The sequence below is a fragment of the Camelus bactrianus genome, chromosome 10, assembly GCF_048773025.1.
Source record: "Camelus bactrianus isolate YW-2024 breed Bactrian camel chromosome 10, ASM4877302v1, whole genome shotgun sequence".
NCBI classification, from domain to species: Eukaryota; Metazoa; Chordata; class Mammalia; order Artiodactyla; family Camelidae; genus Camelus; species Camelus bactrianus.
This window is the reverse complement of record NC_133548.1, coordinates 5474726-5758934: the sequence shown is the minus strand read 5'-3', so window position 1 is coordinate 5758934 and position 284209 is coordinate 5474726. Positions and strand designations below refer to the sequence as shown.

The 284209-nt window shown below is 46.3% G+C and overlaps 9 protein-coding genes across 29 annotated transcripts; 6 read left to right on the top strand and 3 right to left on the bottom strand.

The window, feature by feature from the left end:
• The first annotated feature begins 5962 nt into the window (after positions 1-5962).
• RBM14 (RNA binding motif protein 14) lies at positions 5963-21482 on the top strand. Of its 3 annotated transcripts, none has more exons than XM_010956681.3 (3): positions 5968-6429; positions 11763-13224; positions 14000-14882. In XM_010956681.3, exons 1-3 carry the CDS (start codon positions 6093-6095, stop codon positions 14205-14207), a joined length of 2007 nt encoding a protein of 668 aa, XP_010954983.1. In that variant the 5' UTR covers positions 5968-6092; the 3' UTR covers positions 14208-14882. The 3 variants fall into 3 exon arrangements, with proteins under 3 accessions (XP_045373835.1, XP_010954983.1, XP_010954989.1); XM_010956687.3 differs by having other exon boundaries at positions 11763-11873; positions 14000-14157; XM_045517879.2 differs by lacking the exons at positions 11763-13224; positions 14000-14882 and adding an exon at positions 21345-21482 and having other exon boundaries at positions 5963-6429.
• RBM4 (RNA binding motif protein 4) lies at positions 21475-28950 on the top strand. 2 transcript variants are annotated; one of them, XM_010956683.3, is made up of 4 exons: positions 21475-21675; positions 22529-22952; positions 26008-26701; positions 28534-28950. In XM_010956683.3, the coding sequence occupies exons 2-3, from the start codon at positions 22541-22543 to the stop codon at positions 26691-26693; spliced, it is 1098 nt and encodes a 365-aa protein (XP_010954985.1). In that variant the 5' UTR covers positions 21475-21675; positions 22529-22540; the 3' UTR covers positions 26694-26701; positions 28534-28950. The 2 variants fall into 2 exon arrangements, with proteins under 2 accessions (XP_010954985.1, XP_010954990.1); XM_010956688.3 differs by lacking the exon at positions 26008-26701 and having other exon boundaries at positions 21477-21675.
• A 17009-nt stretch (positions 28951-45959) lies between these two features.
• LOC105070313 (RNA-binding protein 4B) lies at positions 45960-55979 on the bottom strand. Of its 5 annotated transcripts, none has more exons than XM_074371681.1 (4): positions 55798-55961; positions 54709-55132; positions 49066-49742; positions 45960-47471 (listed from the first exon to the last, which is right to left on the bottom strand). In XM_074371681.1, the coding sequence occupies exons 2-3, from the start codon at positions 55118-55120 to the stop codon at positions 49075-49077; spliced, it is 1080 nt and encodes a 359-aa protein (XP_074227782.1). In that variant the 5' UTR covers positions 55121-55132; positions 55798-55961; the 3' UTR covers positions 45960-47471; positions 49066-49074. The 5 variants fall into 5 exon arrangements, with proteins under 5 accessions (XP_074227782.1, XP_074227781.1, XP_074227780.1 ...); XM_074371680.1 differs by having other exon boundaries at positions 45960-46563; positions 55798-55958; XM_074371682.1 differs by lacking the exon at positions 45960-47471 and adding an exon at positions 50941-51043 and having other exon boundaries at positions 49513-49742; positions 55798-55979.
• A 4861-nt stretch (positions 55980-60840) lies between these two features.
• On the bottom strand, positions 60841-97730 carry SPTBN2 (spectrin beta, non-erythrocytic 2). Of its 3 annotated transcripts, XM_074371678.1 has the most exons (37): positions 97519-97730; positions 91001-91179; positions 86267-86418; positions 85660-85833; positions 84774-84865; positions 84535-84615; positions 84114-84229; positions 82232-82344; positions 81932-82119; positions 80328-80445; positions 79565-79723; positions 78930-79232; positions 77649-77802; positions 76572-77442; positions 75123-75260; positions 74003-74759; positions 73345-73547; positions 72908-72998; positions 72504-72650; positions 70217-70480; positions 68782-69006; positions 68376-68465; positions 67746-68006; positions 67537-67667; positions 67107-67311; positions 66148-66522; positions 65208-65452; positions 64974-65112; positions 64624-64708; positions 64191-64387; positions 63715-63857; positions 63549-63624; positions 63416-63466; positions 62992-63212; positions 62559-62732; positions 61986-62028; positions 60841-61691 (listed from the first exon to the last, which is right to left on the bottom strand). In XM_074371678.1, the coding sequence occupies exons 2-37, from the start codon at positions 91155-91157 to the stop codon at positions 61458-61460; spliced, it is 7173 nt and encodes a 2390-aa protein (XP_074227779.1). In that variant the 5' UTR covers positions 91158-91179; positions 97519-97730; the 3' UTR covers positions 60841-61457. The 3 variants fall into 3 exon arrangements, with proteins under 3 accessions (XP_074227779.1, XP_074227778.1, XP_074227777.1); XM_074371677.1 differs by lacking the exons at positions 91001-91179; positions 97519-97730 and adding an exon at positions 88522-88976; XM_074371676.1 differs by lacking the exons at positions 91001-91179; positions 97519-97730 and adding an exon at positions 88522-88975 and having other exon boundaries at positions 62992-63230.
• A 10678-nt stretch (positions 97731-108408) lies between these two features.
• Positions 108409-173417, top strand: TOP6BL (TOP6B like initiator of meiotic double strand breaks). Its single transcript, XM_074371674.1, has 16 exons — positions 108409-108561; positions 110551-110692; positions 117048-117101; positions 140877-140986; positions 147197-147280; positions 148606-148661; positions 149197-149268; positions 150772-150971; positions 153129-153275; positions 156663-156809; positions 160273-160394; positions 161332-161442; positions 163066-163164; positions 169416-169494; positions 172979-173166; positions 173265-173417. The coding sequence occupies exons 1-16, from the start codon at positions 108532-108534 to the stop codon at positions 173328-173330; spliced, it is 1707 nt and encodes a 568-aa protein (XP_074227775.1). The 5' UTR covers positions 108409-108531; the 3' UTR covers positions 173331-173417.
• A 115-nt stretch (positions 173418-173532) lies between these two features.
• On the top strand, positions 173533-176712 carry RCE1 (Ras converting CAAX endopeptidase 1). Of its 6 annotated transcripts, none has more exons than XM_045517893.2 (8): positions 173533-173745; positions 173883-173985; positions 174080-174163; positions 174436-174514; positions 175047-175214; positions 175369-175414; positions 175679-175741; positions 176046-176712. In XM_045517893.2, the coding sequence occupies exons 1-8, from the start codon at positions 173561-173563 to the stop codon at positions 176206-176208; spliced, it is 891 nt and encodes a 296-aa protein (XP_045373849.1). In that variant the 5' UTR covers positions 173533-173560; the 3' UTR covers positions 176209-176712. The 6 variants fall into 6 exon arrangements, with proteins under 6 accessions (XP_045373849.1, XP_010954996.1, XP_010954997.1 ...); XM_010956694.3 differs by having other exon boundaries at positions 175343-175414; XM_074371675.1 differs by having other exon boundaries at positions 173714-173745; positions 174084-174163; positions 175343-175414.
• A 1844-nt stretch (positions 176713-178556) lies between these two features.
• PC (pyruvate carboxylase) lies at positions 178557-282402 on the bottom strand. 6 transcript variants are annotated; one of them, XM_074371672.1, is made up of 23 exons: positions 269856-269997; positions 269347-269485; positions 265440-265474; positions 200913-201048; positions 200608-200792; positions 200187-200352; positions 199915-200060; positions 199667-199784; positions 199250-199401; positions 197600-197718; positions 194958-195120; positions 192591-192773; positions 183298-183442; positions 182832-182921; positions 182520-182741; positions 181895-182051; positions 181137-181377; positions 180742-180991; positions 180281-180525; positions 180016-180195; positions 179690-179938; positions 179274-179414; positions 178557-179195 (listed from the first exon to the last, which is right to left on the bottom strand). In XM_074371672.1, the coding sequence occupies exons 4-23, from the start codon at positions 201046-201048 to the stop codon at positions 178947-178949; spliced, it is 3537 nt and encodes a 1178-aa protein (XP_074227773.1). In that variant the 5' UTR covers positions 265440-265474; positions 269347-269485; positions 269856-269997; the 3' UTR covers positions 178557-178946. The 6 variants fall into 6 exon arrangements, with proteins under 6 accessions (XP_074227773.1, XP_074227774.1, XP_074227772.1 ...); XM_074371673.1 differs by lacking the exons at positions 269347-269485; positions 269856-269997 and adding an exon at positions 282298-282402; XM_074371671.1 differs by lacking the exon at positions 269347-269485 and having other exon boundaries at positions 269856-269976.
• LRFN4 (leucine rich repeat and fibronectin type III domain containing 4) lies at positions 186926-190417 on the top strand. Its single transcript, XM_010956701.2, has 3 exons — positions 186926-187118; positions 187555-188913; positions 189571-190417. The coding sequence occupies exons 2-3, from the start codon at positions 187565-187567 to the stop codon at positions 190130-190132; spliced, it is 1911 nt and encodes a 636-aa protein (XP_010955003.2). The 5' UTR covers positions 186926-187118; positions 187555-187564; the 3' UTR covers positions 190133-190417.
• C10H11orf86 (chromosome 10 C11orf86 homolog) lies at positions 281218-282778 on the top strand. 2 transcript variants are annotated; one of them, XM_010956699.3, is made up of 2 exons: positions 281218-281573; positions 282139-282778. In XM_010956699.3, exons 1-2 carry the CDS (start codon positions 281304-281306, stop codon positions 282241-282243), a joined length of 375 nt encoding a protein of 124 aa, XP_010955001.1. In that variant the 5' UTR covers positions 281218-281303; the 3' UTR covers positions 282244-282778. The 2 variants fall into 2 exon arrangements, with proteins under 2 accessions (XP_010955001.1, XP_010955000.1); XM_010956698.3 differs by having other exon boundaries at positions 281224-281573; positions 282136-282778.
• Positions 282779-284209: the final 1431 nt, after the last annotated feature.

Here is a 284209-nt window from a genome sequence, read left to right as displayed (position 1 = left end):
ACTGGGACTCTGCTGCAGGGAGCGAAAACTGCCTACCAGGCGGATCTGTGGCTTGGGCAGGAGGCATAGCTTAGGTGATCTGCCCACCCCCTTGGTGGTGCTGCGTACAGGGATCACGAGCAGTCCCCTGCTTTTGCTCCTAGCACCTCAGAAATAGCAGTTGGTTTGTGGCTTTTTTGTATCTTATTAGTTGTAATTGCCCCTATCATGCATGTATGCAGTTATATTTAGTCCCTTATAGATTCTTTGGATTCTGTTGCTGGAAGAGACATTTGTCTAGGTGCAAGCCCTCCAGCAAAGGGTCCCAGGTCTCAGCCTATCTCACAGCGTGTGGGATAGTCCAGCACAATGAACTGTCCCATATCCTGTACAACTTTCAGATGTCCCGTCAGATATCCTTGTAGGTGAAAAACCTAATTTATTTTATCTATTTATTTTTTTCTTCATAAACAACAAAGTATTGTTGGTGCCGTTTTAATATACATTTGGTTCTCTTGTTCTTTGTTTGGTTTTGAAATATTACTGAGAGTTGCTCACCATTTGGAGGATGTTACCAGTGGTAATGGCAATAGTATTATTTGAGTTGCCAAAGCAATGCCTCTGTATCTGTCAGCGTTTGTGACTGACCAGAAGACATATCTCATTGTAAATATTTCATACGGTATATATTATTTTATTAGAAATGTCTTCCTGTTAGTTCTCCTTTTTATTATAGTTGAGGCCATGTGGAGTAGCCATGATGGGCTAGGTATGTCGGTGGACTACCTATGGGAAGAGGTAAAGCATCAGGAACATTTTAGCATTGTTACCAGAGAACTAGATCCAGTTTTGGGTCTGAGGTGTAGCAAAAACTGAGAGAGATTATTTTTATTTTTATCTTTAAACACATAAATGACATTGTAAATTCTAATTAAATGTTGTTTCAGAAACTGGAAAAATACCTGGCAGATAGCAGGTGCGTAATAAAATTAAATTTGGACATTATAGGTTCTTTTTATTTGACTTAGAATTGTGTAACAAGCTTTTCTAAAAGCTCAATTGATTAAGCTTCTTACTATGTACCTTACAGGGTGTTAAACATTTTATTGTACCTTGTTTAAGGCTCAAAACAACCTTGTAGTTCGTAGGTATTTATGAAGAGAAATTAAAACTTTTGTATGCACAAATACCTGTATGCAAGCTTTAGTCATAATTGCCAAAAATTAGAAATAATCCAGATGTCCTTCAACTGGGAAATGGAAAGACAAACTGTGGTACATCCATACAGTGTAAATTACTGATAAAAAGGAACTAACTACTGATATAGGCAAGGACACTGATGAATATCAAATGCATTATGCTAAGCAAAAGAAATTAGACTCAAAAAGCTACACACTGTATGAGTCTATTTATATGACAGTTTGAAAAAGACAAAACTATAGTGGAAGAAAACAGATCTGTGTTTGTCAGGAATGAGGTGCAAGGAGAGGCTGAGTGGAAAGGAACAGCATAAAAAAGTTTTTCAGGGTGATTGGAACTGTCTATATCTTGATTGTGGTCATAGGTACAGAACTATATGTGTTTGTCAAAACGCAAAGAACTGTACACACTAAAAGAGTTATCTCATTGTACATAAATTATACTTTAATTAGAAAACAAACAAAATCCAGCCATTTCATTTCTGAGTATATGCCCCAAAGAAGTGAAAATAGGTACTCAAATAGATACTTGTACACTCATGTTCACAGCAGCATTATTCACAATAGCCAAAAGGTAGAAACAACTGAAATGTCCATTGTTTGATGACTGGATAACAAAATGTAGTATATACATACAGTGGAAGATTATTCAGCCTTAAAAAAGAAGGAAATTCTGATGTATGCTAGATGGATGAACCTGACAGACATTATGCTGAGTGAAGTAAGCCAGTCACAAAAGGACAAATATTTGTATGATTTCACTTACATGAGGTACCTAGAGTAGTCAAATTCATACATATAGAAAGGAGAATGGTGGTTGCCAGGGGCTGAGGGAAGGAGGGAATAGGGAATTAGTGTTTAATGGGTACAGGTTTTCAGTTGGGGAAGAGGAAAGGGTTCTGCAGATGGAGTGTGTGGTAGTCACAACAATCTGAGTGGACTTTATGCTACAGAACTCTACCCTTAAGAATGGTTAAAATGGTAAATTTTATGTTATGTATATTTTACTTATAATAGTATTATATTAATACACAATGTGTACTAATAATATACTATAATAATGTATATTATAGTATAATACAAGTCTTAATAAAAAAGAAAACAAAACCCAAAAATCCTTGTCAGAAGGTCAGTTATTTTGTAAGTGAAGGAGGTGATGCTCATAAACATGAAGAGGCCTGCTCAAGTTCAGACAGCTGGAGAATCGAGGTTTGAACATGGCTCTAACTCTTTGACCTGGGGTAATGAAGAGAGCAGCAAATTAGCTCTGGTTCTGCCACTAACTTGATGGTCGGCAACTCGTTTCCTTCCTCCAGCTGGGAGTGAATTTCTGATCTTTAAAGTATTTGTATTGGCCTGGCCTGTCCCGGCTCATCCTGAAGAATCCTTGGCGGCTTTGACACTATTTGTTGATGGATATTTCTGAGCTTGATCTTTCCGCCCGCCCTTATTCCCTACACTTGGCTCTGAAAACCTTGGGGCTATTTTCAAAAATCAGATGCATCCCCGATATTGAAGTTCTGCTTTTCCAAAGGATGTCTCTTTAGGATCAAAAGGCCGTTTCAAGAGGAAGGCTAAACCTGCATTAGCCAATATGGCAGCCACTGGCCACATGTCGCTACCTACTGAACACATGAAATGTGGCTAGTCCAAATTGAGATGTGCTGTAAGTGTACAGTATGCAATGAATTTCAAAGACTTAGTTGAAGGAAAAGCATATAAAATATCTTATTAATAATTTCTATATTGATTATCTGATGAATGATAGTATTTTAGATATATTCGATTAAATAAGACATATTGTTAAAATTAATTTTACTTGTTTGTTTTTATGTTTTAAAGTGGATCCCAGAAAAATTAAAAGCACATATGAGTTTCACATTATATTTCTGTTGCAGTGTTCTGACTCTAAACCCTACCAGCATTATTGGGACAAACATAGAACTGTTCCCATGACACCTTTAAAATGGCTATGCTTACTGGGTGGCTAGAGGCCTGCTGATAACCAGCTCTGAGCATACTGCCAGTAGTTCGGATTTGCAGAGATATCAGAGTGGTATCAAACTGGTGCTCCTCTTTTCTTCCTTAAAATGTACTTAAAAAAATCATAGAGGGGGGTATAGCTCCATGGTAGAGCACATGCTTAGCACGCACACCGTTCTGGATTCAATCCCCAGTATCTCCACTTAAAAAAAAAAAGCCATAAGAGAATTAGATGCTCATTGTTGAAAGTCTAATGATACAGAAAAGTGTAAAAAATTAACATCCCCTTGAGGTAACTGATGTTATTTCTCTCATCCCCTTGAGGTAACTGACATTGTTTCTCCATGCTGAAAAAACATATGCACCTATATGGATGATTTTTTTCACCTACAGCTTAGACAGATGTAATATCATACAATGACATTGGGTTTTTTTTTCCCCCTTAAATTTTGGTCATCCTTCCATATCAATAGATTCTGACCTATTTTTAATAGCAACATAATAGTCCACCATAAGGCAATACCTCATTTCCTTACTTATGGACATTCAGGTTGCTTCCACTGCTTGCTACTACAAACAATACTACAATAAATAAATTTATACCAATATCCTTATTGATGAGTTTTCTATAGAGCAGAATTACTATGTTAAAGCCTCACTACATTTAAAGGTTTGGTATTGCCAGAATATTTACCAAGAAGGATGCAGGGTTCACACTATCAGCAGCGATAAGTGAGTGTACTTTCTTCACAGCGTTACCACCAATAGACAAAAATCTTTTGATTTTTTTGGAAAGCTGAGGGGTGAAAATGTTCTCATTTATAAAGGAAACTGCATTTCCTGACTAGCAATGAAGTTTCTTGTTTATTGACCATTTGTACTTGTTTTCCTAGAAAATTGCCAGTTCACATCCTTGGCCCATATAGCTCATCTTTCTTTCTGTATCAATTTGTAGGAGTTCTTTGTACAGTATAGATATTAACTCTTTAGACTCACAAGTTTGTATCTTCAGCCCAGACCTCTGAGCTGAGCTCCAGACACATGGCTAATTATCCATTGGTACCTCCACTTGGATGACTTAGAGGCATCTCAAACTTATTATGTCCAAAACTGAATTTCTAGTCACCCACAATGTTCCCCATCTCAGTAAATGGCAACTCCATGCTTCCTCTTGCTTGGTGTCATCTATGACTTCTTTCTCTCTCAACGCACATCCAGTTGCATATTGTGTTGGCCCTACCCTCAAACTGTATCCAAATCTGACCACTTCCCTTAAGTCTACTGTGACCACCCTGATCCCTGTCACCATCATCTCTCTCTCGAATTTTTGTACTAGTGGTAATTGCTGAGCAAACTGTCTTCTCCTCGTTTTTACCCACTTCAATAGCAGCCAGAATGATACTTATAAAACTATGAAAGATAAGTCATATCAGATGAACCCCTCTGTCCTCTATAGAGTTGCAGTCTAAGAGTGAAAGCCAAGCAGGAGGATATAGCTCATCGGTAGAGTGCATGCCTAGCATGTGTGAGGTCTTGGGTTGAATCCCCAGTACAGTACCTTCATTAAAATAAATAAGTAAATAAATAAACCTCCCCCCTTAAAAAAAAAAAAAAAAGGATTTAAAGCCAAAGTCCTTACCATGACCCATAAGGTGCTACACCTCCTCCCAATCTTCAAGCTCTATTATTCACTATGTTCCACGCTCCGGCCATATTCTCTGTGATTCCTTGAACAGACATTTGACATGTACTTTCTAACTGGAATGATTCCCTCAGAGGATGTCTTTTTTGCTCCCTCAGTTACTCCGAGTCTTTACCACTATCTAACAGGCTATACGTTTTACTTAATTATTATCTGTCTCTCCCCAACATAATATAAGCTCCAAGGTAGAGATTTTCGTCACTTTTAGTTCACTGCTATATGCTCGGTGCTGCCCCACAGGGTAGGTGCTCAGTAAAATTTGTAGAATGAACTTGTAAGCAAATATTTCCCTGAGTTTGTCACATGTTTTTGTTTTTGATGTTCTGCCATGCAAAATCTTATTTACATACACACATCTGTCGGTTTTGACATTTTTCCTCTTTTATTTAAAGGCTCAACTTTTACTCCTCCCCAGGACCGTTCTTTTGACTTAATTTTCTACTTCATTAAACTTTTTATTGTGGAAATTTTTAAACATACAGAGAGGTATATCTCATTCCTCGTTTGGAAATTCCAAAAGCAGAGGCGGGTTCTGATTTTTTCACTGTCTCCAGCGTCCGCCGGGACCTCCGCAACCTCAAGGAATGGCACGAGAGTTTTTCCGAGACAGATGCCTCTCAGGTCCCCTCAGGCCGCCCAGCACAGTTTCGGAGGCGACAGCCCAGAAGCTGTTTGCTGCTGAGTGAAGGCGTTTGTCTTGGGTTCTCCCGCCAGGCCCGGCCTTCCCGTGAACACTTTTCACAGCCACTTCTAGGTGCGGGTTTGGCCCAGGCTGCCAACATGGGAGGGGCTCTGACTTAACCGACTTAACAAAGTTTATCCTTGGGGCCCGCCGATCCCGGCCCCACCCAGGCCAGAGGCCGCTCACCGGCTAGGCCTCTCGGCCGCCCCGGCGATCCCCGCGCGCGTATCCCCTTCTCCAACCCTCTTCCCCCTCCCCCCGGCAGTGGCGGTTGGTCGCGCGCCGTCGTCCCTCTCCCACCCCCTCCGCTAACGAGCGGGCTCCAGGCCCTCTGGGATTGGCTGCGCCTGATGGCATCTTCTCTCAGCCCCTCTGATTGGCTGCAGGACGCGCGGGATGTAGGTTCCGATTGGCTAGGTCAGGGCGCCTGCGCGGCGGGGTTCTCGGTCGCCAGCCATTCCTGGGGAGGACTGCCGGCCGGTCGGACGTCTCGCCTGTCGCTGGAGGAGCGGTCCCGGCTCTCCGGGAAGGCGACTGCGGCGGCAAAATGAAGATTTTCGTGGGAAACGTCGATGGGGCGGATACGACGCCGGAGGAGCTGGCAGCCCTCTTCGCGCCCTACGGCACGGTCATGAGCTGCGCCGTCATGAAACAGTTCGCCTTCGTGCACATGCGCGAGAACGCGGGCGCGCTGCGCGCCATCGAGGCCTTGCACGGCCACGAGCTGCGGCCAGGGCGCGCGCTCGTGGTGGAAATGTCGCGCCCACGGCCTCTTAACACTTGGAAGATATTCGTGGGCAATGTGTCGGCTGCGTGCACGAGCCAGGAATTGCGCAGCCTCTTCGAGCGCCGCGGACGCGTCATCGAGTGTGACGTGGTGAAAGGTAACGCGAAGGCGGGGGCGCGGGCGCGCTCGGGGCACTCTGCTTGTTAGCCACGCCCCTTTCCCGGGGGTCGGTCACGGTGCGGTTGGCGGTGGGGGGTTGTCCGCGGGAGCGAGGCCGGAGGTATTGGGGGCGCCTTGGGTAGAGCCACCCTCCTCCCTGCGATCCAGACACCATTAACTAAATGGGAGGAAGCGGCTCTAGGTGGGTGCGGCGGCCACTGTGAGCCGAGCTACGGGGCCGGGGACGCGCTTGAGAGTCTTGGGAATGTACCGGGGGCGCGCGTTCCACTGGTCTCCTGGGCCTGGCACCGAGCGGAAATTGGGAAGTGATGGGTACAAGCCGGATCATGGAGCGGGGAAGATTTCACCACTTCCCCCACTTCCTCTCCAGACATCGATCAGAGCAAGGGAAGAGGGAAAAGGTAGGGGCTAACGCCCCAAGTCCACCCTTGTATTCCCTCCCGGTGAATGCTCCTGAGCGGAAGGTAACGGGGCCCTTGGACGTTTCTAGAGCTGGGATGTTTTAGTATCGTATGGCCTGGGTCTACTCATGGGTCTGTTTACTCGTGGGTACAGAAGGGGCCCCTTCCGAACCAACTTTTGCCTTTCAGTATTGTTAGGTGGGTTAGGCCTGGCAACTCTGCGCTTTCAAACGCCCTCAGACTTGGTCCCCCACCCCCTCTTTTGGGATCGATTTTACATCTCTAAATTGGAAACCTCGGCCTTCTGCATGTGGAAGGAGGCTTTTTTTTTTTTTTTTAAATGAAGGCCCCTTCTGGGCAGCCTTTACTTGCCAAACCCGTGCTCCAGGGCAGTGTCCTTTCTATAAGCTTGGGGATTTTGTAAGGGGCCGTACTTTGTGGCTGAGGGGAACATGAGGACTTAGTAGTCGTCTTTGCTGGAGTAGTCTGATTGTCAGGGTAGATTCCTAGTTGGTCTTGGAGAAGAATGTATCACCATAATTTAGGCCTGACTTCCTTTTTGGGGCCCTGTTGACTTAATAGTTTGGGTTCTTATCTCCTAAGTTTTTCTTTCTTGGTTGGCAAGATTTAGAGTTACATACAGACCTTGTGTATATGGCCAGTCTGTGTTTCACTTGGGAACAGACCAGAGTTGATTTGGCCCCACTATCTTCAGGGATACAACTTGGGAGTGAGTATCTGATCCCTTACTCCTGGAGTTGGATTCATACCTGTTTATATTCTGTGTGAGAAGTTTTGAGGATAGGAAATAAGTTTGGGAGCAGGTGCCTATTCATTCCCACCAAGATACATCGTTTGCTGTCCTGGAAAGCCACATCTTTTGGGTGCCATTCCTTATCCTTTCTGTAACTTGGGAAAGTGTAAAGGGCCGTAGTCTCCATCACTAGGAGTATTTCCTCCTTCTGCATTAATATTGTTTTCCTCAACTCAAGATAGGAGAATCCATGAGTAACTGGAATCAGGCTTTCCTGCTGGGTGCCCTGATGAAGCAGCCTCTATGGTGCATGGATTTCTGCTTTTGTTTAAAGTAAAAGAGTGGGAAGGTCCTCAGATTGGGTACTTGCCCCGAAACTAGATGGGAGTACGTGACTCCCACAGAATTGGGAGAATTTTGTGTTGATTGACCTACTATTCTTTCGTGGTTCTTAGGTAGGGTGGCTACTAGATTAAGAGTCTAGAAACTAGCATCTAGAAACTCTTGGGAACTCATTGGTCAAGAAGCCTCTTTTTGAGCGGTAGAGAAATCCTAAAATTTGTCTGAATTTACTTGGGACTGAAACCATGTGACAGTAGGGGTGGGATGGTGTGAAGGGTGTAACTGCATGTGGTTTTTAGAGCTCCTGGCTGACTCCTGAGAGAGTGAAAGTTTTGTGCATTTTATTCCTTCATAAACATTTGATTGGCAGAAACGCATTGAGTTCCTCAGGGAGCGGTGGTTAGCTGTTATTTGTAGTTATGCCGATATGTAAGAGAGCTCCTGATATACTTAGATGTAAGGGACTTTGAGGAAGATTTGAGGATCATATTCTCCACTAATGGCTTTCTGTTTCTTTGGAGTGAAAGTGAGATTTTTAAGTTGGGAATGTAGTGGAAGAGACTGGCTCTGGTTCTATAAATAGCTTACTCGTTTCTTGGTCCGGGAATGGGTGTTTGATTGAGTTGTCTTGTGTTTGTTGTCAGGTCTTTGCAAAGCACAGAACAACCAGTTCTGTTTTATTTCACAGGGGGAAAAACATAGCTGCTTGGTTACCCCAGGAGCTTAGATTATGATTTGATTTGTAGAGTAAAAATCTCCATAGAGACAGCAGATTGTACCCACTCTCCACAGCTACGGTCTATTGGGTGTTCAAAGATGGAGTCTGAGAGGTGCTGACAGCATTAGGAACCATTTAGATTTCATAGGAAATCTGAAAGGCAGAAGAGGAAACTGTTTCCTTTCCTTTTTTTGAGTGGTCATTCTTTACTCCTAAACACAGCTCTCTGTAGTTTCAAATTAGAAGGTTTTACTCTTCTGAGGATGGGAAAATTCATTTTTCTGGATTCTCTTAACTTTGGTACAAGAAGGACTGTGATGTCATCAGACCATTAGGAGAACCGGTAAATCATTGCTTTTTAGCCCCTTTAAATGTGATGAACTTCATTCAGAGGTCACCATTTCCTTGAACTAGCTCTCCAGGCAGGTGGGTCTCTGGAGTTTGCAGGTCTCTGGTTTGCTTTATTGCCTTAGGAGTTGTTGGGTTCCTGGACATCTTTGACAGGGATAGGTCTGGGTTTGGCTGCTCACTGTGATAAGGGTTGATTAGCCCTCATGTGATTGAGTCAGCTGGACACCCTATTCACACTTCCCTCCAGTGTCAAATTTGGAACTTTCTGATATAAATGGGTTATAATTTTATCTCATGGCTTTGTTTTTATCATTTACATAGGTCATTTGGGTGGTCAGTTGACTTGTACATACATGATCTCAATTTTCAAGTTTCACAAGTTGGTCTCTTAATAAAACCTAGCTAAGTAAGGAGTAGATAATGTGATGTCCTATTGCTCTTGTAAACCCATTGAAATTTTTTTGCTGGGTGTTTTTTCCTAGCTCATTCCAGTCTTAGGAATGTGAGGATAGGTTCACCAGAAATATGGTGAGGTTCCTTAATATTCCCTCACAATGCCTGGAAGTTGTTTTTTTGTTTGTTTGTTTGTTTGTGTTTTAATTCCCTTTAATATGTCTACAAGATCCTGCTTTCTGCTTACCATTGCATTTTTCCTGATGGTAGGGTTAGCTCATTCTCCACTTCTAAGGAGATCTGGGACCACCAGCATTGATTTTTAGCTCATTCTGTCCAAAGTAGAGGTGAGAGATCAGAGGACAGTTCTACTGCCCTGAGGCTAGGCCCCAAGTAACACTTTTGCTTTTCACAGTTGGTAGATGAGGAGAAATCAGGTTCTGGCCATGAGGGTGTGAAGACGGAGAGCTGTGATAGTTCCTTTTGTCCTTTTATCATCTCTTGCAGGTTCCAAATTTGCACATACACGTGGCATTGTATCCCTTTTGTTTTATTAAAGATGAAAATGATATTCTGTAGGGAAATAAGCCTATTGTTATTCCCAGGCTTGAATAATTATCAGAATTCTTTATCATTATATAGCTATTTATACTTATAAGGCATTTTTAGATTGTCAGTTGGAGAAATGAATTGTAAATTCCTTAAGGGCTTGTAGCAAGTCAGTGCTCTGGATCTTCAACTGAGGCATTTTAGCTCCTAGCCCCAGGAGTCCTTTTGCTATACCATACTTTAACCTCTACCTGTTGATTATTCTCATTTGTATGACAGTCATGTTGGTGGCATTGCCTTACATCCAGGAAAATGACTTGCTTTTTAGGAGCAGCTAGAGAGGATCCCAGTATGAAAGTTTCTAGAAATTAGGACATTTGTTTAGAGGATTTAAAAGGATTTCTTATTATCAAGAATGAAACCTTAGTAATTTCATCTAAGTAGTTCTTCATTTCCTAAACAGATTTGAGAGAGATGGGGTCCTGGTGCTTGGACTTTAAAGTAGCCACAGGTCCAGATGGAGTTTAGTGCAGGGCCTTGTTTCCCACTAGCACAAGCTTATCATTGTTCTTCAGACTCTGCTTGCACTGTTGTGGTTTGTGAGCTTGGATGTGAACAAGAATTTCTTTCCACTCCTCCCCATCCTGAAATTTTCTCATTCTATGTGGTAGATGAGTAGGACTTTGACATCAACATTCTGTCTTAGAGCCTGTCCCACCAGCTCATTCAGGCCCTGAATGAGGACCTCAGGGGTAACCTGCTTAGTAGAGCCTGCCTTGAAGCTGAGAAACCAAATCTTTTCTGTGAACAGGAGCCAAGGCGTAAGGAATACTTCTGTCGCTTGACTAGTAACCAGTGGAGGATGTAATGTAGCTGGGGTGGTAGGGTGGTGCGGAGGATGACTTGAGTCTGCCCTCAGCCAAGAGGCTCAATTTCCATTCGCACATCTCATTGGCTTATATAGGGTCCTTCTTAGCTTAAATGTCTAGCCTTATTACACAGTCCTGCCTTATGTGTTGACTTCTGAGGGATAAACTGGTGTAGTGAAGGAGCATGGAGAGCTGGGATTCTGTTCCTGGCTGTGACACATTGATTTGGGGCAAACCATATGAATTCTCTGAGTGTGTTTGCCCACCTGTGAAATGGGGATAATGATCCTTTGCTCTGCCTGCCTCCTGGGATTGTTCTGAGGCCCAGATGAGGTCCTATGCATGGAGGTGCTTTGAAAGCTGGGAAGTACTGTGGGAAAGGGAATATCATATTGGAGGAGTTTCGTGAACTGTGCATTATCAGTCTAGCTCTCCTGCCTTAATTGGTCCTGGGCTGAGACATGGGTCATGCCAAAACGTAAGTGGTCATTTCTGGTGTTTGAGAGTAAGGTTCACATCAAAGGTGAACATTAGTGTTTGGTGACCTTGGGTTAGGAAATACTGAATAACTGAGTGATCCAGGAGTCCTTTCTATGTTTTTGTCTGCTGGTTTATACTTACAGGAGCTGTGAAGATTTTTTTCCTGTGTTGCAGTTCATCTATGCTCTTTCTTCTCTCACCAGGAAGTTGGGTGAGGTGGCCGGGGGAACGGGGAGAATGGGGAGAAGGCCATAGGCAAAGGTGACTACTCGGGACAGTCAGAAGCTTTGTTATATGGGAGCCATGTTTTATGACCTACTCCTGGAGAGGAGGGTTTGGAGGCCTGGAGGTAGCTGGCAACAGCTGGGTGCTGTTGGAGTGTCCAGTTTGGGACCCATAGGGTAGCATGCCCTCCCCCCCTAATTGCTAATCCTCTGTCTGCTGCTTTATCAGACTACGCGTTTGTTCACATGGAGAAGGAAGCAGATGCCAAAGCCGCCATCGCGCAGCTCAACGGCAAAGAAGTGAAGGGCAAGCGCATCAACGTGGAACTCTCAACCAAGGGTCAGAAGAAGGGGCCTGGCCTGGCTATCCAGTCTGGGGACAAGACCAAGAAACCAGGGGCTGGGGATACGGCATTCCCCGGAACTGGTGGCTTCTCTGCCACCTTCGACTACCAGCAGGCTTTTGGCAACAGCACTGGTGGCTTTGATGGGCAAGCCCGTCAGCCCACACCACCCTTCTTTGGTCGCGACCGCAGCCCCCTGCGCCGTTCACCTCCCCGAGCCTCATATGTGGCTCCGCTGACGGCCCAGCCAGCCACCTACCGGGCCCAGCCCTCAGTGTCACTGGGAGCTGCCTACAGGGCCCAGCCTTCTGCCTCTTTGGGTGTCGGCTATCGGACTCAGCCCATGACAGCCCAGGCAGCCTCTTACCGCGCTCAGCCCTCCGTTTCCCTTGGGGCCCCATATAGGGGCCAGCTGGCTAGCCCTAGCTCCCAGTCTGCCGCAGCTTCCTCGCTTGGCCCATATGGTGGAGCCCAGCCCTCGGCCTCGGCCCTCTCCTCCTATGGGGGTCAGCCAGCTGCGGCTTCCTCGCTCAACTCCTATGGGGCTCAGGGCTCCTCCCTTGCCTCCTATGGTAACCAGCCATCCTCTTATGGCGCGCAGGCTGCATCTTCCTATGGGGTTCGCGCGGCTGCCTCCTACAACACCCAGGGAGCAGCTTCCTCCCTAGGCTCCTATGGGGCCCAGGCAGCCTCCTATGGGGCCCAGTCTGCAGCCTCCTCACTAGCTTATGGGGCCCAGGCAGCTTCTTACAATGCCCAGCCTTCGGCCTCTTATAATGCCCAGTCTGCCCCATATGCTGCACAACAGGCTGCTTCCTACTCTTCCCAACCTGCTGCCTATGTGGCACAACCAGCTGCAGCTGCTGCTTACGCTAGCCAGCCAGCTGCCTATGCTGCACAAGCCACCACCCCAATGGCTGGTTCCTATGGGGCCCAGCCAGTTGTTCAGACCCAGCTGAATAGTTACGGGGCTCAAGCATCAATGGGCCTGTCAGGCTCTTATGGGGCTCAGTCAGCTGCTGCGGCCACTGGCTCCTATGGTGCCGCAGCTGCCTATGGGGCCCAGCCTTCTGCCACCCTGGCAGCTCCTTACCGCACTCAGTCGTCAGCCTCATTGGCTGCTTCCTATGCTGCACAGCAGCATCCCCAGGCTGCTGCCTCCTACCGTGGCCAGCCGGGCAATGCCTACGATGGGGCAGGTCAGCCGTCTGCAGCCTACCTGTCCATGTCCCAGGGGGCCGTTGCCAACGCCAACAGCACCCCGCCGCCCTATGAGCGTACCCGCCTCTCCCCACCCCGGGCCAGCTACGACGATCCCTACAAAAAGGCTGTCGCCATGTCGAAAAGGTACTGTATGCCCCCCCGCCTCTGCCCCCAACCGGGGCTCAGGGCAAGGGGCTGAGGTTGGCATGGGAGGGAAACTGGAGCCATCGGCCCCTCCCTTGGTCTTCTCTATTCCCGTGGGATGTCCTGAGGCTGAGGGGGGTGATGTCTGTGAACTTTCCTGGTCACCAGGGTTCGGGTGAGCATAGTGCTCAGCCTGGGGTGGTACCAGCTAGTCAGGTCAGGAAAAGTGTCACCTGTCTAGGCTAGCCCAAGTGCCATTGGAGCTACTGCCTGTGAGATTGTGGCTCATAGTCTCTCCCACCGTCTCAAGGATCCTTAAGCTTGTTATGTGGTTGTCCTGACCTTTGGTGGGGGTGGGTTTGAAAGAGTAGTCCCTTTGGCACTCACTGGCTGAAGGCAAGGTGTATGAGGTGCGTCCACTCTTTGGGAAGTTGGGGACCTTGCTTTCGTCCGCCGTGCTGTTGGTAACCAACCAAGGTCTTTCTGTGCAGGGCCCAGGGGGTGGGGATAGTTTGTTTGTGGTTTGGGAATATAGACCAGAATCCACCTTGGCCAGTTCAGAAGGGAGGGCTTCAGTGGTGGGCTTGGTTTCCCACTGAGTTGAACCAGGCTTGATTTCTTGCCCTGGATAGGGTGGTGAGCCTTCTGACAAAATCTTGTTTGTTGGAGACCAATCTGATTACACCCTCCCATCCCCATTGGCGCCTCCCCTGTGCCCACCTGGAGCCCTCCCCTCAATTGTCTCATTCACCAACTGTCTTCTTCTCTCGACTAGGTATGGTTCCGACCGGCGTTTAGCCGAGCTCTCTGATTACCGCCGTTTATCAGAGTCGCAGCTTTCGTTCCGCCGCTCGCCGACAAAGTCCTCGCTGGATTACCGTCGCCTGCCCGATGCCCATTCCGATTACGCACGCTATTCGGGCTCCTATAATGATTACCTGCGGGCAGCTCAGATGCACTCTGGCTACCAGCGCCGCATGTAGGGCCATCCTGGGATGGGGCATCACAGGGAGGGAAGTCGAGGAGAGGTGGGTAGGGTGCAGACCCAGGTTATAATCACTGGCCCATACCTCTCCTGTTTGCGGTTTTTCATCCCCTCTACCATGTGGGCCTTCCCCAGGAGACGATCCTTTTGAGTGTTCGGCAGTAACCTACTTTATTCCTTCGCCTCAGCAGCAAATCTTGCTACTGGCTTTAGATCTGTGGTTCCCCTCTCCCCTGCCTCCCATCTCCCCAGGATGGGAATTTCTTTTATGTTTTTATTTTTTTCCTGGCTCCCTTTTATTTTTGTGCGCGATATTTAAGGTCGTCTGGATGGGGAAGCAACCTGCAGCTGAGGTCGGCGGCGCCTTTTTCTTTTTAGATGTGAGGGAGGCCAGGAAAGGGTTAGCCTAACCATTTCCTATGCGCCAAGCTGTGCCAGCAATCCAGGGGGCCCTGACTTTGTCCCTCTATAGACTGTGTCGAGACTGAGTTCCTGTTGGGACAGTCGGTTGGAATATGTCCAAATCCCTACTGACCCCTGATGTTCTAGCTGATGCTGAGCGGCACAGTCCCACTTCCCCATCTCCCCAAGTAGGTGGTGTTAGAAAACCTTACTTTTTTTTCCCTTTTGTATGGACTACAAATAAAACTTGGGGCAATTTGCAGTTTGGAAACCTGGTTGTCATTGTCTTGATTGCACTCAGTTTCAGAGAAGCCAGTTTGACATCCAGGAAGACATGACAACTGAAGGCAAGGCAGCCAGAGAACCCAGGGCAGATGAGGAAAGGGGTTTGAATGTGGGAATTAGAATGATTTCCCTGCTGCCAGAGGGATTTAATTCATCGTCGCCCTGCTAGTCTGCCATCTTTAGGACTGGAGAGTCCAGACCAAGTTGCTTCAACTTGAATTAATCACACCCAATTGCAGGAAATTTATTGCTCATTTTCCTCTGCCTGTGCTTGGCCATTTTCCTTGACTTGTCTCCAGTTCAGAAACAACCTGTGCTCCAGCAGGGTGGTTCTGGGGTTTGGCTTCTCAAGTGAGAAGTGGGGAATGACTGCTTTGGTGCTTTTGAGGCTCGTGGGTCCTTCAGTGAGTACTGGGGCCGGGAACTGAAAGGAGCCAGTAGTTGGGGTGGGGGTCATGTCTCTGTCTGGTAATGCCCTGTGGTTGGGACAACTGGAAGCAGGTATGGGGAATTCTGGCCATAGACCTGGTATTTCGCCTGTTGAACATCACCATGGAGTGTCCTTCCTGCGTCCTGCCAACCCCTGCCATCATAGTCACCTGAGACTCAGATTCCCTCTCTCCATCTGTTAACAGTGTCTGGGAGTTTTCTTGCTGGGTTCATATTTGAATGTGTTACGATAGACTCTGGGAAGAAGGTGAGGTGCAAGCATAACCAAATAGGGATGCTGGGATAGGGAGAGGAATTGAAGATTCTATACTTTTATTCTGGGACTTGGGATTGAGAGGACCTGGGCAAAAAATACAGCAGTAGCAGCTGTGGACAAGACGGAAGCTTGGGCATGATGATGGGTGAATGGAAGAAGATTGGTTGGGTGGGATTTTAACAGGAAACCTACTGACGTTCCTTTGGGAAAGGGGTCTTTAGACACTTGATTTGGGAGTCTATTGGGGCATGGTGACTTTGGGGAGGTCTGTGTGTCAATCAGGTGGAGTTGAGGTGGGTTCTTTTCTGCCTCCTTCACTGGCTGCTTGTGAACTTGCCGGTGATGGAGTAGTTTGCCCTACGTGCTCTTTCCTCTGCCCAGTGGGCAAAAGCAGCATATGGTCTTCATATAACTGAGCGCTTATTTGTGAATGCCAACTGGAGTAATCTCGGGGTACTAGGGCCATAGCTCTCTGGTTTTCTTCTCACCGCTTTGCCTTCAGGTGCTTTGCTGCTCCTTTTCATTTCCTTGCAGGACTGTGAGGAGGGGAAGTTGAACAGGTTTCTTGTCACTTTTCTGCAGTGAGGGTGGGGTAATCTGAGGGCCAAGCTAACAGACTTAGCTGTGTTTTTTACCCTGGAAAATCAAGGGTTGGGTGATTATAGAGCTGTGATTGTAGCCTGTGTATTTGTAATACTCTTTCTTTGTCAGTATGGCTTTCTGTCGTCTTCCTTTCCAGTGAGGGTTCTGCCACTGTCCCAATCCCGTGGTTTCTGTGAAAAATAGCCTATAATGTGCTCTCGGGGCCAGTATTGGTATTTCTTTATTGCAGCCCAAGTTCTTCAGGGTCACCTGACCTAGATGATCACTCTGCCTGTCGTCTTTAGGACCTGATGCCCTTGCTGCCTTTGCTGCCAGGCTTCTCGTTTAAGCTAGAAGGATCTACAAAACTAAACCATTTGTCATCTTCCTCTGTCTTGCAGATTGTTTTAAAATTCTCTCCCTCTTTTTAATTTAAATTATGCCCCCTGTGTTATTCCCATTCCTCATACTTTACTTTTTGTGGATTTCTGATTTCCAGGGTCTTATAACTTGGAGATGGTTGGGTTGAGTGAATGGGAGGGTGGACATTTAACGTGTGTTTCGGGAAAAGGAGGTGGGAATATGGACTTGAATGTCCTTCAGATCTTTGCACTTCTGCATCTGTTACCTCTATAACTTGGCCTTCATTGGAGAAATTTTAGATGGTTTATTCCTGGAATAAGACCACATAAAGCCGTCTCACCTCGTCAGCCTGTGTTCTCTTCTGAGGTTTGGACCTTGTTTCAAATTCTGTCCAGAGTGGGCCTGGGGCCCCATCCCTTGCACTGGAAGTAATGGGACTATGACTGAGTGGTCAGCCCCTTTGGGTCAGCTGCCTTTCTAGTCATGCCCATTTAAGCTCTGCCAAAGTCTGCACAGACTGTTGGTTCTCCAGTCATTTTGTGCTATTCAGCCAAGTAAGTTGACTATAACATGGGATGCCTGAGGTCATAATGAAAGTAAATTTCCTAGGTTTATGGACTAGTGTGCTATGTAATAGTTTGGGTCATAAAGAAAATAAGATGGATATGATAGGTGGAAAATTTTTACTTCTAAATTCTCTGTGTACCTTACAAAAAGGTCATAAAGGGTAGAATCTAGAGTTTTCCGGGAAAAAAAGTTCTTAAAATGATTTCAAGCCTAGCTGTAAATCATTAGAAATAATGTGTGTGTGTGCTGGTAATACAGTGTTCAGGAAGCTGAGTCCCTGGGCTAACCTTGGGGAATTTACAATCTAGAGGAGGCAGGACCTACCTAGATGAACTAGTTACAGTTACTAGGCAATGCTAGGGAAGTGGCAGGTAAGGAAGGAGGGGATGGGGCGGTCCCACTAGAGAAAACTGGAGATGGGATTTATTTGATTTGAAAACTGACTTGGCACACAGAATTACTGAGGGTATTGGCTCTCAAATCAGGCTTCCTCAGTTTGAATCCTGGTTCTGCCACTTAGCTGTGTGATCTTGGATATATCAGGAATTCTACTTCAGTTTTTTTTCAATCTATAAAATGGGGATGATAGCTAACATCTGCTGGTCCAGTGGCCTATGACATGTGCTAAGAGTTGTTAAAAGCGCTTTTCATGTATCAGTTTCATTTAATCTTCATTGCAACCCAAATGTATTAGGTACTTTTAAACCTATTTTATAAATTTAGAAATTGAGACTGTAGGTTAAGTAACATTTCTTAAGATCACATGGCTAGAAAGCTGTAGATCAAATTGAACCAGCTGTTTTGAGCCATACAGGACTGTAATCATGGTACTACTACTTGGAAGATCAGTGAAAACATGTAGCAAGTGTAGGGTCTCATATACAGTTACTGCTCATTAAATGTTAGCCATCTCATGGAAATAAGGAGTTAGAACATTCTGAGGAGACTGGGATGGCCTAGTGGGGCACACAGCTGAGCAAAGAACATAGAATGTAGCTGTGGGTGCAGCACATGAGTAACAGTGAAGGAAGGGGATTTTTGTAATGAGTGGTACCTAGGAGTGACATAGGCCACGGGACCACGCCAGTATTGGCCACCTCTAGTCTCAGACAACATTTTTGTGTCCTGGGATCAGATTCTCCTAGGTATGGAGAAGAAAAGTATGGGGCAGGGGACTTAAACGGACATTTAGGCAAGGCTTAGAGAGTAGCTGGCAGTGGGATTGGAGGCTTAGGAAGCTTGCTCACTGGCCTAGTGGCTCCCACTGAACATCCTTGAAGAATAGTTGTTTTTTTAATTTGAGCCCTTATTAGACCAGTAACTCATTTCTGGTTTAGGAGCCAGTTATTTATTAGGTATATAAGTTTTATGCACCCCTAAGGCTGTGATAGGGTTTGAAATGAATACAAATTGCTTGGTCACGTTTGAGTGGTTTTTCCAGACACCAATGTTATTTCCCCTCTGAATTTGGATTTGTTCCTCGTTTCCCTTTCAAGAGTCCAGGCTCTAGCCTCTTTCATCTCTTCTGAGAATATATTTATGCCTGGCTCTGACAGAACATCAACTTTTTGGATGACTTTGGACAAGTTGCTTTATCTTTTGGTTTAGAGGTGTGGTAACCTGATCAGAAGAATCACCAAAATGGCATCTGTAGTGTTCCAGATGAGGTTTAAAGCATCCCATTCTCTGTAATAGGGGTGGCAAGGTAAAGGATTTGGACCAGGTATCTTTAACTTTAAAACTTTTCATGGTTTTTAAGGGGCAAACATTAAGCTTCTTTAGTATTTGGTAAAATACAGTTGGGTAGATAAACATCAGCATGGAGACAAGAGCTACAAGTCTCCCTATCTAAAGCTTCATTTTGCAGCATTCGTCAAACTGGTAATTCTGATGATAGGTTACCCCCTGGCTTTTGGGGACCTGCTTTTTTTGTTTGAGGGAGACTGTAAAGTGTACTAGGTGAAAAAAGTGCTTGTTTTTAGTAATGTGTCCATGGTCTGAAGCTGATACTGACTGAAAATCCAAAGTCATCTCTCCTTTGGTTATCAAAATGTTAATGCAGGCATTCATTTATCTATTTGTTAACTTAACAAATATTTGAGTGCCTACCATGTGCCAGGTGCAATTTTAACACAGGATGTAGTAGGCAACAAGTAAAGGTCCTTCCTTGCCCCTGTAGAACAAGTATTTGCTGGGGGCAGGGGATGGAAGGAAGTCAGAAAATGAATGAACAAATAGGATTTCAGGTGGTGGTAAGTATCTGGAAAAATAACTTGGGGTCATGGGATGGAGTTCCAAGGTAAGGCTGGAGTTGGAGGGATGTCTTTGGGTGGGGTGGCCAGTGTGAATAAGCTTGGGACAAAGAGGCCAGTGTGCTGGAGCTGTGTTGGTGTGGGAGAATTGTTAAAAAGAGATTGGGAGATTCTGGCAAGAACCAGATTGGGTAGGGTGAGTGAAATTTCTTCCAGGTGCTGTGGGTTTTAATTTAAAAAGCAGGGGAATGATTTTAACGTGGTTTACTCAGTTGGATGAGCTTGCAAAATGAAACAAATATAACTGGACCTAGGGGGCTTTCAGAAGGTAAATCAAGTAATTTGGGGTGTGGGCAGTGGTCTGCAAACTGGCCTGAGTTGTGATCCTAAGAAGATTTATATTCCCATTTTTCCCCCTTTGGACTTGGGAGAGATTCCTAGTTTCATAGAGTCGAACTCATATGCTTTGGTATTTTGGAAGAAAGTTTATCTGCAGGGCTACTGGAACAAAAAATTTGGAAGATCAAACAAAAAGGAGCCGAAAATATTTCTATACCAGACGCTTTTCCCTGTGCAGATTGAGTTGTGACCACCGCCTGAAGCAGGCCCCTCAAAAGGGTACGCTTGCAGCTGATTGACCTTCAGTTTGTTTTCTTCATCACTGATCCTATGGCCTTTACTCAATCTCAGTGTCAGCATCAGGATCCACAATGAAAACGGACCAAGATTAGTGACTACTACATCTGTAAATGTTACATTTTGACATTTTTAGGTTCTTACCCTTTCCCACCCTAGAATAAATTCTTGCCCAGTTTTTCACCATTTGATTTCTGAGTCATGTCAGGTTTTAAAATCCATTTCCATAACTTTGACTTCACCTTTCTCTTTATGATCCCCACCCCTTTTAGGGGGGCTGCTTTGAATGGTAGTATGTTCTACTTGTCATCTTCACTTCTGATGATCCCTCAAACAATTCACGGCTTTTACCATGTTTTAAGTTCTTCCATCCAGTGCCCTACCCACTTTTAAACTCCCTCTTCAAAAGCTGCCTTGCAAAAAGGGTCATTGCTTATTCAATGAATATGGGATTATGTGAAGAAGCCAAAGATGAGAAAAAGTGTGACAGGGGATCCGGACCCTCTGGAGAATGCTGTTTCGATTGTATTTTTTTTTTAATTGTAGCTGGTTGTGGTAGAGGCTCTTGCCTCTGAGGTCAGTTCTAGGAGTTTAAACCTACAGCTCTGCCTGATGGCGCCCAATAAAATAAAACAAAAAACTTTGCTGCTCCAGTTTTTTCTCAGGGCGGGGTGGGGGTTTTTGTGTCTCCACGGTCACACTGAGAAGCCGTTTCTTCATCTTGGACCCCGAGAGGCTGGTTCCAAGACGGAAACTGTTTCTCGGCGCCTCCCGAGTAATGCAAACTTCAACCAAGCCAACTTTGGGGCCATTATACCCTAATGAAGCTGGGCCCATTAACCGTTTTCAGAATGCTCTTCACCACTTATGAAAGTAGTTTCAATTTGGAGGTAGCTCTGGGACTCCCGGGGCTCCAGTGTGGATTCTTGGCCAAAGCAGGAGGAGGCTGGTTTCTTCAAGTTGGGACGTTTCCCAGTATTTTTCTTACCTGGCTTCTGTTTCTGTAAGCTACCGTCCTCAGTATCCTGGCTGCGAGGAGGTGGTGTTTGGGAGTTTAAAGGGAGAAATTTGGAGTAGGAGGCAAAATGGAGCACACGTGGATTGGCGAGAGGTGGAAGCTTCAGAAAGTTGGCGCCACGAAGCTAAAGACCGCCACACCAGAACCCTAGCTCGCTCCGCCTAATGGCGGGCGGAACCCCTCCGGCGAAGCCCACGTTGGTAGTTCCTCCCTCACGCCGACCTCTTATCCAATCAGTGACTTCGGCTTCTCTAGAGTGGTGCTCATTGGCTTTCGCATAAACGCTCTCGGGTTACTGACGTTTCCACCTCTTCCCGGCCTCAGGTGATTGGCGTTCGTGGTAACCAATCAGGAAGAGGATCTACGGGAATGCCTGCCTTTTACTTTGTTGAGGGGCCAATCCGGTGGTAGGCTCACCTCCCCCTCTCTACCCAGAGTCATTGCTGCGGCCGCCGCCATTTTAGCGTTTTGTCAGAAGCGTCCGCGCCGCGAGGAAGATCCCTGCTGCTTTCCGTGCGGGTGAGAGATTCCGAGCCCCTCCACTTCTTTTGCCCTGTTAAATTTTATCCTATTCCTTGGCCTTCAGGGATATCCTGTGGGGTCGTGGCCTCCGCACTCTTCACTGAGAGCCGACCTCGGTGCTCGGCGTTGCGCGGTAAGCCTGAAGCTGCCCTTCCCCCACGACCTCCCCCGAGAATACCTTGCTTTTTCCCACCCTGCCCTCTACGCGACTTGGCTGGGAGTACTGCCTCCAGGTTTCCACCGAGATAACCGCGCTTCCCTTAGACTTAGGAATTACAATCCGTTTCGGGAATGTCTCAGGCCTTGAGACATTGTGGTCTGGCTGATGAGTCTAAGCCCCCTTCTCTGGCCACGCATTCTTCCGTTCTGTTGGAGCTCGTAAGACAGCACCCCAGGAGAGGCGTTCCCCACTCCAGCACTTACTGTACTCCTCACGCCTCGCTCTAAGGCCCAAGTCGCCGGTTCACTGCTTCCAAAGGAAACCGTAAAATGTAGCCATTATAAGGTCCACTTTTCCGGAAATGGCTAATTCTTCGGTTAGGGGAGGAAGAGCAAGTTTATAATTTGAGATAGTCAATCCAGTCAAACGAGTAGTTATATCTTTGTTTCCTGACTGTCCTTAAAGTAGATCGCAAGCGCAGTACCCCCAGGGCTACATTTATGCCCTCACTTTCATTTCCATTACCGTTTGAAACTATTTAACTCTTACCAGACCCTTTGTCTGTGCCTAAAGATCTCTGTTACAGATGCCTTCCCATTTTTATAGGTTCTGTATAGCTGGTACTGTGTAGCAGACTCCTTATATTCCCACTTCCTTCTGATTATTGTATGGAGCTGTGCTTGTGGGTCGTGTGAGAGAGGGGGAAAACTGGAAATATTTGCCAGACCGAAAGGAGGTGGCAGTATTGATTTTCTTTCTTTCTTGTTTTTTTTAACTGAGATGGGCTTGAGGTCTTTTGTTAGAAATTTTGTTTCTTCTCGCCCAGGCCGTGTCCGAGATGGTGAAGCTGTTCATCGGAAACCTGCCCCGGGAGGCCACAGAGCAGGAGATCCGCTCACTCTTCGAGCAGTATGGGAAGGTGCTGGAATGTGACATCATTAAGAACTACGGCTTTGTGCACATAGAGGACAAGACGGCGGCCGAGGATGCCATACGCAACCTGCACCACTACAAGCTGCACGGGGTGAACATCAACGTGGAAGCCAGCAAGAATAAGAGCAAAACCTCCACAAAGTTGCACGTAGGCAACATCAGTCCCACCTGTACCAACAAAGAGCTTCGGGCCAAGTTTGAGGAGTACGGTCCAGTCATCGAGTGCGACATCGTGAAAGATTACGCCTTCGTACACATGGAGCGGGCAGAGGACGCAGTGGAGGCCATCAGGGGCCTTGACAACACAGAGTTTCAAGGTGAACCACCCTTTTTGGGAAGAGTGTTGAACACAAGCTTATGTAGAAAATAGGTTGGATAAGTAAAAGGAGAGGTCTAGAGTAGAGATACAGCTGTTGACTGGCTGATGGTAAAGGATTAAGTGTGGGTGATGAACTTTAAATGGATAATGCTTGGGATTTAGAGACTTCACCTTAGGCAAATCAAGTGTAGGAGGAAAAACACTTGGCTTTAGTTTGAAGCCCATTGGCTTTTATGCCTGTTAGTGCAGAAATTCTTTCCTCTGAAGATTTCTCCAATTATTTTGTCTTTTTTTGGTGGGGGCGGAGTAGTAGAGCACACGAGTCTTTTCAGAGAATTTATTGCTTCGGTATGTTATGCATTATTTTGCACATGAAGAACCTGGCAGAAAGCGACTTAAGCAGCACGTTTAGGAGCAAAATATCTGTTAAACTCCCCCACCTCATCCTAACTCATAACTTCTCAGTAAATATAATTTGTTGTTAAATACTTAGTCTTTGGAGAACTAGTCTCTTTAAAGGGCTGTCACTCTTACTGCTTTTCTGTTATGTTTGCTCCAAGAGGTTCTGTTTGGAGGATGAGGACACTCTAGAATTGAAGGCTCATTTCAGGAGTTTCTCAGGGGGAGGGACTGAGACTTGGGGGTAGATAATGGCAGTGCCTTTTCACTGGTTTGGGGGCTGAGCTTTAACATCGTTGGTGAATATAGCACTTAGATGGGTGTTATCTTGGAACCTTGACTAGATGAATTATTAGTGTGCCTGGAAGGTAGCGTGAGTGATGCTGTGGGACAGACACTTTATTTGGAAGGTATTTTCTTGGTTAAAGATCTAAGCTCCTGTGGCAAGAGTGGCAGTCATGAAGGGGGTGGTATCCATGGTGAGTTTTCTAAGTCTTCTCCCACCTGCTTTGGATTTGAATGTTTAAAAAAAAAGAGGGGGCCCTTGGGTGTAATTACTTCCAAATTATGGGGTATTCCCCAAACTTGCTACATTTTTATCCATATTCCAATTTTTTTTTTTTAAGCGCAAACAAGATAGTGGCTGCTGCTTCTGCTGAACACTCCTTTTGTTAAGTCATTGCTGCTGTCTTTGGTGTTTATTTTTCTTAAACTGGACCTTTCTTAGACCTGGAAGTCTGATCATCATTCCCCCAAGCTAATGGGTGCCCTGTGTAATGGGTATTGCTGTGTGTTATTAAAAATGTCTCTCAGGTCTAGTTTGTTTTTCTTTTTTAATTGGTAAGTTGAGAATTTTGTGTCAACAACTTAATTGGGAGCAAAGGCTGCTTTTATGAAGGGTTTGCGGTACGATGCCTAATTTTTGGACACTCTTCTACACTTTAACCCAGAAGAGGTAGTGGTGTCTGCCTGTAACAGTTACATATATAAAAGGACAGTGTGGACTGATTCAGGACAAATTATCCTTAGAGAGTAACTCTTGGCATCTGAACTCTAGGTTCTCTGATGCATAGTTATTTTTGCCCTGTTTTTCTTACTAGTAGCCATTTTCTTTAATACTGTCCAATAAAGTCGTGTACGTAGAGAGTAGCAGTATTTATTACGGTGGTATCTCAGTTTCTCGGTGTTGGGTATATTTTTATTTTTTGCCCATTTAAGGAACATCCATTTTAGATATTTTTTAAAACTTAGCTGCTTTTTCTGACTTTGGAATCCTTTCTGGCAAATCCTTAGATCAGGACACTATGACCTTTATGTCTTGAAGGGGCATAGTTGGTTCCTTGGTTGCACTTGTTTTCTCTGGTTTTGTTAGCTGCCAAAGTGGCCATGTGGGCAAATGCCAGAGGGACAAAGGTTAGCACTTTAAAACACTTAAGTACTTAATTGCACATCTTAGCTCTTCACCTGCAACCTACACTAACCAGATAAAATGTTTAAATCAGGACTTTATTTGATATTTTGATCCTTCCATTCCCTTTTCCCTTTTCTAGTCTCCTAGGACTTCACTTTTACTTTTGTAGAAATTGTATATTTCTATAGTGTGAGATGACTTATCTGTTGACCCCTGGTTCTAAACATTCACTTCTTTGACATCTGCATGCTTAGGTGCATGATAGCCAATTGTATTGGAAAGTTTTTGCTGGAATTTTGCTTATCATTAAGTTGACAGATCATGTTAGGTGGAAACTGCTTCATTTCCAGAATACAAATTGTAATTTTCAGTAAAAAATGATAGTACATGTTCTTAGGATCTCAGATCTCTAGTTTAAGTTCGAAAAGTGCTTTAATCTTGCTAAAATGATAAGTCTGATCCACTAACATTGCTAGTCATTCTCCACTTTTCTCAACCCCTTCTTTATTTCACATTTTTCATAATATTCTTCTGAAAACTCAGGAATCTTGTGAACTCACTGCCCTGTTTTCTTTGACCCTGCTATAAGGGGTCACTAAAGATTATCATTATTAGAATGAATATCAGAACCAGCAAGTTAAAGCACTCAGTTAAGGGGAAAGGAAATCCTTCAACTCATATATCGCCCCGCTTCCCCCAATTCATGAGTGTTTTTTCTAAAAATCTTGAAACTTGCCTAGCAACTCAGCCATGGGTCAAATCTGGATCACTATCAGTGGTGACTTCAGAGTTGTATCTATTCTTTTTGATTTGGGGGTAAGGTTGGGGGCTGGCCTTTGTATTCTGCTTAATGAAATCAAGAGTCTTAATGGAGATTGGAGATGTCAGAATCTTGTGGAGCACTTTTATTATGGTTTCTTTTGACATTGGGTCATTGTTCAGAGTAGTTACTGTCCAGTTACTTGGCAAAGGATGACGTGCTTATTTTTGAGCGAGAGCGGTTTCTTTCTTAAGCATGAAACTGGTGTTAGAGCTGAAACATTTCTTCATTTAATTGATCTTTGCCTGCTATCAGGTCGTTATACTGAATTTATACTCAACTTAAAAAAAAATTCTTTAAAATGGCAGTGAGTCCTTCATTAGAGTTGTCTAATTAAAGCCATTGCTATGACCAGTGTCTGGGGTAGGGGCTGGGGCTTTGACTAAGAGTGATAGCAACCCTTCTTGCGTCTGTTTCTTCAAGGCAAACGAATGCACGTGCAGTTGTCCACCAGCCGGCTTAGGACTGCGCCCGGGATGGGAGACCAGAGCGGCTGCTATCGGTGCGGGAAAGAGGGGCACTGGTCCAAAGAGTGTCCGATAGATCGTTCGGGCCGAGTGGCAGACTTTACCGAGCAATATAATGAGCAATATGGAGCAGTGCGTACACCTTACACCATGAGCTATGGGGATTCGTTGTATTACAACAACGCGTACGGAGCGCTCGATGCCTACTACAAGCGCTGCCGTGCTGCCCGGTCCTATGAGGCAGTGGCTGCTGCAGCTGCCTCCGCGTATAATTACGCAGAGCAGACCCTGTCCCAGCTGCCACAAGTCCAGAACACAGCCATGGCCAGTCACCTCACCTCCACCTCTCTCGATCCCTACGATAGACACCTGTTGCCGACCTCAGGAGCTGCTGCTGCTACAGCCGCTGCTGCTGCAGCAGCCGCTGCTGCTGTTACTGCAGCTTCCACTTCATATTACGGGCGGGATCGGAGCCCCCTGCGTCGCGCTACAGCCCCAGTCCCCACTGTTGGAGAGGGCTACGGTTACGGGCATGAGAGTGAGTTGTCCCAAGCTTCAGCGGCCGCGCGGAATTCCCTGTACGACATGGCCCGGTATGAGCGGGAGCAGTATGCGGATCGGGCGCGGTATTCAGCCTTTTAAAGCTTGAGGTGAGAGCGGTGGGGCGTCCCTTGTTCTGGTTTTGCCATCCCTCCTGCAGCCTAAAGGCACCAGTTAGGCTGCTCTGCTTGCTTGCGCAGGGTTAGGGAAAGTTGTTAGCATGGTTCAGAGGATAGGGAGAAGTCCTAACTAATTAACTTTCTGAAATATATAAACATCCTTAGCCCTCATGGCTGTTTTTCCAAGGCTCCTAGTCCTGGGAGTCAGTCTGATTTTATTTGTTCCTGGAAAAGCAAAGAATGGTGTGCTCAATCTTGGGTCACACCTGTGTGCTTTAACTGAACCGAACCTGGGACCCAGACATTCAGACCCACTGTGCTGTTTCTCAGAGCCTTTGTCCTAGGTGTGCGACATTACTAAGGTCTGCAAGTTTCCTTTTCTCCTTCATGCTATGTGAAAGGTCTGATATGACCTGTGATGATAAAATCTATAACTAGTTAATTGGTCATCACTGCTCAGATCCCAGTTACTATGAAGACTACCCCAATGGCATCATCTTAATCTTGAAGCAGCATGTTTCTGACATTCCTGAACAGTTTACCCCTTGTGAGCTTTATAGAAAAAACTTACTTGATGGTAAGTTGGGGCAGAAAGGAGTAGAAAAAAGGTATCTTTTAATTTACAAAGTTGATTTCAACAAGGAATCGGGGGCATAGACTCATTCAACTTCTCTGGTCAGTTCAGATTCATTCCCTGAGCTGAATAGAATGGCCACTCCTTAGCTCTGTCCTTGAATCTGTCCCGTAAGAGCCTGTTTACATTGTTCAGGGTTTTTTTTGTTTTTAAACTGTCCCCACAGTGTTAGATTTGACTTCATCTCCACTTCAAGGTATATAGTAATATAAATATATATGCACCCCTGTTGATTTTACTTTCTCCAGTTATGTTGAAATCCAGGGTTGGGAGCTTTGCCTTAAGCAGATCACTCCCTTCATCTTGCCACTGGTTATGGACATTTAACACTCTTGAACCACCAGCTCTACCTTGAGTCCTCTGGCTATTTTCTCTACTGTACATTTTGAGCCTCATGATCCGTTTGGCTCTACTTGAGTGTATTCTCTTCTGATGCTTGCCAGCTTTGGGCTCTAGGTGTTTTGAGATTGCTGTTGTATTAAAGGGTGTTTCACACCCCCTTTGTTTTGAGTAGCCCCCAATGTGTCCCAGACATTACCATTGATTTGCAATCATGTGCTAACAAGATGGGTGATACTGTCACCTTTTCAGTTAGGGCTGAAGGTATGTGACTTGCCCGGGGTTACTGGATAGGAAATCACTGGAGAAGAAACTTGAGTGACTTGATAATGTAGCTTACGCATGCCCTCTGGTATATTTTAGTTTCTCCCTGAGGCAGAGATGAATACCCTTAGGTCTTAAAGCTTGCTCAGTTGATGTTACTTTTTCCTAGACTTAAATGTTTTTTAACTTGTTAACTCCAAGATTCAAACATACTTTTACTCCAGAATGCTAATTGGAACATTTCCCTTTTTCCTGCCCTCTAGTGACAGTTTGTAAATGTGAAATTACCTTCTCTGAAGAATGGTAATGTTAACATCAAGAGAAATGCAATGTCCACCTGCTCTCATGAAAGAAAGTTTGCAATTTAATTTAGAGAAAGACCCTAGTCTGAGATTGCTTGACCTTCCCATTTACTCTCTGGCCTTCAAACTCTTCACTTTTAGAGGTTATTGTGGTACTGTGGATGGGTACAGCTAAACTTAAGAGGAGTGTCGTTACCATATTTTGTAAAGATGTTCTTTGAAGTGTTAACTGGGAAAGCCTTTTGAGCTTTTCTGTAAAGCCCCTGTATTGTGCTCTCTTTCAGGTGGGATGTGTGTGGGCTGAAATTCCGAGCTGCCGTTGTGCATGAGAATACACCCTTCGTGGTACCCCGTCTCCGGGACGTTCTCGGCTCTGTGCGTTCAGTCCCTCAGGAACCGTGGACCTTAATTTACCTTGCTAAGTTCAGACCACCTCTTCCTTTCCTCTCTCCTGCCCATTTTCCTGTTCTTCCTGTCCTGCAGTACTTCTGTAGCTTCCCATTCATGTTCTGTTCTCCCAGCAGGCCTCATTGTGTGCAGAAACTGATGGGGGTTGTGCTGTCTCCCTGCCTCCTGCTTCCAGTGGGTGTTGTGAGAGTGTCACTGCTCCTGAGTCTTTTGGCCCAAAGGCTTGTGGCGGGTAGATATATAGAGTTGGATCACCTTTTTCTTTCCGGTGAAATAAATGGTTTTTCAACTTAGGGAGTGTGTGCTTTGAGAGAGTTCTTGCTTGGGCTTGTGTCTGGGTTCTTTATTTGTCCCTGGAAGAGAAGGGGAGGGTATAAAATGTCAATTCATTTCTGAGTTAACATGATCACTGCAGTTTTCTTTATTGAAGATAGGACTTACAGGTGCCAAAGGAAAAAGAGGGGTTAATGTAGAAGAACTCAAGCAGGCAGCCTTATTTCATTAAAGACTTCTTCCCTCTGGTACACGTTTGTTATAAAACCAACTACTTATCAGTAGTTTTCAGATGTAGGACTTTCCCTGCTTTAGAAGCAATCATCCTTCCCTCCACCCCCAGCCTTTACTGCTGCCATTCCAACCACCCCACCCAATCAAGACATCTAGCTTAATTCCAAGAAAGAGGTCTAGGAAAAGGAAGGATTTGAGGGAATAGGAGGTCAGCTTTCACTTCATGCCAAATGGAAAAATTAAATTATGGCTCCAACCAGCATCCTGCTATTTTTCTAGGCCAGTAAGTAATACTTTTGATGCCTTTCACCATCTATTTTTATAGTTCTGTGAAAATCCAAAGAATACCACAATGTCCCACTAGTGTCTCATTGCCTTTAGAATGATAGGCATAGAAAAAGGACCCAGCAGTGAGTGAGCTTTAGATGATTTAACAACTAGGGTGGGGATTGAATACAAGAAAGCCACTGTTTAGTTCCGTGCTTCTATCGAAAGACTATCTTCCAGATTTTTTTTGTACCTTCTTGTTCCACTTTATGTATAGTGGGGCTGTGTCTGGTTAGGGCATTTTCCCAGAATTGTTCAGCAAATACTGAGCACCTGCTGTATGCCAGGTATTATGCTTTTAGGAATGATGGGTTTGTGGTGAGCAAAGATAAGAAAAAGCTGGTTTTTAGTTGAGTGATCTCAGATTATTCAACTTAATGTTTCTACCTGTTGGTAATTCTCAGCTGAGTGGGAATAACTTTCAGTACAGTTTGTTATTTATTAATTGTTCTATGTGAAGCCTTGTTATAGGTGTTGTATGTGTTAATTTCCCAGCCACCATTCTCCTGTCAATTAAAATCTTATTTCTCTTACCTCAAAATACATAAATAGTTGCTGAGTACAGAAGTTGTGAGTGGTTATGGGATTAAGACAACAGTTCCAGGAAAGCTGTTGGTCAAGTTGGGATTAGGCGTGGGAAAAGTTAGCTCATATGGATAAGAAGCAGTCAACAAAGAAGATTATGGCTAATGTTTAGGCTAGGTAGTTTCCTTGCATTTGGCTTGGTTTTCTGCCACTGCCACTTCTTGGAGGGTTTGCCTACTTGGATCCTTTTTTCTCTCAAAAGATGGACCCATCACTGATGAACACTTTTATCAACATACCCCTTGGTCTGATGGGTGGGGTTGGCAAGTTTCAAAAGGAGGAGGCTAACAGTATTCATTGATACAACAAATGAAAAATTTTGAGTGATAACTCTGCAAGATACTCTTCCAGGTATAGTTCTGGAGCTTATACATTCTAAAAGGGGGAGACAGTACATGATGTCAAGTAGAGAATTTTCTTTAGATGGGAATGGTCAATAAAGGCTTTGAGGTAGTGACGTTACAGTGGGTTAAATATGGGAGTAATGTATTTTTGCATTATGAACATGCTGTTAAAATTTAAAAGGGAGTCAACTTTCTTAACTCCCTTTGAGTGCATGTAACAAAACCTAAGTAGTTACTCATAACTGCCAGAATCTGGACTGGTTAATGCTACATTCCTCACTCCTGCTGTAGGTTTTTTTTTTAATTGAAAAACTATTAATGGAAATTAGCAAGTTTTTAAGAGGTGGTTTGAAATGATTGACTTTAACTTTCTAATATTTGAACACTAAGTTTTTTGGAATTAGTTTTGTGTAAGCTTCTAATCAGGTGTATCTCAATTGAGGCCACAAAGTCTGCTCTGTGTAATTGGCAAAGTTATACTGCCATCACTTAGCCTCAGAAGTTATACAGTAGGTTTTCAAGAGCAATGGGCTTTAAATACATTGGTTTTCTGTAGCCTTCCACTTTTCATTTGGTTGAGTGGAGTGTGGTTAGCATCCACCTGAGAGCTTGTTTTGCACTTCATGAAGTACTTACTCACTGGTTGCCTACTATATGTAAGTACCATGTGGCGCATACAAAGATGAGTAGATGCCTGTCCTTAATTTGCTTCCACAAGCAGTTTTCTGTCTAGGCCTTGGGTGTGCAAATAACGTGTGCCACAGTAAGTCAGGTGGGAATGGGAATGGTTACACTATTCTGTTGGATTGCATCTGGCCCAGCCTGATTCTGGATGGGTCAAAGGACTTAGGGCAGTTTTCAGGATGATAATTGGGGTTTGATTTGGTGTTGGGACTCTTAACTTTTACTTAAAAGTCTTCTAGGCATCCTCAAAGTTGGGGTTGACTTGAGTGAGTGCTAAATTAAACCAGGCTCCCTATCCCAGAGCTACATCAGCAATAAACTAGACTGTTAAGGGGGTGGAGTGGTGAGAGGTAGTAGACCATTTGCATAAAAGGCGGGTGCAAATTACTGGAGTAAAGTTTGCTAGAGTTCTCCATGTGGGCTCATGCTGAGGGAAAAGGAATTCCCAGAATGATGGCGATGAGAAGTCCCAGTACTGCTTTTCTACTTGGCCTTGGAGAACAGTAGTCTAGGTTGAAGCAGGAGAAAGTTGAGTTCTAGAATGGGATGGCTCAAAGACTGAATTAAAAACTTAAGTATTTGAGTGTTTTGAGGAAATAATTTGGTTCATTTGAAGATACAGAGCTGAATTACTGGTAAGTACATAGAAAATAAATGAAAATATGTAAATGCTAATTCCAGAGTAAACAGAAACTTGTAAAATTAATTGTGATGCTCAACCTAGTCATTATGGTGGCATAATTTATATATTTAATAAAATAACTGACATCTAAATTGGGAGAAGAGGGAAGTGTGGATGGGTAAGTAATGAGGTGTGTAAGAGCAAAACTCAAAATTTCATTGTGGAAATCATAATTTTTTAAAGTGGTAAATGGAGAACAGTGGGCATCTTATTCAGACACAAAGGTAAGGAGCAGCTAAAAGAGCTAAAAACTTGTTTCTGAGGAGGGTGGTGCAAGAGACTGTTGAAAGTACACTGTTTGCTTTGCTAAGTCATGTTCATGGATAATTTTGATAAAAATAAGTTTTATGCCAACAGCTCTTTTTTCTGACCTACACCTGAGATGATGGCTTAACACGTAGAGAACCTTCCAACTTCTCACCAAAAGCAAATTTTCTGACATGAATAGGGACTTGTATTACTTTACAGGCAGGTAAATAACACCCCTGGTAAATAACAGTTTGTTAAGGAGATAAGACACGAAAGGAGGAAGTGCTTAGCTAAGTGGTAAGTAAACCTTAAAAGCTGAGTTGAGTATTACTGCTGTTCAGTCTAATTTGTCAGGGCCAATAGGGAAACTGAGTACTACATTCTTTGTCCACTGGGGCTAGTTCATCCTTTAAGGACTTAGCTTGCTCATTTCCTAGAGTATGTCTGTTGAACATGCTGAATTGTTTGTACTCAGTTAAGCTACAAGAAGGGCCCCTTCTCATTTTCACTGTAAGAAATATTGAAACCAGATTGAGAGTTTGAAGCTTTGTAAGTATAGAATTTCCAATCTGATCTGTTTCATCTAGGCTATTGGAAGGGGAAGGAAGATACTTTTTACCCACTGGCTTGAGCTAGATTAGGACATTCCAATTTATAGACTCAGTGATTTGAAGAGCAGACTTTAGTAGTGAGCAATGAAAATTTTGCCTGGAAAGGAGAGAAGCAGCCTGGGAGCTAATCAGAAAAAAAGTTTCCTGTAGAATTTCAGCATGCCACATCTTTCAAAATTCAGGAGGCCCAGCAGAGATAAGGAACCAGATTTTGAATATATCTCAATTTTTAAAAAATTTATGCAGTGAAATTGACATGAGGTTCTAGGACATAAACATATTTAATCTGTAATTTTTCCCATATTTTAAAGTAACTGAAATTTGAATGTTGCTTGATATCCATAGTTTAATTGATATGTTTTGGTTTTAGTGGTACATGAAATAATGATGCATCTTAAAATCAATGATGACCTTTAAAATCAGTGGCATTTTGGATTAGGTGAAATATGGTTAGTTTACATGAAGGCAGCTATATCTGTAAATAAATTATGTTCCTAGAGATGGAATGGCATCTTACATTTTGCTACGTGTTAGATTGTTCTAGAATTTATTCCGGTTTTTATTCCCACCAGCAAGGTATGAAAATATTTTCTTAAACCCTCATCAGTGCATTTGTTGATCTTTTCCAACCTGATAGGTTAAATGGTATCTTATACTTAGCATCTATTTTTATAATGAGTGAGGATGATCATTATATTTTTAAGAGCCATTTGTATTTCGTTTTTGTCTTTTCATGTCCTTAGTCCTTACCTTTTTAAAAAATTGGGTCTTCACTTTGTTAATTTGTGGAAGCAATATATATATTAAGGAAATCAGTTCTTTGTGATATGAGTTGCTAGTTCCAGTTCCAGTTTGTCATTTTATTTCATGATATTTTTTCCATTCAGGAAAATTAAATGTAGTTGAATTTCCAGCTTTTTCTTAGGACTTCAGGATTTTGCATCATACTTGGGATTTCTGCACTTGAAGCATATAAGAAAATTCTTAATTTTTTCCTGGTACTTGTATGGTTTTATTTTTTAAGTTTAAAATTTTAATCTATTTGTAATTTATTTGATATAAAGTATGAAGTAGATATCTAACTTTGCTTTCTAGATGGCTACTTGGGGACCTTATTGAAAGAAAGCTCAGTTTAATTGCAGTAGAACTGAAGGGATGAAAATAATGCCATTAGAACATCATATCTCCTTTTCTGATTACAAGAAATTTTAGCACTTTTGATGAAAGACTGGAATGAGTGAGACAGATCCCTCCTACCTAGTCTAAACAACCCTGCTTATACAGGGGGAACCACTGCTTTAGACCAATAAATTACAGTTTCTAGGTTGTGGTCTTGGGGGCAAAATCAGCTCTGGCTGTTGAAATTTGTTCTGGAGCGCTTTGAATAATCTCCATAGGCTTTACTTTCTGGAATATTAATCAGATTTGTTGTGGTTTGGCATGCCTGTCTTCCAGGGGTTCAGTCTGTAGGAGTCAACCTACAGGGCCTGCCAAAGAACTAGTAGTGCTCCCCAGTCCAGTTGTGGCAATGTCCAGTACTTCTCTGTCAGGACTGAACCTACAGGGGCCCACCCTGCCTCTTACTTTTGTCAAGGTGGATGAGAGTGAAATTTCTCTCCTCACCTATTTGTTTTGTAACACTGTTTCCATCTCTGGTGGACAACATGCAGAACAATTGGGGGCAGATACATAAATTTTAACCCCTTAACTTTTGAAAAAATTTTTTCTTTGGCAAAGTATCCCTGTTGGCAATCCAAAACAGCTTATTTGCAGTTTTTAGAACCTTGTGTTAGGTGAAAAATCTCTTTTATGAGATTTGCAGTTAATCTGTTACAGTTCCATGTAGGTGTTGCCATATTTGACCTGTTCTTATGTTTCGCTCTGGTAGGAGTTTTCTTAAGTCCCGTGGCCTTTTCCTTGAATCAGTCTTCAAGACTATTGGTAGTATCCTCTTAGAATATCTGACTGCAAGACTTACTAAATTATGGGCCATTACATTGGCCTACATGGAGATTTTTTCCCCCACGTTTTGTACTGAGTAGAAGACTTGCTGAACCTTTACTCGGTTTTCTGTAATGGTTGTAGGTCAAGCTACAGGTTATTACTAGCAGAAACCTTACTTTGTGTCCAAAGCCATGGATTTTTTGTTTCTATTTTCCCCTCTTGGTGTCCTGGTACATTGTCATGTTGCAACAAGAACAGTTTTTTTCGTTTGTTTTTGTTTTTTGATCCCCCTGATTTCACTAAACTATTTGACTGACTTTATTTTACATGGCTTGGTATGTATAGATCAACATTCCTACTGTTTGGTCCAGTTTCTCATCAAAGATTAATTTCTCATGTAGTTAATATAACTTTGGATTAAGAATTATGTTAGAACCTTACTGAATTTACTTTACCAAAGTAAAGAATGAAATAAAAACTATCTGGGCATCCTCAAAAGTCAGTCATAATTACTTGTAAAACAGTTTCTTTAAACAAATTTCCTTTAGGTTTAAGTGTTGGATATCTCTTAAGATAGCAGATAAGAAATCTGGCTGGCAGTGTTTTCCCCCTTCACCAAGGGGGGATGGGTAAATCACATCAGTGGTGCATCCCATCTAAGCACCAATTGATAAAAGTGATTTGTGTTTTGTATTTTGTGGGGTTTTTTTGGTTTGGACATAATCCTTCCAGAAAGCCAGCCTCTCAATTTTTTTTTTTTTTGAAATTTACTTCTTACCCTCAACTTAGGCATCCTTTCTTTCCAGATTGCTTTCTTTAATATTCCAACTTTTTTGATCCCATTGTAATTTTCTGTCTGTTGATTTCACTTTTCATTGCCCCTCACCCTCTAATGTTCTCACCACCTTTTCCAATTTGAAAACCATAGCTAAATCATTCCTTTGCCTACACCACCATTTTTCTTGCAAGCTTCAAGGCTGCCCAGTTCCCCAGCTTTATCATACTTGCTTGGCAAAACCACAACCCTGGTTAAATCCAATTTATTCATTTGTCTGACTGGTGAAGCTGAGGCTTACTGGAGGAAAGAAAATCTCAGTGTCTGCTCTCACTTTAAATAAATGATTATAAACATTAAATCTTGTGTAGACCCTTAATTCTGCCAAGCAGTTAAGACAGTAGGTCCTTGGTTCATTTGCTCTCCCGTTCACTTCCTGTACCCTCTTGCTTACTTAGCTAATGAATGACCGTCATACCTTCCTGAAGAAACTGAAGCAATCAGAAGGGAATTAGCATTCTCATCACACCTGCTCACCTTCCAGCATTCTGATTAATACTGCATTGATCCAGGGCCACTTGCTCTACTTAGACATTAAGGGCCCATCTTCTTGCTCTTGCAGTTCTTTCCCTCATGTCATCCATTTTTCCTCTTTATTGGATTAATCTTACTAGCATTACAAATATTCTATTCTCATTTAAAAAATTTCTTGACTGTTTCCCCTGCCAGTTGCCACCACTTTATTTCTTTACTCTCTTTTGTAAGCAGAAGTGTTTTATATGGTTTCTGCTCCCAAAGATTGCTTTCCATTTTTTTCTGAAACCCTCTTTAATCAGGCTTTTATCTCAACCATTCTACAGAGATGTTGCTAGTGATTTCATGTTGCTAAATCATGCGGTAACCTTTTTTTTTAACTTAAAATATCAAGGCTTATTTCTTGTTCATGCCACACTCGTTACAGTTGTTTGGTGGTTTCTCCTTTGTTTTCCCCATGACCCAAGCTAATGGAGGCTCCACCATCTGAAATTTCAACTCCAGCCCAAGATAGACAGTGAATATAGTAAATAGGTAAATTATGTGTTAAGAGATAAGAACTTTTGTATTAAAAAGGGTAGAGTTGAGGAAGGATTGGGAGAGCCAGAGCAACATAAGTGGGCAGATTGTAGAGAAATTAAGCAAATTCAGACGAGGTGGGAGTTGACCAGACAACCCTCTACTCTAGTATTCCAAGTTAGAACAACTTGAGCAAGGGCCTCAAGGTGGAATTATCACTGGCCTGTTCTAATAGTAAGGAGGCCAGGGGCAAGAATGGAGTGATTGGTGGGGTGGGGTAGGTAGGAGAAGAAGTCAGATAGTTAAATGATCATCTTGGGTCTTTTTGGCTTTTACTGTGAATAGAATAGTCTTACATTGTTTTTAAGCAGAGGTGTATTAAGATGTGATGCACTCTGGCCAAAAATGGTTGCACCCACACTTGATCCATTAGGAAATCTTACTGGCTCTCCTCGCAATCTCCCTGTTAGTACCCTAGTTGGAGCCACCATCATCTTGCACTTGGATTTCCTATATTCTTTGCTAATTAATGTCCGTGCTTCTACATTGTCTCAGTGTATTTAAATTAGCAGCCAGAGTAATCCTTTTAAATGGAAATCAAATGTCACAAGTCAGCTTAATTTATCCCCCTCCCCCACCCCCCAGGGGCTTTTCGTTTCATTCAGAGTAAAAGAGCCCTTGGAAAGGTCTGTAAAACTGCATGTGATCTACCCCGTCCTTCTCTTAACTCTGATTTTGTCCTACCTTCCTTTGCTCACTCGGCTTCAGCTACACTGTACACTGGACTTTTTACAGATCTTTTTCAGTGGCCTCTTCCTTCCCTAGCATTTATACCAGCTATTCCTCTAGATACTCCTTAAAGTCCTGTTTGTTTTAAAAATTGAGTTGGGTTTTCAAGGTGGAAAGGAAGCTGATAAGTTTTCAGGGCAATTAAGAATGAGGCTAGGGCTCCTCATTTAGGTGGAGTCACCAGTTCCCTTGGCTTTACCGTCTAGATTGTGAAGATTCCCATATATATATATCTCCAGTCTCAAATTTTCTCCTGTGTGTTCAAATAAGCTGTATGTCTGGCCAAAAGGCTGTGGAAGCTTGATGCTGAATTTGTCCCTGTGGTTTCCTCTAATTTGGATAACCTCCAGTCTCTCCAGTTATATGGAGTTTCTCTTTGAGGACATTGGTCCTTGGTAAATGCTACTGATTGTCAAGAGGAAAGGGTCAGAAGAGAAGAACTTGGTTATGTACAAAGTGACACTGGGAGAGGACCTCTTGCTGTTGCTGTTAAAGACGTTGGTTGGGTTTTTTCATATGCTAGAAACTGAACCTCTAGTTTTCACCCCACCCCTTCCTTTCAATTCCCTAGGACCTGTAATCCCAGAAAAATTGAACCACAGAGTTCCTGTTAATTCCCCGTGCATACTACCTAAGGCAGATGCTAAGGCTGGAGTTCCAGACTGCTCCTGGGCCCTCTTCTCTGTCCACTCTCTAGGTCAGTGGTTCTCAGCCACGGATGATTTCCCCTCTTCACTCCCCACCCTCTGCTAGGACATTTGGCAATGCCTGAAGTCCTTTTCAATTGTCCTAGTTTGGCGGGGGGGCGGGGGGGCATGCTACTGGCATCTAGCCGGTAGAGGCCAGGGATGCTCCTGAACATCCTACAGTGCACAGGACAGGCCCCTCTCCAACATAAGAATTACCCAGCCCCAAATATGTGTAGTTCCAAGATTGAAATCCTGTTCTAGTTGATTCCATTGATCCCTTGGCTTTGTATACCATCTAAAGTTGTGCTCTCCAATATGATAGCCACCACCACATATGGTTCTGTGAGTATATAGTGCCTGTGGGATTTCAAAAGCTTAGTATGAAAAAGAATGTAAAATACTCATTTTTAAATCATGTTGAAATGATAGTATTTTGGATATATTAAGTGAAATAAAATATTATTAAAAATAAGAGTTAATTTCACCTGTTTTTTCTTTTTCTTTTTACTTTTTAAAATGTGGCTATTAGAAGTTTTCAGATTACATGTGTGGCTTTTGCAGCTCACTTTTATGTTTCTGTTAGATAATGCTGGTTTAGATGCTAAAGACTCAAGTTTATATCTCTTGTGTCAAATCTCCCCTCTGCGCTCAAAGTTCAGGGTTCCAAAGACCTGCTTGAGAGTTCGTTCTGGTTGTCTTAATATAGTGCCTCAAATTTGTAACGTCTTGCTAGGGAACTCCTGAGTCTCCCCATTTCAAAATTTCTCCTCCAATCTTCCCTATTTCTTAAATGGTGTTACCATCCATGTGGCTGCTCCAGCCAGATTCCCAGTAGTCATCTTTGATTCTTCCCTTATTTCTTATTTCCCCTCATCTGTTCTTTAGCACATTTTATATCAAATGTTGCCCCTTCTGTCCATGGCTTTGCCACAATCATAGTCAAAACCATACAGTCCTGTTCCAGCAGGACTACTGCAGTGGCATTCTGGCCTCTCTTCCTCCTTTTCTTCCTCTCTTGTCTTCCTTCAATTTAATCTCCATTCAGTAGCTGGGTTGATATTGTTAAATATAAATTAGATCATGAATCCATATCTTAGAACCTTTCAGCAACTTCCCATTGTATTTAAAATGCCAGTCCTTAGGCTTTGAAATGTCTGGCCCACGCTCCAGTGTCATCTCAGGCCCTTTCCCTGTCACCCACCTTTTTCTAACGACACTGGCCCTCCTTTCAGATCCTGCTTACCAAAAACTTTCCTGCCTCAGGGCCATCTTTCTATTTGGAAGGACCTTTCCCTTGACCACTTTAGGGCTAATTTCTTATCCTTCAGCTCTTGGCTTCAAGAGCAAGCATCGGAGGTCCTCCTTGACAACCTCTAAGAGATGCCCCCCACCCCCCGCCATTCTTCCCTAGCATTGTGCCCAGTTTGTGTATTTTACGGTTCTTATCCCAATTTCTTTGTTTACTCATTTATTGAATATTTTCCTAACAAAATTATAAGTTAGAGGGATAGAAAATTGACCCAGTACCTGGCAACAGTGCCTGATATGTAACAGGCATTTAATAATAAATGTGTATGTACGTAAGCTGTCACTTGGATGATGTGCTCCTCTTGGAACATACTACGCTCTGCTCTTGCTCCCATCCGTTCATTGCCGTAGCAGTCACCAGTCATTCAAGAAACTGAGTGCCAGCACAGGACCAAGCCTTGGAGTAGGACCAGAGGATTTCTGGATGGCCTGTTAGGGCTGGAGTTGTGCCCCATCCCATAAGTCAGTAGTCAAAAAAGGCAGAGATGGTGGACCTGATAACCTAGGAGGGCCCTTTAGCTTTGAGATTTGATGATCCCTAAGGGCAGAGCTTGAGCGGGTTTCTGTCCCAGTCCCACAACTGGGCAAGAAAGAAGGAGGGGAGCTGGAATCCTTGAAGACTAAAGAGGGAGTGATAACAGCTCTCCCTCTATCTTCCTTCACAGGTAATCCTCTTGAAAGTTTGTCCTCTTGATAGATTTGTGTATCTGAGGGTCTGCCTCCTCCATTTGTCAGTGAGCTGAAGCTGGGTGGGACCCTGTCTTTTGCTTGCACACATCACAGTTCGTCTGTGATAATAATAGCTAATTCAACGCTTTGCTCTGAACAACTCTAAGAGGAATGTTACAGTTATTCCCATATTATGATGAGGAAACAGACTCAGATTAAGTTGCATGCCAAAGGCCACAGAAAAGGCTTGGATATAAGTTGGCAGTCCAGCTCCAGGACCTGAATTCCAGCTGTTAGTCTAGTGAATGTCTTGAGCCTGTGCAGTGTGAGGTCTACTCCTAGTCGCATCTGGGGTTCTGACTCCCTGCAGGGTCCAGGTCTCTGAGTCTTCTCCAGCCAGCCCTGCACCTCCCTGCTTTGAGCCTGGCTCACTTTGTCCTGTTCACTGCAGTGCAGTTCCAAGTTGTGGGGTGGGGCAACGTGTGGTGGCAGTGGTATAGTCCCTGAGTGTTGGACGCTTGCCTAGCTTAGGTGATCTTGGCCCAAATTCCTCGCTGTGTCCTTGTAGAGAGGCATGGTATGACACAGCCACTGAAGTGTGCTGGCCATGCTCCAACATGGAGGGAATATAATGGTAACCTAGGATGGTGAGGCCTTCTCCCTAATCTCTTGTTTTCCTAATTCTCATAGTCACTATCCTGCCTCTGAGGTACCAGAGCCGGGGATGGGCCAGGGCCACTATCACTGGAAGTCTGCCTCACCTTGCCAAATGCAGAGGCTTTACTCCCTCTCCACACCTGCTCCATGTAAAGTACATAGGACCTACCCTTAGGACTTACGGGTGCCTTTGCCAGCTGCTCCTCTCCGTTTGGTAGCTTCTTACTTCAGCTTACCGCTGTGGTGAACAAGCAGTAGGAGTCGGGGGGAGGGGGTCTTTTTTCCTCGACACTGTGTGTGTGAGTAAGGGGGAAAATCATTTAACCTGGCTTGCTTTAATTACCAGGATAGCCAAAGGGCTCTTGTGGACTTTGTAGAGGTGATGGATGGGTCCTCAGATCTGTGGGTCATTGTGTGATTTAAATTTGGCCTGGATCCTCAGAGGGCCTGCAGACCTAAGGCACTACTGGTTGGAATCATCTGACCAGACCTTTCCCTCTTTATTTGTGGGTTCCTGGGGCTGAACCGTCATTTCTTGCACTTCAGTTCTTGGCAGCAGAGCATAGCCCTGATCTTAAGAAACCCTTGAGATGATTTCTTCTGGCAAAGCCGACAGCTCTTCTAGCAATGAATTTTTATTTCTCCCTTCCTCCTCCCAAATATCCAAAGGTAAGAGATACTTCATCTCTGAGGACCAGATTTGTGAGCCAAATCCTGACAAGCCATGAGGCCAATCTTACGTAAGTTGCTTCCCTTTTCTGGGCTACCTTGCAGCCAGCCAACCTTTTTCTGTCTTTTGAACAAGCTCTGTGCAGTGCATTGAGTGCCCTGAGCACCTGTTATCTTTCTGGACACACTAACTTTACCATGTGGCCAGAAATCAAAGGAAAGGGTAGATCTGAGGCTGCTGGAGGCCTAAAAGGCAGAGCAGGGCTTGGGCTGCAGTAGTCTTAAGCTTTCACCAAGCTGGAGCTGTGATTCAGTAGGTCTGTGTCTCCCCCACCACCCTAGGGGGAAGGTGTTGCAGAACCCAGGGAGTTCTGAGACACAACCGAGGGGGCTCTAGGTGCTTTTCTCCCAGCAGCACTATTTGAATCAGGATGGGGTTTTGTTTGTTTTTGATCTTTTTTAATTGAGTTATAGTCAATTTCTGGTGTATAGCACCATTTTTCAGTCATACATGATATATATATATATTCATTTTCACCATGATCTACTACAAGATCTTGAATATATTTCCCTGTGCGATACAGTATAAACTTGTGTATCTATTCTGTGTATTCCTGTCAGTATCTACAAATCTCGAACTCCCAATCTATTCCTTCCCACCTGCCTACCCCCTGGCAACCATAAGTTTGTATTCTATGTCTGTGAGTCTGTTTCTGTTTTATATTTAAGTTCATTTGTCTTTTTTTTTTTTTTTTTAGATTCCATATGAGTGCTATCATATGGTATTTTTCTTTCTCTTTCTGGCTTGCTTCACTTAGAATAACATCCTCCAGGGACATCCATGTTGCTGCAAATGGCATTTTGTTGACATTTTATGGCTACATAGTATTCCATTGTGTAAATATACCACAACTTCTTTATCCAGTCATCTGTCGATGGGCATTTAGGTTGTCTTGGCTATTGTAAGTAGTGCTGCTATGAACATTGGGGTGCAGGTGTCTTTTTGAATTAGGGTTCCTTCTGGATATGTGCCCAGGAGTGGGATTGCTGGGTCATATGGTAAGTCTATTTTTAGTCTTTTGAAGAATCTCCATACTGTTTTCCACAATGGCTGCACCAAACTGCATTCCTACCAGCAGTGTAGGAGGGTTCCCTTTTCTCCACACACTCTCCAGCACTTATCATTTGTGAACTTTTGAAAGGTGGCTGTTCTGACTGGTGTGAGGTGTTACCTCATTGTAGTTTTGATTTGCATTTCTCTGAAAATTAGTGAGATTGAGCATTTTTTCATGTGCCTATCGGTCATTCGTATGTCTTCATTGGAGAATTGCTTGTTTAGGTCTTCTGCCCATTTTTGGTTTGGGTATGGGGTTTATTTTGCATTGTACTTGAAGTATCTCACAGAGTGCTGCTGCTGTGGCTGGGCCATGCTTGAGTGGTGCCAGGACCCCACCTTGGATAGCTTGACTACTCAGGAAGAAATTCTTGGAGACGGAAGGCCTAGAGTTTAATTTCTCATTTTCCTTTTCTCTAAATGGGCCAGGGACATCCTCTTGGCCTTCTTCATCCCTCTCAAACATTTCACTCTCTTTGTGGACTACTGATAAGTTTATTTCCATTTCAAAGGAGAGAAATACTTTAAGAGTTTTAATTTTAAGGCACAAAGAGTAAGCTATAGAGATTTGGTAGGAATGCATAAATAATTGTCCTCTGAATTCCCACAGTGCTTTTACATTTCTTATAGCAATTACCATTTTGATCATACTTTCCCAACTCTTAAGATCTCTGAGATCTCTCTCATCTCCCTTGCCCCTCAGCACTTAGTGGTGCCATGAGTTAAGCCCTTAGGCAGGGCCTAGCCTGCAACAGGTGCTCAGCAACATTAGAGTGGGAGAGGCACAACACATCCCTGGTAATGGCTCCATCAGTCAACTTCAGGGACTTAAACCCTGCCCCCTTGTATCACATATCCTTGTACATGGTTCTTTTCCTGCCTGAAATATTTTTTCTTCCTTTAAACAAAACATCAACCCTTGGCTTCATGATTAGCAAACCTCACATTTATAATGCTATTCACTTTTTTCTTTTTACTTACCCGATCCACAGTAGGCGATCAACGTGTTAAACTACAGTGCTTTACAATTTTCAGAAGTTTCATACACAATTTCGTATAATCCTATAATTCTTTTTCCCCTATTTCCTTATATTGCCACTCACCACTTCCTCTCCTCATTGGTAACCACTAGTTCCCTGAGTCTGCTTTTGTTTTATTCATTAGTTGTATTTTTAGATTCATAGAGTATTTTGCCTTTTTCTGTCAGACTTACTTCACTTAGCATGCTTTCCAAGTCCATGTTGCTCTAATGGCAAGATTTCATTTTTTATGTCTGAGGAGTATTCCATTTGTGTGTGTGTGTGTGTGTGTGTGTGTGTGTGTGTGTGTGTGTGTGTGTGTACACACATATGTACGTACACACATCTTTATCCATTCATCTGTTGATGGACACTTAGGTTGCTTCCATGCCTTGGCAACTATAAATAATGCTATGAACAGTGGGGTGTAGAGCTGTTCACTTTTGTTCCTGTCTAGTCAGTGATCTTTTAAGAAAAATGAATCTGATCCTGTCACCCTTAAACAGCTTCCAGTTAGTCTTAAAGATGAAATTTCTTAATACAGCCTACAGAGCCCTCATGAACTGTGCTGGAACTTACCTCTTCAGGTTTCTACTGTACAGATTTTCTCCTGCCACAGAGCTCCGTTTCTGATTCCTAAGGGGTACCACACTCTTCCTGATCAGGGGCCTTCACATATGCTGTTTCCTCAACTTGGAGTAGCAACTGCTCCCCTCCTCCCTTCCCCCCACGTCACAGTCACTATGTTTTCAAAGCACCCTGTATTTGTCCCTATGTAGTATTTATCACAGCAAGTTTGCTTCTCAACTAGGAAGTTAAGAAGTGTCTGTTTCATCACTCAGTAGGAAGTCAAATCACTGATAAATGAATTCATGGCACTCTAAAATGGTCAATGAGAAACTTGGTCTTGGTGAATAAAAGGAATTTTGTACCCAGAACATCCAATTTCTAAACTGAGATTTAGAAATAAACATTTGTTCCTATTCAGCAGTCCTCTTACATTGGCTGAAAACTAACCCCTTTCCCAGTGTTACTCATTTTGGGGAGAGTGAAAGGATTTTCTAAGGGAAAAATGTAAGATTTTACAAGGCTTTTTTCCCAAGAAACTTAGTTTACCATTTAAACTGTGCTGTCCAATACAGTAACCACTAGCTACCTGTGGCTAAATAAAACGATTCTCAGCTTCATTAGCCATGTTTCAAGTCCTCAATAGCCACATGACTAATTATAATTAAAATAAGTTTCTCAGCTTCACTAGCTACATTTCAAGTACATTAAGCTTAACAGTCACATATGGCTAGTGGCTACAAATTGGACAGCAGAGAACACTTCCAACACTGCCAAAAGTTTTACTGGACAGTGCTGATGTAGAACTGCTTTGCAGAATCCAGTTTTTTTTCTTGGGTGTCCCACCAATGAGATAGAAATCAAGATGTGTTAAATTGCTATGTTAACGTAGCAGGACCAGGGATTTGGTGAGGCTAAGAAAACCTGTACATATTTATTTCTTTGCTCTGCCTGGTGCCTTACAGATCAACCACATGGAAACCTCAGTATCTCTGCCTTATTTTTTTTTTGTAAAATGGACAATCCTGCCTTGTTGGGGAACACTGAAGCTAATGGGCCTTCAATACATCATCAATAGTTGGAATGTGTGCATAGATAGGTTAACCTCTATATATTCCTACCCCCCCAAAATCAGGGGAAAAGCTTTGCTTCACCTATGTCAAGATTTTTTATAAGTACAGAATATGTGGGAAAATATTACATAATTGTTAGATAAAAATTCACAGAATTTACATGATACCATTTTCACGTAGGATACAATAAAGCTTAAGTGGGATTGAGCCCATCGTTAAATTTGTTTTATGAGGATCTTAGCAATGATAAGAAAATGTGTCTTGGGGAAGGGTATATCTCAGGTGGTAAGAGCACATGCTTATTAGCATGCACAAGGTCCTGGGTTCAGTCCCCAGTACTTCCATTAAAAAAATATTTAAATAAATAAACCTAATTACCTACCCCCACTAAAAAAAGGAATATTATGTCCACAAATCTTAAAAAAAATTCTAGAGAACACATTTAACTGCAGAATAGTCACTGCCAATCATGACTATACCCCTTTACTTGCTTTTCTGCTCAAAATATTGACGTTTCCCCACATTCTAATCTTAACTATCTTACTCATTTTAGCCAAAGTTTAATCCTAGTTTAAATGGTGAATTTAAGTGAACATACACAGTGACACCAAATTGAGCCAATATGATAGGTAGGTCCTTGTTCTGACTCAACCCTTTCCTGATGCAGGATTCTGTCTGTGGGGCTTACTTCTATCACTACTAACCTGGGTTTGCTGGCCTGTAAATGGGAAAAAGCAGCTCTGGTTATTCAGAGGAGGAGCTTAACCACATATTTAAGCTTAAAGCCATGTGTAGCATATTTATCAGTGTTTCAAGATGCTGGCTAACTTACCTCCACTCACTACTGAGGCCATATTACTTACCTCACTAAATTCCTCCTTCTACATCTAAATTTTAGGTATCCATTTAAATTTTGTAGATTGAGCACAACTGAGAGAGAACCAGAAGATAATGGTGGTAAATAATAATCACACAAACACAAAAAGATACTGAAGTGTTAGAAATGTTTATTTGTCAAAATATTAAAAAAAAAAAAGTGAGAGGAGTGGAGCAAAACAAAGCTAAATTTCAGCTAATGCTGTACCACGATCACAGGTCAGACATTAAAAAAACAAAAGAAAACAAAACAAAACAAAAACCACCACCAAAACCCCAATGGTCCTAGCAATTTCAGAAGATTAGCTTCAATGTTAGAGTCCAGAGCTAACAGAAGAGTAAGAGGTTGCTTGCCACTACATGGTCATTTTAAAGGGAAAGGAGATGTTGCAGGTAGACAGGGAGAAGGGTTCAATCCCTAAGGAAAGCAAGATAAGAGGGGTTCCACTGTTTGGGAAAATGGGGGTGCCAGCATAATCCTTACCTAGGGCTGCTCAGAGGCTGAGAATATAAGGAATAGAGTGAAAGGCTACAGAGACTTATCAGGAAGAAAGAAGTCAACTTAGAATTAAATTAAGAAAGAAAACATAGTTGGTCACAAACTCCTTTGTTTACTGAAACATGAAGCAATGGAAACATCCCGGCAAAGGGGACCGCGCGGAGCAAGTTCTCATTTATGACCGCAGCCCGAGGGTTCAGTCCGCAATTATCCTACCTGAAAGAGAGCACAACACAAGAGGCTTACACAATGCCTGGAGAGCAGCTTGGCTCCGAGTACAAGGGCCCTGGTCCCGTCCTGTATTCCAGGGGGAAAAAAAGAACAGAACAAAACCAAGTCAGACTGGATCAAAAGTTATATCCCATATAATCACCTAGAAGTCTACTACGGCTATACATGGGAATCTATTTAAAGCTACATACAAAACAAGCAGCAATCTATCTGGAAGACTGTTGTGTTGGTGATAAATCTTTCTCATTTTCTTACCCATCTTTTAGGCAAGACTACCTCCGTGATATAAGGCTACTGTCGGTGCAACAAAGGGCATACAGATATTAACAAAAACCATAATTTAGTTTTGGGGTCCAGAAAAATCAAAAGATGCCAAGGTCTCAAATATGGCCAATTGCACTATTCTAAATTAGTTTCATTTCAGTCTTTCATAGTAAACAAGTTTTCAGAAGTGACAATCACAAAGGGTATCAAGGAGTGGTTCATTCATCCTCCAACATACCTGCATATTATACTGTCACAGATTTAGAGCCATAATTCTAGTAGTTCCCATAAATAACCAAATCTCCCTTACCAAATCAAAAGAAGAAATCTTAAAATCTCTAATTCTTCCATTGATGATGGGAACTCCAGACACCAATGGCTGGGGGTGGGGGGTGGGGGAGTTAACTCACACCAAGTTCCTCTACTTATTATAGACAAAGGGCCAAATCTTGGTCTTGATCTGTGCCAATCGACTTCAAAAGTTGTGACGTTCTTGAATCAGTTCTGTTAGGGTGAGACCCGAATTTGGATCCCCAACAGTTCTGGAGTATTTCGTCCTGGCAGCCTCATTAACTGGCTCCTGGGACTGCAACCAACTCAGGGTTATTCAGTCCATTTGAGGTTCACACCTGGAAGGTAAGTTTCTTTAAAAGTCATCACTAAAAAGAGGTTAGTAGAACAACCACTGCTTGCAGTCAAAATTAACTTGAAAACACCTTAGCAATACCCTTTAAAGGTCACAATATACTAACTTAACGTTTAACTTTGGAACATATTTGAAGGATGTATAAGTTATCTGATAGAAAATACTTCCTTTAGAGGTATATCCTACTTCATGGCAGATTCAGCAGCATTAAAAGTAAAAATTAACGGCAAACTACACCAGTTCTAAGATTATCTACTTTGTGCACAAGAACACACAGCTACACAGTGGTCTCGGAGATCCCAGTGTTGTCATGGTTGCTCAGGATGTAATTTCTCACAGGTTCATACCATTATTTGCTTCTCACTACATGAAAGGGCAAATTTCTGTCGCTGTTTTCTTTCACACATATACCAAAGGGGTATGTTAGGAACTTTGGAAACTCAGTGGTAACTTTGCTACCAGGCTTCCAGTTCAAGTGATGCTCAATTTCAAGGTACAGGGAAATGAGGACAGAAAGTTGTCAGGATGCAATTTCTACTCAGATAAAGAGATTTATTATCTCTACATACTTGTAATTATTCTTGCCATTCCAACATCTTTGCTATACATTTTCCAAAGTAGGAGAAATTAAGTGTCTAGGGTTACCACCAATGAGATTTTATACACATCAGAAAATTATGTTTTATCTAGCTCCTTAAATATTCCTCTCAAAAAGATTGCTGAAGAAGTGGGAAGTGTCGGGCTCTAAGTGACAGCATTATAAGCCATGCAGAAATACAGCTTAAGTGCCCATGTAGAACAGGATACTCTGGATAACCAATAGGGACTCGATGGGACAGTGGCATCAAAACATTCTGCTTTCAAACAAGTATCTCAGAACTAAACACCTAAAATTTAGAGGATTTTATTTGGCTTATAGATACATTAAAAGAGTTTCCTCTGGTAAAAGCTCATGACCTAAGTGGTAGCTTTATTAGCAAATTGGAAGTCTACAGTTATAGTTAAACTTCTCACTGTGACATTCGTTACTAATTCCTGAACCTGTACTCTTCAGTTTACACCACAGTGACTTCTGTAATGAAAAGAGAAAGTGGTTTTGGAGTCATCCAGCCCAGAGTTTGAATTCTGGCTCTACCTCTCAGTTACCAGATGACTTCAGGCAAAGTACTTAACCACTCCAAGCCTTAGTTCCCTTCTCTGTAAAAAACAAAATATCTTAAAGGCTCGCTATATAGATTAAATGGATATAATGTACAATGAGGGCACTCAACTAATGTTAGTTCTCTTACCTATGTTTCTGTAAACCAGATCTGCTTACACATGATTAAAGAACAGTATTCTGAGTTTGTTGTTGTTCTCTCAGAAGAACAAGCTGGTTGGAGTCATATACTAAAACCTCGACAGGCTGAATGAACCTCTGGCCTAAATTAGAAAAATATTTAAGGCTAACATGCAATTTATACCTTTCGGATCCTGTCCTGACAGCAAACAGGTGGCTTTAGCCTCCTCTATGCAGCATGGGTCTCATTTCAGGGGAACTAAATGGACTCTCTTTACCACACCCACCCCACTCTCACCTCCAGTTTTTAAAAGGCTGAGTACCGCGCTCGGTCCACATACTGCTCCCGCTCATACCGGGCCATGTCATACAGAGAATTCCGTGCAGCTGCTGAAGCCTGAGACAGCTCACTCTCTGGCCCATAACCGTATCCCTCTCCAACTGTGGGGAGCACAGCTGCAGCACGACGCAGGGGGCTCCTGTCCCTTCCATAATAGGAGGAAGTGGTGGCAGCGGCAGCAGCCATAGCAGCTGAGGTGGCAGCAGCGCCTGAATTCGGCAACAGGTGTCTGTCGTAGGGATCAACAGAAGTGGAGTTGAGGTGACTGGTCACAGCTGTGCCCTGGACTTGAGGCAGATGGGACATGGTCTGCTCTGCATAGTTGTACGCAGAAGCTGCTGCTGCTGCTGCCACTGCCTCGTAAGAACGGACTCGGTAACGCTTATAGTAGTCGAGTGCTCCATATGCGTCGTTGTAATACATGGATTCCCCGTAGCCCATGGTGTAAGGTGTGCGCACCGCTCCATACTGTTCATTATATTGCTCGGTAAAGTCTGCCACACGACCCGTACGATCTACTGGGCACTCTTTGGACCAGTGCCCCTCTTTCCCACACCGATAGCAGCCACTCTGGTCTCCCATCCCGGGCGCAGTCCTAAGCCGGCTGGTGGACAACTGCACGTGCATTCGTTTGCCTTGAGGAAAAAGATGTAAGAAGATTTATTATAACTCACTGACATTCTTTATCCTCCCCAAAATGAAAGCGAACTAGTTGGCAAAAGACACACATACGTACACACACTCCTGCGACCCTATTTCAGCAATCCCCTCCAAAAGAAGTTAAAGTTTTAATACAGGTGAGAGCTAGAAAATTTGAGCCCTCAGAAACCAGTCAATACTTTCTACTTGCACCAGTAGACCGATGGATTCCCTCCTCCTCCTGTCTCTACAACTTTATTCTCCCCAACACAGAAACTGAGAAAATTTCCACTTTTCACTATAAAGAATATCATTATTTGTAACGATTTCAAAACCTTATGATTTCCCCAAATCAAACATCCAACAAAACCTGTTACGCCAGAGGAAAGCATTTTACCAACCTTTCATTGATTTATTCAGGGCCCCATAAGGCCTGAGCATTTACTGTAGCTTAAAAACCACAGCAATATTCTGTCCATCTTGCGTCCTCCAGCCATTTTTGCAGGTATCACCAGAAGGCTGTGATGGGTATACAAATCATACTTGGCTCACCATCTGCTTCATCTCTAGTACCTCTAGGAGTTAGTTATATGACCCTCCAGATTTCAACCCCACCCATGCCCACTTTTTTCAGCAAGGGTGAATCCATGCCTACTGTGGAAAAGAAAACTACTTGACCAAGGTCTCTGAACAGCAAGAATTAGGTCTCGAAACAGTACTGGTTTCTCAGGGATGGTGTTTCCATGCAACGGAATGATCAGTATTTCATCCTGCCATGTAGTTTATAATTCTTTATAGGGGATTATCACTTGTTAGAAAAATACAGCTTTTACCTAAAGGCCTCTGGGCACCCATACAAACAAGCCACATCCATACTTCTAGGAAATGACCAGCACTAGGAACAGCTAAGAGAAGAAACAATCTATGCCCTGGGCTTGTGTACCATCAAGCCCAGGGACCCTTACTAATGAAAGCATCCAAGGTCTTTAAAAAGCAGTTTGAGAAAAGGCATATTCTTGGCAGTATTTAGCACCAAACTGCCTAAGACTTTGGAGATCAAGTCAATGCTCTTCAAATTGTAGCCAAAAGGCAGCCAGTACAGATGTAGAGAACAAGAGCTTCGCATCACTCTTAAGGGCTGCTCCGAACAAATCCCCCCTCCGCGATCAGCAAGTTGATCTCTCTGTAACAGACCTTGTTCTGGATGCAGCTATGCGATAGGAGGCCTCGTGCTCCACCATCCTGTTGGAAACAGCCCGATTCAGGACGGCAGCCAGAACAGCGCCATGCACTGACCCTGAGAGGGGAGCGGGTTAGTGCAGTAACATCACTTTAGTCACACTCAGTTCTGCCCAATGTCTAACATTCCTACCACCCCAGTTTCTAGTAGCTGCTGCCTTAAAACTTTCTCTTCAGCAGAAACAAAGGTGCTCAGGTTTTGACTTCCAGCTGCAGAGAGGCAGCATCCACCAAAACCACGGATACAGTCAACAGATAACAAATGGCAATAAAGCAGCATTTAGCCATTCCATTGTTTTCAGAGATTTAGATACACCCATTCTTAGAAGTTATTATAGACTAAATGCTAACTGTGCTTAGAACAGAAACAGATTTTTGCCCCAATTTATATACCAAATGTGGAGTTCCCTGTAATTCAGACTGGAGGATTATAAGTTACTTGTCTCTCAGACATGCATGGTGATACTAATCTGTGTGGTGGACACAAACTGTGCTCTTATTCTGAAGTCACTATAACCATGCCACTCTAAAAAGCAGCCAATCAAGAGACCCAGAAGTACATTTTTTAAGGAAAATATTCCAATTTTACTTGCTCTTTTATAGATTATGGGTCCATTTTTTTGAGAAACAGAACTCAGTGATTTTTTTTTCCCTCGATGCTTCTATTACTACATCCAATCTTCACCCCTGGTTTATTTAGAGTGGAACTCTTAAGTTTATACACTTCTCTGGTAGCTGTGAAAAGGATTTAGGTAGAAAAAATTTTTACCTCGAACTGAAAATCTGCAACAGAAATAACAGGTCTGTTTGTTTTTTTGCCCCACATAATCTTTCCGAAGGTTGTGACAAGACTTTTAATTTAAATACCTAAAGTTCTTTTAATAATTGAAAACTACTGTGCTTCTCTATTAACTTACAGAACCAGGGCAAAGAAAACTGAGAGATTAAATCCTACCACTCTACTACATCTGTAGATGCCAAAAGCTTAAAGATGTTCTGACATCTCCAAAAGTTACTAAAATGTGTTACCATTTCCCAGAAAACCAGCCCAATAAAAGTGTTTTCTTTTGAAAACTGGAACAGAAAAGAGTATTAAAATGCTAAAAGGTGGGCAACTAGGGATCCTCATTGCTGAGCTCCTATTGAGTGCCACGATCTAGAGAAGATTAGGGATGTAGCTGATGCACATCTGTACTCCAGTTTAATGCTTGTTTACATATTGGGGAAAAACAAAACCTCTGACCTCTTAGGTATCATTCCCAATTCACCTGCCTGAATGGTTACTTGGGAACAGCTTCTTTAGGGTCTTCCAATGCAAACTGCTAACTCAGTAGCGGTTCAGTTCAATGCTGCTTGTGGAGAGGAAACAGATCTTAAAAGACCCAGGTGAACTCAGATTCTGCTGCTTCCTCTTAGAAGTCATACAGTGCAGAAGCCTAAATGGCAGCCATTAACATATGAAGGTTCAAAAGATGCCCAAAGTGGCACTCTTAAGAGGCTCCCTTCATTAGGAGATGACTGAAAAGGCTTTATGGAAAAATGTGACAAACTGGTGCCTAGAGTGTATTTTGTGTAAAACTGCAACTTATTACTCAATGTTAATCTTTCTCTTGTCACCTGGAAAAAAAACAGAGCTGGTTATAAAAATGCCTGTATATATACCTCATTGTTGAGTGCTTTCTCCAGACCCAGGCTAAGAAAATGAAGATCAAATAAAGGATTCTTTCTTTCTTCAATAATATTTTAAAAGAATCTCACGGATTATTGTGTTACTCAGATACCCATTTCCTAAAGTAAGCAGGGAGGGTATAGCTCAAGTGGTAAAGCGCATGCCTAGCATGCATGAAGCCCTGGGTTAAACCCCCAGTACCTCCATTAAAAAAATAATAAAATAAATAAACCTAATTACCTCAAATCCCCCCCCAAACAAATAATTAAGCCCACTGTATTAAAACACACATTCTTTCCAAGCCAATTCCCCTCAATTAACTGACTTCCATATACATACTTTTGCCCCATTCTTTTAATTGTATATTAAAAAGGTAAGAACATGCAGTATTATACTAGAATATCTCTGCAGTATGTGCCTGGCTTTAACTGCATTCTTTCTACATTTTGCTTGTTACCTGTCAAGAGAGAAACCCTATATCCAACACTGTCCATTCATGAGCCCCTCCCCCACCAAATGGAAATAACTAAGAATATTTTTAAAGTTGTCTGAAGTGCAACAGCTTTCCAAAATAATAAAAGAAAAACAAATATAAATAAGGAATACTATCACATTTTAAAATAAGTTTCTAACCATAATAGGAACATGCTCATTATTGCAAACACCACTCACCTTTCATCACACAGTGCTTTTACTGTCAAAACACTTCCACATCTATTACCTTATTCTAGCCTCACTATCATCCTGTGAGGGAGGTACGGCAGGAATCATTAACTCTATTTTATAAGTGGGGAAAATGAAGCACAGAGAGGTTAAAACACTTGTCTGAAGTCATACGACAAGTTACGGGTAGCAAGTATCTACAACTTCTGCCCTGTGCTTTAAAGAGCAGCTAAAGGCCAGAGATACTTGACACACCATTTGCAATCTCCACTATTTGCAAAACTTCTGGCCAACTTTTCTTCTCCATTTCTTTTCTCACTGTTTTCTAGATTTAGTAGAGGACCCTTAAGTAATTCTTAACAACCCTTTTAATGGCCCTCAGCGAAAAATAGTCTTAATTTATGAACCTGAAAAGTAGCTGTAAACAAACGTGATCCAAGATGATACCGCCAACAAAAAACTTATAGAACAGCACTGTACAACAGAACTTTCTGTGATGATGGAAACGTTCTACATCTGTGCTAATACAGTAGCCACTAGCCTTGTATGACCTGATTGCTTACAATGTGTGCAGCACAACTATGAAACTAAATTTTAAAATTTATTTAATTTCAATTTAATAGTCACACATGGCTCGTGGCTGCCATATTAGCACAGTTCTAGACATCCTTCAGACAACCTCTTGTGATATTAATGACAACATATGTACCTTTATTAATGACATAAATAATACGATATGAAAGTCCGTACCGGAATCTCCTCAGAAGCAGGACCATCATTTCTATTCAACCTAATATTTTTAGAACTTTCCTTTTTTTCTTTTAGGGTTAAATAATAGTAGGTAGAGTAGAATAGTCTATGGCATGGTTTTTGGCTCTGCTTGTATAGTTCAGACTGAATAAATCTGAGTGCTTAAGATACTCCCCCAAATCCAAATTCCCTAACCAGATTTATAAAATAGAGATTACTCTAGGCGTCTTTGTTCTTTCCCACCACAACCCATCATCCAAGGCAGTAAAGAATATAAATCCTAATCATTTAAACTCTCAAATACAACACTTCCTCACCATAACAAAAGAAGCCAAAGACCTTTATCCTCCCTTCTCCCATGAGGTGCTCATTTGCCCAACAGATTAAACGTCCAATAGCACTCAAATGAATGAAGCCTGCAGGATAAAGTAACCCACTAAAGTTGTTGAGGAACATCTTGGCAAATCTGAAAAGGTGTGTCTGCCTCCCCAAGAGTAGGCTGTGCTTAAGAGTGGGACACATACAATCTTTCCATTATTTCCAGCTAAAATAGAAAACAGAATGGAAGGGTCCTGTGTTCTTCCCTCTGTCTAGAGCTACACCCCATTCAGTTCTGCCACCCAGGCCCCAGAGCAGTTCACCTTGAAACTCTGTGTTGTCAAGGCCCCTGATGGCCTCCACTGCGTCCTCTGCCCGCTCCATGTGTACGAAGGCATAATCTTTCACTATGTCACACTCGATGACTGGACCGTACTCCTCAAACTTGGCCCGAAGCTCTTGGTTGGTACAAGTAGGACTGATGTTGCCTACGTGCAACTTGGTTGAAGCTTTGCTCTTATTCTTGCTGGCTTCCACGTTGATGTTCACCCCGTGCAGCTTGTAGTGGTGCAGGTTGCGTATGGCATCCTCGGCCGCCGTCTTGTCCTCTATGTGCACAAAGCCGTAGTTCTTAATGATGTCACATTCCAGCACCTTCCCATACTGCTCGAAGAGTGAGCGGATCTCCTGCTCTGTGGCCTCCCGGGGCAGGTTTCCGATGAACAGCTTCACCATCCTGACAAGAGCCTAGGAGAGAAGAAACGAGATTTCCAAAAGTTAGGGGTGGAGGGGAGGATTTCAGTGCACTGCATTTCGGATCAAGCCCCCAAAGTTCTTGGCACCTTTAAGATCCTCACACACGCGTTCATTATTTTTTCAGTAGCAGGAGAAAAGGTTTGCTCTTTAGTAGTGGAGCTGTGTGTGACACGCAAACAGGTCGGGTGTCAGCATGCACTGCCTAGTCCATTATCTCCGTGAAATAAGGTGCATTTTAAGTAACAAGGTTAGCTTAAAATACTCTTTTTAGGGGGCTAGTAGAAGAAGAGCCCAAGCAGCGGGCAAGAGGCATATATATCTGACTGTCCCTGGTAACAAGGTTTTGGAGGGAAATCTCTGAACCTCTTCTCCGTGCGCCATCACTTCTCAAGATGCTCTAAGAATAAAAGGCCTCCTTGGCCCCAAACCGAGACCCCTTCCCCCAGCAGCCCAACTTCAGTTCGTTCGCCCCAACAAAGACTCGACCCGACCCCTGCCCCGCCCCCTCCAGAGACCCGGCCCCGCCTCCTCCCGTTGTATTCCCCGGACCTCCCGCAGCAAGAGGAGAAACCCAAACCTCGGGCCATCCCCGTCCGCCAGGGGCCCGGCCCGACCCGCTCCCAGGTTCCCCACACACCCACAAGACCCCCTCGCACCTCCGGTGGCGGCGGCGGCAGCGGCAGCTCCCGCGTCAGAGAGAACCCTACAAAATGGCGACGGCCGCTCGAGCCTCGGCGCGACCGGGCCCTTTCTCGCGCGCCAGCTCACGCACGCGCGGGTGCGCGCTGCCCTCCTCCCCTTCCCCTCGCGGGAGCCAGGCGACCAATCCCGCGGCCGCATACAAATAGATGCCCAGGGCTCGGCTCCCAGCCGCCCCGATACAGGGGCGGGGCCAGCTGGTGACGGCACTGCGGAGAGGAGGTCAGCCCGCCCCCTGCCTGGGCTAGCCAATCACCACCTTGGAAGGTGGGGGCCGGCGTTCATACGTCAGAAGGGCTCTGGACGCAACCACTACCTTGATGAAATCAGAATCCCGGGAGAGTCACCAACCATCACAATGGATCGTGCTATTGGGCCGGCTAGGGGTGGGCGGCAGCTGATGACAAAGGGTTATCTCACTGGGTCCCCTAAAAGGGGGTTTTCTTAGTGGCCTGGTCAGCCGCTGGCTGCTTGGGACATTTTGGGAATACAGGCGCGCAACATTTTAAGCAAACCTAGTCTTTTTTTGGTAAGAGCTTTTAAACATAATTTTTAAAAATTTAATTGCAAACATGTTATTCATTGGTGAGGCAACTTGAGAGCCAAAGATGGCAGAGCTGGGATAGCTCTAAGAGACATTTTCTGCAGGCTACATTTAATCAGCTGTGTTTTGTTTGTCCTGTGTATACGAAGGTTAGTTATCTCTCTTTAGCCAGAGAATTGAGCACTAATTGTGTGTCCTTCACAGTGCCTAGTCCGTGATGAGCACACCAAAGGAATACTTGGTGCAGAGGCCCAGAGAGGTTTCTTGTGGGGGGCGGGGGGCGGGTAGGGTAGAGTCTCCACGTCCACATCAAGCTGCTCGAGGACTGGGCAACTGAGTCCCCCAGTCACTTTCTAGCTTTCAAAATTCAGCTGTGGTCCGAGGGCACCTCCTGGTGGCAAAAAGGAAACTATAAAGGTGGATTACTCACGGCCACCTTTGAACAAAGAAAAGACATTTATGGAGATTAATGGACTGAGCTCATCTCCAAGTGGAGCATGCCAGGGTGATTGTCAGTCAACATTCCTCATTGCTATTCTTTCTCCTATCAGGCACAAATACCCCAGGCTGCCCTCTTCCTCCCCAACTACTTTGATTTGTTTCTTTCACTGAATTCTTTGTTTCTCAGCAATTTCAGAAGAGGCACCGTCCTTCCAATTTTGATAACACACATGTCTCCCCCTAATTCTGTGTACCTCTCCTGTTCCCTTCTCCTCTTGGTCATTTCCAGTTTCTCTCTACACTCAGACTTTTAAAGCATATATAGGGACCTCCTTGCCCATTACTGAAATAGCTTTCATCTTCACTATTACTGTTTTCTAATTTGGGTTTTTTCCCTGTGTACCAGAACTTCGCAAATAGAGAGTGTGAACCTGCTATCCCTTACCTTGGTATACACAGTATTTTGTGTTCTTTCCTCCTCTCCAATTCCCCAGGTTTTCTGAAGTCACCAAAACGAATGTCCTTTGAACAGTTTTCACCATTCTAAAATTTTCATTCATTCACCATCCTTTTCTCATGGGCTTTTATACTGTTCCTTCTCATAGCTCTGACTACACCATTCCATCTCCTTCTCCTCACCTATTTCCCCATTCTTATTTATTCCCTTTTACCTCCCTTCCCTTTCCCTCAGAGGCAACCATTAAATGAATTTCGTATTATTTTCTTTGTATTATTTCTTGCAAGACATGTCTTTTTAGTGCATATTTTGCTTTTGCTGTTTTAAAAAATGATTTATTGTGGACATTTTCAAAAAGGCACAAGTAGTGAATATTATCAATTCCTATGGACTCCTTACTCAGATTTGACAATTATCAACATTTTGCTGATCTTATTTAACGTAGCCCCTCTACTTTTGTGTGTGCATGTCAGGGTGGGGGTGGGCTGGAGCTTTTTATATGTATCATTTTGCTTGTAATGATTTCACTATCTGCCTCTAATTAAAATATCAGCTCTATGCTATACTAATATCTAATATTTATATTCAAATTTCCCCTAGATTGTTTCAAGTATATCTTTTTACATTGGGTTTCTTCTAATACGGATGTAAACAAAGTCCACCCATTGTACATTTGGGTAAATTAATTTATGCAAGTGTTTATGTAAACTGTATTGTATAGCTCATTGTTTCTTACTTTTTTCACATAAACACTATGTTTCTGTGTGATAACTAACTACTAATACTCCAGTGTGCAACCACCATATTTACCAGTCTCCCAGTTTAGGACACGCAGATTGCCTCAAACTCTTTCTGTTATCAGCAAGGTTGCAGTTGACATCCTTAAGTTAATTATGTGTGCTCTAATGGATTGGTGTGAGAATTTGAGGGGAAATAAACTAGGGCAGAATTGCTGGGTTGCTGGGTCGTAGGGTTTATGTGGAACTAACTTGTCCAGGTAGTGCCAGGTTGCCTCTGAAACCAGTCTGCCCTCCCACCTCCAGCACCTGAGGGGCCCTGCATCTCAATGTCTCTGCCAGTATTTGACAGTATCTGGCTGTCTAATTTTTGCCAGTATTAATAGATATAGAGTGGTATATCATTGTTGCTTTAATTTGCATCTCTCTGATTATTAATGATTTTAAGCATCTCTTCTTATTCCTCTTAAGTTTTGGAGGTTTACTCTTCAGTAATTTTCCTATTCGTATCTTTTGCCCATGTTTCTTATCAGGTTACAGTCTACTTTTTGTTGTTGATTTGCAGGATTTTCTTGTATGTTCTAGATATTACCCCCTTATTGGTTTCAAATACCTTCTCTCATTCCACCAAATTCTTAACTTTGTCCGTGGAGTCCTTCATTGAATAGAAATCCTTCATTTTTTATGTAATCAAATTAATCAATTTTTGTCTTAAAATTTTTGCTTTTGAAGTTTTGTATAAGACTTGCTTTTTTGTCCCCGAGTCACAAATATATTCTCCTACATTTTCTTCTATTAACGTTAATGTTTTTACCTTTCACATTTAGGTCTGTAGTCCATTTAGAGCAGTGCTATCCAAATAGAAATAAAATATGTGAGCAACATATACAAAATTTTCTAGTAAACACATTTCAGGAATAAAAGGAAACAGTTGAAGAAACTTTAATATTTTTGAAATCCAATATAGCTGAAATATTTCAACATATAATCAACATAAAAATTATTGCGGTATTAAACATTTTTTTTCCTCTTTAGTCTATAAAATCCAGAAAGCATTTTACACTTACAGCACATCTCAATTTGGACTAGCCACATTTCAGGTGCTCAGTATCCACATGTGGCTTGTGGCTACCATATTGGACAGCACAGATCTAGAGTTCATCCTTGGAGGTGGGGTTAGGTAAGAATGTAAAAGTTTTTCTCTAAATAATTGACCCACTTTTATCTGTCCCTTTCCCCCCACTGATTTGTGGTACCTGCATTATTGTATGTTTGTGCTCTAACCTGCCACATATCCCTCAATGCTCCATTCCATTCTGTCATCCTTCCTGGAACTTTCTTTCTTTTCCGCTCATAGCTGAAGCTGTCTCCCAAGACTTGCTTCCTGACCTTATGCTTATCCTTTTCTATGTTGTGTCCTTAAGGATTCATGCACTCGGGTAGCTTCAGCTACCATGTGTATGTAAGTGCTCAAACTGTTTTTATTACGTCTCCATTCACAGTGATTGACCATATTCTGCAGGGCTGCTTTACTTCACTGCCCTGTTTACCAGCCAAAATGATAATTTCTCCATTGATTTCTCACCCCTATATGCATTTCCTTCTACCATCTCCAAATGTTACTTTCTCCCCCAACCGCTAGGCTTGCCACTGTGGAGTACAAATACCCAGATGCCCTGAACACTCCACAGCATCCGACTTTCTCTTCCATCATACAGTGGAGATTTTACAATTGTATCTGAAGAACAAAAGAAAGTGTCTGTATAGGGCTGATGTATTATTTCATTTAGTCCAAGACAGACTGTTACAGTTACATTATCCAGATGTTTACTTTGGAATACTAAAAATGCTTTTCTTAAGGGAAAGGGATAATTATTCTGTGGGCTATCTGGTCCACCACATCTCATGTTTGGAAATATTCTGGGGCTGTACTGTGCTAGTCCTGGGTCTGCACACAGCTGACCCCTTCTTTTTTGTGACTGATGATAGTCAGGGTCTGCTCAGCCAGGGCTCTTGGCTGATTATGCTAAAGATGGGGCTGCTTCCTTGGAAAGTTCTCTGAGCCCCCAAAAGAAATGGTTGTTTGTGTATGTATGGGAAACAATGAAAGAATAAGGCTTTTCCTGTAGGAGGCCACCAAGGCAAATACTACTGCCCTGAAACCTCCAGTTGCCAAGCTAGAGATGAGGGAAAGCCACCTGCTCCTTTTTTTATTATGTCTCTGAATCTAGAATAGATTCTCGTGTGTGTTTGTTTACATACTCAGGATGTACCTTGTGCTTCCCAGGGCAATGTCATTCTATCAGTCAGTGGATTGGGAACCTACTATTTATCTGATCCCTGTCTGATCTCCCTTGATTGGGGTCTTCTCTATTGAGACATAAGGTGGGGTCAGTCATCACTACCTATGTGCTCCACTCTCCGCTGTCAGGCTGAGCAGTGGCCGAGACTGGATTGTGGCAAGGCTCTGCAGTCTTCCATTTTTGAAAACAGTTGAGAGAATCGTGAGTGAAGAAAGCTGTGCACCAGGGAAGTAGTCATTCACTGCCTTTTAACATTAATACTGCTTGTTAACATCATCCTGAACTTCTTTGGTCTGAAAAGAGGCTTGACATTAGTCAACCCAGCAAAGTAGAGGTCATTATCCTGGGGAAATGAGACCAAGGTCGGGAGGCTCTCAAAATAATGTGGTTCTTGGTGGGCTTGGACGCTGGGGGCAGAGTGGAAACCTGACACACAGGAGACCAGAGTCACAGGGAAGAACATGGGTGTAGGCAGGGAGGCTTGTGGTCAGGAAAGCAAAGACACCCAGAGGCAGTAAGAGAAGCTGAGCTGTTTAATCACCTCCTTGGCCAGACTCAAGGCTGTGGTTGCCCCTGAACAACTCACACCCGGAAGCTGTTGAGAGTCGATGGAGATGGAGTGGCCACTTGAGTCAGAGGATAAGGAAGGATGGGAAGGGGGAGCTTCGGCCTCCTGGCTTGTCATCTGGCAATCTTGCCCCCGGGTCCTGCTTCAGCTCTGAGAGGGTCCTGGCTGGTCCCCAGGGGCAAGGAATGGATGGCGTGCCCTAGCTGTAGTGGGAGAATGACCCTGAGGCAGGGGCCACCAGTCCCCACGTGGCCTATGTTGAGGGTGCAGCGCTGTCTGCGCTGTGGTGGGGGACAGAGGCATAAGGCCGGGGGGAAAAGGGAAGAGGGTGGGAGTGGAATTTGGGGGTCGCCTGGGTCCCACCACCAGTCTAGAATTAAATAGCAGAAGAGAAGGGCTACCCTTGGGAACACTGACTTGTCCCCAGAGACAGTTCCTGGTGATGGGTTGACCTTGGCAACAGACCCTAGCAGCAGGCAGTTGTCCTGACAAGAGGGTGGTCCCTGTCGACGGTCTCTGGCAGTTTCCTGGACAGAGGGAGGGAGCTGGCCTGGGTCTCGCCCCCAACTACTTGTTCTTCTTGAAGAAGCTGAAGCGCTTTTCTCGCTCTCGTTCTCTGCCATCCTTGCCGCGAAGTATGACAGGTCCCTCAGCCCCAGCCGGTGATACTGGGGGCATGGTCATGGCCCGGGTCATGCCCCGGGTGGCACTGGGCACTGCAGGCTCTTCAGGCTCTCCAGAGGCAGAGGACGCAGTGGTGATGGCTGCATTCACCACCCTCAGCCATGAGCTCATCTCTGCCTGCACGGGTGTGGGAAGACACCTGTCAGCTTGGAGAAAGCCGTGCCAGGGCAGCTGGCTTGCCGATGTAGGGGAGGCAGAGATGATTAGTTCATCTCATTGGAGGAAAAATCCCCTTTAAGGTAGGGAACATGTTTTGGTGTGGCCTTCACAAACATCCACTTGGCACACTGTGGGTTGTCTGATATCAAAGAATGAGACGCTCAAGACAAGGAAAGAGAGAGAGGCCAGGGGAGAAAGGGGAATGTGCAACTGGAACGTTCTAAGACTACACAGAGAGAAGGGACAGCTCACCTCATCCTTGGCCTGGAATAAATATTCTTTTCCATCCTGTAAGCTGTTAAGAGAGAGAGAAAACTCAGGGCAGAGCTGAGACTCTGGCCAGATCAGGCTGGTGAGAGCTCAGTTATCACCAGGCTGGAGAACATGCCCCGGCCTGGGAGCCAGATCAGACATGGGCTGCACATTCTTCAGATTCCCAGGACTCTGCACAAGCAAACCCTTCCCGATTGGCTGCTGGGGACCAGGCTGAGCTCATTTCCATCCCAGGCCCTGCCTCCTGCTCTGGCTACTTGCTGGTAGGCAGAGGCAGGCCCCAGAGGTCCCTGGAGACAGGGGAGTGCCAGCCCCCCTGCCTAAAGATTTCCCACGCAGGATAATTTTTCAGCTTGACAGGCTTGCGTTGCGGTGCTCCTGCTCCCCTTAGGGTAGACTACCTCCAGGTCCCCCACCACTCCCTCACCTGCATCTCTGTCCCCAGCTGCCTGGCCCTGTCACTCCAGTCCACTCAGACCAAGCTTGTGGCTCCCCTGTGCCTCGTAGCACCATGACTTCCCCTCCCATCCTGAGGGCACCTTCCATCCATACCCCAGCTTGAAGACATGCTTGCGCTTTCGATAATCAAAGGCAACGCTGCCCTGGGCCCTGGCCAGGCTGACAGGCACTTCTCCATGGTACGGCACCCCCGTGCTGGCTGCCTTCGCATCCTTGTAAAAGCCAAGGCTCCCACGCCGCAGGACACAGTACACATTCTGCCACGACCTGGGAGGGACATGGTGCAGGCGACATAGGTGACTGACTGGCCTCTGAGGGGCCAGTAACCCTGGGAACAGCTTAGTTGTCCTGGGACGCCCAGTGCCCCTCCTGTCTCTAGGCCGGTCATCTTTGTAGCCTCCCAGCCCTCACCACAGGCCCCACCCTGCTCCTACCCGTCCCCCATCTATCCAGGAAGAGGTTTGGGTGAGCCTCTTCATAAGGCAGACTGGAGCGGCCACAGGCACTGTGTGGCCAGACCCAGTACCTGTTGGCAGCCTTCTTGCCAAAGGCCTCCATCTCCTGTTTGCGGCACAGCATCCCTTCCATCTGTTCCTGGGCAGAGAGCTCCGGGCCTCGAGTGGGCAAGGTGGCAACCCGGGCTGACTCGGATGACCTGCTCTGGGGCATTATAGGAGGGGTAGGGCCCCGCGTCCGGGTTTGCTTCTCTCCCCGTGGCCCGTTGGCCTCGTCCCCAGCACCAGATCCCTGTGAAGACAATGGTGTCTGTGTCGAAAGATAAGATGGGAGATACCTAACCTGAATGGGGTGGAGCTTAAAGCCCAAGAGCCTGTCTTCTCACCCCATATTTCCTTTGAGTCTCTGCCCTCTCCTAAACCCAGTATCCCTGGCCTCCAGCTCACATCCCCTTCCATCCCTTATCAACACCCACACCTCCTGGAGAAACTCACAGGCCCTTCTGGGAAGCTGCCCTGCTCAAGTCTCTGTTGTTCCATCAGGGGCTACAAGGACAAGAGGCTGTAAGAAGATGTGCAGGGGGTGGGGCTAAGGTTCTGCTGGGGTGCTGGGGGTGGCGGCAGTCACCTGCGGGGATTCGGCATCTGTGCAGACTCCGTTAACACTGGCTGGCTGAGAGGATGCTGGTAGCCGGGGGTGGGCTCTGGAATGGCAGAGGGCGATAGAGAATGATAAGTCTTTGGGTTGTTCAGGCTCAGCCTCATCCGTCTGCCCCAAGTGTCTCAGCTCTCACCCGTCCCAAGTAGCATCAGGAGCCGTCTGGCTGTCGGCCAGGTCCCCTGCAGGCAGCCTGGCTGTGGGCTCTGGAGCAGGGGGCTGTTTCCTCCGTTCCTCTTCCTCCTTCTTTCTTTTCCGCTCTTGCTCCTGCTCCTCCAGCTGTCAAAATATTCTGAGGTCAGAGCACAGAAGTTCTCATTTAAGAGGACCAGGGCGCTGGGTACAGCTGAACTGTCTCCTGCCTGATGAAACAGGAAGGATGGAGAATATAATTCCAGAAGAAGGTGAGGGTTAGAAGCAGTGGGAGAGATGGTGTCTCTTAGTGCCACCCAGGGCAACCTAAAGCTGAGGTGACAGTGGAGCATGTTTGGCTCACATCTGGGAGATTCTTGGGCAATGGGAAAGGAAGAAATGTCTTCTTCAGGCAGGACAGCGCACAGGGCCTGGGGCAGTGGGATGGGGCCAGGCTTCCTGGGCCCCTGTGGCCCTCACCGCGGTAAGCTTCTCCAGGGCACTGAAGCGCTCTTCCCATGCCACGGCTGACTTCTGGAAGGCCTCGTGCCGCTTGATGAGGCTCTCAACTTCATCCACCGTGCAGCCCAGCTCAGCGCTTCGTACCAGCGGCTCTTGGCTGCACAGCCAGGCCTCCGCCATACCTGCATCTCTCCCAAACACCAGCACCTCCAAAACTGAGGGGAGACGGCAAATCAGAATGGGCAACAGCAGGGTACTTTAGCCACAGCAGCTTCAAGGACAGGGACACAGAGAACGCCACTGCCCCAGATCAGGGCCTTAGGCCAGAGCCAGGCAGTGCCAAGGGAAGGTGCCTTGAATTCCAGGCCCAGGATTCCTACAGGGTACAAGACCCCAGGCCCTCCTCCCAGTGCCTGGAGCCCTCAGTAGCTTCCGGCCCCATGGCGCTCACCAAGCTGGAGCCAGTCCATCTTTTCCTGCCACTTGTCAGCTGTCTCCTGGCGCCGAGCCTGAAGCTGAGACAGCTTCTCCGAGATCTGGGGGCAGAGACATGAGTTAGCACCCAGTGGGGCCTTTCCGGGGACCCTGGGGTCTCACATGGGGGAACTAATGATTTCTTATTTCAAAAGATGGACTGTTCTGGGGGAAACATAAAATGGGAAATCTTTAAATAACACTGAGAGGAAAGAAAGTGAAAGGTTTCTGCAAAGAAAGAATGAGAGAAAGAGAAAGACCTTTGGCAAGATGAACATTAAGGCCTCCCGCTGTGAGGATGACCCGCTACGCCCAGGCTTTGCCCACCTCCTCGGCCGCGTAGTGGCTCCTGGTGAGCAGCCCCTGCCCCATGTCGATGCAAGAGGAGAAGCGGTCAGCCCTGGCCTCTATCTCTGCCTTGATGCCCTGGTGGTTCTTGATGACCAGGTCTGCAGAGGACACGTCCCTGGGGGTACAGAGACCGCATCATCCGCTGCCCACTACCCTCTCCCAGCCAGCACCCCACAACCCCTGGAGGCCGCCAGGCACTCTGGGCCTCACCGGGGCCGCTCCTGGGCGTCCATCTGCAGGTTCACCCCGTCCATCCACAGCATCAGCTCCCGGACAGCCTTGAAGAAGCGGAACTTGTCCGTGGTGTCCAGCAGCAGTTGGCGGCGGGCAGCAGAGCTTCCCTGCAGCTGCACCCAGGCCTCGGCCACAGCCTGCATGTGCCGGCCGATCTCCTCGGCCTTGTCTCCGGCGTAAGCCTTCTGGAGTCGGTGGCCGTCATCCTGCACCTGCTGGACCTACAGGGCCCCAGGTCAAAGTCAGGCAGAGCTGGGAGCCTCTGAGGAGCTGCAACCTCTCTTGGTCCTGGCCTCTGCTCTCCACCTCCTGCCCATTTTACCAGCCAGAGAAGCAGGAGGTGCAGCAGAGGGTGGGGGACTGGGAAAGATGAGGGCCAGTGCCCAGAGTAAGCCCTGTCACTCTGCATGGTTGGGTCTCACAAGGGTAGGGGGCTGGTCTTAGCCTGAGTATTAGGGGGGGTGGTCAGCCCTTTAAAAGGGCCGCTAGCCAGTTGAGCTTTCAGAGGCTGGTCCAGCACGTGGGGGACCTCAAAGATTGCTAGAATGTGATTTTCAGCTGAAGAAAGGACATGGGTAGGGGCTGACTGGGTTTAAACAGTTGGAGGAAGGGTCTATGCTTATTTTAGGTGGGTCTAGCGACCAAGTGGAACCAACAGATGGATTTTAGTATGACATTAAGAATCCTCTAGCCATCGGGACCATCTAAAAATGTCACAGGTCCTCAAAGAGCTTTGTCACTAAAGATGTGGATGCAGTGGCTAGATGTCCCCTGGCCAGAGGTGGTTTCCTGGGATCATTGTAACCTCATCCCTAAGTGGCCCTGCTGAGGATGCCATCCCTCCAGCATTCCCACATGCCCCACGGGGTCTCCTCTGAACCCCCTGAGGCACCCCCGTCCCATGCTTGGGTCAGACCTGGGCACTGAGGGCCTGGATGTCGTGCTCAAAGGCACAGTGTCGGCGCTGCAGGGCCTCGGCGGCATTGAGGTCCCGGCCGGTCCCGTCAGGAAGCTGCTGCTGCTTGTGCTGCACCCGTGCCAGCGTTTGGCGTGCCCCGTGCAGGAAGCGCTGCAGCTCGTGTGCAGCTGCCAGCACCTGACCCCGCGTGTCCAGCAGCTCGAGCAGGTCAGCCCAGGCCTCGTTGAGACTGTCCTTCCACTCAGCCACGGTGGCCCGGGCGGCGTGGCCCCCAGCGATGAGCCCGTTGGCCAATGCGTTGGCGCTGTCCACGCGCTCCTGACCAATAGTGCTTGTGTCCCGGGAGAACTCTCGGAATTTGTCCCGGAGCATCTGGTGAATGAAGCATTTGCACAGATAACGCTGTGACATTGGTGGATGTGGTCCCTGCCTCATGGGGCAAGTCCTCCCACCCCAGACTGAGAACCCATCTCTCTCCCCCAGGGCCATGTGAGCCAAAACAGGTTTCTTCATCAGGGCTGAGCTAATGAGCAGAAGCAGCTGATTCTCAATGACCTCGGATTTGACTGACGCTCCCAGCTGCCAGCCCCCAGTAAAGGTACTGGGGTGATTGGAACCTTCGGTTTTCTTACCAGGATATCCTAACTATGGTCCATATTTCTGGACCAGTGAGGGTCCAAACCCCCAAACTGTGGACAGAATCTCACGGTCCTCCCACCCTGCCCTGGTGAGTTCTGTTGGTCATTTCCTTTCTGCCCACGACTATGCGCAGCCCCAGGTCCTCTTTTCTGCCCAATTCTTCAAATTAAATACCTCAAAACCCAGAGGACAGCATCTGTACAACCTGGTCTGGGCCCCTGCCCCTTGACACTCTGCCCAGGAGGAGGCGCCAGTCTCCTGGTGGGTCCCCTACTCTGCCCAGACTGATCTGCAGCTGGCGTCCCACACGCACTCACAGTCACGTGCTCGTAGTCCTGGCCCAGCTCATGCGAGGCTGCCACCACCTCGCGCTCCTGGATCCACTGCTCCAGGTCATCCAGCTCGCGGCGGAGCTGGCACAGCCGGAGGTGCTCCTGCAGGCGCTCCCGCCGCTCTCCAGCCAGCTCCTTCAGGCTGGCGTACAGCTTGTCCACCTGAGCTTGACGGATGGTTATTCGCGTGCTGCGGGGGTGGGGGAGGCACCTTAGAATGCAGGATATGTTGCTCTGACCCCTGGCCTATTCCACAGAGTCCTGTCCCTCTCAGTCCCTCAGCTACTCGTCAAGTCCCTGCTTCTCCAGCTTTCTAGATGGTTCTGTACACACGTAGTACAAAAGGCTCTGCAATTTCTGAGCCTTCCTGGAACTGGCTCCCCTCCCCCAGGGACTGGCCCCCGGCTGTGCTCACCTCTCTGGGTGCTCATGGTCAATCATGTCTTGGCTGCTGGCTGCCAGCTGGTGGATGGTCTGGGCATAGTCAGCCAGGGCTTGTTCCAATACCTGATGCTTCTTCACCTCTGCCTGAGCACTCAGCTCATCCTGGGGGAGGGACAGTGGCATCAGGGAGCAGGGGTCGGGGGAGGAAAGAAGCAGCCAGAGCTCTGCCCCGGTTCTCACCTTGGCTTTCTCCTGGCCCATCATGTGCAATTCCTGCTCGCCCATCCAGGCCTCTGCCTCCGCGGCGTCACGGTAGAATTGCTGGGCCCACAGGGCCTCCTCCAGTCGCTTCCCGCGAAGCTCCAGCTCGTGGCCCAGGCGCCTCCACATCTCCTGTAGCTCAGCCAACTCCGGGCCTGCTGCCGCTGCCCCCAGAGCACGTTGCCGCTCCTTCAGGTCTGCGATCCGCGGCTCATGGCCCTGTATCTCCTTCTGCAGGGTCTGTCCAGGGCAGCAGAAGAAGAAATGCTGAGAGCTTGCTAAGGGACCTCCGCACACTCCATCCCCCTGCGACACACACACCTACTCGACAGCAAGCCATACCCCCTACTCCTGCTCCTTGTCCTTTCTGAGTCTCTTCACTTCCCTTCCTTTCTGGCCCAAGGATGTGATGAGGTCGCCCTTTCCACCCACGTGATCTCCTATCAAAGAAACCCACCCTCCGGAGGTGAGGGAAGGTGAACCACTAAAGCCCAGGGTTACACACAGCATCATGGGGGAGCCAGAGAAACCCGAGGTCCTAAGAGAACAAACTTTCAAGTCTGGGGAGGCTCTTAGGACCTTTTCTTTTGCCTTTAGCCTCTGCCTCACCTGGTTTTTCTTCATGAGGAGCTGGACACTGGGCAGGTCCTTGCCGTGTTCCATGGAGCTAGCCATGGGGAGCCGCTCCGTCACCCACAACTAGATGAGAAAGAGGGGGTCAGATGAGGGCCAGAGGGCAAAGTAAGAGCTGGGGTCGTATAGTGGGGATACCTGGGGGAAGGTTTTCTGGGGCTCCTGGTGGATGTGTGTTGGGAATGGTCATCTCCAGTTCTGGGGTAGAGGGACCTAGGGCATCCATGGGTGTCCCTAGAGGGTTGATGTTCAATGCCAAAGGGAAGAGAAAACAGCACTGCTGGCATCTCCCCAGCGTCCAGGAAGGAGACTGGAGAGCCAACGGCAGGGAGCAGTCTGTCCTGATGAAGACTCTACCCCATCCCAGATCCTAGGGACTCACGATCTCATCCTCCACATCCCGGTGGAACTGGTGCTGCTCGCGAGAGTCTTGCAGGCGCCGGCAGCGCTCCTTCATGGGCTGGCACAGAGCCCTGAACTTCTCCTCCACAGCCCTGGAGGTCCTCTCCACCTCCCCTGCACCCTGGTCTTCCTGGGCCAGTGCTTTTGCCTGCGCCTGGATTGCCTCTACCTCCTTCTCTCGCACCGCCATCTCCCTTTCCAGCATCTGCCAACCAGAAGAAGGAGATGTTGTCACCGAGCTTCCACCTTCAAACTCAGAGGAGACACTGGTCTATATCAAGCCAGTCGTGAATTCTTATCCCTGGGGCTCACCCCAGGGAGAGGATCTTTTCACGGCCTAGATCAGCAGATCTCGTTAACATACATCAAGTTACGTATATTAATGTTAATATACATAAGAATCCAGGAGGTGTGTGACAACTGTGCCAGTTATCAATTTATTGTCTCTCAGTCCCAAATCCAATGCAGTTCCAAGTCCATCTTTGCCCATTTTGAGTGGGTGAAACTGGACCCTGTAAACGTTTTTCCTTCACCAGCTGCAGCAGTGCTAAGCCTTGTCAGTAGAGGGCGCTGGAGGGACACCACAATGCACAGGAGGGGCTTCTATTTATGGTTCCAGTGTGTTTTCTTCTTGCTCCCATAGCACAATTGCCCATGGTGTGCACGAGACCCAGTGTCTCTCACCCTCCAGCAAGTTTTGCTGGCATCCCAGTGGCAACTTCCTGCTGGCCAGCTAGCTTCAGACCTGCTTCGACCCGTAATACCCCAGCAAATTTCTACACCATCCTGTGAAGAAATTCCAGTGAGGCCTGAGCCTCAGCCTTGGGATGGGAGGAGGGGACCCTGTTCCTTCCTGGGGTCCCCCTCCTCAGCCCTAGGGGTAGGAGCTGCTCCCTACATTTGCTGTTCCTGTGTTCTTTAGAGCAGGGATCAGCAAACCCAGTCCTCTGCCTGTTTTTGTAAATAAAGTTTTATTGGCACACAGCCACAACATTCTTTTATGCATTACGTACAACTGCTTTTACCCTGAAGGACAGAGTTGAATAGTTGTGACAGAGACCATATATGACCCACAAAACTCAAAATACTCACTATTTGCTCCTTTACAGAAAAAAAGTTTTCTGACCCCTGCTTTCGAGTTCTCTTTACTCCTTTGAGTTAACCACCTTTTCTAATTAATAGTTCTTGTCACTAAAGTTTGTCCTTGTTCAAGTTAGAGTGTGGTTTCTGTCTCCCAGCTTCACTCTGACTGACACACGCTCCTAGAGATTCTGACCCCAGTGGCCCATGGGAATCGCTTTGAGAAATACCAGTAAAGATGTTGTCTGTGAGGCCTGAGAATGGCCTCATGAATCTTAAGAGCTGCAGACATCCCCCTCTTTTCTTCTGCCATTCACCATCCCCACCATGCGCACCTGCTGCTTCTTGAGCAGAATATTGACACTGGTGAGGTCCTTGCCGTAGTCGTCGGAGTGCAGCTGAGCCTGCAAGCTCTCCAGCCAGCTCTCCAGGGCAGAGCAGCTCTGGGCAAATAGCTCAGCTCGGTTGGCATCAAAGAGGCTGCGGGCTTTGGCCTGGGTGGTGTTCTCCAGCTCGTCCCAGCGCCTGTGCAGGTCCTCCAGCTTCTCTGATACCAGTGCTTTCAGCTCTGGCTTCTCAACAGTGAGCTCTCGCCCTTCCTGGGTGTGGGACAAGGAGGGGCAAGTGTCAGAATGAGACACCATTGAACTTCACAGGCCAATAGCAGGGTGTGGGGCTGGCATACCAAGCTCTTGGGTGTTCTCATTAATGGGCTCTTCTCCAAGGTTTTCCACCCTTTCTAGCTTCCCTACCCTCGCAGCTGATTCTGCCCTACTCCTTCTTCATGGTCCAGCTCCAACCGCATCTCAATTAAGAAGCCACTCTGCTCTTCCCTTATTTTGCGTTCCCTGGCGCTTGTGGTTTCTAATGTCACATTGCACGTGGTCTTGTCTAATCGGCCATCATTTCATGTTTCTCAGCTCATCACCCCTCACCTGAACTCTGGCAAGTGAGTCTCACCTGGTTTCCCACTCCCAGCCTTTCTGCTTGAGGACTTTTGCTTCTGGGGAGGGGAGGGCAGCACCCAGGCAGGCTGGAAGTGCCAGGGAGTTACTGCCCCGAGAAGCCGCCCTCACCAGTGACGGACAGGGAGCTGACAGAAGAACGCTGGGCGCCCTTGTGTTGGCTGGGGTAACTCTGATGCATGTTCCACAGCGCCTCCCAGGGAGCCCCCTGAGGGCTGAGCGCCAGTTGCCCACCGCGGTAGCTGGCATGGTAGGGGATCCTTCACTGACTACCTTCCCTTCTCCACTCCATCCCCCCAGCCCCTGCTGGCGTCCCCGCCATAGCCTCCCATGGAAGTGGCCTGTGCTGGAAGCTTCGTTCAGGATCCGCTCCCAGGGGAAGACAAACCAAGATGCTGCCTTCTGGCCATTTTACACACACTGCCAGGAGTCAAGCACTGCTGGGTGACTTCACAAACTCTCAGCACCATCCACTCTTCAGTGCACTGTCCTCATGTGGTCCTCCCTTTTCTTTCATGGCCTCTTCACACATTCTGTGCTTCTGCCAGACTGACTTACCCCCTTGCTCCCATACAGGCACCACACTTCCACACCCCTGCTTTCCAGTTTCTCTACCAAGAAACATCCTTCCCCCAACCCCTCCACCTGTCCCAATTCTACTCGTCCTTCCTGGACTGGCCTGGAGGCCCCTGCTTCTCAGATGCCCACATCTCCTCACTCCTTAGTGCCCAGGCTTTATTGGGCTCTCTCTTACCACACTCGTTATATTCTGATTTGGATCGAGTTTAGCTGTGTACATGTCTCATATCCTGGGCATTCCTCCAGGGTGGAGCCCATGATGGAATCACCTTCGTTCCCCACTCAGTGCCTAACACGAAGCTTTGCATATAGTAGCACCAAGTAAGTATTTGCTGAACAAATGGAAAAGCTGCATACCTGCTGGTCTCTTCCTCTTCCCAACCATGCTGCCCTTGAAGGAAGGAAAGTGTCTTTTATATACCTTGCAACACCTAGCAGAGAGCTGAGCTCACAGAATGCTGTCTGGGAATACTTGCTGAGTAGAAATTAAGTTCTACCTGTGCTCAGCTCTTGAGGAAGAGCTGGGTGGGAGTCTAAGAACCAGGAAAGCGAGACTCAAAAGCAAGGTTGGCAAACTGGCCAGAGGGCCAAATCTGGCCCAGCACCTGTTTTTATAAATAAAGATTTATTGGAACCCAGCTACACTCATTCGTTTATGTATTCCCTATGGCTGCATTTGCATGACGCTGGCAGAGTTGAGTAGTAGCAGCAGAAACTGCATGGCCCGCACAGCCTAAAACAGTTACCATCTGGCCCTTTACAGAAGTTTGCTGACCCTGCTGAAGACATCGTCCTGCTCTGGACCCAGGAATAGTTATCATGTTGACCCAAAGCTGTAGTTTGGCTGCTGACTAATTTGTCCTTTCTCAAAGTTCTGGGTCACTGGCCCAAAGACCTAAGGCATTTGTTCCGTGGACCATTACTTTCCACCTTGGAGGTTTGGCACCAAGGGCTCCATGATCTCTCACCCTGAAAGAGCCAGATCCTGACCCAGGACCCTCCCCGGCACTGCAGCTGCGACCCCGCCAGGAGAAGGTCCCAAAGGCTCTCTTCCTGCCACTCCTGTTGCATCACTTACCTTGTCCACCTTGTCCAGCCAGTCTTTGTTGGCGGCCAGCTCAGCCATGAACGCCTGGTGCTTCTGCCACTTGGTGTGCAGGTTGCGGGCCTCATCATAGGACACATCCTGGGCCGTCAGCATCTTCTCGTCAATCCAGAGTTTCAGCTGGACCGAGCACAGAGCAGGGATGGAGAAGGGCAGAGAACGTTAATGTTTCAGAGGGAGGGACGGAGGGGAGTGTGAGGCAGGAAGGAGACCAGGGTGGGCCGGGAGAGGTGGTGGACGTGGGGAGAAGCCATGCAGGGGTTCACGTGCTCAGGCAACACTGAGATGGACTGATTGTCGGCTCAGAGAGAGAGGGCCCTGTGGGAGACCGATGGCTTGGGGGTGTCAGAGGGGATGTGGGGGACTGAGAGCGTCACCTCTTGACAATCTTGTAAGAAATGCTGCTGCTCTCGGTTGTCCCGAAGACGGCCCAAAAGCTGCTGCACTGCATCTTGATTCTTCCTGTGTCTGTAGTGACAGTCCCTTGTGAAACCCTTGAGCTTGCTGGGAAAGGGCTGTGACCCTCTAACTGACCTGGAAGCCTTCAGTTCTCCCCTACAGGGACAATACCTGCCGTGGGGCTGCAAGACCACGCGGGAATCCTGATGTCCAGCAGCCAGCTACCCGAGGAGACTTCATTTCGTCCCAGTGTCGGGGAGGCAGAGCTTCCCACCCGTGGCTTAGTCCCTCCCGGCTACTTGGTTCTTCCTCCTCTACTTAGTCAGTCTAAGTGCCATGTTCCCATATGTGAGGCCATCCTGTTCTCGCTGGTTTCCCTTCAGGGCCCCTCAAGTGCCCACTGGCTTCATCATACCTCCTCTCAATGGAGTCTGCCTTCTCCTGGATCTTCTCAGCATGGATGTTGCCTTCGGACACCAGCTGGCGCGCGGCTTCCAGGAGCCCACGGATCCGCTCACCGTTGGCCTCCATGGTGCTCATAAAGTCTTCCAGTTTTTTTATGGCGGCATCAGCAGCCTGGAGTGTCCCTGGCATCTCCGTGTGAGACAAAACATATTCCTGTGTGGGAGAGAAAGTACCGAGCTCACTTCTCAGGCTCTCAGAAGGAGCCTACACAAGGGCCCACCTGAGACAGGGAGGCCAACCAGGGAGGAGCAGGGAGACCGTCTGGCTCTGAAGATGGAGGGATGGTGCCTGCTTATGCGGATGTCTCGGGAAGTTAGAAGGGAGCTGGGCTGGAGGCCAGTAATACTCCAAATCCTGTTCTCTCTTATTTATATCTACTGATTACATTTCCTTAATAGTTATATGACAAGCCAGGTTTTCTATTTCTTCTTAAGTCAGTTTTGGTGAGTTACAGTTACATCTTTTTTCCTCACTCCCATGTGTTTTTTTTAATATGTTCTCCCTGCCCGTCCTGTTTCTCACCTACTCTACCTGCTACCATTTTCCATTTTCCTCCCCATCCACCACTCCGCATTCCCCTGGTCCCTGTTTCCCTCCGAGACTCTTACCTGGCTGCTGAGCACACCCTCGGCCTGGCGAGCATCCCGCAGGAACCCCTGGAAGCCATGGGCCTGGGCCAGACGGCCTTGCCGGCTCTCCCACATGCGGCCCAGCTCCTCCCAGCCGGTTCCCAGGGCTTCCAGTCGCTGCCTGAGGAAGAGGCACTGCGGATCAGCCTGGTCGCGGGTCACCTCCTCACCCACGGCCCGCAGCCGGCTGTACTCGCTCTGGGCCCGCTCCACCTCTCCCCGCAGGGCTGCATGTTGGGCCAGGAGGGCCTCTGCCTCAGGCAGAGTGGCTGGCCCTTCTTCAGAGGCCACAGAGGTCTGCGTGCGACTGAGCCAGGCCTGGAAGTCATCCAAGCTGCGCAGGAAGTCCTGCAGCCGCCTCGCCTCGCCCAGCGACTCCTCTCGACGCCGCATGGTGGCCCTGAGGTCCTCCCAGCCAGCTTGCACCTCTCCCAGCCGGGCGTTGATGGCAGGGGCTTGGCCGGGGTGGCCAGCAGCCAGAGCATTTGCCTCCCGGGTCAGCTCACCCACCCGGGCAGCGATGGCCTCCAGGTCCCGCTCGGTGCCAGCCAGCTTACGCTGCAGCGCCAGCACCCCAGCCAGGTCATTGCCCAGGCCCTGGGTGGACTCGATGACCTTGGTCTTTTCTCTCATCCAGGCCTGGGTCTCTGTGCACTCTAGGTGGTAGTTCTGGATGCTCAGGGCTGACGTCAGAGCTGCCTTCTTGCCATCCGCCAGGGACCGAAACTGCTGCCACCTGCAAGCAGAGGGAGTGTCTGGAGCTGCTCGGCCTCCCTGCCCTGTCTGGGTGTATTTGGAAGCTGCTTCTCGCTTCGCTCTCCCTTGGTATATTCTCCCACCTGCTTCTGCTGTTTATAGAGAGGCTGCTCCCCACTCATCCTGCCCTGATTCCTTCTTGCCTGCTTCTTGCCCAGCCACCAGCCTCTTCAGGTGAACTTTACCCCTTTCCATCTCTTTCATCACCCCCATCCCTCATATTCCAGATGGCTTTCCCTCTTCATTTATAGCCTCTGTTTCATGCCCTACAGGACTCTCTTCCAGCTGCCACGTGTCTGCTGAATCCTTTCTCACTTCCCTAGTCCTGCCATCCCCACCCCACCTGTGGTTGAGCTGCTTCTGGGTGTTGACAATGCTGTCCTTCCCCGGGGGGTTGGCCTTCAGCAACTGCTCTGCAATGTCATTCACGGCAGTAATTCGTGCTGCTAGGGCGTTCATTTCAGGCTCCAGGGTCTCAAACCTGAGGGGGTGGAAGAGCTGGCCATGAGCGGTGGGAGGCACGGGTGCTCTGGTCCACCTCCCTCAGATGCCCACGAGAACTCCTCTCCATCAACATGAGGCATATTTATAGGAGGCCCTGCACCTCTTCCCTACGAGATTCACAGCATCTCTGGGTCAAGGAGGAGCACCCATTCCACCCACCCCTCCCCGAAACAAGTAGAAAAACTGTCATCTCTGGAGTTGTCCAAAAACTTGGTGAAAATTGAAGGTCAGGGACATCTGGACAACAAGTCAAACCTAATCCCTGGTACAGGGCCTCACCCTTCATCAGAAGCTCCCTTGTTCCTCCTGGGTCTTACCCCTTAGCTGCCTACCTGGGTCCCACTTTACTGATATGTGCTAAAAAATGAACTGCTAACCAAAACAATTTAAGTGATGAAGATGTGAAGCATAACTTCCCTCAGGAACATTTTATATTCTCATAGGGCAAAGTCTGCAAATGCTTTCTGTAAAGGGCCACATAGTAAATATTTTAGGCTTTTTGAGTCATAAGGTCTTTACTGTAAGTATTCAGCCCTATTGTTCTAGAGCAAAAGCAGCCAGGGGGCTGATATGCAAATGAATGGGAGTGGCTATGTTCCAATAGAGCTTCATTTACAAAAACAGTCAGAGACTGGATTTGGCACAGGGGTTGTAGTTTCCCAACTCCTGTTATGAGGTATCTTAAAAACTTAAAAAAAAAACCTTTAATTACTAATTACATTTTTTAAAACCAACAGGAAATCTGACTATAGACTGAGTAGTAGATGATATCAAGAAATTGCTAATTTTGTTTTATGTGATAATGGTATCATGGTTCTACACGGAAAACGTCCTTTTAAAATTATTTTAAGGTTTATTATTCTGTAAATAAGCTACTTCATGAGAGGGTAATCAGTGTCTCTGTCTAAAAGGTTTATAACTTCAAATCCTTAGCCATTTTAAGCCTGCACACACAACTAAAAAGTAATTTACTTATATTTCAAATTTCTACATTCCTGGGGAATATAGAGGTGACATGTTAATATTGGGGATTTGCTTTTGAAAAGGAAAATTTATCAAATAGAGCAAGACATTGATAACTACTGAACCTGGGGGATGGGTGTATAGGAATCTGTTGCATAATGTTTCTATGTCTGAGTATGTTTAACATTTTTCATTAAAACATTAGACGACTGGTTAAGACTCAAAGAGGTACAGCATGAGCGGGCAGTTTAGGGCAGGATCGCTACCCTCAACACTGACCCCCAACTCACAAGGCCACGCCGGAGGAAGCATGCAGGGGGCCTACCTTTGCTGCACGACCTCCAGGTCCTCCAGGCGCTCCGGCAGGGCGAGCCCATTGAGCCACTGCTCCTTCTCCTCCACCCAGAGCCCGCAGGCCCCGGCCTCACTGAGCATGGTGTAGCGCGCCAGGGCCGCCTCCAGGGTACGTGCGCGCTCGCCGGCCCGGGCCCGCAGCTCCTCATAGTGCCGCTCCAGGCTGGGCACCCGGCCCTGCACCTCGGGTGTGCGGCTCAGCACAGGAGGCAGGGCGGCGGCCTGCTCCCTCAGGGTGTCCAGGGTTGGCCGGTGGGCTCGGATCTCTTCCTCCAGGGCCCGATGCTGCCGGGCCAGGGCCTGCGTGGAGAATTCGTCGTGCCCCAGCTCGGGGCTGGACACCAGGCGCAGTGCGTCCACCAGCCAGGCTTCCATGTCGTTTGCATCTGCCTGGAACTGGTAGAGGCTGGCAGCCTGGGTGAGCCGCTGGGCACGCTCCTCCGCCAGGGCCTCCAGCCGCTCCCACTGGGCTTGGAGCTCAGCTGCCCGGGCGGCCGCCTGGCCTGCCCCAGGGTGGCCCTCGGCAACTAGCTGCTGGCCCTGCTCCAGGGTTAGCTTCAGGGGCCCCAGCCGGCCGCTCATCTCGCCTCGCAGGGCCGTATGCTTGTTGAGCAGGCGGAGGACGCCCGTCAGGTCCCGGCCGGTGTCCGCTGAGGCCAGCAGGTGCTGCTGCTCCCGCACCCAGGCCTCAGCCTCGCCCACCTCCCAGAGGAACCGCCAGAGTCGCCGGGACTCCTCCAGGCGGGCCCGCCGAGCCGCTGCCAACTCGCACAGTGACTCATAGCTCTGCTCCAGGGCGGCCACTCGCTCAGACACCAGCTGGGGGTCGCACGGTTTGTACTCTGAAAAAGTCACACCAGAGGGTCGAGAGCTGTAGCCAGTCCGCCACTGCCCCCCACCACCCCACTCTTCTAGGCCTCCTTGACTAGCTGCCACCCATCATCCTTCCTGTCCCCAGGTTTTCCCAGTCTTGCTGTTTCAGCTTTTAATGTTCTCCTTGCCAGCCAATACCCCCACCTCCTTTCCAGTTCCTTCCCCCAGTTTTCACCTTTTCCTGGGTCACAGAAGCGCAGCGCTGAGGCACTGACAGCCCGCACCCTCTCAGCCTGCACGGCAATGTCTGCTTCCACCAGCTCATGCAGCTGCAGCAGGTCCTCCACTCCAGCCAGATGCTTGCCCAGGTCCTGGGACTGCAGCCGGCCCTGCCAGGGACATGCGGCATGCCGATGCCTGTCTGAGAGCCGCCTGGTTCCCTCCCAGCCAGACCTCTTGCCCCGCCGCAAACATGTGCTAACCTCGCCACATCTTCCCAAACCAACCACACATCAGAGCCTCCTTGGTCAGCTCCAGGTGTCACACACAGGTGAGCACACCTGTTCCCATCTGTCACACACACAGAGGGACACTCCAGTTCTGTCCTGGCATCCTGGTCTCTTTGTACTCAACTCCCCTTCTGTGGAACAACTTTCTTACTAAATCCAGCTTCTGGAATTTCTGCTCTGACTCATCTTCTCAGGCCCAGAATTATCGCCACCCTCCTATGGTCATAGCTCAGTCCCCAGCACCCCAGCAATCTTCAGCATGTCTCTAGCCCTAACCATATACCTATCTCTCGCCTAGATCACTGCAGCAGCCTCCGATTGGTCTCTCGGCTCCCACTCCGGCTGCCCACAGCCCTTCTTCAAATAGCAGTCAAAGTGACATTTTAAAAATATAAAAACGCAGAATCACATCTCTCCCCTTTTCAAAACCTTCTAATCACTTTCAGTGCTCCACGTTACTCAGAATAAAATCTAAACTCCTTGACCAGGCCTGTAAGCCCTAAGTGAGCTGGCTGCTTCTACCCTTACCTCGTCCCCTGTCCCCTCCCTGTTCTTAGTCCTGCTGGCCTTCCTTCTCATCTGGAACATGCTGCTGTGAGCAGGCCAAGGGCCTCTGCCTAGCTGTTCCTTCTGCCTGGAACGTTCTCTCCTCAGATTTCCCTGTGCTGGCTCATTGGGACATTCTGCTCTCAGCTTAAATGGCATTTTTCAGACAGCCCTTCCCAGACCACTCCATCACAAGGCCTGTTTCCGTTTCCTTGTAGGTTTCATGCCCCTCACCCTCGCTATGCTGTTTATTGACAGGCCAACAGTTTTATCATCGATCTCCTTCCACTGGAATGGCCCATGAGGACAGGGGTCTGTTTGCTCTGTTCATCTAAACTGGGGACAGGGCCCTGGATGGGTACACACTCTACAAAGATCAGCTGATCAGAAGCGCTAACATACCCCAGTCATAACTCCAGGGTCCCAATCAGCTCAACCCTACCACCCACATCTACTGGTACCTTCATCTCTTCCATCCAGTCCATGAGGTAGAGCAGGTCCTGAAACACCTTCTGCAGCTCTAGGTTGAGGAGGAGCCTCTCCCGCCGGGCGGCCACCATCTGCCGCAAGAAGTCCCAGAGCCGCGCCACATTGTGCTGCCGCGCAGCAATGCGCTTGATGTCGTGGTAGCGCTCAGCGGCCAGCTCTGCGGCCACGGCGTCCACCGCCTGCACCCGGCCGCTATAGGCCACGATGTCTGTCTCGATGGCTTCGTGCTTCCGCACCGCTGCCTCCACTGCCGCCAGCTCCAGCCCAAAGTTGTCCTGGGGTGGGGGACAGGAAGGGGAGGTTTGGGAGCTCAGGAGCATCCCTCTGCTCACCCCTCTGCCCACCCTCACCCAGAGCATCCTGCTGTAAGATGCCAACTCCAGTGGCTCTAAGTTTCCTCTCTATCCCATCCCATCCCATCTCACCAACCCTTTCTCCTGTTCAAGCCTCTGGCCCCCGGTTCCTGGGTTCTTGGTCTTCTTGTCTGCGTGGTAGATTTCTCATTTCATTCGCTACCAATATTGCAGGATTCCTTATCCACCACTGTTTCTTTCCCATTTCTCCAGATCTGCCTGGGCAGGCCAGGAGCCCCCCGGCCCCGTTCTACCTGGGACACAAGGCGCTGGTTCTCACTAAGCCAGGTCTCCCGCATGGCAGCCTTGCGATCAAAACGGGCAGCCAGCTGCTCCAGCTTCTCCTGGCGGATCAGCTCTGTGCGCAGGGCCAGCTCGCGCTCATGCTCGGCTTTCTCCAGCCGCTCCCAGGCCTGTGAGGTGGAGGCAGGATTAGTGCTAAAGGAAGTGAGGGTGGGGAGGGGTCACCAAGGCTGGGGGCACAGGGTGAGTCTCAGGGAAGCTTGGTCTAGTGGGTCTGTGGAATGCGGTTAGACTCCTGTGCAGGGAAGTGTGAGGAGCAGGGGCGGCGTGAGCACCACTGAGCCACGTGACGCCTGTACAGGGAAGCGTGAGGAGCAGGGGCGGCGTGAGCACCACTGAGCCACGTGGAAACAATGTCTGCTAGTGGACAAAGATGGGAGGGAGACAGGGAACAATGGAAATCACTGGATTTGTCTGTGGTGGTGGGACTGGGGGTGAATCACATTACTTTGATCAATCTTATGTTGTCTGTTAAAAAACTAAAATAAAAGCAGGGAGAGTGAGCTGGGGACAGGCTGAACAAGATGCACTGGGGTATAATTTGCATGGAGAGACAGAGTGGGGAGGAGGCGGGTGTGCAGAACGCAGCAGAGGACAGGTGAGTCACATCTGCACCAGGGACAGTGCAGGCAGCTGGGCCGAGGGTTCCAGCAGGGACGGTAGGGGCTGGTGCTGGGGGTGGGTGACCTAGGGGATGGAAGGGAGGCTGTGGACCTTGTTGATGTCGGAGATGAGGCGGCCCTCGCGGGGCGTGTAGACCTTCTGGTTGTTGGCCCGCAGCTTGCTCTGGATGGTGAAGAGCAGCACTTCCAAGTTCCCTTTCTCGGTGAACCTGAGGCAGGAGGCCAGGTCCAGTTAGGGTCAAAGGCAGGCTTCAAGTTTCAAATTGAAGTGCTGTGTGTTGCTTTTCTTCTTGTAAAAGCAGCACATGCTCTTTGTGTGAAAGCCAGAAAATACTGGCAAATTATGTTGAAAAAGAATCTAATTTTAAAACAACTGAAAATTACACAGAAACGACCACCGTCACCCTCGGGCAGGCAACTGCATTTCTGCTCTACACAGATGCGATCATACCGTAACTGTGGCTAACATTCGTCAAGGACTCGCTCACCCACTGTAAGCCAGGCCCTGTTCTCAGGGATCTGCGTGCATTCGCTTGTTCAGCTCTGTTATTCTCTTACTACCCCCATTTTCAAGGATGAGAAAACCGAGGCACAGAAAGGCTTAGTAAGTTGCCCAAAGCTCACAACGGCTAGGTGGCAGAGCCAGTTTTGAACTCTGGTTCTTTGAACCTGGATGCTTAACCCTTTGCTCTTATCGTCCACAAGTAACTATCTCATAACACATTTTTCACGAACATCTTTTCAGGTCAATAAAGGCATTTCTTTGACATTATTTTCAGTGACTGTCCCTCCCATGACTTATTTCTCCTTTACAAAGGTCACATTAGTACATTAGTGAACATCCTTGAAGCTACATCCTTGTTCAATGCCCAGAAGAGGACTTTCTGGGTTAAAGGGCACACTTCAAATCATTCCTTGGAATGCCCAGGGACAGATGTTTTCTGGATTAATATTAGTTTTGGAGACGAAACATATTAACTGCAAAAGAGCTCAATAACAAAAGTATAGAAGTTTTTGTTTGTTTGTTTGTTTTCAACTCTGTCTTGCAGAAATCTGTGGCCAGGCAGGCCTGGGAAATAAATAGGGAAGATTAGAAGGGTGTGCATGATTTAACATTACGTGGACGGGGGGGGGTTGGTGGTCAAGGGGGTTCCCATTTAGGGGAATTCTGGGCTGCTGGGGGCATGAGGGTCCCAGCCACTGGGCCTCCTAGAAGGCCCCAAATGTACAGAAGCTTTAGCGCGTACTGTATAGAAACGCCTAACAGCAGCTCCATACTTCAACAGTCAATTGCTAAAATGCATGAGTGATAAGAACCTGTGCAGAGAGCAAGTCACCAGCCACATACCTGTGTTGCCAGTGACGACCTGCCTGTCGGGTCCAATTCCCCGTCCTTAGGCTGGGATTGGGTTCCTCGCTTAAGGGGACCCAACCAAACTTCATCTGAGTGGATTGCACCAGCTCTACATACCATAGCAGTCATTTCCACAGCATAATTTCTTGTAACGGATAATCATTTGAAAAATATATTTTGGAACTGCTTCTGGTGCTCTGAGCTGGGGGAAATGAGTCTCCGCTGAGTTTATGTGCTGCCAAATTTCCCTCCCAAAAGGCTGCCTTAGTTTAGGCTTCCTCGTGTGTGAGCACAGCTCAGGGCGGATGGGATATGATGGGGTGTGGCCCAGGGACACCTACTTGGGTGGCTTCTCCACAGTGCGGTAGGAATTGAAGGACTGTAGCTGGTTCTGGACCCCACTCAGGGAGTTGGCCAGCTGCCGGTCATTGAGGGTCACAATCGTTTGCTCGATCCACTGCAGCAGCTCTGAGGCCAAGGACTCATACTTCTCCACCAGGCGTTCTGCCTCCATGGCGTGGTCCAGCACCTGTGGGACAGTGATGTGGGCTTCCCGCTCATGGGCTCCTTGACCCAGTCCTCCCCTGCTCTTGCTTTCGGGGAGTAAGACGCCTAGGCCAGGCCCCTGTGATGGACAGTACCTTGCCAATCCTTTTGCCTTCCACGGCTAGGGCCTTCATCTTGGAGAAATAGTGGTAGTAAGTAGCCACATAGGTAATAATTGACTTTTCATCTGGTTGGTCCACATTCACATCTGAGAAAAAGGGCCATCCAGGTCAGGCAGAGATGAGAAACCGGCCTCCCAGAAGTACACCCCCAACTTGAATCACTTACCCCAACCCCATGGCCCTCCCAGCCCTCCAAAGCTGACAGACATCTTTCCAGCTCCCTTCAGAGCAAAATGACAAACTGTTTGGACTAAAAGGGTATGAAAAGCTAAGCCTTTTTTTTTTTCCTCCTAGAAATAAGCAGAATAAAAAACCCAGAAGCCCAAGGAGGCTTTTACCCAATGTTTCTAATAAAGACCAAAACTAGTTGTTTGGAGGAAGAGAGACAAGAAAGGAAACAGCATTCTCATTTGGGGATGGACTTATAGGCTGGAAAGATGTCCACGAAGTCATCCAACTTAGGGGCATTAAGACAGAAGGAATGAATGAGGCCTCCTGAACCCAGAATGTTTGGAGGGATGGGCCCAGGAAGCCATGGCAGCAGGGACAGAGGCCAGTTTTTAGGACCACCTTAGGGCACGGTCATGTCTATTTCTGACTTCAGTCCCAAAGTTCAGCTGTGGGCCCAGGAGGTGAGTGTCTTTCAAGCCAAATTAACTTCTACCACAAGGACACCAAGGCTGACTATGACTTGCAGTCCCTGGGTTCTCTTAATTAGGCCAGATTGTATCCTACCTAAAGGGAAGACTATGAGACCAGAAGCCCTCCTGACCCCCTCTGACAACCCACAGGCAGGCAGGAGCCATGGAAATAATCTCAGAGAGGTACAGGTTACTTAGCTTTACTTAAATGTTTCCTTATCATAGCTGTGCTTCTCAAATCTCTCCAAAGGACCTTGTATTTGGCCTACTGCCATCTCTAGGTAGCTGATGCTTGTCTTTCTGGACTAAAAGGGCACGGGAAATGGGTCTACTGGTGGGACAGCAAAAAGCGAGAGAATAACCAAGACTCAAATCTGCCCAGGGGGCTTCCAAAGGAGCCTTTCCAGCAAGGAAGTCACTCGGCCCTTCTGTCCTTCCCTTTTCTGGCTGCACCCTGACTGTTCTCTGTTCTCCCTGAGCGGTGGCTGCAGAAACAGGCTCTGCAGCCAGGCTGCCTGAATTTGAATCTCAACCCCACCCACTGAATGACCTTGTGGAAGTCACTTAATCGTTATAGACCCCTGGCTTCTCTTCCATAAACAGAGCATAATAATGATACTGATTTCCAGGGGGTGTTGTGAGAATTAAATTAATTAGAGCATGTCAAGTGCAGTGCCAGGTACAGAACAAGAGCCCAGTGACAGTTACCAGTCTCATCAGTGTTAGGTCAGAACCACAGGGGCCAACCAGCAGGGTCAGCTGGCCATAAGGCCAGTGCTCGGTGAGACCTCAAGATCATGTAGCCTAATTTAGAATCACAGAATTTTGGAATAAGAAGGGCCCTCAGAGACAATGTAGATCAATCATCTCATTTGAGAGATGAGGAAACTGGCTGTATGTCCCAGAGCTGCTCCGTAGAGGAACCATACCCCAGGGCTCTTTTCTGCTACAGGACTGCCTTTCTTCCTATGAGATACAATTTTCATGCTACAAAATTCGCCCTTTTTAAGTATGCTCGTCAGTGGTTTTTAGTATTTTCACAAGATTGTGCAACAGTCACCATAATCTAATTCCAGAACATTTTCAGCACCCCCGAAGAAACCCCATAACCATCAGCAGTTTCTTCCCCTTCTTCCCGCCCTCAGCCCCTAGCACCCACTCATCTACAGTCTGTCTCTACCCTACAGCCTCTCTTTTTACAAATCTCGCCCCACCTTCAGGATCCAGCAGCTTTGTAAGTCCCAGCTCCTTCTCAGCTAGATTGAAAGCGTTCTGCAGATTGTAGTGTGCATTACACTTCTTCAGGGACTCAAAATCCAGCAGGTCTGGCCTGGGTAGGGAGGAAATACAGACAGTATCAAGAGGACACGAGATCCTAAAGAGGAAGAGCTAAGCCACCCCTATCTTTATCCCTAATTCCCCAACTCCCCACACCTGCTGCTCCCAGCCCCCTAGCTTCCATCACAAGCCCTCGGTGCAGAAGGCACCCCCACATCCTGGCTCTCCTCTGAACGTTCATTCCTTGTAACTGCGTGTAGCTCAGTTCATCTCCCTGCTTTGTCTACGTGTGGGTGGGCCCCTGGGTCATCAGCCCATCCAGCAGCTCAGACAGGCTCGCAAGCCCCGTCTTCTCACCGGTGTTTATGCACGATGGCATTGAAGGCCAGTCCATCTCTCCAGCTGGTGGTGAAGTTGTGCACATTGACATTGGGGTACCTATAAGCCGAGACCGGGGAAAACAGTGAGCAGGGCCACCTCGGTCTGGGCCTCGAGGACAGATTCCCCAGCTGGCAGTTCCTGATGCCCATCCTTCCTTTACCGCACAGCCTCAGTGCATCCAACCCTCCAAGGCTATGCTCCCTGGGCAGCCTTACCCGGCGGTCTTCATCTGACACCAGAGCAGCAGGGCATCCTTGGCTGACTTCTTCTCCTTGTTGTCTTCTGTTTCCACACTTATGTCTTGGATCTAAGAAGGAAGGAAGGATGGAAAGCCCTCACTCCCTGAACAGGGGCTTCTGGAGTTACCAGAGATGCTCAGAGATACATGGCAGGAAACTTCTCTTTAGACTCCTAGAATAAGGGCCCAAGGACAGAGCCTGGGGACCTTTCCTTCTGGGCTAGTGACCACAAAACTTCAGGTTAAAGGGATGTGAGGCAGCAGAATGGGGTGGGAATTCAGAAGAGTGGAAGTGCCCCGAGGCGAAGGATGCTGGCTCCTGCAGTGGGTGGGAAACTGCAGGTGGAGAAGTGAACAGTTTCTGAGAGCTGGTTTCCAAGGTGAAGCTGAGGGAGCTCTGCTTAGGGCTGGAAGGAGCAAAGGAGGTTACACCCAGGGAGTGAGCAGGGCAATCAGGAAGGTTGTGGTGGCGTTAAGATATCAGACTGGCTATGCTCAGAGCATAAGAAAGAGGAGGGTGGCTATTCTTTTGAGAGAGGTAAGCAGGGTTTGAGAGAGAGGAGTGGGCCAGTGACCAGACCCCAAATGCAATTCTAAAACCCTCCATGGTGAAGGAGCATTCTGTAAAATTTCCAGTCCCTCGTGCACCAACATGTGGTCCTACATCACGTGACTGGTACAGACCAGGCCACAGGGAATTTGCCACAGAAGTTTGACAACACCCACGTTGGCCCCCATGCTGTCTAGTGAGAAGAGTGCCCTGCTCTGGTGTATGAGGTTCCAGGCCCTCCACGTTTGCAGCGACCACTAGGGCGGCAGCTCTGGTGTGCAGAGCACACTCCAAGGAACACTGTGCGGGGTACCTGGAATCGAAGGATGATGGTCCAGACCAGCCCGAGGGTCAGGCGGTGGTTCCCGTCCACGATGTCGTGGGAACCCATGTTTTCCAAGTGCACTTTTTGCTCCTTCAGGAACTGCAGCGCCTTGTCCACGTTCTCCAGGCAGTGGATCCGCATACGGCCCTTTGTGGGCTTCGGCTGTCAAGGGACAGGGGACCCAAAGGCATGGGACCTCGGGCCTCCTCCTCCTTCCCTCCTGGCTTCCCTGGGGCCCTGCTTCCCACACCTTCCCCATGACCTCCCTCAGGAACACAGGGACCACCCCAGGGAGCTAAAGCTGAGGTTGCAGATGAGGCTTGGGGCAGATTAAGATTCCCAAGGGAATTAATTGCACCCAGAGAAGGTGGGAAAAGAAAGGTTTTCAATGGGGCCACTGTTTCTGTCTCCATGAAGCAATGCTCCTACTTAATCCATTCAGCAAAGCCTCTCCAAATGCAACCATCCTCTGAGCAGAGGGCAGCCACCATTTTCCGCTCTGTGGTGTCACTCTTCTCGCTAAAGGTGACTCCCACAGTTCGTCCCCTTGACCACTGTCTCTCAGGCCCCCTCCTCCCTCGTGACCACTGCTCACCAGTGTCTCTCCCGAGAGCACCTCCAGGAGCCTCAGGAGGTTACGTCCATCCCGCAGGTCACTGTACAGGTCTCCCACTCGGCACGTCACCCGGGCCAGGTGCGAGTTCACCCACTTGGTGAAGGTTTTCTTCTGCACAGCTTCTCGCTCATCTGTGGTGGCAATAGGGGGTCATTTCTGCCCTTCAAGGACAGTGCACCTGCTTCTAAACCCCAGTTGGTGGGGCTGGGGAAGTGAAGTCTGGGAAGGGGAAGGGAAGGAAGATGGCTGAGAGGAAAACCTACAACTTAAAATGCTGGGAAATAAATTGGTGTGAGCTCAAAAGCAAGGTAAAGAACAAAAATGAGAGACAGAGAACAGGCTTTAAGAAGAAAGGATGGAAGAAACGAGAAGCATGGGACATGCAGGGAAGGTCTGGGACCTGGGATCAGGGTTCTGTCATGTAACAGTGGTGAGACATAGTTGTTCATCCACCAGGGCCTCACTTTCCTCATCTGCAAAATGGGTATATTACTTTCTCCTTCAACAGATCATGGTGTTGATTAAGTGTGTGTAAGATGCCTGGCACAAAATGGCTCCTTGATGAGTTGCTGTAATACAGGTAAGATCTAACTGGAAGGAAAGAGCAAGAGTTGCTCAGGTAGGTCCAGCAGGAGGTACGGCTCTTCCCTTTTGATGGTGGACAAAAGAGAGGGTGTGGACTTAAATTACAGCAGCGGCTCTTCCAGGTGGTCATTAGGAGGATGTGGCATTATAGAGGCTGCAGGCCTCCTGAGTCACCTTGCTTTCCTGGCATAATTTAAAGAAAAGACAGGCCTCTCTCCTTCTGGGCTGGGTTCATTCAACTGGGTGCAAAGGGATCCTGTCCCAGGACACGAACATTCCAATGCTAAGAGGGAAAGTTGGGAACAGGGAAAACAGTGAGCCCAGAAAACACGGGTTGGGGGCCGGGGAAAGCCAGGCAGAGTTCAGTGCCAGTCTCAAAAAAAAAAAAAAAAAAGGAAGATGCCTGACTGCCTGGTCCACAGGGGGAGCTGCTGATGAGAGAATGCTGTTAAGTTTCGCCAAAAAATAAAAATTAAAAATATTATCAATGACAAAGTGAGGGAAGAGGCTCAGGCCATTGGAAGCTGCTCCAGCCACTAAGATTTCTGCCAGTTCCCCCGAGAGAAGCCCAGGGCAAGGACCCAATCCAAGTGGCCTGGGCCTGAAGAGTCACTTGTGTGTCCTTCTCAGCACCAGTATCTCAGAAGCTGAAAAGACTCACCCCTTAATCTCACATTCCTACACACCTCACCCATAAAACATAGTGACACACCCATGTCTATTCCTGTCTTTCTTACCTCCAACCCCTGTACCTGGGCCAACCTCGGAGTCCTAACAACTGCTTGGATGGCCTGATGCTCTGGGGGCATTCTTTCAGGGTCCACAGGTCCCTGCCTGAACCCGGGACTGCCCGGATCATTGGCCACTATTGGCTCGATGGTGACCGTCCTGATGCCAGGCACACAGGGGTGAGGCCATTTTGGCACACAGGTTGCATAAAAGGGGAAGACGTGGGGACAGCGGCAGCTAGGAGAAAAACGTGCAAAGCTAAGCGCTGGGGACAAAGTGTAACCTGACAAGGCATCACCACATCCACAGACACACAAACACAGCGACTCCCAGGAATCTACCCAAGTATGGGTGCCCGGGTGAACACAGCCTGCTCAGACATATACCTGAGCCTGTCTGCACCAACTCCCTTTGCCACACTCCCTGCTTTCCACACACAGCCTCCTCACACACTAGACACCCACCCGGAAACCCAGGGCGGCACAAACAAGCCCGAGGTCCCTGCCTGCTGGCGCACTGCCCCCCTCCCCCGCAACTACCCCAGCAGGCGCTTCCTCCCAAACCCCCGAAAGTGAGCGGCCTCGGCGAGGCTGCGCCCAGGGCCTCCCTCCCTCCCCGCCTCGCCGCCGCCTCCGCGCTCCTCGCCTGCCTCCGCCGCCGTCCCGCCCGCGCCCGCTCCCACGGCCCCTCCAGGGGGTCCAAGCCTCTTTGTCGGCATCTACGCATTTTCCGGCCACTTGTAATTATTTCCCCAGCACACAGTCCCCCAACACAAGCGTGTGAGTCACAGAAGTTGCTCGCCGGTGTTCTTGGCTCCGCTCCTCTCCCACGCCCCGGCCCCCGGCCCCCGGCCCCTCTCTCCGCGGGGCGCCCCGCCCGCGCGGCTCCCCTCGCCCGCCCGCCCGCCGGCCGGAGCCCACCTTGGAGCTGCTTGAAGCGTCCTTCCAGCACGCTGGCGTACTGAGCAGGGTTGATGAAGGCGGCCGGCGAGAGCAGGAGGCCCCCGGGGTTCTGAGACCCTTCCACAGCCTCATAGTAAAACTCGCCGGCCCCGTTCAGGCCGTGCCCGTGCAGCCTGCTCACTCCGTTCCCATTCATGGTGCTGCTGCCTCTCACACGCCCGGGGCCCAGAGTCCATGCTCTGCCCGCGCCGGGGCAGGCGCCAAGGATCCGCTCTCCCGAGAGCCTGGGGTCCCGAGAGCCTGGGGTCCCGGGTGGCACGGGGTGTGGTTCAAGGTTGGTGGAAGTTTCGAGGAGGGAGAAAAGGAGTTACGTGATGTCTGAGCCCCTGAGCTCCTCGACCCGTCGGCAGGGCACACCTGGCTGCGGCGAGAGGAGACGGAGGCAGCTCCAGACAAACAGGTCGGACAGTGACGGGGGAGGGGTGGGGGGCGGAGCTGGCCGGCTGGGGCAGGGCCAGGCCCCGCGGGGCGGAGGAGGGAACCGCCAGCGCCTTAGAGACCTGCCGGTCAGGCCCCGAGTTGCCCAAGAGTACAGAAGACCCCGAGAGAGGGGCCCCGAAGCAAAGTCCTGCCTCCTGAAGGTGTGATGAGGATGCCCCCTCCCTGTGACTCTGGGAGGTCCCCCTTCAGGACATGGACTTTGATCTCAACTCGGAGAGGAGAGGGAAATCCTCGAAGGGGTGAAGCCAGCTCAGTACCAGCCAGGCACTGTGCTAGGAGTTTGCTTACCCTCCCTTGTCTGTGAAATAGGTGTTGTTACCTTCCTCATTTGTTTGCCATCACTACCTCCAGTTCCAGCTCCTTCCCTGCCATGGGGCCCACCATGTCCTCCTCAGCCAGGCCATGCCAGGCCCCCAGGACACCCACTGCCAGGCACATCTACCTGATTCCCTTCCTGTCTCTCTTTGGGTTCAGCTCTTGTCACTTAGACAGCCGACTCTTGCCCCTCTCCCATCTTCCTTCATTCAGTATTTATTTGGCACCTACTGGTGGGAGGTGCAGCGCTAGCCAAAGCCCATCCAGCCATGCCTCCTCAGGAGATCCCAGTTTAGTGGTGGAGATGAACACCTACTGACAGCATGTGTCACGTGCACAGACATCACACAGTCCTGGGTATCACGTGTCGTGCGCACACAGACATCATGACCATTCTAGAAGCTACTTTTATCCAAAATCAGGGTACCAGGGAAACTTTCCCCCAAAGAGGTGACATTCTCCCTAACCCATGTCTTCCGTCTTCTCATAGCCATAGAAGCAGTGATATGAGTATTTCACAAGCTAGCCTGTAGACCTAGCCAGGACAGGGAACCCAAGGAGAAAATGATAATGGGTCCCCAGAAGCAACGGCCACCATGTGGGGGTCCTCAGTCTGGTGTTGGGCTGGCTGAACAGAATTACCCGGAGAACTTAAAAATCCTGATTTCTGGACCATATATCCAAAGATTCTAATTCAATGTGTCCAGAAAGGGGTTTAAAAACCTGTATTTGTGAAAACATCCTTGGGTGAGCCTGTGAAAAGTTCAGCCAAGTTTGGGGATCACACCCCTCAGAGTCTCCCTTCTTCCAGGAGGCCACCCCACGCAAGCTGGGAGCACTACCTCTCAGGAGGGAGTAGGTGTGGCCTCTCCCCCTGCACGGGGCTGGGAGGCCAGCAGGTCAGTGAGAAAGACGAGGATGGCATGGAGAAGGGAAATCAAACAGGGTGGGTGGCCTTGGGGTGTGTGGGTGACTCAGCCCCACGCCAGCCGCTGGTGGTGTCAGGTGGCAGCCACACTCTTGTTGCCATGACAACTCCTCCCCAGAACGAAGGGAGGCCCGTCGAACGGGTTTGCTTGTGCTTGGTGGAGCTGAAGGGGAGATCCCAGCCCATGGGGAGGGCAGGGGCTGAGTAGGTGGAGAGCATCGCGGGAGAATGGGTGGCTGCAGAAACCAGCGACGGGCGGAGGGAACCTGCTTCAGGGAACAGGTAGATGAAATACTGGAAGGAACAGGCAGCAGGTGGAAGGAACAGGTGGGGAGGGAGCGTGGAGGATAATGGACTGGGAGGGAGAAACAGGTGTGAGAGATGACAGTAGAAATCAAGGAAGACACAGGAGGATGAAAGGTAAGGGAGAGATGGGTGGAAACAGAATGGCAAGACTAAGTGCAAAAGAATGAAGGAACGTGACTCAGGGACAGAGGCCAGGAAGTCAGCTGAGTGCAGGGGAAACAGGAGTCCCAGGGTCAGCACAGCTTCTCTGTGCTTGGAGGAGGGAAGCTGGGGCACATTCTGGATTGCGGGCAGGGACCAGAAGGGAGGTAGGGTGATCTGGATTTCCCACTCTAGTGCAGCAGCTTAGAAACAAAGTCAGTCTTCCCCTGAAGGTAAAGGACTCTTCACCACAAGCTTCTCTCCCCAGCATCCTCAGCATTTCCCCTGGCCCTCCCCTGACCTCACCTGCCAGGGCCTTGATTCGAGACCTCTCAAAGAGGCGGGCCGAGCTGCTGTCATTGTCCCAGTCTGAGTCAGGCAGGTCCCAGCGGTTATTGATGTCGCTGTACTGGCCCTGGATTTCCAAGCTGTCAAAGTCTGTGGGCGACAGGGTGCTGCTCATGGTGGTGGGTGGCCTCCTGCTCCTGCAAGAGGGAATAAGGCTGGTGAGGGGCATCTCGGGGCCACTGAGCCCACCACTCACCATGACCTTCTCTCCTCCTGCCCTAGATGATCCGCTCCACTCCCTGGATGGCCAAAGGTTGTGTTTTGTTTTTGTTTTTGTTTTGACTAACAGGAGTCAGCCCCCAGTGGGAGAGGGGAAGCCATGGTGGGGAAGCAGAGAAACAACAACACAACAGAGGCACATGGAGTGAGGCAGGAAGGCAGCAGTGGCTCAGAGCGACACAGAGGAGAGGAAGGGCTCCAGAGCCTCAGGCCAGAGAGGGACTGGGGGCAGGGGGCTGAAGGTGGCATGGCCATCAGTGTGGCTCAGGACAGCAGTGTGTGAACCAGGGCAATGCAGGAAGGTGTGGGGTCCCTTGGGTGACAGTGAGTATAAACCAGAGTTCTTCCTTTCCTGGTTCCACACACTGTTCTGAGCTCCTCCTCCACACAAGATGGCCTCCGTCCGATACCCCATCAGCAACTAGAGATGAAAAGACACAGACCCTGCCCTCAAGCCAAGAAGCACCTATGATACACCAGAATGACTGATGTGGTGTTAGTAGGTATGGATGAAGAGCTCAGGGGTTCAAAGGAGGACACAGTACGATGATTCTCTTCCCTTTTTGTTTCTTTGTGACAGGAAGTACTTAATAGGTGTTCAACAAATGTTGGCTGTGATGTGTCCTCGTCATTTACATGCATCACCTCACTGCAACCCTCTGAGGGGCAAGGGTCCTTGATCGTCTCCACTTCATAGATGAAGAAGTTGCTCTGTGAAGGTTAAATTATGGTTCAAGGTCACTGGAAGGCAGCTGGAAGGAGCAGGGCTGGGTTTTGAAGCGAGGTTCTTTCTGACTCTGGGGAACAAGCTCTTAAACACATTTATGTGTTCCTTGAACTTCCTGGAGCCCCTTAGAGCTCCCTGGGAGAAATCAGCATCCATTACTCCCTTCCAGAGCCCAGGCTGGGGAAACTGGGACCATATTTGTTTGCCAGCACTACTTATGACCTTATGTTTCACAAACAAGCCCTGTCCTTCTCAAAATTAACAAACGAGCTTCAGATTAGCTTCTAGGGATTTTTTTTTTAAACCCTACTGTCCAAATTTCTTGAGTAATTTAGCAGCCACTCAAGGGAATGGAGGGAGCTGGGTATGTAACTGAACCCCAAATTCTGCATTTCTCATTTTCCTAGTACCTCTCAGATACAAAGACATTTTAATTGTTAGCACTACTTCCTAGGGTTGCGGCTATGACCCTGGCAGTCTCTGGTTCTGGAAAGGAGGTATGGTTAACTCTGATTCTGGAAGGAAGACAGACTGGGCAATGAGATGTGGGTGGTTAGGGAGGTGTGTTCCCATGGGAGCACAGGGTAGAACCTCGCTTCTGTCATTAACTGGTTCCATGAAGTTGAACTTGACCCAAGTGAAGGCAAAGACTGTTTGCCACTCCCCTTTCTCCCAAAGAGAAAATACACACAAGGATTTCCCCAGGAGTAGCAGTAATGAGGTGCAAGGGAGTTAAGGTCTAAGGTTCCTAGATTTGGGCTTTTCATTCCTCATAATAGGAGAGAGAGCTTAACTTCCACTAAGTTGAGGACTACTTTCTTGTTTAAAATCCATCATTTCCCCTAATCCTCAGCAGATTCAAAGAATCTGCTCTGTAAATATTTATATAAAAATAAATTATAGGGCAGAGTCACCCTGAGCAAAGAGTGCTGTGGGCAAGGTGTGACCTGAACTAGAGTCAACTAATACTCTCAGCCGCTGGACAGGGAAGCAGTCCAAGCCCCAGGACCAGTTCTAATTCTACTTCTCTGGGTCCTTCATCTTAGGGCTTCCTCCCCAGCAGCCATGAGCACACTTAGCTCTGGGATGGATGTTTCCAGCACTCCCATTCTCCTTGCATGGACCATCCCACGAAACCCGCTATGTACAATGCCCGCCCTCCCATCTTCTATTCCATGACCTCTTTGCCTTTTATCAGGAGTCACAAACCTACTAAAGCCAGCCGCAAGGGGTATGGCCAATAAGCTGTTTTTAAAGGAATTTATTTGGGATTCTTTTAGGTGGGCCTGTGCTTTCCATTTCTCTACATGCCCCACCATTCTCTGTTGTCTCCTTCCCAGCCATGTCACACATTTTTGCTACCTGCTTGGCCACTAAAGGCCTCTGAGGTTTTTAAACCCTGCTTAATATCTTTGTACTTCACAAAGAGCAGAAACTTAAAGAAGGAGACTGTCTGACCCCATCTCCAAACTACTGTGTGTCCTCAGGACCCTTGTAAGCTGCACAGAACCTAAACATGTACTGCTTTGGCTGCTTTTGGGTGATCCCACTTAGTCCTCCGAGGGGTTCTGTTGGGACCTAGGCAGGGGACCCAGACATCCCAGTGAAGTCTGGGTATTAAAGCCTCTCCATGGAATCCTACACTTTGGGGGAGAAAATATTAAGCTGGAAACTCCCCTTCTCCCAAATAAAAATTCAGCCATCTAAATGGTTCTTTGGCCAAGTCAAATTTGAAATATACACACATGTGTCCCGAATTACCATCATACAGATATGGAGCCAAGATGGCGCTGCTGTCCCGGGATCACAGATCCCCACAGGGCCACCATGTTGGGGCTCCAAGGAGTTTATTCCCATAGTTGAATGATGCTTTCTGGTGTCATTCAGCACAGTGGTTCTGAGGGCCTCTGAGTTTAGTTTTCAAGCACTGGGGCTCTGCAACCCCATGGCCTTTGGACAATATGCTGTGTCCTCTGTTCCCTGCTACCATCTCCAGAGCCCTGTAGTTTTCTGAGTTTTGTTACATAGATACTTCTCTGGTTTCTTTTCACTGATATATCATTCCTCACTATGATCTGGGTCTCCATACTCATTTCCTTCTCACTCCCATGACTCCCTGTCTCTCTCTGTCCTGGAGAATCATCAACCTTATTCTTCTCCATGGATTCCTGAACTCTGGAAATAGGGCTGTATAGCAGCTAATCCAGATTACAGTTTCACCAATGCCTTATTCTTAGCCACTGACCTGGAGGCCAGGCCCAAGTAGCTTACATTGTTCGCGCTACAAGAAAGCCAACTCCTGCCAGCTACAAACTTGGGGTCCTGCTAGATCCAAGCACTGCTGGATGCAAAGTCTCCTCAGCCTGTGCCGATCTGCGAGGGCAGCTGCCCCTCCTCCCCCTTTCCTCCGTTTAGCTGGCATGTAAAGCTAGAAATCCTATCCCCGAGGCTAGAACCCATCTTGTACCTAATTCCTCCTCTCACCACATCCTCCTCCTGATTAATTCTTTACCTCCCTCGGAGAGAGTTGGTCATTCCCTCCTCTGTGCTCCCGCAGCATTTCAGCATGCAGCTATTACTGCACTTATCACATTGTATTACAGTTAGTTGTTTATGTGTTTCTCTGCCTGCTCTACGTTAAATCCATTGAGGACAAGGGCTATGTCTTGCTCATGTTTCTGTTTTCCCAGTACAATAGGTATTCAATAAAGAGATATTAAATGAAAGGGCCAAGATTCTACTTCTTTTTCTTCTTCTTCTTCTTCTTTTTTTTTTTTTTTTTTTTTTGGCCATCAAATCAGTGTATGTTTAGGGCTGGAGAAAAACACAAGGAAAGAATGAAAATGGGATCGGAGAAGACCCTCTGCTCCTCATCTGGAGTACTCTCAGGGTTGAGTTCTATAGTTCAGGATTAGGGATTCTCAAACTTCCGTGAATCCTGGGCTCTGCACTGTGCCCCCATCCCCGGCCCCGGGGTTCTGATTCAGGAGATCCAAAGTAGGAACTGGGAATTGCATTTCTAAACTATTCCCAGATGACACTAAAGCTATTGGCCTGGAGACCACACTTTGAGGACCACTGCTGTCCAAAGATGAGAAGCAGTTAGAATTAGTTAGGGAAGCTATGAGGACCGAGAAGACACAAAGTTTCAGGGGTGAGTGCAACCTGAGGTTAACTTCTGGGTCTGTTTAGGCTCTATCCCAGGCTAAACTCAAATACCATTTCCCCTCGGAAACCCCAAGGCCCACAAAGAGCCAGAAGCCTCAGGCAATGAGAGCGGGAAATGAAGATGGAGTGAACTCTAGATCTAATGAGACAAACAGAGCTGATGGCCGGACACAGGCGAATTACAGATGTACAGAAGGATGACGATATGACTAGAGACGCTACTGGGAAGCAGAGTTCAACAAATGACAGCAGGATGAATAACAGATGAGAAGAAAATGGGACTTTGGGAAAGTAAAAATTTTATTTGACTCAAAGTATGAGTGCACCAGCAGAGACATAAAAGGAGAAATCACAAACAAACTCAGGGTTCCTAAGACAACATAGGAAAGATGCACTCAAGGCAAACAGAAAACAGAGAAACAAAACCCTAACTGTTCCCCTCAAGGCTGTGTTCCTAATAAGCACCAGGAACTCTCCTCCAACGAACTTAGGAACTGGGCTGAAGAGTGGGACTGAATTTTTGTTTGATCTTCTCCCTTAGAATCCTCTGCTCAGGGAAGGATTATTCAGACTAATTTTCATTCCTTTGCTATGCCCCTCCTCCAAGCCTGTACCCAATGGGTTACATCAGTTTCTCTAAGGGACAAATCTAAGATCCCTATTAACCCTTTCCCCCCTAATCTTTGCCTCTTCTGAATATGTCAGGAGGATGCCCAGCACCTCGAGCTAAGACACATATTTGGAATTCACTCTGCCCCCTTAACCTTCAAGGAAAACCGGTTTGTGGATACCCTGCCCGTGCCTCTCCAGTGCTGGAATTGTGGCTGCTGGCGGAGGGGAGGAGGGCAGCTGAGAAACAACCTACGGAGACAGCATGTAGCAGGTTAGGACAGGGGCAAGCCTGCAGCTCAGACAAGCATGCAATGCCATGGGGTTAATGGGGTAAAGTCGTTCCGAGCCAGAGTGGATGGTAAATGCCGGCTGTGGTGCTGGAGTTGGAACACCCCAGGAGGAGGCCTTGCCCGCTGGTTCTTGTGCCGGCGGACTCCAAGCCCTCTGCATATCTCGGCCACCGGGGCACCTTACCTCGCCTTTTCCCTACCACCCGCAAGGGCTTCATTCTGCCTTTTCCCTCTGCCAGTATTCCGGTCACCATAGCCAACCGTGTCCCCCTCACACACACACACATAAAGGAGAGCATGGAACTAGCTACTGAAGAGGCGATGAGAAGAAGCCCACCCGGCTTCAGAGGAAGCCCCAGGCAGGTCCTGAGAGGGAGCGGGGAGCTCGCAGAGACCGCCGAGAGCGGCCGCAGCACCTGGACCGGCGCCGGCCAGTCCGCCTCCGCGACGCGAACAGCTGGCGCTGTCAGACACGCTCCGAGCCCAGCGACCCGATCCCTTAACACGTTTGTCGGCCCCAACTCTTCCAGACTCTTCTCTGGGCTCCGGAAAGGCCCGTGTCCCGCAAGCCTCGACCCCCTTCCGCCCGCACACGGGTACCTGGGTAGCTGGCACTTGACTCTCCATCCTGTCCCCGGGAACCGGCAGGAGCGAGCGCCAGGCGCCGCATCTTCCTACCCCGGATCCCTGGACCAGCCGAGACCCTGACCCCGACCCCGCCGTCCGCACGCGGTTGCACAAAGAGCGCCGCCCCGCCGGCCGGGACAAAGCGGGCCAGGGCGCGGGCACCTACCTCGGTGCGAAGCGCCGGCCGGGCAGGCGGGAGCGAGGCGGGCGGGGGCGCACTGGTCGTCGCCGCGCCCGCAGCCCGGCCGCGACGGGCGGTTGCGGGCGGCGGCGGGGCGCACAGCAGGCGGCGGGCGGGCGCTGTCACGGGGCGCGAGCGGCGCGGGGGGCGCGCGGGGCCGGCGGCGGCGGCGGGGCGCGTGGCGGAGCGCGGGCGCGAGCGGCGGGACTGCGGCGCCGCGGAAGGAGGACAATAGCCTCCCCCTGCCGCAGGCCGCCGGCTCCCGCGGGAGGCCCGGGACCATCTGGAACCGGCGGCCCCGCGGGGCTCGGGGCGGGGCCCGAGTCACCCCCTCCCCGCCCGGCGCCATGGCAACCGCGGCCCCTCTCGGGTCTCCGCACAGCTCCCTGGCCTGGGGTCGCTGACCTTCCCCGGGCGAATGCGGAGTTGGCTCCTCCGCTGGCTCCCGACCCCCCACCTTCCCTGTGAGTGCCCCCAGAGCCCCGCCTTCTGGTCCTCGCCGACCCCGGTCACCCCTGGGCCGTCTGGGTACCCCCCACAGCTTGCGGGGCTATACATCCGCAGTTTGAGTACCCCACCTTTGTCCCTACTCCGCTTTTCGCCCAAAATCTGTATCCCCGGGACACGCAATCCTTCCTTTAATGGCACTCACCGCCTAGAAGGTTTCCCAATATTCAGCCTCTGTTTTCCTTTTCAGATTTTCCTCTTGGGCACCTCCAGTCAGTCCATCTCCTTTTAAGCATTTCTTTCATCCATTCCTTCTCTGTCTGGTCCTCCTTCGGGCAGGTAGGCCAGCTCTTCTTCCCAAAGCATCTCCATGGCACATGTGGAGATTCGTCTCCTCGCAGATCAGATTCTCGGAACAGTCATCACTGCAGCTCCTCTCAGCTCCTTCTCAGCTCCTCTCATTTATCAACCAGAATTCCGGCCTACTCACTGTCTTAAAAGGGAATGGGGGTGGGGACAGACATTTCTAGGCCTGATACAGCTGGGTTTCTCCTTGGCTTAGTAGCATCTGAGTGGTCTAAGGTCTAAGGTCATTAACCAAGGGGAATTATCTGCTTAAGAGAAGAAAGAATTATGCTCAAATAGTAAAGTTATAGAGTGCTAGGTAGGTGCCAAAAGTGCATTATCTCATGTGACCCCACCCCACCCCACCCCCATTCCAGCTCTCAGAGGTAGGTACTGTTCTCTCACACTAGGAAACTAAGCTCAGAGATAAACTAGTAATAATAGATTGGGCTTTATACAGAGCAGTCTGAATTTAACCACTAGGTTATACTGCCCCTGAAGATGTGGATCTGTTTCTACCAGGGAAATGCCTGAAATGGCCAAGTAAGAACAATATGAAGAATGGGTTTTGTGTGAATTATTTGTTTAAGGTTTTATTTATTTATGGGTAACGGCATTTTAGGATTTTGCTCCTTTCCAAAAAGGTATACATACTGAAACAAATATATATGTAACTGAAGTACTTTCCAGGTACGATTCTGGTAAGGTGAAATCATTTGTGTTAAACCTACTTGAAGACATTTTCAAGGTTAAAAAAAATGCCTCACGAGCAATCCAAACTAGTTGTATCATCTCACCTACTTGGCCTCAGTTTTCCTAGTCTATAAAATGGGTTGGGAGAAGGGTTGGGGAATTGGTTGCACTAAAAGATGACCTTGAAGTTCTTTTCCATATTCCACTGTAAACTGGAACAGTGATTCTACCACCAAAATGAAACTTGGCCTTCCAGGGTGCACTTCACCATTTGCTGTAATTCAGGCTATGTATTTTTCAACAGTCACTTCTTTGGGCAACAAAATTAAAGAAGTGAGGGCATGAGCTGCAGCTGTTCCCAGAGGTAGTAGTGAGTGTGTTCAGGGGGAAGGGAGCACCAAGGTGTGCTGTTCGTCATCAAGGAGACTTGGTCAGCGATGTTGAAGCTGATGGCATGAGAATTAGACAAACTTCTGCTGCTGAACAGGCTATGGGAAACGGGGGTCTCCACAACAGCTTCTTAGATTGTGACCCAACAGGAAGACAAGGATACTAGGTCTCATGATTAGCATGATATCTTGTGTATAGTGAATTACCCTTTTCAGCATTTCATAATCTTTTTAAAAGACTCATAAGGTAGGCATTCTCATTCTCATCTGATTGATGAGCAAACTGATCTTCAGACATTTAAGTGAATGCCTGAGCACACAAAGTTAGTTCATGATAGAGACACCACGTCTTCTGATTCCTAAGATGTTCTTTCCCCTCTGCTAGAGAGGGAGTATAGCAGAGTCATTAAAAGCATCAATTTTGGAGTCAGATTCCTGGGTTTAAAACCAAGTTTTGCCACCTACTAGCTGTAGGTGGAAGAAGAGAGGTATCATTTGCTGAGATGAGGTTTGAATAGAGAGACTGTTGGTCTTGGAGATACTGAGTAGTCAATTGTATCTGGGTGTGGAGCTCAAAGAGGAGGTCTGGACTGAAGATATACATTTGGAAGACATCAGTTTAGAGACAGATGGTAAGTGAGGGGATAGATGAGCACTGATGCCATTGATTTGATCCAATACAATATAACTTTTCCTCTAAAGCCTCCTCCAACAAACTGTCAATAATCCTATTGCTAAATACAGTGTCAATTTCCAATTGCTTAGCTTACTGTTCCTCTTGGCAGCAGTTGACTCTAATTGTGTCTGCTTCTTGAAGTGTTCTTCTTTTGGTTTAGGGTGGCCACCCTCTCCTGGTTTTCCTTCAACCCCTGTGGTCTCTCCTTTGTTTCTTTTGTAAGTTCCTTTTCTGCTTGTCAAGTAATTCTGTTGTTGCTATTATCAGTGATGATGTTTTATTCTAGGCCCTTTTCTCATTCTACATATTGTTCCTGGGTCATCTGATCCACATCTCTTCAGCTGGAGTGGTCTTTTTAACACAACAATCTAACAGATCACTCCTCTGCTGAAAACCCTTCAGTGGCTCCCCAGTGCCTTTGGAATCATATCTCAAGTTCTTAACAGAATTTACATGCCCTGCTTACCTCTCCAGCTTCATTTCTCACCACTCCTCACTTTGACAGTCTATGTCTTAGACATAAGGAAACTATTGGAGTTTTTCCCATGCTTGTGGGATTTTGAACCTGATATTCCTTTTGGCTAGAATCTTCCTCTTCCATCCACCTAAAGTTTACTCAGCCTTTTCTCAGTTTCGGCGTCGCTTCCAAGTCTGTGACAGGGGCTTTCTGGCATCACTCCTTACTGGATCATCACTTCCCATTGGTTGTGTCCCTCTTAGAGCGTGCGCTCAGTGAGGGAAGAGAGGACATCCATTTCACAGTGTTATCCCTGGCAGAACAGGCATGTAGATATCTGTGTAATAAATCAATGAATAACAGAAAAGACCTTGGGAAAGAAGGTGATTCCTTGTTGTGAGCAGATGAAACTAGATGTTTTCATACCAAACACTGTGTTTTTCATTTCTTTAACCCTTAGTCTGTCCCCCATCACTTAAGCAGCAGCAAGAGCTTTCCAGATGTACTGCCCTCTGCACAGGGACAATACAGAACATCAGAATGAAAGTCTTGGTGTTTTTTGTTTGTTTGTTTAATGAAACAAATGTTTGTTTAAGGTTTTAAAATATATATATATATATACACACACACACACACACATATACAGTCCTTATGTTTGAAGATGACTACTGAAATATTCACAGGTGAAATGACATGTCTAGGATTTGGGGGGAGGGTAGGGGGAGGTAGTTAGGTTTATTTAGTTATTTATTTTAATGGAGGTACTGGAGATTGAACTCGGACCTGGTGCATGCCAGGCATGCACTCTACCACTGAGCTACACCCTCCCTCTCAAAGTCTTGGTTTTTGAACTCTTAACTAGACCTTATAAAGTCTATTGTGGAGAAGATGTCCTTGAAAGCTTCTCTTTTTTTTTTTAAATTGTAAGAGCTAGCTTCTTGAGAGGGTTTTTTTTTTTTTTCAGAAGCTTCCTTTTATTTTATTTTATTTTTTAACATTTTTATTGAGTTATAGTCATTTTACAATGTTGTGTCAAATTCCAATGTAGAGCACAATTTTTCAGTTATACATGAACACATATATATTCATTGTCACTTTTTTTTCACTGTGAGCTACCACAAGATCTTGTATATATTTCCCTGTGCTATACAGTGTAATCTTGTTTATCTATTCTACATATGCCTGTCAGTATAGAAGCTTCCTTTTAAATGTCAAGAAGCAGAACCTGATAGACCGAAAGCTCAGGGTTTATGCCATCAACTGTCAAACTGGGAAGAACATGTGAGTTTCCCCCCTCCACACAGAAAATATAATCCTTGTTGGGCTTGGAGCAGAACTGAAAAGGACTGGGGAAGGAGAGCAGGAGAGTTTAGATGCAACTACGGGGCTTTGTTTTCTGTCTGACCACCAAACAACAGTCAGAAGGGGCCTATGCTCCATTTCATTCCTGGAACTCTGAGGAGACACAGCCTTTCAAAGTACCCTGTGCTAACAAGGGCAACTGTCACAGAGCAGAAGTGGCAATGTCACCTGTGTAGGCAAAGTAGGTCTGAGATAAATTCCATCTCCTCACCATGCCCAGCCTTCTCACCCCTTGAGCCCAAGTCTCCTTGGCTCCTTGACCTTTGGAGGAAATTTGAAAAGTTCCTCAGTGCCCAGCCCCTGAGTCGAGGATAAGAGAGAAAGCTGAGAACTGGGTGTCTGTGGGGACTGCTATGGAGTGAGGGAGTGAGGGAGTGAGAACTCCACAGTGGAGGCTAAGGGATACATGACCCAAGGCGGGGACCAGATGGAGGCTCAGATGTACCAGGAAGAGTGAAAGTGGGAGCCACCGAGTCCCCATGAAGCAATCACTGCTCTTTGTCTACACCAGGACCAGAGGTTCCACTTGCCAGAGAACTCTGCAGCAGATGCAGTGAGGATACAGCCCAATGGTCGAGACCAAGTGGAGGAAGCTGCACTTTATCAATTAGGCAAGAGAGACAGAACATGGTACCTGATCTTGAGGCCCCTTCCCTGATGTCAGAATAAGACATAAACCCCAAACTAGGACATGGTGAGGAGAAGGGGGTTGAGAGGAGAATCCTAAAAGGCTGAGTTTAAAACTTGAAATGACTGAGTTGTCTTGAATTGGCAAGTTTTATTATTTTTCTTCCACTACTAGAAATGGGAGCTGAAGAGCTAGGTTGAGAAATACAGAAAATTACAAATTTCTTCATCTAAGTCTATGACTTGAGATTATAAACAAGTCTGCTGTACAAGTAAAGGTCAGAAATGTGGGCTTGCGAGGGGAGCTCCAGTGCCTTACAAGGACTGACCTGATTTTCTGAGACTACTGTGGACCGGGAGGCTAGTGTAACATCAACTTAGACATGATTTGCAAAGAATGAGTATGTATTTAAAAGCAAAAGTCTGCAGATGAGCCAAGATAAAGTCTTAAGTCAAATGGGGTCTTCTGATGGTGGGTGGCTGGAGGAGGGGCCGGAGGACAGACGAGTCCGACCTGGAGCTGCCTTATGCAGTGTAGAAAAGTCTGGGGTTCTAGGAGTCTGGAGGGATGTGTTCTGAGCTGAACAATGTCTTGAGTGCATGCTGTTGTTGACTAAATTGGAGAAACTGGAACTGATTTGAGGACACAGAAGTATTACATCCATTTATCTTTGTCCAGTTTGGATTCAAAACAGTACTTATTTATGGATCATCCCTCCCAAACTATTTTTAACTTGCAAACTGAAACACCATTAAAAACTGGGCCCTAAAGTCATTTTAATGGTTCCAGCCCACCTAGGAACAGGTGAGGATCAACCATGATTCTTAGTGCTTTTGATTTTACCTGTCAGTAATGAATTAATTTTTTTTTCTAAGAAGCTTGTACCACAAACTTCTGGGAATACAGACTCCCTTGAAAAAAATGTCTGATGATAACCACATACTTGAAATAAATTTTGGCAGCATCTGCTTAATACTAGTAGCTGAAGGGATGTCTTTGGGGTTCCTTGATCAAATTGCACTGGAAAATGTGAGTTGTGCTAGGAAACCTATAGTGCCAGAACCCAAAAAAGAGGAGATTCTGTGTACATCTTTGAAGCCGCAGAACTCTCAGGTCAGTTTTCTGTATCATAGCCTGATTTACTTGTGCTGTCGCACATAGCTAGGAGCTGGTCATTTCAACTATTACTGGCATCTGAAACTTCCTGGCAGTGAAGACACAAGGTTCCAGAGTCTTGTGACCTTGTTGAAATTCTGGGCCGTCACTTTCTCATTGCGTGATCTTGGACAAGTTATTTAACTTCTCTAAACCTCAGTTTCTCCTGAAAATAGGGGTTCATTTTAAAGGACGTTGTGGTGAGAAATTACATAATACACACCTGGTGCCAGCTTAGGGCTCAATAAATGTTAGCTATTGCTACTGTCATTATTTTACTTGTTTTGTAGGCAAATCTTCCCTTAAATAAAACATAACATATGAAAGTCTAGCTTTGCAAAAGATAAAAAGATTAATTGGGAAGACTATTTGCATTACAAAAGGATTCTTCAGTTAATGAAAGAACTGATAACAGGGTTTCTTTCGGTCAGTTTCCCAGTATGTTTAAAATGATCTGATTCACACAAAACTGGGTTTATACAACATTCTAGGAACATAACTGGTCTATAGAGCAAAGGAGATCTGTAATACAGTCATCCAGGCCGGGTCTGAACCCCTGTGGCAAGTTCGTAGTAACAGTCCTGGGTTTCTCCTCTACCCTTTACAAAGGGATTGGATGGATTCTCTGTGGTTTCAAAGGGCAGAGGTAGGACCAATGCGTGAAAGATAAAGTGGGGGAGATTTGAGTTCAATGTAATGAAAAACTCTACCAAACTATGGCTGTCCAAATCTGGAATGGGTTTCCTTTGAAGTGGCAAATTCCCCAACAATTCAAGTAAATTTGTCCATTCAAGGAAACTCAACAATTCAAGTAAAAGCTAGATACCAACTTGTCAGGGCAGCTGGAATGACTACTGCATGAAATTAGGGAGGTGTTTCCCAATCTTAAATAAACAAAATATGCAAACTAGATCAATTCTCTACTGTGGATATCAGGAAGAGGTTGAGGAAGGAGGTAGAGAGAGGCTGGCTATTCAGGAGGAGGGGTGGAGTTAAAGGAAATGAATTGGAAAAAATATTGCTCCTCTGGTTGGGAGGTACCAGATAGAATGACTTCTAAGATTCCTTCTAATTTAAAGATTCTAAAACTCTCAAATTGTTTCACAGATGTTATTTTAACCATATTCCTGGGAGAATTTCCCTATTTTAGTTGTTGAAAACTAGAACATAACACCTAAAGTATGTGGTAAAAGGGGAAAAGAATTCAGACATCCTGACCCTTTTAGACTTTTGCTCCCACAGCCTCTTCTCAACTGGTGAGAATGAAAGTTGGGAAAACAGAACATAGAAGTGGCCTGAAAACTCAAATGGGTGAAAATCAAGTCATCTTTAGAGATTAGTGAAAAATAAGCTCAACGAATGTTCCATATTAGTAGCTTTAAAGACTTCATACACAAACATTCCTGGAAAAATACTTTAGAGTACTGTAATCATACAAAGATTGAACCAAGATTGACCACATGGAGCCAGCGCCCTCTCTCATGAAGCTCTAGAAGACGAATCTTTATCCTAGACAGCCTGCTTGTCTTTCAGATGAAGTTGATCAGCTGGTCTTTGAATCAATAGATTTACTTGGCCATATGTGAACAGATTACACTGCTGTTTCCATTCCCAAGTCTTCACTGCCACAAAGAATACTTCCTTTCCGGTGGACACTAGCTGGCAGGACAAAGCGAGCCCTGCCTAGAGAGAAAGTTAAAAAGCCAATTACAGAGAGCAGAAGCACTTGGTGATATAGATTTTATTAGTTATCTAGGAAGACAAGAAACTGGACACTAGCAGAAAAAGAATGCTCTCTCGTGGGCTGGCCCCAGAACCTGCTATTGGTTGGATGAGAAATAAGAGTCTCTGTGCAAAGGGTGATTGTTGGCCAGGAAAAACAGGAAGCTACCCAGTATCACAGTCAGTCATTCTAAAGAGAGGAAGAAAACATAGGGAATGGAGGTGAAGAAGAAAATACTCTAGTTATATGAATATTGGTATTGTCTTGAGGGGAGAATCTTTCCTTTGCTGCAGTTCAAGAATTGGCACAAAAGTCAGTACCCCTGTGGCCTCTAGTGCCCCCATAACCTAATATTCCTCTGCGAGAACATCCCTGTCTGACCCCTGATAGGAAAGCAGAGGGAGGTGAGTCGTGAAGCTGCCCCAGATTCTGTGCTCCAGGTGGAGAAGGCCTCGAGAAGGTGAAGGGATGAGCTAATCTGAGCTTCCTGGCCCCATTTCCAGGGATGTGATTAGTGGAGAGGCACCTGGGACTTGCTCCATTTCAGGAAACCCGGTTATGGGAACTGGTGGGGGACAGACTTGGCTCAGGACCCAAGAGAAGCAGTTTAACCCTTTCCTATTGTCTATATGGGAAACAGTTTCTTTTCAGTTTCCCGGGGGAAACAAACTCCACAAATGGACTTAGTTTTGCAACAGCCTAATAAGGGGGACCTTGGGGATATTTTCCACCTAACTTCCTAGGGTCATCTCTTCAGGGCCTTTGAATGTTCTAGGAGAGCCTGAGAACAAGGCAGCTCCTAAGAAGCAGCCAGGAATGCTGTACACAGGGCACATTCAAAAGGGAAAGACAGCTCAACAGTCCCTAAAATGTCACTGTTCACCTGGTAGCATTCCCTAGGATGTTCTGGTGCCACTCAAACTCTTGGGGTTGGGTCAGAATCAATTTGGGGCTCTTCAGGTGGGCCAGACAGGGGATTTCTTCTCAGAATAAACAGGATACCCAAAGTGGGCGTACAACAATAATCCAAATCCTGAGGGAGGTGTAGGAATGCAAGCAGAATCAATATGCCACTCAGTCTAAAGACTGGGGAGAACTGGCCCCTGAAGACCCTGCTAATAAGACCCTGAATGTCGGGGCTGAAAACGTTTAGAGCGGCATCTAAAGGCTCCTTGGTTGACCTGGTTGACTAAGGTGACCTTAACCTTACACAGGTCATTTAATTTCTTTGGGCCTCAAATTTCTCCATTTGTTGAAGATCAGTGATAACCTCTAAAGTCCCTTCTGGCTCAAACACGCTATTGCTCTGAGCATGGGGTCTGAGTAAAAACCCTTTTAATAATGTGGAGTCAGTCCAATAGTATTTTAGTTACTGGACCCCAAACAGGATGGGGGCACACACTGATGGGTGAAAGAAGGGTGGGAGCTGTGGTTCATTCAAGCCTTAGTTTGTAGGGCGATAAGGGTATTGGAGTTCACTGTCTTAGGGGGTTGGCTTCTCATGGTAAGGTTAATGTTCCCACACTCCAGAACTCTGAGACACACCGGTAGGTCATATCCACTTGGGAGATGCACTGGGCAGCTGTGAGGAAGCAGAGAATGGTTAAGAGATTTTTATTCCAGGTTCTGGCTCTGCCATTTTACAAACTCAGGGTCATACAACCTCTTCTTGGAACTTCATTTTCATCATTTAAAAAACAACGATAACACTTCCCTTATGAGGTTGGAAGGATGACTTAAGATACATACAGAGAGGTGAAGACCACTTAACACAGACTAGGTGTCCCTCAAACGTCAAGCCTGCATCAAACTTTGCTGACTACAATGGTTCATGCGATGGAAGTCCTGATGGCAGGCCCTCAGGTGACAGGCTCCCTTCCTCACTCCTGCCTACATCTGATAGGGAGGGCGGCGGTGTTCCTGGCCACCTCTGTTAGGCCTCCCCTGCCTCTAGAATGGTGTTGGGTGTTCCACTGTGTATTCATTCCTGAGGCTCACTGTGTCCAAGGACAAGGGCTGGAAGCCGGCAAAACCAACTCATCTGAAGTACTTCTACGTTGGCAGCAGTTTCTTCTCTGGTCCTTCCCAATGCCATCCTCAAGGTGGGGCATTTTCTGCTGAGTCAACACTCTCCATGGGAAATACTTCAAAGAGATGTCTTCAGCACCTTGGTTTCTCACCTATCAAATTGTAACGATAACAATTATCTCACAAGATACTCGTGAGAGTGAAAAAAATTTACATAAAGAACCAGTGGTATCCATCAACAGGTAGGCAGTTATCAATGTTAGCTCCCTTCTCCTTGGCAACTCCCCTTCCTAAGGGGAACACCAGATAGAGAAGAGAGTGAAAGGGAGAGGAAGGTTCCAATGATTCCTCATGTGTCAGCTCTCTTATCAAGTCTGAGATGGTATTATGAGGAATTTTCCAGAAGTAAAACCCAGCTTTCTCCAAAAGGTCTACCTGTTTGCAACAGAGATGGGGAGGGTGGTCAACAGTGCAGAGCAAAGATCCAGAAAACTATGATTCAGGTCTCAGTAGACACGTTCTCCGGAGTAGCACCGAGGTTGTGTACTGGACAGGCACCCTGCCAGCTCCCTGCCTGTCCTGTTTAGTCCTGGCTTCTTGGAGCTGGGGTGGAAGAATTTTCCCTGAAGGAAAGCAGCCAACACCCTGCCCCACCCTTCTCCTTGGGCAACTCTTTGCCAGGCAGGACTCTCTCTCTCACCAGTTTTCTTTTGGATGCCTGAGGAACCAGCTGTCAAACCATGAGTTTGGGTTCAAGCCTTTTTCACTCTCCTTGAACAGTCCAGAGTTTAGCAGCTGGAGTCTCGTACTTTCCTATCAGTTGGGAACACTCTTGGAAAACCCCAGAGCTTCTCCTGTTAGCTAGAGACTAAGAACGCCAGCTCCTGCCCTTGGCATATTTAATGCAGAGTCAAACGTGGGGAAAGGGGCCTATCCCTGGGGAGGGGGCTTGCTCCCTTCCAGATCCTGCCTGGGGCTGGCTAGGCACCCTGGGATTAAGCTGGGGACCTGCTTGGGACAGGTTGCCAGACAAAATACAAGACGCCCAGTCTTGAACTTCAGATCAATGAATAATCTTTTTAGTATACACATGTCCCAAATAATACATGTATGATTTTGATTTTTTAAAATCTGAAATTCAGGCTTAACTGTTTTTTAATTTGCGAAGTCTAGGAACCAGAGGTTGGCCTGGGGCACCTGGGGCAGCCCCCACAGGAGGTGAGACTGCTTTGGGGGTCAAAAACCGGCTTGGGATCCCGCACCTGGCACCAGCAGCCCCTCTCTGGGCGGAGGCAGAGAGCTGAGGGCTGCACCTCCGCGGTACCGTGGGAAAGTTCTTTCGGGAGGAAGGAGGAGTCGTAGCCTGGCCTCATTCCTGATCGCCTCCAGTCTCGGTCGCCGCCTGCGGGGTCTCCCTAACCCCGCGGCCCGCCCCGCCATCCGCCCACGGGCCGCCGAAGCTGCGGAACCCTCCGGACCATTCCGAGCAGGTCTCGGATAGTGTGGCCGCTTGGGGCGGCTTTGGGGCGGCTTTGGGGCGGCTTTGGGGCGGCTTTGGGGCGGCTTTGGGGCGGCTTTGGGGCGGCTTTGGGGCGGGGCGGCGCCGAGTGCGCAGGCGCAGCGGGCCGGTGGGCGGGGCGGTCGCGCGCGCGGGCGGGAAAGGGCAGTGTCGCGCGGCCGGGCGTGGGCGCGGGCGGTGGTCGAAGGTCGAATCCTTGGTTGGCGACCCGCTAGTGGCCGTCGCTGCTGCTCCCCGCGAGGAATGGAAGGGACGGCCGCGGCCATCTGCGAGGTGATGCCAGGAATGGACAGAAAGCAGAGAAAGACACTTTGAGGAGACTGGCCTTGTGAGGAGGTCGCGAAGTTTGGGCAGAGGGGATTGGCGTTGCCTGAAGGGGAGAATGAAGGTTCAGGAATGATAGGATTCGGTGAAGGGTAGCCTATCCCACGCAGGGGTGTGAGGAGCAGATGAGACGTGGGGCGTGGGAGCGCTCAGGCGGTAAAACCCTTGGGCTGCTGGGTGCGGAGTATTTCCTCAGCTGAGGGCGCGGCGGTCGGCTGAGCGGCCGGGTCGCCCACGCGGAGAAGCTGGCACCGCCCCCACGTGACCGCCGGGTAAACCCAGGCTCGGGAAGTTGAGTGTTTGCCAAACCTTAGTGGGCGCCCAGGTTCAAGCCTGGACGCCAGTCCAGGAGGACCCGCCCGGTGCTGGATGGGCGCACAGAAAGAAGGGAATGGGCGACCGTGGTGGGGTGGAGGCGTCGGAGCCAACCGGTGCACAATGGGAACGAGGGAAAGCTGTTTCGGGCCCTTGGGTCAACCGAGGTGTGGAGTGGGTTCCTGGCCCAGCTCCTACAGCATCTAGGTGATGAAAGGCTGCGGTTCGGGGTCCTCACAAATCCAGCTAACACAGACCGCAGTCTGGAGGTCTCTTCGGCTCCGGAGGGTGGGACTAAACACCTGGCACCAACTCGCCACCTTTGTTCATTATAGTGTTTTCACAGTCGTTACCTAATTGAATTCTTAGGTACTGACCTCGTAAGGGATACTAGACAGGTAAAATAGAATCATAGGCCAGCCATAACGGATTGATCTGAAGGCACCTCGAGTTCTCCCAGTTTTCCTGCCTTCTTTGTTATCAAGGAAAGTTGGAGAATTAGATTTTACAGATGACAGAAGCTAGGATAGAACCCAGAGCTTCTGACTCACAAGCCAGTGTTCTTTTCCCAACTGCTCTCTCATTATGGAGAAAGAAACTGCGGGAAAAATCTTAACAGGGAGCACAGTAAGTCGGAGGATGTGTGAAGGAAAGTGTTAGACTGTAGAAATGCATGGAAACCGTCCTTATAAACTGGTACAAATTAAGATCTTAGTTCCCAAATTCTTATACTAGGATCTCCCTGCCTTTTTAAAAAAGGAGTAGTAAAAATTCCGCTATGGGACCTTAGTGTCGAAATGAGTCTACTTTCATAAATAGTAATCAGAATTAAATACAATATGTTTTACCTTAAATTTGTCTCATTAAGAGTAAATGTTTTTTGAGGACATCGTGGAGACCTGTCCAACTTAAAGTACTGTGTGCAGTCTTTACTACAGATGAGTTTATTAGAAATCATAGTTAATATTTGTTAAGCATTTACTATGTGCTAGGCAATGTGTTAAGCATTTTGCACATATTATTTGGCTTACATTCAGCAGTAGCCACATGTAGTAGATTTGTTCACATCTTTATAGATGAGGAAGCTGAGGTATGGAGAAGTTAAGTAACTTGCCTAAAGTTATATGCTAGAATATGGCTCATCAGGGATTCAAACCCAGGCATCTGCCTCTGGAGCCAGTGCTCTTAACTAGTATTCTGACCCACAGAAGTGTTGATTTAGTGAGAGGTAAAGATGATTCATAAGCAGATGTCATTCTTATTCATAATCTTAATGTTGGCTTTTATTTGGGGAGAGAAAGAAACAGGAACAACACACTCCCACTTAGTTTTTCCAAATTATTATTTCCAGATGAACTTATCCTTTGAATAAAGCAATTTTTTTGTCTCCATTTCCTGTCTTGTTGGACATTGTATTGAATTTCACTGTCTCTTTTAATTTTACTCCCCTAGCAATTTCTGTTTAGACACAATGCTTTGTTCTGAACAAATGTAAATCTGACATTTTGCAAGCAAGGATATTTTTTGGAAATGAGAATTATTAATTTAACTGTATCATACAAGTTTGTTATTACCATGATTTCTAAAGAAGGTTTTGTTTTCTTTGAATTATGCCCTTTTCAGATACTGAAATATTTAATAATTCGCTGGAAGTGTGAAACAGCAGAAGTATCAAAGGGAGCATTGCTAGAAGGACAGCTAGTGATTTCCATAGAAGCATTAAATTCTAAGCACCAGGCAAATACTCTTCATTGTGTAACAACTAGTAAGTGGAGGAAGAAAAAAATAACTGATTTCTGTCTTTGTTTTGTCATGATTTATGTTATAATTTATTTAAAATTTTCAGTTAGTTGTAACCTTTTATCATGTTATCACTCCAGAGTTGTTCCATAGTTAAACTGAAATGATTATGAAATAAGTATCTGGTGATGGACTTACAGATCTGTCATACAGGAAAGGTGAGAATGAGTCTTATCAAAGGAGTATTTATTTTATTGGTTTAAGTTCATGTTGCTCAGAAACAATCTCACTCTTGCTCTTGGTTTTAACCTCCTTTTTCACAGCCAAATTATATTACATTGAATTTTATCTCTCCTTTCCTTCATGTCCAGCCTTTGGTAATTGGAAAAGAGCCAAAAAATAAAGGAAAAGAAATAAAATGATGTATGGTGCATACTTTGATAGTCCTAACTTGCAGTTAATTTGGAAATACATTATCTCTTCCATTTGGCTCTTACTCTTTCATCATTTTTGTCTGTATTCTTGAGGGAACGCTGATGCATTGAGAGGCTCTGACAACTAATTTTCTTGAACTTGTGAAGTGATAACATTTTTGTCTGTCTGGTTTTCTGGGGGTATGTGTTTGTGTATGTGTAGGTTTATTGACAAATACTTTGGAATGAAGTTGTCCTATCAGCCTTAAAAGAGTCACCTTGAGTCCCAGTTGAGACTGAATAATACTTTAGGTTCTATAGACGTTTTCTCACCTGAACTGGAATGACCTGTCTTTTCTTTGTGTACTTAGCAATAAACATCCTCAAGAGAGGTATGATAGTTTGGTTTGCTGTTACTCTGCATAAACTCCTCTCTGACTGGACAGAGTTCCCACTATTCATGAGAAAGTTGGTTAGCCATATGGCTAGGGTGATGTTGGTCTGCATATGGTTGTAATAGTTTGTGCATTGATTCTGATCCAATAAACTGTAGCCAAGATGGCAGGGTTGATTTCAGTCAAAGCAAAGGACTTGAGTCACAGTAGCTTTTGGTAAGAAACCGAGTTCCATAGGCATTTTGAGCCTAATAGACCTCTTTAGTTCTATCTAGTATAAGGGGCATTTTTCTTCTTTTTATTGTCTCTGATCTTTATGTAATTATTTTTATTATTTTTTTGGCAGGAGGAAGGGTGGTATGTGCTTGTCATAAAACATTATAACATTACAGAAATAAATATTATGGAAAGTGAGACTCTTCAGTAGTCTCACCCATTGAGATGATTATTAACATTCAATATATATTCTTTGAGATTTTTCTATGTATGTGTATATCTCTCACCGGGTGGATAAAAAACCAGGTTGCTAATATTCTGGGATTAAGGGGTAAGGGAGGGGGTTGTGTATCTCAGCATTCATTGTTTATGTTCACTAAGTCCATTTGTTTTTGTTTTTTAAGATAGTGTATTCCTTTTATTTTCATTTGTTTAAACTGAAGTATAGTCTATTTCCAATGTAGTGTTAGTTTCTGGTTACAGCATAGTGATTCAGTTATACAAATATATATTCATTTTCCTATTCTTTTTCATTGTAGGCTATTACAAGATATTGAATATAATTCCCTGTGCTATACAGTAGGACCTTGCTGCTTATCTGTTTTATTTACAGTAGTTAGTATCTGCAAATCCTGGACTCCCATTTTACCCCTCCCCACCCCCTTTACCCACTTGTAACCATAAGTTTGTTTTCTATGTCTGTAAGTCTGTTTCTGTTTTATAAATAAGTTCATTTGTGTCATTTTTTTTAGATTCCACATATAAGTGATATATAATATTCGTCTTTCTCTTTCTGACTCACTTCACTTAGTATGATACTCTCTAGGTCCCTCCATGTTGCTGCAAATAGAATTATTTTATTTTTTTATGGCTGACTAGTATTCCATTGTGTGTTTGTGGGTGTTTGTGTGTGTGTATACACCACAATTTCTTTATCCAGTTATCTGTGATGGACATTTAGGTTGATTCCATGTCTTGGCTATTGTAAATAGCACTGCTGTGAACATTGGGGTATGTATGTTTTTGAAATGGAGTTTCCTCCAGATAAATGCCCAGGAGTGGGATTGCTGGATCATATGGTAAGTCTGTTTTTAGTTTTTTAAGGGCTCTTCATCCTGTTTTCCATAATGGCTGCACCAAACTACATTCCCACCAACAGTGTAGGAGGGTTCCCTTTTCTCTACACCCTCTCCAGCATTTATCATTTGTGGGCTTTTTATGATGGCCATTCTGACTGGTGCGAGGTCATACCTCATTGTAGTTTTGATTTGCATTTATCTGATAATTAGTGATACTGAGCATCTTTTCGTGTGCCTATTGGCCGTTTGCATATTTTCATTGGAGAATTGTTTGTTTAGGTCTTCTGCCCATTTTTTGATTGCGTTGGGTTTTTTTTTTATTGTTGTTGGTATTATGCTGTATGAACTGTTTATATATTCTGGAAATTAATCCCTTGTCAGTTGCATCATTTGCAAATATTTTCTCTCATTCCATAGGTTGTCTTTCCATTTTGTTTATAGTTTCCTTTGCTGTGCAAAAGCTTACAAATTTTATTAGATCCCTTTTGTTTGTTTTTGCTTTTATTTCTGTTGCCTTGGTAAACTGCCCTAGTAGAATATTGGTACAATTTATATCAGAGAATGTTTTGCCTATGTTCTCTACTAGGAAGTTTATGATGTCTTATGTTTAAGTCTTTAAGCCATTTTGAGTTTATTTCTATGTATGGTGTGAGGGAGTGTTCTAACTTCATTGATTTACATGCAGCTGTCTAGCTTTCCCAACACAACTTGTTGAAGACACTGTCTTTTCTCCATTGTATATTCTTGCCTCCTTTGTTGAAGATTGACCGTAGGTGTGTGGGGTTATTTCTGGGTTCTGTGTTCTGTTCCATTGATCCATATGTCTGTTTTTGTGCCAATACCATGCTGTTTTGATTACTGTAGCTTTGCAGTATTGTCTGAAGTCTGGGAGGGTTATACCCCCAGCCTCATTCTTTTCTTCAGTATTGCTTTGGCAATTCTGGGTCTTTTGTGATTCAGTATAGATTTTAGGATTATTTGTTCTAGTTCTTTGAAAAATGTCCTGGGTAATTTGACAGGGATCACATTAAATCTGTATATTGCTTTGGGTGGTATGGCTAGTTTAACAATATAAATTCTTCTAATCCAGGAGCATGGGATATCTTTCCACTTTTTAAAAAGTATCTTTAATTTCCTTAATCATTTTTGTATAGTTCTCCACATATAAGTCTTTCACCTCCTTGGTCAGGTTTATTCCTACTGACATGGTAGAAAACCCTAAAGCCTCCACACAAAAAGTACTAGAGCTAATAAATGAATTCATCAAGGTGCAGGATACAGAAATCTGTTGCATTTCTTTACACTAACAATGAAATACCAGAAAAGGAAAGCAAAAAAAAAAATCCATTTTAAAATCATATTGAAAAAATACTCAGTCCATTTGTTTTTAGTACAACTTTGGTTCCCAGCCCAAAGACCCATGTTTGTCTTTTCAAAGAATAGTCTCTCCCCAACCCCTCACTGAAGTTAGTGAGGGCCAGTCCCTAGAATGCTGAGTGGAGGAGGGAATCTAAAGATCTGACTACTTCTTAAATTCATTTTTTTCAACCGACTCTCCTTATTTTGGCTCCCATCCCTACTTCCAGAGGTTCTTGATACTGCCATTTTTGTGTCTTTGGGGATTTTTGTTGTATAATTTGTGTTGTTTCTTAGCCTTCCCCATTTTTGGCTTGTAATTCAGTTTTTCAGGTCTTGAGACCTAAGTCTTATCTCACTAGTCTTTCTGCTTTTTTTTGTTTATATAATTATATTATAATCATCTTTGTGCCTTATTCTCTATCTTTGTGAGTTTATTCCTTTAAAAATATCATTTTTTCTATTGTTTTATTGAGATTTCAGGACGGAGTAAAAATAGATGTGTATGTTCAATCTGCTGTCTTTACTGGAAGTGTGGAATGGTGTCATTGGTCTGAAATACCTGGTAATGAAGAACCATGTATTAGTCATCTAGGGCTGCTGTAACAAAGTACCACAAATTGGGTAGCTTAAAAGAAAGTAAATTTATTCTCTCACAGTTATGAAGGCCAGAAGTCCAAAAGAATGGTCTCAGTAGGGTTGGTTCCTTCTGGAGGTTGTGAGGGAGAAATCTATTCCATGCCTCTCTCCTAGCTTCTGGTAGTTGCCAGCAAGCCCTTGGTGTTTCTTGGCTTGTAGATGTATTGCTCCAATCTCTGCCTCTGTCTTCATGTAATGTTACCCCTTGTGTTTATCTCTGTCATCACATGGCCCTCTTATAAGGACACCAATTGGATTTAGGGCCACCCTAATCCGGTATGTCCTCATCTTAACCAGATAAAATCTGGGAAGACGGTATTTCCAAATAAGGTCATATTCACAAGTAATGGGGCTTAGTTCGTCAAAATCTCTTTTAGAGGCACAAAATGCAACTCACAACAAACCAGAAAATTTTATTACTAGAATGAGCCATCTATGAGAAGCTGAGAGGTGACTGTATAGTTTTTCCATCAGTAATTGTTGAAGGCTTTAACAAATATTATTGCAGTGTTTCCCCAGAAGTATGCTACAGGATGTTTGTATAAATTATAAGAAAGGAGTTCTGCAGTCATCTAAACTTGGGGTATGCTAGTTAAAATCAAATGAGTTTTGTTACTTTAGATCTTCTCAGAACCTTTAATATGCCAGCATAGACTGTGAATCTTTAAAAATGAACTATAGTATAAATGGGCTATAGTATATAGCATTTCCAAACACATTTGACCTCATAGCTTTTTTAAAAAAAATTATCTTCTGTTCTGTAAAGAGAATGTGGTGGAATTCTTTTGCTTTAAAAATATGTGTTCTGTGATCTTTGCATCTGAAGGATAGCACTTTATTACTTCAGTCAGATTAGAGTTATTGGTGAAAATTTGGGGCTGCATAGGTGTGGAGCAGGCAGGATGATTGTCCTCTCTGTGCATGTTCACCCAAAGTGACTGATTTTCAACAACGGTTGATATACTTGTTAAAACTAAGAAAGGATGTTAGAGGAAACAGTGTGATATATGCAGCTGAGAAACATCATGGACACACTGTGAGATGTACTCGTTGTGGTTTCTTTCTTGTTAATGTTCTAGCTCCTTACTAATCACTAGATTAGGCCTGCCACCCACCTCCTATCCCTGTCCCAGTGACCCCGTTCCTTTAAGTCAGAACCAGCGTATGCCTGTGAGGAACACTAAGTAAAAAAAAAAAAATTGTTTTTTATTAAATGTTCTATGCTAATTCAACTCAAGCCTTTTGAAGTATATATCATTTATCCAGAATTACTAAAAATCTGGAGATCTAGTTCATTGCTAGCCAATAGAACTTTTTGTGATGACGGAAATGTTCTTTATGCTATTCAGTACAGTAGCCATTAGCCACACTTGGCCTGTTGAGCACTTGAAATGTGGCTAGTGTGACTGAGGAACTGAATTTTTCATTTAATTTAGTTTAGCTAAATTTAAATTTAAATACCCTCATGTAGCTAGTAGCTACTGTATTGGACAGTGCATATTTGAAGAATCGTATTGCCTTTCACTTTATTTCAGTGATTCTCAACCTTTTTTCCCTGCATGAAGAATACATATTTCTTGAGGGACAGACACATTTCCATTGGTTTCTATGGCAGTGATTCTTAGATTCTTAACTATGGGGTCACATCGCTCTGGGAGAAGGCATATTCTGTTTGGGAAAAAAGCCTCCAGGTGGTTCTGATCTTTTTCCCCCTCTTAGGTGCTTGTTTCCCTCCTTCTCCTCCTCCTCTGAAGAATTATTGCTCTAGGTTTCTAATGTTCAGATTTAGAACTCCAGGTACAGAGAATTCTTACCTGGTAGTTTAGTAAAGCATTTTCTATAAAGAGTAAAGTCTATGGAGTTAAAAAGTAGTAGAGTTAAAGTTTGGTTAAAAGAAAGGCCAACATTTTAAATTGAATCTTATACTAGAATATGGGTTATTGGCATGGTATACTCTGGTTACTAGCAGCAGTTTGCAGTCTTCCTATGATCCTTTTCTATCAGCAATAGTAATATCCAAAAGGGAAGCCCTGGTGTTTGTTATAGATAAAAAGACTTGCTATTTGGTTCTCATTTCCAAAAAGTTACTCTGCCCCCAGACAGTTGTTGTAGTCTCTTAATACTTCTTTGGTGTCTCCATTTTTACTGAATTAATTCATAGTGGCCATCTTTTTAATGTTCTGTATCTATAAACAGTGCTTTCAGGCTCCCATGTGATTCTTTAGATAAAATCCATTTAATTGTTTTATTTGTGATACTTCTTTGTATTCTATTTCTTACAGTTGCTTCTGCAGGAAGCATTTATGGTGGCTTGGTCCTGAAGAAGTTCCTAAAAGGTAAACAATTACCCAACTTCCACAAGACTAAATCTCTTCCTGTTAGTAAGTTTCGTATATTTCTGAAACAGACTTAATATATACTGAAAGATAAGGTTGCCAGATTTAGCAAATAAAAATATAGGACACTTACTGAAATTTGAATTTCAGATAAACAGTGAATTTTTTTTTAGTATACGTATGTTCCATGCAATATTTTATCCTGTGATTTATCTGAAAGTCCTACTGAAAGATGATCTATAAAATTGCATAGATAAAGGAAAATTGTATAGACCTAAGATCAGATACCTAGGTCAATGTAGCTTCTCTGAATTCTCTCTATACAATTTCAGGCAAAATTTTCCCAGGTGTAAAATAAAAGTTTAAGTAAAGTATTTGTTCGCATCTACCTCAAAGAAATAATGGATGGAGAATGCTTTTACTGTAAATGATTTTGGCTAGTATTAATACTGTTTTCCACATTCCAAAGTTGGTATGGTTTAGGAGTTTTCAGTGACCTTGGTTTTAGAAGTTATTCCCTTTGACTTGAGAATAATCTAAAGGACAAACATTATTTTAAGGAGACCAAAATGATCTGAGAGCCATTGTGCTTTCATTTTTATCTTTTGTGGTGGAGTGGTTTGTAAATATTATCCAATGGGCATGTCTTTTTGTAATGAGTAGTTAACTTACAAATTTTACAAAATAATTTTTTAAAAGAAACTTTCCCCTACTAAATCGGGAATATAAATAGATTGTGGTGTTTTTTTTTTTTCAAATTTACATCTGTTATTGCTTTAAGAAAATATGCTGTGCATTAAATATAGAAACAACCAAAAAAAATTAGAAGGTTATGCTATAAAATAAATGCTTGTGAAAGTTATTACCATTGGACTTTTTTAAATGGCAGGATTTCTTAATTCTTTTTAAAATACAATGAATTTAAATTTTAATTCATACATAAGTTTCTAGCAACTCAATTACTGCATAAACCAAAGTTTCCTTATATCAAAGAAAAAGAAGAAAGTATTTTTTGCAATTCACAAGATGATTGACTCTAAAGACATAAACATATAGGAAACAGTGCTACTTTTTGAAATTTCTTTTTTGAAGTAATTTTTAGTTTAAGCATGGGGATTTAAAAGTGCTTGCTTGTTAATTTAAGGGTGATCAGGTGTATTCCCTTTTGCCTTTGAAATTGTCTTGGCCTGCTGAATCTACCTTCCAGGTGTCTGTACCCTGGATTCTTAATAGACCTCAGCTTTTTACTCTGTGATCCTAATTTGTTTAGATTGTGTTTGGTGTGCACACATTTAAAAGCAGTAATTGTGGAGGAAAAGTAATAACACAAGAAATAAATTGAGATTTTTGTTCTTAGCTCCGTAACATATTCAGTGGGGACTTGCGTAGAATGTTCTCCCTGTAGTAGTAATCAAAATGATGATTTATTGAGCATTTACTATGCACTGAGCTTTGTGCTTGATACAGAGGGGTTACAGTGGTTAACATGATAAATTTGGTTTCTCCCCTTAGTCTCATATTTAAGATATTTTAATCATTTAATTCTGCTCCCCCCCCCCCCCAAAGTCTATGCCTGGAAGAAAGGGAGAATCAGCTTACTGTCCTGGAGAGTCTGCTCCAATTCTAAGACTTTTAGGAAATTTGAATTCAACTTTAAGAATCATGAGTTGACTACCTCGAAAGTTCGTTGACTTATATACTATTAATTGTGCCTTTATTACTATTGTTATTTATTTAGCATTCCTGTAACATTGTTAGCAAACTGCTTTAAATTGGTCCATTCACAAATCTTTACAATATTTAATTAGCTTCATCAGGAAGTCTCTGGCTGATTAATTAACCATCAGATTTCCAGGTGCTAAAGAATTGCCTATCTGTAAAAAATTAATAGTATGCCTCTGAATTCAATTTATTAACCGTGTCTTCTTCACTGCTCAGTTGACTTCTCTCAGTGCCAAAAATAAGGTCTGCTCTCTCTTTAGGGGAACTATACTGTTGTAGAACCATTCACCTTCAGTTTTCCTTACTCTTCAATCTGTTCTATCAGTTTTATCAAGGTACTTTTTCTCTGACTGGAATACTTCAGATCAGTTACTGTACAAACAGGTTCATATTTCTGGGTATTTCATTTATGCTGGATTAGTAATGATCAAGCTACCTCCGTTTTCTTACCGCTCTAATGGTTTATGTTCTCTCTTTTATTTTCTTTCTTCTCTGGTCCCTAAGTATTTGTACTTTTGTCCAGTAAACTTTAATTGAACATCTACCTTGCCACAAGGAAGTTTTAGGGAGAGGTAGCTCTGATAATAAAATACAGTGTGATAAGTACTATAGTGCTTCTTTGGTAACAGAATATTCCCTAAAGTTCAGTCACCAATATGCCTTTCTTCCCTTTATTATTCTGCATCATTATTCTATATTTACTTCATATAGCTTCTACTTTTAAAGCTTTAATTATCATTTCTATGTTGATGAGATTTATTTTTTTTCCTCTCTATCACTAATGTGTTTCTGGCTTTGATTGTCAATTAGACTTTTCCATTAGAGGGTTCCTCTGAAATATCACATGCAACATGTCTAAAATAGGGTTCTTTGTCTTGAAGATAACTTGCTGTGTAGTTTCCATTCGTTTCAGTGACATGTACATTCTCATAATTCTCCAAGCTTAACATTTCTGGCTTTTTTTTTGGTGGGGGTCGGGGGGCACATCTTTTTTTCTCTTCATTATCGAATTGAAATTTTTGCTTAATTCTGCTTTTATAGTGTAGAATTATTATTTGTTAAATTATATATTAATTTAAACATAGCTTTATGTCCTTCCTTAATGACTCCCAATTGCTTATTAGAATAAAATACCTCAGACCAGATTTGAGGTCCTTTGTCAATTAGAATAATTCCCATTATTCTCATTAAGATAGGTATTCTTATGTGTTTAAAAATTCTCATTCCTTCATATTAACATATGTACTACTATCCTGCATCATACAGTTATCCATTTATGTAGAAATCCATTTATGTATCCATTTATATATATAAGGTATCCATTTATGTAGAACTAATTCTATAATTAGTATCTATTTGGTTAAATGTGATAGTTTTACTTTGTCCTTCTTGCCCAGACCTTGAAGCTACTTCCTAACATGTCCTTACTCTAGGGAAGAAAAGAAGGAAAAGAAAAGGTAGAAGAGAGTGATGAAATGGAGGAATATGAAAAAAGGAATATTTACAGGTCTTTATTTCACTGTGTCTTTACCTCTTCTATTCATATTATTTTTACTTATTTTTATCTTATTTTAAATATCTCCTCATTCCCATGTTTATTGACATAATTTAACTCTTTGGTCAATACAGTCAATCATTTAAAAAATATTCAGACATATGGATTAATGGAACAGGATAGAGAGCCCAGAAGTAACCCCATACACCTATGGTCAGTTGATCTTCAATAAAGGAGGCAAGAATATACAATGGAGAAAAGACAGTGCCTTCAACAAGTGGTGTTGGGAAAGCTAGACAGCTGCATGTAATCAATGAAGTTAGAACACTCCCTCACACCATACATAGAAATAAACTCAAAATGGCTTAAAGACTTAAACATAAGACAAGACCACAAACCACCTAGAGAGAACATAGGTAAAACGTTCCCTGATATAAATTGTACCAATATTCTCCTGGGCAGTCTACCAAGGCAATATAAATAAAGGCAAAAATAAACAAATGGGACCTAATTAAATTTGTAAGCTTTTGCACAGCAAAGGAAACTATAAACAAAATGGAAAGACAACCTATGGAATGAGAGAAAATATTTGCAAATGATGCAACTGACAAGGGATTAATTTCCAGAATATATAAACAGCTCATATAGCTCAATAACAACAACAGAAAAAAAACCCAACGCAATCAAAAAATGGGCAGAAGACCTAAACAAACAATTCTCCAGTGAAGACCTGCAAATGGCCAATAGGCATGTGAGATGATCAGTATTGCTGATTATCAGATAAATGCAAATCAAAACTACAATGAGGTATGACCTCGCACCAGGCAGAATGGCCATCATTAAAAAGTCCACAAGCAATAAATGTGGGAGAGGGTGTTGAGAAAGGGGAACCCTCCTGCACTGTTGGTGGAAATGTAGTTTGGTGCAGCCATTATGGAAAACAGGATGGAGAGCCCTTAAAAAACTAAAAACAGACTTACCATATGATCCAGCAATCCCACTCCTGGGCGTATATCTGGAGGAAACTCTGTTTTGATTTTTCTATTTCTGACTTTTCTTTTTCAGTCTGTCAATATGGTGAATTACATTGATTTTCAAATGTTAAACGAACTTTGCATTTCTGGGATAAATCCCAGTTGGTCGTGATGTATTATCCTTTTATACATTGTTGGCTTTGATTTGCTGACATTTTAAAAAGAATTCTTCCATCTCTGTTTATAAGAGATATTTGCAGTTTTCTTTTCTTATAATGATTTTGTCTTATTTTGGTATCAGAGTAATGCTGACTTCATAGATTGAGTTGGGAAATATTTTCTGTTCTTCAGTTATCTAGAAGAGTTTGTATGGAAGACCTTAGCTCTTCCTTAAATATTTGGTCCAGTTCATTAAATGAAGCCATCTTCATTTTCTTCTGTGGGAAATCTTTTAACTACAAATTCAATTTGTTTAGTAAGTATAGGGATATTCAGGTTATCTATTTTTTTTTTTTGAGTAAGTGTAGCTAGTTTGTATCTTTCAAGGAATTTGTCCATTTCATCTAAGTTGTTTAAATTATTGGCATAAAATTCTTCATATACCCTTATTATCCTTCCAGTACTCGTAGAATCTCTAGCAGTATCACTTCTCTCACTCTTGCTATTAGTAATTTATGTTTATTCTCTCACTCACTCACTCTCTCTCTTTCCTTAACCAGTCTGGCTAGAATCATGTTCTTTCTGTTGTATTCTGTTTCATTGATTTTTGACTCATCTTTTATCTTTCCTTTCTTCTGCTTGTTTTGGGTCTCTTTTGCTTTTCTGTTCCTAGTTTCTTAAAGTGGAAGCTGTAATCATTGATTTGAGACCATTGTTTTTTACACTGAAGTAATGGTATTCTTTTAAATAGTTCTTTTAGTAGTTCTAAAGTTTTAAAATTATATTTAATTATTATTATAGTTAGTCTGGAAATTTTTTTTTTAATTTATGGTACAAGTTAGGGAATCTAATTTAAATCATTCCCTTTCTCCAATAGTTTGTGTTATTATTTTATCTAAGGTTCTATATATGTTTGGATCTGTTTCTGGGTCCTCTAGTCTTTATGTCTGTCTCTAGACCAGTATCACAGTCTTATTTCCTAAAGCTTTAGAATGAATCTTGTTGAATGATAGGGCAAATCTCCCCTCCTTGTTCTTTTTCACAATTGTCTTTGGTTTTTAAAATCATTACTCTTGCCTATAAATTTTACACGTAGTAAGTTCCATGAAAAATCTTATTGTGATCTTGTTTGTTATTATTCTGCATTTATCAGTTAATTGGGTAGGAATTAGCATTTTTACAGTATTAAATGTTTCAATCTATGAGTTGATATACCTTATCATTTATTTAGGTCTTCATTTTAAAAAAATATGTTATTCAATTTTAATTGTCACAACTGGGAGGTAGGCACTATAATCTCCAGTATATAGACTCTATAGGAGAATAAGGAGCTTTCCCAAGAACACCAAAGCCAAAGCCTGCCTGACTCCAGAGGCCACTTTGCTAGATTTTATTATTTGTTTAAAATATTTTCTGCACTTCTTGCCCTACTGATGTAAAGCTAGGCCATGTAACTTGCTTGGGCCAGGGAAATGTGAGTGGAAGTGATGTGCACCACCTTCTAGGAGAAGCTTTGAGAGCTCGTGTGTATTTTGATCAGAACTCCTTTTCTTCTGCTATGAGACTAGGATGTCTATGAGAGAAAGTGCTCCTTTAGCCTGGGTCCTACTTTGGAGTGGCGCCTTTTTGTGTTTGCCTGGCGTGCTGCAACCTCTTAGTTGGTTTCTTGAGTTCTCACAGAGGCAATTTGATATTGTTGTTAAGTTGGTCTCTCCAAGGGGGAGTGAGGACCTGGGCCTTGCTCTTTTGCCATCTTGCTGATGTCACTCCTATTTAGATCTTCTTTTATGTTAACACTATAATTTCTTTCATAAGTCCTAGACATCTTTTGTTGTATTTATTCCTAATGTCTTATAGTTTTTTTTGCTATTGTGGTTAGTATTTATTTTTTTCAATATTACTGAATTGAACTGTTACAAATTTTTTTCTGGTAATTTTTTACTTAGTTATAATTGATGCATAACTGTAATTTTAAGGTGCACAACATATTGATTAGATATTTATATGTACTGCAATATGATTGACATTGTAGCTAACACCTCTATCGTGACATACAATTATCAATTTCCCTAGTTGTGGAAATGATTAAGATCTAGTCTCTCAGCATGATTAACGTTTATAATACATATTTGTCATCTCTAATTACTGTACTATTATATCTCCAGGAATTATTTATCTACTAGTTACTGGTATGCACCCTTAAACAACATCTGTCCCATTCGCCCACACACCTCCAGCACCTGGTAACCACTACTTACTTTGTTTTTTTTCTTGTTGAACTGTTATAAATTTTACTAGTTTTTCTGTAGATTCTCTTGGATCCTCTATATGGGCAATCGAAGCATCTCTAAACTCTAACAGTTTTTCTTTTCCTTTTTACTTCTTATATGGGTTATATTCTTTTCCTTGTCATATAGCATTGGATAGAACAATATTAGTATTGGATAGAAGAGTAGGGGTGATATTAGCCATCTGTGTCTTGCTTTCCTTCAGTGAGATAACCTAAAATTCCACCATTAAGTATGATTTTACTATAGTTTTTTGGTATTTGCTCCTTGTCAGGTTAGGGAATTTCTCTAACCTTCTTAATTTGCTAGTAGTGTTTGTTGTATTTTCTAAAGTTCTTTTTCCACGTCTTTTGGGATTATGCTATGTTTTTTTTTTGCCCATAAGAACCAGTGTTCACCTTATCATGAATATATGTGTGACATTATTTTCACCCTATTGAGAATGTTTTTGGGACATTATTTTCCCTCTGAGACCTAGTCACAACCACACAGCTCTGTCATTTTCTTTTTTTTTTTTTTTTTCAGGAGGGGTAAGTAGGTTTATTTATTTATTTATCTGAATGGACATACTAGGGATTGAGCCTAGGACCTTGTGCATGCTAAGCATGCACTCTACCACTGAGCTATGCCCTCCCCACCATGATATTTTTTAAAAATCTTTATTAATATGATGAGTTATGGTAATAGACTTTCTGACCAAAAAAAAAAAAAAAAAAACAAAACACCTTGCAGCTGTATCACAATTTGATTGTATGTTTTTGCATATCCTGGATTTAACTTTTGCATCTGTGTTCCTAGTGAGATTGGCTTATATTATTCTTGTCCTCTTTTGGTATCAAAATTATACTAGCTTTATAAAATGAGTTGGGTAGGTTTATCCATTTCTGTTCTAGAACTTTTTGTGTCTTTTTCACTGAAAATTTGGTAAAGCTAACCTGTAAAAAAATCATTCAAACCTACCGGGTATTTTGGGGTGGGGAGAGTTGAAGAAGGAAATATTCTTCTTAACCAACTTGTTTTCTTTATATATAGAGAGAATAGAATATATAGAGAATAGAATCTGGACTCAGACCCTAGTTCTTTTGATTCCACATATTGTGATCTCTAATCAAACACAAACTTTTCCCCACACATAGTTAAAGATCTGTAAAATAAAAGTGCAGATACTATAGTTATTGAAAAAGTTGACATAGTTGGGTGGGAAGGGACAGACTGGGATTTCAAAATTTGTAGATACTGACAGGCATATGCAGAATAGATAAACAAGATTATACTGTATAGCACAGGGAAATATATGCAAGATCTTGTGGTAGCTCACAGCAAAAAAAAAATGAGACGATGAATATATGTATGTTCATGTATAACTGAAAAATTGTGCTCTACACTGGAATTTGACACAACATTGTAAAATCACTATAACTCAATAAAAAAATGTTAAAAAAAGAAGAAAAAAGTCAACATATAAGTGGACCCATGCAGCTCAAATGGGTGTTGTTCAAGGGTCAACTGTATATATATTTCTTTTTTTAAATGAATGTGCGTGCACACACACACACACAGAGTCCCTTACTCCCAAGCATTCATCCACTACATATTTATTGAGCATGTGCTATGTGTTAGGTATTTTCATCTTAGTTTTCAAATTAATTGATGTAAAGTTATTTATATTATTATTTTATGATTTAAAAATATTTGTACTTATCTCTTTGGGGTTTCTTATATTGTTTTTGTGCCTTCTCTTTTTCTTAACGGTGGTAATGATAACACTAACAGGAAAGATTTCATTTTAAACTCAAAAAGATTAAGTAACTTGTTCAAAGTCATAAATCTAGTAAGTGGTTGAGTAGGATATATGAACTTAGACAGTCTGGCTTCAGAGGCTATGTCTTAACCACTATTTCATAGTATTTTGTTCTACTCTACAGTATACTGTTTTGCTAGAGGTTTGACTACTATATTAGCTTTTCAGATAATCAACTCTTTTATCTATGCTCAGTGAATGAGTAGATACTAATTTCTCTTTCTTTTGACTACTTCTCACTTTACTCTCATACAGCAAGTTGAAGAAATCTATAGCCTGTATCACATTTGCTGGTTGAGTTGTTGAGGTTGTATGAAGAGGCAAGTGTAGTCTTGGGAAAATGGTCATGTTTTTCTCCTTCCATTTTCAATCTTCGTCCTATTTATTTGGGAACCAATGTAGTGTGAGACTCAGGTGCATATTCCTTTGTTAGAGACTTGAGTTACCACGCCTTTGTTGACTGGCTTGCTTGGCTGGGTGATCCCACTGAATATGTAGAAACGGACACTAGTCTCTTTGCTTTTCGAGGAAGTGAATAAAGCTTTGACACAATATTTCTGAAAGGTTGCTGATTCTCCATTAAAATGTCCCGCTTTTTATTTCCTTCTCTAAAGCATGTCTGGGGTTGTTTTATAATGTGGAACTCATTAGCCAATTTAACTAATGACATCAAACCACAGAGCCAACCAAAGACCTTTTCATCTTTTGGCTTAATTAGCTTCATTTTTTAAAAAGCTTGATATTACTACTTTATTCACTGGTTAAAGGCAAGAAAACTAAATAGTTACTGGTTTGGTGAGTCACTTGGGAAAAAAATAATAACAACAAACAACCAGATCTCAATTTTTGCCATCATCAGAGAAATTATTTTTAGATGGAACTTTTTGTTAAAGAAGCAAGATAGCCCATTTTAGAAAATTAGGGGGAAATAGAGAAGAGGAAAAAGATTCTTACAAACTTTCCTTCCATGTATTTTTAGTATAGTTGTAATCACAATATATACACAATTTTGTCCTACTGCTTTTTTCAATTGACATGTAAGTGTTTTTATGTTATGGTAGTCTTCTAGTCATTATTTTTAATGGATAAGTTGTCCATAAAAAGATGTATCATAAATTAATTAACCATTTAATATTTTTAGGCATTTAGGTTTGTTCTTTTTTTTTTTCCATCGCTATGAATAGTGGTATATTGTAGTGGTTAAGAACTCATACTGTGTGCCCCTGAGCAAGTTGTTTGATCTTTCGACATTACCTACCTTACAGAGCTGTTTTGAGGATTAAATGAGGTAATACACATAATGCATGTAGGACAGTGGTTATTCTGAGTACATAGTTCTCAATAAGTGCTAATTAATGTTAATGTCACTGGGATGAATATCTTGATGCATATAGTTTTTTACTTAATTGAAAAATTTAGGACTAATTTCTTGAAGTAGCTTTAACTTGAAAAAAGCCTATATTTTTATAGCTCTTGAAATTGCTTTTTAAAAAGTTGTGTCATGTAATAGTAGCATTTTTATGTAAGGATATCAACTTCTTGTACTTTGCTAGCATTAGGAACTTCAATTACTTAAACTATTTTAGCCAATTTACTAGTTAGTGAAATGGTATATAGTTTAAATTTGTATTTATTTGAACCTTTTAGTAAGTGTTTACTATCTGTACTTTTTCTGAACTTTTTCCCTGTCTTTAGGGAAAAACTTCTAAGATGAAGTTTAGTGTAAATTCAGTCATTAGCTGAGTGCCATGATCTGAATGTTTGTGTCTCCCCAAAATTCATATGTTGAAATCCTAATGGCTAATGTGATAGTATTAGGGGATGGGACCTTTGGGAAGTGCTTAGGTCATAAGGGTGGCACCCTCATGAATGGGATTAATGCTTGTATAAAAAAAGACCTAATAGAGTTCTCTAGGTTCTTTTGCCATGTAAGGATACAGTGAGAAGTCTGCAATCCAAAAGAGGGCCCAGAACCTGACCATGCTGGCACTCCCATCTTAGACTTCCAGACTCCAGAACTGTGAGAAATAAATTTCGGTTGTTTATAAGCCACTCAGTCTGTGGTAGTTTGTTGTAGCAGCCCAAATGGACTCAGATACTGTTTTAGTTGTATTTTTAGGCTTGACGCCATGATATACAGATCAGTGAGATTCAATTTCACTGTTCTGATGCCATTTTATTTCAAGATGCACAGTTGGCTATAGAATGATAGGTCTAATGTAATGATTTCCTAAATCTCATTTTCTTCTAATACTCTACTGATACAAGAATATCACTGGGTATTCTTGAAGAATTACAATATTACCTAGAGATGTTCTTTAAACAACAGCTACTTATATGATGATTTTTTCCAAAGAGAATAAAATAGTGAAAACTGTATATATAGATACTGAGTGTCTATACATATATGTCTGTCTCCATATATGTGTATAATAGTCTTTTAATTTAATTCATTCTAGATAGGTATATATAGTGATTAAAAACACAGGCTTTAGAGTCAGTCAGCCCTTTACTTAAGTCCCAACTTTTACACACTATGTAACATTGAACATCAGTTTTTCTCAGTTATAAAAATAGGAATAATAATAGAATTCCTATCTCATAGGGTTGTGCAAATTTAGTTAGGTAATATTATAAAGTGTTAATATAGTGCCTCACACATAGGGAATGCTTAATAAATATTGTTTAATAATAACACATTCAGTTTTAATCTGAATAATCAGGCTCGGTTCTAAATAAAATTTCTCTTTGTTTTGTTCCAAACTTTCTGAAAGGATTTCTTGAATATAAAACACTTGTTTTGGGGAAGCTAACAGGAAACTTGATGGCATCAATTCTCTTTGTTTATTGAATAGGGAGAGGGTATAGCTCAAATGGTAGAGCACTTGCTTAGCATGCATGAGGTCCTGGGTTCAATCCCCAGTACCTCCTCTAAAAATAAACAAACATAGTTACCTCCCCCTACTCAAAATAAAATAATTAAACAATAATTAATTTATAATTAAATAATACAAGGGCCAACAAATAAAATAATGGAGAATAGAGTCCAGAAATAGGCTTATACTTATACGGTCACTTGATTTTTTTTGTAAAGGCACCAAAGCAATCCAATGAAGAAAATCTTTTCAACAAATGTTGCTGGAACTACCAGATGTCTGTAAGGGGAAAAAAGGAATCTTGACATCTACTGCAGGTTGCACAAAAATTAGAGGCAGAAGATAGACCTAAAAATAAAAGCTGTGAAGATTCTGGAAGAAAACAGGAGAATATCCTTTAAGAATAGGCAAAGATCTTAGGGCATAGAAATAAGTAACCATAAAAGAAAAAAGTTGATAAAATTAATCAAAATAAAGAACTTTTGCTCATCAAAAGACTTAAGAAAATGAATAGGTTATCAATAGTTGTGAGAAAATTTCTGCAAAACATGTCTGGCAACAAACTTTTATCCATAATATCCATAATATAAAAACAGCTTCTGAAACTTAACGATAAAAAAGACATCTTGATTTAAAAAAAAAAAAATGGACCAAACACTGCACACGTCCTAGGATGGCAGTGATGATGATGATGGCAGTGATGATGATGGGGGGGAAGCTGGGAAGGGGGTGAAATAGGTAAAGGAGATGAAGAGATCCAAACTTCCAGTTATAAAATAAGTAAGTCACAAGGATGTAATGTAGGAATATAGTCAATATATTGTAATAACTTTGTATGGTGACAGAATGTTACAAAGACTTACTGGACTTATTGTGGTGATCAATTTATAATGTATATCAAATCACAAATGTCAAATCACTATGTTGTATGCCTGAAACTAATATAAAATTGTATGTCTACTATACTTCAATTAAAAAAAGAGAATAATAATGATAATGAAGATAACAAATGTTGGCAAGTATGTGGTGAAATTGGAAACTTTGAACGTTGTTGGTGGGAATGTAAAATTGTTCAGCTGCCACAGAAAAAAAGTTTGGGAGTTCCTCTACAAGCTAAACATAGAATTGCTATACAACAGTTCCACTTCTATGGATATACCTAAAGGAGTTGAAAGCAGAGGCTTAAAATAGAGATTTGCACACCAATGTTCATTACAGCATCATTCACAATAACCTAAAAGTGGAAGCAACCCAGTGTCCATCAACTTACGAATAAATAAATTGTGATATGCATATGAATATTGTTCAGCTATGAAAAGGAATGAAGTTCTGATATGTGTTAAAACATGGATTAACACTGAAAACTTTATGCTAAGTGAAATATGCCAGACAGAAAGGACAGATATTGTATGATTCTACTAATATGAAATATCTAGAATAGGCAAATTCATTGAAACAGAAAGTGGATTAGAGGTTACCAGAGATGGGAGGGAGGGAGAATTGGGACTTGCTGCTTAATGGTTGCAGAGTTTCTGTTTGGGATGATGAAAAAGTTTTAGAAATAGGGGGAAAGGGGATAGGAAGGAATAAATTTGGGAGTTTGAGATTTGCAAATATTAAGTGCTATATATAAAAATAGAATTAAAACCCCCAAATTTCTTCTGTATAGCACAGGGAACTATATTCAGTATCTTGTAATAACATTTAATGCAAAAGAATATGAAAACAAATATATGTATGTATATACATGACTGGGACATTGTGCTGTACATCAGAAATTGAGATATTGTAACTGACTATACTTAAATTAAAAGAAATTTTTTTAAATTAAACAAACGAACAAAGTTTTAGAAACAGATAATGGTGATGGTTGTACAACATTGTAAGTGTAATTAATGGCAATGAATTGTGTATTTTAAGATAGTTAAAATGGCAAATTTTATGTGTATTTTACCACAGCTTAAAAATTTAGAATGTAATATACTCCAAACTATTTAATTTGCACTTTAAATGAGTGGATTGTATAATATGTGAACTGGATCTGAATAAAGCTGTTTTTTTTTAGTGGGCTAAAGGTTTGAATAGATAATTTGCAAAAGAAGACATCCAAATGGCTATTAAGCACATGAAAAAGTGCTTATCATCAGTCACCAGGGAATGTAAATTAAATTCACAGTCCACTAGAAGAGCTAAAATTAAAGAACACCAGGTGTTAGTTAGCAAGGATATAGAACAATCAGAACTCTGATATAATGCTCGTGAGAGTGTAAAATGGTACAACCACTTTGGAAGACTGTCTGTTTTGACAGTTTCTTATGAAGTGAAACATAAACCTATGCCATGACCCTTCAATTCTATTTCTAGGTATTTACCGAAGAGAAATGAAAATACGTGTCTAAAGCAAGATTTACAAAAGCTGTTCATAGCAGCTTTATTAAAAATAGCAAAGAGCTGGAAAAATCCCAATGTCCAACAATAGAATGGATAAATAAATGAGTGTATTAATGTAATGGAATGCTAATCAGAAATAAAAAGGAATAAGTTACAGGCATACTTGGATATTTTGCAGATTCAGTTTCAGACCACCCAGATAAAGTAAACATCACAATAAAGCAAGTAACAAAGTTTTTGCTTTCCAGTACATATAAAAGTTATGTTTACAACATTGTAAAATGACTATAACTCAATTTAAAAATGTTAAAAAATAAATATTTAAAAATTATGTTTACACTATACATAGTCTATTAAATGTGCAATAGCACTACGTCTAAAAAATAAACATACCTTAATTTGAAAATATTATTAAAAAATGCTGACCATCATCTGAGCTTTAAGCGAGTCATAACTTTTTTGCAATAGTAACATCAAAGATCACTGATCGCAGAACACCATAACAAACGTAATGAAAAATTTGAAATATTATGAAAATTACCAAAATGTGACACAGACATGAAATAAGCAAATGCTGTTGGAAAAATGGCACCAATAGACTTTCTCCACGTGGGGTTGCCACCGACCTTCAATTCAAAAAATAGTGTCTGCAAAGTACAGTAAAGTGAAACGATAAAACGAGATATGCCTGCACTGATACATGCAGCAACATGAATTCATCTCACAGATGTTACGCTGAGAAAGAAAATGGACACAGAAGAATCACTGTATATGATTTCATTCATACAAAGTTCAAGAACATTTAAACTAGTGAAAAAAAATTTAAGTGATTGCCTCTGAGAAGTGGTCACCAGGAAAAAAAGCAATTAGGTATTTTCTGGGATGATGGAAATGTTCTGTATCTTGATGGAGCATAAGTTACCTGGATATATACATTTGTCAAAACTGCAAACTCTACACTTAAGATTTGTGCATTATATTGTAAGTAAATTTTACCTAAGTAAAAGAACTGTAAACACAAATATTGAAATCTAGTTAGTAGGTTTGCTTTTGCAGAGATATGGTTTAACAATTCTGAGACTACTTTCTGTATTCTAGCTTGATAAATTGAGTAAATATTTTGAGGTTACAGGGAACCTGATTTTTCACTGTTGGATAAGGAAGTTGCAAGTATGGAAAGGGGGCAGACTAAAATGCACACTGTAGAATTGGAACTCATGGTTCCAATTGTGTATATATATGTATTGTATATGATAGATAAATATAGAAATAGACACGTGTGTATCCTAGCTTTTATCTGTTGACAGAGCCTAGAAATAATGATATCCTGATAGCAATTGCTTAGCTCTCAAATCTTGGTTTCCAATACACCCTTCTCCACCAAAAAGAACTAGAACTCCTTGGATAAAACACTGACTCCAGGGTTGGGGTAGGGAAAATACAAGATGAGCCTAGAACATCCTTGAAATTCCTCAACGATTATGTGGATGGACAATGGAGCCAGCTTGCAGGGACTTTCATTGACCAAATATAGGAAAATAATATAGGGTAAATAATGATAGTAAGAGATTATAACTCAGTGAATAAAATAAGAACACATGACTCCATACTGATAGAAATAAATAAGGGAGAAAGGAAAGCATTTCTTTACAGGTAGAATGCCAACTAATAAATGTAGAAGGGATAAAGGAAATCCCTTTATCCCTTAGGAAATCATCAGTGGGTGCAAAAACTAATGAGTGCAACTTTGATGAGGAAAAGAATATATACATAATTTGTGGAGAGGTACTTTGAAAATATTTATTAGTTACAAGGGGAAAATACTAACTTTTCAGTAAAGGAATCTATAGGAGATGTTAACCAAAAGATCAAAGTCAACATCACCATTATTAGAACAAACTGATACATCCCTCCTGATAGGTGCTGAGAAGGACACATCACTTTGGTGGAGTTTCTGGAAAAAAAAAAGCTATAAAGACATTATTAGAATAGTTGCTGAAATGTGAATATGGACTATGGATTAGATGATGATTCTATATTCATACAAAATTTCCTATTTTGATAATTATACTGAGGTTACGTAAGAGACCTTTCTCTTATAAAATAATCACTGAATTACTTAGGGGTAAAGGAGCACAATACCTCCAACTTATTCTCAACTAGTTCAAGAAAAAATATGCATCCATACACACACAGAGAAGCAGAAAGAGGATAAAGCAAATGTGTCAAAATATACAATTTCTAAATCTGGGTAAAGGGCGTATGGGCGTTCCTGGTACTATTCTTGCACCTTTTCTGTAAGTTTGAAATTACATAATAATAAGTGACAAAAATGTATACAATTCCATTGGAAGATTATAATAATTTATAAAGCTTTCCCCTCTTTCAAGACATTTGGTGATTCCCAGTTTTGTGGTATTATAAATATTACTTTGATGAAATTATTAAATTGTTTTGCATAAAGTTATTGCAACTTACATTTTTGCCATCAGTGCATACAAACACCTGTCTGATCCCCCTCTCACCAGTATTGTGTACTACTAATTAAAGAAGACTTTGACAGTGACCTCAAGCACCTCTGACTCCAGAAGGGTTTGTTAACTTGATAGGCAGGATATTGTATTTCATTTTTCAGGTATTTAAAACACTTAAAAAACTTTAAAAGCAATTTCAATTATTATAAAAAAGTTAAAATAAGTCAAAAGGTGAAAATATTTATAATATTATAATCTCAGAGACAACCATACTTAATACTTTGGCATACCTCTTTTCAAATTATCTTAGTGGTGTTTGTGTGTATTTCTATTTCTACTTAGAATAAAACTAGAATTATTGTATCTCGTTTTCATTTACATTTTTCATACAAGTGAAATGACTGTCTTAACGTTTATTGATTTGTTTATTTCTTTGTTGGATGTTTGTTCACATTCTTTGCTTCTTTTCCCCTTTAGGATCTTAGTATTTTTCTAATTGATACAAAAGTCTATCCTTTGTCGAGTAAACCTCTATGTCATTGGAGGCAATTGTTTTCTTAGGGTTTGTGTGTGTGTGTGTGTGTGCGCAGTATTTTAATTTTGAGTATTTACATTTTTTTAAAGTTTTCTTCCTTTACCTTCTGTATATTTACTGGAAATAGATTAAACTACTTATGATCAGCTCTGGTCCAAAGAATCCCCTCCTTAGCATACTTGGTAATTGACATTCTTCATAAATGCAGCTTCTACATAGGTTAAGTCTGAATTTTTTAAAAGTTGAGGTATAATTGACATATAACATTGTATTAATTTCAGGTAAACAAGATAGTGTATCACTATTTGTATATATTGCAAAGTGATCACCACAATGTCTGGTTAACATCTGTCATCATATATTACAAACTTTTTTCTTGTTGGAAACTTTTGAGATCTACTCTTTTAGCAACTTTTAAATATGCAATACAGTAACTGCAGTTCCCGTGCTGTACAGTATATTCCTATGCATTCCTATGACTTACTTATTTTATACCTGGAAGTTTGTACCTTTTGACTTCCTTCAGCTATTTCACCCCACATCCCCCCAGATCCCACCACTGGCAACCAACAATCTGTTCTCTGTGTCTATAAGCTCTTTTTTTGTTTGTTTTTAGATTTCACATATAAGTGAGATCGTATGGTATTTGTCTTTCTCTCTCTGACTAATTTCACTTAGCATAATGCCCTCAAGGTCCATCCATATTGTCACAAAAGGCAAGATTCCATTCTATTTTATGACTAAATAATATTCCATTGTGGATATATACATACCACATTTTATTTATCCATTTGTCTGTTGGTGGACACTAAGGTTGTTTCCATGACTTGGCTATTGTAAATAATGCCACAATAAACAATTGGGGTATATATATCTTATCAAAATAGTGTTTTTGTTTTCTTCAGGTAAATACCCAGAAATGGATTTGCTGGATCATATGGTAGTTCTATTTTTAATTTTTGAGGAACCTCCATACTGTTTTCTATAGTGGTTGTACCAATTTCCACCAGTAGTGTACAAGTGTTTCCTTTTCTCCACATATTCACCAATACTTGTCATTTTGTGTATTTTTTATAATAGCCATTTTAACAGGTGTGAGGTGATATCTCATTGTGGTTTTGATTTGCATTCCCTTATGATTAGTGATGTTGAGCATCTTTTCATGTACCTGATGGTCATCTGTATGTCTTTGAAAAAATGTCTATTCAGATCCTCTGCCCATTTTAAAGTTAGACTGTTTGGGTTTGTTTTTTGTGTTGTTGTTGTTGTTTGGCTATTGAGTTGTATTGGTTCTTTGTGGGGTTTTGGATATTAACTCCTTTTCAGATATGTGATTTGCAAATTTTTTCTTAATAGGTTGTATTTTCATTTTGTTGATAGTTTCCTTTATTGTAAAGAAGCTTTTTAGTTTGATGTAGGTTCCACTTATTTATTTTTACTTTTGTTGCCTTTGCTTTTGGTGTCAAATTGAAAAAATCATTGCCAAGACCAATGTCATGGAGGTTACCATCTATATTTTCTTCTAGGAGTTTTATGGTTTCAGGTCTTACAGTCAAGCCCTTAATCTATCTCGAGTTAATTTTTGTGTATGGTGTAGGATAGTGGTCTAGTTTCATCCTTTTGCAGAGTATTTACATTTTTAATTTAAAAATACTTTTAGACTTACAGAAGAGCTGCAAAAACAGTGCAGAGAGGTCCTATATAACCTTCACCCAGCTTTCCCTACAATTAATATTTTAAATAACTGCAGTATGATTACCAAAACTAAGAAATTAACATTGGTAAAATATTAACTAAACTACAGACTCAAGATTTTATCAGTTTTTCCACTAATGTTCTTTTTTCAATTCCTGAATCCATTCCAGGATCTCACTTTGCATTTAATTGTCATGTCTTATTAATTGCTTTTCATATGTGATTGTTCCTCAGTCTTCCTTTTTCTTTCATTACCTTAACATTTTTGAAGTATACCTGTCAGACATTTTGTAGAATGTCCTTCAGTTTGAGCTTGTTTGATGTTTTCTTTTGTTAAGTTGAGGTTATACATTGTCAGAATACCACAGAGATGATGTGTCCTTTTCAATGCATCATATCAGGGGACTGATGATGTTGATATGTCTTATTGTTGGTAATATTAACTTTGATCACTTGATTAAGGTGTTATCTGCCATATTTTTCCAAGCAGAGTTACTCTTTGTAATTTTTAGATATTTGGAGGAAATACAATGAGGCTATGCAAATATCCTGTTTCTTCTTAAACTTTCATCTACTAACTTAGCATTCATTGATGGATCTACCTGCAGTGATTGTTACTATAGTGTTATTGTGATTTAATATGTCCTCATTCCTTCTACATATTTATTGGAATATCTGTAAGGAAAAGCTGTCCCTTCACCTTTAATTTATTAATTCAGTTATTTATAAGAGGATGAACTTGTGGATTTTTATTTTGGGGGGCTATAATTCAATACTATTTTGAGTATTTTCAACTTTTACAATTCCTGCCTCATAATGTTATTATTTTTGCTTTAATCTTTTACTTGTATGTTAAGGAAAATGCAAGAATAAAAAATAGTCTTTTATATTTATTCACTTATTCATTATTTCTGAGTCTCTTCATTTCTTCCTATTTATCTGGGTTTCCATCTTTAGCCTAAAGAGCATCCTTAGCATTTCTTGTAGTGCAGGTCTTCTAGTGACAAATTATTTCATCTTTTGTTTATCTAAAAATGTCTTTATCTTACCCTCATTTTAAAAGGATATTTCACTGGAATTGAAATTCTAGCTTGACAGTTTTTTCCTTTCAGCATTTTAAAGATGTCATTTCATTGTCCTCTGGCCTCCACTGTTTCTCAGAAGTCAGCTGTAACTCATGTTATGGTTTCTCTATATGTAATATGTGCTTTTCCTCTAGCTTCTTTCAATGTATTCTCCTTATCATTTTTCAAGTCACTTTGACTGTTATGTACCTAAGTGTAATTTTCTTTGTATTTATCCTGTACTGAGGTTTGTTGAGTTTTTCACATCTTACTATTTTTCATCAAATTTTAGAAAATTTTGTTTGATTTCATGTTTTTCCTGTCCAATTCTCACTTTTGTCTCCTTCTGGGACTCTAATTACACATATTTTTGACTAGTTGGTATTATCCTGCAAGTCTCTAAAATTCTATTTATTTTTCTTCAACCTGTTTTTCTCTGCTCTCCAGATTGGATAATTTTTGTTCTTTGCCTTCAATGATTTTACTGACTTTTCAGTCATCTCAATATTATTATACTGTCATCTACCATTAAACCTATCTAGTGAATTCTAAGTTTAGTTACTGAACTTTTCAGTTATAGAATTTCCCATTTGGTTCTTTTTTTTTAAACAGCATATTTCTCTTCTGACATTCCCTATCAGTTCATTTCATTTAAATTACCTTTTAAGCCTTTGAACATATTTCTTATATATGCTTTGAAGTCTTTGCTAAATGTAAAAAAAAATGTCTTTGTTAAATGTAACATCTGTGACAGGCTTGATTTTTATTTAGTGCTTTTTTGTATGAGTTATATTTTTCTTTTTCTTTGCATGTCTATTATGTATTTTCTATTGGATAATGTGATCATATTTTATATTCTTTTCTACCTCTGAAGAGTTGATTTTTGTTCTAGCAAGCAGTTCTAGCAGACTAATCACCTTAAATTTGTGCAGGCTTGTTTTTTTTATACATTTTAAAGGATGGATCTGTAGAAAGCCAAGTCATTTTCCAAACCCCTCTAACTTGACCTCCAAACTGTATCTTCTCTATGAATCTTGTTGAGGCTTGGTTTTAGGCTTTTTTTTACAGTGGATCAGGAGCAGACTTTCTTCTAGAATTTGGTTTTTACTACTAAAGCATTACCTTTTTGCCATCTCATCTGGACACCATCAGTTTTATCAAGTTCCCTCCATTTTGGTTGGGTCTGAAGGTCAGCATTTTTCCAGGATTGCTTCACCACTAAAATATTCCATAGCCTCACCTGGAAATCTTCCATAGTCTCACCTGTGCGTACATAGCCCTGCCCTTGGCCAAGGGCTCATGAGGAACTTCCACACAGACTTTTGGTACTCACTTCTGCACAGCTCCCTCCTCTCCAGTGTCCTACTTTGCAGATTCCAGGTACTTTCACAACCCTGAGCTCTATTCCCTATCACCTCAGCTTAATGGAATCACACAATATGTGGCCTTTGTGTTTGGCTTTTTTCACTAAGTATAATGTTTTCAGGATTCATCCATGTTTGTATGTAGCATGTAACATAACAGTACTTCATTTCTTTCTATGGCTGAATAATATTCCACATTTTGTTAATCTATTCATCATTTGTTGGACATTTGGGTTGTTTCCACTTTTTCCTATTATGAATCATGCTTCTATGAACATTCAAGGACCACCTTTTCTTTTAAATGTGCTCTTTAATAGTATCTAATCTACCATCCATAGGGTTTTCATTTCAAACACTGTATCTTTAATTTCCAAGATTTCTAATAAGGTTTTTTGCTGTTACTTTCTGTTTAATTGATGGCATGTATTTTCTTTTTATATTTGAGGGTATAATATATAGAGCACTTAATTTTAAAGTCCCTTTCAGATTGTTTTATTAACTGTTTCCTCGGGTATATGTTTTGTTGGTGTCATAGTTTTCATGGTATTGATCTTTTTTGGTTGGTAATTTTTAGTTAAGAGCTAATTGTTCATGATCCTTTTGTCCTGAACACATCCTGTATTGAGAGCCTTCCAGTAGGAGGTTCTCTGGGTTGTTGAGCTGTAATCTACAGAGCATATATCTTGGATTAAACTTTGCTTGAGCGGCAAGATAAAAAAAAAAAAAAAAACTCTTGCATCTTAATAGAATATATAGTTCTGAGCCTCGTCTGCACTTATATCACATGGGTCTAACACCCTTACCCTGCATTACTGAGGCTGCTACTAGCATCACTTGGCTTTAACCAACCCTCACATAGGTAGGTGGCATACCTTTAGCTTTTGTCCATGTTTTGGTCCCTTGCCTAGACCTCCTATATGTGGCCTCTGTGTTTCTTGTTCTTAAACCAGTTGATGTTACGATAGTAGCGCCATGTTTTTTCCATTCCATGTCCCACATACAGTGCATCTTTGGTCTTTACTTAGCATTGTAGATTCTCTCTCTTTTTTGTTTCTGAAGATTAGGGAAGAATACCTCTCTATTTCTGGTCTATAAAGATTTCTCTTTTCTTTTTTCTTACCATGACTATGTTTTACTAAGATTTTAAAATACTTGCTTTATCATTTTATGTGCTTGAATGAGAAGATGAAACTTCACCATATGCTCGACTTACCTAGAAATAGGCAGCTTTTTCTTTAGTTCTGTTGTTTTACCTTTTCACGTGTAACTCTAGTCAGTCCATCTGGATTTTTTTTTTTTTTTTGATGTATGGAGTGAGCTTACTGAAATTGATTTCCCCCAAATAACTACTCATTTTATTTTAAATTGTTATTAAGAGTTCTAGAGAATTCAAAATTATTCACAAGCCTTTTTCTCATGTATCTACATGTTTTCCCCATTCCGCAGACATTACTACTTTAAAGAGAAGTAGGATTCTGGAACAGTTGTTTCTTATTTCACAGAAAAGTAATTGAATCACAGGAAAAAGGGTCGTCCTAGGTCAGAAAGTTAGTCATTAGTAAAACTGAAGACTGATGCAAGTCATCCTGGTTTAGTGCTAAGCTCACTAAACTTCAGTGTAGCATAATCTTGCTCCCATATTATCTCAGGCTTCATGACTGAATTATAGTTTAAAAACAAACTAATGGCAAGAAAAATATTGCCCATTATGATTGATAGCTAGAACCTGATCTTGGTAAATTCCATACTTTTGGGGATGGTTTAAGTTTTATTAGATATATGGTATGAATTCTTTAGAAGAAAGTTATGCTATTATCTTAGGATGTATTTTATTGTTACTTTTTAGAGTTGAATTCTTATATAATATCAACATTATCAACCTCATTTATAAGGTAGAACTTGCAGAGACTGAGATATATATCTTTATTCATATTTAGTTCTCCATTATAATATTACTGTAGAGGAAGACTAAGGGATGGCATTTTACAAAATGGGAGATTTGGGTTTTTCACCTTTGTAATTTTAGTGCCACGGTACAGAAAGAAAGAAGGATGGTGCATACTTTGAGATTCTCTTTGTTGATGATGACCCAGGATTCACTGAGGCTTTGTGGAAAGAGTTCTGAGTCAACATATGTAGATATACCAAGTGGCTAAAATACAAATTAAATTAGCAAGAGTTTGTTCTTCTTTGTTAAAGATTGCCTCTTAAAGAACAAACATGCTGGGGGAGGGGTGGGAAGGGATAGAATGGGAGTTCAAAATTTGTAGATATTGACAGGCATATGCAGAATATGTAAACAAGATTATACGGTATATAGCATAGGGAAATATACACAAAATCTTGTGGTAGCTCACAGCGAAAAAAATGTGACAATGAATATATGTATGTTCATGTATAACTGAAAAATTGTGCTCTATACTGGGATTTGATACAACATTGTAAAATGACTATAACTCAATAAAAAAATTTTAAAAAAAAAAGAACATACTATATTAGGAAAATGCCTGAGAGGGTCATTCTTGAATTTTTCTGATTTCAGTTCTAAATTAGCTCGCTTACTGGATTTGTGTTATTAAATAATGAATTAATTTATTAAAAAATATAAGAATATCAGTTAGAGCTATCAGCTCTGAAGATTTCTGGCACTGGATATGACCTTGTGGAAATTAACTGAAAATACAAATTGATTTAGCAAATTTTCAATTTGTGTAAAATTGAAAATATGAGATTAGATGTCTTAACCCCATAAAGTAATTCTAAATGTTCAAGCAATTTGCTGATGCATAGCTGTTTCCAGTTATATTTTAAATTTTGCAGATAATCTTTTCATCAGGGAAAAGCCTTCTTGGCTCATTATTTTAATAAACAATTCCAGAAACTCTGATTCTTATCCAAACTGCTTGTTCTATTTTGTCACCATTTCTTCTCACACAGAAATACAATCTATACTGCATGGATTCTCTGCAAAGCTGAATTGGACTTCAGAGGAAGCCAGCTATTCTCAGGACTCATCAGGGGTAACACCCTTCCAGATGATTTTTGAGGCAGGTTTTGCTGTTGTTCTATAAATTAATGATGTTTTGATTCTTATTTTTGTACAAATATAATAACAGGAAGGAAAAGCCAAGGTCCATTATAGTTCCACGTTGAAATGAAATAAGGCATTGGTTCCCAAACTTCCCTGTGCAGATTTTAAATCACCTGGTAGCTTTCAAACTACTGATATTTGTGTCTGACTCCAAGAGATTGTGATTTAATTGGTCTGGGGTTTTGGATTAGTCTCCTTGGGCTGCGATTAAAAAGTACCACAGATTTGTGGGGGAAGATATACCTTAAGTAGTAGCATGTACAAGGTCCCGGGTTCAATCCCCTAATTACCTCCCTCCCCCTCACCAAAAAAAAATACCACAGATTTGGTGGCTTAAACAACAGAAACTTATTTTCTCATACTTCTGCAGGCTGGAAGTCCAAGATCAGGGTACCTTGTCACTCTGCTCACATGGCCTTTCCTCTGCATATGTGGAGCGAGAGCTTTCTGGTGTCTCTTCCTCTTCTTGTGAGGACACCAGTCCTATGAGATTAGGGCCCCACCCTTATGACCTTGTTTAACCTTAATGACATCCTTAAGGCCCTGTCTCCAAATATAGTCACATCAGGGGCTAGGGCTGCAACAAATGAATTTTGGGGGGCACAATTCAGTCCATAAAAGGTGTGGCCTGGGCTTTGGAATATTTTTAAAATCCTAGATGATTCCTAACGTGCAGGTAAATTTGAGAACCACTGAAACAAGCCATTATTTGAATTTGGACCTCCTGAAAAAGGAAACAAAAAAGGATTCCCAGTGCAGATCCTATTTGGGTACATTTTTATTAGGTTGATTTAAAGATATTTATTGATTTATTTGTAGCCCAGCTTTATGAGAGCAACAATTGAGTTCTCCGTTCCCCTTAATAGTTCTCTGATCCCCATCTTTCCTTTTAGCTGGTGGAGACAAAGAATTAGAGTACTTTAAACATTCTCCCAAAAAACACTTGGGAGGCCTCTCTCCATGTCAGAATTATATGCTGCTTCTAAAAGGAAATGAGTACAATATCAGGACAACAGATATCCCTGTCCGTGCCTTATCTTCTTTAGGGGAACGAAGGGTGAACAGTCTAGAGCAATTAATGGTTAGTCAGCTCTAAAACTATTAATGTCAAGTAGCAATAAAAAAGCTGATTCCAGTGAACCAAGGAAAGCAGTTCTAGAAAAGGAGATCATATGTTTTAGCTAGTCTGAACAAACAATAGTAATTCTTATACCTAACATTAATATATGCTGTTTAAGCCTCCTGACAACTCCATGAAGTAGATAGGACAAGGTTCATCACACCATTTTACAGATACAAGAAAACAGATTCAAAAATTTGGCTGACTTTCCCAAGGTCATGCCAAAGTTAAGTGACAGAATTAGAATTTGAACCAAAGTCTTACTCATATTGATCAGTGCTGTCTCAGTGTTCATTCATTCACTCGTTTATTCAGAAACCTGTATTTGTTCAGGTCGGCCTCACTGTGCTAGACAGAGTCCCAAGACATATTGCTTGATTCCCAAGGAACTTGGAAAAAACTGACAAGTAAACAAATAGTTACAATACAGTGTAAAATATATCATGGTAGAGGAAAGCACTGAATGCTGTGGTAGCATAGAGAAAGGGACCTAATCCAATGGGAAGGGGTCAAAGTCTAGAGTCTTAAACCGAACAGCAGATTTTCTGGGTATATGGGGTTCAGAGACTTGAAAGAATAGAAAGTTGTCATCAGAGTGATAACATTTCTCTCTCTTTTTTGTTTTGTTTTTTGTTTTTCTTACCGCAAAAGCAGTGTTTCCCTCAGGAAAATTAAAGTGTGCATTTAGAGCACAGATAATTTGACTAATTAAGATAGCCACTATTAACATCTTGGTGTGCATCTTTTTACATAGGAGTGGAACATTTCAGTTTAAGGTTTCCAGGATGGTACAGTTCCAAGCTGTGGCCATGGAAATAGGTGGCTGGAAATGAGTGGAGGTCAAGGTTATTGGAGTTGAGGAGGTCAGAGAAATGTGAGACTAAGTTGTTACTTAGACTTGTCAGCTACTTGGATGTGGAAGTCAGCCAAGATGATGGTAGGACCTAGGGCACAGAGGAAAACTGTGAGCTTAGTGCCCAGTAATCAGTTGGTGATGGGTGAGGAGAGATAAAAGAGCAGTATAACCTCAGAAGAACAAGGATTTCCTGAGAGTATTTGTTCTATTACATCTCACTGTCTGTGGTACTGTGAAGCTATTTAAAAGATATTTGAATGAAGAGAATGAGAAGAGAAAAAGGGGAGATTGTGAAAGATTTCATCATATACATATACCTCAACTGGGGAGAAGGATCAAGTAGTGAGATTTATAGTAAAGGCTAGTGAATGGAGACATCCATGAAAAAGCTGTAATAAATGATCCGCTGCTTTGGGCATGTGAAGAGAGCTGATTCCAGGGAGGACTGAGGAAAGCTTCAAGAGAGATGCTGGGTTTTATGTTTATGTTCAGTCAGACCTGCATCTTGGGGGTCCATTAGGCTGGTTAATGTGTCCTTCCAAAAACAAGACCTTCTTGGCAGCTTTATCCATTTTTATATTTATTGTTGCCATGATACGAAATGATAAAATGGGTAGAGATACACATATATACATACAAACATATCTATGTATTTATACCTATCTATCTCTGTATTTCTTTATTATCTACTATCTATATACTTATCTAAGTAAAGAGACAGAGACAGAGACACTGACTTTCTCTTAGAAAGTCATGTAGAGCCCGTAACCACGTAAGTTCACGTTTGAAAATATAAGACAGCTCCCAAATTCTATCATATAATTAGGCTTGTATTTAAAGGTAAAGGCTGAAACATGATTCAATAATGGCTCCCGCTGCCCAGGGCTGGCAGCATTTATTTTTTCCTAACAACACGTAAGTAAATTAACTGCTTCTGTAGGTATGTCAGTCCTGGGATATTGGGTTTCTAACACCCAACTGTAAAAGGCTGTAAAAGACTGTGTAGTACGTGTGTGTATGTCTCAGTAATTTATGAGTAGATTTTTTTTTTCGTTTCAAAGTCTATTGCAGTTTTACCCAACAGAAAGAATATTATTTGTTAATTAAGGAAATATGCAAAGAAAGGATGTTCTGTTAATGTGGTTTCCCAAAATAATGCTACATTTGAAACTTTGAAGCCCATTGTTATAAATAAAAGTAGTTCCTATCCCTGGACTCACAGAGAGAGATTTTCTTTGTTCTAGGAAGTCGTCACTCTGAAGGGTAAGAGAGAATCTTACCTAAAATTTACTGAAGAACCCAAAATGTAAACTAACATACTCACTTACAAAAAACATTGTTGAGCTAATAGTACATTTTAAAGCAATGGGAATATTTTAAAACCCTCTTTTACTTGGCTTTAAAAAGCCAAGGTTATTATAGTAACAATATTTTTAACTCAAGAGTGTTTTGAAATTTACTTAAAAGGCTCAAAATGCTTTTCCTGCCCTGGAGCAAATGGTGCCTTCCTTTTAAAAAAATTCTCATTTTTTATTTTATGAGTAGATCTTCAAAGGAGCTATTTGCTCTGTGTCAGCTATCCTCTGTTGACCTGATATTTTGTCACTTTATCTTCCCACCCTGGATTAGGGGCCAATCCTTCTTGTGTATTTCTTTAGCATCTTTCATATATTTAAGTCATAAAGTTTTTCACATTGTCATATAAATTATTTATTTGTCTTTCTCTTCTGCTTAAGTGTAAACTCTCAAATTCAGAGATTGTTTTATTTTTCTCTGTAGGCCCAAATACATAATAAACCACATTAAGTGCTTTATCAGTGAATAACTACATATACATATTCAGTAGTCATGCGTAAGCATTGTCTTGTCAGGCTTCATAAAAAATGACAGATTACGTAATATCTGATTCATATAGCTAGATGTACAGAAAATGAACATTCTTGGAGAGGGAGCAATGCACAGTGAAATGTGGGCTTTGGAGTTAGTAAGATCTAGGTTTGAATCCCAGTTCTGCCACTTAATTAGCTATGTGTGACCTTGGACAAATTAATTAGCTTATGTAGTCATTATCCTTATCAATAAATGGGGGTATTTCCTACATGTGTATAAACCGCTTGGCATGTAGCAGGCGTTCAGTAAATGGTAGCCCCCACCATTGTTAATTGTAGACCCTCTCCAGTAGCTGTTCAAGGAACTTTCACTTATTTGGTTGCCTTACTGCTGGATATAATTAAGCCCTTTCTATGATACAGCCTGTAATCACTAAGGTTACAGAAGTTTGAAACTGTTCCAGGAAGTTGTTTTGGAAGTGTTAAGTATAGAAAATGCTTTTAAGAGACCATTGCTTTTCTGTTATTTGAACATTTTATAATAAAAAATTGTAAAAGAAAGATATGACTATGGTATATATGCTGCAGTTACTATTTAATTGCTGCTATTTGCATGTATGACTAATCCTAGATTTGTTTCCAGAATTTTCTAACAGTCCCCATCCATTTTTCTAATACTTTCAAATATTCTTTTTAGGAAAACAAAGGTTTATTTCTTTTTTTTCATTTTTCAGTTTTATTAGGTAGAATCGTTACAGTTTGCACATATACAATGTATTGTATGTAAATAAATACATACACTATACTGCACATATTTTTTTAAATTTCCATAGATGAACTGTTCATTGTTTCTAAGAACAATTTAGAGCTTTAGCTTTTTAAACTTACATAGTTATCAAAGGAATGTAAGTGTTTTTGTAATAGTTTTTCTAATTATCCCCACCCACTGCACAGTTCTTGATCTCTTTTTCAATGTACTTCTAAAATGTATTATAATACTATATTTATTAGATATTTACATGTTTCTTTTGTATTGTGTTTAGAGATTTTGAGATCTGGGACCATTTTTCTCCTTTAATATACGCCTAATACATGGCTCTGTATTCTCTGAGCTACTAATAAGAACTTACTGATTTCTGACTCTGTTTCTTCTTCTTATTCTCCTGGACTTACCCATTTTTTTAGGAGACTCCTTCTAACTTTGGTTTTAGGGACACTATATTAAATATAGTGAATCAGAACAGGAAAATGATTAACACTAAAGCTTTGGAGCCATATCAGCCAGACCTTGGCAAAGTTGTTTAATCTCTTTGAGACTCATTTTTTTCCCCATAAAATGTAGGTTATATGTATTTAATATTGTTTTTGTGAGGGATAAATGAAGTGATATAAGTAAAATATTTTAGCATGATTCCTGGAATGGAGAAGGACCTCATTAAGTGATAAATCTTAGATTTGTAGAGAAATATAAGGGTATATTGGAAAGAGCTTGGATAGTTGGTGTTAGATAGATGTAGGGTCAAATTCTGGCTCTGTCACTGAACATCTGAGTGACCTTAGGCAAGTTGCTTAACTTCTCTGAGCCTCATTTTTTTTTAATCTACAAAGAGGAGATAGTAATACCTGCCTCCAGGATTGGGGTAACGTATGTACCGCACCTACACGTTGCTTGCCACATACTAGGCATTCATCAAGTGGTATCTATTATTGTTATCATGTATAATATATATTTTCAGATTATTATTTGGTTCTTAAAATAGTTTCGTGAGGTAGAGAGGGTAAGTTTTATCCCTGCTTTGGAGGTTAGGAAATAAAGTCCAGAGCAATTAAGTGATTTTTTTTTTCATGGTTACTTAAGTAATTTTTACAGAGCCAGTATTAGAACACAGGTCTTCTGAGCTTTCTGCTTTACAGCTTTTCTTTAAAAACAAAATTTTAGGTGAACAGGTTAAGATTTAAAAATAGGTTCCTTTTAGTGTCTACTCCTTTAACTCCACTCAGACTCTTAATGCAAATTGACCCACATTAGGATGGTAGGGTTAAGGTAGGGTTACTCTTCTCAGCTCCAATCTAAATTCCTTTTAAATTTATTCCAAACGGTGGTTTTGAGATTGTGCGTTTTACTCTGATGTTTATATGTGTCCCCTGAAGTTCCATGAAATAGGTACTTTAACCCAAGAAGTGATGGCTGTTAGATTCTCTTTTATGTCCAGGTCTCAGACACAAAGATTTTTCACCTTGGATGTCTGAAAAACCTTCTGAGATGTAATTAACTTTTATAAGAAGAAATACCATAATTTAATTCATCTGTGCTCTTGGGTTTGTGCATGTGTGGTGGATGTTTCTGTTATATTATTACAGGTTGATGAAAAGCCCAAAACTTTGATGACAGATAGTCTGATTATAAAGAATTTTTTACACAAAATCATCATAGTGCTCCCTAAGGTAAGATGTTCTTTTGCACAATGATTCTCTTGTTTAAGTCATATGTTTTTAAGAGACCTCTACTCTGTAGGACATGGAAGGATCTGATTGGTTCTTTTTCTTTTAATGACATTTACAAGTTTTAATACTGAATTGATTTGGTTTCTGTATCCTTAAGGCAGGTCTGATGTTGGTCATGTGACATAGTTGAGAACCCTTGGATATAGAGAAAACATTCTTTTGGGCTCTTATTTTCACTACCTTACTGTTTTATTGTATCACTTTGAATCACTTGTTTCCCTCCTCTGTGCTTCATTTTTCTTTTAAACCTGGATAATAAACCTTGCTGATTATCTCCTTTTCTAAAGTGACTGAAAGAGCCAGTAAGGAAAATTCGATAAAGTACTTCGAACTCTGGGGAGCTAAAAAAAATTTTTTTAAGATTTTGTGTGTGTGTGTGCTTTTTTGGGGGGGGGGCAATTAGGTTTATTTTTATTTATGTTTTTTTTAATGGAGGTACTGGGGATTGAACCCAGGATCTTGTCCATGCTAAGCATGCACTCTACCACTGAGCTATACCCTCCCCCAAATTTTTACTATTATCTATAGGTAGATATGTTCATAAAGTTACTCACAATTAAGTATGCTATATAACTTTACCCTTTTTTCTTGAAAGTCTCCTTTTTCTGTTTTAAACAGGATTCAGTACTTATTGTTTGCCAGTCACTCTGTTCTAAGTGCTCTCCACATACTCACTCATTCAACCCTCCCAACACGCCCTGTGAAGTAGATTTTATCACCATCATCCCCCTTTTATAGCCGAGGAAACCATGGTACAGATGGTAAATAACTTGCAGAGCCAGGATTTGAAATGAGGCAGCCTGGCTTTAGAGTCCCTTGTTACCTTTTATATTATATAGGAAGAAAAATATAGGTTGACGGTAGAAAATAATTAGAACAGTGAAGTAAATGGGAGAGAGGACTTGAGTCAGATGGAGATAGGGGAAGAAAAAGCAAACTAAAAAGCACAGACTATTCCACATATGAAAACAATGGAAAGAACAGAGAGAGAAACTGGTAGTTTGTTTAAGGAGGAGAAGAGATACATTAGGAGAACAGCAGAGGACAAAACGGTAGTATCTCCTGATAATTTGTGACTACTTGGAATTGTAGTGTAGCACTCAGTATATTTCAGATGCAGAATTTGAACACAGACAAGTGTTAATTATGTTTGGGGAAAGTGCAATGAAAAAAGGGTGATATAAAAAATACCTTCTCCTTTAGGAATTGATATGGAAGTTTTTAATCCCTGTTCTGTTAAATCTCACACCCCATTTATTTTGCAGATTAGATTTAATTTCAGTGTAAAGGTGAATGGAATCTTCTCCATGGAGATCTTTGAGTAAGTCCTTAATCCATGGCTTAAGTTTATGCAATGGCTGTACAGTTTTTCCTCAGTCATTATTAGCCTATTTTCAGTAGGTTCACAGTTTGATTTCCTGACTCAAAGTTGCTTTGAAACTAATTTTCTGAGACACCTCCACATTTTCTTATTCTATATTAGTTTTTAATGAGTAGATAAATTAATCTAAACCTTTCATATCTTTCCCTTTTACTAGAATGAGTGAACTTAAAAATTGCCATTTTCTCCTTGGTTAACTGGTTACTATATTCTAGTAAAATCTCTGGGGTTGGTACCTATGGGCCAAAATTTGTATCAGGCAGAGATTGATTTTTTGTTTTTAGACTCTTGTTTGAAGGGGGAGCAGGTAATTAGGTTGGTTTGTTGGTTGGTTGGTCTTAAATGAAGGCACTGGGGTTTGAACCCAGGACCTTATATATGCTAAGCATGCACTTTACCACTGAGCTATGCCCTCTCCCCTCTGAGACTGGTTTTAGAATCTTTGAGATATGGCTAGCTTTTCTTTGCTTTGCAGGGCAGAGAACGAACCTACTTTGAACCTGTCGAATGGAATTGCTCTTGTCGTAAACTATCAGCATTATGTGAGGTGAAGGGGGAAGCATTGTTGTCCCTCTCCATGTTTTACTCTCCTGTTATGAGTATGAATGTGGGCAGAAGTTGAAAATGGTCTCACTTGTCAATTCTTAGTGCCAGGTATAAGATTCTTTGTAAGAAAAGTGAAAGTAAAAATTTTAAGCTATCTGTATTAAAAACAGATACTCCTTGCATATATTCTAATTGACCTGAGGACATGTTCCTTCTCCTCTCCATGTCTTAATTTCTTCTGTAAATGAAACAAAACAAACGCTGCTAATTCCAATCCCATTTAGACATGCCAAGAGAGGAATGATTTTAAAAGGTTAATAGAACTCTTGGCTAGAGAGATACTATGAACACGAAGGGAATCTTTTTTATTATTGTTTGTGTGTTAGCATTTTGCAGAGGTTTGGAAATCATCTCTCTTCCCACCTCCACCTTCTCCAGACTACAAAAAAAAAAAAAAAAAAAAAAAAATCCATGGAGAAGGTGAAAAAACAAATGGAGTAGAACCGTGTGCCTTGCCTTCCTGTGCTACCCAACTACCACAGAATCCAAAGTGAACATGAATTATAGCAAGAAAAAGCCTAACTTGTGTTTAAGTCCAACTAATTTATTCTTTTTCAATAGTTTCTGCCTTCATTTTTATGTCCTGAATCAACGTTGGTAGTCACAGGATCTTAAGGCTTGAAGAGACTACCTGTGGTTTTTCAGTCTGTTTTCTTACTCTTGCCCAAAATTACATCTCAGATTCTAATATATTTTATACTTTAATATCTGTAGGAAACAACCCCCCCCTTATTTTCTTCAGTAATCTTCTAGCATCATACATTCCCTGCAGGTAGACAGCTACGCTATCATAGATTTACTGAAAGAGTTTAAGCCTCTAAGCCAATGTTTGCAGACATATTTCCCTGGGTGATCTGATTAGTTTAGAGAGAGGGGGAAAGGTTCATTAATATTTCTTTTCTGTTTAGAAGAGAGCTGTTGGAAAGTAGGCAAATACGAAATTTCACTAGATTCTTTCTAGGAGAGAAAATGTCCCATTTTTCCCTCATTACTCCTGTCAAATAGTAACTCAGACTTCTTCAGGGGAAGGTATAGCATGTATAAGAGCAGACATCTAACTATCATGAGACCGGTTTAGGCTGTTTGTGATTCAGGGAACCCCGACCATCACCCTCACCATGCTGATCTGAATGATGTTGGAAACTTCTGCTCAGAACCATAGAGTAATTTTAATGGAAGAAATATACTTTTGAGACTATAAAACTGCCATTACTGGCAGCAAAAGCAGGAGTCATGCTATAATTCCTGAAATGCTAATTTGTCTCCTTTTTCCATTCCTTGTGATTTCCTGAGTGGGACACAAGTTACTTATTCCAACAAAATTTATATGGTACATTATATGGTTATGCATATGCTAGAGGTTATAAAAAGAATTTTGAATTCTCTTTAAAATAATTTCTGAAGAGGGAAAAAAGCTAAATTTGTCTTACCTGTTTTTTGACAGGGCACCAAAATTTGGTACAACTGAATTACTCTGCAGCAGAATCCATCCTGTGCTGGGACATCCAGTAGTACTGTTCATCCCTGATGATGTGGTGGGAATGGGCTTGTTGGGAGAGCTGATACTGACTCCAGCTGCTGCTCTCTGTCCTTGCCCAAAGGTCTTTTCCAACCAGCTGAATAGGATTTCTTCAGTTTCCATATCCTTTTGATGACAGAGTCCATCAAAATGTTCAAATCCATTGTCTTTGAAAATGAATTTTTTGTATTTCAATTCCATAAAAGCTTGTAGCATATAAACTCTGTGTCTAGAAGCCAGTATGATCTATATAAAGACAAAAACCCAGTATGAAAGCTAAGCTTGAGAATTCTTCCAAGAAACTGAAAACTATAAAATATGATGCATATGCCACACTCTTTTCATATTCTGAATGATGCATGAGAGAGAGGTGAGGCTGGAAAAGTAGTTTCTAGTTGAATATGGTGGATCTTGAGTGCCACACTAAGGATTGTGGACTTTATTCTCTGTATAATGGGAAACCATTGAATGTTTTAGGAATCTCTAGCAGCACTGTGCAGGATGGGTGGGAGAGAGAAGGCAGTAATCATTCAGTAAATAGGTAAGTGAACTGGGCAAGAGAAAATGAATGCGTGAGTTTAAAAGTGTGGTGAGCGTGGAAAGGAGAGACTTATCACTGGAAGGAATCAACATAATGAGGTAACCAATTCATTGCTGAAGTAGGGAGACAATAGGGCTAAAGTTGATGTCAAGAATTCTATATCCAGAATAGGCAAATCTATAGAGACAGAAAATAGGTGGGGAATGATTCTATTTGGGGTGATTAAAATGCCCTAAAATTGATGATGGTGACAGTTGGATGACTTTTTGAATATACTAAAACCAGTATACTTTAAATGGGAAATTGTATGATATGTAAATTAAGTCTCAATAAAACTTTTAAAAAAGATTTCCATGGATGGCTGACAGAATAATGATACTGTAAGCAAGTCAAAAGTGGGGATAAAATGGAATTATAAAAAATACCCAATCCAAAATAGAATCCAAAAATAGAAAAGAAGAAAAAAGAAATAGAATACAAGGAACAAATGGAAAACAGGTAACAAGATGATAGATTTAAACCCAACCAAAACAGTATTCATATTAAATCTAAATAGTTTAAACCACCCAATTAAAAGAATTCACATGTTTTGACTCTTCAGATACCCCACTCTTATGCTGAGTGTGCAGCACCTTACAGCTCCCCTGGCTCTCAACAGTGAATATGTTGGCCTTAGCTTACATGTTACTGCCTTCTTGGATTTGTGTTGGAGACTTCATTTATAGGCACTGCCTCCCTTTGTTCTGTTGTGGCTTTCCGTCCCAGTGTCTACTGGGTAAGGATTTTAAACTTCACACTTAATGCCTTGTGTTTATTAATCCTTGTATTAAAAAGAGGATGAAAACAAAGAAAGATAAAGGAACATGTATATTCTGATCTCATTAGCCTTGGTTCAGGGGACAGAAAAGTTTAAGCAGTGGTTCTCAACTGGGTCATTTTGCCATCAGAGGACATTTGGCAAAGTCTGGAGACACTTTGATTCTCATGACTGGAAGGCGAGGGGATTCTGGCATCTAGTGGGTAGAAGCCAGGGATGCTGCTAAACATCCTACAATGCTCAGGACAGGCCCCACGATAAAGAGTTGTCTGGCCCAGAGTGTCAAAATGCCAGGGTTGAGAAATCTTGGGTTAAAGGGAAGGTGAAAGTGGGAATGGGAAGTCAAGAGAAGGAAACCACTTCAGGCGCCTACCTTCCTTAGTCTTGGTTAGAGAACAGATTGGAGAAGGTGAAGCATTTCCTTCTCAATCTGAATATACTCAGATAGTTACTGGAAAATACTCCTTTGATATACTTTTATTCTAACATGTATCATATCATATTACAGCTTACTGGTTTTTATGTGTAACTGTCTCCCATACTATAAATATGATAACTTGAAAGTAGGTATTAAATCTGTATATTCATCTTTGTATCCCTAGAACTTAATATAGTGTTTAGCCTGTGACACCATTCAAACCTATAATAGAGTGAGTAGAATCAATAAATAAACAAATTGTCCCAGTACTATACTTGCAGCTCACACTCATTAAACCCAGAATAAACTCTTGCGGAGTCTAGTGGATCTATCTCTAGTGCCTCACACCTATCCCCCATGTGGAAAAGGCTTAATATATAATCGCCTTGCATACTAGTTTATTTCTGAGAGTGTGAACCAGGTCAGTGTTCTGTTTGTTTTATGCAAATGAATACATAATCATAAAAAACTAAAATTTTGCAGTTTTCTTTAACAACTATACATATTTCTATATGGACCTTTAGGTCTGCCTCTGATATTGCCAAGCCAGGAGAAGCCAACTGCTGCTATCTTCAAAGATACCTCTTATTTCATTGACTGGAAGAAATATCACTTATGTGTGGTGCCCAATTTGGACCTCAATTTAGATAGAGGTAAATATATCTCTCTTTGTTTGCATAGGAATAAAGAAATTTGGAGAATATTAGAGAAATGCAAGGAAATATAAATAGCAGGGGTACTTAAGAATAGGACCCAGTGATCTGAGGGCTTAGGTTGAGGGATACAGGTGGGAGACTAAGTTTGAGAGTCCACGTGAAGTGAGTCAAACAGGTGTCAACAGGCAAAGCTCCATCAGAGCCTAACCGTTTGGCCATTACATGTTGATGCTGCTTCTGTCAGTTCTACTGCCTCCTCTATTCCTGGTCCTCTTGAAGTAGTCAGTGGGCCTTCATCTTCTAAAGACTTGTTCACAGGGTTTCTGTTGTACCTTAATCCGTCAACTCTGGGGTTTTAGAAAGGTTAGTAAAGGAGCAATGACACCTTTGAACCATTGTGGAAGATAAATGTTTCTTAATGAAATGAGAAAATCCATATAAAATTACTTAGAATTGTAATACTAATATTGTATTACTATTACAATTACATTACTATTACATAGTAAAATGTAATACTACATAAAAGCAAAGCACAAGGACAAACTATATAATAATAAACCTAGGATGCTGGCAGTACTATTCCTATAGAGCCTGACCACATTAGTTTTGGGTAAATCATGCTGAAAGTTGGATCCTTAAAAATTGGACCAACAAATAAAACTGAGAAATAGGAATATGCAACCATGAGCTGGTGTCTAGGAGGTTTACAGTCTTGGGCTTGACTGTTGTTAGCTAGAATCCTTTGAAATTTAGAAGGTAGTCTGGTCAGTTGGATCCTGAGGAAGATCACCAGTGGGGAGGAGGTACTCTAGAGCTGTGGCTGGTATGAGAAGACTAAAGCCTCCTGGCGTAGGGAAGTATCTCCAGGGAAAGACAGACTCTTCATCTAGGAAGCAGGCCTCATGGTAAGGCTCTTTTTTCTGGTGTAGGTAGTTATTCCAGAGGGTAGAATGAAAGGAGGGTGTCCTTGGGTTCCTGTAGGTAAGTAGTTTTGTGAAGAAAGAATGTTCGGTCTTAATAAGGCAGTGGTGGCCACAAAACTATGGGCTGGCCGTTACTTTTTATATTAAGAAAGGTCACAGACACTGAGCTAACAGCGGAGGTGAAGGTTAGGTGCCCAGGCATCAGGGAAGACGTTATGTTTAACTGGCCAGGACATTGCAAAGATGGCCTCTGTGACCAGCCACCCAGACCCCTGGCAGCACTTTATGGGGCCATCAGTGAAGGCAAAGTGCTTTCTTTCCCTGATCTCTTGGGTAATGCCCACCTGCAGTGCTGCCTGGCCCAACAAAGGGGATGTACCTACTGCACCTCTTGAGAACACTGGCCCCTAAAATGGCTCTGCTTTTGTATCAAAGTGAGCCTTTTTGAGTTGGTTTGGCTTTTATCTTGGGTGTGTGTGTAAATGTCTGAGTCCAAATCCTTTTCTCCCTTCCTGGTTTTGACCCTCATAAGGGGGTCCTTAGTAACTCAAACAGTGATTCACGTTCCTCTGAAAGCGAGGCAAGTGAAAAGTGAATCTGAGTGAATGATAAGTATTATTGTCTATTACTGTTATTTGTTTAAAACTGAATTGGCTATTTAGAAACTAAAAAAAAAAAAAAAAAAATCCCTGAAAATGTCCAAGATGCGACTCTTTTGATATTCTAAAACTGGTTTTTGCATATGCCCTAAAAGGAAGTTAGCTTTCTAGAAGGAATTGGTATTTCTCTTCTCTTGCCTTTGAGATGTAAATAATCAACTGAGGCTCTCACGAACTTTAATCACCTGATCCCTAAGAGTGAATGGGGAAAAAAAGGAGGCCTTTTAAACTCAAGCAGGAAGATTGTGAGATTTCTGTGTCCAAATAGAAATATGTATGTCTATGTCTACCTTATAAATATGCAGTGTCTCTCATTGCCAAGATTGGTTTGTGGATGAGCTCTGTTTAATTGGCTTTAAAAAAAATTAAATGCTCATATAAATTCTCAGAAATATAAAAGAAACTCCAAAATGAATTTCAGGTTCACATGATCTGGGAAATGTTCAGTACTGAATCAATATCTGGTACTGAAGGTAGCTTAAGCTTGTTGGTTTGATTAATATAGACATGTCTTTAGAGTCATCAATGTTAAGTATAATACTTCTGTTGTACCTAGGTTTATTAGAGACCAAATAGATTGTATCTGTTGCAGATTTGTCAGCAAGGAACATAACTTGATATGATGAAACTTTAAGTAAATGTAAATGAGATAAGAGCCTTTAGGTAGACTCTATAGGAATAATTATGATTTGGGAATGTCTATCAAAAATAGTCTCCAGATCTTGGCAACCATGTCCTGTCTGCTGTGTGCCACAGACAGTGGGGTGTTGCTCCAGGACCTTGCTTCAGATGTGTAAGATCCTCCTCTTCATTAAACCATTGATGTCTTTGGGGGGGGGGGGGAGAATATTTGGTCTTAACAGATGAGATGTCATGCCACCAGGACTTTTTAATCTCTAAGGCTCTCTATAACTTCTGTTCCATTTTTATTTTATTTTCATGCTTTGTTGGTTTCCTTCATTTTTGCCAACTTGTAGTACCTTGTAGTACCTGGACTTGCTCAGTTAATTTTGGAAATGAATAATATAGAAAACGTCCCCTCATCGCCCTCGCTCATTACTCTATAAAGGACAGAACCAGGATCCACATGGAAGTACTTCTCTCTACGGATCTGGATGGAATTTAGGACTATTGTGATTGTATTCTAAAAGATCAAGATGCTAGAAAGTGACTGTAAGACTCACATTACTTGGAAATACAAATATCCTATAGCATTGTGGTGAAAAGCACAGATTTTGGAATTAGTATAAGACATTTCCACCACTTACTGTCTCATGTTGGGCAATATATTTAACCTACCTATTACTGTTTTCTTATCTGTAAAAAGGCGTAAGACTAGGTCCCATACCATAGTGTTGTGAAGCCTAAATGTTGAGACAGCACATGCCAAGAATTTAATATGGTATGTGGCACGGAGTAAGCATTCAGTTCAAGTTAGCTGTTACCATTATCATTTCTCTTTCTAGTGATACCTACGTCTTACTAGCCTCCTTCTAGAGATACTTAACTTGGAAAGTTATATGAGGAATAAATGAATTTATTGTATAATGCTTCCTAGTAAATTCTAAGGAATGCTTTTTGGCTTGCATTTTACACACCCAGTTATTATTTTGATGTTCTTCCAGTGAGTCACTATTATTTGCTTCCATCATGTGGGTAGAGAAACAGATTCAGGAGAAGAAGGAAATGTTCAAATTTAGATCTATCTCAGGTCCTTCCTTGTTTGAGTGTAGGTCTTTATTCTCTTAGCATTTTGAGGACTTTACTTATCTTAGGATACTCTGTAATACCTTGTCCTCTAGATTTGGTGCTTCCAGATGTGAGTTATCAGGTGGAATCCAGTGAAGGAGATCAGTCTCAGAATATGGACCCCCAGGGACAAACTCTGCTGCTTTTTCTCTTTGTGGATTTCCACAGCAGATTTCCAGTCCAGCAAATGGAACTCTGGGGTAGGTATAGGAGAATGGGGCTGCCTGCTTGGGTGTACTTAAATGTTAAGAGAATAAAGAGGGGAGATGTTACATGGTGCACAAATCTGAATTAGATGTATTTCTGTAGAATAACAGTTCAATGAAAAACCTTGCTTAAATAACTTAAACAAATTTTATGCTCTATGGAAAAGATCTATATCTTCAAGCATCACTTAGATGATAACATTCCCAGATTTGGTTGGCCAAAAATCAGCAGACACTTCCTCTTGGTCTCTACAGAGTATATGACCTTAGATGGATAATTTCAACCTCAGCTGCACAATACATTACCTGGGGAGCTTCTAAAAAATGCCCAAACCTCATCCCAAGAGATTCAGACTTGGACTGAGGTAGGGCCTAGATATCAGTAATTTTTTAAAGCTTCTAGGGCTTGAAAACTGTTCACCACCCTACTGCTCGTCCAGGTGGAATCAAGAATAGTTATCAGTCTTACTTGGCCTTGATGCAACATCTCAAATACCACATGAGGAGGTGTGGGAGTGCATTGGTATGATTTACTTTGTGTGATTGCCACATCAACCTCTGGAAAGGGAGAAATTGTCTTTGTTCAGCCAAACAAGGGGGAGCTTTTGGCATTTATCTAACAATTAAGTAAAAACCTGTTATTAGAAACGTTCTCTCTGTTAGTGGTAAAGCAGTGGTTTCAGTGTTTTGTGGTCCATGAAATACGTGCATCAGAATCACCCATAGTATTTGGAAACGTACAGCTTCCTGGGCAAGGGTTAACTCTGATTTTTAAACGTAGTATAGTTAGAAAACCATTGGGTATGAGTGAGAGTTGGCTTATGTATTTCAATCCTATAAAGCCTGAGACATACATTTAAGTGTTTCTTAGTGCTCTCCTCAACTTTGAAGGAAATAGCCAGAAGTGGAGTTTATAAATGTCTGGGGAAAGGTTCACAAGCCTTCCTTTGGGTGCTCCTGATGCATTTCTGTGTTCTTCTTTTCTTGTGGGCCAGTGTTTTTCCTTGGGACTTTACTCTCCAGGCATTCCCATGCTGTTTGGTGTAGCCCTGCTCCCACTGAGTCATAAGAGAAATGAGACAGCTTACAACCCTGATAAGAGCTCTCATTGACTGGTACCAACTATTTGTTGAACAAACCATTGTCATCTGTGGGATTCTTCCTGCTACCTTCCTTCTATGGCTCTCCTATCTTCTTCCATCGTGCATATATTCTTTAGGAGAGAAGCACTGCTTTCCTGGGCTCTGGCTTGCCACTCTTGTATTTGAGGAGCTGGTGTTCTCTGGTGTCCCACTGTTCCATCCATTAAGTCCCTGGAATGAGAATGTAGAAGAGACTCAAACTAATGAGGCTTCCACAAGGAGGTCAAAGGTGAGAATGCCTAGGGCTGTTCCCCAGCTTGTGCTTGCATGGACTGAGGCTCATAAGAGAAGCAGCTTAGTATGGTGGAAAGGACTCCAGGGTACAATTGAGACCTGGGTTTAATTTTAGTCCTGCTACCAAATTCCTTAATGATTTTTCCGAAGCAAGTCACATAAATCATCTGATCTTCCCTTTTCATATATTTAACATGAGATTGTTAGACTAGATGATATCAAAGGCCCTTACAAGTCTAAAGACCCTCTTAAGACATAAGATCTGCTATCACTGGCAGGTTTTTTGGTTTTGGTTTTGGGTTTTTTTAGGTCTGCTAGAGGGAGCACCATGTTCAGTCTTCCCTATAATGACATAAAGTCTGATACCACGTTCTGAATCCTATTGAACATACTTCCTCAGAAACCAGGGTTGCCTATCATTCTTGTAGCACTGGCATAGTTTATACACCTTTGTTTAGCTTGACTCTGAAGGCCTGTAGCATCTCAGGTAGTTGTACTCAGTATTGGATTAAATAGAAATCCATCACTTACATTAGTAAACATAGTAAGTATCTTTTAAAATTTCATACATCTGATAGTTTAGGACTAGCTTTTGCAGAAGATGCACTGTGAGGGTAGGTAGATATAGATACATGGATACAGATATATGTGGTAATTTTATCTTCTTTTTCATATCCTTGAAAGCTTTCTCCAGAGCTCCTTTTAGGAAACAGATTGTGCAGAACTACAGTCTGTTTCCATGTGTCTAAAAAAAAATCACTTAACTGGCTTTCTGCCTACCTTGTCATGGTAACTTTTCTATGATTAACTCATTTTGCCACCATGTGAAAGGCATCTGGTAGTATCGTCAGTTTTAGGAACGAAAATGCAGCTTTTTAATTAAATGTCTGCCTTCAAAGGGGGTCTAACTCATTTCTTGAGGCTATTCTTAGAACCAAACTATAGAAAATAGTAATCCAGATGATATCATCATAGCAATAGCAATATTTTCTCTTTGAATATTGCAATGTACATTTCAAAACATTTCATGTATATTATCCACATTTATCTGCACAAAATACCTGTGAGAGCAAATGGTATAAAGCCACTTTCTGTACTAAAGTGAGAAAAGTGAAGTGACTTGGTTACCACTAATTGGCAGTAAAATTGACCCTAGAATCTATGTTCTCTTAACTCCAGTTCCAGACCCCTTTTGAGCAGAGCACTTATTACCTTCCCTTCCAGAAAAGCATCGTGGTGCCTTGTGGTAGAATATGTTCTTTCTGGCTTGCATTTTTAATTCAGCCTAAGAAAACCCAGCCAGCCTTAGGCTGCTTCACCACAGTGTCTTTAACAGACTATCCAGAGGAGAGTAGAGAAACAAGGAAAAAATAAAGATTAATTAGGAAGCATTTTCTCTAGGTGCCCTGAAAAGTGAATTTGTCTTCCTGTATCAGGATCATCAATGTTAGCATATTGTTTGATGACATATTTTGCCTGTTGGTCTCATGTTAGCTGAGCAGGATGCCGAGCAGTGGTGCCTGTGGTTACTTTATCAGAGATATTCCCCCATATAAAAAGACCTCATACCAGCAGTTCTCAGAGTCATCTTTGTGAGTTTTAACTTTTTCTATACCACAGTGTATCTGAAAGGATTGACACCCTGACAGTAACAGTGGCTCACAACAACAGTGACACTCAAATAAGAACAGAGTAGGGTTGGACAACTCTCCAGGAGGCTTTTCCTCTCCTTTGGGAATCACCAGTATCATTGTTTCTAGTATATGGTATATATTTGTTTTTAATGTGAATTAAACATGATCCTTCATTTGATTGATTCTTCAAAAATTGTTGTTCTTCACTTTAATTTTCATGAGCTTTCTTTTGTTTGTAAGTGAGAATTAGGTAGGTTTGTAAGTTGGTAGCTTTTTTTGTTTTTATTTTTTTATTTTTGTCTAAAAAAGTAATTGTTTGTGGATAGGCAGGAGTGGCCTCTTCTTTCAAGAGGCCTCTTTCCCATTCTCAGCTCTGACTCAGCGCATGAACAGGAGTCTTGAAGTGTCATTCTCACTCAAGGTTACCAACATTCTCCCTCCCCTTAGGAGTCCAGACTTTGCTCACAACTCATCTCAGTGCCATCTTCATGGAGAGCCATAGCGCAGTACAAGATTCCATCCAGATCACCGTGGGCCAGGTCTTGGAGCAGCATCACCAGGCTGTCAAGGTGATAAGAAATTCACAACTCCCTTTCTCCTCTCTCTCTCAGGAAAAGATACAGTATGTGGCAGACAGAGCCTTTCTTCCCTGAATGCTCTTCCTCTCCTCTTTAGTCTCCTGGCTGATCTTATAAACTATATCTAGCCTAGGAACTCAAGCTTTAACTTAGATGGGTCACTGTAACCAGCTTGCTTTAGTCATACCTCCCAGTAGGTGAGTTTGCATAAATAGGGACAAATAATAGGCAGGAAAAAATAACTGATAATATGCCTCCTTCTTATCTATACATCTCCCCTCCCCACACATGCTTCTGGAACTACTGTTTCACTACATCTTACATTCTTCCCCCATTTCCTAATCTTTTATAACATCATTTTGTCTCCTTACCTGACTTTCTGAATTCCTCCATCCTGTGTACTTTAAAAATTTTTAATTTATTATTTATTTATTATTATTTTATTTATTACTTGATAGAGATACTGGGGATCGAACCCAGGACCTCGAGCATGCTAAGCATGTGCTCTACCACTGAGCTATACCCACCCCCCACTCCTGTGTACTTTTGGTAACACATTTCTTACTGCATATGGCCCCCTTTTGAGGGAAAAAAACAGCCATAGTAAAAGAGTAAAGCTTAAAGCTTTTTGTTCTTTAATAGTAAGTGTATCTGTTTTATTGCCCAGTGTCTTAACTGCTTGTCTTTTCTGAATGTGTCTGTGTCAGTAAGTCACCTCTATGAAAGGAGAGAAATTTTTTGTTTATTTCAATTTCTTAGTGTCCTTTATTTGTCATGTCCTTTATACGTCATGAGCTCAGTAAGTATCATTGATGGCAGGGGAAGAATTGTTGAAATCCTGCTCTGACTAAAATCTTTGGTCCCTGTGGGATTTTCTGATTAGGATTATTATAAACTACAGTCTCCCTCTTACTTGTTTTGTCCCTAGGCTCATCAGAAACTACAGGCCTCACTCTCAGTGGCTGTGAATTCCATCATGAGTATTATGACTGGAAGCACCAGCAGCAGCTTCCGAAAGATCTGCCTCCAGACCCTTCAGGTTAGTAGGAGACTGGGGATGCTTAAAAGTGCCAGGGTTTTAGAGACATTTCAATACCTATCTTAGTATATGTGCAGTGCTCTTAGAAACATTATTTAATTTGATCCTATTGTGATCCTACATAAGTACTAGGTCTGGGTGAGTGTTTTAAGAAATGTTTGTTGACTAGATAGTGATGCATATACTATTTTATAAATGAGAAAACAAGTTATTTAAAATTTCTACTTCCTTTAGGCCACACAGGTAGTTACAAGCAGAACTAAGATTAGATCAGTAGTTCCCAATGTCTCATTGAAGAATGTTCCATTACTTCATGGTGACAGAATATACTGTAAATAACTGAACGACTATAAATATCACATGTGTTTGGCAGTATGGAATAGTGTAACAAGTTTTAGAATCAGAGGCTGGAGTTCACATCTTGGCTCATTTACTTCTAGCTATGTGAACTTAGGCCTGTACTGAACTTCTCTGAGTTTCATCTACAAATTGGAAAAAGTAATAGTACCTCACAGGGTTATCATGAAGTTGAGGGCTAAATGTGAACTTGCATACCACATGGTAGTTTCTTAATAATTGTTGGATTCTTTCCTTCCTTCCTTCCTTCTAGTGTGTGCTGATCAATTGGTATTATCAGTGGGGTAACACATTCATTCCATGTCTGTTGCTTCATTTCCTTGTGCTTTTTTTCCTTGAAGAGATAGTATAATATACACAAAACTCTAAATAATAACTAATAAATTTTATCACTTAATTTTTAATTTTTGCATATTATCTCATGTACTTTATATTTTATAGTTGGAACCAAAGTATTCTATGTTCATATATAATTTGACATTTCCCCCTGCGTCAGCAGTCTTAAAATTTGTAGTGGTTAACCAATATTCTACTGTGTTGGTTTAATCTAATTTAAACCATTCCCCTAATGATAGACATTTAAGTTGTTTACATTATAGAGAAAATACTATCCTGGCAATCCTGAAGTCAGCCCTAACTTTTGTACTAACTAGTTGTTAGATTTTGGGTGGGTCACTTCTCCTTTTTGAATTTCAGTTTTCTCATCTATAAAATTAGTGTGTTGCACTAGGTGATTTCTCTGGTCCCCTTCAACTCTATTATCTTATAATTCTATACTTTTTAATGGAATGGCTGTTACCCATTCCTTATGGATGCAAACTATATGATTTTTGTTCCTTTCCTCCCTAAAAGATTTATTTGGGGAAAAGTTCCTGTATCAACCTTAGTTGTTTAGTGGAACCTCTGTTCTCTTGGAACTTCTTTTTTAAAGGAGAGCAGTTTATATAACCTCTTCACAGGCAGATGGATCTCTGGGATATTTAGCTCCTATAGAGGTAGGAGAACAAAGATCTCATTTGAAAGATCTTGCTTGGTAACTGAAATTGGGAGATATATAGGAGCCACGACTACCTATTTCATGTCAACTACTCCGACGTTCTTTCTACTTCTCCTGTGTCCAGAGGAACTAAGGAAACTTGTAACACATAAAGGATGTCAGTGGTTTACCTTCCTAGTTGTCCTGTCCCCATATAAACTTACTGTGGGTACTTATCCTTTGGTTGCCTGTACTGGAACTCAGCATTTTCTATCTCTGGCCCATTTTAGGCAACTGACACACAGGAGTTTAGGACCAAACTTCATAAATCATTTCATGAGACGACCCAACACCGATTTCTTCACCACTGCTCATGTGAGGTTAAGCAGGTAAGTGTAAAGTAATAATCAATACTTTGATGGAAATTTTCCTTATTGATGTTTGGGAACCCTGAATACAGGATGGGTAGTACCCATGCTTTAGACTGTACTTTCTGAGGTGAGCCTTTCAGCAAGGAAGCCTGTGGTTAAGAAAAACTTTACAGAATGTAGTATTACACAGAAGTTAAGAGCATGCTTAGAGACGTCACTTGAGTTCCACTTCTGCCACAAACTAGCTGGATGGTATTATTGTGTAAGCTACTTAACCTTTCCAAGCCTCAGTTTCTTCATCAGTAAAATAGGAATGGTGCATACCTAAAGCGATCATTGTGAGGTTTGAATAAGATGATGTATGTGCAGTGCTAAGCACATAGCTACTCTGATGATGATGGTGAAGTGATGAAGTTCTTACGTTTGGTTTTGCCTAATGAAAAACATACTTTTATCTATTCACCTTTTTGGATGCTGGAGATACAGAGTTGCATTAGTTGGGCTCTCTGACCTCATGTAGGTCAGTTTCATCTGGTTTTGAGATCGGCTTCTCTAATGAGTGAAGAGAAATCACAGCTGGCAAATTTTATATATTGCCTGATTCTAGGTATAGGTAGTGGTAGTGTTCCGACTGAAGCCCACTTTTCTGGCTCTCTTGGCTCCAATCAGCAGGACTGACTTTTCTGGAATTAAAGTATAAGATGAGTAAATAAAAGAGATTTAAGGCTGAAATTATACAGTGGCTCTGGCCAAGATAGAGTAACAGGGATCAGATTTACCTTCTGCCTGAAATAACAAAAAATCTGGACAATAACAAAAAATACAACATATGAAACAGTGGTTCTCAAGACATTGGGCCTCAGACAATGAATGGGATAGTCATTCCTGAGAGATAAAAAACAAACGAAGTGAGCCCTACGATTACCCTAGCACGCTGCCTAGAGAAAGTATGGAGGCTATGAAACAGGGAGAGGGAATCCAGGCAAAGCCTAGTGATCTCCCTGAGTTGAACAGAGAAGCTGAGAACCTAGGGATGCCAAGGCAGTACGTTTCCAGGGCAGAGTACCAGAGAGGAGAGAGCTACACAAAGAGCGTTCTGGGGCTTTCCCTAGTATTCAACTGAGCACTGGTCCGCTCATTCATGTGAAGACACTATCCAGGTAAAGGATGAGCCACCCAGAAGGATTAGAGGGAACAATATGCAGAGCTTACACAGGGCTGACACAAACTGCCACTATCAGAAATTACAGAGGTGGCACCAGATATTAAAAGGATTATCAGGGAATATTATGGACACTGCACTCAATTTGACAACTTAGATTAAATGGAAAATTTCTTGAAAGACATAAATGACCAAAGTTCATTCAAGAAGAAATAACTCCATATACCTGGTAGCTCTGCGACTATTAAAGAAGTTCAATTTTTAGTTAAAACCCTTACAGTGGTATTCAGAATATTTAAATACTCTTAAAACTCAATAATAAGAAAACAAACAACCCAATTTTTTTAATGGGCAAAAGATCTGAACACACATTTCACAAAAGATGATACACAAACAGCAAATATACATAGTTTCTCAACATTACTAGTCTTTAGGGAAGTACAAATCAAAACCACAATGAAATAACATACATAGAATAAAAAGACTGACCATACCAGGTGTTGGCAAGGATGTGGCGGAACTGGAACTTTTAGACCCTATTTGTAGGAATGAAAAATGGCACAACCACTTTGGAGAAAAGTTTGGCAGTTTTTTAAAAAGTATACGCTTAACACACAACCTAGCCATTCTACTTCTAGGTATTTACCCAAGAGAAATGAAAGCATACGTCCACACAAAAACGTGTATGCTAATGTTTGTGTAAACTTCTGCCATATTTGTAATAGCCAAAAACTGGAAACAACCCAGTGTCAACAGGTAAATGAATAAACAAACTGTGGCATATCCGTTTAATGGAATACTACTCAACAATAAAAGGAATGAACTATTGATACAATAGCATGGATGAATCTCTAAATAGCCATGCTGAATGAAAAAACCTGGAAATCCAAGAGTACATACTGTTTGACTGCATTCATATACAAGTCTATAAAATGCCAACTCATCTCTAGTTACAGATCAGTGGTTGCTGGAAGATGGGAGGTGTAGGCGTTGGAGGCAGTGGAGGAGCTGTGAAGGGCAAAGGAACTTTTGAGGGTGATGGATGTGTTCATTATCTTGATGTGGTGATAGTTTCACAGATATGTACATATGGCAAAATTTATCAAATTGTGCATTTTATAAATATGCAATTTATTATGTATATGCAAGTTATATCTCAATAAAGTTGTTACAGAAAATTACAGACACTGTTTCTGAGAGAATTACATCTCTTCTGCTTCTCTCCCTCTCCTACTTCTGTTTGCCTGATTGGATGGGGAGATTTAGGTACCTAGGCACCCGAGGATCACAGCATCTCATGGATTTGCCCACCCTCCTCTGCTTTGTAGTAGTGAATTCTTCCTTCACCACACTGTTTTTTCATGGCTCTATGTACCTTCTAGGAAGCACCTTCCTAGGAATGCATCTGCCGTTCCTTTCAGCTGGTTCACTGCAAATACTCTTGCTGTTTCCCTTCAACTTGGAAAGCTGTTGCCAACAACTTGAGCAAATAAAAGCCAATACCCATTGTATCAGTTTCCTATGGATGCTATAACAAATTATCACAAATTTGCTAGCTAAAAAACAAAAGAAATTTATTATCTCAGTTTTGGAGTCCCAAAGTCTGAAATCAAGGTGTGGGCAGGGCCACACTCCATCTAAAGGCTCTGCGAGAGAATCCTTCCTTATCCCTTCCAGCTCTGGTGGCTCTAGATCTTCCTTGACTCCTGGCCACACAACTCCAATCTCTGCCTCCATCTTCACATGGCCTTTCCCCTTTGTCTCTCAAATCTCCCTCTACCTTTCTCTTATAAGGACACTTGTCATTGGATTTAGGGCCCTCTCGAAATACTCAGTGATCTTATCTTGAGATCTTTAATTATCTACAAAGACCCTTTTTCCAAATAAGGTCACGTTCACTAAGGTCTAGTGGTTAAGACTTGGACATATCTTTTTGGGGACTACTATTCAATTCACTACAGCCATCCATATATTCAAATTTCTAGGGATAGATTCAGGGTCAGGCATGTGGCATTATCATAGAACCTGGGACATAAGGGCAGGATCTAGAAGTGTTTTCAGCCTCTGAAGTCCTTTTGCTTGGGCTTCTCTGATATCCCAGTGAGATCTGAAAAGGATATGATCTGACCTCCTTTGCCTTATTGTGTTGCTACAGTGATGGCTTATAGCCTTGGGGCCATTCATAGCCCAGTTAACTTGGCAGATGGGTAGTGAACCCAACGTCTTGCCCCGGTATAAGTTATAAGTCTTGGAAGGAAGGAACATTTATTGAATCCCTAATCTGGGCCAAGATTTCCACTTTAATAACCACAAAAATCCTACGAGGTAAGTTGTAGTTTTCCCATTATATAGATGAGGAAACTGGTTAGAGAACTTTTCTAATTTGCCCAGAATCAGAGTCAGTAAATGACAAGGTTCGGATTTATAGTTAGGTCTCCTGGGTCCGAAGCCTAGTAACATTTTTATCATAAAGGACTGGATCTCAAGCCCAGGGAAGTTGAGTGACCACAGGCATTGAGTAGAACCCATACTTGTCTACTCAAGATCATTACTGTTTCCCTCTGATAATGGCCATTTAGTGATAACTTGTTAGTGGCAGAAGAGTGGCACCTAGTGGCTCCAGCTAAAAACTACAACACCAAAAACAAAAACCAAAAAACCCCAAAACTGTATGACCAATGATGATAGATCCAATTCTTTTACCTTGGACCAGTCCCCCAGTTTCCATTTCTAAACAGGTAAAGTCGAATAGCTGATCTCTTGCATAGTATAAAATAAAGCCAACTATGGTTGTATTATAGTTTATGGATAAATGGAAGAAATGAGAGAAAATGTGTACTTAGAGTTTGACAGAACATATTCATGGAAAGGTTGTGCCAGGAGTGGAGGTTTTAAACCTGTGTGTTGGAACAGAGGACAGTAGGCCATGAAGGAGTAGACAAGATAGTAATCCCAGGCTTACTGTCACAGATGAGTATAGGACCAAAAACTTAAACCCAGAACAAGCAGGAGCAGTAGCAAGGAAGCAGCTTTTTAAGGAAAGGTTTTGTTTCCCAGGTGGTCGACCAGAATTAAACATCTCCTTGGTGTTAAATCCAAGGGGGTCTATCCTGAGGATAGGGCTGTCCCATCTGGGGGGCCTGATGATGAATGGAGGGTGTGCAAGGCTCCCCTAGGGCTCAAAGATTTCTTTCTGAATGTAGGTATTTCCTTGGTAAGACCAATTTCAAGATAGGATAAAGGTTTGTCTATTGTATGAGATTTTCTAGGCTAGAATGAAGTAAAGGAATAAGCTTTCTCTCAAAGAAGTAAAAAATTTTTGGAAATTTTCCTAATACTGTTTCTTCTTTCACCCCTTTAGGGTCATCTTTACCTTTTCTGTGTTCCTTGCAGTGTAATTACTTAGAAATTGAAACGTGCTTTAGTAAACAACATACGATAGAGTATATTTTTTATTGAGTTATAATTCACATACCATAAAATTTACTACTTTAAATTATACAATTCGGTGGTTTTAAGTATATTCACTGGTTTGCAACCATCACCACTAAATTCCAGAACATCCTCATCACCCCAAAAGGAAACCTTTTACCTAATTTGCAGTCATCTCCTGCCCTCTGGAAACCACTAATCTACTTTCTGTCTCAATGGATTTGCCTATAGTGAGTATTTAATATAAATGGACTTACACAATTACAAGTGGATTTTTGTGTCTGGCTTCTTTCACTTAGCATAATGTTTTCAAGGTTCATCCGTGTTGTAACATGTAACAGTACTTCATTCCTTTTTATGGTTGAATAATAAAATATTCTGTTGTATAGCTATCCACATTTTTTAATGCATTCATCGGTTGATGAACACATTATTCCCTTTTTTGGCTGTTAGGAATGCTGCTGCTATGAACATTTTGTGTGGAGGTTTGCAGTTCTCTCTGGTGTGTATCTAGGAGTAGAACTGCTGGGTCTTGTGATAACTCAAACTGTTTTCTAGATTGGCTGCATCATTTTACTTTCCCACCAGCACTGTATAACGGTTCCAGTTTTCCCCCATCCTCGCCAGCAGTTGTTAATTATTAGTATTATTATTACCATCCCAGTGGGTGTAAAATGGTATTTCACAGTGGCTTTGACTTGCATTTCCCTAATGAATAATGATGTTGAGCATCTTTTCATGTGGTTGCTGGCCATTTATATCTCTTCTTTGGAGAAATGTCTATTCAAGTCCTTTGTCAAACCCATTTTTAATTGGGTTGCTATTTTATTGTTGAATTATGAATTCTTTATTCTGGATATAAGTCCCTTATCAGATATGACTTGCAAATATTTTCTCCAATTCTTTAAAAAAATTTTTTAATTGAAGTGTAGATCTGCAATGTTAGTTTCACGTGTATAGCAGTGATTCAATTATACATATACATATATTTTTTTTTTTTCAGATTCTTTTCCCATTCTTGTGGGTTGACTTTTCACTTTCATTGTAAGTGTCCTTTGAAGCACAGAAGTTTTTAGTTTTGATGAAGAGGATATCTATTTTTATATACCTATATTGAAAAACGGGGCTCAGAGGACTGGGTTCTGACCTTCATTTCTCTGTCCAAATTGAACCAAATAGCAGGACTCTGAAAGGCTACAAAGGACTACAAAATGTGCCCTGTGGATTCCCATGTTTGTCCTCAGTCATTTTTTGAGCACTTACCCTGTGCAAGGCACTATGCTAGCTGTAAAGAGATACAGACATGATAAACCTTACCTTTCAAGGAATTTAGGATGTAGAAAATGGACATAAACACGTAAAATGATGAACAGGAGCATGCAGTGCATACTTCAGAGCCCAAGGAATGCAGCAGACAGATGAGGAACTGGCATTCAAAAGAGGAAGGAAATGCTGGGAGTGGCCTGAGTGAGCTGCAAAGGCTCCAACAGAGGGAAGCCTTGAAAGTTGGGGGCTGTGCAGGGTGGTTCACATGAGCCAGGAGGAAGTAAGAGGGAGTTCCAGGTAAGGGAAGACAGCCCTGTGAGGTCAACAAAGCCAGATAACCAGGCACATGATCTCACTGGGGCTTGTTCGTGCTTCTGCACAACTCACTTAGGGCTTCTAATTTTTTAAGCAGCTGCTCCCAGAGAGAGATGATGCAGAGCAGAGCACAGAGGATGCACATGAGAACAGCAGCCTGGAGCTCCTTGCAGGTAAGGTTTCAGCTTTTCAGGTGAGTCCTGGATCAAAGCTGGGAGATAAAAAACATGACTTCAAGCTTTCAAACTGCACCCTATACCACAGCAATGTCCTTCTGGGATTTGGTTGGCTCCTACCACCATGGGTATTCTGGGGCAGCAGGAGGCATTCCCTCCCAAAAGCTGGTATGACCGGACTAGAAATTCTAGTAGTTTGTGGTTACGGATAGCTGCACATGATGGGCCAGGGCCCTGAATCCAGTTGGTTCCTTCATGTCTTCTCTTGATTTGTGGTTCTCCCTAGTTTTGGATACTACTCTGGGGCTCTGGAGGCTGCTCCTGGGTGCAAATACTACAACCTTGCTGTGTCAAGGTTATGATGTATCAAGGTTATGGGGAGGTGTCAGTGTGTGTGATGTGATGGTGATTATACTGAAGTCCTTTCCCCCTCCCTCCAACTCTTAAATAACCTTCAGGGCTTGCAACAGCAGAGGTGTGTGTGTGTGTGTGTGTGTGTGTGTGAGAAAATAATCATAGCCACTGGTGTCTGAACCTGTATGGTGCACGTGCCAGGCACTAGTCTGGATTTTGAAAGTGTGTTAACACTCTTAATCCTAGAAACAATACTATGGTACTATTATATCCTCATTTTACAGGTGAAGAAACTGAAACTCGGGGATGTCAATAAACTTATCTGAGGTCATACAGCTAGTAAATGGCAGAGCCAGAATTCAAACCCAGGCAGCCTGGCTGTGGTCTGTCTCTAAAAAAGCCAGACTAGTGGGGATGAACTGTCAGACAAACAGTGACTGGGCTTGAAGGAATATGGGGACTGACTTCAACACCTATGTTTGTTGGTAAAATTCCTCTTCCCAGGGTAACAACTACAACACACTGTGTGTTGTCTATGCTTAGTTCTAAGACACGTTTCGGAATCATTGTCAATTGAACCATATTTTAAATGTTGTGGGCTCTGTTCCTACTGAAAAGAACCCTGCAGTGAATGCTTGTATAAAGCAAAGAATCTATTTTTATAAATTTAGATTTGGTGATCTAAAAGAATGGAAATATATCACATTCTACAATTCAGTATTCAGCACATACAAATCAGTATTTATGCAGTGAAGAGACAAAAGAATAAGTACTTTCCTTAGAAGGAAGAAATTAACATTTAATCAGCACCTTCTATAGACCCAGGGAGATGCTAGGCTCTCCCGGTGACCACTCTTTCACAGTGACCCTTGGGAGTAAGCAGCATCGGTCCCCTCTCACAAAAGACAGCCTAGGTTTAGAGGTAGAGCACTTAGCAGGTAGGAGGATCTGAATCTCAGCCTGCTGCCTCTAAAGCCCATGCTTTCTCCACCGTGCAACGTAAGCCTTAAAATCTACGTGTTATGACCCGGTGGGCCCCCGGAAGATTGAGCTGCTCTGCCTTACATAGCTGCACTTCTAGCTGCCATCAGTCCTATGTCCTACGTGGGCAGCTCTGCTGAAGAAAAACACCAAACACTGTGTGATGCCACTGTAAACCTGTGGTCCATTCACTGAGGAGCCTTCAGTTTGTCAATTCTTTCCATTGTCTTCCTGGTCTTCTCAGTGGCTACTCCATTCTTTTAAAAATCTATCCAGCTTCTGCTTCCTGATTTAGCCTCCTACTTCACTTACTAATCACTTTTTTCAGTAAACTCACCCAACTTGTACTCTCCTTCACTGCCAGGACCTTACCAGCATGGGGACCCACCCCCTCCAGACTCAGGGGTGGCATTATCCCTACTGCTTTCTCCATAGCATCAGTTATCACTTCTGCCCTTCAACTTCTTTTCTGAGTTCTTTTTCCTCAGCAGATCAGTCTCTCATTCCTCAAAAGGTTATCTCACTTGATCTTGAACTTCCACCTCTCTCTCTCCATTACATCTCACTCAAGGTTCTCAAAAAAAAAAAAAAAAAAAAAAAACCAAACAAACAAAAAAAACAAGCTGCATTGTTTCCCTTTCTCTTAGTCTCTTCCTAACCCAGGGCACGTGCTCTCTCTGTGGCCTGTGAACTGCAAGGTCTCTTGTTTGGGAAGGCCTCCTAATTACCAAATTGATTGTGCATTTATCTTTACCATACCTGAACTATTTGCAGAACTTGGACTCACCCGGCCCTCCTCTCTCTGATCTTCTCTCTTCAACTAGCTTCCTCTGGCCATCTCCAAATGTGCTCATACTGCACTCCCTTCATAGCTGCTCTCTTCATCCCAAGCACTGACCTCTGCCTCTGGGCACAAGACTCCTCAGTTGGTATGACCAGCCCAGGTCTCTCTTGAGCATTAGATGGGAGATCTATCTGCTCACTAGGTTGCTCCATGTGTAGGTCCCATTGGTACCTCAGTTTCCTCTCCTGATATCTTGCCCTCTGCATACACACCTCTAGATCAGTTCTTTTGTCTCTGTCATGATTAATAACACCACAACCTATCCAGTTTTTCATCTGAAACCTGAGATTCGTTTTGAGATGCCCCTCATTCTCATGTTCCACATCCAGTCTCTAACCAAAGCCTGTTGATTTGGCCTCATGAATACTTCTGACTCTTCCATACCCACTGCCTTCACTTCCCCTGGGCTCTTGAGGTCTTCCCTCCTCTAACTTGACTCTTAAGCCACACCTCTGACAAATGATCTTTCTGAAATACATAATTTACAATATATCTCTAGTGCTTAAAACTCTTCACGGCCTTCCTATTTCCTACAGATCAAAATCCATTTCTTAGCCTTCTCTGATTCCCACTAACCCCTTCAGATTCATCTCCTTGGGCCGTCACTTTGCAGTAGGAAACTGTTTCATGCCTTTGGGTGTAATGCCTAACTCTTTCAGCCTGGAATTCCTTTCCTCTACCTTGTCAGCCGACGTATTTCTCTTCATCCTTCAAAACCCAGCTCAGACATCTCAAGGAAACCTTTCTTCATCTACAGAAATGTTTAACAGCTTCTTTCTGTTCTACCCTTGGACTTTGTACACACTTCTGCATCAGTCCGAGCATGTGTGAGCTTCACCCAGGGAACAGCTCGCTGATCTACATTCTCAGCACCTGCTCAGGAAGAATCTATAGATCCAGACTCTTAAATTTGCACTGCCTAATGCAGCGTGAGCAACAAAGGGAGAGAGAGGTGAGGCAAGCTTTCTGGCAAGAAGGGAGAAGCTGGATAGTGCAGACTACGGAGAATCTGTGTGTAGTGACTGAGTAGGCGCGAGCCCCAAGTGAGAGCCTGTTACAATCCCAGATGACTTTTCCAGAGCCCAGCTCAGTGGGGATAGGGAGACGCTGAAGCCACCGTGCAGCCTCAGCCTGACCCTGAAGGCCCCGGGGCCGCAGGGTTTTGATCCAGCAGATGAAAGGGTTCTGAGGTGGGAGGGCTAAGAGAGCCAGACCCCAGCTGCTCCCTTTCTCCCAGGTCTCCCCCAAGGGTCTAGCACATGACGTGGGAGTAAAATGAGCGGGCATCTTGTTTTCTCCTAGGGACCAGCGGACCAGTAGGAAACAAGAGGCTCAAGGGGAGCAGCCTCCACCAAGGCGTGGAGGAGACTCGGGCTTTCCGCTCTACCGGGGCCCTGAGCCCGTCAGAGGCCGCCCGGCGCCGCGCAGAGGCTACCGTGCCCCCTCTGACCCCTAGCAGAAGCAGGACGGGCCCCGGGAGCGGCCTGGAGGTAACCGGGCTAAGGCCGCGCAAGGGAGGGAGAGGCGGGAGGGCGGGGACCCTTCTGCAGCCGAGGGGTCCTCACCCGGGCCCCCTTTCCTCCCGCAGGACGCGTTGTGGCTGCAGGAAGTCTCCAATCTGTCCGAGTGGCTGAGTCCCGGCCCTGGGCCCTGAACCCGGCACCCACCCCGCGCCTCCACACCCGACGGGGAAATGCCAGAGCCGCGCGTTGTCTGTTGTTCAATAAACCTGCTTAGCGAACGCCGAGTCTACTTCAGTGTCGGGGCGGAGTCGGGGGCGGGGCCGGAGCCCGCGCTGCCTAATGACGTCACTGCGCTTCCGGCAGGCGCGGGCCGAGTAGTGGCAGGGTCACGTCACTCGTGTGCGCCTCGGGTCCGGGCGCGATGGCGGCGCTGGGCGGGGACGGGCTTCGCCTGCTGTCGGTGTCACGGCCGGAGCGGCAACCCGAGTCTGCGGCTCTGGGCGGTCCAGGCCCCGGGCTGTGCTGCTGGGTGTCCGTGTTCTCTTGTCTTAGCCTCGCCTGCTCCTACGTGGGCAGCCTCTACGTCTGGAAGAGCGAGCTGCCAAGGTGCGGGGGCTGCGCGCGCGGCCGGAACCCGCGCTTCTGCGAGGCGGGGCTGCGGGCGGAGCTTGGACGAACAGGGGGCGGGGCCGCGCTGTCGGGAGGCGGCTGTGGGCCCCCTGAACTTACTGCCCGCTTCGTAGGGACCACCCTGCCGTCATCAAGCGGCGCTTCACCAGTGTCCTGGTGGTGTCAAGTCTCTCGCCTCTCTGCGTGCTACTCTGGAGGGAACTTACAGGCATCCAGGTGCGAAGGAGGCGGGGCAGAGGGCAGCTGGGAAGAGATCTCAGGGCTCTTTCCGGGAGGGAGCAAAACTGATGCCCCTTTTCCTGTGGCTCAGCCAGGCACATCCCTGCTCACCCTGATGGGATTCAGGCTGGAGGGCATTTTTCCAGCAGCGCTGCTGCCCCTGCTGCTGACCATGGTGAGTGCTCCTGCTTGAGCTTTCCTCCTCTGCTCTTTGTTATTGGCGTGAGGCTCCTTTTCATGGTCTTTTTTTCCTTATCCTGATTGTGTCCAGCCTTTGACTGATGGAAGACAGGAATTGTGAGATGGCCCAGGGCCCTCGAGTACGCATCGTCGGGAGATCCTGGCAGAGAACAGGAAGCCTGAAGTCTCATGAGGCCTTGCCTGGGCAAGGGCAGTGGATTATGGTTTGACCCTTTCCTTTGATCGCTCCTGTTTTTCTGTCCCCAGATCCTTTTCCTGGGTCCATTGATGCAGCTCTCAATGGATTGCCCCTGTGACCTGGCAGATGGGTTGAAGGTTGTCTTAGGTGAGTCCTCAGGGCTGAGGGAAAAAGTAGGCACAGGCATTCCAAGACAATGAGGAAAGGGGATCAGTAGTCTTATGGTGGGACCTGGACACGAGACATGAGATGTTCTGTTTCCTTATCAGTAAAATGGGAACACATATCAGGTAGGCTCTAAGATTAGTTCCTGATGTCCAAGCCCATAGGGACAGGGACCCCCAGCATTACTTGGTGTGGATGAGGAAGTATTGTCCCTTGCTTCCTTTAACCTTTAGTTTCCCAAACTAGAAGTGGTCTTAGGCAAATTCTGGTATTTCCAGAGTTTACTATCAGGATACCCTGCCTCAGCTACTAATGCCTTCCCTTTCAGTCCCCTTGAGACATTGTTTTATACTGGATCTGATAAAGAAAACTCGACCCTTACCTGTTCTCACAAGTGTTTGTGCCTAACCTGAGTTTGGCCAGGGGGAGGTTGTGGGAGAGGGCCCTTGGGGCCTCTAGAGTCACTTTGTTCAATAGCTAGTCGTTCATTGCTTGTTCTGAATCCCCTCCCTAGCCCCTCGCTCCTGGGCCCGCTGCCTCACAGACATGCGTTGGCTTCGGAACCAAGTGATTGCACCCCTAACAGAGGAGCTGGTGTTCCGGGCCTGCATGCTGCCCATGTTAGCACCGTGCACAGGCCTGGGCCCTGCTGTGTTCACCTGCCCACTTTTCTTTGGAGTTGGTGAGTTTCTCTAACCTGGTCCTGCTAAGGTGTTCCCTAGCATGGAACTGGGAGTGGGGTTTGAGGCAAGGGTAGGGCCTATTGGGCAGGCCGGGAGGAATGTAATGTGATTTTCCTCTTCCATTCAGCCCATTTTCACCACATTTTTGAACAGCTTCGTTTCCGCCAGAGCAGTGTGGGGAGCATCTTCTTGTCTGCAGGTGAGTCCTAGAGAGCTTGTCTGGGGCAGTCCTGGGCTGGGTGTGTGAGGGTATCCCTGATAGTCAGTCTGGAGAAAGAATTGGGAACAGAAGGCTATAGTATTGGAGGGGCCGCTGACCATGGGAGTTGGGGTGTAGAGGACAGCAGGTGCTGGGGCAGGCAGCCACTGCCCCCAGGGGAAGGGGATCTCTGGCTGATGGGTGTGCAGTGCTGGGGCAGGTAGGGCACGCAGGTGTGGTCACTCGCGGCCTCCCTGTCTCCAGCGTTCCAGTTCTCCTACACAGCTGTCTTCGGTGCCTACACTGCTTTCCTCTTCATCCGTACAGGTTGGTCCTCAGTCTCTCACGGGTCCCCGGGGGCTCAAGAGCCCACAGGAGTGGGTGGGAGATTGGGAATCTGTGTTTGTTCTAGGAGCAACAAGTTTCTTCTACCGTAGCCGTTGAGACAGGCTTAGCCAGGGCCCTCAGCCTGGTCCGGCCTGAGAGGTAGAAGAAGGAAGCAGAGGCCATGGTGTGTGGGTGGATGGGTGGGGCACTGATCTCCTGTTTTGGGGGATAAGGGTCTTAGCCCTGGAAGGGCTCGGGGAGGTGGTAGGACTGCTTCATGAGCTACTCTGTCTCCCCTTCCCAGGACACCTGATTGGGCCGGTTCTCTGCCACTCCTTCTGCAATTACATGGGTTTTCCTGCCGTATGTGCAGCCCTGGAGCATCCGCAGAGGCGGCCCCTGCTGGCAGGCTATGCCCTGGGTGTGGGACTCTTCCTGCTTCTGCTCCAGCCCCTCACGGACCCTAAGCTCTACGGCAGCCTTCCCCTTTGTGTGCTTTTGGAGCGGGCAGGGGACTCAGAGGCTCCCCTGTGTCCCTGACCCACGCTCCTGTACACACTCCTATGAACTCTCATGGGCTTCCCAGCCCCTCCCCATCAAGGGGTACTGCAGGGGAGGAGCTGGCTGAGGTCCCCGAGAACTCAGGAATTTTTGTAGGGGATTGAAGCCAGAGCTAGTTGAATCCCAGGGACCAAGAGAAAGGAGCAGATATCCAAAGGGTGCGGCCCCTCTTGAAAGGGGATTGAGGAGCAGCTGGGAGTGAGGGGACAAGGGGCAGGTCCCAGGAGCCACGCACTCCCTTCTTCACTTTGGACTGCTGCTTCTCTGAGCTTCTCTGCCCCCCCTGCCACTGAAAAGCTGCTCGGGGGTGGAATTTATAAAAACCCTCCCCCCAACTTCCCAGGGTTTTCTCATTGTCTTTTTGCATTGGGACTTTGTATTGGGATATTAAAGAGATTTAACTTGGGTAACATGGCCTTGGACCTTTGGGAATCAATCTGTTTGGTGTCTTGGGAGTACGCCCACCACCTGTCCTGGCTACCTTGAACACTAACCTCTAGGCAGGTCAGCCCAGTAGGTACAGTTCCCTGGAGTACTGGACAGAATGGGGGCCTGAGGCTGCCCTGGGTCTATAGCTTCCTCCTTCCTGAGTCAGGGGCCAAGTCCTAGCATATGTGGGCCTGGGACTGTAGGTACCAGGTGTGGGTCCAGCTCATCCTGGGACCTGTGCCTTTCTTTACCAGGGTCAGGCAGTTGGACCCAGGGCCCTGACCCCAGTGATGGAGCCTCCAGCCTCTGTCCTCTGAGAGGGTGGCGAGTCCACTGAGAGCTTTTCCATCAGGACCTCCTGAGTCTACCAGCCTCACATTACAAAAGAGGAAATAAGTCTAAAACGGAAGAGGAGCCAGCTCAGTCACCTGGGAGTAGAGACCTTTCTGGCTGTCTCTACCTCAGACCTCTGCCACTGTGCCACTTGTTTGGTCCTTGGAGGAACCCAAACAAAGGCTCAGAGAGCATGAGCAACCCTGCCAAGCAACACTGTAACTCACATTTCTTTCTAGAACCTGGTAGTGTTTCACCTGCTTTTCCCCTTGTTTTTAGAATGGTTCTTATGTTCTCATTCCTCTGCCCCTAGGACAGCCCCCCTTTTGAAAGAAATTCTTAGAAGAGTATTAATTATCCCTTCAGGTCCCATTCCAGACTCAAAGACATTGTCCTGAGTCCCCTTCTCTGAGGCTGGTGGTTGAAGGAAAGGAAACGGGTGTGCAGTCACTCCTGTGGCACCCCCAGGTTGATTGTAACTAAACTATACCTGGCTCTAAAAGGGCATTGTGACAGTCACGTACCTACTTTGCTGGAGAGCTTTCCTCTCCCCCACCCTGTGTGGCAGCTGCCAGGGAAGCCGAGGGAGTCAGCACAGACTGGTTTTAGAGGGTACATTTGGGATCTGAGAGTCCAAAGGGAAGGCAGCCTAGTCCCACCCCAAAGACTAGATGTGGTACCCAAGTGCTAGGCTGGCAGGTGCACGGGGTGTGCTTCCAGCCTGGTCCCCTGAAGGTCCAGGGATCTGGGCTCCATCCTTCTCCTTCCTTACACTTTTGCTCGGGAATAGACCAGTGTCCCACCCAACCTTTCTCTTCACTCTCCATCCTTACCTCCCCAGTGTGGTGGTGCATTGATACAGGCAGGTTTGCTGTCCCACCTTGCAGGTGAGGGAACTGCGGGGCAGGATTAGGATTGTCCCAAGGGCTGGTTGTAGGGTGTGGGCATGATTAGATCCTGACCCTCAGTCCAGTGCTCCTAACCTTCCACCAAAATCCTCACACTCACACCCAAGGGTCTCACCTGCCCCCTAGAAAATGGCGTCTGTCGGCATCTAGTTCTGAATTAGTGGGGTGGGAAGTTGGTTTAGAAAATAAATCAGTGTATTTGAGAAGCAGGTCCACCAACAGCCTGGGTTTGAGCCCTCTCTGCCTCTTACTAGCTGTGGGGTCCTGGACAAGTTATTAAACCTGCCTGTGACTCCACTGTGTCTATAAAACGGTGGAGATTGATTCCTTAAGTTAATAGGTGTTAAATGCTTAGAATAACCCATTCCCCAGTCCAAGCCCTCAGTAACAATTAGCTAATGTTGTTTGGAGTGTGTATATACTAGGCACTCAGTAGTGGTTTAAACCAGGGCCACACTGTTGTCATCCTCACTACCCTCCAAGGAGGAAGGTACAACTGACCTGCCCATGAGGGAGTCCAAGCAGCAGCCCTGCCCCTCTGCTGAGTGGCATAAGAAGTGGAGTGGGTTGCACAGGACCCAGAATGGAGAGCAGGGGAAAACCAGTTTTATTGAGCAAAGTTCTCAGGACTTGGGATTTAGGTCTCCCCTGCAGGAGGTAGGATCCCCAAGTCTGCTCCCCTGGGTCCTAGGGGACCCACCTGTGCTCCCAGCTGTAATCTCCAGCAAGGAGGGGACCCTTATTTGGCAAGAGATGAGTATGTGAGCAACTGTCCACCAGCAGGGAAAGGACAGATGGCAGAAGGAAGGGAATGGGCCACTGCAGACATGCCTCCTGCCACAGGCAGCGGAGGACAGGAGCTCCAGGGCTGGGCCCTCCTGCCCCTGGGCACTGGCTGGCCTGGGCCTGCCCTGGCAGCACAGCGTCTCGAAGGCTTGGGGTGGGGATGGCCAGGATGCCAGTCCAGGGCAAGATCACTCAATCTCCAGGATGAGGTCGTCACCCTCCAGTGTCATGTCTGTGGTCACATGGACCTTTCGGACAGTGCCCTCCATGGGTGAGGTCACTACAGTCTCCATCTTCATGGCGCTGAGCACACACAGGGGCTGTCCCTTGGCCACCTTGGCCCCCGCTGCCACCTTGATGTCTATCACCTTCCCAGGCATGGGTGCCCCAATCTGACCCTTCACATCCTTCAGGGCCTTGGGGTGGAAGTGCATCTCCTGCAGACAGGGCAGAGGGGACATGAGACACCAGCTCTGCCCATCCCCACCACCTGGCTGGCCCTGGGGCAGCCGTACCTTCATGGCCTGAGTGTCCTTGACCAGAATGGATCGCAGCTGCCCATTGAGCTCAAAGAAGACCTGCCTCTGGCCAGCCCGGTTCAGGTCACTTATGGCCAGGGCTTTGATGTGCAGCGTCTTGCCCCGCTCCAGCTCCACCTGCAGGGAGGACGTGCAGGCTCAGAGCTAGGGGCAGGGGCAAGTGCGGGGAGAGCAGCCCCCTGACCTAGTCCCAGGCAAGTCCCCTCACCCTGGGTCTCACCTCCTTACTTGTAAAGGCCTAACTTCCTGGTCTCTCAAGGATACTTTGTGAACCCACAGCTTATGAGGCCGAGTGACAGCCAAGCCAAAGCCTGGAGCTCCAGATGTGGTAGGCTCCTTAGGGATGGCAGGGGTGCTGGGGTGGCATGCAGATGGGGGCCAGAGCCACTGACCTCAAACTCCTCTGCGATTTTGGGTCCCTGCAGGAAGAGGCGGGTATTGAGGCTGTCCAGGGGGCCAAAGGTAGCAGTGAAGTCCTTAAAGTGGGCAAAGACGTCAGGGTACATGGCTGCTGAGAGCACGTCCTCCGGGGTCACCTCCTCCCCATGCCGCTCTAGCAGCTCCTTCTCCAGAGCCTGCAGATCCAGGGGAGGGAGGGAGGCTCCAGGCCGCCCCTCCACCCTTGGCAGGTCCTTTAGCACCTGGGGTGCAAAGCAGATGGTCAAGCCTGATTCTTGGACCCAACTCCCACCCTCACACTGTGCTGGACCTTCCTTACCTTGGAGCGAAAGGGCTCAGGGAACCCCCCGTGAGGGATGCCGATGTAGCCCTGCAGAAACTCCACCACAGAGCGGGGAAAGGACAGCTCTTCTGCCTGGGCTTCAGCCTCCGCCCGGCTCAACCCATTCTGCACCATAAACTGGGCCAGGTCCCCCACGATCTTGGAGGAGGGTGTCACCTGAGGAGAGGAGCCCCCTAGATGAGGGTTCCAGCCATCTTACAGAGGCCCAGAGGCAGGGGTAAGAGCACTGGGCCTGGCTCACCTTGATGAGGTCGCCCAGCATCTGATTGGCCTCCACATAGGCCTTCTTGACCTCCTTGAACTTGGAGCCAAGCCCCATGCTGTGTGCCTGGAAGTGCAGGTTCGTGTACTGGCCCCCTGGGATCTCGTTCTCATACACATCCGAGTTGCCAGACTTCATAGTGGCCGTGCAGTCAAAGGCTGCATACAGCCCCCGGGCCCCCTCCCAGTACTCACTGTAGTCAAACACACGCTCCAGGGGCACCCCTGCAGGGAGGCCAGAGGCAGGGGAGGGCTCAGAAATGTGCTCCCAGGTGCTCCTCCCAGGACCCCAGGACCAGCTCAGGCCCCATCTGAGATGTGGGTAATGGAAGGCAAGGCCTGGCAAGAACATCTGGGTTCTAGGATACGCCCAACTCTGCTGAGACTGGTGAGGGCTGCCGCTTGGAGAGGGGAATGGCCATGGGCTGCTGCTGTGCCCACCTGTGTCCAGGGGAGTCCTTCGGGTACAGGCCACCAGGGCCCCCATGCTGGGCTGTGAAGTCATTCCGGACATAGAGTCAGCTGCCACATCTACCACATCGGCCCCAGCCTGGGCACAGGCCAGCATGGCTGCCACGCCCGCCCCTGACGTGTCGTGGGTGTGGATGTGCAGTGGGAGGTCAGGGAAGCGGTCCCGGAGGGAGCTGACCAGCATGGTGCAGGCCGCTGGCTTCAGCAGCCCCGCCATGTCCTGAGGGAAGAGCGGAGGAGAAAGAAAGACCGTGAGGAGGGGGCATGCTGGGTGCACAGTGGGGGAGAAGAGGGAGATGGTGGGGAGGCAGAGGGAGACATGAGCAAGTGGGGGAGACTCCCAGGGGTGGGCCGGGCCCAGGCACCTTGATGCACAGGATGTGGGTGCCAGCCCGCACCAGCTCTTCAGCCAAGCCCATGTAGTACTGCAGAGAGTATTTGGTGCGGCTGGGGTCAGCCACATCGCCCGTGTAGGAGATGGCAGCCTCCACCACACCACCGGCACTGCCCACCGCCTCCATGCCCAGCAGCAGGTTGGGCAAGTAGTTGAGGGAGTCAAAGACCCTGAAGACATCCATGCCGTTCTCCTTGGCCACCTCACAGAACCTGAGTTGGTAGGAGAACACGGGTTAGCTCTATCCCACTCCTCCGGGCACATCCTTTTCTGGCTCCTGGCCCACCTGCAACTCCCAGGGAATAAGATCTGAGAGTCTGGCCTGGCAGGGTGCCTGGCACCCACAGAGCTAGGGGGGCACCGCAGTGGGGACAAGGCCTCTCCAGGGCAGTTTGGGCTGGGCAGGGTCGCCCCAGAGGCATTGGGCAAGGAGGAGAGCTGTCTGTGCCAGTCACGTGCAGCACAGCTCAGTCTGCCCAGGTCAGCAGGATCAGCTGGGGATTCTTTGCTTTGCAAAGGAATGGCAGGCTGAGGGTTCCAACCCCAGCTCTACACTATCTGCCCTCCTGGCGCCTCCACTGAAGCCCTTCCAATTCTCTGACTAATTTAGCAGCCCCTGCTGGATACAGCTGGTGAGAAACTTGGTTTCAAGCCCACTGTGGGGAGCACAGGCCATTGCATTGTGGCCTGGGTCCTGTGCAGTGTCTGCCCACCCCACCCCAGGCTCACTTGAAGACCACATTGTCAGGGTAGTTGGTGTAGCCCACGGCATTGGCACCCCGCAGCAGCATCTGGAACGGGATATTGGGGATGAGTTCCCGGAGCTCCTGCAACCGCCGCCAAGGGCACTCGTACAGGAAGCGCATTGCAACATCAAATGTAGCTCCTGCACAGGAACCAAGAAGCCCAGGTCAGCCACGCAGGTCCTGGGGACCCCACCATGCCCTGCAGCTCTGCAGCCTGAGCCTCTGGCCCTAACACCAAACCCTACTCATCCTCAGGGTTCTGCACATCCCAGCCCCAACCCCTGCAGACTTTGCCCTTTGCTGATCTCTCGGGACAGCTCAGCCTCACTGTGCTCCCTTTCAGAGCCCCCACACCCAATTCTCTGTGCTGTAATTAACTAAGAGGCTGGAATCTCCTCTCTGACTCTGAGCTGCCTGGGCCTCAGCGCTAAGATCTCATGCCGGCACCAGGCCTGGCCAGAGTGGGCACCAGTCACCGTTTGCTAAACAAATGAATGCTGTGCCTTGTTCAGTTCTCACTGGTTCCCTAGGTGTTAACATCTCTTCTGGAAAGCCCCAGTGGCTTGCCTGTACTGTGGGTACCACATTCCGTCCCTCCTCTAGCCTACCTCCCCAGTTCTCCATGCTGAAGAGCTTGCTGAAGTTGTGGGCAACATAGGGAGAGATCTTTTTGAGATCGTGGGTTCGCACACGAGTGGCCAGCAGTGACTGGTGAGCGTCCCTGAAGGTCGTGTCCATCAGCAGCAGCCCGTGGTGGTTCCGCACTGCTCGAGCAAAGCCCTCAGGACCCTCCCGCAGCAGGATGTCTCTGAAACCAGCTGGGGGTGGGCCTAGGGCAGACCAGGGCATTAGCACCCATCCTTCAGGGGGCAGCCTCCTCGCTGTCTCCCCTACAAGTTGGCAAAATTAATCTCACCTACCTATGGGCACTGTAGGGACAATAGGGTCCGTGGGGCTGGGGCTGGCCTTGACAGGGATTGGGGTGGTTGGGCCATTCACCATGACGTGTCCTGGGGAGAGAGTGGGCAGCAGGTCAGGGCAGGCTGGGCAAAGTCTGAGTTGAGGGCAGAAGTGAGAGTAGTTGGGCCCGGGGATCAGGGGATTCCTCCAGGATCCCTGGTCTTCCAGCTGGCCCCTGTCCTCTCCAAAGCCAGGGCCTCCTGGGTCCAGGCAGTGGGGACCTATTGAGGGCCACATGGATAGAAAAGGGGGGCCTCTAAGATCAGAGCAAGGAGGGCGGGTGGGGTGGGAGGTGAAGCAAAGGAGGAAGGCACAGGACCAGATTGGGGACGGGCAGGGGTGCTTAGAAGCTCTCTGGGTTGGGGAGGCGGGGCGCCAGAAGCAAGGCATCTGGGAGGGGAGGGGAGGGCAGTCTCGGGGCCGGACCGAGGTAGTGCAGCAGCTTCTGGGCCCGGTTCTGTGCAGGCCGCAGCTGGAATAGCTCCGGGTTCTCGTCGATGAACTGGGTGTCCACTGTGCCTGCCAGGAACTGCTGGTTGTTGAGCACATTCTGCAGGAAGGGGATGTTGGTCTGCAGAACAGAGGCAGGTGGGAGGGTGTCACCAGGCAGCATGGACAGGGAAAGGAGAGGCTGAAGGTGCCACCTAGGCTAGCACAGCTTCCCAAGTTCCCCAGGATACCAGGCTGAGGTTCAAGCTTCCCTGTGGAGTGGTGTTTCCCCATCTCTCCCCACCCCCATTCTGGCAGAGTCCCTTAAGCTGTCAGGGGCCTGAGCCCATTCCTCTCTCCTTGCTCATCCTGGAGCCTGTGCTGAATCCCACCTCATCCCTCCTCAGGGATCCCTTCCCTGGAAAACCGATTCGGCCTTTCCCACAGCACTGTGGCATAAAGCAACCACCCTCTGCCCTCCCAGCCACGCTTCTTCAGAGCAGCCCCTACCTCTAACAAACCCACCGCCCAGACAGCACACGGCCACAATGATATTCTCACTGAGGTCTCCACTTCCACTGAAGCCCAGCAGACACTTTCCCACCGTCTCCTGCTAACAGCTCCCACCTGGACATTCTCTGGGCTTCCACGACATCTTGCTCCCCTCCTGCTCCCTCGCTAGTCCCCACTGGTGGCTCCTCCACCCCTGCAGGTAGGAATTCTCAGGGCTGTCCCTGGGCCTCCTCTCCTCACACAGCACAGTCCTCTTGGGTGGCCTTGTCCTGGGCCTCCAGCTCCAGACCCAAAGTGGAAACCCCTCCTGGAGACCTCTACCTTGTGTGTCCTTCACACAAGCTCATCAGGACCAAAATCAGCCTCCCTCACCCAGTCCTCCTCTGCCTCCTGGTGGGTGTCACCATCTACCCAGTTGCCAAAACCTATGTTCCATCCACCTCACCACCCACTCCTGTGTCACTGGTCAAGCCAGACAACTCTACCACAGCCATCTCTAGACTCTGTGACCCTGTGCCTTCAGGCCATGTCTTTACCAGGTTTCCCTGTCATGGTCACCTCTAGTCACACCAAACTTGCCTTGTGCTCTCACACCTCCACACCTCTGCACCTGCCTGGTAAGCTTTTCCTGGAAATCTGAACCTGGAAGGCCTTCTTTGTCCTCACCTCCTGCCCTCACAGAGGAGCTGTATGCTCCACTTTCTAGGACTTTGTGCGACAGCTGCTGGAAGGCCCCTCCCTCGGCCTCATCATCTTTTGCTTCTCTGCATTCCTCACCTGCCTGGGAGGCTTTAGGAGCAGGGGCACTGTCTGAGGGGCTGGTGTCCACATGCTTTGTACACAAGCATCCTCAGTTCTGCTCATTAAACAGCTGGGTGACAGCAGGAAGCTGGGGCGGTTAAGTCCAACTTAGAGGCCATGTAGGGCCTGGGAGGCAGCGCTGAGAGATACCCCATGACTGCAAGTTCAGGTGGATGGGATTCCAGCGTGCATGTCTTTGACCACAGGCTACAGTCTGGCTGTCACTTCAGAGAAGGCATCTCAGGGTGTCACCCACTCATGATTTCTGCTGGCACCTTCAGTAGGGACTCCAGGCCCAGGATGGGCCGCTGGGCCCTGTTGCTACTCTGAGAGATTCTGCCTGTTCCCCCAGAACTCCTATCACCTGGAGACCTGAATGGGAAGGGTGCCTCCCCAACCATTATCCCCCTGGTGGCCACTGCAGCATGGGGCTCAGCCAACATTGCCTTGTCTGGTGTGACAGGTCTGCCTGTCTGTCCCTGAGACTAGTCCATGCTCCTCTTAAAGAGATGGGGACATTTCAACTGGGCCAAGGCACGGCATTTGGGAAGAGGAAACCAGTTAAACCATCTAAAGAATCTAGAATCACACAGGAGTGAGAAGGATCCTCAGAGGCCTCTCCACCTCACTGCATTTCCCTTTTGTAGACCCCTCCCCCCTTTTGCTTTTTGGAGGATCTGTCATCCCATCTGTACTGCATGGAGTTTGCTCCATGGGGGCAGAAACCAGGCCCATCTGGTTCCTGATGTCCCCCAGCTCCCCGCAGAGTGTGGCACATGATGGATGCTAGGAAACATGTATGTTTAGAATGAATGAAAACACCATTGATGGGAGAAAAGGAACAAGGAGACACCTGAAGCCACTGAGCATCACGGTTGACTTGGGCTAGAACCGAGGTGCTTCCGTTTTACAGATGCAACAGCTGAGGCCCGGGGAGTAGCAATAGTAAGAATGGCTTCCAGCTGCCAGGTGGCTGAGCCCCTCACAGGCTGCCTTATTTCTTCTCCTCTCACTCCTATGAAGTACACATAATCAATACCCCTTGGCCTAGATAAGGAAATTGTTTTCAGTGGTTAAGTAACTTGCTCAAGGTTACTTGGTGTATCAGGCAGTATTAGACATCAGTCTGTTTCCCTGAGGGAAGGAAAAGGAACAGGGCATGGGAGGGATCTGGGTAGCCTGAAGACCGGGAGATATCTGGGGTGGGGGAGGTGACTTCCCTTGTTTCCCGACTGGGGTGCCGGACCTGGTTCTGAGCCCTGAGCGCCCCCACCAAAGCCCGGGATCTCGGAGGCAGAAAGCCAGAAATTCATCCCCCACCCCCGCCCACAAACACACTCCGGGAGCCGTTTCTCGGCGGAGCGGATCTCGTCCCGGGCCACTCTCCGGGGAAATGGTCCAGTAGGGGGAGCAGGGGGAGAGAGGGGCTGCCAGTACAGCCACGATCACTGACGCACAGCTTCAAACAGCGTGCCACCGCCGGCCTGCTGGGAAACCGCGGCGCGCAGACCAATCGGGCCGGAGGCGGGGACCGGTTGGCTCCCGAGCGCGCCAGGCGGGGCGGGGAGCTGGAGAAGGAGGAGGGAGGGGCGGGGGCGGGGCACAGCGCCAGCCAGGAGGCCGAGCCCTCTCGGCCCCACCCCGCAGCAGCCCCGCCGGGGGGCATCGCCCCCAACTCTGCCCCCCTAACCCCCTACAGGGCCCGTGCCTGCTGTGGACCCTCCACGTGACTCAGTGATGCAGAACGGTTATGACCTTCAGCGTAAGGCTGTGAATGCGAGGGTCCCAGCAACAGTGCGGGTTTGCGCCCGGCCCTGCCTGTGGGTTCGGGGACGTGTGGGTGTGTAGGCATGTGTGGGTGTGTTGGGGAGGGTGCCCAGCGACATGTGACAAAGACTCTTCTCTCTGGGAGATGGTGAAGGGGCCCGCGAGCTGGCGCTTTGTCTGGCTTTCTGCAGAGTGACGGTTCGCGCAGCGGCAGCAGGCGCCCGTGCGGTGCAGGATGCCGGGGCGCCAGGGTGGCCGGGGGCGCGCGCGCCAGTACCAGGGTGAGTGCGCTGCGGCAGCGCCCCGGGGCTACGCGGCGGGTCCGCGCCGGCCCGGGCCTCGGGCGTGACCAGGAGCCACCCGTGGGCGCTGCAGTGGCCGCGTGTCCCCGTGACCTCGGGAGCCTGCCTGGGCCCGGGTGGATCCCTGCGCGCCCCTCCCCGTCAGCTCTCCACGTGCCTGTCCGCGGTGCGCGTGCTCGTTGGTGCGCACCCTCCTGCCTGCCGCCGCCGCCGCCGCCGCCGCCGCCGCAGCCGCCGCCGTGAGCCGCGCCGGGAAAAGGTGCCGGGAACCGAGTGAGCCGGGGCCGCGGGCCCGAGCGACATGGGCCAGAGGGCACGCGGCGGGCGGCTGGTCAGCCCCGGGCCTCACCCTCGCGGGAGAGCCGCCTGGAGTCGGCGGGGGCCGGCCGGGCCCACGGGGAGGCCGGCCCGCGCCCCCTGAGCTACGGACACCAGGTGAGGGGGCCGTGGGGGACAGTGTGGGAGTTGGCAAGGGAGGGGCAATGGGCCTCGGGAAGGGTTTGTGGGGGCACCTTCCCAGGCGGGGGAGGGGATGGCGCGGAAGGGATGCTGGCGATTCCAGGGGACGCCAGGGAAAGGAAGTTCCCGGACCCTCCCTGCTCCACGGCCACCTCCGCTTCCTGCTTCATGTCTCACCTTGTCCCCGGAGCCTGGACTCCCCCTAACTGCTTGGGGAGTGTGACCTTTACTCTGGGGGGCTTGGCCCTACAGGTCCTAGCCTTCTCTCAGCCTTGGGGAGCCCTTTGGGCCTTTGACCCTGACCCCAGCCCCAGGCCAGGCCTCTCAAAGCTGGCCCCTGGAACCGGGCCCTGGGGCGAGTGGGCACCTGTGCCAGCCCCACTTGTGCCTGGGTTGTGACCCTTCCCTACAGGGTGCTCACCATGGCCCCACCACTCCTGCTGCTGCTGCTGGCCAGTGGAGCTGCCGCCTGCCCACTGCCCTGTGTCTGCCAAAACCTGTCCGAGTCACTCAGCACACTCTGTGCCCACCGAGGCCTGCTGTTTGTGCCTCCCAACGTGGACCGGCGCACAGTGGAGCTGCGTCTGGCTGACAACTTCATCCAGGCCTTGGGGCCACCGGACTTCCGCAACATGACAGGGCTGGTAGACCTGACGCTGTCCCGCAATGCCATCACCCGCATTGGGGCCCGCGCCTTCGGGGACCTAGAGAGCCTGCGCTCCCTGCACCTGGACGGCAACAGGCTGGTGGAGTTGGGCACTGGTAGCCTGCGAGGCCCCATCAACCTGCAGCACCTCATCCTCAGCGGCAACCAGCTGGGCCGTATTGCGTCAGGGGCCTTCGACGACTTCCTGGACAGCTTGGAGGACCTGGACCTGTCCTACAACAACCTGCGGCAGGTGCCCTGGGCCGGCATCGGTGCCATGCCCGCCCTGCACACCCTCAACCTGGACCACAACCTCATCGATGCACTGCCCCCGGGCGCCTTTGCCCAACTCAGCCAGCTCTCCCGTCTCGACCTCACCTCCAACCGCCTGGCCACGCTGGCACCTGACCCACTCTTCTCCCGGGGCCGTGACGCCGAGGCCTCCCCCGCCCCCCTGGTGCTGAGCTTCAGCGGGAACCCCCTGCACTGCAACTGTGAGCTGCTGTGGCTGCGGCGGCTGGCCCGGCCCGATGACCTGGAGACGTGCGCCTCTCCGCCAGGCCTGGCTGGCCGCTACTTCTGGGCAGTGCCAGAGGGCGAGTTCTCCTGTGAGCCACCCCTCATTGCCCGCCACACGCAGCGCCTCTGGGTGCTGGAGGGCCAGCGGGCCACACTGCGGTGCCGGGCCCTTGGCGACCCCGCACCCACCATGCACTGGGTCGGCCCTGATGATCGGCTGGTTGGCAACTCCTCCCGAGCCCGGGCTTTTCCCAATGGGACCTTGGAGATTGGGGTGACAGGCTCGGGGGATGCAGGGGGCTACACCTGCATTGCCACCAACCCTGCTGGCGAGGCCACAGCCCACGTAGAACTCCGGGTGCTGGCCTTGCCCCATGGTGGGAACAGCAGCACCGAGGGGGGCCGCCCAGGGCCCTCGGACATCGCTGCCTCAGCCCGCACTGCTGCTGAGGGCGAGGGGACACTGGAGTCTGAGCCAGCCGTGCAGGTGACGGAGGTGACCGCCACCTCGGGGCTTGTGAGCTGGGGGCCAGGGCGGCCAGCGGACCCTGTGTGGATGTTCCAAATCCAGTACAACAGCAGTGAGGACGAGACCCTCATCTACCGGTGAGGAAGCACTTTGCGGTCCGTGACCCCAGCTTCACTCCCCGCCACTTTCCCTCCGAGCCCTGCTCCACCCCTCCCGGGCTTGGCCACCTCTCCTGCTCCTTCTCTCCCCTTGGGGTTTCCACACACCCTTCCTCAGCTTCTGAGCTACCTGGGGGGTATTGGTGTTGCAGGGGGAGGAGGGGGAGGAGGGAGAGGAGGGCGAGGCACCAGAGAGAGGAGGTGGGGGATGATAGGAGGAGGGAGGCTGGGCTGTGCCCCACGAGGTCTCTCAGATGTGGCCAAGCAGGTGCAGAGGCCTCCCATGTTGGGCTCTTGGTATCTGTTTAAGCACGTGGGCTTGGCCCACACATGCGCATTGTTTCTGCCTCTGGCATGTGCTCCTCCACGGCTGCCTCGTCTGGCTCTGGGCCTGGGTGTCAACTCGCACACCTCTGGCCCCTTACACCATCTCCAGTGCCACACATGCCTGTTTTGGTTTCTCTGCCTCCTTAAAGTGAACACAGAGGCCCATGTGGTCCTGGGGAAAGGGGTGTGGAGTGTTCAGAGCTGGGTGGGCGGGCTGTGAAGGGGGCTTTGAGGTTTTGTGGCCATGGGGAGGGGGGGATGAGGGCCTGGACCCCAACCTGGGCTCTGACCACTTGCTCTTGCCCGCAGGATCGTCCCAGCCTCCAGCCACCACTTCCTTCTGAAGCACCTGGTCCCCGGTGCTGACTATGACCTCTGCCTGCTGGCCCTGTCACCTGCCGCTGGGCCTTCCGACCTCACCGCCACTAGGCTGCTGGGCTGTGCCCACTTTTCCACGCTGCCAGCCACACCCCTGTGCCACGCCCTGCAGGCCCACGTGCTGGGCGGGACCCTGACCGTGGCTGTGGGGGGTGTGTTGGTGGCTGCCTTACTGGTCTTCACTGTGGCCTTGCTGGTTCGGGGCCGGGGGGCCGGGAATGGCCGCCTCCCCCTCAAGCTCAGCCACGTCCAATCGCAGACCAACGGAGGCCCCAGCCCCACACCCAAGGTGCACCCACCACGGAGCCCCCCGCCTCGCCCCCAGCGTAGCTGCTCCCTGGACCTGGGAGACACTGGCGGGTGCTACGGTTATGCCAGGCGCCTCGGGGGGGCCTGGGCCCGACGGAGCCACTCTGTGCATGGGGGGCTGCTCACTGCAGGGTGCCGGGGGGTGGGGGGCAGTGCGGAGCGGCTGGAGGAGAGTGTGGTGTGAACGGAAGGGAGCCAGCCCAGGCAGGGGCAGAGGGCAGAGGGGGTGGGGTGGGCAGCCTCCTGGCCTAGCGGGTCAGCACTGCCTGGAAGTCCCTCCCAGTCTTACCCTGGGTACCTCAGGCCCCCTTTTGCTTGGCAGGACAAGGGGCCCTTCCCCTGGTTCTGGCCTTCAGATGGGCAAAACGGGACAGGTCCCTGTGACAGGTGCTCACAGCCTCTGAGGCAGGGGCTGCAGCCAAGTGGAAGTCTTGTTTTTCTTTATAATAAAATAGTTGGGGACACCTCAGTGCTAGTCTCTGGTCTCATCCTGCTAGGTTCCCTGAGGGGAGGGGGGCACAGGGGCCACAGGAGGCCCTGAGAAGACAGGGTCAGGCCTGGGGCTACCAGCCCTGTGGAGGTGGCCAAGCAGCCTGGGGTGCCCTCAGGCCCTAGAGTGCTGTGGGGACCAGGCGCCTCTGTGCCTGCGAATTTAAGCGCAGAGAATGCCCCTTCCTGGCAGGGCGTGGACAGGACGTCCCGTCCTCACCTGGCACGGGCGTCACAGTGCACAGAGAAGCAGCAGGAGCAGCGGGGAGATGGTGCCGCCCTTCTAGCCAAGGGACTTGGGCTGGAAACACAACTCAGTAAGAAGGTCCCCATGACTCCCATTGGTGACAGCCTTATTCACCATCTGCCTGAGCATCTTTTGGATTTGTAACATGTCATCCCGAAGGGACCGGTAAGGGGCTTGGAGCCCCACTGCCCTGCTGTCAGCCTGGGACCTCCAGGGATGCAGCCCTGAGTGGGATCTTGGTCCCAACTGTTCCTCTGACACCCTGACACCCCTGTGACTTTGCTCTTGTGGGACATCCAGGGGCAAACACACCCTCCTGGCCACTGCGCTGCTCTCGTTCCCACCGCAAGGAGTCACAGCCCAGGGCCGGCATGCTCCGACCTGCCTCCTCCGGGCCCAGGCACAGCCCCCTCCAGCTTTCGGAACCACCGCTGCTCCCGGGCGGTGGCTGAGGAGTCAGTGCTCCAAACACAAACACTCCCGGGCATGTGTGGTTCTCTCCCAGCACCGGGGGCGCCCAGGTGCGTCAAGAACATGCAGGTGCCCGGGCCCCACTGCGGAGGGCAGGCGCCGGCACCGGGGCACCCATGCTGAGCGGGGCGTGGGCTTCCTGTGTCGGGCCCGCCTTGGCTCTGACGGCAGCCTGGTGAGAGCTGGCGTGGTGAGGCGCATGTGGACACGTGTGCAGGCCGAGCTCACACACACTAAGCCCGCCCTCCCAGCCCTGGAACACATACCTGGATGTGGCCCAAGAGGGATCCTGGTTTAAATAAAATGAAACAAAGTCTTCAACAGAGAGGAGCAGGAGAGCGTGAGCCCTCCAAGGGGCCACGGAGAGAGGGCGGAGGAGGCACACTGCTGAGAGAGGGGTGGGAGGGCAGAGGGGAGGGTAGGTGGCCTGCAGGACAGGAAAGGGGCGGCAGGCACAGGTTCGGCAGGGCCGGTGGCCTGGTCTGGGTGCACATCTGGGGAGGACAGTGGTGCCCCAGGAAATGGAAACACTTGTCCGTCTGCAGGCCTCCCACCTTCCTCCCCTCACCCCACCGTCATGGCCCTGGGGCCCTGGTCTCCCTTCTCCACCTTCTGGCTCTAAGGTAGTGGGTATTCGGGAGCCCTCCAAGTTGTAGGTCAGCTAGAGGGTCCGAGGGCCCAGGGGCACCACCAGAGGGGTCCAGCCAGGGTCACCAACAAGGACAACACAGAGCAACAGGCATGGGCAGGTGAGGGGTGGGGTAGCCGGGCCCCCGCCTACCGGCCACCCACCTGGAAGCAGCCCCAGGACGCTGTGCTGGGAAAATCAAGCCCCCGCAGCGAGAAGGGGCCGAGCACAGGACGTCATGACACGTCTCTGCCACGTGGCACCGGGGACAGGCAGTTCCCGTGAGGTGGGCAGGGGGCCTGGCACTGGCCCCACAGGCCCTTGCCTCCCAAGTGCTTTTTCAAAAGGCTCTGCACCCACAGAGCATGTGGACAGGTGAGAGGAATGGCGCGGGGCTGGGAGAGGACAGCGCTGCCCACACGCCAGACCCTAGACACAGGCTGGGCCAGAAGCAGCTGGGAAGGAGAAGGCGGTGTGGGGGGCTACCAGCCATGCAGCTCCCTCCATATGTGGTGGGCAGGGGACGGCGTCCTCCTCGAGCGGAGAGCATCCTTTGGGACTCTCAGAAGAGGAGGAGGCCACCTGGCACCGTGGGCTGGGCAGGGTGGTCCCCGAAGGCAGAGCCTGGTCCTCCTGCTCTTCCTGCCTTGCAGGGTGTCTGACGGCAGTGGCTGCCCAGGGAACACCCAGGATACACGGGCAGCACAGCAACAGGACAGCGTGTGGCTGTGATTTCATCTCCAGTTACAGACACAGGACAGGACCAACCAAGAGGCCAATGGACATCTGGGGCCTGCAGCCTCTCACCTTCACGCCTCGGACTCGGAACTCGGCAAGGGCTCTGCTCATCTTGGTGGCGGCCGTGGGGTGGTCTTTGCCGTGGGCAATGACTTTGACCAGCAGGGAGTCGTAGTGGGGGGAGATGACGGCTCCTTGGAAGGCGGAAGCGTTGTCCAGGCGGATGCCCATGCCCTCTCCGCTCCGGAACACCTGCGGGGGAAGGTGAGCAGAATCAGGACCTGGGGTGGAAGCCGGAGCTGAGCCATTGCCCCAGCCCAGGCTGGATGAGTGCAGGCCGCCGGCAGGCTGCTGAGGGCCATGCACAGGTGTCCACAGGGGACCCCAACTCTGGCCTGTGAAGTTCTGCTTAATTTCTGCAGCAAACCCAGGGGTGTGCCACCTTCTCTATGTGCCACTCCCCCACCCTGAGAGGAGGGGATGGGGAGAGCATGCCCTGCCAGCACCAGGGCTCTGTGCCCAGCACTCAGGCTGACGCAGGGCCCACAGGGCACAGAGGGGCCTGGACAGGCGGGCCGGAGCCCACCTACCCGCTGCTTTCCTGCCTGACTAACCGTCTTGCCTTTCAGATTCATTCATTTGTTCACTCCTTCATTCCACAGCACGTGTGCCCACCTCATGCCAGGCCCTGGGGACAGAGCAGCTAAAACTGAGTCCCTGCTCACAGGGGCTCCCAGCCTGCTAAGCGATGGGGCAGACAAACAAACAAGGAAACACACAGGCTGGCGACAAGGACACTGCAGGACAGGAGCAAGGCAGGGAGAGGCAGGCCAAGGGGTCTTTGTTGAACATATGCAGTGACGGGGAAGGCCTCGGTCACCCCCCACCTTCCCCTCCTTCCAAAGGGGAAGAAGAGGGAGACAGGCAAAGAGGAAGGAGCAGGCAGGCAAGCAGGTGAGAAACAGTAGGAAGAGGGAGAGGAGGGCCAGACGCAGGGAGAGGCGGGGAGCCCACATGGGGAAGGAAGCAGAGAGTGACAGGTCAGAGAGGCGACTCATGGAGACAGGGAGGGGCCCCAGGTGGGGGCAGATGTTCAGACCGTGATGGGAGCAGGGGTGAGCCCTGCAGGGAGAGCCTGCACCTGGGGAAGGCACAGGTCAGGGAGCCGGGGAGTGGGAGGGGGGGGCCGGGGGACTTGGGATACCCACTGCACCATGTTTCCGTGTCTAAGGGACACGGGCCTGTGTTCGATAAAAAGGAACTTAATAAAATATTTAAGGGCGAACACTCAGCTGTGAGCAGGAACTGTCAGCTAAAAATACTCTGTGGTAAACCAGGCTTGGAGGAGCCAGGCCCTGGAAGTGGAGGTGGTGGGCAGCGCTGAGTGGCGGGGCCGCCCTTTCCTGGCCGAGGGCAGAGAAGTGGGGGGCCACCCACTGGACAGCACTCTGGCCTTGGGCTGGCCCCCACCTGTGGACTTGGATCCTTCCAGAAACGGAGGCAGCTCTGTCTCAAGCCAACCAGCTCTATGCGACCTTCAGACTCCAGAGAGCTCCCCTTGGCTCCCAGCCCTCCCCACGGCACTGGTCTCAGAAGCTCCGTCTCTGTCTCAGAATCTCCCTGGACGCCCAAGCAGGACCTGAGCTCCGCCTCGTCCTGCTTCCACGGAGGCTCAGACCAGATGGGGAGGCCGTAAACCAGCAGAGCCGGTGGCAGCACTGCTGTCGTGGGACCGGCAGGTATTATCAGGGGTGTGAGACAGAGGGCCAGGGAGCAGGCACGCCAGCAGCCCAGACGGGCCCAGAGGCTGGGGTGCGGAGGGGAGGCCACAGGGACAGAGGGGGGAAAGACGTGCCCTGGAGGAGGTGCAGGTCCTGGTGTGCAGGGGAGCCGCCCTGGCCCTCTCTCAGCCCCACAGCCTGAGCCTGTCTCTCGGCCTCCTCCCTGCCCCCCCACCATCTCCCTAACTCTCTCATTCATCCCCAATGGGTCCGTTGGCCCAGCCTGCCCTCTCCACTGGGACATCTGGTGTCCTTTGCTGCACCCGGGTTCTGCCTGGACAGCCACCCTCCCCTCCTTAGACTGAAGGCAGGATAGAGGTCAGCAGCATTGCTCAGTGGGCAGCAGAGCTTTGGGTTCTTGTGAGAAGACAGAGCCAAGGGCCTGGGCTTCATTTCTGAGGACCCTGCACTCGGCCCCACCCAGCTGGTCTGCTCCCTGTCCATGTGATTCACTAGCTGGCTTTCCAGCCTGTGCTGGAATGCTCTCCCCTCACTCCAGGACAGTGCCTGGCTCCCATGTACTCTGAGGCAGCTTCTGATCAGCTCAGGTGGGAGGTCTGCTTCAATGCCGGGCCCCTAGGCCCCCCTGTGCTCCCTGGAGCAGCAGTCTGGCCCAGGAGTGTCTTCACACAGACTGAGGCTGGTGGCAGCCTACCTCGATGCGGCCGGTGTCTGGCTGGAAGCTGCGCGCGGGGTCCTCAGTGGTGACCCGGCACTGGATAGCACAGCCGTTGATGCGGATGTTCTCCTGCCGCAGGCCCAGGTCAGGGAGGCTCCGGCCTTCAGCCACGTGGATCTGGGCGTGGACCAGGTCCACACTGCAGGTGTGGGGAGTGGGGAGAGCGTGAGGCAGGGGATGGGCGGGGAGAGCCCTGACCCCACCACCCCAGCTGACCCTCACCAGCCTCCTCCCAACCAGACTGGTGGCCCCTGCTCTGCACCCACCGGGGCCGAGAACCCTGCTCCTCCGGCCGGAATGAGGAGAACGCGGCGGCTGGAGGAGGGTGGCTGAGATGGCTGCAGCTGTCTTGCACCAACCACCAACTCTTCCTCCCCACCTTTGCCCCACTTCTTCCCTGGGGTCTCTCTGTCCGCCTGCCTCACCCAAACCATCAAGCCTGGGTTTAAAGCCTCAGACCCTCATTCTTAGAGCAGTATTTGCTCCCCTGTGTGGTGCTGGTGGAGTAGGGGGGTCAATTTGCAAAAGAACAGGGTTGTGGTGAAAGCTGGGCTCATTGAAATGGGGCTGCAGCTGTTGGAGGGTCCAAACAGGTGGGCGCCACTGTGGTCAGGATGCCGCCTTCCCAGGGCCTGTGTTGCAGCTGGGCTTGTGCCCAAGACACCCCCACTCCCCCGCCCGGGAGAAACTCTTAAGAGTACAAAGCTTTCCAAATGTGCCTGGTTTTCTAAGCTCAGCCTCGCTGACTGCCATGCTCCTACGGACAGCAACAAATCCAAGTGGAACAGCTGTTAAAAGAAACTTAAGGTTTTAAATTTATGGTCACTGAGGCTTGTGGTAAGGACAGCCTGGAAACTAGCAGATTTTCCTCAGTGTTTTGTATTTCCTGCTAAACCAGTTCATAGTAGTGATGATGATTACCATGTATCACTACGTCTACTCGCCATGGACCATGGCTGTGCTCTTCCCAAGCTTTATCTCCACAACGATGCTCTGAGAGACACTGTCGTTCCCATCAGAGGAGGAGCCCGGGGGTCAGAGATGCTGCAGCACCCCCAAGCTCCACGCAGCTAGTGCCCTGGGAGGAATCTGCCCCCATTCTGTGTCCGCCTGACACAAAACCTCCGCTCTTAAGCAAGCAAAGATTTCTATCCCTAGTAGAACAGGCTCAGGGTAGGCTCAAGACTGATGGCAATTTTACAGCAGCACGATGGGGAAGGTCTCACGGGGCCAGAGTATGAGGCTAGAGCATGTGCCTCGGCTCAGTCTTTAAGAGACAGCAAGGACTCTGGGGGCTTCCGTGCACCTGCCAGCAAAGGCAGGAGCGCCAGCAGCATCCTCAGTCTCAGGTGGGGTTGAGGGTCGGGGACAGAACTGTCAAGAAAGTTCCGTGGTGAGATGGACTAGCCCAAAGCTGGGGCATAATGCTTAAATGGCTCAAAGTATGTATCTTGAAACAATAAAAGGCCATTTTAACTGTTAATAAAATGGGCATTTTTTTTTAATGTCTATACACGATGTTTGTGGGAGAACAAACTGGTACAAGGAATCTAAAAAGCCATTTAAGTGAGATGTTACTTATCCATTGCTCAGGTAATCCCTACTAAAAGGTGTCTGTCCTCAGAGCTCTTCAGAGAGGTGGGCAAAGATTTAGGCCCAAAGATGTTAACCAACACTCCTTTAATAATCACAGAAGTAAAAACAACCTAAATGTCTAATAATAGAGGACTATGTAGATAAGTTATAAAATATACAGATAAGGGGGGGCGGTGGAATAGCTCAGTGGTAGAGAGCATGCTTAGCATGCACGAGGTCCTGGGTACAATCCCCAGTCCCTTCATTAAAATAAATTAATAGATAAAGAAAGAAAGAAAAGAAAAATGTTCTACTGTGAGCAACAAGAAATGATGGACAGTAACAGATAACATTCTTTAAAAAAAAAAAAGAAAATATACAGATGATGGACTAGCGTGCAGCCACAAGTATTTAGAAATAATAATGGCCTCTGGGAGTGCCTTTGACAAATTTTAAATTTAAAAAGTAGAATAAAATTTCTGTACCAAACATCTCAATTGCGTCAAACTGTTTACATAGTAAAGTAAATAGAGATGGAAAGAAACCAAAAGCTTTAGCATGGGCAAAGGCGATATAGCACGGGGTTGGAGATGACCAGCTGTGTGACCTTGGGCAGCTCCCTTAACCTCTCTGGGCCTCAGTTTCCTCATCTGAAAAATAGAGATGATTGGTCCCCTCCTCCAGTGAGCTCGTGATACGCAGCACACAGCACAGCACGCCGGGAACCTCCTTGGCATCCTGGTTCTGAGGGAAGGGGCTCTGAATCATTTTTATTTGTTCCTTTGTACTAGTTCTTACAATAGCCATCTAATGCTTTTATAATAACTTTTGTAAAAAGTAAGTCCACGGGTCCCTAACTGCTCTCTACCACTGGACAGTGAGCCAAGCTCCTGGCCACCTGCTTCCTAAAAGCCATGATTTGGATTTTACACAGAATGTGGGAGATGCCCCTTCCTGGCACTGCTCCCCTCTGTCTGCAGCTGCTGGTCCCAGAGGCCGCCCTCTGCATCGCTGGACCGACCCCGGCCGAGCCCCGTGCTCACTCAGTGATCTCCTCGGTGACGGTGTGCTCCACCTGCAGGCGCGAGTTGACCTCGATGAAGTAGTGCTTGCCATGCTTGTCCACCAGGAACTCCACCGTGCCTGCGTTCTCGTAGCCCACCTGCAGGGCGGCTGCGTAAGCATGGGCGCAGTGATGGGGACCCCACAGGGATTCAGTCTCACCCACCAGGTTGATTCCATCAAAGAACTGGCTGCGGCAAACCCTGCCCCAGTGGATGGCAGTCAGCCTACCAGCCCTGCCCCCCAGGGAGGCTGGGCCCCTACCTGGGCGTCTCCCCCAGGCCTCCACTGGGGGCCTCAGGGGGGCCGCACCCAGCTTGTGTCTGGCATGAGACACCAGCAGAGCTCCAGTCTGCCCCAGACTCAGACTCGGCACCCTCTCCCCAGCCACTCCTCGGCTTTCAGGCTCAGGCCCCACCCACACACACCCTCTCCTGGACCCTTCTTATCTTACTCTTAGAGAGTCTCAGTAAGTTGCCCCTACTTTACTCTGTCATCGCCTCTGGGCACTACCCAAAGAGATGCCATTGAGAGGAGCCCACAGGTGATGACTCTAACTCAAGATCCAACACTAATTCTAACTTCATTCTGGTTGTACCAAAACCACAAACTAGACTACTCCAGGCTCCCTCACATCTGTTCTGGAATGAGACACGGTGTAAGCCAATGAATAAGACCAAACTCAAGGTAAGACTGTGCCTCACATGAAGTAACCAAAATCTCAACCATAATCAGACCCCAGTCAATGCCTCACGTCAGCTGTAGCATCGCCTCACGTGGCCTCACGGCCAAGCGCCAACTGAAAGCCCTGGCTTTCAGTTTGGGGGAGGTTACAGATCATCTGTGCTCAGTGTGCCCTGGTGGTCTGAGAGCCTGAGGGAGCTCAGCTTGGAAGGAGAGCGGGCCCAGGGGCCTGCCTGGCTGCTGGGGAGAGCAGATCTGAAAAGATCCTCACTCAGGGCCCTGGGATGGGGAGGCAGAGGCAGAGGGGCAGGGGGGCAGGATGCCTGGCCTCTGAGTTGGGGTGGGGCCAGGAGGACCCCAGAAGAACAGAGAGCAGGACCCCTGCTACAGCCTGGTTACGGCAGGCACTGTCCCGGGCCAGGCCTGGGGGGGTAGGTCACTCCACGCCCCAGCAGAGCAGAGACAGGCAGAAAGAGGACCTTAGGGGCACGTGGGCTGCAATGAATATGATGTAGGGGACAGTCAAGAACAAGTGAGGAAGAAAGCCTTAATATTGTCCCTTAATCTTGACAGAACTGACTGAATCTCATTCCCTTTGTTCCAGAGGTTCAAGTTGTGCAGAGGGTGCTAAGGAGGGGCCAGCGGCCTCTCCCCACACCCTTTCCTGGTCTCCAGGCTTGGCCTTGGCCCAGCACCTCTGCGCCTGCACAGCAGGGATCCTGAGGGCCCCGTGTCAGCCCTCAGTCCTCCAGGAGCATCCTTCTTCCTTCCCTTGGGAGCCGGCCACCCTGGGCCTCCCTGCTCCACAGCAGGCTGGCCACACCTGGACCCCAGTGACCACTGACTGTGAGACTTATGCCTGTGGGAACAGGCTCCTTGTCTCCATGTGGAGAGAAGCCCAGGCCCTTGGCTTTCAAACTCTGTCCCCGAGAGCCCCTGCCCTTCACCTGCTTTGCAAGTTTGACAGAGTCACTGGTGAGGCGGGTCCGAAGCTGGGGGTCCAGGTGCGCAGCGGGGGCGATCTCCACTACTTTTTGGTGCCGCCGCTGGATGGAGCAGTCTCGCTCGTACAGGTGCAGAACATTCCCGTACTGGTCCCCTGGGGTGCGAGGTGAACTGGGCTCAGCTTCTCCTGGGCTCTAATCACCTCCCAGATGCCCGACAACCCCCAGCACAACCTGTGTGGCCGTTGGCACCCTCCCAGCGGGGGTCAGCCAGGACAGAAACCCATCCAGTTGAGGCCTCCGGCCCCCGAGCTGGGTCCCTGCAGCCCACCTTCCTGGGGCGGGCCTTCCTGGGGAGGGCTCCTGGAGCTGTCCCAAAGCCCAGAAAGCTCGGGGCCGCTCGGGAAGGACCCCACTCACCCAGGATCTGCACCTCGATGTGGCGCGGCTTCTCAATGAACTTCTCCACGAACAGTGCCCCGTTCCCGAAGGCGGCCAGGGCCTCTGAGTAGGCCCGGGTGTAGTTCTCCTCCAGCTCCTGGGAGGGCAGGCCAAGGAGACAGTGGCCTCCACAGCTCTGTCGCACCCTCGGCATGGCCCCCGCCCGCGCTCGGCACCCATGGCCCCTCTGCAGGTGGCCTCCCAGCCCGGCTCTGGCTCCTGCTCACCTCGTAGCTGTGCACGACCCGCATGCCACGCCCCCCGCCCCCATAGGCGGCCTTGAAGATAATGGGGAAGCCGTAGGTGTTGGAGAACTCGTGGGCCTCGTGCAGGGAAGTGATGGGGGCGTCAGTGCCGGGGACCACAGGGACCCCTGTAGGGAGACTGACACGTCAGGCCTCTGCAACAGGTGGAAATCTTGCCAAAACCCTCCAGCCCCTGCCCAGACGGCCCCTCTCAGGAGCTGCGTGGACCCTCACAGCTTGTCCACCAGACTCACCTGCGGTGATGGCGATGGCCCGGGCCTCCACCTTATCTCCCATCTTGCGGACCACCTCAGGGCTCGGGCCAATGAACCGGACCCCAGCATCCTGGCAGGCTTGGGCAAAGTCCGCTCGCTCGGACAGGAACCCGTAGCCAGGGTGCACAGCGTCCACATTGTTTTCCTGGGGGTGCGGGGATCAGGAGAGTGGAGAAGTCCTCAAACCCTTCACACGGACCCCACCAAACCCTGTAGCCCACGAGCCTGGCCCACCTCACTTACTCCATTCATTCATTCACCCTTTCACTCATTCATTCATTCACCCGTTCACAGAGACTCACTGCCGGTTGGCATGGGGCCAGGCATAGCACAGGGAATCCACAGAACCCAGTCCTGGCCCTCAAGGGGCCCCTGCCCAGCCCTGCCTGGCCCAGCTCACCTTGGCCACCTTGATGATGTCTGGGATGTGCAGATAGGCCTGTACCGGGGCGAGGCCGCGGCCAATGAGATAGGCTTCATCAGCTTTCTGCCGGTGCATCTGGCCGGTGTCCTGCTCTGAGTAAACAGCCACAGTGCGGATGCCCAGCTCCGTGCAGGCCCGGAACACGCGGATGGCGATCTCGCCTGGGGGGCAGGGGTGAGGCCACAGGACAAGAAGTTAGATTCCTGGGTCCTAGGAGAATGAGAAACGGGGGCAGAGAGCCAGGGAAGGGGCTGGATGCCGGGCCCTCCCACTGCGCTCACCTCTGTTGGCCACCATGACCTTCCTGATGGGCTTGTACTCCAGGCGCCGGGCATTTGGGGAGGCAGCGGGAGCAGTGGAGGTTCGGCGGATACCCAGGAGCCTCAGGCCCCCACGGATAGTTTGAAACGTCAGCATCTGGGGAGGGAAGAGCAGGTTAGAGCAGCCTTAATACGGACGGTCCCCAGGAAGAGTAAGGGTCCCACCCCAGCCCCACGGGGGCCCCTCATAGAAGCCAGAGTCACCATCGGCCTCCATTCCTAGCCGAGCCCAACATTCCCTGCAGGGGTGCCTGGATGTCAGGAGGGGAGCAAATTTAAACCCAAACAGCACCCCAAGCTTACCCTAATACCCTATCTAATACTATGATTTCTAAAGTTCAACACCTCAAGCTTTTGAAGTAATCTCAGAGGCCAGCTGGAGGCCCTGCGTGACCACAGTGTGTATCGTCAGTGTCCCCTCTGCCAGGCACAGCAGTCCAGGCAGCCCCAGGCTTCAGAAACTTTGTGCAGCACACTGACCCCTGAGTCCCTCTCAGGGTTCTGTCTGGCTTGGGAGTGAGGGTAACAGTGGCTCTCTTCAGGAGTAAACCCACATCAGTGTGCTCGCTCGGTTAAAATGCAGATTTCTTCAAACAACAGAAACCTTCCTTTCCACAAGGCTACTAAATAAATTCATCATGAAAATCAGCTGAGGGCAAGCGAAACTGGCCAGTCACAAAAAGACAAATACTGCATGACTCCCCTTAGATGGGATTCCCAGAGTCAGCAAATTCATAGAGACAAGATGGTAGGATGGTGGGTGCCAGGGGTTGGGGGTTGGAGAATGGGGAGTTAGTGTTTAAAGGGCACAGAGTTTCAGTTTTGCAAGATGAGAAAGTTCTGGAAATGGCCAGTAGTGATGGTGGCACAACAATGTGAATGTACTTGGGAGGTCAGGGGTCTAGCTCAGTGGTAGAGCGTGTACTTAGCATGCACCAGGCCCTGGGTTCAGTCCTAGTAACTCCATGAACCACAAACATAACATAACATAACATAACATAACATAACATAACGTAACGTAACGTAACGTAACGTAACGTAACATAACATAACGTAATGTAACGTAACGTAACGTAACATAACGTAACATAACATACTTAATGCTAGTGAACTAACTATACACTTAGAATTAGTTAAGATGGCAAATTCTGTTCTATATACCTTATCACAATTAAAAAGAATTTTTTTTCAAACCAACCGAGGGCAACTTACATCCCAGAATGTAGAACATCTTCAGAGGTCAACCACCCCCTCATTTTACAAATGGTGAAAACCAAAGCCCAGACAAGTTTCAAAAGATGTATTCAAAATCACACAGCTGTGACAGCAGAGCCCAAATCAGCATTTGGTCCTTTACCCCTGCTCCGGTGCCTTGATCTAGCTAACCACGTGATCTATTTCTTAGTAAAGTTTAAACACTTGACTCAACCATTTTGTTTTAAGTAAGGAACGTAAAAATATATTCAATAAATAAAAGATACTGCAAAACCCTCAGTGTCACATTACAGCCAACAAGATGGAGAAGGGGAAATAAAGACCAAATAGAAAGAAAAGAGAAGAAAAGCAATAAGGAAAGAAACAGAAGAAAGAGAAGAGGGAAGCCCTCAGACCAGGGGAGAGAGGGCAGCCCACCGGCACAGTGCCAGGCGAGGCGAGGACAAGGCTCTCTCAGGAGGCAGAGCTGGGGAAGGAGAAAAGGGAAAAACCAGACAGAAATAAGGTCCTTTCCAATCATGAGGAGTGCCTCAACGGCAAGAAAACAAGTAACATTTTGTGAATAACCAGGGTGGGGCCAGATATTAAGCAGGCCTCTCTCAGGAGGGCACAGATGCGGGAACCTAATCGGAGAGAAGCTGTGGCCACTCACAGATCTGATCCGCAGGGAACGCACCCGGAGGAGAGTAACAGCGAAGGCCAAGGACCTGAGGGAAGGAGGAGCTGGATGTTTCCAAGAAATATTGGTCTGACAGCTGGGCACAGGGACCCCGCATGGTGAAGTAGGTCTGAAGGTGGGATAGGCAGGGCCTCTGGGCCTTACAGTGTGGGGGTGGAGGGGCATGACCTGCTGCGTGTTTGGAAAAGACATCTGGGTTGGCAGCAGTAGGGATGTTAAGAGGGTGCAGGTTTGGGGCTGTGTGGGAGCTGAGAAAAGAGACCCAGTGCTGTGACTAGGGTGGGAGTGGTGGGGGACGGGGGGATGGCTGGGGAGACATTTGGGGTTACAACAGGCAAGACTCGGTAACACCCATCGTGGAGGATGAGGGAAAAGAAGAAACCCAGGAAGGGTGGGTGGACTTGACCTCCCCCATCACAGGAGGGACCAGATAGGGAGTAGGGACGGAGCCACAGAAGAGGTCCGAGCCGGCAGGAAACCGGGCGCTGTTGGCAGATGGATGGTGTTGGAAGCCAGGGGCCTGGGGTCAATCCACTGGGGAGGACAGCCTAGAGAGGGGCTGCGGGCCCACCAGAGCTGAGTCTGGATGAGGAGGAGGAGGAGCGGCAAAGGAGACTGAGGGAGGGAAGCCAGGAAGCCCCGGGTCGTCGGGGCAGAAGAGAGCTCTAGGGAGTTCAGAGCTGCTGGGGGCAGAGATGAGGGTGGGAGGCGGGCGCCCTGGTCAAATCCAGCAGCGCGAATGTAGGGGCTGGGCTCATCTTCTAAAATGGAGGACACTGTCCTTCCTCATTAATCCAGAGTGGACAAACCTGGCAGATACCCCAATATGAGACTCAGATTAACAGCACCGACACGAAAGCCCCTCTTGGCGGGCAGCCAAGAAGGGCCTGGGGATGTTCCTGCCACAGACATGAGGCCTGAGTCTAATCAGGAGACAAACCCAAACTGAGAGACGTTCCACAAGCAGCTGGCCTATACCCTTCACACGTGTCAAAGGTCGTGAGAGACAAAGCCTAAAGAACGCCCAGGTTAGAGGAGATTAGAGAGACCGAACAAGATGCACACGTGATCCTGGATTCCTGCGGCGACAAAGGACATGAGGGGGACAGCTGACAAAATGTAAATAAGGCCTGAAGATTAGAAACGAGTATTATGTCAATTTCCCATCCCAACCGTCACGTGTGGCTACGTTAGAGAATACATATCCTCATTCTTAGGGGAAAAAAAACCACTTAAATGTTTAGGGGTTTAAGGGCATCATGTCTGCAACTTACACTCAACGGTTCAGGGGCAAATAGGAGAATAATGAAGCAAACGTGGTCAATAGTACGTGGGAAATTTGGGGAAGGGGTGTGAGAGCGCTTTATGCCACTTTTGCAACCTCTCTGTGAATCTAGAGTGAAAGAAATCGTCTCCAGCTGCCCGGATGGAGATGCAGATCCCTCCACCAAGACCTGCTCCCGTAGGTGCCAAAGTCTCAGCTGGGCCTCTGAGTGGACACATTTGACTTTCACACCTTTCTGAAAGGCAGTGAACTTTAGATGTTATTCTGTTATCTCCCCCTCACAGGTCTACCAGCAGCGCCTGAGCCTCAGCACAGCTTCCAGCTTCAGTAGCCTGCCCATCGGGAGGGAAACGTGTTCCTGGCAGAGCAGCTGGGAGCAGGCAGGCCCTGGCAGTCAATGGCACACACCAGAGAGCAGACCTGGGATGCAAATCTTACCCTCGTCCTGGGCACCAAATGCCTGCGGGGCTGCAGGCAGGATGTCCAGCCAGGATGAGGTTGAGTAGAAAGAGCCCCGACTACCACATAGGGTCAAGTCAAGAAAAGGCAGTGTCCTGCAGGGCAAACGCAGCAACAGAACAGGAGATGCAAGCGGCTCGTGACTGCTAACCAGAGTTCACCACATTCCAGACAGAACAGGGAGGCACTGCTTTTGCCTGGAAAATTAGCAACAGAGTCGTGAACAATCAGATTTAATGCTGCTAAGGCTGACGGGAGGCAGGCCCGCAGGTGCGTCTGGATTATCAGGGCAGCTCTCTGGAAAGCAGTTTGCAAAACCTATCAAGAGTCTTTAAAATATTTATGTCCCTTGGCCAGGTCATTACCAATCTAGGAATCCAACCCAAGGAAATATTCTAAAATGGGAACCAAGATGGAAGCAGAAAGATGTTCAAATCAGCATTATTTACAATAACAAATGACTGGAAGCCACTTACATATCCAACACTAGGGCGTCAATAGACACTATATGACCATTAAAAATGGCTGCAGTTTTGATGACATGGGAAATGCTTATGATATAATATGCTTTTTTTTTTTAAAAAAAACCTAAATAATAAGATCTCATGAAGTTTTTTTTGTTTGTTTTTTTAAGGCAAGGAAAACAACCGGCAGGAACTCAGCTTGTCACTGTTCTAGAACTGGCAAGGTGTCATTTTTTGTTTTTTGTTTTTTTTAAACAGAGGTACTGGGGATTGAACCCAAGACCTCATGCATGCTAAGGATGCACTCTACCACTGAGCTATACCCTCCCCGTCCTTCTTTCTGTTTCTCTGTATGTTCTGTATTTTCTCCATTGGGGATTATTATGTACCATTAGAAAACAAAATGAAGGAAATATACAGAGGAAATAGGAAGACCTTTGCAGAGAAAAGCCAAGGGGAGTCCCTGAATGGTTTCCCCCTAGGAGGTGAGTCGGCTTATATCCTGTAAAACAACCTGCTTCTAGTGGGGCTGGGCTTCCAGGAGGCCGGGACCCACCTCCTGACACACAGTAGGGCCACCGCTCCTTCCTCGCCTGTTGCCACAGGTGAGCCGGCCACAGGTCTTCCTCACTTGTCGACAGGCCAGCAGCCTCACAGCTGTGCCACCGGCACCAAGGCTCTCCATCCTCCAGGGATGTTGCATCTATTTCCAGAGAGGCCTGATCTTTTCTCCCACCACGGCCAGTTTACTCCTCGGACCCTTAGGCACTAATGTAGTGTCTTGTGGGTAAAGAGATCATTTCTGTCCCCAGCCCCACCATACACACTCCCCAATCCCTTTTCCAGATAAAGAAACAGATCCCTGGAGGTTATGCTCCCAGTGTGGGGTACCAAGTGCCTCCCCAGCTCAGTCAGGAAACAAGGGAATCTGAATTATCCGCTGCCCAGCCTTAGAGAGCCACACCCATTTTTGCATTTGACCCTCAGACACCTCTCGACAGCAAGGGATTCCTTGGCGTCCCAATCTACAAACCAAGAACCCAGAGTCTGGGCACTGGGGGGCCTCTGAATGCCCCGGAGCCCCATATCCTGGGCAGAGGGAAGCAAACGCTGGCCTGGACTTGAGACCTGAGCAGACCCTGGGGTGCAGGAGTGGGTGGGCAGATGTTTACAGAAGAGGAAGGGTCACAGCCCTTTGCTGAAGTCAGAGCAGTGGGGAAAGTGGGGCAGAGGGCAGCCGTGTCCCCCCACTGGCAGCCCAGCATGAACTCAGAGTCATCAGACCTAGGTCTGCCCTGTTCCACCTGCCCGTGAGGCCTCTGTTCAAGGAGGTAACACCACCCCCAACCTCGGCGGGTAGTTCTGGGGATCACTGAGCAGGAGCCCTGCGCACCATGCCTGGGGCGGTGAATGTGGGCTGCTGTCACTGTCTTCTCACTGGCCTTTCCTCCCAGGCGAGCTCAGGGCATGAGAAGGACCCCCGCCTCCCCACAGCCACGCACTACCCCCGGCTCTGGTGCCCACACCAGTGCAGCTGTCATTGCCACCCAAACCAGCAACGTGGCCACCTACCAGGTGGCTCTTGCTGGATAAGCGTTGGCACACGCACACGTGGAGAGCAGACGGCTTGCTCAGGCGGGAAGACCCTCACCCGAAAGGGAGCCCCTGAGCACTCACCCCGCACCAGCCAGGGGCCCAGAGCTGCTTCTGCCCCAGGGAGGCTGTGGGCAGCCGCCTGCTCTGCTTGAGGTCACTGGCCCCAGGATACAAAGTCTCTGGCCCCAGACTGCTGGAGGCTGGGGTGGCTGCAGGCTGAAATGGGGGTTGGGGGGGCGCCCCTGTGCGGGCCCAGAGGCCTGGGAGAGCAGGGGAGGCAGGGAGGTTGGGTCATGCAGGCAGCAGGAGATTCACAGCCCAAAGCCTGCTCCCCCTTCCCTGGGGACCCAGAAAGATGGTAAAGGAGGTGTTCTGAGGCAGGACACCAGCCGGGAGAGGGACAGCTGACTTCCTACAGTCACTGGAGGTTAAAGGCACAGAAACGTCAGCCAGCTGGCAGAGTGGGCTCTGGAGAGGCTGGTCAGAAGGGTGACCCCCACCCTCCTCCCCCAAAGCCAGGTCCGAGGACACAACAGAGAGTAAAAGTACCACCGCGTTACTGGGACATCTCCACCCTTCTCAGAACTTGGTTAACCCAGGACCCAGCCTTTTCCCTGTCAAATCCCACTTCCCTCCCAGACCTGAAACTCAGGGGGTTCAGCTGCCTGGTGCCTCCTAAGGCCTTTCCAGAATCAACCTCAGCTGGGAGAAAACCTGCAGGACAGATGGGGGCCCCCTCCCAGAGCCCTCCCTTCCGGGAAGCAGGACCCTTGTTGTTGTGTGTGTGAGGTGTTCACTCTGGGTGAGTGTGAGGGCCAAAGGGAGGAGCTGAGTGGGCAGATTCCCTCTTGGGGTGGCGGAGGCAGGAAGCCATGCAATTGAAGGCACCTGGTGAGACCCACGGGCAGAAACCCAGGGCGCGAGGTGTGAGCGGTGGGAAGGCCTCAGGAAAACAAACTCCCTTCCTGCAACCCTCCTAGAGGGGCTGCCTCTGGCGTTAAATAGGACCCCCTGCCCCCGCCCTGAGACCAAGCTTTCGCACCTTGAAGTAACCAGCCTCTCCTCATAGTGGCACCTTCCAGAGCACCCGCCTTCCCTCGAGCTCTGTTCCCTGCGGCGCCCTGGTCACCCTCACACCAGGGCAGAGCCCAGGCGATGGTGACCATTACAGGAGAGCAGTGTGGGCAGAGCCAGGCTCCTACCTGGGGCCATACTATGCCCCGCTTTTTGGATTTTTGGTCAGTGGATGATAACCCAGAAGTCAAGGCTGTTGACAGTTTGGCTGAGAATCTTCCTTAAAAACTCCGAGGACCTTGTTAACCAAACCCGACACGCTGGGAAGCCCTCCTGTTCTGTTGCATCGGCAAAGCCTCCCCCGGGAGCCACCAGCCTTCAGCCAGGGAGGCTGCTCTGCAGGCAGGACCCCCTCACTGGCTGGGTCTCCCCAGGCGGAGGGGCCCCTTGGAGGCGGCCAGGGCGCAGTGGGCCTCTGGTCACCTGCCTCAGGGACACCATGTTGCCTCGTTCGGTGCTGGTGACGACACATGAGTGAAAATCTCCTTTTCTGACCTCAGAGATGGGGGAAGGATGGGCCAGAGAAAAGCAACCACATGGCCCGAAGATCCCTTCCCCGGCTTCCTCTCCAGAGAGCCGACAGGCCGGGAGAGGCCCGTTTGCTATTTTTGCAAATGCCAGATGACAGATCCCTTTCCTTGGCCTCGGGTTGTGCGTTAGAGGCAGGGAGTCAGACGGCTTTCACTCTCACTTGGGACGTGTAAGCAACGCCTTGCCAGCATGACGGAGGCACAGTGAGGCGGGGGGGGGGGGGGAGCCGGAGCACCTGCTTTCTCCCTCGCTGCCTCTCAGCATGACTCCCCAGACAGTGTCTACTTCTCCTCCAGCTTCAGTTCCCTGCGTGCACCCCTCCCCCGACACTTGATGGACAAGCTCGTGTTCTCCTTCCAGAAGGGAGTGGTGACATGAATCAGGAGGGTACCGACAACAACCTGGAGCGTGAGGCAGGGGAAGGTCTCACATGGTGACCTGCCCTGCCCCGGGGGCTTCTACAACATCCAGCGCTCGCCACCTCCGCGCCAGGCTGGTGCCAGCAGGTGGGGACAGGACACAGCAGGGACCAGCACACCTACCAGTTTCTTGTCTTTCCCAGGCACTGGGCTCCGCATCGACTATCTCAGGGAATCCTCACGACTGCTTATTACTCCCTTTTACAGAAGGAACCAGGCATCATGGGATTAAATCGCACTCAAGGTCGCTCAGCTGGGCCAGGTCAGGCCAATCTGCATGCCTCCCTCCGGAGCAGGAGCTCTGACCCATTAGAGCTTGGGAGTCCTCACCCACCTAGAGGAGTAAGTTGTGGCTTTCATCAGAGTCACAGTGTGACAGGCACTTGGAAACCAAAAACCAAACCCCACTCCTGATAAAAACTGTGTCACTGGCCTGAACTTCCGCAGGGCCAGCAGTGGTGCTCTGCGCCTCCCACCAGGGAGCACGCTAACAGTGCCAGCACCTGTGTGTCCAATAAATCATCAAAATGTCACCAGAAGTCCCACTACTTCAGGCATAAACTACATCTCCCAGGCTGCCTCTTACAACCAGGAGCAGCACAAAATTCCGCTGTCACCATCACCATCCTAATTTTGGTCCAGACAATATGGCCGCTGGGCTCAGGGGGATGTGCTGTCAGCAGCCAGAGCAGCCTTGCTGGGATCAGGGTAGGTGGCCACCTGAATGGCTGCTGCAGCCAGGCCTCAGGTCCTGGAATGTTCCTTTGAGGAGCTGTATTGCTTCCACCCTGAAAATCCCTGTTCTTCACACAGCACTTCCTGCACACTCAGAGGGCAACTGTGGGCAGGAGGCACAGAGGAAGGGAAAGCCATGACCCTGCTTCGAGCACAGCTGGCTAATGGGTCCATCACAGCCTGAACTGCCCCAAGTCCCTCAGCACATCCATCTCAGATGTGTGCTGGGGAGCAGCCAGAGAGGGTGAGAAGAGGGGAGAACAGGTCAGAAACTGGCCCTGGAAATCTCCAAATTAACTAATGAGGCTCCTATACGTCTACTTCTTACTACCTGCCCCCAACAGGAGCACCCCCAGGAGGCTCCATCCCCTACCCCTAGCTGGCCTCAGAACAGGAAAGGGAGTTGTTGGCAGAGGACTCCACGCTGTGGCAGAAGTGAGCCTCGGATGGATGGGGCGGCTCTCGGGGAGCCTTCCTTCCAGGCAGCTCTGCGCTGTCCTAAACGTGTCCGATGGGGCCCCAGGGCTGGCAGCCAACGGGGACAGATGAAAGGAAAGACTCTGCCTGACTTTCAGGGCTGCAGCGGCTGATATCAAAGCGCCCAAGAGAGGACAGACTCAGGCTGAGATTTCAGAGTGGGGGGAGCTAAAGGGAGGACATGAGAAACAATGATGGTGACAGATGAAGAAGAAAGGAGAGCAAGAACACGGAAGGCAGGAAGAGGGGCGGAGTGGAAACAGCACGGGCCTGGGCAGCGCAGCAGCGGCTCCCCCCTGAGCAGAGGTTCCCAGCCCTTCCAGCGCCAGTGCGGCTCCACATCGCCCCTGGCAACCCTAGGTTTAAGGCGGCAGGCGGAGGGGAGAGGGTGGAATGGTGACAACAGGGCCAGCTGGCACTGCGTGGGCCGAGGGGATTTGTGGACTGGGGAACGGAGGAGGCTCAGAGAAAGACAGGAGGGAGGGCTGATCAGGGCCTGCAGGGAAGTGGCAGGGAGGGACAGGACAAGGAGGGGCCAGCTGGCACAGCAGTGGCTGTCTTGTCCCAGCCTCAGTTGAGGGCAGGGAGACTTTCAGGGCAAACACTGCCCCCTGGTGCAAAAGGAGCGCTACTGCCCAGTGACCCAGCTGTGCATGCCTGCCCAGGCACCTGAACGTCGTGAGAGGCTTGCAGAGGGAAGCCACTCACCCTAATTTCTCTATATCCTTTAGGACTCACTCAGGAAGGCCTCCCTGGACACCCCACATCCCCAACCAGCTCAGATACCCTCCTCGGGCAGCCATTTGTCTTCAGCACGGCTCTGTCATTCATTGTCCTTGCCACAGGCCACTGCACCCCTGCTTATGGGGCTCTCCATGAGGTCGTGCCTCTGTTCTCAAGAAGGAGTACTTAATGCTATAACGATCTGCTGACCCGTCTCACCAGACACTGTGAGGACTTTGGAGACGGGTTTCTTCGTCTATTTTGTCCCCTACTGTCTCCCTAGCACTTTGCACAGTGCCTGACACCAAAATTAAGTGTCTGGGGATGTATGAATTAATGAATTAATGAGTACTCCAGGCCACATGAGTCTGCAGAGTAGTGTGGCTCCAGAAACACCGTGGAGCTCCTAGACAAAGATTAGAAAGGCACTGCCCCTCCCTGGAGCAGCGCACACAAGCTAGTGGGACACACAAGTGTCCCTCACACATAGATTAGAGGCCAAAGTAGTGACAAGGAAGGTCAAGAGGGCAAGGTCAGCAAAAATACCTCCCAGACTGAGGAGCATTTCAGGGCTGAGTTGGGTGACAGGCACTAAAGGCTCAATTCTAACCAAGGCCAGACAAGGCTTTGCAGGGAGACAGACTCCAAAGCACAGTCGGCATGCAGGTGGTCCAGAGAGCTCTCGGGTGCCCTTGTGGCATGTCCACCCCAACTAGAGAGTCACCGAGGACCTCTTCCCCTCGCTACTCAGGTCACCCCACTTTCAAGGTGGTAGGAGACACCAGTATATGGACTGAATTTTGTTCCCCAAAGAAATCTGTGGAAGTCCCAACCCCCAAAACCTCAGAATGTGACTTTAGATGGACAGAGTCTTCACAGAGGAAATCAGTGAAAATGAGGTCACTAGGGCGGGCCCTAATCCAATATGCTTGGTGGCCTTACAAAAAGGGGAAACTTGAACATAGAGCCAGCACGCACAGAGGGAAGACAAAGCAACGACACATGGGGAGATACAGCTACAAGTCAAGCAACGCCAAGGACCGCTGGAAAATACCAGAAGCTAGAAGAGATAAGGAAGGCTCCTCTCTAGGACAGTCAGAGGGAGCGTGGCCCTGCTGACACTTTGATTTCGGACTTCTGGTCTCCAGACTGTGAGACAATGTCTCTGTTGTTGTAAGCCATCCTGGTTTTGGTACTTGGCTACAGTGGCCCTAGGAACTAACAGATCCAGTTTCCTCACAAATGACCAGAACCTATAGAGACCCTGAGACCAGGGGCTGCAGAGCACAGGGTGTTAAAAATGTCCCCTTCTCTCACTGACTCATCCTGATGCGGCCACAGCGAGGGTGCTCCAAGCATGGAGCTGTTTAGGACTGTGATCAGTGCGCGCTCCAGGCCAGGGAAGACCGAGTGGGTGGCAGCAAAAACAAGCATGTGAACAGTGCCGACGCCGGCACGTGGCTACATGGTGAGCGGGCAGAGTCGGCAGGAAGACCTGAAGAAAGACACCAGGGACCAAGGACGAATCAAAGGACAAGGAGGAATGAGGGAGGCGGTTCAGGCGTGGAGACAGCAGGAACAAAGGCAAAGGAGCAAACAGCCTGACAAACGTCCTCTGAGGCCGGAGGCAGGGAGCGAGGCTGCTCAGGAGGGGACCAAGGGGGGACACCTAGGCTCCAGGTTCCGAGCTTGCCCGCACAGCAAGGGGCATGGACTTACCACCCATGTCAGGGGATGCGACCCAAGAAACCAGGCAGGGGAGGAGGGATTTGCAATTTAGAGGGAGCACTCTGACCGTCCTGAGGAAGTTGAATTTGAGAAGGAAAGACTGGAAGTGGAAGAAAAACAAGGAAGATGTTCTAACGCAGGTGAGAGGTAATGAGAACCGAGTTAAACACACAGGAGGTACCGCCTCCAGCACCCGTTCCATGAAGGGTAAAGAGGCCACAGGTGAGGGTGACTCTTGGCTCCTGTGTGACGGGAAGGGGTGAACGGTGGTGACGCCCAGTTACAGAGCACAGGTGTAGGCTGAGGCCAGCGAGCGCGGTTCTGAGCCTGATGAGCCTGAACAGACCGCAAGCTCTCCCTCTGGGGAGGGCACACAGGGAGAGCTCTGAGCAGGAGGGTGAGATCTGGGAGCCACGTCCTGCGGGGGAGATGAGGGTGGGAGGGGTGGATGCGACGGCCGGAAACACCCCCGACAGGACCAGGGTGAGCAGAGGGACACCCAGGGACCAGCCGGGGCTGTGGGAGCGTCACCGTGAGAGCAAGGGTTCCGAGGGATGTTCAGGGTCTAAGGCAGCAGAGCTCTGATAAGGAATAAAAACACAGCCATGGGATTCAGCCGCAGGGGGCTCACTGGTGGCCTCAGTGCGGCTTGGGGGTGGGGGTTGGGTTGAGGTAAAAGTGAGTTAGTGAGAGATGAGGTCTCTGGTGCACGCTCCCCAGTGTTTGGACAAGAACTTTAAGAACGTTTAAGTAAGAAGAGGACAAAGGCAGGATGAGCTTAAGGTCCCACGACCAAGAGACCCGTCTTCCTTCCTTTCCCTCTTTCTTTCTTTCTTTCCTTTTCTTTTCTTTCCTTCCTTCTTTCTCTCTCTGTTTCCTTCTTCCCTTCCTTCCTTCCCTCATCTTTCCCCCACCCTCTCTCTTGCTTTCTTTCTATGAAACATTTGAAAAACATAGACAATCCAGTTAGCAATTTAAGGCTCATGACCCTAGAATAAACTGATGTCCCTACATTGACATATTTGCTTCACATTTTATGGAAAGAACTAGGTCTGGTGAAATGTATGGACTGAACACAGGGGTTTGTTTCCACCCTTCTGAAATCCCACTAAAACATCAGTAAAAGGATCTTTTTCTAAAGAGCACAAACCCTCAAGGATGAAGAATGGGAAATTGGACAGCAGCAGATGAGAGGCCCATAAAACCAGAAGATGCTTGTGGGCGAGGGGCAGCGAGAGGCCGGGAGAACGCACAGGGGAGGCCACGGAACAAGCAAATCCAAGCTGCAGGCTCCTGGAAGGTTCAGAACTTAGTGGATGGGGTGCCTCAGATGGCGGGGCTGCAAACAGAAGGCTGGTTACAGTCTAAGGGAGTGAGAGTCCCAGACCTGTCTCCCAGGGAACCTTCCCCAAAGCAGCAGGACAGGAATAGCAAACACCCTCAGCCCTGCAGTTCTGGTACAGTCGCTCGCAGCATCCTCGCAGCAACCCCAGCAATGGTTCACCTGTGTTCCCAGGTCTCGAGCCGTGGAAACATACTCCTGCAGGACAGACAGAGTCACGGGCCCAAGGGCACGCTGCTAGGAAGTGTCAGAGCTGGGTGAACCAGTTGTGAGCATCCAGGGCCCTACTCCCAACCACCAGGCACTGGCATCTTTCAGAAGACAAGGGGCTAGGTGCCTGGAAAGGCTTCACCATGGGCCCCGAGGCCCAGCCCGGGGAGAGGTACCAGACAGAGAGAGCATGTGAAGTACAGACAGCAGAGGGCACATCAAAGCCCTCAGCTTCCACAGTGTGGTTCCCAGGCTGCCTGGCCCAGAGCACCCCAAGGACGCCTCTCTAAGAAACCACCAGCCCAGGAGCGACATCCCATGGCTACTGACACGTCGTGGGTCCCCGAAGAAAGAGGCGGCTGCAGCCTCCTCTCCAAGGGTGAGGACCCCTGGTCCACAAGCCCCACTGTCCCAGGCTTTCTGATCGGCTTTGGTGTCGGCCTTCAGTATGAACGGACAGTCAAAACTGCCAGATGTCTGAGGAAAGGGCCGAAAAAATTCACCAAAACAAACGGAATTAAAACATGGAACTCTGAGGAGAAAGTCAGATAAAGAGCAGATACTTGGGGCAAAAAAACCATAATTAATCTCAGAGAAGGAAGAGAAGCTATTGCATTGAGAGGCGGCAGCTATTTTAAAAAGGCAACGAGAAAGAGCTCCAGGGAATTTAAAATAGCATCACAGACATTTTTAAACATAATAAATAGAAGAATTAGAAGACAGTCGAGGACATTACCCAGAAAGCATAACAAAAAGACTGACAGATGGCAAACAGGAGAAAAGGTAAGAAAATAAGAGACTGAGTCCGGGGAGCCGAGGCCCCCGCCCCAGGCGGAGCGGGGCAGAGCTGTCCTAGAGCTGAAGGATGTGCTTCTGCTCGTGAGGGCCCCCTGAGGCCCCAGCACCGTGCTGTCTTGCCTGGTAACCAGACTGGGGGATCCCATGAGCTTCCTGTATGTTTCTGGGGCTACCGTAACAAATCACCCCAAGCTTGGTAGCTTCTCTTCCAGCTCTGGAGGTCAGAAGCTCCACATCAGTCTCCCTGGGCCAAACAGAGGTGCCAAATGGAGGTCACCCTCCCTCCAGAGGCTGCGGGGGAGTGTTTTGCCTGGTCTCCTCCGCTTCCGGTGCTGCTGGAACGCCTCTGCCTGTGGCCACATCACTCCGGTCTCTGCCTCTGTCATCACTTCCCCTTTTAGAGCCACAGCGTGTGTCGAATCTCCTGCATTCTCTTCTGCAGACCCTTGGGATGGCATTTAGGGCCCCCCTGGGCAACCTGGGATAATTTCCCCAGGTGAAGATCCTTAACTTTGTCACATCTGCAAAGACCCTTTTCCCTGATGATGTGACACAGGTGCCAGGGAAGAGGACCTGGACATCACCACTCAGCCCACTACAGCCCCAAAGAAAGAAGTCACACTGACACTGAGCCACTTCTAAGGGAAATGCTCTCCAACCCAGAATTCTCTACCCGGTTTGACTATCAGTCAAGTATGAGAGCAAAATAAAGACTTTCTGACACGTCTGGCCTAGGAAAGTTTATCACCCACGTGTGCATTTGCCCGGGAAGCTCCGGGGGGGGGGGGGCACTAACAAAACAAGGGCGTAAATAAACCAAGACTGAGGGACCTGGGGAGTCAGCACAGAGGGAAGCACAGGGAACCCCCAGGGGATGGGGGAGGAACTGCTGCTCCAGGCAGCAGCACAGGCCAGAAAGCTTCCAGGGGCGGGGCTCCAAGGGGAACACTGGGGAGAGTTAAACAAATAAACAAAAAGGCTGGATTATGAGACGTCTCTGAAGGAATGGCAAGGAGACCACAATTGACAATTCGTCTGGGATGAGGTAAATAGTGACTCCAGGAAACTGAGAAGTTTCACAGGAAAATGTGAAATACAGTCGGTGTTCTCAACTGTGACTCTTTACCTGATTTTAATCATGTAAAAACTGAAAAGGTACTTAAAAATGGTTGCCTAAGCATGCGGGAAGAAGGGAGGCAGGGAAAGTGGGTCCACGTGTGGGCTGGGGGGTAAAAGCAAGCTAAACCTTCCACAAGAGGAGGTCAGGAAGCAGAGTCCAAAGTGCTTTGGAAACAGGAGCGTGGGCTGCAAGGAGCTGAAGAAAAGGAGCAACCGGGGAAGGTGGATCCACAGCTCAGGTAAAAGACTAGCCTTGAACTGAATGAAGAACACCTCCCTCCCCTGAGGCCAAAGCGCCAGTCCCCGGGTAAAACACCCCAGCACCTGGCCACAGGCAGCTGTAAGGATGTCGCTGGTTGGGACCCAGGCACCACCCGCTGCACGGACCCATCCAAGGGCTGAAATGACCAGCAGTTTTTGCACTCTGGCCCTATGGGCTGAGAAGCCTGGACACCACGTGGGGAGAGACCCAGGGAGGGTGAGTCTGCAGAGGGCAGTGCTGCCGGTTCACACCCAAGCTCCCCGGCAGCCACAGCAGGATGAGATTAAGCTTTAAGAAAAATATCTGGCCGGTTAGATCAGCAAAAGATACAGATTAGAAAAAGCAATGGAATTTTCCCCTGAGGGTGTTTTTTTAAAAATTTAGACAGTTTTCTGAATGAGTTGTGTTTAAGTCAAGTGATTCTTCTGGGACAGCAAAATAGACTGTGAGATTCTTAAATTGCTGTTGTGATCTACCTGTATCTTGGCACATTCCTACAAAAAGGTGTTTTTATATTCTTTCTTTAGAGGAAAAAGGGAAAGTCAGACATGTTTGGAAGTTAGATATTAAGTATATTTTACTTTAAAATGTACCACAAATCAGAGATTTATATCCTCAGCACAACCTGGTCAGAAGAATGTGGGAGGCAAGACTGACTACTTGCTTCTCTTCCCGTAAGCCCAACTCTCCTCTCAACCAAGAGTAGCCGCTGAGCCAAGGGCTGCCAGATTCAGCAAATTAAAATGCAAACTGTTCAGTTAGAATCCAAATTTCAGATAAACTGCATTTTAAAAAAATGTATATCGCATGCAACATGTGGAGCATACTTGTACACTACTAAATTATTGGTTTATCTGAAGTTTAAATTTAACTAGCCATCCCCATATTTCCTCTGGCAGCCCCAGTGCGCCAGCAGTGCTGAGGCCCTGACTGGATCCTAGGAGAAAAAAAAAATGTGAAGAGAATTCCCAGATGTTCCTGTAACAGGGCAGGGATAACTCAGTGGGTCAGACACCAGGAGTCCAACTGCCTGGGTTCCAATCAGGGCTCCGCCAAGCCCGCTAACTCTGGGCCAGCTGCCTTACCTCTAGGCCTTAATTTCTTCATCTGTAAAATCAGGGATAATGACAGTAATGTGCGTAGGTTCGTTACAAAGATCAAAGGAGTTAATGCACGTAGAGTGCTCGGAAGAGTGCCTGCACATGGTCAGCCTTCATTACAAATGTCAGCTGTTAGTGTTAGCAACGCGGAGACTGAGCAGGGGACTGGACCTGCTTCTGGAGGACAGAGGTGGGCGGGCTGGGGCCATGAGCGGAGACCCCGGGGGACCGCGCAGCCAAGAAGCCGAGCCAGTACCTGGTTTGTTGAGATGATGCTTTGAAGCACAACTGGACCCTCACAGCCCCCTTAGTCAGAACAAGTCAGACAACCTACAAAATGGAGTGCTGCCCAGTGGCACCCTGTGTGGGGGACCTACCGTGAGCCCCCTGCCCCCAGGCACAGCTTGCTCTCACTGGCTCACCCGACTCTGCGATTTCCAACTCCGTGCTCAGGGACACCAAGTTGGTAGCCTGAAATCGGCCACAGCGGGTGTCTATACATCAGAGAAATTGGCAAACGCTGCAATCAGGGCTCTTTCCTCACCTCCCCAAGAGCCACGGCTGAAAGAACAGTCGGCCCGAGCATCCCACCTGGACCCGGAGACAGGCAGTAAGGGGGTGCGGGGTGAGTGGTGCCCCCTCTCCACTTTCCCTTTTGGCTACAGAACCCAAATAAAGAGGACTCTGTGCCTTTTGTAAAGGCCTCGTGTGCAGAGTGCTTAATTCAGTCAAAACATGATTTCTAAGGAAGAAATGAATCAGAAACTCTCTGCATGACTCGAGGCAGTTCAGAAGCCATCCTGCAACACGAATTAACCTGTGAGAGTATCAGAATAAAGATGCTTTTGATGATCTCTAACAACGTGAAATTTTTTCTTTTGTTTTTTAAGGGGCTGATTCCTTGTTCATACCTTGACACCTTTTCCCTCTCTCCACCTCTTGCTCTTTCTTAACCAGCATAGGCATTTGCAGGTTGAAATGTGAGGATTTAAAAATAATAGCTGTTGGATACACATGTCAGATGTGTATTCTGTAACAGAACCCACCCCCTCCCTCCCCCAGCTCGGACGACACTCACTCCCCAAAACCAAACCAGACTCCTCGTCCTGCTTCCATCCCAGGGAACTAGGGCTCCGGTGCAGGGTCACCTTCTGATCTTCCCTCCCCCTCACCCACCATCTAGTCAAGAAGGCCTATCAGCCCTACCTCTTAAATCCCTCATGTCCTGCTTCCTCCTTTCATTTCCAGGAACCCACCCTGAACTATTGTAAAAGCCTCCAAGCCTTTATTAACCATTACTACCGCTTGGCTTGAGCTACCAATCCACACGATCTGCTGGTGACAGCATCCCAAACACAGGCGTTATTTCACACACTTTTTAAAACCCTCTATGACCCCCAATGTCCACGGGTAAGAATCTCACCTCCCATCAACACTCCAACCTGCCTGTGGAGCCTCATTTCCCAGCATTCCTCAGCCTCCTGGGTCCTGCAACTCCATCCAAACTGCCCACTCCTTGTTTCCAAGTAATCCAAGCACGTTCCCATCTCCCTCGGAGTACACCCTCCACCAAGACACTCCCTACCCAGATGCCTTCTGCCCTGTGCCCGCCTGTGCAAAGCTTGCTCCCGTCTGGGTTATGTGTCTCATTTTTCTCCCTCCTGAAATCCCATCAAAGCTTTAGTGAGAGGTTTTTGGGGTTTTTGTCGGTTTGTTTTACTAGCTATAAATCTCCAAGGACAGAGAGGCCAGGAGAGGAGACCACAGCAGCACAGCTGTGCAAGCTGGAACGCAGTTCAGGTTAGCTGGCTTTGCAGCCCCACCTGGCAGTGGAGACGCTATCATCCACCAGCTTTCACCACAGAATCCAGGAAAGGCTGGGAACTGTGGCTCCAGGGCCCCGGGGACTGGGCTGGCCGAGCTGATACCAACAATGGAAGCTGAGTGAAAGCTTTTGAGAAGTGGTTAGATCCCAAGATCCGTTTCCCCCCATCATGTTGCTAGAGACCACCCCCTCCCACCCACCCACCCTCTCCCGAAGCCCAGGCTCTGCACTGGGGGATGTGAGGCACAGCTGAGGGCCTGGATACCTTGCCAAAAACAGGACAGGAAGGGTAACTGAACCTATATATCCTGTCCCCTCACCCCACTCAGCTCCCAGACCACCAGCAGCCAGCCCTTCCCCTCCTCCAAGACCTAACCCAGCCCAAGAGGGAAGACCTCAGGATAGTACCTTGAGGTCCCCTAACAAGCAGCGCACATCATCACCCACTGTGCAACTCAGAAACCGGCCTTCCAGGCAGCCTTTGGTCCCTACTAGTAATTGTAAGCCAGCAACCAAAGGTCACTGGGCAACCAAGGACAGATTCCTTCAAAGACAGAGACCAAAGGAACACAGCAGAAAAAAGCAATTTGGAGGAAACGGCCAATGCGAGGAGGAGGAGAAGAAGAAAGACCCATTCAGAGAGCAAGAAAAGCTCTTGGAAATTAAAAATATGATGGGGAAAACAAATAAAAAATCAACAGAAGCACTGGAAGGTTAGGTAAAGGAAATCTCCTAGAAACTGGAGCAAAAAGACAAAGGAATGGAAAACAGGCAAAAAAAAAAAAAAAAAAAAAAAAAAAAAGAACGAGAAATAGAGGCCAGACCATAAGATCCAAGAACTAAATAACAGAAGTCTCAGGAAGAGAGGACAAAGGAAACACAGGGGAGGAAATGAAATAACTCAAGAAACTCCCAGGACAGGAGGACATGCTTCCACAAGGAAAGGCACACTGAGCCAACAAGACGAATGCACACAGACCCACACCAGGCATGCCGTAAAATTTCAGACCTGGCAAGCTTTCAGAAAGGGCGAGAAAAGAAAAAAGGGACACAAAGAATCAAATCAGCAAGGTTTTGAATTTCTCGACAGCAACTTGGGAAGCTAGAAAAGGACAAAGTAGTTCTTCAAAACTGCAAAGGAAAAATGATTTCTGGCCCGAATGCTCTATCCAGCTGAACTATCAATGATGTGTGAAGGAAAAAAAAAAAAGACAAAGAACAGGGCTCACACCTGGCCTCGTGGCACTTCTCAGGAAGCTCCTGTGGACAGACGAGCTCCACCAAAACAAGGGAGCAAACAGGCCAGAAAGGCAGCAGGAGCTGCAAAAAGGGGAAGGCAGAGGGCGTCCCCTGAGCGCGCCGTGCAGAGAGGCGCTGGGCAAGGTGAGGGCCTGAAAGAGAATGCAGCCAGCATTCCTACTACTGGAAATGGCCTCTGGCTGAACCGGACTGGGAGACAGGAAGGCAGCATGAGCAATACCTGAGGCCCGGGGCCTTGCTTCTTCTGCCATCTTAGCCTGAACCTTCTGATCCTCATGGAGCACCAGGTAGCAGGTGTCAAATCCTGCCCCACTGAGAGGAGCCCTCTGCACAGAAGCACACATACGCAGACACGTGTAGAACACCTCTAGAATGAGGCTCCAGACACGGGTAACAGTGGGCGCCTCCAGGGAAGAGGTGTGGGGAAAAGGCTTATCTTTCACTGTTTACCCTTTTGAATTTGCATCATGTAATTGATTATTCAAAAAATGGATCAAATTCAATATCCTTGTTCAGGAAGCCTTCCCTGGTTCCCCACTCAAGCCCCAGAGCCAGACCTAACTAGTCTTTGAACTTGCTCCAGGGGCTCTGGAAGGCAGCTTCCACTTCTACCAACTCTATGCCAGGCACCTTCTATTTGCTTAATTCTCACCACAGTCCCTTGGGGATGAGCCCTCATTTTACTGATGAGAAAAATAAGGCTCCGAAGGACCCACAAGGAGTAGCCAACTCGAGAACCATCACACCTGTCTCAGCTCCAGAGCCCTTTCTCTTTCACAAACTGGCTTGGTGCCTGGTTTGCAACACAGTTCCAGAAACAATTAACTGAACCAAAGCAAAGTTGAGTTGAAATTTAAAACGTTCTACTGGAGCTGGGGTATTCTCATGCCCTGAGACCTGGAAAGAGGCCAAGGGTGCTCAGTGGCAGGCAGCCCCCCGCCCAGCCAGGAGAGCCCGGCCAGTGGCCACAGAACAGTAGGGAAGTTTCCTCATGAAGTCATACGTGGTCTCGTAGCCTACTGAGTGCCCCTGGGGGCCGGGTTTTGGTTTCTTTCTTTTTTAAACAGCTTTATTGAGATATAATCCACACGCCATACAGTTCACACATTTGAAGTACACTTCAATGGCTTTTAGTTGTGCCCTCATCACCCAATCAATTATAGAACATGTCCATGCTCCTTAACTGTCACCACCCCCACCAAACCCTCAGCTCCGCCCCTCCCAACAACCTGTCTCTATGGATTTGCCTATTCTGAACATTTCATGTGAAAGGAATACTAAATTATTTGGTGCTATCTTGCTGGATCACACGATAACTCTGTTTAACCACTTGAGGAACAGCCAGCCTGTTTCCCACAACCGTTGCTCTACTTTACATTCCACCAGCAGTGCACACGGGCTCCGTCCTCCCGCACCCCCACCGACGCTCACTACTGTGCCGTCCGGATCAGCCGTCCCTGTGGGGATGAAGTGGTGTTTCCCTGTGTTTGGGGTTTACATTTCCCTGATGACTACGACGCTGAGCATACTTTCACAGGCTTACTGCTTGTTCTTTTTTTTTGGGGGGGTAGGTAATTAGGTTTATTTATTTATTATTATTTTTTAATGGAGGTGCTGGGGTCTGAACCCAGGACCTTGTGCATGCTAAGCATGCGCTCTACCACTTGAGCTACACCTTCCCTGCTTCATGTGCAACTGGCCACGTGCACATCTTCTTTGGAGAAACGTCTATTCAGATCCTTGGCCTTTGGATTATTTGTCTTTTTATTGTTGAGTTGCAAGAGGTTTTAAAATATATTCTAGATACAAGTGCCCATCAGATACATGATTTGCAAAAACTTTCTCCCATTCTTTGGGTTGCATTTTCACTTTCCGTGGCTACACAGAAGGGGTTAATATTGATGAAGTCCAGCTTATCTGTTTTTAAAATTTTACTGCTTGTGCTTTTGCTATTGTATCTAAGAAACCACTGCCCAACCCCATACCAGAAAGACTTATGACTACATTTTTTCCTGAAAAGTTTTGTAGTTGTAGCTCTTACATTTAGATCTTTGATCCATTTTGAGTTTTATATGTGGTACGAGGTTGGGGTCCAATTTCATTCTTTTGCATGTAGATATCCAGTTGTTTCAGCACCATTTGTTGAAAAGACTAGTCTTTCCCCATTAAATTAATTACCTTGGACCCTTATCAGAAATCAATTGACTAGAAACGTGAGGGTTTACTTCTGTGTCTCACTTCTATTCCACTGATCTGTACATCAGTCCTCATGCCAGTACCACACCGTCTTGACTACTGTAGCTTTGTAGTAAGTTTTGAAATTGGCAAGTGGGAGTCCTCTGTGTACTTATTTGAGATTCTTTTGGCTGTCTGGTTGCCTCGCATTTCCATGTGAATTTTAGGACCATCTTGTCTGCAAATAAAGGCAGCTGGAATTGTGAAGGACACTACACTGAATCTGTAGATCAATTTAAGGAGTGTTGCCACCTCAACAATATTAAGTCTTCTGACCCATGAGCATAGGGTGTCCATTTATTTAAGTTTTCTTTCATTTTCTTCAACAATGTTTTATACTCATAAGTTTTATACTTCTTTTTGTTAAATTTGTTCCTATTTTATTCTTTTTGATGATACTATAAATGGAATTTTCTTCATTTCCAGTTTGCCCAGTGCTACTGTATAGAAGTACAACTGATTTTTGTGCCTTGATCTGGTGTCCTGCAACCTCACTGAACTCCTTGATCAGTGTTTATAGATTTTCAGTGAATTCCTTAGGTTTTCCTATACAAGATCATGTCTGCTGCAAATAAAGATACGTTTACTTCTTCCTTTCCAATCTGTATGCCTTTCATTTCATTATCTTTTCTGATTGCTCCAGCTGACCAGACCTGAAAGTGCTGACTAATTTTGCTGTGGTGGCCCCTCCCTAAAAAGCAGCAGCTGCTATGACCTTTAGGCATCCAGAGCTGCTGTTCCTCTGCTTGTCACACCTGTTGAGTCGACGTTTCCACCAGGATTTAGCCTTTAGGAGAGGTTCCCTGGTTGGTTACTCTCCGCTCACCTCCAAGCATCCCCCTTCTCTGCTCTGCACCCAGAGAAGCTGAGGCCTGTGGATGGAGGCACCTGGGCTCCCTTACTGGCTGGCATCCTGCAGGTTCAGCCAATGGGAGGCACGGGCAGGAGAGGGGAGGGTGGGAGGATGGAGGATGTGGGGTATGGTCTTCCCCACGCTCTACTGGCTTTGGTGCCACAGTCCTGATGGGGGATGCGTCCTGCCTCTATGATGGTCCTCCCTGGGCATCCCTGCCTCCGCACTGTCAACCCTCCCTGGAGTCTGGAGGCGTCCTCTCCTGACCCCTTCAAGCCTAGGGGTAGTAATGACGTCCACTGCTGCTCATCCTTGGGTGCCTCCACTTCCCTGGTTGGGTGCCTGATTTACCTTGGCTGATTAATTCAGTTTCTCAAAATCCATGTGTGACTGTCAACCATTCCTGGCCAGCCTAGACTGCGATTCTGCTCCACGCCCACACCCCAAACATCCCTATGGAAGAAGGCACTGTGGAACCTCGCTCAGCGTGAAAACAGTCCTCTGGTAAACTGATCACCAGCGCGCAGGGTCCATGAGCCCAGGACATGGTGAGGGAATTCAGCGGCAAAGAGCTTCAGTTCCTGGAAGGAAGAAAGTCAACAGCAGCCCAGGCAGGACATGACCTTGACTATGGCTGCTGCTGCCTTCTCTCCCTACTCTTGATTTCCCAGGAAAATGTACCTTTGTAGCCCCTTGGTCTGACCTTTCACCCTGCTTTGAAATTTGAGCACAAAAAGTGGCCAGAGGCTTCTTGGAGATGGAGTCCTAAGCATCCACACCTGCTGGCTTTATCCTAATGATCGCAGACCCCTGAGTAAGTGTCAGAACCACAGATACTGTTTGCGTGGCCTTGGCACTGAGCACCAGCCACTGCATTAAGTGCTTCACATTATCTCATTTAACCACCAAAACCTTGTAAGGTGAGAAGCATGCCCCTCACCCCGCCCTGCCCCAGCACAGCCTTCTGCTCACAGGCTAACTGTGCTTCAGCCGTCCCGAGGCCCAGCAGTGGTGGGAGCCCAACAACACCCAGCCCAGTGGGGCAGAAACCTCCCCGGGTTGTTTTAGAGTTTTGCAGGCATGACCAGAGGTTTCCAGACTCGCCCTGGCCTTTACCCCGCAGTGCAGGCCCCGGGAGGGCAGAGGAGCAGGGCGGCCCGGGAGCTCTGGCAACCACACCGCAGGCCCCTTCACCTCCTGCGCAGGTTCGGAGGTGCCAAGACTCACTTTCCTGCTAACCAGCAGCAGTGGGCAGGTGCCTTTGAAGATAACAGTTTCTTCTCGATGCTGAGAAGTTAGATTGCTGAATATTCTCTGGGGAGGAAGGAGCACAGCAGCTGAGAACTTTAGATTCAATGGAAAGACAGGGTTTTGGGGACCTGAGGTGTACGTGAATAACGAAAGCCCCAGGTGACAGGCTGACTTTCCTGTCTTCTCCGTCCCAACCTAAAAGGCACCTACTCCAGGAGCCTTCTCACCACCACCCGCCCCTCTCTGAGGGAAGAGGTCATGCCTTATAATAATTACAAAACCAGTAATAATTAATAATAGAGCTAAGTATCTGTTGCGTGCCTGGCCCTGGACGAGGCACAGCCAGGTCATGCCCAGCACTTAGGAGGCAGGCACTATCCACTGGACGGATTTATTGAGCTGTAATTGTGCACTATAATCATATTTAACAACAATATTCTTATGGCTCTCTGCAGTTTATAAGGTCCTTTAATAGACTCTCATTTGCTTGTGACAGGATGTTTGACTAGCAGAACAGGCAGGGGACATCCTCATTCTGTAGACAAGGAAAATGGCTCTCCAGCCCCAACTGGCGTCCCCAGCCCCAGTGCCACTTCCTGAACTTCCTGCCTCCTCAGTGTTCTTTCCTGCAGCCCATTTTCGTGGGTCTGGGGGCAGGCCACTCACTGCAGCAGCATCCCAGGAGCTGGAGCTTCGGGAAAGAAAAGGGAAAAGCAGCCAGTGGCCTGAGGGGCGGGGCGGGGGCAGGTGACAGTCAGGTGAAGTCAGGCAGGAACCTGCCTCCATGGAGCCCAGGAGACGCCCTGATGAAGCAAAGGTGGGGGCTGTATGCCCGCTGCTGTGATTCCATGGGAAGGGGAAAGTCTGAGAGTCAGAAAACTCAAGGTTCAAATTCCGGCTTGGCCATCGTCCAGTCATATGACCCTGGGGATCATTCTACCTCCCTGTACCTGTGTGATATTGTGATATGTAAGAGCTATATAATTTGGGTTTTGTCCCTGGTTCCCGGCACAGAGCTTCTAAAACCCTCGGAATTTCCTGAGTGGTAGGGGAGACGGGAGCAACTTTTCTCATTCGCAATTAGCCCCTTTCAATCACAGCTGGGTTTGTGCAAATGCGGTGACTCTTGATGGCCCTCTAGATAGCTTCAGGATGGGGGCTGGTTGCCAGGGGAACCCACCATGTGACTGGAAGGTTGGAACTTTCAGACCGCCCTACCCCACTTGGAGGGGAGGGGCTGGAGGTTGAGTTAGTCACCAAAGGCCTATCAAGCTTCTGTGATGGAACCTCCCTAAGAACTCTAAACGGTGGGGTTCAGGGAACTTCCAGGTTGGAGAACGCATCCATGTGCCAAAAGGGTGGCCCACCCTACTCCCTGGGGACACAAGCTCTTGCACTCGGGACCCTTACAGCAGGACTCACCCCAGTGTGCCTCTTCATCTGGCTGTTCAACTGTACCCTTTGTAAGAAACTGTGAACAGTAAGTGAAGTACTTTTCTGAGTTCTGTGCGCAGTTCTAGCCAACCATGGAACCCGAGGAGGGGTCGCGGGAATCTCTGACTCACAGCCGGCTGGCCGGACGTCCAGAAGGCCTGGTCTTGCAGCTGGTGTCTGAAGTGGGGGCCGTCTTGGGGGACTGAGCCCTTCACCTGAGGGGTCTGCACTAACTCGGTAGTGCCAGAACTGAACTGAATTGGAGGACACATAGTTGGTGTCTGCAGAGAATTGGAGAATCGGTTGATGTAAAGAAAAAACCCACATATTTGATGTCAGAAGTGTCATGAATCAAAAACAGTTCAAACCTGTTAGACCATCTGTAAAGCAGGCTTCTCCGCCCAGCACAGAGGGCTGCCAAGTGACCTGCTGTGTGTGAAACTTCAAACTGTCCCTTTGGTTTCAAGGACTATAAACTGCAGGACATCCTCAGAGGACTATGATTAGATTTCACACCATCAGTGCCATCAAATGTTTACTGAGCACCTACTGCCTATAACACACACTTGTGGACCAAGGATAATATAAAACATGGCTGCTTCCTTCAAGAAACTTCCTGTCTGGGTGAGGAGACAAGACCAGTACACTTGAAATACAAGGAGTATCAAACACCGAGCATACACAAAGTTTCCTTTGTGAGAAAAGGACGAGAGAAAAGGAGGATGGGGGAGTGTCAGTAAGGTGTCAGGAGGGAGGGGACTTGACCTGGGCCACTCAAGAGGCCCTGGCGGGTCACGGCACCTGGCACTCGGGGTGTCAGCCCCTGCTCAGCAGGCAGATGGGCGGTGAGAGGCGACCATCCTCTCCCTGCAAGACGGTCTGGCCCGACTAGTCCAGGGTCAGGCAGCACCAAGTAGATGCTGATCAGGTGAAAAGTCTGCCTTCAACAGAAGATGAAGGTGGAGAGCTTTAGTGAAATGAAAAGCAAAGAAAAGACACTCATTTGTTCATTCGTTTGCGACGCACCAGGCACTGTTGGGCACCTGCACAAGAAGAGAGGAGGTCCCTGTCCTCGTGAAACTGACATTTCATCCTAGTCAGAAGGAGACCACATGCACAAACAAGATCATTCTAGATCCATCCACATTAGTAAGGACTGGCTGTTTCCTTGCCTCAGACCTCCTCCTCAAGACAGGTGTCCCTTAGAGTCACTTGACAGAGAGAATAAAGTCCTAGGAACCACATCCCTCCCTCCCTGAGGACATCAGAGAGAAAAGGTAACTCCTCATCAATTTGGGCTGTTGGGAAGTTTGGGACAGAGAGAAATGTGTGTCCCTCCCTCTCATCTGTTCCTCGAAGCACCCCCCCCACTCCCTCCACTCACCCCCCCCAACACACAGAGCCAATTTCCCCTTCTCCCTGGATCCTTATCCCATGACCTGGAGGAGAGTTCGGCTGTTGAAGATAAGAAGCAGCAGCCCTTTGGGGCCCTTATCAATTTTCTTCCCTGTGAACTGAGGGGAAAAGATTTTCTTCTAAGCAAACAAGACATGTTCTCCCCCTTAGATCTGAGCAGGGAGTCTGGCCTCCCAGAGGCGGGGCTACCGCCTTCCCCTCACAGCTGCGCAGGATGCACTCACACTCTCACGTCTTGGGGACAGCTGATCTTGGCCCTTCGATTTCCCCAATTCCTAAAGGAAAGCCTGGCGCTCCTGTTCTGCAGCTCCAGAGCATTTCATCAAGGCCCAAGGTAGCCAAGGACCTGGAGCACCACAGGTGTGGGCCCCTGGGCCCTGGCCTGGTGCTGTGCTCAGAGCAGACCCCGCCCCTGACCGCTGGCAGCGTCACCATTTCCACAAGGGACTCCAGTCAAGGGAACCATGTGACCTTTTCCCTAAATGTCACCACCACACAAAGGCATTCTGGCCCAGAGCTCTGGGACCCATGGCCCATCTTCCTCTGTCCCCAGGTCTCGGGAAGGGTCCATTTTCATTGGCGGTAGGGTTTGCCTACCTCGGGCTCCAAAGTTTTGCCCCTTCCTGACCAGAACTGTCCCCACAGGCCCATGAGCAATGATCCAGCCCATCCCTCCTAGGGATTCCTGTCTCTGAGGCCCATCCCCAGAATCCCTCTGCCCTCTCTTTCCCAGGTACTAGGAGGCTGCCAAGTTTCAGAGGAGAGAAGTGATGGCCACAGAGCAGGCATCAGGACATCAGGACCCCAGGACCCCACCAGGACAGCCTAGAGGCCTCTTACCATGGCAGCTGGTCTGCAGAGCCCCAGGGAGGCCACGCTGTTCTTGGTGCCGGAACACCCAAATCTGGGCCCTCTGCCTGCTGTCTTTTTATAACTGATGTTCTGGGTTAAGCCTCTGTCAATGACTTTCCAGGACTGCCCCCTGCCCTAGGCTCAGAGGAGAGAGAGGCTGCTGGTAAGCCAATTTCCAGCTCAGGAGTAGACCTTGAACAGACTGTTTGAGGGAAGGAAAAAAAAAAAACAAAATCAGGTCAGGGGTGAGCGGGAGAGGGCAGTGAAAAGCCGCTGCCTGTGGGTTCTGGTGGAAGGATTAAAGGGCAGTGGTATTTGGGTTTTACAAGGGAAGGAGGGCCAGGGCCAGGGATCGGAGAGCCAGCCGGGAGAGAGAGTTTCTGGCCTAAGAAAAGGAGCAGAGGCTCCGATGGGAGAAGAAAAAAAGTGAGGAGTCTGATGTCTTTCTCCTCCAGCTGAGACCTCACAACACCTCAGAAATCCCCCCGGGAACTGGTGACATCGTGGCCCTTTCTCCCTACAAGGCCAGGAGACTGGATCCCTCACAAGGGTACACATTACCTAGTGGCTCTTGTGAGCCGTGGGCCTAGTATGATTTTGTTAGCAAAATATTTAAATGCTTGACCATACTATTAAGGCCGCCCAGACCCCTTCATTTAATGTAGTTTTATCCCACAGACCACTCCCAAGAACGGGAATAGAGTTCACGCCCACTGGGCACCATCCACTATCGCCAAAGCACAAACAAACCAGGCTGAGCTCTGACCAGTCACAGTTCTATCTTCGCTTAGTTTCCCGAACTCCGGGTTGATTAGTCAGAGAGGGCCTTCCCTGGTTCCGGGCATTCACCTGGCAGGGCAGGGGGCACCCAGAGAAGCCAGTGTGCCAAGCCCGCTAACGAGGTGTGGACACGCCTGTCCCTGCAGGGGCCCTCGGTCAGGCAGAGCCCGGATCCCAGGAGCCTCCTGGAGGCCACAAGTTAAATGGAAACCTGCGTGGGAGGGAACTTGCCCGCTCCTCTCAGTTCCAGAGCTTGACCCACACAGGGGCTTCTGCCTCCACCTCCTCTCCATCCTCCCCTAGAGCTGGCAACCAGCAGCCTTCTGCTCTCCTCCTGCCCACCAAGGAAGGGTGCTCACCACTGATAAACCCTACAAAGGCAGGCAGCTGGAGATCCTGGGAGAGGAAGCCCGAGTGACCCTTCAGCTAGAGGCTCTGCCCAGAAACAGGAAGAGTAGAGGGTCAGTTGGAATGCCAAGGTGAAAAGCCAGCAGAAACTCCCTGCTCACAGTGTTGCCCTTCTGAGCTCCCCAGCACTGGCATCGGGAGAGGCAGCCGGTGCTTCTTCCCCAGCTGGAGGCAGAGAGATGCCCTGACTCACACGTCCACCTTAAGACTGACCATCTGGTTGGTGAACTGCTGGGTGGGTGACTGGAGGGAACAGTCAGCATCAGGCTGTCACACGGGCCTCTGCCTCCCAGGAGCAAGGATGGTCTAAGGGAAATTTCCACAGCATGAGATCTTAGTTTTTTCAAGCACATTCACACGCCTTAACTCAATCTCCCTACACCACTGGGAAGAAGACAGGACCAAGACATTTATACCCACTGATGGAGGGGAGTTGAAACCCTCATGACATGAATGCAGGAAACAGGTTACCCCAGACCAGGTCTGAGAAGGACTGGACAGTCCAAGCCTACTTGGGGAAGGGTACAAGCTCTGGGTGAGGACCCCTGGGTGAGAACTGGCCAAAACTGGAAAGGATGGGAAGTCCTTCACTGGATGCTCCGGACATGTTGGTGACACGGGTTACAGAGGGTGAGCCAGGCATGAGAAAAGAACGGAGTTTTGGAGTGAGACAGATTTGGGCTTGGATCTTAGTTCTCCTCTGAGTGTATGTCCTTGGGAAAGTCATTTTACTTCCAAGTCTCAGTTCTGTCACTTGTAAGACGGGGATTAACAACACATATCTTGCTGGGTTATGTATGAGGCTTAATGGGTCTGATTACTATGAATAGTCAGTTTCTATTTCCAACTGTTTCCAAATTTTCTCATAAAAGTAGAACCTTCCTCATGAGAGACAGGCAGACAGGAAGGAGAAATATATCCTGACATTCTAGTTTTTCTCCAGCTTTTGTTAATCTCCCAACACGGAAGAACTCAGCTCAAGAAGGACAAGGGTAAGAGGAGAGATCGGTGGTCAAAGAGGCTCATTTAGATGGTTGGGCACATCCCTCCCTTCCTTGTTATCTTCTCCTGGACACCTCCTGGCAGCCCAGAGGCACTGTGATATATGCTACCTTTCTTCCCATGGCACCTGGTATCTGGGACGAGATCAAGGAAGAAAGGCACCTCGCTTTGAGCGGGAACACTCCCAGGAAGCACAGAGACCTGCGTTCTTGGTGGGCAGAGGATTTGAGAGGATGTAGGCCTTTGCTTGGACCTCCCCAGGGCCAGAGAGGACTGGGACGACATCCAGGGGCACTGGGGCCAGTCCTCATGCAGACACTTCTGGGCTCCGGCCACCTTCGCTCCTGCTTTACCTCCAGCTTTACACAGAGATCAGGCAGAAGAAAAAACCTTCAGAACAGTTGTCTCCTCCAGAAGAGAAGTTGCTTGCGAGTTGGCCCACATCTTACTCAGCTCTGCCTGTAGCGGGCACTTCACAGATTGTCACTGGACTGGACCAAAGCATCATCACCCACAGCAGCAGCAAGAATTCGGCTGAGCCCAGTGCAGTCTGCCTAGGCCTCTACCAGCAGTGGGGACACAGAGCCACTGAGGCATGGTCCCTGCCCTCAAGGTGCTCATTGTCAGGGAAGGCACTAGACGTGTAAACAAAGAAGTGAAATGACTTCTACAGCGTGGTGATTACAGTTAATAATAGTGTGTATTTGAAAGTTGCTAAGAGAGTAGCTCTTAAAAGTTCTCATGACACCAAAAAAATGGTAATTATGTGCAGTGATGGATGTTAACTAGACTTATTGTGATCATTTCAATATAAGCAATATATACAAATATTGAATCATTATGTTGTGCACCTGAAGCTAACATAATGGTATGCGTCAGTTACACCTCAATGTTTTAAAAAAGGAAAAAAGAGGTGAAGTGTGGTAGGTATTGTCACATGGAAATAAGCAAGTAAGGTAAGGCCTAAGAAGCAAAGGTCAGCTCTAAGCTGGTGGTGGGAGGAGGTGCAGCAAGTCAAGGGTCACAGGAATGAGACTGAAAGATGAGGAGGCTGACAGGTGGCCTGGCAGGGAAGGAGGAAGAGGAAGCATTCCAGGAAGAGGGAGAATTGTGACAGGGAGGCCACCTGGCTTTGCATGTTCACAAGCCATGGGTGGAGGCTAGGACACCAGTTGCCAGAACAAGGCTGGGTAGAAAGGCAAGCTCTCCACCCCTCACTGCATCACCGAGGAATGCAGTCATCTGTGCTACTGGCTAAGTAGAACATCCAGCACTGAAAAATGCAGCAATTAACTTTCTACACAGTCATAAAATATTGCCGAGACCACCAATGACTACTTTTTCATGGTTGTTTTCTTTATCTTAGGAAAACAGAGGTGGGGGAGGGAGTAAGGATCTGGCTCAGTTAAGCCAATGGCGAAGTTACTCACTGCTGCTCTGGATTGTGGGTTGCTCGGATGAGGAAAGAACCCTGCGTGGTTCGGACAGACCAGACTTCCTATTGGGGACTCCAGGCATGAACGACATCAGTCTGCACTCAGCTCTGGGGGTGGGGATGTGGTCAACAAGAGGCAGATCTTGCATCTGTCCCAAGCCTCTGGTCTCACACCATCAGAGCAGGACCCCTGTAATGACCTCGGTACCCCATTCTTCTCTATCATCCCAAGTCCAGCCACCAAGGCACTGAGGTTCTGTGACTTCTGTGTAGCAAAGCAAGCAGATAGAATGTCTTCCATTTATTCCAAAAGCTTACAAGGAATGCCCACTGGGTAACAGAAACAATGCTAGGTGCTATAGAGAAATAAAGATAGAAGGTGATGACCCTACATCAAGAATCCACCATGTGGATGTTGGAAGTAAGACAAGTGAGCTTCCACCACCAGAGTTAATCACACAGGGTAATGCCACAGGGTATAGGATCCCAGGGGCTGTTTCCAGGCCACTACTATCTCTTCATCACCCCCATAAAGATGCAAGAAGCCAACCACTTTGAGATATCAGCTCTGGATCAATGAGCAAACGCTTCTGGATTGACTCAACCCAACCCTAGTGTTAACAAGCCTCATAATTTCCAGGAAACCCCCATTCCCTTCCTCCTCCGCACAGCTCACACCTTCCAGCACCACCAGTACCCTCATCCGGCACCACAGCTTGAGCTTTGAAAACTGTGTTGAATTGCAGCTCCAACTCATAATTCACTCTTTGACTTGGGAGATTACAGGACCCTTTGAACCTTAGTTTCCTGATCTATAAAATGTAGAATGATCTGAGTCATCTTGCGGCATTGCTCTGAGGATTTAATGAGATCATGTACTTTTGAGATACCCAGAGAGTCTGGCACATTAGAGATGCCCAGAAAAGTGACCCCAATGGTCGGCCCTTGTGATAACAGCGTTAAGCTTTCTCTCTTCCCATCACGCCTTGAAGCTCAAGATAAGAGACGTAGAGACATAGAAACAAGCCTGGGGGGCCAAGAATAGAGTGTCAGTCCCATGCAGGATGGTAACTGGAAGGAGCTGTGAATCAGAAAAATTCTACTCCTACTTCTGCCACTATTAACCAGTGTTGTGCTAAGAGGCAAGTCACTTGCATTCTGGGCTTTAGTTTCTTTAACCATTAGGCCATGGAAATAATGACCATGCCTTCTTCACAAAGGCCATGTGGATTGAAAAAATAATAAAGCATAAAATATTTACTGCAGTAAACCGTGCTACCAAAGTGCCAGGTCCTATGGAAACTTAGTCCAGTTGACAGGAAAGAGTGGGGAGGAGGGGTAAACAAGATAAAGTTAAATCAATACACAGTAAGACAAGCATCAAAAAGAATAAAACACTGAGGAACAAGTTTAACAAAAGAAGTGAAGACTGGTTCATTGAAAACTACAAAATGTCATTGAAAGCATTTAAAAGACCTAAAAGAAAAGGAAAAACATCTCATGTTCATGGGATCAGAGACTTAATATTGTTAAGATGGCAATACTCCCCAAACTGATCTACAGATTTGATGCAAGTAAACTTTATCAAAAATCACAGCTTACTTTATTTGCAGACATTGCCAAGATGATTCTAAAATTCACATGGGAATGTAAAGGAACCAGGACAGCCAAAAACATCTTGAAAAAGAACACAGTTGGAGGATTCACACTTGCCTATTTCAAAAGGTACTCCAAAGCTACAGTAACCAAAATGGTGTGGTTCTGGGATATGGCTATACATATAGTCCAGTAAAATAGAACTGAGGGCCCAGAAAACTCTCACATTTATAGTCAATTGATCTTCAACAGGGTACCAAGACAATTCAACAAATGGCGCTGGAATCACTGGATATACACATGCAAGAGGATGAAGTTGGACCCCTACCTCACACCATTTACAGAAACTCACACAAAATGGATCAAAGACTTATATTTAAGGGCTTAAACTGTAAAAATCTTAGAATAAAATATAAATCCTGTGGCCTTGGATTAGGCACTGGTTTTTCAGCTATGACAGCAAAAGCTCAAGCAACCTAAAAGAACATAAATTGGCTTTTGTACTTTCAAGGACCCCTGCAAGAAAGTGAAAAGACAACTCACAGAATGGGAGAAAATGTTTATAAATCATATAATCTGATAAAAGTCTAATATCCAGAACATATAAAGAACTCTAACAACTCAATGACAAAAATACAAACAAACCTAACTAAAAACGGGCAACACATTTGAATAGACACTTCTCCAGAGAAGACATACAAGTGGACAATAAGCACATGAGAAGATGCCCAACATCTTCAGTCTTAGGGAAACGCAAATCAAAACCACAGTGTGATACTACTTCACATGCACTAGGGTGGCTATAATCAAAAAGATAGACAATAACAGGTATTGGTAAAGATATGGATAAACTGAAACCCTCACACACTGCTCGTGAGAATATAAAATGGTGCAGCCGCTTTGGAAGACTGGAGTTCCTCAAATGATTAAATTTAGAGTTATCATATGATCCAGCTCCTAAATATACACACAAGAGAAACAAAAACGTATGTCCATACAAAAAACATGTACATAAATGATCACAGCAGCACTGCTCATAATAACCAAACAGTGGAAACAACCCAAACGTGCTGATGAATGGATAAACAAAATATGGTATACCCACACAATGGAACATTATTCAGCCATTAAAAGAATGAAGTACTGTTACTTGCTACACAGTGGATAACCCTTAAAAACATTCTAACTGAAAAAAGCCAGGTACTCCACTTCTATGTAATGTCTAAAAAAAGTAAACCTATAGAGGCAGAAAGTAGACTAGTGGTTGCCAGGGGCTAGGGGACAGGGTTTCCTTCTGGAGATCAGGGTTTCCTTCTAAGGTGATGAGAATGTTCTGGAATTAGATAGTGGTGATGGTTGCACAACACTCTGAATATACAAAAACCACTGAATTATACACTTTTAAAGGGTGAATTTTATAGAATGTGAATCGTATCTCAATAAAGCTATCATAAAAATAAATTTTAAAAAGTAACGCATGTTAAGGGGAGGGTATAGTTCAGCGGTAGAGTGCATGCTTAGTATGCATGAGGTCCTGAGTTCAATCCCCAGTACCTCCATTTAAAAAGAAAAAAAGTAATGTTTGTTAAAGCTTCTTAAAAAGTTAACATCCTCGTGCAAATGTTTTTTTGTGTTCGTCAGTTACCCGTCAGTCAGAAGTTATATGCTCCTTGACCTCAGAGAGTCTTCTAATAAGGGCGGGAGAGCTTTCTTTTGGCAAAGCAAATTCAGTGCTGGGTTATTTCAGGATGTGGTACCCTGGTTGGTATTTATTCATTTCTTTAAAACTAACAATAATAGACATATTACAGGTTCACATAAATATTTTAATAAAACATAAAAACATTTTAAAACTTAGTGAGAATATTATTTTACATTTTTGAAAATCTCTTTAATGTCCAGCTTGATAGAAAACACTGGATTCTCATATCTGCACTTCTGCATTCAACTTACTGTGATAAGTAATGTTTATGAAGAACATCTAGACTCGCTCATACATGTAGTTGCAAAAGGGAGGAATATTTTAATAGCCTTTTCAGACAATTGTGGATACCACTGTTTGATACTATGCCAACACTCGACAAATAGTAGTTAATTATAATGTGAAATATGAAACCTTATAAACTTTTATGTACTCTGTTACATTCAAGTCCATTCACCTCTCTTAAATTGCAAATGGGCCTTTTCCCAGCATGATTTTGTAACCTCATACATCCGTTATTTGGGAAAATCAGTTTACTGAGTTACACTGATCTTCAAAATGTTGACACATTTTATTGTAAAATGCCACAATGTCACAGGTGTAATATCACCACCAATCTCATCAGAAAATCCTTTAAGTACTGAGAAGCTGTCAAGATGATGGATACAAGCTTTCCAAAACTCTAGTTTTTGCTTGAAAGCTCTAATTTTACCATTGGCAACAAATACTACTAGTGGTTTCTTTGAAGCAACAGGCTCACTACACTCATTTCAAGGAAAAGTCTGTCAGATACCCGAGTCTGAATAACGACGGCTATCCGTCAGTTACTTCAAGTAAAAGCAGCATTCCCGGGGAAAGCCGCTAGTCAGCTCGTAACTCAGAAGCCCCAGACACGCCTTCCCTTGAGCCACCCAACGTGGTTCGGCTGCAGAATGTCTACTTCCCAGCCCACCACGAAGAACATCAAAACGTGCACACAAGCATAGAGAGTTAATAATTTTTTTGTTACTGCTTTTTTTTTTTTTTTACTGCACACTTTTACTGCTTCATCAAGGCCAGTCTTAAGTGGAGCTAGCTCTTTGGAACGCCAAGTGTGCAAAGGGGAAGGGGTCCGCCCTGGTTCAAGAAGAGCCACCAGCCCTTGTGCCTCAGTGCAAATGTCAACACGGTGGAAGGGGCAAGTGACCCCCTAAGTAATACATGAAAATCATTCTGACTCGGACCCCCTTGAAGTGGCCTTGAGCACTTGCAGGGACCTGGGGACCCCACTTGTAGAACCACTGGTCTAAGAGGCCACTCCCTATGGACCGAGAGGAGAAAGCTTTAAAATAAAGCAAACAGCCTTCTTCATTTGTGACTGAAGAGGAGGCGGCGGCGGTGAGCGCAGAGTGGGATGTGATCCCTGTACTGAGTCAGGGTGGTGGGCTGACCGCAGCGCCCGGTAACTGACAGTCTTAGAGAGCCTGGGAGTTTCAGCTGACAGACGCTTCCTGTGGTTTCAGAGTCTTACAGACACGCTCCCTGCTTCTCTTGCCTCTGACCCACACCACCTTTCCATTCCTTTGACCTCACACAACAGAGGGCCCTGCCAACCTCAGGACGGTTCTCCTGCACTAGACAGGGCAAAGCAGTGAGCGTGTGCAGCCGGGGCAGGGGGGCGGGGGCGTGGACCGCAAGGAGAAAGGGAAGAGGGCAGTGGATTCATTATCTGCCCGCCTGGCTGCCCCCGGCCTTGTTCACCTGGGGGACACGGAGGCGGCTTTCCCACCACATTCCCTTCCTGCCAGGGCAGAGCTGGCCTAGATTCCTGCCAACTAGCCCCTTAGGTCACTGTGAACAGAAAGGTTTTTCCCCCTTTTCCTGCTCCCAGAGAGAGGTAAAGTCTCTTGGTAGGGAAGGCCCTTCTCTCAGCACCTCAGTTATCAGCTCCCACCTGGCAGCGACCAACACAAGACCCCACGTTGGCTGGAAGCCCTGTCCTCCTAGGATTTCAGTAAAACAAAGTGAAGTCAGGGTGGAAACGGATTTCTCTCTGGAGACTAGACTGTTACAAGTGCAGCAACAGGAAAGCTTCTGGCCCAGGAGCTGAATGCAGAAAACAGAGCACCATTCAAGCCCAAGGGACAAACAATAGGCCCTTATCCTCTTTTCTGTGCCAGGCCAAGAGCTGCTCAGCAGAGCCGGATGGCCCAGTGGGTAGCCCCTGGACAGGGCTGCCCTGGGACATGTGTGGGTCCCAGGCAAATATTTTCTGGGATCCTCATCATCTGTATAAAAACCTGAGTCACCCAAAATTACTGTGTCAGCACCATTTTGGCCACCCAATCTCACAGGATCCTACAAAAGAAATACTGTGGCCACCAGTGGAAGCTGCCCTCCTGGACCGGGGCCTGGACTTGGGGCCCTGTGACAACCCTGTAGGACATCTGGTTGTCCCTGCACAGGGCAGAAGGTTGAGAGTACCACAAAGGGGCTGATGTGGGTCCCAGCCTGGTTTGGAATGCCCAGCCGGAACAGCGCTGGAGGGGGACTTTGAAGCTTTAGAGGAGGTGCTCCAAAGTGTGGGGCCCCTGAGGTGTAGAGTTCCAGGCAGAGGCCACCTGTGCCCAGCGTGAGGGTGGCACTGACCCTGCGGACAGAGCCACAGTTCTGGCCTGAAGAGGTGAGAGGGCTGCCTTTAAGAAAGAAATCTAGGACCTCACAACCCAGGGACCTCCTGCCTCCCAGTCACCGCTGCCTGAGCCACCCATTCTCCTCCACCTGCCAGCCGTAGGGGTGCCAAGGAGGCTTGTTGTGAATTTCACAACTCACCCCTGCCCAGGTGAGGTCTCAGTGAGGTCAGCAGGTAATAGGCCAGGAAGATGCCAAGACAACTCTGCTGGGAGTTCTTTGAGGGAAGGACCGAGCCTGGCCTGAAGTAGATGCTCAACAGATGTGAGGAGAGAACAAAATAATCCACAAATTGATAATCTGCTGCCTGGCAAGAAAGCGTTTAATTCAACTTGAAACAGACCCGGCCCCCTGGGGCCTTTCTGCCATCTGCCCACTGACACCACAGGGGCTGGTTAATAGCAGTGCGACGCAGGGTCCTAAGGGTGGGGGGTGCTCACCAGGCAGACACAGCAATAGGACCCCGACTCCAGCCAGGGAGGGGGCGGCGTGGCTGCCGGAGCTCCTCTCACCCTCCACTCCAGTTCAGGGGAGAGTTTGAGTCTTTGAAACCTGCCCAAGGTTCCCTGTGTTCTGCCAAGACCATGCCCAGCCACGCCAGCTGTGGAGCAGGTAGGAAGGTAGGAGCACGGCGGGGAGGCTCCCCCAGGCCCACCGGGCTCCGGCGCTCTCCTAACAGCTCGGCATTATTACACAGTACCCGGCCTTCTGCCTGTCTCCCCTGGGGATAGGAGATCAGAGCTTTCTGGTTCCCTACTGTGTCTCCAACACGTAGCATGTGTTCAGAACACGGTGAGCGCTTGATAGATAGCTGCGGAGCGGACACAAGCCTCTCTCAGCTGTGCAGCGGCCCCTGAAGACGAGGGCTGCTGGCCAACACTCGGGGCACAGGGGCTCCAGGGGGACTCAGCCCCGCCCTGGAGGGCTGTGTGGGGGCTCGCCAGGGGTGCAGGGAGTGAGACAGGAGGCCTCAGCAAGCCCCACGGGCAACAATCCCTCGGAGGCTTTGGGCCAGGTTCAGAGACTTCCATGACAAATGCCCTGAAGTCTTGTGCTAAAGGAACAGAGGGCAATCAGGTGGAATTCCCGGCCCTGGGGAACAAGCGTGGGCAGGGGCGGGGGAGGCTGGTTCCACTCCGCTGAGGCCCCAAAGTCGTTCAGTCTCCCTTCTCCTTCCCAGCCCTGGCCTGCGCATGGGCTACTGCTCGCATCTTTCAGCATCTCAACCTAAGTGCTAACCACCCTTCCTCCCCACGCTGGCTCAGTCTCTCCCTAAATGCTTATACCCCTACCCACCCATCCCTGCTTCAGTTCCTCCTCCCCCTTACCCCCTAAAACAAACACCAACCATCACTGCAAAGCCACCAACAGATTCGGCTAGAACTCCCTCCACTGCCGGTGGGACTGGCTTAAATAAATGACCTCTTCACAGGGGCCCCACCTCCTCCCTGGCTCTCCTAATGGCTTTTCAAGTGTGGGCCCAGGGAAGGCACCTGGTCCTCATTCACCAAATCCTTCCTGAGGGACCCCACCATTCAGCTGAGCCCACTATTTTCCCCTAGCAATGGGCAGGGCAGCTTCACCACTATGGACAGGATACCTGTTCCGCTTGTTGCCAAGCAGTTTTATACTTGCAGTCTGTGCTCTGAACAAGGTTAAGAAGAGCCGTACCTCCCAAGTGATGTGGCGGGCTAGAGGCAGCCAGTGGCTCACTCCACTGCCAGGCCCGAGACCACAGCTTATTCATCTTGGCATCCCAAACGCAGCAGAGCAGGGACCCAAGCAGGCACTGGGTAAATGTTTAGAGAACAAATAAGCCCTAAAGGAACATGGGATCACAGAATGTACAGGAGACTCGGAGCCAGGATACCCAGAACCCAGGCCTGGTTCTTTGTGAACTCAGGCAAATCATTGGCAAAATGAGATTCCCTGATCCCCTGAGGAGCATATGTGAAAGTATTTTGCTTACTGGAAGGGCCTATGCAAACTGTACAGGTTTTCAGAGATAGCCCCTCACCTTTCCCTACGTGGGATAAGGAGTTCAAGGATATGGAAAATTGATAAGCCAAGAAAAGAGGCCAAGTCTGAAATTCCAGAACTAAGCTCCAAGGAAAACAGGAACCAGGCCCCGGAGGACTGATCACACTATATAGTGGTTGACGTGTTGGTTTTGTACATTGTTCTCAGGCTTTTACTGGTATGTCTGTGTTTTGCCTAAGCGAGACTTAAGCTTCAGACCTAAATAAATGCATGTCAACTGCTCTGAAGTAAGAAAGATACTGACAAGGGGAAAGGTCTGGAAAACAGTTGGCATTCTGCATAACAAGGGAAAGGTGACTTTTGGGCCTGAACTTGGTGACCTGGGGCAAGAGGAGCCTCAGCTCCTAGCCTCAGCCTTTGGGACAGCAGCACTTGCAGCCCAGGGTGGGCTGTGGGGACTGTCCTCAGAAGGGCTGCCTAGAGCCTGGGACGGGCCATGAGCACCTCCTGCTACAGGGAGGGGAGAAACTGGAATCTGGTCAGCAATCCCCTAAATTAGCACATGTCCTTACCTACCACAGAGTACCTGCCATCCATGGCAAAATCCTGAGTCAAAACGCCCAAGGTCCTACCCTTGCAGCAGCCTGTGAGCTCCCTAGGTGGTCAAGAACACAGCAAGTGAAATCCTCTCTCCTCCTCCTAAATAATTGTGCATTAAAGAAAAATTCGTGTGAAGGTAATTAGAACTCTTATTTCCATCTAATTCAAAAAGATACATGTACCTCAATGTTCAAAGCAGCTCTATTTACAACAGCCAAGACATGGAAGCAACCTAAATGTCCATCGAAGATGACTAGATAAAGAAGTTGTGGTATATTTATACAATGGAATATCACTCAGCCTTAAAAAAAAGAATAAAATAGCACCATTTGCAACAATATGGATGGACCTGGAGGTCATCATACTAAGTGAAATAAGCCAGAAAGAAAAAGAAAAATACCATATGATATCACTCATACGTGGAATCTAAAAAAAAAAGAAAAAAGAAGACACTAATGAACACATCTACAAAACAGAAACAGACTCACAGACACAGAGAACAAACTTAGGGTTACCAGAGGGGAAAGGGGGTGGGAAGGGATAAATTGGGAGTTTGAGATCTGCAAGTATTAACTACTAAATATAAAATAAACAACAAATTTCTTCTGTATAGCACAGGGGACTATATATTCAATATCTTGTAGTAACCTATAATGAAAACGAATATGAAACCAAATAAATGTATGTATATGTATGACTGAAACATTATGCTGTACACCAGAAATTGACACATTGTAAACTGACTATACTTCAACTAAAAAAAAAAAAGTCTTGTTTCCACCTGCAACTCCTGCAGAAGGGAGGTAAATAAACCACCAGGCTTGAGTCTACTAGAGTCTACTCTATTGCTAACATTTCTACTTCTAACATTCTCTTTTGGCGGGGCAGGTGCAGGAGTGCAGAGATGAGCCAGGTGGGAAGATGAGAGGCAAAAGAATAAATAAATCAGAGAATGAATAAAAGGCTTCTCCACCCCCTAAGCCTCCAGATGTTGTGCTCACCCTGGCCTCAAAGCAGAGCCCCTGTCGAGTGGAGGGGGCCCAGGAGGAGAGGACAGCAACACTCAGGGCTTCTCCCAGGAGATCTCTTTGATCCAGAAATGCCCCTAACACAGCAGTTCAGAGCGGAGCGAGACCAGGCCCTACAGGCCTCCAGCACCCACACGAGCCTCCAGCACCCACAGAAACCAGAGGGTTTCAGAACAGTGCCTGGGAAGGACTCAGACAATCCTGGCATCATGGGTCCAAGTGGGCTGTCTCAGCCACCAGGTTAGTCTCAAAGGGTAAAATGAATGGAAATCATTTTTCTATTTTCAAATTCACCATTCACTCACACCTGTAAAGAGCATCTTTGCAGAACCCAGTGTGGGGCTCCCTGTGTGCTCTGGCTCTCCTGAGACCTCCAGGAGCTTGACAAGCTGGAAAGGAATGAGAAGCTACTGCCTCGGGGGAGGAGCATGGGCTGGGGGTTGGGAGGCAGGGTAGTGACAACAGTCAAAATAGGCTCCAGGCCAGAGGCAGTGGACGGGGCCAACCCTGCGGATCCGTGCAGGAACAGCCAACAGACAACAGGGGGTGGGGGGAGGGCTTCTAACTCCCATTACTGAGAAAAGAATGAGATTTGGCAGTGAGGGGCCTGGCTCCCCCTTTGAATGAGGTCAGAATCAAAATCTAGGCCTCAGCTCTTCGGGGAAAGGTACTGTATTACTCAAGAGGAGACTGAGTTTATAAAATGGGCCTCAGGTCATAGTCTGATCAGTGACCCAAACTTCTGCACAGGATACTGGTCTGACAGCCTTGAGAACGTAGGTGACCAGAGCACCTAGCACAAACTGCTTGTTGAATGAATATACCGGTGAGTGAATTCTGGTCTGACCTGGAGTAGTTAGAGTAAAGCAGAGACAGAAAGAAGATGCATGTGTAAGCAATTGGGGACAACTAAGCTTACGTGACCATAGACCCAGATTACACCACGCTCTAGCTGGGGCACAGAGGGGAGGGAGGGAAGAGTGGGAAGGCAACTCTACATGTCAACAAGATGAACCCCGGCTGGCTCAGTAAACGCCCTGAGGAAAGGTGCCAGGCTACTCGTCAGCAGGGCCGGCAGCCCCAGATCTCAGAATATGGGGCTGGGACAGGCATGGGGAACAGGAGAAATGGCATGAACCTAAAACCAGGTATGTAAAATGGCCGTCACAGGAAGGCCTGTCTCCCAAAGGCCTGTCTGCAGCTTCAGGGCAAAGGCCCAACTCTAAGTAATGGCTTCCTGTCAGTCCCAAGACTCTTAGGGCCACTCCTCTGTCTTCACGCACCCTCCTCCAAGCAGCCTCACCTGTTTAGCTTCCTTCCTTCTCCCCGGATCAGACCTCCTCAGCGAAGGGCCCTGGGCCGCAACTCACACTGAATTTGTTCAATGCAGAGAAACGTGACAGAGGAAATGTGGCCCGGGACAAGATGCCTTCCTGGGCCCGCGGCTCCACTGCCCCCCGCCGCGTCCTCTTAGACACCCGTCTCCTCTGCTTTGTGAGGAAGACGACCCCCTGCACTAGGGCAGTGAGCAGGGTGACCCCAAACCTCGCTAAAGAAACTTCTCCTTCACATTTCTCCAAGCCCTTGGGCAGGGTTATCTTTCTCTTCACAAAAGCCTTAAAGAAGCATTCCCGAAAGAAAATGCAAGTGAAAAAGAGAACAGGGGCCAAGGATAATCCTGCAAAACAGATGAGCACCAAGATATCTGAGCAAAGAACCCTGCTTCCACATCAGAGGCAAGCGGGGCAGGAAAAATCAAAGGAAGCCACAGGCTTTGCTAAGGATGTGAGCACGGCAAAGACAAAGACACACACACGGGCGCAGCGCTCTGGCCGCGGGGCGGGTTTCGATCCGCACAGGGCAAGGCCTGGGTGTGGGGCAGGGAGACAAGTCTGGACCTGAGCTCTGTCGCTTCGCAGCTGGACGACTCTGGGAAGTGGGTCTCCCCTGGAGACTCGGTTTCCCCCAGGTAACACCTCCTGCCTCCAGGAGAGACAACAGCAGAGCAGAATGAACGGAGCTGCCCTTTGGAACAAATTTAGTTCCAAATGAGGAAAAAAATCAACCCACAGATACAAAACCACCCAAGAATTCTGACCTCGCTTTGCCCGCACTTTGGAATTCTTCCTGAGTTTCACACTGACAAGGCTCCACAAAGGGAAAGCTACCTACCCCCTGCCTCATTCACAAAGGAGCTCCTTCCCTAACCCCCAGCTCAGTTAAGAAGGAAGAGACTCACCATCTTACTCATTACAATTCCTCTGTGCTTGTGAATGAGGTTAGGGGTCCCTTTGTCTGCATTAAGCCCACACAGCATCTACAATTCCCGAACAGACTCTCCAAAGAAAGACGGTTTCAGAGAGTATTAATTTATATCAGAGAAGAGAGGGTAGGAAATAGGCTTTGGGGCTTGAAATGTAAATAAACAGAATAACAACAAGAAGGATGAAGAGGCAGCCACAGATAGGTGTACTTTCATTCAAAAAAATAACTGCCCCATCCTAAGATTACAGTAGTCTTTCGGTCTCAGCATCAGTTAGCAAAAGCAATGGCCATCAGCTCTGCTGGACTTGCATCTACAACTCCAGGGAGAAGTGCCTGGTCTTCCTCTACCCTATCCGTTCATTTCCTGTCTCTGCACATCCCCAGGTGGCTGCAGGTGACACAGGTGTGAGTCATTTACTGCCCACAGGAAGCCGAGCGGTGCTGGCCTCTCCCTCGCTGAGAAGGCCTGTTAGTTCAACTCCAGGTCCTGGGCTCTCCCCTCATTCTGATGGACCGTCCTGCCCAAGTTTCCTGTTCGCTACAAAGAGGGTTTCAGACAAGGATGCAGAGAGTATAAGAGCATCCTCTTATTCCTGGAAAATAACTCCCAAGAAAAAAAAGGAAGGCACAGGTCAGGAACATTAGCTTCATAAACAGAATGGCCAGTCACTGCTACCGCGCTCACCTCAAGGTTGCTAAGCCGTGAGGGCAGCAGGGAAAGGGGCCAGATACCCCTGGGCAGAAGGCAGGCAGGCTAGCGAGCACCTGGGCCACGCACAAAGGGAAAGGGAGGGGTCTTAGAAGCCCACTGCTTCCTTCCTGCAAAAGAGCTGTGTCATACATGAAGGCTTTAAATGGGTCACAGAAAAGCACACAGCTTTGGAATTCAGAAAATCACAAGGCGAAAAAAAAAAAAAGAGAGACAGAGAAGGGTAGGGAGAGAAAGAAAAAGGTTAGGAATTAAGGGGGAGTTGACTTAGCAGAACAAATGGCAAACATTCTTATTTATTCTTCCTTCTTATTTGCAAACAAGACAGACAAGATCTCTGGACAAGAGGACAATGGTGGCCTAGGCTCCTGTCTCAGAGAAGCTATTTGGTAGGAAATGATGAAAGCCAAGCAAACTCAAGAAGATGATGAAAAGAATGATAGGGCAAAAAGAGCTTAAAAAAGAGGCTCCTTTGGGGTATGGAATTACTTGAAGACCTCTAAAAGCTAACGGCCACAGTCCAGGCAAGAGTATTACCTGAATCTCTTATAATTAGTAGACATTATACTTGTGATCAGGAAAGGCCACCAAGCTACTTCCTAGCAGGAAAAAACATATACACAGCTTACAAATGTAAAATGTAGAGCTCTTATGGACAGGCACATAATTTAAGGGATATTATCTTTTTTGGAACAGTAGGTAATTAGAGCTAACCTCCAACTGTCCACACTAAAAAAATGGGAATGAGCGAGCTTAGGTAACTCCATAAATATTTATAGAGTACTTCTTAAGTGCTGGACATAGAAGAGGAAGTAGAATTTTTTAAAAACTGTATCAAATTCATGGTAAATCGATACGACCAGGGACTAGGTACATGACCAATTCGAATTGTTTAGCACATGGGCCTGATAATATACACACAATGGGTACAAGTATATACAAAATGTACAGGAGCATTGATGGACAGGAGAAATCAGTCTGATGATGTGATTAAACTTTCAGTTTGTTACTTTATATTCTGGGAGGGGTTCCACCATTTTTTCACTGTTTGAACCATTTTAAAGTATACACTTCAGCGGTTTTTAGTACATTCAAAATATGTGCCCCCATCACCACTAATTCCAGAATATATTCATCACCCCACAAAGAAACCTGGTACCATTTACAGTCACACCCCATTTCCCCCTCCCTCCACCCCCTGGCAACCACCAATCTACTTTCTATCTCTATGATAGTTTGCCTGTTCTGTACATTTCATATACATTTCATGCAGTATGTAGCCTTTTGTGTCTAGCTTCTTTAACATAATGTTTTCAAGGTTCACCCATGTTGTAGTAGGTATCGTTCCTTTTTATATGGCTGAGTAACATTCCATTGGATGGATACACCACATTTTGTTTATCCTTTCATCACCTGAGAAACACATGGGATGTTCCCACTTTATGAATAATGCTGCTGTGAACATTCACGCATATGTGACATTTTAAATATATAATTTTTAACCACCGAGGCTGGCCTCCCTAGTTATGCTTTAATTAGTCAAGAACTTGAACCCAATAGTCTGACTCCCAGTCACATTGCTTTGTTTTCATTCTCTGATCTGGAAGGTAACAGCAGTCCAGAAAATGCTCTCAATGGCAGAGGAGAACAGCAGAAATGTGAAAGTCATCATCAACAATCTATACACATGAAGCACTAGCTGCCCAGGCAGAAAACCACCTGATTGTACTCCTTCCTGTCCCCACAACCCAATAGGAGGGACATTACAGATAATCAGTGGGAAACTCCATAGGCTGACCTTTTGGATCGTTTAGTAAAACAGGGATGCTGTTAAGTGCATTCATGCTGCTGTGAGGCTAAATGAGACAAGGAGAATGACAGGTGGGCAAGCACTGACTTAGCGCCTGGCACACAACAGGCTTTCAGTAAAAGTTCATCTGTTCCTGCGATGAAGAAAAGGACAGAACTGGAGTGCTAACTCTCAGTTCTGAGAGGGCTTGATGCTGTCAAACCTACTTAAGGTGAAAGAGTGGTGAGGAAGGCAGGAAACCAGAACATGGGAAATAAGAAATGTTTGTAGAATCAGGACTAAGAGAAAAAAAAGAAAGAAAAATGTGAAGAATGTAAGAAACTTGCATGAAGAAACAGGAAGGGAAAAAAGTATAAGAAAATAAAAGCAAACATAAGAATATATGCCTAAAATGGCCCAAAGGGCAGACTGCTGGCATGTGATGAGCAAGCACGACAGGCAGATATCGAAGAGACTAAAGAGGACCCCCTCAGAGCGAGGGCAGAACCACAGGGAGGTTGGTCCAGGGCATTTTCCTGGCAAAGGAACGGGAGCAGGAGAGCAGAGACCTAACAGGGGAAATGAGACCCCATACAGACAGGACAAGGGAGAGGGCAACTGATTACACTGAAACAGGCAAAGCTCCACAGCACAGAACATGCTAGAAACGTGATGGCTACAACTGCTAAACTCAGAAGGCGATTTATAGAACCGAGGCAATAAAAAACGCAAAATTCACGTAAAGGAAGTGGGAGGAGAAAAAAGGGGCACTAGTAAAGGAGAATATGAAAAAGAAATAGGTGTTTTGGAGGAAAGCTGTCTTTTAATTTTTTTGTATCGTTATAAAATGTAGAGTTCTACAAAAAGTGAATATACACTTGGGAAATAACACCTGTATATTTATGAACACACCGATAAGAGATGGTTACCTTCCCTTCCTCCTCAGAAGAGGTGCGGAAAATGGAAGTCTATCCAGTCTTCCATATTCCCAGAATCCTGCTACCTATTTTATTTGGTATACATACACAGCAAATTGCAATTAATTTCAGCCCATTTCAGCTCTTAGCACAGTAGCATCCACCCATCCCCTGCCCACCCTGACGGCAGGCAACTGTGCTATTGTTCCTGGAGCACCTTGCACAGAGCTTGTGGGGCCAGGATAGGCAGAAAGGACTCTGTCCTCCAAATATTGAGGACAATCACTGAAGTGCAGACAGAGAGGCAGACAGACATTGTTGTTGCATCTCCTCCCTCTCCAGCTGAAGTGACTATCAGGGGATTTAAAGGACCCACAACATCTTTTCCCCCACTTCATTTCTGGCTTTTTCTACTTTTGGAAGCCAGACATTAAAGACTAGGACATTCAAAAACAACTGCATATACAGAGAAAATTAGAAAGTGACCAGGCATGCTCAGGAAAAGGCTCAGAAAACACCTGAAAAGACCTTAAGTTTACAATTCAGGCTGATTCTCAGGATAGAGACAGCCTACAACGATTAAAACAAAACAAAACAAAAAACCCAGCAAACCCTGGGAAAGGGGTATATCCAATTTCCAGAGTTACCACATTATTAGAATCAACTGTCCAACGTTCAACAAAAAATCACATGGCATACAAAGAAGCAAGAAAGTATGGCCCATTCGAAGGAAAAAATAAAGTAACACATTGTCCCTGAAAAAGATCTACAGGCAGATATACTAGACAAAGACTTAAAAAAGATCTTAAAAATGCTCAAAGAACTATCAGAAGATGTGGAGAAAGTCAAGAAAATTAATAAAAACATCAATTTAAAAAATGAAAATATCAATAAAGACATAAAAAAAAACCTAAGAAGAAATGAACAAAAAAGTCTGGAGCTGAAAAGTACAATAACTAAAATGAAAAATTCCCCCTGAGATATCCAAAGTAAACTTGAGCAGGCAGAAGAAAGAATCAGTGAAACTAGATAAAACAATGGAAATTGTCAAGCCTGATGAACAGAAAGAAAAGTGAACAGCACATAAGGGACCCATGGGGCCCCATTAAGCATACCACATACACACTATAAAAGTCTCAAAAGGAGAAGAGAGAGAAAGAGACAGAGAATATCTGAAGAAATCACAGCAGGAAACATCCCAAATTTGATGAAAAACATAAACATCCAAGAAGCTCAACAAATTCCAAGCAAGAAAAAGAAGTCAAAGAGATCCATACCAAGACACATTATAATCAAACTTTCAAAAGCCAAAGAAAATTTTGAAGGCAGCAAGAGAGAGGCAAATTGTCACATACAAAAGATCATCAATAAGATTATCAGCAGATTTCTCATATAGAAACTTTGGAGGCCAAAAGGCAGGGGTTCAATATATTCAAAGTGCTAAAAAAAAAAAAAAAAAAAAACAACTATGATAAATCCTACATGCAGCACAACTACCCTTCAAAAGTGAGAAGGAAATGAAGATATTCCCAGATAAACAAAAGCTGAGGACATCTGTGGTCAACAGACTCGCCCTGTAAGAAATGTTCACAGAAATCCTGCAAAGTGAAATAAAAGTACACTAGACAGTAACGCAAAGCCATATTAAGAAATGAAGATTTCAAAAAAGGTAAAAACATAAAATCTAATGTTATTATAACAATAGTTTGTAACTGCCTTTTTTGTTTTCTACCTGATTTAAGAGACTACAATTGGCCCTTGAACAACACAGGTTTGAACCATGTGGGACCACTTACACACAGATATTTTTCAAATAGTAAAAACTACAACACTGCACCATCCATGGCTGGTTGAATCTGCAAATGCAAAGGAACCACAGATACAAACGGCCGACAATAAATTGTAAATGGATTAATCTCTGCATTGTTCAAAGGTCAACTGTAATACAGTTAAAGAAAAAAACAATTATTAGTGGAAAAGCTAGTATTATTATAACTTTGGTTTGTAATGTCAAATCTTGTTTTCTACATAATTTAGGAGACAAATGCACTTAAAAGAATTATTACTTTATGTTTGGGGGTACACAATATACGAAAATGTAATCTTAAGACACAGCAACTGAAAGGGGTGGGAATGGAGCTATAAAGGAGCGGCTTTTGTACAGTATTGAAGCTAAACTGGTATAAATTCAAATTAATGTTATAATTTTAGGATTTTAAATGTAATCCCCATGGTAACCCTAAAGAAAATAGCTATACAATACACACAAAAGGAAATGAGAAAGGAATCTAAACATTTTACTACAAAAAAAAAAAAAAACCCACAACTAAACACAAACGAAAACAGTAACACAGGAAATGAGGAACAAAAAAGCTACAAGTCACATAGTAAACAAATAGCACGCTGATAGAAGTCCCTCCTTATCAGTAATTTCTTTGAATGTAAATGGATTAAACTCTCTGATCAAAAGATAGAGATTGGCAGAATGGATAAAAACACATGATCCAACTATATGGTGTCTACAAGAGATTCACTTAAGATCCAAAGACACAAGCAGGTTGAAAGTGACAGAATGGAAAATGATATTTCATGCACAGTAACCATAACAGAGCAGGGGTTGTTATTCTAATATCAGATAAAACAGACTTTAAATCAAAAAAGGTTAAAAGAGACAAAGAAGGACACTATTTATTAATAGAAAGTTCAACAGGGCAAGAAAATATAACAATTATAAACATTTACACACACCTAATGACAGACTATCAAAGCAAAATCTGATAAAACTGAAGGGAGAAATAGATAGTTCCACAATAATAGTTGGAGTCTTCAATACCCCACTCAAAATAACAGATAAAACAACCAGACGGAAGACAAGTAAGTAAACAGAGGACTTACGCAACACAATAAATCAACTAGATCTAACAGACATAGAAAGAACACTCTACCCAACAACAGAATACACATTCTTCTCAAGTGCAGATGGGATGTTTTCCAGGACAGACCATATATTAGGCCACTAATTAAGTGTCAACAGATTTAAAAAGATAGATATCATACAAAGTATCTTCTCTTACCCTAACAAGATGAAGTCAGAAATTAATAACAAAAGGAAAACTGGAAAATTCACAAATTTGTGGAAATTAAACAACACATTTTTAAACAGCCCATTGTTCAAAGAAGAAATCACAAGGGAAATAAAATACCTTGGAGATAAATGAAACCAAAACCACAACATACCAAAACTTACAGGATGCAGTGAAAGCAGTGCTACGAGGGAAATTTATAGCTATAAATGCTTATGTTAAAAAACAGGAAAGCTCTCATGACTGAACCATTATGCTATACACCAGAAAGCGACACAACATTGTAAACTAGCTGTATGTCAATAAAAAAGAATGCAGAATTTTTTTAAATCATTAAAAATTTTTAAAAAATTTTTAAAAGGAAAGAAAGATCTTAAATCAACACCCTAACTTTATAATTTAAGGAACTAGAAAAAGAACAGCTAAACCCAAAACTAGCAGAAGGAAGGAAATAATAAAGATTAAGAGCAGGGATAAATGAAATAGAGAAAATCAATGAAATCAAAAGCTGGTTCCCAGAAAAGATCAACAAAATTAACAAACCTTTAGCTGTATGGACTAACAGGAAAAAGAGAGAAGACTCAAATGATTAAAACCAGAAATGAAAGTGGGGACACTACCACCAATGATCCTACAGAAATAAAAAGGCTTATGAGAGATAACTGCACAACTGTACACCAACAAATTTAATAACCTCGTGGACATGGACAAATTCCTAGAAACACAAAATCTAAACCACAAAGAAATAGAAAATCTGAATAGACCTGTAACTAGCAAGGAGACTGAATCAGTAATCCAAAATCTCTCCACAAAGAAAATCTCTGGACCTGATGGCTTCACTGTGAATTCTACCAAACATTTAAGGAAGAACTAATACCAATCCTCCTCAAAATTTTCCAAAAAACTCTAGAGGACAGGGTACTTCCTAACTCATTCTATGAGGCTAGCAGAATCCTAAGAACAAAGCCAAAGACACTACAAGAAAAAAAAATAATAAAGCTACAGATCAATATCCCTTATGAACTGCGATGTAAAAATCCTCAAAAGATACTAGCAAACAGAATTCAGTGGCATATTAAGAGGATTATACACCATGACCTAGTGCGATTTACTCCTGTAATGCAAGGATGCCTCAACATACAAAAAGCCATCAATGTAACATGCCACATCAACAAAATGAAGGGGAGAAAAAACACGCGATCACCCCAATTGATGCAGGAAAAGCATTAACAAAATTTAACATCCTTTCAGGATAAAAACACTCAACAAAATAGTAATAAAAGTAAAGTACCTCCACATCATAAAAACTATTCATGAAAAACCCATAACAAACATAATATGCAATGGTGTAAGACTAAAAGCTTTTCCTCTAACATCAGGAACAAAGTGAGGATGCCACTTCGTCCACTCTGTTCAACACAGTACTAGAAGTTCTAACCAGAGCAACTAGGCAATAAAAAGAAATTAAAGACATCCAAATTGGGAAGGAAGGAGTAAAATTATCTGTTCGCAGATGATATGATCTTATATGTAAAAAACTCAAAGGATTCCATAAAAAAAGCTGTTAGAACTAATACATGAATTCAGCAAAGTAGCAGGATACAAAGTCAGCATACAAAAATCAGTTGCATTTCTATACATGAACAATTAACAATTTGAAAAGAAAATTACAAAAACAATTCCATTTATAATAGCATCAAAAAGTACAAAACACTTAGGAATTAACCAAGGAGGTGAAAGACTGGTACCATGAAAACTACAAAACACTGCTGAACGAAATTAAAGAAGACGTAAATAAATGAAAACACATCCTATGTTCATGGTTTGGAAGACTTAATAGAGTTAAAATGTCAATACTACCCAAAGCTATCTACAGATTCAAAGCAATCCCTATCAAAATCCTAATAACCTTTTCTTTCTTTCTTTCTTTCTTTCTTTCTTTCTTTCTTTCTTTCTTTCTTTCTTCCTTCCTTCCTTCCTTCCTTCCTTCCTTCCTTTCTCTTTCTTTCTCTTTCTTCCTTTCTTCCTTCCTTCCTTTCTTTCTTTTCTTTCTTTCTTCCTTTCTTTCTTTCCTTCCTTCCTTTTCTTTACTTTTCTTTCTTTTTTGCAGAAATAGAAAAATGGAATCTCAAGGGACCCCAAATAGCCAAAACAATCTTGAAAAAGAAGAACAAAACTGGAAGACCTCACACTTCCTAGTTTCAAAACCTACTACAAAGCTATGGTAATCAATTACAGTGTGGTATTGGCATAAAGATAGACACATAGACCAATGGAATAGAGTACAGAGTTCAGAAATAAACTCTCACATATATGGTCAAATGATTTTTGACAAGGATGCCAGGACCATTCAATGATGGAGAAGGACAGTCTTCAACAATCAGTGCTAGGAAAATTGGATATCCACATTCAAAACAACAAAGTTGAACCCTTACCTAGCACCATGTACAAAAATAAACTCAAAATGGATCAAGGACTTAAATGTAAGACCTAAAACAATAAAACTCAGAAGAAAACAGAACAAAAGCTTCAAGACATTGGACACTGGATTTCTTAGATATGACACCAAAGGCACAATACCAAAAGAAAAAACAGACAAATTGAACTTCATGAAAAATTTAAAATTTTGCACATCAAAAGTCATTATTCACAGAGTAAAAAAGCAACCCACAGAAAGGGAGAAAATATTTGTAAATCATGTATCTGATAACGGATTAAAAACCAGAATAGAGAAAAAACTCCTAAAACTCAACAACAACAACAACAACAAAACCAAACAACCCAATTCAAAAATGGGCAAAGGACTTGGATAGACATTTCTTCAAAGAAGACATATGAAAGCCCCAAAAGCACTTTGAAAAGACAAAGTATAATGATGGTTGCCAGGGCCTGGCAGGGAGGGGAGAATGGAAGTTACTGTTTAATGGGGAGAGTTTCTGTTTCACAAGATGAAAAGAGTTGTGAAGATGGATAGTGGTGATGGTTGCACAATAAGTGAATGTTTTTAATACCACTGAACTTTACACTTGAAAATGGTTCAGAGGGTAAAGTTTATGTGTATTACACCACAATAAAAAAATGGAAAAATAAATACGTAGCCTTTTTCTGTATCCAGACAACAGAAGGACAATTTTAAAAGGTTCTTAAGAAAACAAAAACAAACAACAATCAGGCCAGCCTGCAATTAACACATAACAAGATCAATCTGGCAGTAGCAGAAAGATAGCGGGGTATTCAGTCTTCCCAGGAATGAAAAAAAAAAGTGTAAATTACAGGGAATTTTAGAAATCAAAAGGAAAATATTTGGGAAAAGATCTATGTGGAAGTAGGAATTTGCAACCAGTCAAGGGGGACCAGGGTCTGAAATAGGATAATATTATTTTTAAAATCCCTTAAGACATGTATTAATAATTGTGCTATTCCTGCTCCCCAAAGCAACCCTATCTATGCAGTGAATGCTAGAGTGGACCTAGACCCTGGCAAGACCTACTAGGTACAGATGGGCCAACCACAGGTCTTTAAAACCAGGAGGGCAGACCCCAGGGATTCCAGATCCAAAGGGCACACAGGCAGAGCCCAGAGCTTACCCGAGGTCTAAGTTGTAACTTCTAGGACACTCCAGAATATGAGTGAAGCAGAAATAAACCTGATCTACCTCTCCTCACCCCCTAGAGCTACCTGCAAGAAAAATCAAGTGTCTCAATCTTCAGCACTGAGCAACAGGGGAAACAAAAAACTCACCCCGAGAAGTTATAACCACAAGACAACCCTCACAGATTTGTGGGCCAAATTCCTACCACATGGGTGATCAGAAAATACTCAATGCTCTATATTGCTGGTGGGCAGAAGGATAAATTAGCACAACCACACTGGAAGAGAGCTTTGCATAGCTAGATGTGGCAGAAATTCCACTCTAGTTTGTACCATGGAGAAACATGCTCACTACACCAGGAGGCATGTATAAGAATGTGCACAGCAAGGTTGCTCCTAAGAGTAAACACAGGGAAGCAGCCCAAAGGCTTCTTGGCAGTAGAAAGGATAAACACACTGTAGCACATTCACACAGTGGAAAGCTACATAGCCCTGAAAACAAATGGAGTTACATGTATCACCAAGGATGAATTGCTAACGTAATGCTAAGCAAGTCACCGAAGTCTACAGTATGACTCCATGTCTAAGATGTTCAAAGAAAGGCAAAACTAAACAATCAGTTATTTAGAGATTGTTCATAATGGTTAAACTATTGAGAAAATCAAGGGAATAATTACTGCAAATGTCAGAATTGCTGTGGGGGTAAGGGGGGTTGATATGGTCCTAATCTTTTATTCCTTAACCTGGGGGATGGGTACATATATGTTCATTATTTATTTGTGTGTGTGTGTGTGTGTGTGTGTGTGTGTGTGTGTTAAATATGTCTTCTGTGTGACATTTTGCAACAAACATGGAAAAAAGAAAAAAACTTTGGAATGCTACACAGCTGTTAAAGAATGAGGCAGACATCTGTACTGATATGGGAAGATCTCTAAGATACATTGATAAATATATCTTAGGGCACAGGGCAGAGAGAGAGGATGTAGGAAGAAAAAAAGAACAGAAATATACTTCTAATTTAAATGGACTCATCAGCTCTTAAAGGACAGACAAGACACTTTAATCAGAGGTGGTCTCTAAAGAGTGAAACTGAGTTACAAGGGAGAGAGAACAAAAAGAGTTTTTAATACATTCAAATGTTTATACCAGGTGCAAGTATTACTTAGCTAAAATAAGTTAAGCCCTAAGCCTTTGGGTTACCACTTGGTAACCTGTTACAAGGCTCTATTAGGCTCAAGTGGAGCACCTCTAAGGCAGTTACCTGGGTCATACATGGGCTTCCTTTGCCTTATCAGTAACCGTTCCACCAGACCTCAGATTTTGAGGCAGAAGTCCTCATCATCTCAAATGATTTCACAGCCAAGGGTAGAACTCCAGCCCATCCAAGCCCAGAATCGCACACTCTAGATGTTATGATATAATAAGAAATAATGTGTTTGGTCTTTGTCCTTGTCCTAGGCTCCTGACGCAAGAGTTTCTAAAACCCTTGGAATTCCCTGAGTGACGGGGTGAAAGGAGCATCTTTTGTCCCAAGATGTAGCTCCAGGATGGAGGCTGGTTGCCAGAGGAACCAACCACATGATCAGAGGATTGGAATTTTCAGCCCTACCTCCAGACTTCTAGGAAGGGAAAAGGGCTGGAGATTGAGTTAATCACCAGTGGCCAATCGTGCCTTCATAATGGAACTCCATAAGTACCCTAAACAACAGGGTTCAGGGAGCTTCCTGGTTGGTGGACACATTCAGGTGCCAGGAGAGGAGATCACCCCCAATTCCACGGGGATAGAAGGTCCCGTGCTTGGATCCTTCCAGACCTCACCTAAAGTACCCCTTTATCTGGCTGTTTATTAGCATCCTTTAAAAAAAAGAATCCATAAACGCAAGTAAAGTGTTTCCCTGTGTTCTGTGAGCCATTATAACAAATTATCAAACCCAAGGAGGTTGATTTACAGCCAGTTGCTCCGAAGTACAGGTGGTAACTGACATCAGAAGTAGAAACAGTCTTGTGGGACTGAGCCCTTAACCTGCGGCATCTGCGCAAACTCCAGGTGGTTAGTGTCAGAACTAAATTAAATTGTAGGTCACTCGGTTGGTATCAGAGAGTCAGAGAGTTTGCTGGTGCTGGGGAAAACAGCATATTTGGTGTCAGAGGCATTGTAGGTTAAAAAAAAAATCAGAGACCACTGGTTGGGATTCTATCGATAACTGGACCCTTGGGTTTACTCTGCAGGGCTGGCTGAACTGGGACAAAAATCTCGAAGAGGCAATACTGAAATGTTCTTCTGGGGCCATAAATCTGCTCAGAATGGCTCCATATGCCCTCTGCCCCCAAAATGTCCTTTATCTACCCCAAGGAGAGAAAAGCCTCTTTAAGCTGTGTGTTCTCTCCAGCTGGAGAAGCAAGCCATGAGGGAGAAGAAAACTGACTCAGAGCTGTAAGAACAACAAAGAGAGAGGCCAGCTACAGGGCTAGACACAGACCTTTTCTTAAAAGGTAAAGCATACCACCTTCTAACTCGTGACTTCAGTCTCCACATACTTCTCCCATCAGCAGGAGCCCCCGCTGTCTATTCTAATATTTTCTCCAGATCGGATCTCAGGACTAACTGCTCTGGTCTAAAGCAAATTCAATTTTCTCAGGAAATTCTGAGTTGGGTATAATGCCCACCTGCACAGATGGCACCTCATTCCAGCTCCCTATCTCTACCCCTCTCCCCGACATTGGGTCCTTCCACTGCATGATTGGGTTGCTTTCCCAGCTCTGCATTTCAGGATGGAGGCAGAGTTGTAAATTCAAGCTCCCCAAGTCCCCTGTCCACTTCACCCCACAACAACCTTTCTCCTGTAATACTGTTTGCTTCTTCCCTCCCACATGCACGCAGCAACAGCATGTCTGAATTGCAACAACGGCCTTTCAGAGCTAGTCCCCAAGTCTGACGCCTGACTCTCTCCAGGCCAGGGCAGCCGGCCCACTACCTCCAAAGAGTTTCTCAAAAGCCCATTCGCCTTTCTTGGGGTCGCAGGCTCAAACATCTCAGAGGCTTCTCGTTGTCTCACAGTCCAACAGGCAGCTGGGCATACACAGCACGAATCTCCCAGCCCTGATTCTCACTACCCCACAACAGCATCCACTCTTTCAACAGGGTTTTCTACGTGCCAGGGTCCCATGGGTTCAGCGGAAAACAGACACAAATCTCCACCCTCATGGAGCTTCCCTCACCATCCTCCTGCCAGTGAGGTTGAGGTCATCATCGCCCTTTCCCGGTGCCCGGCTTTCCTCGTCACCATGGCTTTCTTCCAAGTGCCACTGCCTGGGTGCTATCCCCTCCTCTCCACTAACCCAGATATGACTCCCTCGTTCAAGGGAGGGAGTCTTCTCTTCTCTCCTGGGAAGTCCTTCCTGAGCAACTCCCCTCCCACCCAGCCCCGCCGCCCACAGGCCCGGGGCCTCACGTGCTCTCCTCTCCCAGTGAGTCCTCCTGGGACACTTCTCTGCCGGCACCATCAACACAGCCGCCACTATGATGTGTCCACTAGGTGCCACTTCACGTTATTTCATTGAATGCCCCCAGTAGCCCCAGAAGGGAGGTCTTATTGCCCCTATTTTATAGATGATGAAACCAAGGCTCAAAGAGGCTAAGGAACTTCCAGAAGTGACAGGGCTGGTAAAAAGCTAAGCCCGAACTCCACCCCTGTCCCCCTGACTCCAGAGCCCTAGTCTCAACCAGGGCTACACCACTTCCCTGATAATTTTATACACTTGTTTTTTGCATTTAGCATCTTACCCGCCACAGAAACAGCGCTCAGTAAACGGCAATTATGACTTCCTTATCAACTGGTCACTACTGGAACGTGTATTTCACCCCAGCACGTGCACCCCGTCTCTCCTCAACCACAGGATTAGCGACCGTGGGCGGGGACCATGTCATCAGATCCTCTGGTAGCCTGACAGCTTCCAGCATCTGTGCCTGCCACAGGTGCACAGCAAATGCTCAAGGAAAGAACACCACCGTTTCTCAGAATCATGCACAGTAATAACGTTTGCCCTTCTTAAACTATTCAGTCAATTGAGAAAACCCAGGATTAGATAACGGGGAATTTATTCTGCCAAATACTGAAACTGCCATTTAAGAATATAAGGAGTAAAAAGGGATGGAAAGATGGTTTGGGTCAGCAAAATTACAAGCAGCTGTTTTGCAGCCGGCTGGAATGGGATGGTCAAAATCCAGAAAGGCTGAGGAAAGCCTTAAGGTCTTACAGGCTTGGCCTCTGGCAACATGATGGGAAGGAAAGTCCTGCCCTGAGTGAAGACTCCCAACTGGCCACAAGCCCAAGTGACAACAAATAGCTCTTGGGACAGAAGCTGCAAACACCCATCAAGAGATTAATTTCAGTAGGAAAGACAGAGAGTTTCAGGTTGGCCTTTTCAGGCCTGTGCACAATGACACTGAGACACCACATTCTAACACCCTGGGGAACAGCAGAAAGACTCCAAGGCCAGGAATCAGGTTTGTTGCTGCCAAAGCTTAGCGCTCCTCCTCCTGGTGGGGCTGGGTGACTTACTGAAGCCCCCTGAACCTCTGGTCCACCATCCACGACTTTAACCTGTCCCAGCGAGAACTGTCCAATAAATAATAAAACTATAAAGTGCTATACACATGTAGGGCCTATTATCAACAACAGAAGCAAACAGAACATCAGCAGTTGGTTCCATGGTGTCCAGGGGTGCGCTAGTGGAGACCAGACCCTAATATCTGTTGAAACCTTAATGGCTAATGGGTGGGGGAGAGGCTGCCACTACTAGGTTACCAAAGTTGTTTTACTTTTCTTGACTTAAAGATTAAATTCACCTTTGGGGACAGAACATTTTTCCCCTCTGTGTTGTAATTCTATTCTGCTATCCCCAGGCATTCAGTAAAATTTTGTGATGTATCTGGTAATATTTTTAAAAGATGTACTCTGAGAAGTTATGAGACAGGTCTGTTTACATGTTTAAGGCAAAAGAAGAGGGAACAGCCCTGAGACAGGGAGAATGACAGGTGACACGCAGAAGAGAAGAATGAGTAGACAGCTGGCGAAGGAAAGAAGTAACCCAGGTAGATTTCATTCATTTAGCAAATATTTTTTGAGCCCCAACTATGTTCCAGGCTTGGTGGAAAACATAGTAAGCATTCCTTAGGTATTTCAAAAAGTACTTGCAGAGGAGAACTTGGTAAAAGAATTCCAACAGGTCAAGTGTGAAAAGAGCTTGAGTAATTGTTATTTAGAGACGAGACTGACATGTTATCTCTGAAGATGGAAGAGATCAGAGCCATCTAAGACTCAAAAGTCAAATACAGTAGGTTTTGCCTCAAATGGTATCTACGTTCATCTCTCTGCCTTCTGGCCTCCATAGTTTCCAAGGCGAAATGATTAATCTTAATCTTATCAACGATCCCTGGTGATGAGTTGCTTATCTCTTCCTGCTTTCAAGATTCTTTGATTATGATGTGTCCAGGATAAATCTCTTTGACTTTATCCTACTTGGAGTTCACTGAACTCCTTGGGTGCATAAATTATTGGTTTTCATCAAATTTGGGGAGTTTGGGGCTATTATTTCTTCAAAGATTCGTTCTGCTCCTTTCTCTCTACGCACTTTCCAGGACTCCCATCGTGTGTGTGGTAGGTGTTCTACAGGTGTCTGAGGTGTACGGTTTCCTTCCCGTTTTCCCTTTGTTCCTCAGACTGTTTAATCTCAGTTGACCCGTATTCAAGTTTGCTGATTCCTCTGCCTGCCCAGCTCTGCTGCAGCCCCTATAGTGATTCGTTTTCCATTTTAGTTATTGTTTTCAACCCTAGAATTTTTTGTTTGTAATTTCTATCACTTTTGATCATCTGTTTGGTGAGGCACTGCTCTCTTACTTTTTTTTTCCCCTCATACTTTCTTTTAGTTCTTTACACATATCTTTAAATAGCTGATTTGAAGACTTTGTCTACAAAGTCCAACGTCTGAGGTCCTCATGGACAGTGTCTATTGATTGTGCCTTTTCCTGTGTACATGACATTGTTTGTTTCTTTACATGTCTAATTTTTTGTTGAAAAAAGATTCAGCCGTTTTTCTTGAATGAATGTTCCTTGGATTGCTGCAAGCCTTTGATTAATTTCCAGGGATCTGAAAAAGTTGATTTTGCCAGCTTTTGCCAGCTTTCTCATTTCTTTTATGGAGCAATATATTTTAAGAAGTCCTTATTTCACCATTCTCCAAGAACCTATATCCCTTACAGCATTTAGAAAGAGGTTTTCACCCCTCAAAACAATTTTTTGGAGAACAGGAAAAAAAATCTAATATTTAAATACTTTGTACTTAATCTTAAGCCCCAAGTAGTATTATAAGTGCCATACTTCAATTTTTTAAATCTGATTATTTAAAATAAAATACACAGCAACATTTTTTAAATACAAAATTTTATAATTCCAGCATCCAGAAAAAAAAATTGAGATAATATTCCAAAATAACCAACAGTGAGACCTTACACATTGTTTTACTTTTCTCGAGTAAAAGCACCATGGCTCTTGTTCCGTGGTAAGATTTAGAGCAACAGTCTGATTAGGGTACACAGGCTATTTGTAAAGCTGCATTGTAGGATACTGAGTGGACTGCGAGTTTTGCTATAAACATGCCGTCCTGAACAGCCTAGGATGTTTGTGTGCTAGTCCCATTATACCTTAGGTTACATTTCTAGAACTGAAATTACCATGTCCAATGCCTTTTTTTTTTTAATTTTAGGTTCAATTTTCTCTGTACCCTCTGCCATTCAATGCCCTGCCCTGTGGAGGAGCACATTTTCCTCTCTCTTTGGACGGAGATTCTGACACCCAGTGATGTCACTGCCATCACTTAATAATATACTTTCATGCTATTTATCATGCAATGCTCCCTCACCACCTGAAGGGGGAACTCAGAGCCAAAAGTAAGGAAGACAATATTTAAAACTTCTGAAAAGCAGGACTCTAAGACAGTCTGCCACACAAATTTTCTTTTCTTGGAACTCCACAGACCTTCAATCTTACCCATATGGAGCTACGTAAGCATCAGACATCGGAGGGGAGGTCAGACTGCATTAATCATTTTCAACCAGGTCCCATACCATTCACAAGCTTCCTAAAGCCACACTCAGTGACCAAGACAGGAACTCAAGTACACATCTGTTTATTATCTAAAATCCAAATCTCTAACAAGCATTTGATGACAATGTCCTCCCCAAAGAGAGTTGTAGCTCTCCACTGGGAGGTTAGGGAGAGGCCAGGGTTCTCACCATTTCCAGTGGAATGAACTAAAGAACAGGAAACGGCAAGCATGGGTTACAGGTGCCAGAATTTCTTAGTCACCAAGAACTCTAAAGTTTCAGACTCCTTTCCTCTTCATTTGAAAAAGGGTAAGATGCAAGGAGGAAATGCCAGACCTGGACTCAGACGTCTGGGACTCCAACTCTAGCCTGGCTGTGTCACTGGCATGATTTTAAAACTAGCCCTAGGTCAGACAAGGCTTGGAAGATAAGCAGAATCTAAATTCCACCTTACTTTGCATTTTAATTCCACTGATCTTGTGGCCATAGTGCATAGAAATGAAGCTTTGAGCAGATTAATGAAATCCAGTCACACAACCCAGCAGCCTGGGTGTGGAAGTGGAGTTCCACGGGAAGAAAGGATTAGGCATGCTTCAGTCTAGGGCACATGGGCTGTGAGACCATCCCCGGCTAGGGGAAGATGGCAATGACCCAGGGCCCTGCCTAGCAGTAGGAGTCAAAGGCTAAGACCCAGTTCCCCCTGGGCAGCAAGCTCTTGAATTCTAAAGCAGTGTCATCCAGTTGAGAAAGAAAGTCCAAAAGTTGCTCAGGAAAGTAACCTACTACAGTTTGAAATCATATCATTATTTCCTTATTAGGTAAGCTTATTTAATTCTAGGAAGATTAAATTTAAGTATACAAATATGCCTAAGAAAATTAAAACCACAGTATTTATAATTTCATGTTAGGAAATCTGTGTGTATCTGTTACTTTACATACTTAAATGTTCAAGGAAATTTGGTCTGTTCAGAGTAACAAGTCAGCCTCAAGATTCCAATTAAAATGTGTAACTGAGTAACTGGCTTAAACTTGTGATTTTAAGTTGGAATCTTACTAATTTAAAATCAGTATTGGCAGATGACAAATAAGCACATGAAAAGATGCTCCATGTGATTAACCACCAGAGAAATTCAAATTGAAACCACAATGAATGGGATATCACTACACACCTTTAGAATGGCTAAAATGAAGAAGTCTGACCATATCCAATTTAGTGATGATGTAGCAGGATCAGAACTCTCATACACTGCCTGTGGGAATGTAAAATGGTACAACCACTCTGGAAGGCAGTCAGGCAGTTTAAGTTAAACATACACCTGTCATATGATCCAGCCACTCCACTCTTACACAATCTGCCCAAGAGAAAATGAAATATATGTCCATACAAAGACTTGTACACAGAAGTTCACAGCAGCTTTATTTAGAATCACCAAAAACTGAAAACAACTAAAATGACCAAGAACAGGTGAATGGATAAACAAATTGCAGAATATCCACTAATGGAATATTACTCAGCAATAAAAAGAACTATTGATACATGCAACCTGGACAAATCTCAAAATAAGTATGCTGAGTGAATGAAGCCAGACAAAAAAGAAATATACACTATATGATTCCACTTATGTAAAATTTCAGAAAATGCAAACTAATCTGTAATAAGAGAAAGTAGTTCAGTGGTTACTTGGGAGTTGGGAAGGCAGAGAGGGGTGGGAGGAAGGACTTACCAAGGGGCACGAGGACATTTCTGGATAATCACTATCTTAATTGTGGTTATGGTTTCAAAAGTGTATGCATATGTCAAAATATAAATTGTATACTTTAAATACGCGTAATTTATTATGTCAAAAATACTTCAATAAAGCTGTGTGAAAAAAACATAAAATAATATAGGAATATTTAAGAAAATGTAAGTTAGTTTAATGTATTAAATTTACAGGAATCCTTTTAAAAGTATTAAAGATTCTGTTAATTGTAAGTACTAAAACAACTGAAGAAAGTTGAATGTAATTCATAAACTCTCAATTTAAAAATTTCAAATGAGTTAATTTTGCAAATGGATCAAGTATTAACAAAAGACCTCTTAAAGTGATTGTTGAAATTTTCTGGAATCATAAATAGAACAGAAAGATTTGTAGGCTATATTTAAAAGCTAAATGTAAAAGACTAGCCCTTAAAGGAAGGACAAGATTTCTGAGTTTGCAACTTGAACAAATTGAAAATCAATTTTTTTCAACCAAAGTAACTTCTGAATAATCTTTGCATTACACAAAAACCCAGGGGTGGGGGGGGGCATCAAAAATCTCATCCAGACATGCCACCCACCCAAAACTCATCAAGTCAGTTAGTCTCTCTGAATCTTAGCTTCCCCATAACAGAGGAATGTTTTCCAGAATAAATAATCCATTTATTACTAATGACTTAATATTAATCAATTTTATAATGATAACTAGCACATTAGTAAAAGCATTCGGAGAAGCAAATATTAAGAGGTTGGCAGCTTGATATCTCTGCATAGTTAACTGCAGCCTTTCCCAGACCCTGGGCTGACTGGTGACAGACATGCAAAAGGTGACACACGGATCCTCAGAGACTAAGCATGACTCAGCACAGCCAGATCATGGAATTTTCCCGAGGCCTCACTTAGGGATGGATGTTGGTCAGGAGAGGAGCTGCCACATGTGGAGTTTGGCCCCATTCCACACACAGCTGGTGGAAATGTACTTAGAGCAGCCATGGCTATCCCAGCCCCCTGCTTCTCTGGCCTGCAGGCAAATCAGGATAAGGAGGTAAGGAACAGCTGCAATGAGGGGATGCTGAGATGACCCAGGGTTATGCCTTCTGGCATTAAAAAAAAAAAAACAAAACACCACATCCACTTCCCTCCAGGATCACCAAGGAGACAGAAAGGAGAGGCCAGGGGAGGGCAGGAACCTTCAATGGCAGAGTCTTACTTACAGTAACTAAGCATAGCTCAAGGGACTTAGGGACTGAGAAGCCAAACAAGCTTTAACAAATTAAATGACCTGGGAGAAGAAGGCCCTTCGTGGGGACTTATTTTCCCTTCCTATTAATGGATTTTGGAAGACATGCAATAAAAGATGACACTCTGAAAAAACAGAGGCAGGGGGTGGGGGGATGGTCAGAATCTCAGACTCTGCTAATTAGTCTTCTCTGCACCCCAATTTCTCACTCCAAAACAGAAGTGGTTTGGGGACCTTCACTTAACTGTCCCTCTTCTCCCCACAGGGATGCCAGTAAGAGCCGTAACACTCAGCTCTATCAGCCAAGGCAGGAGGCCGAGAGAAAGCAGAGAAAACAGGGCAGTGGAAACTTTGTGGAGGGTGGAGTCCATCAAAGGTCCAGAGCCATTTCCACTCATACCCATCTGCCTTTACACTCTGCCCATTTTCCCAAACAAACTCAGTCTTAGAGTGCTAAACGGCCATGGCTGGCCCACGACCCGGGACAAGCAAGGACTGTGGAAAAATCTCAGGAAGAAGAACAGCTCCTGGGTCCTGAAGGGTCACCTGAGAAAAATCCCCATACAAAGGAATCCCCATGCTGAGCCCTGGACTTGAGCTCTGGGCAAAGTCGTCCCTGAGCCACAAAGTTTCCAGGGCAGCTGGCTGTGAAACGAGGGTGATGGCTGGCCTGCTTCTGGGTGAAGGGAAGAGCATATCAGTGTCGGAAATGCAGGCGGGACACTAGGCAGAGCCAGGCTCATGCCCGGCTAGGATGCTCTCACAGACCAGCAGTGGGAGATAGGACGGGACCATCAGGTGGCTCCCGGCCCGAGGGCCTTGGACTTCAGGCTGCGGAGATGCACCAGGATCAGTGCAATCAGTGGAGTTTCCTGTGTGAGGGGAAACCTTAAGAGTTGGAGGTTAATACAGGGCGGTGCGGCCAGAGAGCACTATGTGAGGGGAAGAGGGGCCTAGTCCACCTTCACCCCCTCATCGTTGTGACTCCCAAAGGCTGAGCATCACTGGAAACACATGTCGTGTGCTTTTACAGCCAGTCACCAGAGCCACTTCCCGCGCCCAGCTGTGCACACCTCCCCACACCCCTCACTGCCCAGCTGCCTGATCTTCACACTGACTCAAGGGGCCTTCTCAGAAGCTGCCCAGCCCTAGAGATGCTTCCCGTGGTCCTAGGAGCCTTGCCACTCCCCCCCCCCGCCCCCCGCCACAGGCATCTCAAGCCACACACCCTCCAGAAGTAGGGCCTCCTGCTGAAGCTGGCTAGTCGCCAACTGGGGCCAGCAGGGAGCCAGACATCACTTTCCTGTGAAAACCAAGAAAACCAAGAAAACCAAGAGAGATGGGAACAAAGACAACTTATATTTTCCAAAAGTCAGAGCTTGGCCCTTTTTATTTACTGAGCTTGATAACTGACGAGCCAGGACTGCTCACATCCACTGCTGCTGCTCCGGAAGGACCCACATGCACCACCACCCCCCCGACCTGGACCCAGGCACAGCACTTACCCTCAGGGTTTTGTCAGCTCTCAGAAGGCCGCTATCTAAATAAAAGAAAAAGAAAGCGTTACCCTCGTTTCTCTCCAGCACTCCCCAGAGAACCTAGGGGTGGCGGGAACAGAGACTGAGCGCCCAGAGAAGAACTGCTGCTTTGCATCCCCTCATCGCAGGGGCATCTGGGGGACACGAGGACAGCGCAGGGCTGTAAGGACCCCAGTTCTGTTGTCCAACTGCCTGGGCTCCATACTTCGTGCTCTACCACCCATTCCGAAACCACTCAAAGCTTGTTTTCCCATCTGTGAAATGGGAATAACAACACCCCCGTCAGAGGGTTCCCAATGAGGTAACACTCAAAGCACTGGCACCAGGCCTGGTACCGGGGATGCACTCAGACGTTTGCCGACGTGCTTAGTAACAAACATTTAAGTAAAACCTTTTCCTGGCACCCAATACACAAGAACAAGAACTTCTAGAAACTCACTGCTTTATCTGAAGTGCTCTGTCTTTCTGCCTCCTTCCACCCAGCCCCAGGCCCGTTTCCTCTGCAGAGCTGCCTCCAATCCTGCAGAAGCCACCTCCCCAGGGGTCCTCTGAGCCTGGTTCCTGCCTCTACGTAACCTGACACAAATTAAGAAGCTACTTCTGTTTCCCTGGCTAATTCCTCAGATCCTTTCCTGCAGAGATCCCCTCTCCCCTGACACACACACACACACACACACACACAGGAGCACACCCCATGTCTGGACCCATGGGAGCCTAGCTGGTGGTAGGTGACCACTTTTTGGAGTTCACAGATTGCTTTGTTTCTGAAAGGCCACACCTGACAGTCAGCTCCAGCCACTAGTCAATAAAGAGCAAAATGGAGACGCAGGCCTGCAAACCATCAAATGAACTAAGTCCATGTTCCGAGAAAACCAGTTGACTTTGTAGATTATATCAAGGTTGAAAATGAATGTTTAGGGCATTCAATTCAATTAAATACTTCTCGAGCACATGCCTTACATAAGGCACCATACCAAAGGCACAGGCTCTGCTCCCCAAGTGCCAGAAAGTAAGTCGTGGAGGCGAGCTAACAGAGATAAGAACAAGTGACCCACGTGGAAACTCTGAGCCTGACAGCTTGGGGCGGACCCCTGCCACACCCTTTCTTAGCTATGTGATTCTGGGGGAGTTATTTCACCCACAGTTCCTCATCTGTAAACAAGGAGCTAACAGTACTTTCATTGTAGGGCTGTTGTGAGAATCAAATAATACATAAAAGGGGCTTTGCAAGGTCCTTGCCACCACAGAATCAGAGTTCAAAAGGTTGGCTTTTATTATTAATAACAATAAGTCATTATTTATTATCATTATCATTAAAGGAGAGAACCCACAGCCAACTGAACAGATTCGGCAAGACTTTAACGCAGGGAAGCCTGAAAAGTAATTCTGACGGGACAGGGTAAGAGAAGCTCTGCAGAGAACAAGGTCACGGGAACAAGAGCCGTGGAAGGACAAGAAGAAGTGACTTTCAGGGAAACAGCTAACAGTCTCAGATGAGGCTGAGGCAGAAGAGGGTACCTGCGGGGTCGAATGGAAGAAAAAGTCCAATAGGTAGGATCCTATCTTTTCATTCAGTGGGTAAGAGGAAACGGTTGACTCGTTTCATCACTTTCTCATCGTCCACTCTCAGGCCCTACTCCTCTGACAGTTTGGCAAAGCACCCACAGCTGAGCCTAGAGGCAGCTAAAACAGAGGGGAAGGGATGGTCAGGCGGGCCCAGATAAGGCTTCAGAGAGCAGGCAAAACGCCCCACTCCTGGGAAGGATGTCTGCAGATGAGACTAGCCTACAAACAAGCACGCTTGCTAGATGTGGGGAGATGGGCCCCGTTGAGAGAGAGCAGCATGCTACCTGGAGCTAGAGAGAAGGCCTATACCAGTCCTCCAGGGAAATGTTTACCTGCAGGGCATCCAGCTCGAGTCCGAGAGAGAGATCTGGACAGTCTGGGGCCTGTCCAGGACTTCCTCCCAGATACTCTTGACATGAAACAATCATCCCTGCAGCCCCCGTACATGCTGCAACTTGGAATGAGACCTGGGTCTGCAGTCCAGCCCTGCCTCGGTCCTGGTACCTCCGTGAGCAGTTAGGACAGGCACCGAGCACAGCACCCGGGGCACTGAAAGTGAGATAAGGAGGAAGCAAGCCACCTGTGTTGGCACATCAAAGGCAGGAGGGATCCACCGGGGTTACAAACACCAAGGCAAACCTCTCTGAGGGGTGATCCTGGAGGCGAGAACCAGCACTGAGACAGTCAAGCTGGAGCAGGCTTCAGCAGAGAAAGATAAGGAGATAAGGAGCAGAAGAGACTTTGGGGTAAACTATGGAAACTTTGAATGCCAATCTAATTCCAGTCAACACACAGATATTGAGCAACTGTAGAACAAAGCCCCTTATGCAGGGCAGGGCAGAGCAGCCACTAAGAAGCTGCTCACAAGGACACCTGCTGACAAGTTGCTTACTGGGACACAAACAGCACAAACTAGCTCAGGTCCGCTGCTGCTGGGCCCTCAGCGTCCAGCCAAGTCCCCTGGCACCTTTGGACCCAATCTCACTTCTAACTTACACTCACCTTAGCAAGTGCCCTCACCTTGTTACGCCTCCTGCAGAGGCCTCTTCTCGGTGACCAGCCATTCTGCTCACACTCAACTGGGAAGTGCTATTTCTTCCACCTTCTCCTCCCACCTTCCTCAGCCTTCCTCTTGCAAGTTCTAGTTGCTTAAAACTCACCTCTATCCCATAATAAAACCTTGGCTGCTCAAATCCAAGCCCTTTGATTTGAGCCGGACCTGCTGGCATCAAAAGAGGCTCACAGCTCGCCTCCTCCACAAAGCCTTCCCCAATCCGTGCCCGTCCAGCCCCCAGCCGGTCCATTTCTCCTCTCCCTGGCCTTAGCGGTTTGCCCTGATTTGCCAGCCTCTCCTGAATTTTCTCTTTCACGTCCTCCGTGGGCCGTACCTCGCCCACACCAGCTCTCTACAAACATCTGTGGCATGCTGACTTGCTGCTTACGTTCTGTTTCATTCTGTCTCCCCCAACCACTCTGTCGGCAGTTCGAGGGCACCTCATCTCCCAGGTCTTCTCTTAGCACCCAGTCTAGGGCTCTGAACGTGATAGGTGTGCAAAGAATGAGATTAAGAGTTCAAGAGTTTAGATAAAGTGCGGACGAAGCAGAAAAGCCGTAGCTGTGAGGGAAGAGAAATGCTGAGCACACCCCCCCAACACAACTGTTTGCATCACAGGCAGGGGAAGGGTGTCATAGGGAGGGCCAGGGCTGCTGGCAGCAGTGGGTTAGGGAGAAACAGGAAGGCAAGGATTTCTTGGTAAAGACTGAGGAGACTGGTTGTGATCTGGCAAAGATCGGCACCTCTTTGAGCCTCAGTTTTCTCAGCTACAGAGTAGGGGTAATGGTCCCTGGCCTACTCTTTCTCACAAAATGAATTTCAATCAGATTTTTAAGAATTTCAAAGCTGCCAGGGATCTAGGGACCTGGACTAGCCCCAACATTTGTGAGATGAGGAAAGGGATCCCCACAGGCGAAACAACTCAAAGTACACAAAGCAAAACGGGCTGGGAAGAACCTGTATAGCAGGTCCTCAAAGCCAGGGCTTCTGACTCCGTGCCCAGGAGAGCGCTTCCCGGAGGGCCCGCTGCTCCTCACTGTGCTTCGTTAACTGCTAAAAGCTGTAGAAATAACGGGCTGAGATCAGCCCCACCTCCTCCTAACCGAGTAGCTCTGGACAAGTCATTGCTTCTGGGGCCTCAAGCTTCCTCATCTGAAACTAAGTGGAATTACAAGAATGCCCCCCAAGGTTACTAGGAGGATCCAACGGGAAGCAGAGTGCAGGCACTTGGAACACGGAAAACCCTCGCCTTACACGCCACGGCTTTCTTCAGAGCTGAGCAACTTCCAGTATGATGGGGAACACCTGGGCTCCGGATTCTGACAGACTTGGGTTCGAACCCTCAGGGACCCCGCGCGAGGCATTTTAGGGCTCCGTGCGTCAGTTTCTCCATCTGCAAAATGGGCCCGAGAGCAGGAATAAAGCCGCCGGCGGCCCCCAGGGTACAGGGTGGAGGAGGCCGGGCTGCGCCCGCGCGGGAGGGATGCTCGCGGGCCCGGGGGACCGGGATGAGGGGTTCCCGGGGCAGGAGACGGCGGGCTCCCTCAGGCCGCCCCCGCGGGAGGAGGAGGGGAGGGGAGGCGCACGTCGCGTCGGGTCGCGCACAGCCCGCTGCCGTCTCCTCCAGCCGTCACTCGTGGAGCCCGCGCCGCCTTGGCGTGCGCGACCCTTACATAAGCGTCCCCCGCGGCAGCGCCGGCGCACGCCCACCCGCTCCGACCCGCTGCGGTAAGAGGAAGGTACACAGCGCCGCCGGCACTCACCTCCTCGCTGCCGCCGCAAGTCGTCGCCACCGCCTCCACCGCCGCTGCCTCCACTGACAGGGAACAGCTGCGGTCTCCGCGCAACCGAACTTGCTGCAGGCCCGGTCCCGCCTTACGGACTTCCTACTGGCTCAGGCAGCCCAACCCCTCCTGTTATTGGGCTACATACTCTGTCACTCCCGCTCCCCTGCCTGGGACTCCTCCCTACGCCCGCCTGCCCATCACGTTTAAGCCTTGGCGCCCCACGTCGGCCCCGCCCCGCGCGTCCCCAGCGGGCCCCTAGATTGGTGACGAGGCTCAGGGAGCCCGCCTCTGGCGCACCACCGCCTACTCCCTTTTCTCCAGAGCCCCACGTGGGCCGCACGGCCCGGGCCGCGGCCCGCAATAGGCGGAAGTGGCGGGGCTCTGGCCGGCTGCGATTGGCTGTCGGCGGAGGTGGGGACGAGCGATTCATTCACCCGAGTAGCACGTGTCTCCGAAAGCCGCAAGCATAACAGATCGCACCCGGGCTCAGGGTTACCGGCTAGACCCAGATACACGCAAGCAGATGGAGAAGAGTTCGGAGGGAAAGGGTTTGCGAAGAGCAGAAGGCACTTGCGAAGGCGCTGAAGCACACAAGTTTACTTGATTCTCCCCTTTAGCAGCTGTGGGGATAGTGGTGATGGGCAGGAATCTCTGTGTGACCTTGGACAAGCAACCTCACCTCTCTGAGCCTTAGTTTCCCAATTTGTAAATGGAGGCCACTCAGGACTTAGAGGATTTAGAAGGCTTGCTGAACGGAAAGCTTCATAAACTAGGCTCTGCCAACCAGAGGATACGGGAGCGACCAAAACAAACCAAAATTTCTGCCTCCCAGTGAGAAAAAACACATAAAAAAGATTATACATCATGACAAAGTTGGGATTCATCCCAGGGACACAAGGGTGGTTCAACATACGCAAATCAATCAATGTAATACATCACATCAACAAGAGAAAGGACAAAAACCACATGATTATCTCAATCGATGCAGAAAAAGCGTTTGATAAAATTCAACACCCATTTATGATAAAAAACTCTCACCAAAATGGGTATAGAGGGAACATATCTCGACAAAATAAAAGCTATATATGACAAACCTACAGCCAGCATAGTACTCAACGGCGAAAAACTCAAAAGCTTCCCACTAAAATCTGGGACAAGACAAGGATGCCCACTATCACCACTCCTATTCAACATAGTCCTGGAAGTCCTAGCCACAGCAATCAGGCAAGAGAGAGAAATAAAAGGAATCCAAATTGGAAAAGAAGAGGTAAAAGTGTCACTATATGCTGACGACATGTTACTATATATAGAAAACCCTAAAAGGTCCACACAAAAACTACTAGAGCTGATTGAAGAATTCAGCAAGGTAGCAGGTTACAAAATTAACTTTCAAAAATCAGTTGCATTTCTTTACACTAACGATGAATCAACAGAAAAAGAAAGTAAAGAAACAATCCCCTTTAAAATAGCACCCAAAGTAATAAAATATCTGGGAATAAATCTAACCAAGGAAGTGAAAGAATTATACACAGAAAACTATAAACCATTGATGAAGGAAATTAAAGAAGACTTTAAAAAATGAAAAGATACCCCATCCTCTTGGATTGGAAGAATCAATATTGTTAAAATGGTCACACTGCCCAAGGCAATCTACAGATTTAATGCAATCCCTATCAAATTACCCAGGACATATTTCACAGAACTAGAACAAATCATAATAAAATTTATATGGAACCATCAAAGACCTAGAATTGCCAAAGCATTACTGAAGAGAAACAAAGAGGCTGGAGGAATAACTCTCCCAGACTTCAGACAATACTATAGAGCTACAGTCATCAAGACAGCATGGTATTGGTACAAAAACAGACATACAGACCAATGGAACAGAATGAGAGCCCAGAAATGAACCCACAAACTTTTGGTCAACTAATCTTCGACAAAGGAGGCAAGAATATACAATGGAATAAAGACAGTCTCTTCAGCAAATGGTGTTGGGAAAACTGGACAGCAGCATGTAAAACAATGAAGCTAGAACACTCCCTTACACCATATACAAAAATCAACTCAAAATGGATCAAAGACTTAAACATAAGACAAGATACAATAAACCTCCTAGAGGAAAACATAGGCAAAACATTATCTGACATACATTTCAAAAATTTCCTCCTAGTAGAAATAAAAGCAAGAATAAACAAACGGGACCTAATGAAACTTACAAGCTTCTGCACAGCAAAGGAAACCATAAGTAAAACAAGAAGACAACCTACGGAATGGGAGGAAAATTTTGCAAATGAAACCAACAAAGGCTTGATCTCCAGAATATATAAGCAGCTCATACAACTCAATAAGAAAAAAATAAACAACCCAATCCAAAAATGGGCAGAAGACCTAAACAAGCAGTTCTCCAAGGAAGACATACAAATGATCAAAAGGCACATGAAAAAAATGCTCAATATCACTAATTATCAGAGAAATGCAAATCAAAACTACAATGAGGTATCACCTCACACCAGTCAGAATGGCCGTCATTCAAAAATCCACAAATGACAAATGCTGGGGAGGCTGTGGAGAAAGGGGAACCCTCCTACACTGCTGGTAGGAATGCAGTTTGGTGCAGCCACTATGGAAAACAGTGTGGAGACTCCTCAAAAGACTAGGAATAGACTTACCATATGACCCAGGAATCCCACTCCTGGGCTTGTATCCAGAAGGAACCCTACTTCAGGATGACACCTGCACCCCAATGTTCATAGCAGCACTATTTACAATAGCCAAAACATGGAAATAGCCTAAATGTCCATCAACAGGTGACTGGATAAAGAAGATGTGATATATTTATACAATGGAATACTACTCAGCCATAAAAACTGACAACATGACGCCATTTGCAGCAACATGGATGCTCCTGGAGAATGTCATTCTAAGCGAAGTAAGCCAGAAAGAGAAAGAAAAATACCATATGAGATAGCTCATATGTGGAATCTAAAAAACAAACAAACAAACAAACAAAAACAAAGCATAAATGCAGGACAGAAATAGACTCATAGACAGAGAATACAGACTTGTGGTTGCCAGGGGGGCGGAGGGTGGGAAGGGATAGACTGGGATTTCAAAACTGTAGAATGGATAAACAAGATTATACTGTATAGCACAGGGAAATATACATAAAACGTTATGGTAGCTCACAGAGAAAAAAATGTGACAATGAGTGTGTATATGTCCATGTATGACTGAAAAATTGTGCTGAACACTGGAATTTGACACATTGTAAAATAATTATAAATCAATAAAAAATGTTAAAAAAAAAAACAGAAGACAAAAAAATAAATTAAATAAAATAAATTAAATTAAAAATAAAATACCATCAGATGGTAATTAAAGCATGGAGGAAGAATAACCTACTTCCAGACAGCTGGGAGGATCAAGGACTATGAGACCATCTTGTTAACTAAAAATTGATTATTGATTGTGGAGAGACAGTACAACTCCATTCTCTTCTCTGTGTTGTGTCTGTTGCGTTTGTCTCTCCAGCTGCCTTGTCTTTCCTTCCACATGTCTGGTTAAACTCCAACCTGGGTCAGTCCAACACAACTATTTTAGTAGCAGAACAAGGACTAAAATCCCTGTTCTCCAGATTCACATATTCATTCAATTAACAAATATCTTTTGAGCACTTAGTAGGGGCCTGTTGCTATGGCAGAGACACAGAAGTGGGGGGGTGGGGGTGGAAAACATAGCCTCTGAACAAAGAAACTAATTGAGAACTAGAAAATGAACTGCTGAGAACAATAGTATGGATTCTGAATAGTTAGCTCAGGCATACAAATTAGTTCAAGTTTGATTAGGAAACAAGACACTTCTCCATCCAGGCTACGTCCGACCTCCAGACTGAGATCCCCAGGAAGACAAAGTTGGGAGGCTTATTCCTCCCAGATAGAGAAAACTGCCCAGTCAAAAGCCTGAGTGGGGAGTCCAATGTGGCTAGACAAAGCATTTCTCAGTGTGGGCTTCTACGCTAATGTCACTAGTGACAGAATCTCATTGAGACAAGGTGCTAGTGGGAAACACAGATTCCTGAGCCCCACCCCATGGTTCTTATGCATATTAACCACCAGATCAGAGGTCTTAGAATCACCAGCAGAATACCATGTAAGTCCACCTCTGGGGAGTGGGATCTCCTTCATTGCATTGCTAGGTTTAGAAGTTCTCCAAATGGTTCTCATGTGGGTCAGGGTTGAGACCCACTGAGAGGCTTTAGAGAAGTTATTACCCAGACTTCCTTGATGTTAAGAACCCCCTGGAGCTCTTTAAAAACAAAACAAATTCCTGGACCCCATGCCCCTATGGATTCTGATTCACAGAGTGGGGCCCAGGAATCTTTTTATTTCCTTTATTATTTTTTTTTAAACAATTTCCAACTTGTTACCTTGATTCTTGAGGCCCAGGAAGCTTGGGAAACTTGGCTGAGGTCCTGGGAGATGCAGGGGGGGAAGTGAGGCGGGACAGACAGGCTGAGACCAGCCTGTGGTGGGCTGGCCAGGATATGCATAGGCATCAGGGCTCTGTTGGGAGAGAGTGGTCCAGGGGCAGCTGCAGAGCTCAGGGCTCCTGTTAGGCTGGGGATACATGTGACTTATTGTTTCTTAGTAACTATCACTTTTTGGAAAGTTCTTGGATTTTGTTTATCTTCTATACTCCCCTCCCCTCTTCACACCTGAACATCACCTGTACAAAAGCTGACTTTGGCGCACAGCAGATGCTTAATATATAGATGGCAAATGAAGGAATAGGTACCATCAGCCCACACTTGGTTGAAACTATGCCCAGAGGCTGAACAGAGTCCAATAGAGAGAGGAGTCCAGAGAGTGCAACATCTAAGGGGAAGGGGAAAGTTTAAGAGAGGAGACACGATCGGACAGGGAGGAGCACATTCTGAGAAGGGAGGGTGTCACTGTGTCAACAGTCCTGGGAAGGAGAATGGGGTGGTGGGGGCAAGGAGATGCATTCACTCCACAGCCATGTCAGCAGCACCCAGTAGAGATACAGTGAAAAGGAGGTACTTTCCCCATCCCCAAGCTTGCTCCCAGACCAATAAGGTGCAGAAACCTCAAAGCACTCCACTTCAAAACAGTATGGTGCTGTGCTAGAGACTGCTATGAGTCCATGAGGGGTCCCTTACCTCCATGAGAGGGGGCTTGGAGGACTTCCTGGAGGAGGCAAACTCGATAAATACATACATACATACATACATACATACATACATACATACATACATACATACATACATATATCAAGAGTTTATCAGGTGAATATATGTAAAAAGGATCCTATACATGGCCCAAGCAAAGGCTGAGAGGCATGATGGAGTCAAGACGTGGAGAGGGTCCTTGAGGTCAGCTTACCAGCAAGTTCTCACAGCCTCAGAGGGGGCTGTGGGGAGGGCCAAGAGCAGTTAGGACTGAGGAAGCTTGGGTTAAGCAGAAGCATCCAGGTAGATGCAAGCTCCCAGATAAAGCCATGAACTCTTCAAACTAAATAGTCACTATAAACCCAGAAACAGCCCACCCCTCCGTATTTACAATTCAGAAGGCCAGCTTTGTCCTGAGGATCTCACAGGACAACTTAGATGTCCCAGAACCCCATTCCTGAGATGACAAAAGAAAATCACTTTTTTTTTTTTTAATTAACCAAATTCTGGCAGTTCAAGCTGAGCCGCAGATAGCCTGGCTGCTGGTAAGACCACAGGATAAACCATTACTGATGGAAAGACAGGGCAGGGCACTAGGCTGTGGTGAACATGCCCCCTCACTGCCTAAAGCATTGACACACCAGGCCTTCTCCGGAGGCTGGAATCGTGTCTCCATTCTTCTAAGCCGCACAGACCCTCACGGTGTGTGATGGGGGTAGGGATGGTTCAGGAGTAGCTCTTCTGCTCTTTTTGATATGTTTCCCTCCCCCCAGGTCCTCAAGGGGTCCAGGCCACTCCGCCCTAGACACCCAGGCTCCTAGGGTAACTTCCATACACAAGCCCATCCCATCATGGGATCTCTACAAGTCAGTCAGAACTTCCACCTGCCAAGGTGGGCCTTGGTCTAGCAGATCACAGCCCCAGCACTTCTCCAGATCCATACCAAGGCCACTGCCCACAGGTTAAGGCAGAGGAGGGTAAGATCCTCCTCCCCGCTCTGAGCCATAATTCCTCTGGGCCTCTCAACATACCTGGACAGAAATCCTGTACCCATTTTGCAGGTGTGGATACGAAGGCTCAGAGAAAGGAAATGACTCCGCTCTGGATCACAGCAGTAATCAGGGGCAGAGCTGAGATTGGACTTCCAATCCCCTGACCCCCAGGCTGTGCTCTTTCTGCTCCACACTTTGGTGTCAAAGAGAAGACAAGAATGTTTAGAATTTAGATTTCAAAGGAAGAGGTTTGGTTTGAAATTTGAGTCCTAAGATTACAGTCCTCAGAGGTGGAAAGGCCTTGAGCAATTATGTTTCCAAGATTTCCTGCAAGAAACAGGCCTCCTAGGATATGACTGTACAGACAGCTTCTTAGTCCCCTGCTCAGACCTGTCTATGCAGGGGGCTTGTGATAGGGCCCAGTAACCGGTGTTTTTTTAAACAAGGAAAGTTTGGGGCACCCTGGCTAGACCCACTCAGCCCCATTTTACAGATGAGGAAATAGGCTCAGACAGGAGAAGGGGCAGACCCACCGCTGACAATCACCAGGTCCTGCATATTTTGAAAAAGAATGCAAGAGCATCCGTATTGCCAGCTCTGGGGCCCTGAAATTATTACTCTTAAATGCTTTGTCTAAACTGAGAATAATCCTCCCCTGATTCCTCGGCCTGCTATCAGGACCCCATACAGGAAGACATTGCCTGGCACTGCATGAGAAGGTGAGAGCTTTTATAACCAGCAGCATCCTTATTATTTATCGTTCCCTTTGATTGATGTCTCCAAGTGGTAAGATAACCAAAATCTCATGTTGAACTTGTCAGCCTGTCATTCTAACTTCCTGTGGGGAAATGAAAACCAAAACAATGGACATAAATGATATCACTGTTCTGAAGTAGAAGAACTAGCTCCCCTAAAATGTACAGTACTATAAGAGCTGCTCAGGCCAAGAGATAAATCATCAGTTGAAACACACACAAACATTTTAAAATCAAATATGTGTATCTTCACAATCTCTTGCCTCATTTCTGGTGGGCATTATGTTTTCAAGGAAAGTTCCAATGGCATTAAACGTTAGGCTGTCTGGGTTCTGTCTGATTGTCCTGTGGGGTGCATGAAGACCCAAGTCCCCCCCAGGGTAGGTGGAACACCCATTTGCTGAGGACTCTGTTTACTGGCCTGACTCTGCGGGGCTGCATTCAAGGCCCACTACTGACTGTGTGTCCTTGAACAAGTTGCTTCACCTCTCTGAGCTTCTGTGATTTCATCTTAAAAATGGGGCTAAACTCCAGAGGGGTGTGAGGGTGAAATGTAATCACAGAGGTAAGGCTCCTGGAGTGAAGGGCACACTCCAACCCTGTTGTCTCCCAAGATCAATTACATTCCTCTTCCTGGCAAGGAAGAGTGGGCTCCAGTTTGCCTTTCCAAATTCTTCTCCCACCCAAGAGGTAACCCTTTGCATTCCCAGGCTTTGGTTACCCATCTCCACTGCAACAGTCCTCCCTGCCCTTGAGGCCAGGTTCTAACACCACCACCTCCAGGGAGCCTGCCCGGATTCTCCCCACTCCCAAGCCAGATGTAGTCTCCCATTCTCTTCCATGCACCCTCAGCACCTGGTGTCTGTTTTAAGGCACCTTCCTTTATGTACATGAGAATCCCTCGTTTTCTAAGGGTAGAGATTCTACCTTGCTCCCCTTGGCCTCACTTCCAGCCTAGACATCTCAGAACAAGGTCTTGCCCACAGCATGTAAATGTGGATTAATTTCATTGGCTCACTAATAAGAAGGAACATCTGGGCAGGCTGACCCAGGTTGCAGCCTTCCATGCATCTAAGCCTCACAACCTTGACCAGCCGTTTAAGTCTCAGACCACTTTCAGAAATAAATACTGTGTGTTTCATTAATTTGTGTGTGTGTGTGTGTGTGTGTGTGTGTGTGTGTGTTTCATTAATTTTAAGGCACACATTTCTGCCCTCCCATTTCAACCTCTGAAGCGGGGCTGCATCTTCCAGTGAATGGGTGGTGTATAAAATAATGCTACCTTTCAATTAATGCCATCTTAGACTTGATGAAATAAATTATCATCCCCATTTCATAGCTAACTGTTGGCACATGAGGTTAAGCTTCTCACTCAAAGAATCAGCCACCACTGAAAGTGCAAGTCTTTCAACTCAGGCAGCATGATGGGCTTGGCACCCAGGTCTCACGAGTTAGCAGCCTCCATGACCTCCAATGATCCTGCCTCCTGGTGTTCATGCCCTTGTGGGAGTCCCTCCCTTGGGTGCCACCTGGACCTGGTGACTCACCTTGAAGGAACAGAATATGGCAAAAGTGAAAGGAGATCATTTCCGAGATTAAGTTCCCCAAAGACTCTGGCTTCTGCCCACCTGCCATCTCTCGCCCTCTCACTTGCCAGCTCCAACTGAAGCCAGCTGCCAGGTTGTAATCCCTTGAGAACAGCCAACAATTTACAAGAAACTGAGGCCCTCAGTGCAACAGCCTGCAAGGAGCCAAGTTCTGCCAATAATTTTGGAAGCAGATCCACCCTCAGTCAAACCTGGAGGTGACTACAGCCTCCTGATTGAAAACCTGTAAGGAACCCTGAACCAGAGGCCCAGCTAAGCCATGCCTGGATCCCAGACCCACAGGATCTGTGAGATCACACATGCGTGTTGCTTTAAGCCACTAAGTTTTGGGTAGTTTGTTACACAGCAATAGACAAATCATAGTCTCCAATATTTAAAACCAAGCATTGACTGTGTCATATCCTGGGGACAGAGATGAAAGAGATGTTGTCCTGGCCTTCAAGAGACACCCAGTGTGGTGGGGAAATCATCCTGGTGTGACTGCTGCTCCTGTGTGTATCGGGTGGGCTGGAGAGGGGACTGCCTCCCCAATAGGGGCTGAGGGGTTGGGCAGGCTTCCAGGGGAGCTGTCACCCAGCAGGGTCTGAAAAGGTAAGCTTGCCAGGTGACGAAGGCAGGGAGGCAGTGGGGAAGGAAGAGAACACATTATTTTCTCCTGGTCCTCCATGGATTTATGGATTTGGGAAATTGTTGTAAGATTACACACTTGGCATAAGGGTATTCGGCAGCTATATGCGTGACACAAGAGTGAGTGATTCACCCCAACACATCTCAGAAGCCTGTGAGTCATCCACAAGCTCTTTCCGGCTCAGACTCTGGGGAGAATGGGGATTCGAGTTAACTGTGCCCGGGTAAGGGCGTTGAACACTGTGTGATGGTTTTGTTGCTTTTTAACCAGGTCAAGGTTGGCTGGAGGGTTAGGCATTAGAGGTGCGGTCAGGATTGGAATAGTGATCACAGTCCTGGGACAGCCTGGGCCAGAAGGTCAGAGTCCTTTTTCTCTGTTCTCTTCACACTGGCCCTGCCTTGGCTCCTTTGGCTGGGAGCTGAGCCTGTAGGGTATTAAGAGACCCTTCACCCAAAGAAGGCCTAGAAACTCAGAGAGAAAAGAGAGCAAGGCCAGGCGCAGGGGAGTCTGGAGTGAGCCGAGAATTGCAGCCAGTACTTCCCTGACCTGATGGGGTACCCAGTGCAGCATCCCAGACACTGAGGAAGGAGGACGGCGGCTTCCAGTCCTGCCTCTGCCACCAGCCCGAGGACAGGAGCAGAAGGGTGGGAGCACAGACTCTAAAGCCAGGCTCACTGGGGCGGGAGTCCCAGCTCTGCCACTTCCTGAGCCTGCTTAACTTCTCTGAGCCTCAGTTTTCCAACCTTCAAAATGGGGATCTACCAAATGAGGATAATGAGATCCACCTCATAGGAATATCATGAGGTATAAATGAAATATAGGGAGGAAATAGTCCCAGAACCAGTTTAAAAAGCTTAAAAAAAATAAAGGTTAAAACAAAAAGGTGTGGACCCAATTTGTGAAGTCCCCTTTCTACCCTCATATTCTATGATTCTAAGGATTGGCTGGCCCAGCCCAAGCACCTTTCTCTCTCCCCACTGTCTTGAGAAAAAGAGTTGCTGCTGGTCTTGCTTTTAGAGGCATCCACATTCATGATTTCATTTCATTTTCACAACAACCCATCTTACAGATGAGAAGACTGACCAAGAGGGGAAAGGATTTGTCCAAATCAATGAATACCAACTTACTTTAGTTGTGACTTCTACTTTTTTCTTTTCAAATGTCACTTTTTTTTATTGTTTTGGTTTTTTGTTTTTGTTTTTGTTTTTTTTTGCTGGGGGGTGTAATTAGGTTTGTTTACTTATTTTTCACTTTTTAAAATGGCAGTACTGGGGATTGAACCCAGGACCTATGTGCATGCTAAGCACATGCTCTACCACTGAGCTATACCCTCCCCTGCCGCCAACTCACTTTTACTGAGTACTTGCCACGTGCCAGGCCCTGTGTCTAGCACAGCGTCATCATAGTTAGTCCTCACGACAACACCTGAGTTATTTGTTCCTATTACAGACAAGGAGGCCAAGCGGGAGAACGCATCCAGCATCACACAGCTGTGGGTGATGGAACTGCGATTTACCCAGGAGTAGCTGGTCCTCTGAGCCTGAGCTCCTAACCCTATTCTCTGCTGGAAAACTAGGGCCAGAGCTAGGCCTGGGGGTAAAAATAAGCCTCCTGACTTCCAGACTGGAGCTATTCTGTTTCTTTTTTTAAATATCCAATTGTAGTAAAAAAAATTATATAAACAGAAAATTTACCACCTTAGCTGTTTTGACATGTACAATTCAGTAGTGTGACTTACATTCACATTGTTGTACAATCTCCAGAAGTTTTTTCATCTTGCAAAACTGGAGCTCTACGGCCATAAAACAACTCGCCATTCCCCCCCTAGGCCCTGGCAACCACCGTGCTACTTTCTGTCTCTGTGAATTCAACTGTTTCTAGGTTGGAGCTGTCCTGTTTCTTAAAAGCCCATCTCTGTTTTGCTGTTGAGCCATCTGTTCACATTGTCAATGAAATGAGTTTGGACAGCCAGGGCTACAGGAGTTCAGGGGAGGCCAAGCTCTTCAGGAGTTGGAAGGGAAGGCTGCCTGGAGGAAGAGGAGGAGGAAGCCTGCACCCCCTTCTCTGGGAGGCGGAGAGGTGGTGGTGTTGGTGACTCAGGGATGCTTGACCCCAGTGGCCTGCCCTTTGGTTCACAATTGCCACCTCAGCAACACCAACCTTTGTCCCCAGGGGTGGAGGCACCAGGCCATCTCAGAAGGCCAGTGGCTTGCCAAGGGGCTAGAGCAGTCCTGCGCCTGCAGCCTCCAGAGCCATGGGGACAGGGCTACGCAGCCAGTCCTTGCGAGGACCACGGCCCTCCTATGGCAAGCTCCAGGAGCCCTGGGGGAGGCCCCTGGAAGGCCGACTGCGCCGGGCGCTGAGCCTCAGACAGGGGCATGAGAAGTCCATGTCCTCAAATAGAGGCCCAGAAAGTCTGGATGCCCCCCATCAGGAGCGTCTGCCTGGGGACCTGGGGGACAAAGAGCAGCTGATCCAAGCTCAGCAAGAAGGCAGCCGGCGGTGGCTGAGGCAGTATCAACAGGTTTGGCTGAGGGTTGGTGGATGGAGGAGTGCTATGGGGGAGGGTAGAGGCTCCAAGGAGAGGGACCCAGGGCAGCGCAGGCTCAGAGGTACAAACATACAGGGCCATAGACCAGGAAGGTGAAGAACTGTCTGGGGAAGGGGTTGAAGAGAGAGAGATCCAAGAACTGTATTTCTGAGGGCACTGGCAGCATTGGGGATTTACCCCATAGGCACAGGCGAGTCATGAAAGGTTCTAGAGCAGGCTGTTCTAAGGTGATTAATCTATCAGTATGTTGGGTGGGTGGAGTTTGCTAGAGGCAAGATAATCAGCCAGTACAACTCTCCAGGGTTCCATCTTGTGCTCCCCTCTCCCCCAGAAAAGTGGGGATCAGGACCCCCTCAGTGGGAGCTGCTGGCTCCTGCCTCCTGCCTCTGGCCTCCAGGAGACTGGGTGACTAGTGTGTGGTGCTTCGGTCTCTGGGATCTACCACCACCTCATGGCTGGAGGTGGAACAGCACCTGAAGCCCACCCCTCAGTCATGGGACCTGAGCCTTGATCTCCCCTCTCCTCTGTCTTCCAGAAGATAAGAAGAAGGTGGGAGAACTTTGTCACCAGGTTCCCCAGCGTGACCCTGAGCCGGCCAGCCTCCCCAGAGGCCTTGCTGGGCACCAACAGCCAAGGATGCTAGAAGCGATGGGGGCCCTCACTGTACCGGATAAGATGGCCGTGACTGCTGACCTACCTCTTCGTGGCCCTCTGGACTGTGGATGGGGCGGCCTCCTCTACGTGGACTGCTCCAGCCTTCCTTACGTGGCCCACAGACGCTTCTGCTACCAGGACAGAGCACAATGAAGCCAGACCCGTGGCTGAGAGGCTCTGGCACGTCACCTGGTCACTGGGCCAAACCCCACCTGCCCTTCTCGCCAGCTACTAGTGGTGGGCGGGGCATGGGCCTCCCTCCCAGACTGCGAGCCCATCCCCAGGGCAAGGACGAGGTCTGGGCAGCCCTCAGTGCTGGCGCTCTGGGGCTGAGAGGCCCAGGCCCACGTATTGTCACTTGGGCACTCAGTCTCCAGGTGAAGGAAGCAGGGGGCGCCTTCCCTCCCCTTGTGACGGAGGGGAAACTGAGGCCCAGAGGGTGGATGGGGTCATTGTCTTCCATCTCTGGCCCCACCCCGATCCAGTGCCCAACACAGGAATAAAGGTTGCTGATCTGAAGTAAATGATTTTCCTACTGACTACCTCTTCCCCAGTCCCCTGTCAGCCCCTGTGAGGTCAGGCGGGGCCCAGGGCTTCCCAGCAGCACCGGGGTGGCTCCCCCGGAGGCTGGGCCTCTCCCGCTGCTTCTCCTGACTTTACTCTCCCTGTGCTGACCTCAAGCCAGCTTCGGAGGGCCCAACTCTCTCCAGCTCCTTGCCTTTGTGCTCACCCCCATGAGGGAGGGTTCACCCTGAGGATCAGAGAGGGCAAGGGGCCCGCCCAGGGCCACACAGAGGGGAGGGTCTGACCCCAAAAAGCCTGAGCTCCGTGAGAGACACTGGCACTTCATGTAGGGTCTCTGGGGCTCTCCTGGCTCAAGCTGACCCAAGGTCAAAGGTGAGGGAGCAGCTGCAAGCATCCTGGTGCAGAGTCTGTTCTGGGGTGGTGTGGGGACCTGAGGGCCCAACAGACAGAGGGGAGGTTCCCTGTTTCCCCAGAGACCAGAACACTGGCAGGGCCATTCAGGAACAAGAGGAATCCGGGGGGAAATTTTGTCCTAGACAGCCAACTGGGACAGGACTGGGACTTCCGGCTTGGTACCTGGACTATGGGAGCCCGCTGGAAGCTTCCAGCCCAATTAGTCACAGACTTTGGATGCCCCTTGCTCAGCCCCCTTCTGCAGTGGCCCCTACATGGGTCCCTGGGTGTCTCTGGGGAATCAGGAAGCAGAGTTTGAGTTTACGACTCTGACAAACCCTCCTGATGTTCAGAGGAAGAAACTGAGGCCTGGGGTCCTCTGTGCTCAAACCTCATCCTGGCCTCTTGGTCCCCAGAGATTCTCCAGCCCATCTCCTCACTGCTCTCCTTTGACTCAGCACACTCTGTGGCCAGTCTGTCCAGTTAGGAGCTTTAGTCATCCACAAGATGGAAAGTTCCACGGTGACCTGGCTTGCTCACCACTGGGACCTCAGTGCCTTGCTCAGGGCCTGGCACATAGTAGACTATTGTTGAGTGAATGGGGGACTGGCCCAAGGTCACCCAGCTGATGACTGAGCTGGGTTAGGGGTTTCCACTCAGGGGAGCATTTCCTACCTCAGCTTCGTGAGCAATCCCTTCATCAGAGAGCACGTCTCCAGGGCCCCCAGCAGACACACACACGTGCGCACACACATACACACATGCACATGCACGCACACGCACGCACACATACACACACACACTGTTAGGTTGTTTCCAAAGATAGCTGCAACCATCCCTCCCACGGCACATGCCCTTTGGCGTTGTCCTTGCCAAACCTCCCATCAAGAAGGCTATTCCATCTTCCCTCCCCTTGAATCCGGTGAGCCCAATAGAAAGCTGGAGAAATGATGTTCTGGGACTCCTGGGCCTAGGCCTGAAGAGACTTTGTAGCTTCTGTTTCTGCCCTTCTGGAAGTTGGCTACCTCGCAAAGGAG

Coding starts and splice junctions, on each gene's coding strand:
- PC (XM_074371668.1), bottom strand. CDS start 208,832: ATGCGGAGCCCAGTGCCTGGGAAAGACAAGAAACTG. Junction 183,443..192,590: donor TCCGAGTCCGAGGCGTGAAG/GTGAGAGGCTGC, acceptor TCTGTTCTGCAG/ACCAACATCCCCTTCCTGCA. Junction 180,526..180,741: donor AAGGACTCCCCTGGACACAG/GTGGGCACAGCA, acceptor GCCTCCCTGCAG/GGGTGCCCCTGGAGCGTGTG.
- C10H11orf86 (XM_010956698.3), top strand. CDS start 281,304: ATGGGGACAGGGCTACGCAGCCAGTCCTTGCGAGGACCACGGCCCTCC. Junction 281,574..282,135: donor GGCTGAGGCAGTATCAACAG/GTTTGGCTGAGG, acceptor TCTGTCTTCCAG/AAGATAAGAAGAAGGTGGGA.
- LRFN4 (XM_010956701.2), top strand. CDS start 187,565: ATGGCCCCACCACTCCTGCTGCTGCTGCTGGCCAGTGGAGCTGCCGCC. Junction 188,914..189,570: donor GACGAGACCCTCATCTACCG/GTGAGGAAGCAC, acceptor TCTTGCCCGCAG/GATCGTCCCAGCCTCCAGCC.
- SPTBN2 (XM_074371676.1), bottom strand. CDS start 88,699: ATGAATGGGAACGGAGTGAGCAGGCTGCACGGGCACGGCCTGAACGGG. Junction 66,523..67,106: donor AGGACTACGAGCACGTGACT/GTGAGTGCGTGT, acceptor TTCATTCACCAG/ATGCTCCGGGACAAATTCCG. Junction 62,733..62,991: donor GGCAAGAAGGCTGCCAACAG/GTACTGGGTCTG, acceptor TGTCCCTCCCAG/GTCGTGGCAGAATGTGTACT.
- RBM4 (XM_010956683.3), top strand. CDS start 22,541: ATGGTGAAGCTGTTCATCGGAAACCTGCCCCGGGAGGCCACAGAGCAG. Junction 22,953..26,007: donor TGACAACACAGAGTTTCAAG/GTGAACCACCCT, acceptor TGTTTCTTCAAG/GCAAACGAATGCACGTGCAG.
- RBM14 (XM_010956681.3), top strand. CDS start 6,093: ATGAAGATTTTCGTGGGAAACGTCGATGGGGCGGATACGACGCCGGAG. Junction 6,430..11,762: donor CGAGTGTGACGTGGTGAAAG/GTAACGCGAAGG, acceptor CTGCTTTATCAG/ACTACGCGTTTGTTCACATG. Junction 13,225..13,999: donor GCTGTCGCCATGTCGAAAAG/GTACTGTATGCC, acceptor TCTCTCGACTAG/GTATGGTTCCGACCGGCGTT.
- TOP6BL (XM_074371674.1), top strand. CDS start 108,532: ATGGAAGGGACGGCCGCGGCCATCTGCGAG. Junction 110,693..117,047: donor TCTTCATTGTGTAACAACTA/GTAAGTGGAGGA, acceptor TATTTCTTACAG/TTGCTTCTGCAGGAAGCATT. Junction 147,281..148,605: donor TCATCATAGTGCTCCCTAAG/GTAAGATGTTCT, acceptor TTTATTTTGCAG/ATTAGATTTAATTTCAGTGT.
- RCE1 (XM_010956694.3), top strand. CDS start 173,561: ATGGCGGCGCTGGGCGGGGACGGGCTTCGCCTGCTGTCGGTGTCACGG. Junction 173,746..173,882: donor TGGAAGAGCGAGCTGCCAAG/GTGCGGGGGCTG, acceptor CCCGCTTCGTAG/GGACCACCCTGCCGTCATCA. Junction 175,415..175,678: donor GAGCATCTTCTTGTCTGCAG/GTGAGTCCTAGA, acceptor CCCTGTCTCCAG/CGTTCCAGTTCTCCTACACA.
- LOC105070313 (XM_074371679.1), bottom strand. CDS start 55,120: ATGGTGAAGCTGTTCATCGGAAACCTGCCCCGGGAGGCCACAGAGCAG. Junction 49,743..54,708: donor TGACAACACAGAGTTTCAAG/GTGAACTGCTCT, acceptor TTTTTCCTCAAG/GCAAACGAATGCACGTGCAG.